General features: G+C 45.9%; 1 protein-coding gene across 2 annotated transcripts; it reads left to right on the top strand.

Annotated features, from left to right (window-relative positions):
* Nucleotides 1-53,351: 53,351 nt before the first annotated feature.
* MIOS (meiosis regulator for oocyte development) lies at nucleotides 53,352-241,679 on the top strand. 2 transcript variants are annotated; one of them, XM_086941922.1, is made up of 11 exons: nucleotides 53,352-53,530; nucleotides 56,886-58,242; nucleotides 80,997-81,095; nucleotides 88,177-88,434; nucleotides 114,708-114,877; nucleotides 125,511-125,576; nucleotides 129,536-129,694; nucleotides 137,172-137,324; nucleotides 176,429-176,633; nucleotides 225,427-225,556; nucleotides 241,178-241,679. In XM_086941922.1, exons 2-11 carry the CDS (start codon nucleotides 56,940-56,942, stop codon nucleotides 241,284-241,286), a joined length of 2,652 nt encoding a protein of 883 aa, XP_086798048.1. In that variant the 5' UTR covers nucleotides 53,352-53,530; nucleotides 56,886-56,939; the 3' UTR covers nucleotides 241,287-241,679. The 2 variants fall into 2 exon arrangements, with proteins under 2 accessions (XP_086798048.1, XP_086798049.1); XM_086941923.1 differs by lacking the exon at nucleotides 53,352-53,530 and adding an exon at nucleotides 53,643-53,784.
* Nucleotides 241,680-288,358: the final 46,679 nt, after the last annotated feature.

The raw sequence follows: 288,358 nt of genomic DNA, 5'->3' as shown, positions 1-288,358 counted from the left end.
TGGCGTCGAGTCCTTCCCTAAGTTGGTCCATGACCGAAATCACCACCTTCTCGGTAGAGTGTCGAGGTTGGAAACCAGCTTGGCATGGGGCCAGGTAATTGCTGTCCTCAACAAAGGTGCTCAGGATTTGAGACACGTGCGTCTCCGCCACCTTGCCCAAGTAGGGAAGCAGGGATATGGGGCGGTAGTTGACCAGAGAGGCAGGGTCAGCCCCAGGCTTCTTTAAAATGGGGATGATGGTGGCCGATTTAAAAGCAGTAGGGACTAGACCTAGGCTGAAGGTATTGTTTAGAACGGTAAGAGCAGGGACGGGACAGGCCAGAAACACCTGGGCCAGCATGCGGGCTGGGCACGTGTCAGAAGGAGACCCAGATTTTACACGCTTAAGTAGCGGGGAGAGGGACTCACTGGTTAGCAACGGAATAGAAGTCAGGCACTGGGTGTTCTGTGGCGGGGAGCAATCTGGAGAAGAGTTAGATGGAGGAGGAATGCGAGCTTTTATTTGCGCAACTTTCTCAATAAAAAACTTGTTCAGTGAATTGCACAGTGACTGGGAAGGTATAATCGAAGGTGAAGGCCTATCTGATAGGGCTAACTCGTGGACTGTAGCAAAGATTTCACGTGGCTGGCATTCTGCTTTCAGAATGCGTTGGGAGAAGTAGTCTTTCTTGGCCACTAGGATCGCTTTTTTGTATTCTGCTAGCAGGGTGGTATAGTGATTTTTGCTAGTAGGGCAATATTTCAGCCTCCAAGCCCGTTCAGCTTGGCGAACAGTCAGCTTGAGTGCTTTAAGGGCAGGGGTGAACCACTTGTTAGCATGATGGTGGTGATTTATAGTAACCTTCTTTAACGGGGCCTTTTTATCCCGAAGGTGGATTATCCAGTTGTCTAAGGTGGCCAGCTGTTGTTGGGGGGGAATGTCAGTAAGATCGGGACAGGTGGCAGTTAGGGCCTCACAGAAAGCAGGGGTATCCACACGATTCCAGCTTCGAACCCACAGAGTTTTAGAGCCACGGGGGACATTTTGCGCGCGGAGGTCCAAAGAAAAGGACAGTAGGTGATGATCGGACCACACGCAGGGAGCGATGGACAAGTTAGTAGTGGGTAAATTGAGAGTCCATATTTGGTCTAAGGTATGGCCCCGAACATGCGTTGGGGCGCGAACATGCTGGACAAAAATCAAGCTTAGTAATAAAGAGGTGAAATCCTTAGATGTGGGGTCTTCTGAGGGGTCGTTGGGCCAGAAATTAAAATCACCGAGTACAAGAACAGAAGTATTATTGACTACAAGAGGGGCTAGTAACTCTTGAAAAGCAGGAATGAACTGGGAGAGGGTATGAGGGGGTCGATATGCTAGTACGCAGGTCACAGGGGACTTAGGTACAGTAGAGCGTGCAATCAGGCAGTCCGTTATAGGTAAGGAGGTGTATGCTAATGTTTGAAACCGGAGGTTGTCGCGAAAAATTAAGGCAACCCCACCACCGGTTTTGCCGTCCGGTCGGTCAGCTCGTACGATGGAATAAGAGTGCCGATCTAGTGTTTAGTAGGGTGACGGAAATGCCTGAGTGCGTAGAACTGCTAGGGAGTGGGGATAGAGGGTTGGGTATCTCAGGTGTAGGGGAGGAACGAGCAATACCTAGGGCCAAGATGTGAGAGGCGGTAGTAGTGTCTATGGGGTAGGTTTTACACAGGGATGATAGGTACCTGGATGAATAGCCAATGGAGGATCGGGCATGGTGGCAGGCCCCGGGTCCCGTGCGGTCACGGACGGGCACAGACGGGCTTTCCTTTGGCGCGCCTTCGGCGCGCCGCTGGCGCGCCCGTCCGCTGCGCTCCCGGAAGCACATTGCCTTATGTGCCCTGTCCCACCCGAGCACTGGACCGCTAACTCCGGCCAGGCTCGTGGAACTCCCCCTCCTAAGATGGCGGCCGCCCTCTACTCTCTCGGCACCGAGGCCGGTGAGTGTCAGCAAGGGAAGACCGTGAGGAGTATGGAAGCGCCGGGGCACCTGGACAACAAAAAAGGGTTAGTGCATCAGACAAGCCTATCAAAAATTGCCTCTTTAAAATGAGTTTCAATTCAGGTTAAGAAGGGGCTTTGGCTAACAAGCATTGGCACAGCCAATAGGTCTCACCTATGTGAGACCTATTGGCTTTGACAATGTCTTTTAGCCATGTTGTACAGTGTGTGGCTGCTGTTCGGCATGGCTAACGGTTAGTGGTGTGGCAAAGAGGAGAGCAGAGTGTTGTAGAGTGGCATAAAGTAGAAGAGAGCGGCATAGAGTAGAGTGGTGTCAACTCTAGTGGCTTAGGGGTTGATCACGATGGAGGGCGGACTTGAGCTGTCTACCATCGTAGCGGTGTTTGGGACCGCCCGCCAGACATGCGGCGGTCCCACCACTGTGATTAGGATGTGCCCGCCATACTGGCGGGCACATCCTGGGCTTTTGACATTGCGGGCGGTGCTGCTGGCTGCAGGACAGCATGTAATGTCAAAAGTGTGTGCACAGCATTTCCCTGCACTATGTGGCAGGCACCATGCAGTGCCTGCCACTTGGTGCATAGAAATGAGGGGGGTACCATGGGCACCCCCTGTGCAGCAACAACCACCCCCCCAAGGGGGGCCCGCAACAGGCCCCCAAACCCAATCCCCGCCAGTCTTTCCATGGCAGTGATGCCTGTTTCGACCAACATCCTAACGTGGTTGATGGTGCCTGCTAGGCACCACCACCATATTAGTGGCCCTGCTCCACCTGCCAGGCAATCAGTGAGATTGCCTTTGGCGGTGAAGCGGTGGACGGACTTTGTGTCCGCCGCGGTACCCACCGCCATTCTAATTTGGAGCTAGATGTGCACCAGCACTATCTGTAATACAGAAGGGGCTGCACAATATCAAATGCCCGGGGGGGGGCTCACAAAGTGGAGCACTTCCGTAAAACGGCCTCTGCTGCTCATGCTTTCAATTACAGTGACGGCCTACTGATTTTTGGAAGCACTCAAAGAGAACAGACAAAGCCCTGACTCAAGTGTGTCGGTTACTTGCTGATGCAGGCCTCATTTTAAATGCAGCAAAATGTGAATTCCACAAAACCAAACTGAAGTTTTTTAGGCACATATTCTCTGATGGAGAAATTATCCATATCCAAGCACTAGTCATGTCACCACGCTGCGATCCTTTCTAGGCATAGCCAGGGTTTGCTCACAATACATTTGAAATTTCACCACAGTGGGAGCTCCACTGAGAGACTGAACAAAGCGGCTTGAAAACATTTTCATCTATTCCTCCATGGAAAACGATTCACTGTCATCACGGACCACCAGGCGTTGCTCACTATTTTCGGAAACTAGAAGGCCCCCTTGCATTTAAAGGTGGGGGTTAAGGCTGCAAGAGTACAACTATGAGATTGTGCACAAACCTGAGAAGGACCTGAAAACAGCAGATTACTTTTCATGAGCACCGCTACATTGCCCAAGTTTGACATCCAGGATGGCGTAAAAAACTCAACTTTCTAGTGAGATCCAGTACACCTGCAGCTCTCTCTGTAGATCAACTCATTGTTGCCACCAACACAACCAGTGATATGACTATCGTCAAAGAACTCACTGAGACACACAAATGGAGATGAAGCACACAGCTTCTGGCTGATGATACTGAATTCCAAAAGTTCAAAAATGTACAGGATGTGTTAGCTGTCACACAACAAGGCATAATACTGGGAGGCTCAAAGCTCGTCATATCTGAGAGCCTGAGGCAGCCGGGCACAGAGTTAGCCCATGCAGGACATTGTAGCATTGTAGTCACCAAAAGAGCACTGAGAGACAAAGTGTGGTTCCCTGGACTAGATGAGTAGAAAAGGAATTGAAAACATGCCACATCTGCAACTGCCTGTCCCCCAAGGTGACTCAGCACCTAGTGACAATGTCTCACCTTCCTTCCCATGCCTAGGAGAGAATCACAGTTGACTTCTTTGGACCAGCATCTAATAGGAAATGGACAGCATCTAATAGTTGCTATAGAAGAATATTAATGTTTCCCTTTGGTAGAAACACTGTCATCCACAACTCATAATTCAGTCATAGAAAATCTTCATGACATCTTTGCAACCTTGGGTGTCGCCCGAAGACCCTCAAGTCCAAAAATGGCCTGCTCTTCAACAAAAGAGTTTCTTGTACAACTCAATGTCAAACACCAAAAAGTACACCCCTCTGTCCCAAGCCAATAGGGTAGTCGAAAGATTTATGGGCACCCTCAAGAAGGTAAATCAACGAGGGTCCATGGATGGAATTGACTTGAACCAAGCTATGTGTCAGGTCCTATGGGCCTATCGATCAACTCCCCATTCCAAAGCAGGTGAGAGTGCTGCTACCTTGCTGTTTGGGAGAGCCATCAGAATAAAACTACCTCAATGGACACAGATCGGTCAGTGAACACTGACAAACTTTGCGATACCGAAACTAGTCGTAGGAGTAAAATTATAGTATATGCTGATATGCGCCCAAAGTAGACTGAGTACTGGTAAAACAGAGACAGAAACGAAAAACGGACAGCCCATTTGCTACTGATGCTTTACAGGTGGTGTTGTGAAAGGGATGTAAGGTGACAACACATCGTCCTGGGAAGTCCATCACTCGGGACACATCACACTTTAAACACAAAACTCGACACTCACCAGCTCCTTAAACTACTTTGGAGGCAACCACACCTTCAGGTCCAGCTTCTGAGCCTAAACATCTGTTGCTTGGTGAGGGTTGATCTCGATCACCGGAGCTGACAGACAAGTGCAAGCTTCTCGCAGACTGATTGAGTAAATGTGATTTAAGTGATGCCTGTCACTTTTTATTCAACAAAGGAGATGTAGCATATTGATGCTCTGCGGACTAGGACCCTGGTGGTTCTGGGCAGACTCTGAACAGGAATTACATGATGTGTGGGACAGGTGATAGGGTGTAGTTTGGGAATTATGATGTATTGGCTAGAGTATGAATGGAGGTTGGAGAATAAAAACATGTTCAACCACAGCTCCCGTGTGTGGCGCAATTTGCTTGATACTCCAGGGCTGGGGAAGACACTACAGAGTACAGTGGCATAATCTACATTACAATGGTGTAGAGTGGTATTGTGTGGAGTGGGATTGAGTGGCGTGGAGTGGCATACAGTGGAGCAGGTAGAGTAGTACATTTGTAGGTAAAAGTACATAAAGCATCAAAATTGACAGCAGAGAGGGTGAAAGCAACATAAATAAGAAAGTGTTTGCCTGTGTTGAAGTAGAAAAGCACATTCCATGTCCAGGAATAAGACCAAAATGCTCATAAAATAAAATAATATGTTGCAAAAAGATGCGAAAGAACACACGTACCTAGTTCGTGCTCCAGGGAGGAGCTAACACAAGGAAGGAAGGGAAGCCTATGGAAGCAAAGCAATCGAAACTGTTGCAACCTTAAGCTAGATGATCGTACGGAATTGTTGATATTGGAAAAAGGCATGTTATTTGTTTGGGAGTTATATTTAGGCCCATTTTGCTGCTCTATTTTTCGGCTAATTTTGGACAGTCATCGGTTTTGAAAGCGCAAAAATGCTTGTAAGCCTCACTTATCACTGACTTATTTTAGTAGAGTATAAACAATTCCAGATACCACAATCTAGAATATTATATATTTGATTCTTCCTTATTAAAAAGTCCTCAATTTGTAAGTATTTAAATCTCATTGTTTCCGGCAAGTCATACAAAATTTGAAGTGTGTGAAAATCTAAAAACCCTTGTGCACCATATAAGTCTCCCATAACATTAATTCCCTGAGCAGACCATCTGAGGGCCATACCATCGTTGAAAATCCCCGGAAGACCCGGATTGCCCCATAGCTGCAATTTCGGATGATAGAAAGTAGTATTACAGTAGGCTAGAATATTAACCCATATCCTACCCATATCCTAACAATATCTTTGGCGATCTTAAATTTCACCCTCTTGTAGTAGTTAGGGTCGTTAACTCGGAGTAAAAACATGTTTGAGTCAGATTTTAGCAAAAAAGAATGAAAAAAAAGGTGTCTTCATTATGTAACAAGGACCGGAGGCGCCTGACAAATGAAGACCAAAAGTACAGCTTAACATCGGGAAAGTTCAGACCACCCTTATCCGTGCTATTTTTATGGAGGTTCAGCGACCTTCTAGCCTTTTTGTACCCCCAAATAAAGCTGCTAAATATTCCATCTAATTGCTTAAAAAAAGAGTTGTTTAGTGCTAGTGGGATGGAGCGAAAAGATATAAGAATTTAGGTAGTACCTTCATTTTGATGAGATTGATTCTGCCAATTAGATTCAAAGGCAATCTGTGCCACTTTTTTAACAATAAGGTAGTAGATTTGTGTTTGTACAAGCTTTATTCGAGATAAATTCTCATAAAAGCACAGCATAAAATTGAACATGGCAAAATAAAAACATATCATTTGACAAATACAAATTTGTGTAAACATTTGTGCAAGCTCATACAATACCTATATAAAAAATTTACATATATGACACAATAAATTTGGATTTTATAAAAAAAATCTAAAAACATGATTAACTGGACCCTCTCAGAAATCGCCGCCTGATTGCCCAGGCCCACCCCAAATATTTGGCTACCCCAATAACTATCGACTCCTGAGTTGAAGTGCACAAAATTCTCAGTGCCACAGCACTATCTCGTGTCCCAAGGTTCTTACATACAGGTGTAAGCCATACCTTCCTAGGTGAAGAATAAGCTTTGCAGGCAAATAGAAAGTGGCCTAGGCTTTCCTCAGCTGTTTCGCATACTGGGCATAACGTATTGGTCGACCTCTGCCAACCTGCAGTTAGTCTTTTTAGGGGAATAGAACCAGATCTAACCTGAAAGACTAGCTTCCTATCCATTGGGACCGTAATAGTATCCCAATAATTTTCTAAAATAGGATAGATTTTAGTCTCCAGGAAGCGACCCGCCATAGAGTCAGACCTAACACCTCTCAACAAATTACTGCCCACCCAGTCCCAATATTGAAATTTGAGGGCTTCCTTACTAGGGAAGACCTCCCCAAGTGGATTGGTCCAAAGGTTGGAGAACCCAAGGTTAAATAACATGGACCTTAAGTTTTTTAGCCACTTTATCTTGTGGAAGTTATCTTCCTTGATTATCGAAAGGAAATCCTCAGCATATTGCCTAATCTCAGGGGTTGTCCATAGACGTCTCCAATAGAGGACAGGGCGCAATCGCGCTCTATCACTAATGGGACGTCTACCCAGCTCCAGAAACAGTGGCAATAGGGGGGTACTCTGTGGGAGGCCTGTAATCCCTCTGAGAAACTTGTTCTCAGATATCTGTAAAGTCGAGAGATTGTCCCAGGCCCATAACTCTGCACCGTATAAGGTCGCGCCTAAGACCTTGGCGTCATAAACCATAAGAACAGGTTTGATCGGTTTCGTCTTAGATTTTTGATGTTCCCCCCGCAATGCTCCTGATAGTTGTTGATGTTTTAGGGCCGTTTTTTCCAAGTGATGTAACCAACCAGGGCCCTCTGCTATCTGTACCCCTAAATATACAAACTCTTTGACAGTCTCTAGCTTGCTATTATTCAGGGTTACCTTAGGATAAGTTTTACGGCGTGGGGAGAAGGCCATTAGTTTCGTCTTCCCCACATTTACTTCTAGGCCGTGCTCTTTGCAGAAAGCATCGAATATATTTAATGCACGTTGTGGCCCCACAGGGGTTTTTGACATGATCAGGGTGTCGTCAGCGAACATCAGGATCGGGACCCTGACGTCCGCTAACGATGGGGCATCTACGCTAGCTTCCAACATTCGCTCAACAATCCCATTAATAAATAATGAGAATAGTAAGGGTGCCATGGCACAGCCTTGTCGGGCCCCCCTTTCCACCGGGAAGTCCGGAGTTGACTCGCCATTCCTACCCCACTGTACTCTTGCAAAGTTAGATTCATGCAGACGCATGATCAAGGTGAGCAGTTCAGCATGGATCCCCGGTTTTTGCAGGACCAGCCATAATTTGAACCTGGGGACCAAGTCAAACGCCGCCCGTAGGTCGACAAATGCGACGTACAGGCAGCCCCTACCAAGTAAGACCGTCTTCCACCGCAGTATAGTAAAGCGGAAGACCTGGTCAATGGTGCTGGGCGCTCGCCTGAATCCTGCCTGGAATGGCGAGAGAGCGTTATTGTCCTCCACCCAGTCCATAAGTTGATTTGTAACCATTCTCCCCATTACTTTTTGCACGGTTGCTATCAAACTTATTGGCCTGTAGTTGGCGGGGAGTGAACGATCTCCCTTTTTATAAATGGGGATAATAATTGCTCCTTTCCATAACTCGGGAACCACCCCCCCTTGGCTAAGGCATTTCCTAACAGAAAAATATATTTCACCCACCTCCTCATATCATGTTTGAAAATATCCGGGGGAATCCCGTCTAACCCTGGTGCTCTCCCGCATTTTACCGAGCTAATAGCATTCTCAACTTCTTTGTGGGTGAACAAATTGTCAGCTGCAAAGACTGGCAGTATGCCCTCCCTTACCCCGGGTTGCATGACTTCAGCATATTGTGGTCTGAAGTACTCTACCCAGGCTTCTTCGGCTACGTTGTTATCGGGTCTTGCGGGGCTACCTCATCTACCCCACTTGATGATTTTCCAAAAGAGCCTAGAATCCTTGCTACTAGAAGCCCCTTTTAACTCAGCCCAATGATCTTCATCCCATTTCCTCTTTGCCCGAGAAATGGCTAATTTATACGCTTTCCTTGCCACTCTAATGGCAACATTGTCCCTATTTCTAATGGCTTGGTCCAATTCCAATCGTGCGGATCTACACTGGCAATTGTACCATCTACCAACATCCGGGTTTTTCCTCCCTTTATTGGTCTTAGTCAAAAAACATGGTTTTAGGAGGGAAAATAGCTTATTATGGATATCAGTGATGTCCCTAACCCCTGGATTTGTGGAATCTACCACCTCCATGGCAGAAATTGCATTATCCACCACAAGGTTAATGTAGGTCATTGTTTCATCATTTGCCAGTACCCTTGGCCATTTTAGCCTACGTCCATCGTTAGTCATAACTGGGATCTGGTCATTCCTTAACTGCAAGTTTTCAGGTCCAACATTCCACCACCTATGGGTCACACAAAGGAGGTTGTGATCACTTTCGATTCTAGGATTAATTGCCATATCAATAACCCCCTGCCACAGCTGGAGACTACATATTACATAATCTAGTCTGCTCCTACTGTTGCCGTTATCAAAAGTACAACTACCCTCTTTGTCCCCTGGGGTTCCCCCATTCAGGGCTCTTAAACCGTGCTCCATACAAATGGCATTTAGTAACAGGATATCCTTTGTCCACCTTGTGATGGGATTTAGAGTTAAAGGTGGTACTCCCCAAAGATTATCCTCCTCTTTCCCTAGGGGGTCATTTGTACAGTCGAGGGGTTCAAAAGTCCTATTAAGATCCCCAGCTACTATTACCCTGCTATCTTGCGACTTGGTTTCTAAGGCAGCAGAAAGCGCCTCTAGAGTGGAAGAATTAGCTGAGTTACTCCCTCTTGCATAAACATTATACAAGTCCATTAAAACCCCCTTTTCTGATGAGATTCTTAGCAGTTGCAGATCGCTAATTCCCAAGTCCAGCATTTTAATAGAGATGCCCAAGTTCTGCTTTATCCAGACAGTAAGACCTCCCATTGGTCGACCTCTTCCACCTTTGGTGGCTGGTATAAAATAGTTTAAATAGCCACAGAGAAAGACTGGGTCACAAGCCCAAGTTTCTTGGAAACAACATACATCGAACCCATTGATAAACTCTACCCAAGATTGGGAGACTAACTTACTACCCAACCCGGCAATATTCCAGGATAAAAACATACCAGAGCTGAGTTCGATCCCACCGGAATTGCTAGTTTTGGAACATGGTTGGAGAGCCATTGGGTTTTCAGCAGTATTGGCGACCTTCACACAACCAATGGCGTTTGCCCCAGCACTAGCATTTATATTTGCTATCTCATCGCCTCCCGCCACAGTAAAACTCCCATTTCCGGTTTTCTCAACAGTTGTGGTTGTAGCCGCAATATCATCATGATCATCACAGCTCCCTTTAGATTCGTTGATACACCCTCCGATACTACTGCACGAATCATGCACAGTTTGTCAACGACCCCAACTCTGATCCTGCCATCCGACAGGAGGGTTATAATTCATACATGTAGTATAGTTTTGGAACAGTGGAGGTGGAGCTGATGTTGGAATAATTGGCAAAGGTAGGGTGGGATGATTTATGGGTTCATTAAGCAGGCTAGTTAATACACTGGATGGGCGGGGGTAAAAAAAGGTGAGATCAACAATTCCAATACCTCCCTTGTTTGTACCCCATCGCTGTCTAGTTATCCATCCAGCCACCCTTGGATCTTGAAAGTTCACCACAATACAATCCCCACCCAGACTTTTAGTTGTGTACCCTATCCAATCTATTCTCCTAACCCCTAAGATTAACCCATCGACGTCTCCAGGGAGAGGACGATTCTCCCTTAACCAGTGCATGATCTTATTTTTAAGCATCTGGAAGGTTTCTCTCTGCCCTACAGATAGAGGTGGAACATTTATGAGAACGGCTACGTAGGGGAAAGAGTCTGGAGTAAGGTTCACTGGGGGTTTCCTATGTGGTGGCTTTATCAGGGGTGGTGGGATCGGTTTGGGAACTGTAAAAACAGGACGGGTACAGGTTTGTTTAATAGCAGCTGGTCGTTAGTAGGTTGGGTAAGTGCTGTATCTTTACCCGCTAAGGAACCTGCATTAACCCCTAGCCCTACTACAGGATTGTTTGTCACCATCTGGTTGTTGGTTGGTTGGGTAGGTGCATTAGCTTTACCCACTGTGGAACATACATTAACCCCTGACCCAACTACAGAAGGAGGAACTGGTATTATTGTTGGTTGGAGCACCACAGACTGGACTGGATTCACAGTATAAGGGGGATTTGGAGCAGTGCCTAGATGTACTAATTCAATAGGATTGGGAGTTCTGCTTACAGATGCACTACCTGACTTGGATGGTAATAGGGGGTTAGTTTGTGGCCTCTTTCCCTTGTCTTGTGTTGTATGGTTGGTATTGCCCTGGTGCTTGACACTTACGTCCATCCTAGTGTTTGTTTTAATCAATGATTTTGTGGAAAAGAAATTGTCTAGCGTTGCCTGCTCAAAGTGATCTAGGCGATCAGAGAGCTTAACAATTCTATCCTCAATCGGGGAAAGAATTGATCTGAGCAGCTTTTCTAGCTCAGGGATCAGGTTTGTGAGCAATGGAAGCTTATCATCAGTTGGGGGGCCTGACTCAGTAGCAATATTCTTAGCAGGGACAGGGCTATCCAGTAAAACAACATTCCCATTCAATACACTTTCTGTGCTACAACTTGCCTCAACGGCAACCTCTCTAGTACAGATAGTCTTATGTAACTTCCTATGCTTTTGTGGGGGTTTCACAACATATTTACATTTTCTCGGTACGGTAGTCCTTTTCCTTTTAGATCCGTGCTTGGGTTGAACCAAAGCAGCCTGGGCACCTGGACCACGAAGCAGCGTAGGGTTAATATCACTCCCACTGGGTAAGATCAGTTCAGTAGCATTGTCTTTATCCACAGCATTTGTAAGTACCTCAAATTGCTCAGTTACAACTGGGAGATTTACCGAGGATAATGGTGTTACCAAGGTGGGATATGTTTGAGTAGAATGCTTGTCCATAATGTTTTTAAGTAGTTCAATCGATAGTCTGCGCTCAGCGCGCTTCTCAGCCAGTGATATCTCTTTGTCAATGGATTGAGATGAACGATTGAAAAAGAATTTATCCAATGGACCAATTGCCAATGGGCCAGTCTCAACCGGTAGTTAGATGTCACTTACTATGAAATGCGCTGATGGACAAATATCAGGGGAATGGCCCAGCCCGGCCTCCTTAGGCCCCTGACGGCCACAGACGGTCCCGCCCTTGTCCTGGGCTTCTCCCGGCGCCCTCCCGCGCAGCGGGGATATCCAGTTAATGAAATACTGTTTTGGGAGGAAGAGGAGGAGCCTGCAGGGAGAGCGTCCCAGGTGACAGCAATTGGGAGTTGTGGGCGCTCCTGGGACTTGAAGTCCTGCGCCCACAACACGCTCGCAGCCCTGCAGGTCACAGCACCCGGAATCAAGCACCCAGCAGCCACGGCAGAGAAGGAAGCCCCAAGCGAAGCGGGACCCGCGCAGCGGGTTCCGCAAGCAGTTTCCCAAAGGTGCAGGTCAGGATTCAGAAGCAGCGCCCGTCCTGGCGTGGAGTCAGCAGCACAGCACAGAGGAATCCGCTGGAAGGAAGGAGAAGGCGGTATTTACCGCAGTCAGAGACCAGGGAAGAGCCTGCAGGGAGAGCGTCCCAGGTGACAGCAATTGGGAGTTGTGGACGCTCCTGGGACTTGAAGTCCTGCGCCCACAACACGCTCGCAGCCTTGCAGGTCACAGCACCCGGAATCAAGCACCCAGCAGCCACGGCAGAGAAGGAAGCCCCAAACGAAGCGGGACCCGCGCAGCGGGTTCCGCAAGCAGTTTCCCAAAGGTGCAGGTCAGGATTCAGAAGCAGCGCCCGTCCTGGCGTGGAGTCAGCAGCACAGCACAGCACAGAGGAATCTCCGTGCAGAATCATACTGTCTCCTGGGGCAGTGACCACTTCGGGTGTGGCTTCTTTATTTGCTCCTCCCGAAGAGCTGCTCTTAAACCCGTGTGTGATGGCGCGAGAGCGGACAGGCACAGTAGGTCTGGGGGGGCAGTCCTAGAGCGGAGATTTAATTAATTCATTATAGTTGATATTATTTATTTCTCGTATTTTAGATGTAATTTTAACACCTAGGTATGTGGCGATTTTGCAGATCTCCGGAACCCTTACCACTGGTGCATGATTAGCTATGATTTGTGTTTTGGTTATATTTAGCTTGTAACCGGATACTTTGCCGAATTTACAAGCCTCAGTGGCGATGCCTTGTAGTGCCTTAATAATATCAGGAGAGTAGATGGCAATATCATCGGCATATGCCGTAATTTTTAATACCTGTTCATTAGACCTGAAAGGTACGGTTCGGGGTTGCGCCTGAAGGGCATGTAAAAATGGTTTGAGTGAAAGGGCAAATAATAAGGGTGATAGGGGGCAGCCTTGACGGGTGCCCCGGGAAATCATAAAATCTGAGGAGGTCTGTCCCCCATAGCTAATACGGGCTGAGGGGTTATCATATAATGCCTGTATCCACTTTAAAAGATGTCCACTAAACCCCATTTTAATCATAACTTGCCAAAGATAGTCCCACCCCACTCGGTCAAAAGCCTTCTCGGCATCCAGCAAGATCATGCCGAGTGGGATGGACTCAGTCTCAGCCACGTCGAACGCCGTTATGGCCATATTGACGTGAGTGGTAGTGTCTCTCCCAGTCACAAATCCGTGTTGCTGTGGATTAACTATTTTGGGCATAAGAGGAGCCAGCCTAGTTGCTAAAATGTTCGCAAATATTTTTGAGTCGGTGTTAATCAGAGAGATGGGTCTATATGACCCCCTCTCTTCCTTTGGTTTGCCTTTTTTAAGAAAGAATATTATTTTAGCTCTATTCCATGAATTGGGGGCCCTTCCATTAACCCCAATAGATTGTATAACCTGTAGTATAACAACTTGCATGTTATATTATACACCGGAAAGGATTTCCAAGTGGTCCCTTAATAATATCCAAGGTGATCGTACCAAATGTCCCAAATGCTTCGCTGACGCAGCAGATTTGGAACACATGTTGTTTTCTTGCCCAACTCTGAAACATTTTTTGGGGGAAGTACATAAAGTTTTGGAAATCAAGAAGATCTTTCTACCCTCTCTCACTGCTTCAATAGTACTACTTGATATACATACTGTCTCCCTTCCCCAGTCTGCTCTGGTAACGATTCTTATATCTTGTGCTAAACTTATACTAGCCAGAGCTTGGATTTGTCCCAAACCCCCTAACATCTGGGAATGGTGGTCACTAATCAACGAAATTCACTCTATGGAGCTTGGGCTAGCAAAACTTAGAGGAGTTCGTTCACTAAAAAAATTTGAGAAAATTTGGGGTAATTTTATATGAAGGCTTTGTGGCTACCTAACGTTGTCTGTTGGATAGATACTTTGATTTTGTATACAACTATATTTTTTTGCTGTTTTGCTTTCTGTCTGAACAAAATGAATTATGCTGCAACGTGCTCCAAGTGGAAACTGAAACAAGTTCTCATGAATGAATGAATTAATTAATTAATGAATGAATAAGGTATTTGTTGAGCGCACGGTGGCCGAGCGGCTTCCTGGCGCTGAGAGCTCTACTGGACAGAACAGAACGGGGCTGAGGAGGTTAGCAGGAGTAGGCCTGGGCAAATAAAAAAGTTTTAAGTGCTTTGCGGAAGTGTGAGAAAATGGGGATAGAACGCATGGATAGAGGAAGAGAGTTCCAGAACCGGGGGGCAAGAACAGAGAATCTAGTACCACCCGTGCGGGATTTGCGATAACGGGGAACAGTAAGGAGGGCAGAAGTAGAAGAGCGGAGGGTACGGGCAGGGGTGTGAGTGGAGATCAGGGTATTGATGAACTCCGGAGCAGAGCGATCAACAGCCCGGAAAACTAGGCACCCTAGTTGAAATAGGGATCTCTGCAAAACAGGTAGCCAGTGAAGTGATTTGAGGACAGGGGTGATATGGTGAGTTTTGGGAAGATGAAAAATAAGACGGGCAGCCTGGTTCTGGATTGCTTGAAGACGGCGGGTTTCGTAGGCAGGGATGCCCACGAACAAGCTGTTTCCATAATCAAGGCGGGAGGTGATGAGGGCCGAAATAATAATTTTAAGGGAATCCAGGGAAAAAAAACGGGAGATTTTTCGAATCAGACGGAGGGAAAGAAAGCAGGAGGACACTATAGAGCTGACCTGGCCATGCATTGACAGGTCCTGGCTGACCTTGATGCCCAGCGTTTTGACAGAGGAAACCGGGGTAGGAGGGGGACCAAAGATGGGGGGCCAGAAAGCAGAGGACCAAGGACTGGATGAGCCACCAGTCAAGACAAGCTCAGTCTTGTCTGGGTTGAGCTTGAGATGATTGGCGCTCATCCATCCGGAAATAAAAACCAGAGTGGAACGAAAAAATGATAAGGGGTGAGAAGAGGAGGAAAGGTCAAAGACGAGCTGGAGGTCATCTGCGTAATTATACACAGAGACCCCCAGATCAAGAAGAGAAACAATAAGGGGACGAATATAGAGGTTAAAAAGAAGGGGAGAGAGGGAAGAACCTTGAGGAACCCCACAGGACACCGGGAGGAGAGAGGCAGAAAAACCAGAAAGGTGAACAGCTTGTGAACGTCCTGTAAGAAAGGACGTGATCCAGGAGAGAGCAGAACCCCGAATGCCCGCTGCGCCGACGCGGTCAAGTAAGATGGTATGATCAACCGTGTCGAACGCAGCGGACAGATCGAGGAGAACCAGAGCTTGAGGGGAGTTGGTATTGGCCTTGGCTTTCAGCTCATCGAGAACCGCAAGCACCACGGACTCCGTAGAGTGGCCCGAGCGGAAGCCCGCTTGATGGGAAGCGAGAAGATGGTTCTGCTCAACGTAGGAGGAAAGGCAAGAGGTGACGTAACTTTCAAGAATTTTTGCCAGATAGGGTAGGAGAGAGATGGGTCTGAAGTTAGAAAGGAGAGAAGAATCCAGACCAGGTTTTTTAAGAATAGGAAAGACGATCGCAGATTTAAATGAAGAGGGGACCAAGCCAATTGAAAGAGCGGCATTAAGAAGAGAGAGGGGGGTGGTAGGGCAAGAGGTAAAGAGAGTTCTCAGCACGCGAGCAGGAGCACAATCGGCTGGAGAGCCGGACTTGGTTTTGATGAGCAAGGCAAGGAAAGATTCCAAGGAAATGGACGGGAAGGAATCGAAGGAAGAATTAGGGGCAGGGGGGCAGGATGATGGGAGGGGAAGGGTGTGGTAGGAATGTTAGATTTTATTTTAACGATCTTCTCATTGGAGAACGAGCTACATTTATTTTGTAAACAATTGTTTTCTTATTATATGTACATTGATATGTCTTCCTCATCAGTTTGTCAATAAAAATTATTTATAAAAAAAAAAGGAAGCAAAGCAATCAAAAGATTACAAATGAGAGTGGCAAATAAAACAAATAATGGTGTGCTGTGGGCAGGGTGGAAGCCCACTGTTGTTTAAACAATGCACAGGTAGGTAGGTGCGACAAAACATTTTGCTTTCTGTAACCTTTGTCAATTATAGATCTTTATTACCTGTTGCTAAGTAAACAGATTATGGCTTGTAATGGGCCATGTATATCTCTGGTAGAAGAATCTTCAGGAAGCTAGAGATAGTGTGCATTATGAGATGACGGTGTTTAATGGGGGAATATTTACTAGATCCTCCTGCTTAAAGTAGAAGCCAACCACCTCCAATCTGCCTCATTCTCTGTGCCAAAAGGGTGCAATAATTGTACAATTCCTTGCATTATTTTTAATTAGGTGTATATGAATTCATTTCTCCAGTTTGAATAACTTTTCGTGGAATTGCTAAGTGTATTTCATGAAACCAACATCCTTAGGCTTAATTAGGACAAAGGGCTATCTCTTTGCCTCTGTTTTAGAAGTCAGTAACCCACTGTGCAAAATATTTTATCTTGGAGTAACTCTGCTACCACAGATAGAAACCTAAAGGTTACTATTGTGCATTCCACCCCATGGACAGAGTCAATTGTAACAAATTGAATTCTGGTAATGTCTACTGTTTGTATGTGTCTAAATGACAGCGTATAGAAACAGATGTAAAATGTAAGTCCTATTTAAAAATGTCTTCTCTGCTACATGACGTAAATGGAGGTACAAAGATCAGTTTAAACACTAACCAAGGAGAAATCAAAATGGGAAAATCTAAAAGAAAAGGCAAAAAAGAGTAGGGACAAGGAAAGAGAGCATTGGCAAAACTAATAATTTTAGGTTTAATGTTGTAACAAATGCAGCATAAGCTTGTAACGCCAGTAGAGTGGGCAAAGAGGGCTATAGTAGTAATGTAGCCCCTCTTGCAGTTAAAAGCAAGCACTTGAGTGGAGGTGGAAAAATACACTCAAAAAACCAATAGCATTAGGGAATAGATGAATCCTCCATAGTGCTGTGGCAAGAAGTGAATGACAAATTCTCAAGCCAATAGTTCGAAAAGGCTGGCCCAAGAAATACAATGGTAGAATAGGGGCAAACCTAAAGCCACTCTATTTATATTGTAAGTGTGAGAGGCTGGCCTGGTATATTAGTGGGCACTCTGCACCATTGCAGACAACCCTTATGGTGATGTAAGAGGTCTCAGACAACCTTAGAAAGCTATCCAAGTGCTAGCTGTGTAGAGAAGCCTTCAGGCTAAGTCTTGAAGGAGTGTAAAGCAGCTTCTTTTACAATAATGCAATCTTATAGTATAGATTAAATGAAAAGAGAAACACACAAGGTATTTATAAAAATATTTATTTATCACAGAATGCTCTCTAGTACGTTCCAGTATCTCCCACGGACAGGACCACGTGCTCCGTACAAGTCTATGGGTACATCACAGTTGGATTTTTAAAGATTAGGGACCCTTCCCAGTGGACTACAAAGAAACCCAGTGGAATACAGAAGGTTGGAGAGCCACCCCATCCATGGATACAGAGGTACCCAAGTTATCTAACCCAGGGAAGCCAGGTGCACAGGTGTGAAGTGGCGTCGGAAACTGCGGTCGAACCCAGTGGAGCACTTTGAAGAAGAGCCACAGCTTTAAGGGAGAATAATGTCCGTTAGAATCCACAAGTGGATTCCTGTTGAACAGTACCTGAAAACAGAGGGGACAGAGTCTGGGTCACTTGAGTGTGACCAAGGGCTCAGTAGACAAATGTCCACCGATGTCGGGTGCTTCAGGATAGTTGATCGGAATCCAAGGAAAAGCACTGGAATGGATCACCTCGTTCCTCACCGGAAGAACCCAGAGAGTCCGCCTCCCACCATTCAAGTCCGAGGCCTCTGAAATCATCTGCGGCGTACCTCAAGGATCCTCACTCAGTCCCACCCTCTTCAACGTATACATGAGCCCCCTCGCGACCATCGCCCGCCAACACAACCTCAACATCATCTCTTACGCGGATGACACTCAACTGATCCTTTCTCTCACCAAGGACCCCAGCACCGCCAAAACTAACCTACACGAAGGAATGAAAGAAGTCGCCGAATGGATGAAACAAAGCCGTCTGAAACTGAACTCAGACAAAACAGAAGTCCTCATCTTAGGTACATCCCCCTCTGCATGGGACGACTCCTGGTGGCCGGAAGCCCTCGGAAAAGGACCCATCCCGACAGACCACGCACGGAACCTAGGCGTCATCCTGGATTCTTCACTCTCAATGAACAGACAAGTCAGCGCCGTATCCTCTTCCTGCTTCAACATTCTTCGCATGCTCAGAAAAACATTTCGCTGGATCCCCTCCGAAACAAGGAAAACAGTCACCCACGCTCTAGTCACGAGCCGACTGGACTACGGAAACACCCTCTACGCAGGTACCACCGCTAAACTCCAGAAGAAACTACAACGAATCCAAAACGCCTCAGCCAGGCTCATATTAGACATCCCACGCAATGAACACATCTCTGGTCACCTTAAAGACCTCCACTGGCTACCCGTCAATAAGAGGATCACTTTCCGACTGCTTACCCACGCACACAAATCACTCTACGACATCGGACCAGATTGCCTCAACTCTCGAATGTCCTTCTACACCCCCTCCCGCCAACTTCGCTCTTCCAGCCAAGCCTTCGCCACTGTACCTCGCATCAACAAGACCACCATGGGAGGCAGATCCTTTTCTTACCTGGCTGCCAAAACATGGAACTCACTCCCCGCTTACCTTCGCCTCACCCAGAATCACCTAGCATTCAGAAAGCAGCTTAAAACGTGGATATTTGACAAATAATCCTCCTCCCCTTCCTAAGCGCCTTGAAACCCTCTGGGTATGTAGTGCGCTATACAAATTTTATGACTTGACTTGACATAGTGACCTTGACTCTGCAGCTGCGGGGACCAGGTAAAGTTGAGGACAACCAAGAGCCGGATGCGAGTTTTCCCATGAAGGAGGTCAAGTGTGGAGGGGTCGGTGTCTGGTGGGAGCAGCAACAAGCCTTGGCAACAGCAACCCACGTAGACGGTCAAGGAAGTGTACGGATTGGATCAGCAAGGTCCAGAAGACTCTCCTGGAACATCCAGGGGAGCCCAGGAAAAGTTTACCCTCAATTGGACCCACAGGCGGGAGGCACAGGAGTCACAAGAGGACCTCAAGCAGCTTCACAAAACGATAGCCCACGGAGCATATGGTGCAAGGTGACTGAGGATCTTTGCAGGAAGTGGTGCCAGAGGTTGGGGCTACTTGGAGCCCAATGCACTTGTCTCAGGATTGCCAACAAGCACATGCACTTGCAAACGTACGCAGTGCACAGGGGTTCGGGCACAGCAACCCCCACCAAGGATTCTGACCTCAAACTTGGCGAAATGGCACCTCGGGCCTTGAGGGGTGTAGAAACCCACCTCCTTTAATGCTGAGCCTTTCGGAGTCCGTAGGAGCTTGTGATCAGCAGACCCGTCAGCAGTGTTTCGGTGCCTACGAATGCTGGGAAGTGACTCCTTCACTCCAAGGGAGATTATCTTTGGATGTCTTTGATGCTCCACAGGTCCTACACTGATCCTATATGGTGCACAGGCACAGACGATGCAGCAGACTGAGAGGGAGACAACGTCAGGCCCAAAAAAAGTCCAAGCAAGTCCAGAGTGCCCAGATGGTCGAAGTGCAGTGGTTTCTTGTTCAGAATCTTGTCCATGACGAATCTAAGGTCCTACAGCCAGGTAAGCCCTTAAGTACCGACAGGAGAGGGTTGGAAAGTTTCAGGGGACCCTCCCTGGGGAGGGTCTGGACAATGTGGGGAGGTTCTTCTAATGCCCTTTGTCCAGTTTCGTGCCAGAGCGGGAGCCAAAGTCTCCTAGGACTGGTTTGAACTGGACTATGCACAGGGACACCAAATGTACCACTCATGCAGACTTTCAGTCACTTGCAAGCGCACCCACCCATCCCTAATGCACTAAATACTGTCGGGGAAGTGGTCACACCTCCCTGTGACAGGATGCCTATTGTTCTGCCTTCCCCTGCTTGAGCTTGGCTCAGCAGCAGGAGGGCAGAAATGTGTCTCTGGTTGGCAGCAACCATTTTGTGCTGTCCGGAGCTAAAAGGCTGGTACTGTGAACATCCGGAACTCCATGAAGCTCGCTTCTGAGGGGTGGAATCATGCCTCCCACACTGGTTACCGATGTGGGGGTATGATTCCAACATGTTTAACACCAAACACAATAGGGTTTGTTTCAGCCGTTTTCAGACGTTTTAGAGTTGGTCATCACGAGGTAGCGTAATGCCCCTCTATATATGGTTGCTTCACCGACAACCGGGAGGATGGACTCCGAAGGCTGCAGGGGAGTCCTGCTCATGCAGGGGCACCCTCTCACTAAGAACCAAGCACCATGCCCTCAGGATTGTGAAGGCCTGCGATAGGGCTGACATAGGTTTTAAGTGCAGTGACCCTTAGATATAGTAAACCTATATCTTAAGTAAGTGGTACATGGACCAACTTACACACGCTGCAATGGCATGCCTGTAGTTCCATTTTGCATGGCCTCTCAAGGGTGGCATAACACATGCTTCTGCCCATGGGAGGCCACTGGAGTACCTATACTCTGGGTACATGTGTACCATATACTAGGGACTGACAAGGGTATCCCAGTATACCTAAGTACATAACATAAAATTTTAAGGAGAAAGCAGATAGAATGGGGTCCTAATTTGCAGGATCCCAGTCAGACTAGTAAAAAAAAACAGCAGTACATCTAGCAAAAAGTGGGGGTAACGATAAGAAGCAGATCCTACTTTCCTACAGTAAGCAATAGTTATTTGTTACCACTTTACTGTTAAAACTGGGAGCAAAAACAATAGAGCTTGAACATATAAAAGAGGTCCCTGCAGAAAGCGGTTGGGTGACACTCCACCATGCTGTGTCAAATCAAACAGACAAGGCAAATGCGGGTAGCCCAGAGAGTACACAGTATCTAGAGACTTGAAGATCTTCAAACATGATTCATTGAGCAGAGAGAGTACATTATCACACTTGAAAGGTAATGAATATTCACCTACCAGGCATATTACCCCATGGTTGCAGGTTTCATTGAACAATGACCCCACATGCTGAGGACACAACTGGGTCTAAACAGTAAGGTTAAAGAAGATGTGCACAAGTATGCAGGGGTTCTCAAAAGTCACAGACGTCCAGAGAGCAATGAAGCCCACAGCAGGTGAGAAGGACACATTAGTGATTTGAGATCTGGAGCAGTGTGAAGAGGCTGCTTAAGGTATTTGCTGTGATATAGGAGAAGGAGTGTCCTCCACTCCTTCTCCTATAGTGGTAGATGCGGGGACGGAGGGCAAGTGACAGGAAGGCGGAGTGTAGTATTCTCAACGGTTGGTGGAAGTTCAGCCGATGGTTAATATAGGCGGGTCCTTGGTTATGTAGAGTGTTCTGTTTTGGTAAGCACCTCGAATTGGAATCTCTTCTGTATGGGAAGCCAGTGGAATTGCGTGATGTGGGTTAGTCGAGAGAGGTCGATGCTGAGTCTGGCTGCAGCGTTCTGTATGGTTTTGAAGTCTCTGTAGGAGTTGTGCAGCAATTACATAGAGTGTTAACATAGTCCACTCGGCTAGTGATGAGGTCCTGTGTCATGTTGCGTCTCGTGTGCAGGGTAGTACCTTGAAGATCTTGCTTAACATACGCAGAGTCAGGAAGCAGGTGGAGCGGATTGCGTTGATCTGTGATTTTATGGTGAGCTTTTCAATGATGATTTCAAGGCTTCTGGTTGTTCTTGCCAAAGTTTAGTACTTCCATTTTCTCCATGTTCAGCTTAAGGCAGTTGTTTCTCATCCAATCGGAGATGCTTATCATGCATCTGTGGAAGATAGTCTTGGTGGTGGTAGGGTGAGTGAGAGGATGAATTGGGTGTCATCTGCGTAGGATATTATGTTGAGACTATAACATCTGACGATGTTGACTAATAGGGTCTTATATGCATTGAAGAGCATTGGGCAGAGCCCTAGGGGGCGCTGTGGACGATATCCTAGGGTTTGGAGGTGCAAGGTAGTGTACAGCGTGTACCATGGAGATCACTGGCATGACTGTCAAGGCTCTGATAGATACAGGAGTCTCAGTAAATGTAATGTGTTATCAGCAGTTCCGCTGTCTTTGTCCAAGACCAGAGCTTATCCCCCCTAAGACTAATATCTACACTTATTGGGGGCAGACCCCTCTGTAACTGAGAGGTTTCATGGAGGTTCGATTCTGCTCAAATGGAACGGAACAGCCAGCGAAATACCTCATCATTGACCAAGACATGGAAACACTTGTTGGGTGTCACATGACAGAGGACCTTGGGCTTGTGTCATTTACCTGGAATGTACAACACTTCAATGTGGATGAGCTACTGCACCAGTTCCAAAGTTATTTCAAGGACTGAGCTGCTGCTGAGCATCTCCGCATATTGATAGATCCATTAAACCGACGGCCCTCAGACATAGTAGAGGACCATTTTACCTTCCACTGCAGGTTGAGGAAGATCTGAAAAAACTAGAGCAGCTGGATGTGATTAAGAAAGTGACCAGGCCCACCGCCTGGGTATCCATGTGGTCACTGCCGAAAAACCAAAGCAACCTGGCAAGATTCGGATTTGCGTGGATATGTGTTAGACTTGGCATCTCTTGGCGTGTTTCCCGTCTTTTTGCTTTGTGACCTCCTGGTTTTTACTCTCTTTTAGCTGGCTTAGTGTCTCTGCACACTTTCTCACTGCTGTTCAGTGTTAGAGTGCAAGTGCTCCTGTTGTAAATCATGTTATGGATTGGTGTTTCCATGATTGGCATATTTGATTTACTGGTGAGGCCCGAGTAAAGTGCACCAAGAGTGCCAGGGCTGGTAAATCAAATGCTACTAGTGGGATTGCAGCACTGGTTGTGCCACCCACAGAAGTAGCCCTGAAAGGATAACTCAGACCTGCCACAGCATAGTCTGTGCACAGTTTGTGACTGCCATGTCAACCTGGCAAGTGCACTCACTTGCCAAGCCCGAACCTTCCCTTTTTCTACGTCAGTCACCCCTAAGTTAGGCCTAAGGTACCCCTGTGGGCAGTTGTGTATGTTAAAGATAAGACATGTACTGGTGTGTGTGACATGTCCTGGTGGTGAATTACAGTGCATTTTGATTTCACCATTGCAAGGCTGCCATTTCCCATTGGATAGAATGGGGAGTTTGTTTATACCATCTTATAAACATAACTACCCCTGGGAACAAGGTAGAAAAATAAAGTTTAGTATGTCTGTTAAAATGCATCTTTTAGTGAAGATGATTTTTACATTCTGGGTTTCAAAATACCACTTTTAGAAAGTAGGTAATTTCTTGCTTAGACATCTTGTGTGCCTCTGCTGGAGTTGTGGATTAACTGTCTGGCTATGGGATGACAGGGGCTGGAGAGGGGTAGTGGCTCCAGAGAGCCTGATGGGTCAGGGCTGGGCTGAATTGTCCTGGGTTGCATTTAGAGTAGTGGGAGGAGTTTTTCTTGCACCTGAATGGGCCTGGTCTTCCTTGTACAATACTGTCTCCACCCCCTGCCAGGAAGCTGCACCAGTGGGGACGGAACTGGTTTGGGCTGGGTACAGACATGCTATCCCTTCAGAGAACAAAGGATTTGGTGGTATAAATATTGGGGCCCAGACCCCAGACTTTAGAACTCTTTTGGACCAGGAAGACTGACAAGAAGAGCTGGAGAAGCTGTGAGGAGGAACTACCACTTTGGTGAGTGCTTTGCTGTGTTGGCTACAGTGGCTGCTTCTGTCTTGGGAAGTGAAAGGACTGGACTTGAACTTTCTACAACTTCTTTATTGAGTTTCTCCAAAGGCTTGAGATAGAGCTTGCCCCCTGTTCATGAAGTCTCATGAACGGCAAAGACGTCAAGCTCTTCTACCATCAGCACTGGGGACTGTGTGTTTTGTGCTGCAACAGAAGATAAAGCAACCCGAAGCCGTCTACGACGCCGTTGCCAACTTCGTCTCCTGAAGGCACAGCAAAGGGCACTGCTGCAATGCTGCACCACAACCCTGGTCTCACCCTCGCCGCCATCTGACGCTGCCATTGAGCCACTGCTTGTACCGCGACCTGTGGGCACCGCAATACGCACCGCCTCGCTTCACGCCATTGCCCTGGAATCCCCGACAACGGTGCTCCACGCCAAACTCGATGCCGCTGTTTTCATCGTGGTTCGAGGTCACTGCTCATAAGTTACACAACACACTGTTCTCATTCCGCACCACAGCCTTGGCATGCCATCGCCATAGACTACAGTTCGTCAGCTGACGACAGCGCTTCAGCAACGACAATGCTGCTGCTTGCCCCGTGACCTGCCAGCCCTGTGACGAGTACAGCATCACTTCGCACTACAGCCCTGGTCTCGACGCCGCTGGACGACCGTCACCGAGCCGCTGCCTGCACCGTGACCTGAGAGCTCCGGACGCCACACCGCTGCACTTCGCACAGCAGCCCCGGCGCCTGCAGACGCCGGCCCTCCCGACTTCAACCGCGAGCGGTTCGATCTGCAACACGTGTGACTTCAAGGTCCCGACTCCTGCACTGACTTCCAGAAGCTACGCCTGTGAATGCCGTGCTTTCGGAGCTCAACGAGAGGTCGCCGACGCCCTGCATTTCTAAAGGTACTGTTTTGTGGGTCTTCCTGAAACCATAGCTGTCCGGCGACATCGAGGTCAGCCAGAACTGTTTGGATTTGTTGTTCACGACGCCTTGATAGCCCCAGATGGTGCTAACTACTTCAAGGAACTGTTTTGAAGTATATTTTAATAACGGAAGATTTCTAAGTATTGTATTGTGGATTTTTATCGTTGTTGGTCTGGAGAACAACAAGGACCTCAACACCGTGACCCTGCTGGACAACCTCGCCAACCTCGGACTCAAGCAACTGGTCAACACCCCCACCCACTACGCCGGCCACAAGCTTGACCCCGTCTTCTCATCCAGCAAGCACATCGCCTTCAGCCACTCCACCGGACTTCACTGGACCGACCACAGCTGCGTCCACTTCAGCTTCAGAAAAACCACCACCCACCACCACCGCAACAGGTTCCTCACAGCAGCTGGAGCAAGATCACCGCCGACCAGCTCACCGCCTCCCTCAGCCAGAACCCACCTGCCAGCACACCGGACCCCAACGAAGCAGCCCGCAACTTCACGCAATGGCTGACCGCCTGCGCCGAAGACCTCACACCACTGAAGAACCCCCCCAGCAAACCCAGAAGCAAGAAGACCCCCTGGTTCACCGACGAACTCAAGGACTCCAAGAAGACCTGCCGCACCCTCGAGAAAGCCTGGCTCCTCGACCGGACCACTGACAACATGACCGCCCTCAAACACGCGACCCGCAAGCACCACCAGCTCATCCGCACCACCAAAAGAAATCACTGAAGGATCGACTGGACACCAACGCCCACGACAGCAAGGAACTCTTCAGCATCGTCAAGGAGTTCTCCAACCCCAGCACCGGCAACAACGACATCACCCCATCACAAGATCTCTGCGACGCCCTCGCCTCTTTCTTCCACCGCAAGATTGCCGACATCCACAACAGCTTCGACACACCATCCTCGCACCCTACCGTCGAACCAACGCACCCCACTGCTACCCTCGGCACCTGGACCGCAGAGACCACCGAAGACACAGCCCGCACGATGAACACCATCCACTCCGGATCTCCGACTGACCCCTGCCCCCACCACATCTTCAACAAGGCCGACTCCACCATCGCACCCTAACTCCGAGACGTCATCAACACCTCCTTCGACACCGCCACCTTCCCGGAGAGCTGGAAGCATGCCGAGCTCAGCGCCCTACTGAAGAAACCAACAGCGGACCCCACCGACCTCAAGAAATTCCGCTCCATCTCGCTCCTCCCTTTTCCTGCCAAAGTCATCGAGAAGATCGCCAACAGACAGCTTGCCGCCTTCCTCGAGACGAATGGATCCCTCGACCCCACGCAGTCCGGTTTCAGAGCCAACCACAGCACCGAGACCACCCTCATCGCAGCCACCGACGACATCCAAGCCCTTCTCGACAACGGGGAAACAGCGGCACTCATCCTCCTGGACCTCTCCGCCGCGTTCGACACTGTTTGCCACCGCACCCTAGTCCAATGCCTCAGCAACACCGGCATCCAAGAGAAGGCACTGAAGTGGATCATCTTGTTCCTAGCTGGAAGAACACAGAGAGTCCGCCTCCCCCCGTTTCGTTCCGAGGCCACCGAAGTCATCTGCGGCGTCCCGCAAGGATCATCACTCAGCCCCACCCTCTTCAACGTCTACATGAGACCTCTCGCAGCCTACACAACCTCAACATCATCTCCTACGCCGACGACACCGAGCTGATCCTCTCCCTCACCAGAGACCCCGACACCGCCAGAACCTGTCTCCACGAAGGGATGAAAGACGTCGCCAAGTGGATGAAGAACAGCCGCTTGAAACTGAACTCAGACAAGACGGAAGTCCTCATCCTTGGACCATCACCCTCCGCCTGGGACGACTCCTGGTGGCCCCCTGCCCTGGGCACCGCCCCCAAGCCGACAGACCATGCACGCAACCTGGGATTCATCCTGGACTCCTCCCTCTCCATGACCAGACAAGTCAACGCCGTCTCCTCTTCATGCTTCCACACCCTCCGCATGCTCCGCAAGATCTTCCGATGGATCCCGATCGAAACCAGGAAGACGGTCACCCAGGCCCTCGTCACCAGCCGGCTGGACTACGGAAACACCCTCTATGCCGGAACCACAGCCAAGCTACAGAAAAGACTACAACGCATCCAGAACGCCTCCGCCCGACTCATCCTAGACATCCCTCGACGCAGCCACATCTCCGGCCACCTGAGGAACCTGCACTGGCTCCCCGTCAACAAGAGGATCACATTCAGGCTCCTCACCCACGCACACAAGTCTTTCCACAACCTGGGCCCCAAGTACCTCAACGACCGCCTGACCTTCCACACGCCCACCCGCCAGCTACGATCCGCTTGCCTTGCCCTCGCCGCCGTACCACGCATCCGAAGAGCCACCGCCGGAGGCAGATCCTTCTCCAACCTGGCGGCCAAGACATGGAACTCCCTCCCCATCCACCTTCGGCTGACTCAGGACCCCCTCGCCTTCAGGAGACAACTCAAGACCTGGCTGTTCGAGCAGTAGCGGCCCCCTTCCCCCAAGCGCCTTGAGACCCTTCCGGGTGAGTAGCGTGCTATACAAGTGATATGATTGATTGATTGATAAAAGTACTGGATATTTTTCTAAGCTAATGTGTTGTCCTTTTGTAGTGCTAACACTGTACTACTGTTGGTTATGTGCAAATGCTTTACACACTGCCTCTGAGATAAGCCTGACTGCTCATGCCAAGCTACCAAGGGGGAGTGAGCAGGGGTTATTTTAGGAGAACTCCTTAATCCTGACTAGAAGGAAGGGTCCCTACTTAGACAAGGTACCTACCTCTGCCAACTAGAGACCCCCATTTCTAACATTGGTTGTCAGTGGTGAAGATAGGACTTGCGTTTGCACTTGACTTGTAGTAATCAGGGTTCCCAAGGCCTACATGCTCCGTAGATAACCCACTTACATTCAAGAACTGTTGGCACGGAAACTGTAAAATTCAAAGAACAAGTTTATTAAGACCCCATGGGGTGGTGGTACACTCCTACAGCACCCTTCGGTAATGCAAGAAGTATCACACCGAACATTGGTGTGACTTGGTCTTTTATACAATTTACAGGTAATAAAAGATAGGCGGCACAAAGTTACAAGGCGTTATGTACATATATGATCATGTTTTGGAACACAGCCAGCTCATTGGAGGGGGTACAACTCCGCTGGTCAGTTTGGCGGCACATTCCTGAGGGGTGACTGGTCAGTGGGGACTGCGCATGTACAGGCTTGACCAGTACTAAAAATAGCCTGTTGCTGGGCAAACTCAAGTGGTCAGTGGTACGGACAACGGACTAAAGGGCACGCTTGCCACGAGGCCGCTTATGATCTAAGATGGCCACCGTAACATTCAAAATGGCGTTTTCGTGTATAGCCAAGTTAAGCAAGAAAACGTGTAGTTTCAGCTAATCGCTAACGAGGCCATGTCAAATTACGACAGACGACCCTTTTAGCGTTTAGCTGAAGCTACCTCATAGTGAACATAATCAGGATGTTCGTCCTCAATATCTATTAGCATTATTTGAGTTACTTCTTTATGAAGCATCATTTTGTCATGGGCAAGAGCTCGTCTTGATGGTACACAAGCTGATAAGTACATAGAACATAAAGCTGGGCCACATTGAATACATAAGCACACGAAGAACAGTATCCCTACAATGATACATAGAATCGTTAGCAGTTTCCAACCTCAAGCAGTAAGTATTGACCAGAACCATCCTGAAAGTGTCCAAGTTCCATTGTCCGGGTGTATTTCAGCTGCTATTTTATGCAGCTTTGAAATGGCATCATAAACAGATGGTGAATTGTCAGGTATGTAAACACAGCAGCTACTTCCGATGATTCTGCATGCCCCCCCACGGTCAGCTAAAACTACATCTAACACCATCCTATTTTGGAGCGTAACAATCCTAGAAATCTGGAGTTCTTCAGTAATATTCCCAAGTGCAATGGCAGTGTCATTTGCTACAGCCTCAACAACACGTGTCAATCGTCTTATTTTCCGACTGTTCAACGCGGCCCCCACAAAAGAAAACAATCCCAAATTGAAGTCCAAATATTGCTGCAAGGCAGTATCAGTCTGGTCGATGTCGTCCAGAACAACAGTCCTTTTAACTCTATTCAGGACAAAATCATGGTACAAGACATAGTCATTATGATACATTGGTGGGGCAATGAATACAGGGGGTAGTACAAACGATACATAGCACGTGCCTAACCATCCCAACGGAAGTTGATGATAACCTTTCGTTCCACAAATGAAATACGTATTGCGAGACGCTACAAACGAGATGCCATTCGGGCTATCAAAAGTAAGTGTGGTGTTGCATTCACTTTTCCCCACCGGAATCGAACCTTTATTTCTTATACACAAATCGGCTTTAGTAGCAATAACATTAATGACATGTGAGCTGGATACATTGATATTTCGTTGATTGCTGTACACACGCGGGGCAGATATGTTATCGGGCCGGTACTCCTCCCATTCAAATCGAGTACCTTCAGCCCGTGGAAACCCATCCTTGTCGTGGTAACATATTTTATTCAAACGAAAAAGCACCGCCCCTTTCGTTGGCCATCTCAGAGTAAAGAGGAGGGTGTACCAGGCATTACAGGATCCATTATGCGAAAACGGGAGTGGAATGAGTGGGGTGCCCCCTTTCTTCTGATGCCCCGGCAACATCCCACACACCCAACAATTGGACGTATTTGTCATATTATGCGTGTGATGGAGAATCTGGATAAAGCTATTGTTCAGGTAAGTTTGTCGATGCTGTTCTTCATGGTAGGGTAAGGTAAAGTGAAAATGTTCAGATGGAGCCGGGGTAGTCGGCAGCAAATGTTCACGTGCAGGTACCACAACTACCCAGGCTATTACAGCTATTACCACAATGGTCAAGACAAAAAGAATGGCACCTAATATTCGTTTGTCTCGTGATGCGGAAGACGCCATAGTTCAGAAAGTTCTCAATGTCTCAAATAGTTCAAATTGTTCACAGAGTCTCAAATACACATGTGTGTATACCTAAAAAAAAGAAAAATACGGTGCTGAGCTCCGAGGTAGCCGTTGTTTTCTTCTCCGGGCCAAGACGGGTGTCGCTACACTTGGCAGAACTGATCCCCCCCCCCTTAGAATTCCCGGTTTCCGTTTCACAAACCCCAGAGCGGTAACCAACCAGTCTCGAAAAACCAAAAAATCTTCTTATCGTGGCCGCAGATTGTAACGCTCTCGTCCAGCAACAGCGTGGTCCGGGAAGGCTCCCTCAACTTCGGCCGACGTCACAGCTGGGCTCTTTTCTTTCTCCAATATCTCTTTGTAGTCGGTCAACACAGCAGGATTCACCAGATCAGGAGAGACACGACGGCAGTGTGTCGAGTGCACCCACCGCTTCCTGTTGGTCACTCGTACAGCTGTCCGGGTTGCCAGGAGGACCTGCTCAGGGCCCTTCCACCTCGGCTCCAAACTGCTTGGCCTCTCAAACGACCGGATCATGACATGGTCGCCAGGGCGAAGATCATGGCCCTCTCCAGTAGAGTTGTCGGGGAGCGCTTCTCGAACCTGTTGATGAATAGAAAGCAAATCATTTGTTAATCGTGCCAAATAATCGTTCGTCATTATACAAGGCACATCATGTATTAACCGCGGCTTGGGCACCCCCCAGATATTCATAGGGCGACCAAACACCACCTCATATGGTGTGAGGCCAGTTTGCGAGTGGGGTACTGATCTGAGAGAGAGTAATGCTAGCGGCAAAGCATCCGGCCACTTCAACGACTTGGATGCCACGATCTTAGCCAGTTTGAGTTTCAACGTAGCATTGTACCGCTCAACCAGACCTGCCGACTGAGGGTGGAACTCAGCGTGAAACTTCTGCTGAATCCCTAACCCCTTTAGTACATACTCCACAATCTTCCCAACAAAATGAGGCCCATTATCGCTCCACAAAAATTTGCAAACTCCAAAGCGAGGAAAGAATTCCTTAAGCAACACCTTAGCCGTTGTTAGAGCTGTATTGTCTTTCGTGGGGAAGGCCTCAACCCATTTACTAAAGGCACATACCACCACTAGGACGTACTTCAGATTGTTGCAACGCTCAAGCTGGATATAATCCATTTGGAGTACCTCAAATGGTGCAGAAGGTAGAACGAACCCTCCTTTCGGAGTATGGGTCCCCTTTCCAGGATTGTGTTGTAAACATACCAGGCAGGTCTGCACTACTCTCTTGACAGTATTAGCAATCTCGGGATGTTCCCAGACTCGTGTTAACAGTCGAGTGATTGCAAGAGCTCCCACATGCGCCAACCCATATGTCATCTGGACCATCGCCTGCAAGTAAGCTGCAGGCAATTTCCATTTTTCCATGTCCTTGCTTCTCCAACAACCTTCATCATCTAGCACCCCATCTGCTGCCCATGCCGCAAGTTCTGATTCAGTAGCTGATTTCTGAATATCTAAGATTTCTGCTCTAGCATCGCTCCATCGCTCAGCCTGTGATTGTGTCACATACATGGGGGAGTCAGTCCGAGACATAGCCGTTTGTCTCGCTATGCTGTCTGCGAAGGCATTTCCCTGACCCACTTTATCGGTAATCTTTTTATGGGCGCTACATTTTATTATCGCTACTTTCTTTGGACAAAGCAACGCGTTTAAGAGATCACGCACCAGTTCTCCATGCATGATGTGTACTCCGTGAGAAGTCAAAAACCCACGCTCTCTCCAGAGTAGCCCGAAGTCATGTGCTACTCCGAAGGCGTACCGGCTGTCTGTGTATATGTTCACACATAGGCCAGCACTCAATTCGCAGGCTCTTGTTAAGGCTATCAGCTCTGCTGCCTGAGCCGATTTCTGTGGTATTCGTGCTGTTTCTACCACCGTCTTAAGTGTCGTGATCGCATAGGCTGCGGAAGTCGTACCATCTGGCAGCCTCAAACTTGATCCATCAACCCACAGTTCCCCATCCACATCTGGAAGTGGCATATCCTGTAAGTCGACACGACCCTTTGTCTGTTCCTCGGTCAGGAAAACACAGTCATGATGTTTTTCTTCCTGACCCTCCTCGACCGGATAGGGCAATAAAGTGGCAGGGTTCAGGGTAGCGCATCTTTTCAGTGTGATATGTGGCGCCAAAAGTGTAAGCTCATATCCTGTTAACCGTGCACTCGTAAGGTATTGGGTCTTTGTTTGATTTAACAGGGCATCTACTGCGTGGGGAACTAGCACCAACAATTTGTGCGACAACACTATTCCCTCACTCTGCCGTATAGCTACTGCTGTTGCTGCTACTGCTCGGAAACACCCAGGTAACCCTCGCGCTACAGGATCAAGAATGGCAGAAAAATACGCGCATGGCCTCTGCTTTTCCCCGTGTGCCTGCACTAACACTGACAACGCGCACCCATCTTTCTCGTGCACGTACAATGTGAAGATCTTTGTGTAGTCTGGTGTACCTAACACGGGTGCAGAGCAAAGGGCCTGTCTCAATAGTTCAAAAGCATTCTGACATTCATCTGTCCATTCAAGAGGCATTGGTGTAGCTTTGGACAGTAACGCTAGCAAAGGTTTTATAATGTGCGAAAACCCCATGATCCACTGCCTACAAAAAGACGTTAACCCTATGAAGGCGCGTACATCTCTCTGTGTGCGGGGGACTGGTATATCTAAAATTGCTTGAATTCGATCAGATGTTAATGCACGCCCCTCCTTAGACAAAAGATGACCGAGGTAGGTCACCTTGGGTCTACAGTATTGGAGCTTTTTCTTGGAAACCTTGTGATTGTTCTGTGCCAGAAAAGAAAGCAACGCAATCGTACTCTCCTCACATTGTGCGTAAGAATCCGCAGCAAGCAGAAGGTCATCCACGTATTGGATAAGGACAACCCCCGACTGTAACTCAAAGGAATCAAGCTGTCTTTTCAAAGCCTGGCTGTAGATACTCGGGCTCTCAGTGTAACCTTGAGGAACACGACAAAATCTATACGATTTATTATTTAACGTGAAGCCAAACAAATATCTGCTATCAGGATGGACAGGGATGGAAAAGAATGCGTTTTTCAAATCAATTACACTAAAGGTCGTGGCCGTTGGTGGCACCAATGTAAGCAAGGCCGTAATGTCGGACACCACCGGGTATTGGGGAATGACAATTTTGTTAATCTCTCTCAAGTCAATAATAAACCGATAGACTTTGTCGTCAGTATCTCTTTTAAGAATCGGGAGAATAGGGCTGTTACAAACATTGTAAGGAACCTCTTCCACCACCCCTGCAGTTATCAAATCCTGAACAATGTGTGTCAGGGCAATTTCACCTTCTCTCGAAATCTTATACTGTGGCACTCGTGGTAGAGAGGCCCCCTCCTTAACAGTAATGTGAATAGGTGGAATACGCATCTCTCCCACATCCGTGTCTGAGGTCGCCCATAACGTGTGCGGTAGAGAGGCCAAAGCTGGAATGTCTAATATAGTGCAAAACCTATCTGAGTCAGGATAATTGTCATTCAGGATAACCCGCACTCCCTCAGGAGCGCACCGTATCGTTGCTCGAAAATATTTTAGCAAATCGATGCCCAGGATATTATCTGGGGTATGGGGCGATAACAAAAATTGACCAAAACTGAAAAATTTGTCAAGACAAAGTGCAAGGGGTTTTGACAATGGGCTAGGGGAGGGTGTGCCATCAAACCCTACACATGTTATCATTTCGCCAGTCAGGGGAGCCCTCGGAACCAAGTTTTTTGACAAAGCGCTACGAGTAGCCCCTGTGTCGACTAGAAATTGATCAGTAGAACCCAGAATACCCGCTGTTACATATGGACCCTTCTGATCTACCGGCACTTCAATTGATTCCGTACCCCATCCTATGCAGTCCTATGCATGCACATAATCCTGGTGCTCCACATTCTCACCCTCCGATATCTGATATTGGTTTCGTCTATCAAAAGTATTTCGTTTGTCCTGGCCACGGCCCCTTTCCTCAACCCTTCCAGGATCACCTCCACCACCTCTCGTCCCCGTATAACTGCCTCTCGACCTACCGCCTCCTCGACCACGCTGGCTACGCTGCTCACGAAGTACCGGACAATCTTCAGCCCAATGCCCAAACTCTTTACAATAGGCACATTGATCCTCCGCTATATCCGTACGACCATACGACGTATTTCCTCCACCACGTCTACCTCTATCATTCCCTCTACCCTGTGTTCCCCGAACCTGCGCCAACATCACCTTCGTTTTCAATTCCTTCGCCTTTTTATCAACACTTTCTTTAGCCTCCAACTCCTGCCGCTCATAATACTGAGCCATAGTTAACAAAGATGCAGGGGTCGCCGTGGCCCAGGAACTTTCACTCGATTTCAATCGTTTTGCAATCTCCGGTAGGAGATTAGCCACATACTTATCTACGAACAAATGCCGACCCGTATCATCTGTTAAAGATTGACCACTGTAATCATGAAACGCCTCTTCAAAGCACGTAAAGAAATCTGAAACCGTTTCATCAGGCTTTTGTTTGCACGAAGCTAACATGGTCCAATCGATCTTTTTAGAAGGTACAAGCGTTTTCAATTTATTTAAAATAGCCGCCGGGAGGTCTAAAATCAACTGGCAAGGCTTACATGCCGGTTCCCTATCTAAATCGGCAGCATTTATTTCTTTCCATGTCCCCCCGAGTATTGTTTCATCATTATTTTTACGAATTTGTCTCCACATATCAGGCGGAAGAATTAACCCAAAAAACAGATCTATATCAACAAGAGTCATCACACAAGACGAAATGGCCCCTTCCACCCCTTCATAAAACGCCGCCGGATTTTTCCGAAGGTCAGGTAAAGAATTTTTCAATGCCATAACATCTGCTCTATTCCAAGGAGTATACACCCAGTTATATACAAAATATCCCTTCGCATCCTTTGACAATTTATCATCATCTGTACCTTCCCCCTTTGGTGGAACATACAAAGGTGCGGCTTCACGCATAGGCATAACATGCAGTGCAGGACTCTTATCTGAACCCCGGAGAGAACACTCCTTAGACTGCCCGTTAGACTCCAGCTCGGACTCCTTTTTCTTTTTCCGCTCCTCCCGCAATCTGGTGGTCTCATCTCGCAGCTGGATCAGTTGCTTGTAAAAGGCATCAACATCTGCAAGATCAAATAAACCTTTATCCAGATTCTCACGATGAACTGACACAGCTTTAGATTCTAACGTATCTGAAAGTTGACGATATGCGGTAACAACTTCATCTGCCAAATTAGCCAGAAAATACAGTAATTCATGATCCGTCCATCTACCCCTTTCCGTAACAACCTCAGACTGAGAAACATAGTTCGTATTCACTTTACGAGCCCAACTACGTAAATGTGCGGACCTCTCCGCAGAAAACCTGAGAGCAGATACACCCTTCTTTTCCGGCTTATCCTGTCCATCATCCTCCGAATCTGCAGCTGGAGCCGTAGGCGAAACGTACGGAGGCGGTGACCGATCTAGCAATGAAAAATCATCAATTTCATTATTAAGGACAGGATAAAGCGGTCGGCGAATAGGGAATTGACCAGTCGTTTGCAATTTACGTTCCCGTTCCTCCCTCTCTTTCTTCTCCTGAGCCTCTTTTTCCTCAAGCTGTAAAGCCTTATCCCGAGCAGCCTTGCACTGCTCTTTGTCCGCCAAGGCAACTTCACGTTTCATTCGCTCACGCACCGCTTTCTCCCACATTCGCACACAATCAAACATGTTTTGTTTAGACCTGCGTTGAAACAAACATTGTTCCACAAACTGTACTTTTCGTAAATCGAACAACCCATGTAGAGGCCATTGCAATTCAGGATCAGACTTTGTATACTTATGCCATAATTTGCTGTACATTATAGGGGGAAGGCCAAATTTTATATACATATCATGGTTTGGTGTTCCTTCTGGGGGAGCCGGCTGTGCTTCTGCTAACCTAATTGTGGTACCATTTCCAAGACAGCACATCCCTCGGAGTGTGCTTAAAACAGGCATGTTCAAAAAGTATCATGAAAGCGTGATACCGTATAAAATGGCACTTACAGTACTTGACACAAATGTGCCGCTCAGAGGAAAAAAACAAAGTTAGAGAAACCTCTCTACATGCCTGCCTATGTGAAGTGCACTACACATATAAATTCAAAAGTCACAAATTCACAAACGTTAGCTAACTCAAGTCAAAATCATAGGTCACAGGACTCCGGCAAGCGTCCGGAGACTACCTTACCGATCACAAATCATAGAACTTCAGTAAGCGTCCGAAGACTACCTTACCGAACACAAATCATAGAACTTCAGTAAGCGTCCGAAGACTACCTTACCGAACACAAATCTTACCCAAAATCTCAAATGTCCAGATTCCAACTGCCAAGGTCTTGTAATCGAATCAGCCAAACGGCACTTTCCCAGCAACGCAGACGATCGAAAACTCAGTCGGAGACCGGCGCCACCTGGAAGGTCAGATCGGAAGGAAAGGAAGAAACACCGCGGGTGCCAAGACTCGGGTCACTCAGTGGCAGCGTACGCGTCCATGGCGAGTTTCCAAACCTTCGTCACGACCTCTCCTTCGGGCATCCGAGTCGCCGATGAGTCCCTTTGTGGTCGCCAATTTGTAGTAATCAGGGTTCCCAAGGCCTACATGCTCCGTAGATAACCCACTTACATTCAAGAACTGTTGGCACGGAAACTGTAAAATTCAAAGAACAAGTTTATTAAGACCCCATGGGGTGGTGGTACACTCCTACAGCACCCTTCGGTAATGCAAGAAGTATCACACCGAACATTGGTGTGACTTGGTCTTTTATACAATTTACAGGTAATAAAAGATAGGCGGCACAAAGTTACAAGGCGTTATGTACATATATGGTCATGTTTTGGAACACAGCCAGCTCATTGGAGGGGGTACAACTCCGCTGGTCAGTTTGGCGGCACATTCCTGAGGGGTGACTGGTCAGTGGGGACTGCGCATGTACAGGCTTGACCAGTACTAAAAATAGCCTGTTGCTGGGCAAACTCAAGTGGTCAGTGGTACGGACAACGGACTAAAGGGCACGCTTGCCACGAGGCCGCTTATGATCTAAGATGGTCGCCGTAACATTCAAAATGGCGTTTTCGTGTATAGCCAAGTTAAGCAAGAAAACGTGTAGTTTCAGCTAATCGCTAACGCGGCCATGTCAAATTACGACAGACTTACAGTGATTGGTGTGCACTACTACCATATCACAGACCATTACATACCACATACTGTTTATTTTGGTCTATTTTTGCCTTTCCATTGGTCTTGAAATTAAACTATCCAGCCAAACATGCCTGAATCAATTGCATTATCTGCTGCATCCTTGGAAGTCGTAAAGGAAAAGACAAGGGAACCCTACTCACAACGGAACCAGGGTAATTAAGTATTTTAAGGAAAAAACAGTGGTTCCTGTGGCGAAGCTACTTAATAGTAGATTGAAGAAAGAAGCGAAAAAATCACATATATATATATTCAGGGATTTGGTGAGATGTCAAATAGAAAACAAGCCAGAAACACTGATTTTGCTTTTCAATGAATGTATTGAAATTTGAATACACAGTGAAAGTGATTATACATGAAATCAGCACTGGGGACTGTGTGTTTTGTGCTGCAACAGAAGATAAAGCAACCCGAAGCCGTCTACGACGCCGCTGCCGACTTCGTCTCCTGAAGGCACAACAGAGGGCACTTCTGCAATGCTGTATCTGATTTGCAAATTACTAGAATATAAGTGCCGTGTTTGAAGAACCGTGTGCAGGAACCTCCGAGAACCGACGGAAGCAGTTCGTCTGCTGGTGCTCTAAACAAATACAGGAAGAAATTCAACTCAGTCAGCGGCAAATGCAATTCATTTTCTCTCGCTGACCATTAGAAGCATTGCAACCTAGAGGACAGCCATTGTGCTTCCCTGAATTGCTGAAACTCACACGCTCTATAGGGAACCCGGCCGGGTTTCCTAGTGAGTATATTTTATATTTCTCCTGCACACGTTTCTTCACACAAAGCACTTATATTCTAGCAATTCGCAAATCAGATGTCCCCAACACTGTAGGTCCTGAAGAAACCCTACATCCAAATTAGGGTCGAAACGCCGTCGACAATTAAGAAAAGCGAACTACTGTTACTGGAATTCTATCACTGTATAGATTTTATGTATTATGAAAAATTAGAGAGGTCGCTTTTTGGAAACAACAAAGTTTAATTGAAACCTTTCACATATTGCTTCACAAATGCTATTTCTATGTTTTTGGTTCATAATTTCACTTGGGACACATTACACAACTGTAAATATTATCTGATATTTTATGTATAATCACTTTCACTGTGTATTCAAATTTCAATACATTCATTGAAAAGCAAAATCAGTGATTCTGGCTTGTTTCCTATTTGACATCGCACCAAATCCCTGAAAAAAAAAAATATATATATATATATATATGTACATATATATATGTGTGATTTTCACTTCTTTCTTCAATCTACTATTAAGTATCTTCGCCACAGCATCCTTGGAAGTGGCCTTTGAGGAGGAGAAGTTAGAAACCTACAATGTGCAGGAATTGAAGGCGATCGGCAAAAACCTCAAAGTCCAAATCAGGGGCCTCACCAGAAAAGAGGGTCTACAAAAGGCGCTGAGGACCTGGGTAGCAGACAGACATGCGAGTGAGCTGTCTGGGGATCTTGCATGGAGGCAGAGGAGCCTATTCCAAGGGTGGATGTGCTTTTAGGAGCGGGGACACCTCTAAACAAGGTAGCAGTGGCTTGCCCCCAGAGGAGCTAGAGGACAGGTGGGAAGCAAGTAGAGTTGCTATGGAACTGGAGAAGCTTAAGTTAGCCATGGAGGAGAAAAGGATGATGCTAGACCATGAGATCAGGATAAAGTAGCTGGATCAGAGGAGTAGAACCAGCTCAGATGGTGGCAGCGATTCATCAGGGAAGTCAGAGAGAATTGTGTACATCCCCAAGAATGTAGGCAAGGAATTCAAGAAGGGGGATGACATACAAAGGTGGTTCCAGGGGTATGAGGCATCTATTCATAAGAATGGGGTCCATGAAAGGAATTAGGGGGGCAGGGTTGTGGCCTCTCTTTCTAGAAGAAGCTAGGGATACTCTGATAGCTTTGGGTAAGGGGCAGAACCTCACCTATGCTGATATGAAGGACGCTCTCCTCACCAGGTATGGTCTCATCCTGAGAAGTATAGGGATCACTTTAGGTTCAGCAACAAAACTGATTGGAAAGTGTAGATTATTTCTGTAGGTCTCTGGATGGCTGGGTGAAGGGCAGTAATGTAACAGATTTTCAGGGGTTCTACAATTTGATTGCATGGGAGCACTTGTCTAGTCTATGTTTTGCAGCGCTGAGCCTGCACTTGGTTGATAGTAAGCCGACTGTCCCCAGGAAGCTTGCTATGGAGGTGGACCACTAGGCGAGTACCAGGGTCCACAAGAAAGCGTTTGGGGGAGACTCAGCCAAAGGTGGGCAGGGTCCCCAGCAGGAAAGTGGAGGGGACAAGGGTACAGCACAGGAGTTCTCTAAAGGGCCCCAAACGAACACCCAGGGCAAAGGTTCACAAACCCCAGGGGAAAAGAAACAAGGAGTCTCATCAGGAAAGTGTCCCAAGACCGGTCTGCAAGCATTTTTCATGTGAGCAGGTGGGTCACTTAAAGGGGGGCCCCAAGTGTCCCGGAAGGGGCTCAGCCACCCAACGGTGGACAGAACAAGGTGTTGTTTAGTATAGCACTTGGCAAGGAGGGGTGCCCACAGGAGGGTGGGGACCCTACAGAAATGACCCTCCTCTCACCAGGGGACAATGAGATGGTCCCAGTAAACCAGGTGCACCCTAAAACATAGAAATACAGCACCTGGGTGGCCATCAATGGGAAAAGGATAGAGGCTTTCAGAGATACTGGAGCCAGTGGGACCTCAGTTCGTGTCACCTGGTCTCTGAGGAGCAAGTAGTGCCCAGGGCATTCCTCCAAGTAGTTGGAACGCCAGTGTATGGTGGTGCAAATTCCATTTGAATGGGGGGGATCAAAGATTCCTTGAGGGAGGTTGTGAGCCCTACGATGCCTGTAGATTGTCTGCAAGGTAACAACCTGCAGCAGTCCTTGTGGAAGGATGTTGAGCTCAGGTCTCACTTGAAGATGCTTGGGTTGCCAGAGTGGGCATGCGAGTCCATTTGTCAATGGCGGTCAGGAAGGGTGATTATAAGGACCTGGAGCCTGAAACAGTGTCCCAGGTCCCTTCCAAGACAAAGGGCAGTGGGCATGAGAATCCGGCCCCTGAGTTTCCCATGGACAGGAAGGAGGATGGCCTTGAGGTGGAAACCCCGGTACCTACAGGGGAGCAGGTAGCTGAACTGGGGGACATCTCTGACCTGACCCATTGGCAGCAAGAAGACGATCCCACCAGGGAAGAATTCTGAAGGGAGCAGAAAGAGTGCCCTTCTCTCGAGGGTGCAAACCAGGCAGCTGGTGATCAGTCTGGATCACACTGAGTCTACTGGAAGAATGGTCTCCTATATAGTGAGCCTAAGATCAGTGAGCCAGGGTCAGCCCGTGTGCTGGTGGTACACCAGCACTTCAGGACCTTCTTACTGGGTCTGCCTCACAACGTGCCATTGGCAGGACATTTGGGGCGGGACAAGACCTTTGAAAGGCTTGTCACCCACTTCTTCTGGCCCCAAATGCGAAGGCAGTCAGATGGACATTGCGGGTCTTGTCAAACTTGCCAGGAAAGTGGTAAGAAGCGGAGGAAGGTCAAAGCTCCTCTCCAAACTTTTCCAGATGTTGGCACCCCTTTTGAATGCTTAGGGATGGACAATGTGGGGCCCCTGGATCCCAAGACAGCCATGGACAACAGGTACATCCTGGTCTTCAGAAACCTAACTGCCCGCTTCAGGAAACTCGCTCAGGCGAACCTGGAAGCAAGCAAGGAAGAACTGAAAAAGTGGTATGACCAGAATGCCACTCTGGTCGAATTTCAACTTGGGCAAAAAGTGTGGGTCATGGCCCCAGTGGAATCTTGTGCCTTGCAGGACAAGTGGACCGGACCTTTTGAGGTGGTTGAGTGCAAAAGCGATGTCACCTACCTGGTGAATTTGCAGGATCCTAGGAACCCTTTGAAGGTCCTCTACGTGAACCGCCTCAATCCCCACTTCGTGAGGTCTGAAGTGAGCATGCGGTTGGCGACAGATGATGGGGTGGAAGAGGAGAGTGAGCCTTTCCCTGACCTCTTTTCCACCAAGGAACACGATGGGTCAGTGGAAGGTGTGACCCTTTCCCCTACACTGACCCCAGAGCAGCAGAGTGACTGTCACCAGTTGTTGGGACAGTTTGCCCCACTGATCTCTCTGACTCCAGGTGTTACTCACTGGTGTACCCATGACGTGGCCACTGGTAACAGCCCTCCTGTAAAGGACAAGATTTACAGGTTGACTGACCAGATCAGGATCACCATCAAGGAGGAAGTCTCTAAGATGTTGGAATTAGGGGTGAGAGAGCCCTCCAACAGTCCTTGGGCCAGCCCAGTGGTCTTGGTCCCAAAAGCTGCTGCACCCGGTGCCACTCCGGAACTGTGGTTTTGTGTGGACTACCGTGGGCTCAATGCCGTCACCAAGACTGATGCACACCCCATCCCCAGAGCTGATGAGCTCATTGATAGGTTGGGAGTTGCCAGGTTTCTCAGCAAGTTTGATTTAACTGCTGTGTACTGGCAGATTACCTTAACCGATGGGGCCAAGGAGAGGTCAGCATTCTCAACCCCAGAGGGACATTACCAGTTCCAGGTGATGCCCTTTGGGTTGAAGACTGCCCCTGCCACCTTTCAGAGGTTGGTCAACCAGGTGTTGGCTGGACTGGAGAATTTCAGTGCTGCATACCTGGATGACATTGCAGTGTTCAGTTCCAGCTGGGAAGAACACTTACAGCACCTCGGGGAAGTGTTGAGGACTCTGCAGAGGGCAGGCCTCATGATCAAGGCCAGTAAGAGCCAAATCGGGCAGGACTCTGTGGTGTACTTGGGATATGAGGTAGAAAGCGGCAAGGTGGCGCCCCTACAACCCAATATTGACACCATTCTGGCTTGGGAGCCCCCCAAGACCCCGACAGAGGTGAGACCTTTTTAAGTTTTACCGGTTCCTACAGGAGATTTGCTAAGTGTTATGGCACCATTGTTGCCCCCTTAACAGAGCTGACTTCTAGAAAGCAGCCCAAGAAGGTGATCTGGACTGAGGCCTGTAAGAAAGCTTTTGATGCCCTGAAGGCAGCCATGTGCACGGCGCCCGTGCTCAAGGCACCCTACTTCTCCAAGGAAATTGTTGTGTAGACTGATGCTTCCGAGCATGGTGTGGGAGTGGTGCTCTCACAACTGAACGAAGAGGGCCTAGACTAGCCTGTAGTCTTCCTTAGCATGAGACTACACCCCAGGGAACAGAGGTGGAGTGCCATAGAAGGGGGAAGCTTTCACTGTGGTCTGGGCACTGTAGAAGCTGAGACATACCTGTTTGGGACTCTCTTCCGAGTTCAGCCAGACTGGCACTGGCCCCTCAGATGGCTGAGGCAAATGAGGAGTGAGAATCCAAAACTGTTGAGGTTGTCGATCTCCCTACAGGGAATAGACTTTAGGGTGGAACACCGCCCTGGCACAGAACACGCCAACGCAGATGGTCTTTCCAGGTTCTTCCGTCTTAGTGAAGAGAACTTCCAGGAGTTTGGGTAGTTCTCCCTACTTTCAGCTGGAGGGGACGTGTTAGACATGGCATCTTTTGGCATGTTTCCCCTGTCTTTTTGCTTTCTAACCTCCTGGTTTTGAACCTGTTTTTGCTGGCTTAGTGTCTCTGCTCACTTTCTCACTGCTATTTAGAGTTGGAGTGCAAGTACTCCTTTTGTAAATTATGTTATGGATTAGTGTTTCCATGATTGGCATATTTGATTTACTGGTGAGGCCAGACTAAAGGGCACTGAGAGGGCCAGGGCTGGTAAATCAAACGCTACTAGTCAGCTTGCAGCACTGGTTATGCCACCCACAGAAGTAGCCCTGGAAATGTAACTCAGACCTGCCACCGCAGAGTCTGTGAGCAGTTTGGAACTGCCATGTCAACCTGGCAAGTGCACCCACTTGCCAGACCCCAACCTTCCCTTTTTAGGTCTCGCCCTGGAATTCGCATCCGAAGGATGCGTCCAGGGTCGGAGACTTATAGCTATCTGACACGGGGGGATGGAGGACAGGAAACTGCCACGAGCTTTTCTTGGCTGGATTACACTGCGTGCACGCGCACACTCACGCATGCGCACATCACAGCCGCGCACATCACAGTCACAGCCACACCTCCTCCCTCTCCCTCTCCCCACCCCCCGTCGCCGCCGCCGCACCTACACACACACACAGAGAGCAGGCTGTTCACAACACATGCACACGCAGGCAGACACGACACACACACGAGCGCACACATACAGACACACACTACACCTCCCCAGCCCCCCCCGCGCCGCCGCCGCCCACACACGAGAGTACACGCACAGACAATCCCCCCCCGCCGCCGCGCATACACACACGCACGCACGCACACATACAAAGACCCCCCTCCCCCCGCCGCAATCGCACACATACACACACACACACACCAGCACCGGACCCCACTCACCGGCTACGCAGGATTTCTCTTCTCTGGGGCGGCCCCGGGTCTCTCCCTAGCTCACGGGAGCCCCAGGCCGCGGGAGGACTCGGCTTCTTTGCTCCTTACCGGCGGGCAGCCAATCATAGCCCAGCAGCAGGCGGGACTTCCTTCTTTCTTCTGGCCCGGCCTACGTCTTCTCTCCCGTTGCCTGTCTACCTGCCTCAGGGGTCCGCCAATGGCAGCGCGGCCCCGAGCAGGGAGGCGGGCACAGCGTTTCATCTGGAATCCCGGGCCCGTCGGCGGTGCGATCTATAATGCAAACCGAGTGCGCATTTTTTTGGCTGTTTGTCGGACTGATTTATCGCGGGCTGGGCCTGATTTTAGAGTTGATTTCCCCGATATTAAACATGCTTTGTGTGCAACAAGCTCAAGCGCATGCAGTTTTCACACCTGCAAAACACTTGTACAATTTTTGGGTCACTCTTTTAGCTTTGAAATTCACTTACAGGGTCACTTTTGTTTATGGCCCGGGCATATTTAATGTCCCAGTCCGAGCCTGAACAGCGACATGGGCATTGACACCGGGGGACGCGAGTACTTACGCTGCAATTTTACGTCAGATACTCCACACAAGCCCAACATTTTAGATGCACAGGGCGTCCCCCACGCACTGTACGTACACTGGAAGCATCGTCAGTACGTCCTGAACATGGAAACTGCAGTCCCTTCTGCGGCAGGGCGGTGGTTCATATAAAAAGCCTCATCCTTCGAGCCTATTGCCCCCTTGCTTTGTAAATGCGCCGTAAAGGCACACAGGGAGCCTCCTTGCCTATGTAAGCAAGAGGAGCGACATGGTAAGCCAGCTGTTCTGAGCAGCTACCCCCAGCCCGACTAATATCGGACACGGCGCTGTAAGTGTATACTCGGTGCGCCCCTGGCACCTGAACCCTTCGGTGCGCCCCTGGCACAGACCACGCCATGGCCCGTCGCTGCTCGCCCCTGGCACAGACCACGCCTGACCCCGTGGCAGCTGTCCCTGGCACCCGAACCCCAGCAGCTTACCTGGGCCGCGCTTGGTGGAGTGGATCATTTCCGCAGGTGAGACAGGCGGGTTCAGGATCCCGAGGGCCTCACGCGGAGAGGGGCAGATAAGGAGCCATGCACAGCCAGTCCCAGGCCAGAGTCGTCATCGTCACTGTGCAGCACTCACTCTGGACCTGCGGACGCTGCCGTCCCTTCTCGAGACACTCACCCGTAAGTGACAGGAGAGCGTTCTGCTCCCACAAGCTCGGCGCAGGATGAAGCCAAGGCTGTAATGAGGGCCTGGGTGTCTGAGTGAGGTCATCGGACGTTCATGAGAGGGCACGATTAAGAGCTCCAGAGTTGATGCCGAAGGCAGTGAAAGTTTTTCACAGTGAGTGTTAGGGGGTCAAGCAGGTGTCCAGACTATATGCTCATCGAATCATTGGCCTCTCTGTAGAGCGCACAGGGTGATGGTTACATACATGCAAATTGTAAACGCCTTTTTGCGTGAAAGTGTGAAAGGAAGTATGCACAGCTGTTGGAGTAGTGATTGCGACGAAGGGAACCAAAATGCTAAGTTTACAAGTGAGAAACATGCTATGGATGTGCAATTATGAGAGAGCGCCTGGCGAAGGGGAAGTGACCCGGGGTCCACACGCAGAAGAATACAGGAGAGGACAATAACGAAGAGGAAGGAGGTGGTGTGTGACATAGGCAGATGGACATATTCAGAAAGACCACTGCCGCTTCCACGTCATAACATTAAAATTAGTGTCTCATATTTGTTGAACTGAAACATTTTCAAATATAATTATTCACAACAAAATTGTTCTTATTTTTATCTGATACTGTTAACAAGCGTTGGCAAAGCCAATATGTTTTGTTTTAGGCGTGTGTTTGTTTAATGCTATGGGTTATGTCCGGATGCAATAACTTAGGGAGGCACATATTCTGGCCAGGTGGGCACGCTGTGTGCCACACCAGATATTACTTCACATGTTTTAGGCGACATAATTAAAAAGGCAACTGATGTCACAAAAGATTCCTAGTTTCACTTTTATTTTGGCTAAACCCCTTTTAGAGACCCCCCTCCCTCACCCTCCCCCACCCTCACACACACACACCTTTTCAATACCACTTAAAGCCCTGGATGGCCGTAAGAACATTAAATCACCAGTAGCTTTACCAACATGTAAACTTTCGAACCACCCCTCCACACCCCTTCTTGCAGGGTGAAATACAAAATAACATTTATTTATTTATTTTGAAAGTTTTATTAGCGCGAACAAGACCCTTGCGGGTATCAGTGCGCTTTATAGGGCAGATGTAGGACACAGATACATTCGTCACTGATTTCCGCATTACCAACGAGAACAGATTCTATGAAAGAATACGGGCATCCATCAGGTCCTGGTAGTTACCCTGGCAGTCTCTAAAGCAGCAGACCACGACTTCATTCCAACATTCTCTTTTCCTCACTCACTCTATCTATCTAGCGTTCTATCTATCTATCTAGTGTTCTATCTATCTATCTAGCGTTCTATCTATCTATCTATCGCCCATACTCCATCTATCTATCGCCCTCACTCTATCTATCACCCTCACTCTCTATCTATCTATCGCACTCACTCTATCTATCTATCGCACTCACTCTGTCTATCTATCGCACTCACTCTGTCTATCTATCGCCATCTATCTATCTATCTATCTATCTATCTATCTATCTATCTATCTATCTATCTATCTATCACCCTCACTCTCTCTATCTGTCTATCTATCACCCTCACTCTATCTATCGCCCTCACTCTATCGATCGCCCTCACTATCTATCTATTAACCTCACTCTATCTATCTATGGCCCACCCTCTATCTATCGCCCTCCCTCTATCCATCGCCCTCACTCTCTCTATCACCCTCACTCTCTATCTATCGCACTCACTCTATCTTTCGCACTCACTCTATCTATCGCACTCACTCTATCTATCGCACTCACTCTGTCTATCTATCGCCATCTATCTATCTATCTATCTATCTATCTATCTATCTATCTAGCTATCTATCTATCTATCACCCTCACTCTCTCTGTCTATCTATCACCCTCACTCTATCTATCCATCGCCCTCACTCTATCTATTCTCTATCTATCGCCCTCACTCTCTATCTATCTATCGCACTCACTCTATCTATCTATCTCACTCGCTCTATCTATCGCATTACCACAGCACCACTCCTCACCACCACAGCATCACACAGGGGCACCACAACATCACTATGCGCTGCCACTGCATCACTCATCGCCACCACAACATCACTCAGCGCCACCACAGCATCAATATGTGCAACCATTCAACAACAACTGGTTCAAATATGTTCTCACAATGTTTCAAGCTTTATTACAAATGTCACAAAAAGATGTTAATATTTCACTTCCGATCTTGGATTTTCGTCAAAATAAAATACACTGAGCATAATCTTCACAAAAGTTATTTACGCAAGTTTAAGCTATTGCTATTATAAATTACAATAACTTTTATTTATTATTAATTATTTAAAAAACATTAAAAGCCATTGTTATTTGTAATAGCAATACATCTAAGTGACATAAATACAGCACATATTGCATTACAAATGCTATAGGTGTCAAATTTGCGAAAGTTATAGCTATTGGCATTGTAAATGACAAAGCTATTAATTTAGCTATTTTCAAAACCAACACAGAAATAAAAAAAAGTGTCATTTACAATACCAATAGCTCAAACTTTCCTAATGCGAGACCTATTGCATTGCAAATGCTTGTTCTACATGTCAGTCACCCCTAAGTTAGGCCCAATGTACCCATGTGGGCAGGGTGCTGTGTATGTTAAAAGGTAGGACATGTACTGATGTGTGTGACATGTCCTGGTGGTGAATTACAGTGTATTTCGTTTTTCACCATTGTAAGGATGCTTGTTCTCATACGACAGAATTGGAAGTTTGTTTATACCATCTTATAAACATAACTACCCTTGAGAACAAGGTAGAAAAATAAAGTTTAGTATGTCTGTTAAAATTCATCTTTCAGTGAAGGTGCTTTTCACATTCTGTGTTTGAAAATACCAGTTTTAGAAAGTAGGAATTTTCTTGCTTAGACATCCTGTGTGCCTCTGCTGGGGTTGTGGATTGACTGTCTGGCTTTGGGATGACAGGGGCTGGAGAGGGGCAGTGGCTTCAGAGAGCCGGATGGGTCAGGGCTGGGTTGAATTGACCTGGGTTGCATTTAGAGTAGTGGGAGGAGATTTCTTTGCACATAAATGGGCCTGGTCTGCCTTGCACAATGCCGTCTCACCCCTGCCAGGAAGCTGCACCAGTGGGGACAGAACTGGTTTGGGCTGGGTACAGACACTCTCTGCCTTCATAGAACAAAGGATATGGTGGTATACATATTGGGACACAGACCCCAGAACTTTAGAACTCTTTTGGGCCAAGAAGACTGCGAAGACGAAGAGCTGGGAAAGCTGTGAGGAGAAACTACCACTTTGCTGAGTGCTTCGCTGGCCTGCAGTGGCTGCTTCTCTCTTGGGAAGTGAAAAGACTGGACTCGAACTTTCTACAACTTCTTTATTGAGCTCCTCCAAGGGCTTGAGGTAGAGCTTGCCCCTGTTCAAGAAGTCTCAGGAACAGCAAAGACTTCAAGCTCTTCTGCCATAAGCACTGGGGGACTGTGTGTTTTGTGCTGCAACAGAATAAAAAGCAACCCAACGCTGTCTATGACACTGCTGCCAACTCTGTCTCCTGAAGGCACCGCAGAGGGCATAGCTGCAATGCCGCACCGCAACCCTGGTCTCACAGATGCCGCCATCTGACGCCGCCACGAGATCTGTGGGCACCGCACTCCCCACCGCCTCCCTTCACGCCGTTGCCCTGGTATCCCCAACGACACCACTCTACGCTGACATGGACGCCACTGCTTGCAACGTGGTTGGAAGCCACCGCTCGTAAGGTACACAACGCCCCGTCCTCATCCTGCACCGCAGCCATGACCTACCGACGTCGGCACCATCGACTTCGGTTCGTCAGCCGACGATAGTGCTTCGGCAACGACGATGCCCCTGCTTGCACCGTGACCTGCCAGCACCGCGACGAGCAACGCATCACTTCGCACCACAGCCCTGGTCTCATTGACGCCACTGGACAACGGTCACCAAGCAGCTGCCTGCACCATGACCTGAGGGCATCGCATGCCACACCGCTGCACTTTGCACTGCAGTCCTGACGCTGGCGCTCCCAACTTCAACCCCGAAGAGTTCGATCTGCATCGCGTGTGACTTCAAGGGCCCGACGACTCCTGCACCGATTTCCAGAACCGACGCCTGCAGAAGCTGTGCTTTCGGAGCTCAACGAGAGGTGTCCGACACCCTGCACTTCTAAATGTACTGTGTTGTTGGTCTTCCCGACACCGTAGTTGGCCCGCGATGCCACGGTAAGCCAGAACTGTTGTTCACAATGCAGTGATAACCCCAGATGGAGCTAATGACTTCAAGGAACTGTTTTTCAAGTTATTTTGATAAATGAAGATCTCTAAGTAATATATTGTGGATTTGTATCATTTTTGGTCTTGTCTTAAGTATATAAACATATTGGATATTTTTCTAAACTTGTGTGGTGTCCCTTTGAAGTGCTTACACTGTATTACTGTTGGTTATGTGCTTTACACACTGCCTCTGAGATAAGCCTGACTGCTCGTGCCAAGCTACCAAGGGAGTGTGAGCAGGGGTTATTTTATGAGTGTAACTCCCTTATCCTGACTAGAAGGAAGGGTCCCTACTTGAACAAGGTACCTACCTCTGCCAATAAGAGATCGCCATTTCTAACAATATGCGCCTCCCAAATAAAGACATCAAGCGTGAAAGGCACATCACTCCAACAATGAACGATATCATAGCTAATCTCAACAGTGCCAGGTGGTTCTCGAAGCTTGACCTAAATGCCGGCTACCACCTACTTCAGCTGGATGAGGGCAGTCGATATATTAAATTTTCGACAACCTGGATTTGCGCAGATACTATGCCTTAGCTTTGGCATATTGCCGGCAGCTGAGGTATTTCAAAACATTATCCATGAGGTCTTGTCTGGCCTACAAGGCATGATGAATGTCCAGGACAACATTCTTATGCGTTCCACTACAGCTGAAGAATATTACCAGCGCCTGAAAGCCACTCTGAAAAGGCTTTTCGACCATAGGCTTACCCTTCATAGGGAGAAGTGTTCGTTTTTTTAGTCTACCATTGACAGCTTTGAGTATGTGTTCAACAAGGATAGCATCCAGTTGCCCCAGAAAGTCATGGGTCATACAGAAGGCTCAGGCACCCTGCACTGTCACCGAGGTTTGCAGTTTCCTGGGGAAGGCGACCTACTGTGGATAATATATTGCGATTCTGGCAAACTTTGTAGAGCCGTTTAGGGCCTTGGCGGAAGCGGATGCTTGATGAGTTTGGGGGCCAGAAGAAGACTCGTTCCAAAAGATCATACTGGCGCTTCTGAGCCAATCCACGATGACCTACGTTGACCCCAAGCAAAAGACCGAGCTACTGGTGGATGCCAACCCGGTAGGATTGGGTGCTGTCCGAAAGCAGGAGGTGGAGCCTGGCAGATGAGCACCCTTAGCCTTTGCAAGCAAGGCACCAACACTAACTAAAGCATGGTGCACCCAGATTGAACGTGAAGCCCTGGCCATCAAATAGGCGTGTGGGAATTACTCCTGTATTTGTGTGGGCGGCTGTTCAGAGTCCTGATAGACCATCACCCACTCAAACACTTATTCAAAGGGTCTGCGCCTCACACTTCTCACAGGACATGAAGAGTGGTGAGTGATCCAACTACAGCAATACCAGCTTGAAGTGGTCTAACGGCAAGGATCATGGAATTCCGCTGATTTCTTCTCCCGGCACCCACTGAGGGGCAATAACAACACAGGACTTGACGGAGGGTCAGCGGATGGTTACCTAAGGCTAGTAACACATGGGGCATGCCCAATGGCTCTGAGTTTCAAGGACATCAGTCAAGCTACCAAAAGAATGGTGTGTTGATAAGAGTCAGGGAGACGCTGCAAATTGGGACATGGAACTTGTTTTTGCAGGATAAGAACAAAAGTGGTGGCATGGACAAAGAGAGGCTGATGCAACGATGGAGGGTTCAACATGAACTCTGCTATATCCCTGAAGGTGTGGTACTGAGAGGGTGCCACACTGGTGCCAGCCAAATTGGTCCCTCAAGTGGCGGAGCTGGCGCATGGAGGCAAGCAAGGGGCTGCCAAAACCAAAAACCGTCTTAGGGAGAAAGTTTGGTTCCCGGGCCTGGCGGTAGCTGTAGAAGAGGTTCTTCACAACTGCGAGGCATGCCAGATAACAAGCAGTCCTGAAGCCCCTGCACAGTAATCCCGGCAGGAAGAAGCGACATTCCCTGGAAGAGGATCAGTCTGGATTTTCGCAGTTTTCCCAAAGGGCGCTTAACTATAGTATTGGTTGATAGCCATTCCAAATATCTGATCGTGGAATTAGTGGACTCAACTGCTTTCAGCAATGTGTGTTCTGCACTCAACAACGTCCTGGCGACATATGTGCTACCAGAGGAAATCAGGGTGGATAATGAGCAACCATTTGAAAGAACTGAATTTGGAGTATTCTTGCAACATCTTGGGATATATCACAGACGCATCACTCCCCAGTGACCACAGGCAAACGGAAATGCAGAAAGCTTTATGAGAACTCTAAACATAGCCATGAGAATTGCAGTGCATGAGGGGTCCAACCCTGGGACTGCCCCTAAAAAATTTCTTGCAAAAATTCAAGGGCACTCTGCACTGGACCACGAAATGCTCCTCATGAATGATGATGACGAAAGGACATCGGAAGGATAACATTCCTGCCCAACCGGAGTGGTCACCGCCTGATTATGCCCAGCCAGGTTGCAGGACTGGAGGAAGAAGAACAATGACAATGCTAGCAGGTGGTGTTGAGCACATGTGGAAGATGTCGTTCCTGGGGATGTGGTACTCCTGAAGGAACGCCATCCAGGTTGGAAATTCTGTACTCGGTATGAAGCTAGGATGTGGAAGTTTGACATCAGTGGAAAGCACAATGGTGACAACTGAACATGGATATGAAACAGTAATGAGGAATGTGTTGTGGTTCAAAAAAGTAACTGATTCCTCTAGTGAGAGTGTGGCAGAAGGGAGTGACTTGGATGAAGGTGGTGGCACTCATGATGCTGACACAAGTGGCCCACCTCCCCAAAGAAGTGATCCTGGGGTGGGTCCCAAAGGACCTAGCGGCCGGCCATCACATGAACATAGTGATGGGTCCCACTGTAACGAGTCACAAAGCCAGTGGCCAAGGATATAAATAAATGGGAATAAGATTGATTGGGGTCTTTCCCACTTGACATACATCCCTGCCCAGTGCCACGCATCTCTCTTTAGAATAACGCATTTCCAGTAATTTTTCCGCTTTACCGGAGATTGTCACGCAAAAGAACTGTGTCCTAAAGTGCGTCAGTTCTGGTTCATAACATTGCTGGGATGGAAGGCATAAAAGCTGAGCTCCGAGTGCCCTTTTTCAAAAGCCACAAGATGGCACTAGTCTACAAAGGGAGGTATAGGATTCTCAATATATTACGAGTGGAATTATCCTGCTATCACAGTAAGCCAAATGAGCTTTAGAGATTTCAAAACCAAACACAAAACCACACACCCGCCTAATTAATGTAAAAAAGTAGTATCAAATAGATGTGGACGTCCAGCCACAAAACGAAGCTTCTAAATGCATCCCAAAAACGTGGTCAGTCTAAATTGCAGTAAAAGAGAGGCCTAATTGGACAGCTGTCCTGAGAGCTCTCTGCTCGGCCCCTCTCATTTCTTGACGTCAGCCACGGGTCCCATGTGGCAGAGAGCCTGCACAGACTCTGCCAATTGATCAGATCTGTACATGTCATTAATTTGTTTGATTGCCAGGAAGGCGCAGGCGGGCTAAGGTAGGGAATCTCTGTTTAATTTACTGTTTCTCTGCAGCCTCTCTCGACAACAGGTGTCCAATCTAGGCGGTGCCATTCTACTACTAATGTTGGGTGACATACTGTTCGCGAGAAAGAGTCACTCATTGTCGTTGAAAGTCGCTCATTACACTGAAATTATGAAAATGTCGCAAATAAACAATCTGAAACCTTGGCAGCTACGGGCATATACTGGTGCGCAGTGTGTTCTGATTTTAGTGGTTGGGGCTGGGGGCCACGCACAGACCAAAAAAAGAAGAGTCCAATATGGCCTGTTGGTGCAACATCCTGTCCTCCATCAGCTGCAAACAGATCATTTTACCTTACAGGGCTCTTAGGGAAGACCATGATGGTGTTTGACTGTGCTCACTTTGACCACACGGGGTCAGTCCTACTTCGCTCTAAAAAGCTGTAGCCCCTTTCTCCTCCCATATTCGCATGCAGAACGGAGGGGACAACAACCCATTCTGTCCGAGAAAATGAAGCCAGTCACAATCAGGTCGGTAACTCATGCACCCCACGTGAGCCGGTGGAAACGTCAAACTACTATTGGAGGACGGCTAGTGCAGGAACGCATTGGGATTCTGCAGCCAATAAAAACTTCGGCATTATTGTGCTGCGCATTAAGACTGGCTAGAGTAATGCCAATCTTAGATCGCACTACACCGTACTAGTCCCGCCTACTACCAAACTAAACACACACGTTCAGCTGTAGGACCTGTTATTCGACCCGGAAGTGCTGAATATATTGACAAATGACATCCGTAAAAAAAGAGCGACAACGGACAGCACTATTAGGCTGAAATCACGTTCGTCCCATGTGAGTAGTGGACAGGTGGTCACCGAGAGTGACTGTAGATTAAAAGACAATAGTGGCTGACTGCACATAAGGGGGCAACTGAACAGATGAAAACCAGAGGTCGGATGACAGATACTTTGAAGGTGAGCACCGTTACAGATAGTGGCAATATACTACATTTGAGCATAGATATAGAGACAGGACTACGAGCACCAAGCCTTGGAGTATGTCAGGCAGGCCAGACAGCAGATGCTTGTGTTAGTGTAGTGTTCTTCTAGAGATATGCTAGTTATCTCTTGAAAATGTTATAGTTACTGTGTTGATTGTACTGCTTCTTGGGGATGTTTTACTACTGTTTGCCCAGTACTGGCGGCAACCTTGTTGAGCATTGATTACTGTAAGTGCTGATGTTGCAACTCTGCGTAACTACAGTGGGCGGCCGCGTACTGGGGTTTAGGACTGGTCGAGGGTCGACCTACCAACTTTGTTTTTCCATTCCTTTATCTCCGCTGTTGTAGATTCTCTTAATTTTCACTCTCCTTTTTTTATCTACACGCATATCCCCTTATTTGTTTTCATTTGCTACCTGTTTGTTCTAATCACATTCCCTTCTAGCTGCTGTTTTACACACATTGTTTACTTCCTCTCTCTTCTAATGTTTATTCTCCGATTCTGCCGTCTCGTACATTCTTTCATTGTATGCTTATCAATATTATTTCATTTGATTCCCGTTTCATCTAGTACTTTTGTTTTCTATTACTTCCCTCTCCAGAGCTCTCAAGTTTCCTACTCCGTGCTTGAGTAGCTTATCCAGTCCGCTTATTTCTTTGCATTCTGAGATAATTAAGTCTTTTTGATCCTATTACAAAGTTAGGATTACAAGTCCCAAAATTAAAACAAAAGGCTTGCACTGGGTTAGCTACGAATGCATAGACCTGTGCAACTCAAGAGCTATGCCTCTCGTACCTTCTTCCCTTCTATTCCTTTTACGGCGTGTCACCTTTCTTTCTCTTACATTCTCTTAACATCATTATGATCATGGAATATTACTATGTATTTTCCTCCTTTTTTATCTTTCATTTTGGCCACATATTTTTTTGCACTTCTCTCACGTTTAGTGCACCATTCTCCTCCGCCATGTGTTTTGTTTCTTTTCCACTCCTTATCTTTCATCTTTTACTGTCTTCTCAGTCTATTTAAATTTGCCTGTACTTTTAATATCTTATTCCCTCTCATTATTACTTTCTCTTATTTATTTCTATCACCATATAATTTCTTTGTATTGTCCCATATATTCTCCACTTTCAGTCAATTATGGAATTGTAAGCGCGCTACTCACCCGTGAGTGTCTCAAGGCGCTAGGCGGGGGGAGGGGGCAGCTCCGCTCAGTCAAAGAGCCAGATCTTGAGTGCCTTCCTGAAGATGTTCAGGGAGGGGTCGCTTCTGATGTCGATCTGGAACTCTTTCCAGGTCTTGGTTGCGATGTAGGAGAAGGCTCTTCCACCTGTTCTGGTTCTGCGGATGCGCTGGGTTTCGGCGAGTTCGGTTGATCAGAAGTTTCTCTTGGGTACAAGGAAGGAAATTCTTTCGTTGAGGTATTGGGGTCCTTTGTTGTGGAGGCATGCCCATAGTGCTTCAATTGAAGCCTATTTGGATGGGTTTAAGATCAAATGGGTTAGTAATAGTGCCCCTAAAAGTTCACTGTGTGTGAATAATATTTCCTGATGCAACTCTCGTCTAGAAGAGGCGCTATATCCAGTCTGTAGAAAATTCATACAAAACTGATTGTAATCTGCCCACTTTTCCTGTTTGATACCGGAGCCTAATAAAAATCGCACAAAAGAGGTGCAAATGCATTTTTGTGTTCCAAGTTTCAGAGTAACTTGTGTATTTCACATTAAACAAACTAACAAAGAACAACATACACCTTTCCTGTTGCAAAAAGGTATAAAATACGCTCTAAATATCCTGCAACTTTTTTTTCATCACCCACCATCATTTCAATGCAACTATTCTTGGTGTTTGATCCATGGCACATATTGCTATATCATTAATTATAAATGAATGTAAACTTAGTGAAAGCTTTGTTATGATACTAATCACTGGTGGAGTGTGTTAACTTTTTTTGTCTGCTGTGTCCATATTAAAGGCTGACAATGCATATTGGATTTCTTTGGGTTGGTTATTGAACGTTACTATTTAACATTTGTTTAGAAACTAGAGGCCCAATCCACAAAGATATTGCCAGCCGTAAATTTATGTTTACAGCTGAAAATACCTCCATCTGGGCCTGCCAGCAATTGACAAAACAATTTCTGGCATACGTAAATTGATTAACTACTGTGTATTTCTCTGGTATGAGTGTAAAGAAATCGCCGGTGGTATATCCCATGCAACGTGTTGTAATTCTGTCCACTCCATTTAACACTTATATTTGTGAATATTCACAAACTCCAATCTGACCACTTCCCACTCTGAAAATAGTATGAAATGTACTCTATACAGTCTGGTATAATTTTCAGATCACTCCAGACGTGTTAGAAATCCATGGGAGGCTTCCTCTGTGGGGAAACATATTTTCCCACGTACAAAAAAGGAAATATATATGTTCATTTACACAGCTGCCTCCATTTCCCATTTGCTATGTAGATTTATGCACTGGGAGAATAGGAGGAGGAGGTATATTACTGGGAATGTCACAAGACATTCCCAGTAATATACCTGAAAACTTGTGCTGAACTTCCTAGCCATTCTAGTGGATTTGTTTATAAATTGAAATAAACCTGCATTATTTCTATTCATGCGAAGATGAAAATCTTCACTCTTATTTGTAAAACAAAATTACTGTGAATTCGGTGCTAGATGTGTCAGTTTACTCGTTGGTAGGAGAAACATGTAATGCTAGTTTTGTAGTTTGTGCAAAAAAAAATTCCCCCAAATAAACTAAAAAGGACAGATTTTTTTTTATCCCTGAAAATGAACTATATTTTCAAACCTAGGAAGGGTCTTAACAAATGGGGTTCTGTTACTAGGATGCAAATGTCCACCTGGGAATTTTCAGCGACGGCTCGTGGAGGGAGTTACGGTGGGGCAGGAGGGTGGGGAGGGGGAGGGGCAGGGTGGAAGTTGCTAAAAACCGGCATATGGATAATTGCAGGTAAGTAAACAATTTAATTAATAAAACGAATTTCGTATCTCGCACTGCATTGCTGCAAGGCGCACTACGAAATTCGTTTTATTAATTAAATTGTTTACTTACCTGCAATTATCCATATGCCGGTTTTTAGCAACTTCCACCCTCCTGCCCCACCGTAACTCCCTCCACGAGCCGTCGCTGGGAATTTTACTGTGTAAACTGTAATACGCTTGAAACCTCTGTGTCGTTATGATGGTGTTCAATGCTGTATACTCAAAGTTAATAAAATGATTAAATGACTTGTGGATTTAAAGTCTTTCAAGTTTTTTCAAATACTTAGTTTCTATTTCATTTCTTTACAGAACACTTCCTAAATCCTGTGGATCACACTCTACCTCTACTCTTCAGCTGCAGAAATGAGTGGCTCCAAGCCTGATATCCTCTGGGCACCGCATCATGTGGACAGATTTGTTGTTTGTGATTCTGAGCTGAGCCTTTATCACATTGAGGCAGCTACAAGTTCCAATTCAGAACTAAAAGCAGGATCCCTTAGACTTTCTGAAGAAACAACAGCAACGCTGCTGGCAATAAATTCAGACACTCCTTACATGAAATGTGTGGCATGGTACCCAAAGTATGACCCAGAGTGCCTCTTGGCAGTTGGACAAGCAAATGGCAGAGTTGTTCTAACCAGCCTTGGCCAAGATCATAACTCTAAATGCAAAGACTTGATTGGGAAAGAGTTTGTTCCAAAGCATGCTCGACAATGTAATACCTTAGCATGGAATCCACTGGACAGCAATTGGCTTGCCGCAGGCCTTGATAAGCATCGAGCAGACTTTTCAGTTTTGATCTGGGATATCAGCAGCAAATATGTGCCTGATGCTGCTGTTCCTTTGGAGAAAGTGAGGCTTGCAGCTGGTGAGGCTGAAGCTGGGTTGGTTGTAACCAAACCCCTCTATGAACTAGGCCAGAATGATGCCTGTCTCTCTCTTTGCTGGCTTCCACGGGACCAAAAGTTACTTTTAGCTGGTATGCATCGAAATCTGGCAATATTTGACTTGAGAAATACAAGCCAAAAGATGTTTGTTAATACGAAAGCGGTTCAAGGCGTGACTGTGGACCCCTACTTCCATGATAGAGTTGCATCTTTCTTTGAAGGGCAGGTTGCAATATGGGACCTTCGAAAATTCGAAAAACCAGTTTTAACTTTGACAGAGCAACCTAAACCCTTAACCAAGGTGGCATGGTGTCCAACCAGAACTGGTCTGTTAGCTACCTTAACCAGGGACAGTAACATTATTCGACTGTATGATATGCAGCACACGCCGACTCCCATTGGAGATGAAACTGAGCCTACTATAATTGAAAGAAGTGTTCAGCCCTGTGAGAACTATATTGCTTCATTTGCATGGCATCCAACCAGCCAGAACAGAATGGTAGTTGTGACTCCTACAAGGTCCATGTCGGACTTCACTGTCTTTGAGAGGATTTCTCTTGCTTGGAGTCCCACTACGTCTTTGATGTGGGCATGTGGGAGGCATTTGTATGAGTGCACAGAAGAAGTGAAGACCGGCTCATTGGAAAAGGATATTGCTACCAAGATGCGCCTGCGTGCGCTTTCCAGGTATGGCCTGGACACTGAACAGGTCTGGAGAAATCACTTACTTGCTGGCTATGAAGATCTTCAGCTGAAGTCACTTTGGTATACACTTCACTATATCCTTTGCAATAGTATCAAGAGAGATACAATAATTTGAGTACAAACCTTGGTACTGGCACATTTGATGTTACTTGATGCTACCACGACAGGTAAGGGGCTTCTTGATAGTTACTTCCAGTGCACCAAAGGAATAATTTAGATATCCATATAAGTCGAGGCCCATGAACGCTGATTCAGCAACTGCGAGACTAATAAATGGCTGGGCCATGTATAGAATGTGGCCTGTGTCGTCAATACGCAGCTTCAGGATCTGAAAAAAATATTTATTTTGACCCTAAAGCTTTTATTTCTGTTACAAAAATAAAAACCACAAATGAGCCTTTTAGTTGACTACATTCGAAATTAAAGGTATATAAAAAACGAATGTATTTAGGTAGGCCACCATGTTTTGGTGGGTCATATAAAAATGATCTAGAATGAGAAGATAAAAATTGACCTAGATCTTAAAAGTGATTACTCTACGCATTAAATCCACATATGTCAACCCCCAAAATCAGATTGGGGTCTACTGATTTTCAAAGCTAGTCTCCCACCTCCTGAGTCCTGCATTCAAAAACCCGATTCCTCAGCCGGCTGCAACCGGAACTGGCCTGCAGGGGTCTTCAACCTTTTCACTCACAAGAGCTACTTATGTTCAGTGGAAGTCATCCCGAGCTGCTAATATTATTCGTGTTGCACGCATCAGATAAGAGTACATTAGTGGTCTCTCGTGCAAGGTTACCAGCCATGATCACCCCACTCCAGGATTGCCAAAGGTAATGTAAAAAAAGGCTTAGTCAATTTAGAATTCCTCCACAACAGTAATACAACACAGTTGGAATGCCTCTTGGCATCAAGGTAATATTATTAGTAATACGTCTCTCAAGGCTGCATGATTTATCATTTAAATATCCACATGAAAAAGATTTTGGAAATGGTGTGTTCTGAAAATGTGTGTATTTTCAGACTAAACACTAACTTTTAAATTTTGGTATACCTATATTAATTCAACAAACAAAAGCTTCTAATTTCGAAGACTGAGCTGCACACAGGAGAGCTACTCGCAGGTAGCTGGAGAGCTACCTGTAGCTCACAAGCTACTTGTTGGAGATGCCTGGTCTAGTGAGTCTCGTAGTATGCACTCCCAGTAACCTGCTCCTGCAGGCCAGAGCACAACAGTTTTGTCATGGATGCTCTGCCTGCGCTTTCTCCGTGTTCTTGACAGGGAAGAGGAAAAAGAACATGTATCTGCGTTTCTGATATCCAACCCTGCGGTGGCACACTAAGTCCCATACATGACAGTTGGCTTGATCCAGGCCTCGATAGAAGTTAATGGGAGAAAAACAATGTCCCCGTTTTTTTTTCTTCTAAAATCTCTATTTTTCCTCTATTTTTCCTCTTCTAAAATGTTGGCATGTATGTATGTAAATCTAACGAAACTGGCATACTCTCCTGTATTCTGAGTACACAGCATTTATTCAAGAGCTGCTTGTCTTACTCTGCATAGTGAATCGGACTAAAGTTACTTAAACTTGCTGTCTCAAACAGAGTAAATCGATAGCTAACTTGGAACCAGTGTCCTGTCACTGGAGAATATTTCTTACTGCATGTTACTTTTTCCATTGAGAGAGGAAGGTTTTACCACTATAACTGAATTGAGGTGGTAGACAAGTGGGTGATCATAATATGGATTGTTGAGGTCTATGGCTTTCACATTAAGCTGATACGGAATGGGTGACATTTTAGCTTTTGCAGTTGAGTATTGTGTAGGATTTTATAGGCAGTTCTTGAAAAGGTGGTTTATGGTTTTGTATTACAGATAGTAGGTACATATATATATATATATATATATATATATATATATATATATATATATATATATATATATATATATATATATATATATATATATATATATATTCTTGCCTTACTTATATTTACAAGATCTTGTGCTTCATTCCAGAAGCATTAAAAATCACATGCAATGTTAATGGTATCATATTGATTCAGTCACTGCATTTACTTATGCTTAATTTTGTGTAAGAGAGATGCAAACTTAAGAAACATAACATTGCTGCCGATTATTTGATCAGCACTTTACATACCTATTTTCTTATTGTATACATAAAACCTCATAGTTTAGTCTGTAGCCATCAATTTTTGTCAACATTTTATTATTCATATGTTTCTTAGCAAATGTTCTCGTAGCACACAAATCTATTTTCCCCTACTGCCAGGGTCTAAATAATTTGTATGTATCTACAATGAAGCTTCCACCCTCAAGCTGTTGGTGGTAGTTGAAGGAATAGTTGAAGCAGGCTGTTTAGTGTTATTGGGCAAAGACTCTATGTGGGCTTCTTACTAGTATATATGTTAATATATTGCTTTATAGGTTTCAGTAACATACCATTTGCTACGTTTCGCTACATTTGTCATCTTTCAGCATGAGATGGTTGTATTTCATAAATAGTTATAAATCTGCTAGTGCTATATGACCTGTTCCATGTTCTGTAGAGTACAGTGATAGCTTCGACTTATTTTGCTGTTGGCCAATTGCAAATGTGTACCTGTTTTGAGCTGATGCTGCTAGGCGAGGCCCATGAGGCTGCAGAAAATGTGTAGTTCTTAATACATCCTAATCAGTGAGGTTTTATACCACATAGAAGCCCTACCCATAATTTAAGAGGACTTTCAGATGTGATCCACTCCCTAAACAGAGCGGAACAATTTTATAATTTGGCTGTTTTAAATATAGTACGGTCTTTGATATGCCAGGGTGTCAATATATGTTGCATGTACTGGAAAAACGTGGGATTTGGTTAATTTTTGTGACTGGATTCAGCTACTATATAGTCAACGGCTAGGTTGAAGTCAGGACGAGTGATGTTAGAGAGCTGATGAAAAGCGGAGACGCCAAGGCGTCCCTCTAACGTCTCTGCTGTTTGTCTTGGTTGTGGAACCATTGGGCTGCTGAGTAAGATTAGCTTTGAGGAAGGGATGAATAGTAATGAAAAAGTTAAGATGTGCTTCCATGCAAACGGAAATTCGCTTGAGGGCTTAGTGTCATTCTGGAAGATGCTAACTCTCTCAATTATGGAAACAACAGCACTTGCAAAAATATTGTCCAAGGGATAAACCCCCCATTTAGTTTTGGTGACCTTGAGAGTGCAGAAATGTAGAAGCAAAGTTGAGAAAGCTGATGCCTGGCTTGCCTGACCTGGAAATATATCGTGTCACAGCTCCAGCATGCGTTTGGATGGTTAGACATTGAGGGTGATTGGGGTACAAAATGGAAGAAGATTGGAAATTAGAAGCCGATTTCCTGCATGTGGATCGAGCTGTTAAACTGTAGAAAGGTATTAGACCCAAACACTGGGGTTGATCCGTCCCAGGGGGTATTCCTGAGTACCCAGGCTGTGCTTACTGGAAGTAGTATCAAAGCTCAATAAGGGGATAAAGAAACATAAATGTAATATGCTTAGTACGATACTTGTCAGGAGAATAATAGTAATTCATTGGTGTATCAGCACATTATCCACAGTATTGGATCAAACTCCTTTGAAAGAGCCACTCATGATGGAAGGAAGCATACCCCATGATTATTCTTATGACCCCTGGAAAGTAGAGAATTTATAGGAGAGAATATTGAGAAACTTGATGAAAAGGCCCCGGTTTTGAAAGGAGATGGAGTTTGCTGCTGTTTATTCAAATGACCCAAGATATCAGTGGTGTGATGGATAGAAGGCAGATGCAGGACATATGCTCTAGTCTATACCATACTGACTCATCACATTTGAAGAAACACAAGAGAACATCAGAGTGTGACCTTGTCAGTTTGTCCTGTATGCACAGTTTTTAGACCTTTGGTAAATATAGACCCCATGAGCAACAGAGACCCGTACATGTATGCATCTACACAGGTTGTATCGCACCCCACCAAAATTGGTAAAAATGTACTTGAGAGGAGGTGGCTACATAACTTTGATGGGAAGGATTTGAGGCAGATTTCCTGCAGATGGATCGGTCTGTAAAATTGTAGTAAGTTATTAGATGGAAACACTGGGGGTGATAGATCCGTCCCAGGTGGTATTCCTGAGCACCCAGGCTGTGCTTACTAGGAGTAGTATCAAAGCTCAGTAAGGGGCTAAAGAAACATAAATTGAATATGCTTGAGACGATACTTGTGAGGAGAAAAATAGTAAATCACTGGTGCCCCATCACATTGTCCACGAATACAGATTTTGATCAGAGACATGCTTGAATGGGCAGATGCCGAGAGGAGCAGATGAACTGTAGTAGAAGAGATGAAAAACAGAAGGCCTTGCATAATGGGTGGCGATGAATGGCAAGCAGACGGAGTCCACAGGTAAAAGGCCGCTGTGAAATGGTGAATAAAGATCAAACTGCAACTAGGGAAAAAATAATATGCAATCATAAACCACGAATTGTAATAAATAAATTGCAATGGTGAAATTTTATAGTGAATTGTGACATAGGCCATATGGAATCTGAGAGTCAGAATAGTAAGTAGAAGGAATATATTATTGTGATGGGAGGCACTGTTGATGCATTTAGTAGAATATCTGAAAAGAGCGAGATTCCCGCCTGAACTGTTTGCTCCGTGCATCTGTCTGACTCGATTAACTTTGCCTTCTGTCTGATATCAATCAGTTTGTCGGATCCTTGCTCACAGGGCCAAGGGGTTGAGACCTTCTACTCAAGGCCCAACCTGCTACGCATCCTGAGCAAATGGACCAAGTATCCTTTCAGCACTTGACTCAGTCGTAGCATGGGTCGAGCCGTTCAAGGTGTCTCGAGGGTGGAGAGGGGAGGGATAGGCACATGGAAGTGTACTCAGGCTTACAACTCAAAATACGGTCAGCAGCACCAATAAATTATTGGCCAATCAAAACCTTGCTTTTATGAAAAAGAAATATTTATATACAAACACAAAGTAAAAGGACATTCACACACAGTATGCATAGTCCCTGAGGTCAGGGCTCTAGTTTTTTTAGGCGGGTCCCTGAGTTCCACCCCCTTCTCTCTAGCAGTAGTGGTTATTCCTCAATCAGTATGGGCGACATTCAGGTAAACCCCATGAGCAGTCCAAGTCTCAGGAGTTGCACTGTAACTCTTTAGTTCAAAAGTGTTAAAGCGCTAAATTGCAGGCAAGTTCCTCTGGGCCCGTAAATCAATGTTGCCCACACTGGCAGGATCTTCGAGTGCACCCCTTCGCTGCTACTGAAGCTGCAGTGGCAATCTCCGACAACTTTCTCACAGACAGCCCGGCAAGGACAGCTATTGGGTGTCCTTGAGTTACTCACACATGGTCCTGTGGAGGCAGCAGCTGAGGGGGTCCTCAATGTTCATACGTTTTTTCATTCTCCCCACTGGTTGGGTTGTGACTCTCCTGCTGCTGGCCCACAGTTGGTGCTTGTGTCGCTGCAATGGCCTCCTCCTCTCGATGATGATCTCGACCAGACCATGTTTCTTGACTGGTCTTAGTGGCCCCCTCTGACATATACGGTCGCTCTCCCTTCTCTGCACACAGGCTATGGCTCGATCCACACATAAGTACTCTTCTTTTGGCCACACCTGGCATATGGGGTCATGTTCACGGCTGCCTTACTCCGGCATGGGGGTGGTGGTCGCTGACGTTTCCCTGCATACGAGAACCTGATTGGTGCAGCAACCACATCCCCACACCTCAGTACTGGGATACAGTCAACATGACCCACTGGACCGTGCTCCCTTCAGCGCCCTTCCCTTCCTCCGTGGGCAGACTGGGCTTGGCAGACAGGAAGGCTCTTGTGCTCAAGACTCCAAAAGCAGGTGGACTTGAAGAGGCCTTGATCCCAAGTCCTGGTTACAGACAGAAGTCGTGCAGAGCTTCACCTCCTTGCACAGCCCAACTGACTTTTTGACAGTTGACAATTTTTAGGGCCTTTGCATATAGTCCATTTCCAGAACCAATTGTGAATTAGAGTCTGAGCCTTTAAAGTTTATGGTGGGTGTGTACGCTTCCTTCTGAAGTGCCCTCTCCACTACCCTGCTCTTCCTCCAGAAAACAGTCTGCCACAGCAGGAACAACTCTAAACCTGATAGCTCCTGAACCTTGGCCATGGGAGTGACTAGGGGTCCACACACTGGATGTTAGCCACAGTGATATGTGTATCACCGGATTTACACCCAAGGCCTCTGCACTACTCTTTATGATTCTCTTATCAGCCCCAACTCTCCTTCCTGAGATGTGCCTAGGCCCCTTCCTTGCAATCTCTCGCTGAATAAAAGGGCCATACTTGAAGAGGCTGGCTCTCCCTTCCTCCCAGTGTGTCCCAGCCTTACTCATAGGAATGCAGCAATTTACAAATCTGTACAGGAGGATTTCTCTACCTTTGCATGTTCCTCCAGTTAGCCCTCGGATTCCCAAAATGGAACTCAGAACCTTCCATGTATTTTGCCGTTGTCAGGCAGGCATACACCCAGCACGTGCATTTACATACACCCACTGGTCAATATTGCAGTATCCCTGCACTATGGCACACATACACCCAACACGTGCACTGACCTGCACTTCAGACAAAACCAATGTAGGCTATGGGTGAACTAAGCATTTCGCTGCAGAATTTAAAATGAGTGAGTTGGTACGACTCACTCCAGTGATAGAGTGGAACTTGTGCTGATCACTACGCAGTATGCTGCCACTACTCTGCTCATGCTGCTCAACTCTTGACAAAGACCGTAGCCTTTCCACCACTATGAAAATAGTACTTTGTGTTCCCCTCCCGGTCAAAAAAGACTTCAATCCATGAGACAGGCCTACGTAATGATGCACATGCATTATCTGTGTTCGCCCATTACAAAAATCACCATCCTGGATACAGACATCATTACAGTTGCGGCACTCGGGGCAGGCGTGCATACCCATCACCATGCGAGAAACTTTTCTGTCCCAACACAGTGAAAACAGAACAATACTACTTGTTTTATTTGTTGTTTGAAAACAAATAAAAGTTAACCCTTTTTTTATTTTTTTAGGTCGAAGGCCTAAAGGCCTGTGGCAGGAGATTTAATGACTCTTAGTAGCGCTGTAGGTGCCGCCTCCCTGCCCTGTCTCTCCTCCATTGGCTGGCTTCCTAAACAGAGGCCAGCCATTGGAGGAGAGAGCCGCCCCGCCAAACAAGCTCCGTCTTTTTCGGATTTGGGGGCGTAAGTTTTGCTGTTCTTTAGCTCGTGACGTCGTCCGTCCCTCAGGACAGCAAAACACGCCCCCGAATTCGAAAAATTCCGGAAGCTCGAGGCCGCCATTTTTTTCCCCGCATCAGCAGAGAAGGAGCGACTGTTTGCACTCCTCCGGACATGCCTGCCGAACAGAAGGTGTCTCCACAGCTGAGGAGAGGCGGGACCGGTCAAGGTTCACTGTCGGTGCCCTTCCGCTGCCTCAGACGCTTTGCCAGAGAAGCCCCGCTGAGGAGGGCTCCCACAAGATAAGAGCGGCACCGGGTCCTCTACTGCACACTGGGGCGCTCTGCTCACAATGACGACACGCTACGGCGCACATCAACAAAACACGGTCATAGATGGCATCTGAAAAGGTGGCAAGGGCCTAGAGGGGCGAAACTGTGCTCTTTGTCAGGAGGCCCTGCAACGCGGGGTCTCATTTCTTAATCTTTACAAGACATCTCTGCTCTGAATGCAAATTCAAACTGCCGATGCCCCGAACAGCAAAATCAAGAGCGGACAAGCCCGTCGCTCTGTCCTCCACGGTACATGGCTGTCCCGCCGAGCACAGCATCTGCTAAGGTAGCTCCGTGGGCTAATGCTTTGCTGAGGTTGGCTAGTGACGTCAAAAGACAGGCAAACGCGGCATTTCACTCTTCCGAGGCTGATAGAATGAGTCTGGGGTCGGTTAGTTCCCTCCCGTGCTTTGTTGCATGTGACCCCAGCGGTGCGGTTTACTCGTCTGTCCGATCACTGACATGGAAATAAAACAAGAAAAATAACTTGGCACCCCGCGAGTTCCGATTTCACCACACTCCACCTACCCATCATGTTTGTCAGCCCCTCCCCTGGCCTGCCAGGAAAGCCCTCCCCCCAGCAGCTGGGGCTCTCTTATCCAACATGGCGGCGCGGTTCCCAACTGGAACCCAATCTGTAGTGAGGCGGGGCTGGAAGAAAGGCGACCATATGGGCCCATTTATATCACTAGTCTGGGTGACAACTGCTGGGCCAGCACCTGGTACCGCCACGCCTGCCTCTGATGGTGCCCACCACTGGCTTCTGCCTTGTGTGAATAAAGAGCATTATTAGCCAGCCTGATGTATGAAGGATGAAAGGCTGAGTCTGTGCCGCAGGGATTTGAAATCTGACAAGCTGGTTAGGGTGAGATCTCTGAACCTGGCGCTCAGCTCAATGAGCTATGTCACAACAATCTCTGAGTGCTCTTATTCTGCGGGTGCCACACACATTTATATCAATTACAGGTGAGATGTATCACAGTTAGAGCGCGACAGGCGGCAGATGAGCAATCAGCTGTGCACCGGATGGACGCCGGCCCGTGGGGCCCACCTCCCCATGTTTGCCTCCGTGTCCCAGAAGAGACTCACTGAACCTTATGCATGGCCCGTGCACCAACCCCAGAGTAGAACTCGGGTTCACGATTAACAGCGGCGGGGGATACGCCAACATCTGCTAAGGTAGCTCCGTGGGCTAATGCTTTGCTGAGGTCGGCTAGTGACGTCAAGAGACAGGCAAACGCGGCATTTCTCTCTTCCGAGGCTGATTATTTTTCGTTGACGTCAAAAGACAGGCAAACGCGGCATTTCACTCTTCCGAGTCTGATAGAATGAGTCTGGAGTCGGTTAGTTCCCTCCCCTGCTTTGTTGCATGTGACCCCAGCGGTGCGGTTTACTCGTCTGTCCGATCACTGACATGGAAATAAAACAAGAAAAATAACCAGGCACCCCGCGAGTTCCGATTTCACCACACTCCACCTACCCATCATGTTTGTCAGCCCCTCCCCCGGCCTGCCAGGAAAGCCCTCCCCCTAGCAGCTGGGGCTCTCTTATCCAACATGGCGGCGCGGTTCCCAACTGGAACCCAATCTGTAGTGAGGCGGGGCTGGAAGAAAGGCGACCATATGGGCCCATTTATATCACTAGTCTGTGTGACAACTGCTGGGTCAGCACCTGGTACCGCCACGCCTGCCTCTGATGGTGCCCACCACTGGCTTCTGCCTTGTGTGAATAAAGAGCATTATTAGCCAGCCTGATGTATGAAGGATGAAAGGCTGAGTCAGTGCCGCAGGGATTTGAAATCTGACAAGCTGGTTAGGGTGAGATCTCTGAACCTGGCGCTCAGCTCAATGAGCTATGTCACAACAATCTCTGAGTGCTCTTATTCTGCGGGTGCCACACACATTTATATCAATTACAGGTGAGATGTATCACAGTTAGAGCGCGACAGGCGGCAGATGAGCAATCAGCTGTGCACCGGATGGAGCCGGCCCGTGGGGCCCACCTCCCCATGTTTGCCTCCGTGTCCCAGAAGAGACTCACTGAACCTTATGCATGGCCCGTGCACCAACCCCAGAGTAGAACTCGAGTTCACGATTAACAGTGGCGGGGCATACGCCAACATCTGCTAAGGTAACTCCGTGTGCTAATGCTTTGCTGAGGTCGGCTAGTGACGTCGAAAGGCAGGCAAACGCGGCATTTCACTCTTCCGAGGCTGATAGAATGAGTCTGGAGTCGATAAGTTCCCTCCCCTGCCTTGTTGCATGTGACCCCAGCGGTGCGGTTTACTCGTCTGTCCGATCACTGACATGGAAATAAAACAAGAAAAATAACCGGGCACCTCGCGAGTTCCGATTTCACCACACTCCACCTACCCATCATGTTTGTCAGCCCCTCCCCCGGCCTGCTGTAGGCACGACCACAGGCCTCGGCAACACCTTCTTTAGTGTAATCTACGTTACCGACCTTGCAAGCATGGGAGGCTGAGCAGCGCGCCCGGCATGGGACCCCTGCTAGAACCAGCGGGTCACAAACTCACCGCGGGAGTGGATGCCCAACTGCTGGCAGCTCAGACACTATAACTCGCGGAGCCCCCCAAACGCACACACGTGCATGTAAACGTATACCGACACGGAAATGCACAAACGCGGATCTGAATTATGTGCACAAGCACTAAACAGTTCTCCCTGGCACGGCCATGTCTGACACAGAGCCTATGCCCAGGGCACGCCGACTCTCGCCTGCTGCCCGGGCTGTTCTCGCGAGACGGCAAACTGCTACCAGTACCCAGAGGCACAACCAGTGGTAAACTCTACTGGGAGCACAGCCGAATCCATTGATGGAAAAGGTGCTGCTAAGCCAAGTTGCCAGGAACGGGTTAATTTGCCTATGCAACTAATTAAACAGGCTTCTGCAAACTAAACTGGAGAGGTCAGTGTTGTGGCGGTTTTCTAGGCACGTGGGCATCCACTTTTGGTGTTAACCATGCTTGTTTCTGGGCAGTGTTTTGTATTAACATGTTGTCCAGAGGCAGTGAAACAGCAGTCAGGCTCGGAGTTGTGGGATACCAACACGACTGCTGATCACTGCCCCTGGCACACAACAGCAACCGCTGCTTCAACCGACATCTTCCAGGAAAGCCCATGCAAATAAGCTGTGCAATATATACAAAAACACCCCGCGTGACATTAGCACAGCGTCCCCCTTTAACCCGAGCGGCTTTCACCAGTCCATAGCATGAACTACCTTGCACGCGATGCGTGTCCCTACAGTTCGCATTCCTGCTAGTTTCGGGCCAGCAGCAGAAGCGTTCAGCCTGAATCAGCATTCAGACCCGCTGTTGCTGTCTAGCGATGAAATCATCACTTTTCAGCATTTGCCATAACATCTCGGAGCCTAGAAGAAAGTAGTGCATGAGAACTGCACCCGGAGAGGTTCTCACGCCTGCAGGTTCAGCGTGCAGGCAAACATGCCGGTACAGGCCTGGGAGACTGACCCGAAGTGTATAAAGCTTATCACATCACCGGGCAGAGTAATGTTTCACCCTCTGAGAGCAGGCAGGCCCCGAATCCCAGTCAGTCCACAACTCTGCGGTGGCAGCGAGCAGTCCGGGTGTAGACTCCAGGCAAACACGTGCTCGGAGGGGGCACTGGCTGGCAGAGTGCCCTGTGACAGATCTGCGGTACTGGTGCCTGCCTGGCAGCACTCTATGCTCGCCCCGGTTCATCTGTACGGCCAGGTACCTACCGTAATCTCCCTAGTTCGACATGCTGGGGTACAACGACTCACCACCCACAGCTCAGCCTGCGCCCAGGAAAATACTCAAAGAGAAATCGGAGGAAAATTTGAACATTCTCCCTGTGGCCCTGCTTCAACCTTCACTCCAGCAGCGCACACCGCGAAGCTTTTCAGAAACACTGGCTAACCATATAAAGCAGCGCTCTTTCGACGTTTTTTTGTGTATGGAATAGCATCGGTGCCGCGTCAAACCATATTTGTAAACTTTAAAAACACACACAAACTTGGGAATTCAGTTTGCGTCAACCGTTCCTCTTCTAAAGTCAATTAGAGAGGAAATGCACACACGCATGCGCGAATCTCGCCGGCAAGATGTCACCACCGCCTGATCATGCATTCCCAGTGAAGAATGAGAACAGTCCATGTTAAAGCAGTGTCTCAGCTGGGTACCGTTCTATGCAGTTCAAGCAGACGCATTGTGAATATTGGGTCGTGTTCTTGGATTGCTCCAGTAATCTTCCTAGGGTTTACATTTCAGAAATGCACATACTGATGTGCAGTTCAGTTCAACACTCAGGTTTGATCTCCTTTTATGTGGTTATATGTCGCTATATCGCGACTCACTGTCTCGGAGGCACTACATTATGTCTGGTTGGGAGACCCCAGATTCCCATTTTTTACAATGTTATTTAGACTGCTCTCATCTTTTTTTAATACCGTGTTTTCGATATACACTTTCACAAACAGTGCCTCCTCTATAGTGACCCATGGCACCGTGAGCAGATCCTATGCAGGTGGGTGAGTGCCATGTGCATTTTGTAATGCAGCTGTACCCGATCCATTCAGGTCTAGGACCCCAGAAGCCTGTCGGCAGCTGATCGATACAACTGGAGTGTTCAGATCACAGGTTGGTTGGTTGCTCAGCCCAGATCAACAACTGTCCCTCAAGTAACCGAGTGCCCTGTTGAGATCCGGCCGTGGCTCAAATGCGAAGGCTCTCTATGGGCAGCCGATAATGATAGCTGGTGTTCCAATAACCAATACCCAGTACCACACATACCAGAGGGAGTAAACGAATATACACATACTGCTAGGCGCTGCTCATCCCTTGGATGGGCCCCTGATCATCAATGCCCGCTGAGGTAGTTGCAGATGACTATTTATTTTAGAGATAACATTGTTGGTTTCATTGCATTACTCTTATCTGACCTCAGCAAGCCAGCATACACATCGAGATGCAATCTGTAATACACATATACAAGCATTCCCTTGCAGGCCGGAAGGAAGGCTCTTGGGACCCCGGGCCCCCTGCTGGAGGCAGCTCTCCCTCCAATGGCCTTTGACAAGCCCCAACTCTTGGGAAGTGTCCACTCCCTGGGTGAGATCTAGGCCCGAGCAGACAGTCCCTACAGGCTAGCGCCTAAGAATATAAGAACAGTAAGTAACACCTTACCATCATGGGGGTTCATAGGAAATTCTCAGACAAAAGGGCCTGACATGCTGTGCTTCGAGGGCCTCCAGCATGGATGTAATTTGCGTCTGTGTGTGGCTCTGTCTGTGTGTGGCTCTGTCTGTGTGTGGCTCTGTCTGTGTGTGGCTCTGTCTGTATGGCTCTGTCTGTGTGGCTCTCTGTGTGTGGATGTGTGTGTGTGTGTGTGTCTCTGTGTGGATAGATTTTTGGTAGGTGGCTCTGTGTGGATGGCTCTGTCTGTGTGAGGGTGGCTGTGTAGGTGGCTCTATGTGAATGACTCTGTGTGGGTGGCTCTTTATGTGTGTGTGGGTGGCTTTGTGCGTGTGGCTCTGTGTGGGTGTAAATGCAATAGGTCATGCATTTGCGAGCGATTAAGCTATTGGCATTGTAAATGACAATGCCATTTATTTAACAATTAAACTATTGGCATTGTAAATGACAATGCCATTTATTTATGATTAAAAAAAATCATGAGCAATGCCAATAGCTCTATCTTTAATAATGCAGTGACCATTGCATTGTAAATGCTTGTTTTTTTTTCCTATGGCTGTTTTCACAGAAGGCCAGTTTGGGCCTTCACCCATACAGACTCTTGGTAGTACACCTCTCCGTTTATGTGATAGGATGTTCTACCTCTGACATAATTAGAACATTTCATGTTATCAGAGTGCCATCTATGGTGGCAGTGATTTGTGGACTAGGCAAAATGTAGGTATTGGGCATAGTACTGGTGGCCATCCAATCTAGGCTCCTGCCCAACTTCCAAAGAAACGGTTTGCAACCTCTGTTTCTACATGGACAATCAACTGTCCATGAAAAGCCAAATAAATCATGCTATCAGCACCTGTTTTGGTGTAATGCGCAGTTTGCTGAAGGTTTTTAAATGGATTCCCATTGAGGCGCGGAAACCATTAATCCAGGGATTAATCATAAACAGGATTAATCATAAACAGAATGTATTACGATAATGCCCTACTGCTCCCAATAAATGAAAACCTTCTAAACAGACTTCAAGTCCTGCATAACACCTCTGCTAGATTAGTCCTAGATCTTCCCTACAGATCATCTGCTCCCTGCTTAAGAGCTCTACACTGGCTTCCAGTGTAAAAACAAATTCTTTTCAAAATCCTTTGCTTGACACATAAGCATATATATGGTAATGGCCCTGAATACTTGTCACAAAAACTACGTTGGTACAAGCCACGTAGAATGCTTAAATCCAGCAATGATGTACTGCTCACTCCTCTCAGAATCCGCACCGCTAGAAAAGGCGGTCGATCCTTCTCCTTCCTTGCTCCGGCACCCTGGAATAAAATGCCCTTATATCTGCGTTCTACCCCCGACCATAGCTGCTTCCGCAAGAAGTTATAGACTTGGCTATTTGATAACAAGCCAGCATCTCTTTCTCAGGGCCGTCTGCAAGCGCCATGAGACTTTTGTAGTGATGTGTGTGTTATACAAATGCCCCTGACTTGACTTGACTTGAAGTAAGCTGTGAAAGCTGGGCATAATGAAATATGGCCATATAGTCATAATTCAGTACATTCTCTTTTGGTTACAATGTGCTAACTAGGCATCGTGGTAATAGTCAGTTATGTTTCATGTTCGAACTAGGATTAATGACTTTGATCATGATATAGTAATAGAGCTCTCTAGTTACTTGGCCTAACTGCATTTGGTGTTTCATGTTAACTGGATCTGATGGTTATTGGTCAGGGCATGGGTACTCATAAACATTTTCCCAGGGGCTGAACAGTTTGGTGTTTGGTGTGACGGAAGACCGCACTAATGCCAGTGCGGTGGGAGCATAAAGTGAGTGTAGGGGAAGCAAAGCATGTACATCTAGTGGTTGAACTCAATTGCACAAGGTGAAACCAGAAAACTTGGGATGAATCCCGGCTTCCCCACTTGACCAAATTGTGTGATCCAGGGCAATTATTTTATTTCAATTTCCCTCCTATTTCTTCATTATCACATATAAGAGGACCTCAAAATATGACTTCAGGATGCGTGGTATACAAAACCTTGGAGGGTGGGAAGCATGAACCCTTCTAAATTCATGTTTGAAAACCATCACTTTAAAAAAAATGATATGGAATGCACTGCTATAATCTGATTTACTAAGCTGAAATGGTTCTACAGGTTAATGAAACAGTCTTTTCAAAATTCAAAAGTGTATCATATTTTCACAAGTTTGCTGTCTTTAAAAATGAAGGCTCTTCTAAAGTTAAGGGTCTAGTTACTTCCTATCTTTGACTGCAATTAACCTTTAAATTTGTGCTTGTAATTTGTTTAACATTTTTTTTATGTTGGTGCTAAGTCGAGGAAACAGCAGCCCAGTGCTGCTGTGACCCAGGTGGCCGCATATAAAGGTCAGGAGGGCCGCATGTGGCCACTGGGCCGTACTTTGAGTTTCACTGGGTCAGGGTGTTACAAGTATGCACAACAGAAAGTGGCTGCGGCATGGCAGCTTGATAGTAAGGACAAGTCGTAGTGTAAATTGGGTATAATGGTTACTGGCCATGATGTGTTTCATTGACATTATAAAAACAGGGCATGATGGGTAATTTGGTATCAAAGGTTGCAGGAGACCGGGACCAAGGTGCAATTTCAAACTGACCAAACTTCTGGCAAACTGAACCAAAATCATCAACAGTTCACTTCTACAAGGTTGTATCCCTGACTCCCTAAAGGTGGGGCAGGTGTCTCCCATCCTTAAGAAACCCACAGCTGACCCCACAGACCTAAACAACTACCGCCCAATCTCCAATATTCCAACCTTGGCCAAACTTCTGGTAAATTTGTTCAACACCAACTGACAAAACATATTGATCACTTCAACCTTCTAAACAAACACCAATCCGGCTTCCGTGCAAACTACAGCACGGAATCAGCCATGACACACATCATTGATGATGCACTACAAATACTTGATCAAAACGAAGCTTGCCTTCTTTTCCTACTAGACCTCTCCTCAGCGTTCGATACGGTCAAACACGAGCACGTGATAGATCTGTTGAAACATAGAATGGGTCTATCAGGATCAGTGCTCAAGTGGTTTACCTCTTTTCTGCAAAACCGGACTCAAAAATTAAAGGTCAACAGCACCCTGTCCAAACCCGTTCCAGTTACGCTAGGAGTCCCACAAGGTTCCTCGCTATCCCCTACACTCTTTAACTTATTCATGGAACTACTCACCGATCTGCTACAAACATCCAACGTGCAATTTCACATGTGTGCTGCCGATACCCAACTGTACCTCAAGATCAACACCCTGGACAACATTAGTTTGCTTAACACTACTCTTAAAACCACCCAAACATGGCTGGCAGAGAATCGCCTCAAATTGAATGCTTTAAAAATCTAAATTCCTCCTTATAGCCCCACCCGCCAAAGTCCCCATAATGCACAACTGGATCAAACACCTTACAGCACTCAACGTTCAACCAACCATTGTGGATTCAGCTAAATCATTGGGTATAACTCTGGACTGCAACCTCAATATGCAGAAACACATTAGTAACGCAACAAAGGGAGCAAACTTTCAGATTAATACACTAAGGAAGCTGAAGCCCTTCCTACCTCCCAATGACTTCAAGATGGTGATTCAGGCTCTAGTTCTACCGCGGCTGGACTATGGTAGTGTCTCGCTATGCGGTTTCCCCAAAGCCACTACAGCTCCCCTAAGAGCCTCTACCAACGCTGCAGTGAGAATCATCACTGGCTCGAAAAGAAGGGCCCACATCTCCCCTGACCTAAAATCTCTAAACTGGCTGCCATTTGAAGCCAGAATCCACCTGGAAATAGCTTGCATGACGCATAAGGCCTTGCATCATAATGCACCCAGCTATCTCACACAAAAACTCACAATATTCGGTGGGACAAGATCAACAAGAAGTGCGGAAAACCTCCTTTTGAAACCACAAAAATTTAACAAGAAAAAAACGTATAATCAATCCTTCTCAGGAATGGCACCCAGGATATGGAATGCCCTTCCACCGGAAATAAGACTAAACTCCTCATCCTTCAAACTAGAAGTAAAAGGCATCCTTATGGCAAAATTCACGTAAACACAGCGCTCATGTGTCTGTCAGAACCTCCATTCCCTTCATCAAACTTATCAACCTCATCAATATATCTGCCATTACCATGATTCGTCTGTTCACCCTTGCTCTGCACCTTACTGCTTTGCTTTTTGTATGCTCAGTGTTCTATTTATTTGACATTCTTATCATTACTGTGCTACCATGACTCATCAGGCTGCTCCTGTTCTGCATCATGTTGATTTGTCTTTTTTGAATGTTATGCTTTCTGATGCTATATATTATGGTCCTGCTTATCTTTAATGTATGATCTAACTAAACACATTGATTGTAAAGCGCTCTGATACCCGCAAGGGTCTTGTCTGCGCTCTATAAAACTTTCAAAATAAAAATCAATAAAAGACTGTGTTGGAGCATGAGTTGGATACACCAACAATGTTCTTCCTGTTCAGAGGCTTTACCTTTGACTTGGTCTTCAGTCTCACTCCACCACAGAAGTATATATCTAAAGTTCCCCCAGGACCTCAGTCGAGGCACTTGGAGACTCACACGGTGTCAGGCAGAGGAAAACAGCAGGGTCCAGTCCAGGTCCAGTTGGCTGTGGTCAGCTGGGTAATTCCTAGAAAGTCCTCTTTCAGCATGTTGTCTAACTGTAGGGTGCAGCCAACTGAAACTTGAAGTCCAATTCTTTGTCATGGGTTCAAGAGGGAGCATGTTAAGTCCTTCAGGATTCTTCTCGGGTCACCGAGAGCAGGTCAAGTCCTTTTCTGATATTCTGCAGGTCAAGAAACTGTTCTAAAGTGGGGTCCTGAAGGTGCCCCATTTATGCCTGGAACCAGCTAGGTTTGTGTGGTGACTCCAGGCATGCCATAACCAATAGGGTAAAAGATCCTGGAGCCCACCATACCCACTTTTTCAGTAGTTCCTATTTGCCTTTCTGCAAACGGGGCAGAATGCTTTGTGTCACAACACTTTTAAAATAGGGAAGTGCTTTGACCACATTAAATGTGGACTTTAAGTACTGAGGTTGTGTGTGAAGTTTACTAAGGTAATCCTAGTGTCCTTCCACATCTAACACAAATGTCCAGTTTTAGGCAGGCACTGTACCCATAACAAACCAGAGACCTGAAGTCTAGTAGGACAAAAACAAGGTCCTCCAGCAATCAAACGGCAAATGCACAAGAATTGTCCTGGCATCCTGTTCTCTCCCTTTCAAGTGTTGCATGTGGCTCAACAGACCTTTCAAGCGGCAACAGTAACTTTTTCCTTGCACTACTTTTAAATTCTATGCTCCTTACCCCATGCGCTACAAGGCTTGTTTAGGGGTGACTTAATATGTAAAATATTTTTTTATTGATCAAAAAATGTCTATTTTGATAGATTGCAGTGTTTGTTTGCACTGCACCAGTCAAGCTACACAAGGTAGGTGTTTACACTGCCACTATAGTGGAACGCCACAGTAGGTGCTGCAGTCCTCCAGTGGCATTTAACTTTTAGACCCTGGGTGCACATTTTACTTCCTATAGTATGGACTTAAAGGCAAGTGAAATGTACTGGTCTGGAATAAGCAATTTGACTATGGTTCACGAGGAGTACAGGCACTTTCTGCTGGTTAGCAGAGATAAAGTGCACAGAGTTCTAAAGACATCAGAAATATTGGATGCAACGAAAGGTAAAAAATTGGGTGATCACGCACAAAAAGTGGATTTGTTTCAGCAATGCTAATAAATGATGGAGCACAGCCAACATGACAAATGCATGAAATATGTCGCACCCCATTCATAAAGACGAGACTTAAATAATTTGTTATTCAGTTCCATACTTTTCATGGAGCACAGCCGACATGACAAATGCCAGAAATATGTCACACCGCATTCATAGAGACAGGACTTAAATAAGTTAAATAAACTGTTACTAATTTCCATACTTTTCTGCACAGAGAAGGGACTACGATATGACATAACTTTCATTCCCTTGAAAGTGAAAACTGAACTGTAATTCGATTTGTTATAAGCGTATGGGAGTTTTATCAGACGTACGCAGTCCTACTCGAAGTTGATCATGCAGCAGTTCAGTCTTAATCACAAGTCCACAAAATAATGAAATAAGTGAATACCCATATATGAACAGCATATGGCTGTACAGTTATAAATTGCTTTTTCTGTGCTTGACATGAAAGACAAAAAAAGGCTTAAAACCTAAACAAATCCTGATTTATTTATTTCCCCCCCCCCCCCCAGATATGCACTGCACAACTAAAAGGAAATACAATCCAAGCAACCAAAAAAAAACACATCCTCACAATCTCCCCTTTCCCATGGTATCTCTTACCAGTGGTACCTGCATGGGGATCGCCACTGAAGTGTTGTTCCACTGGTCTTCTGATAACTTTTTTCAGTTTCAGCTTGTAGAGTTGAGAGGCATGGTTCCAGAGTTGGTGGGTCTCGAGATGGTGAAGTGGATGCTGTAATTGTTGGTCCAGGGGAGCTGTGAGAAGTGAGTGTACTTCTTGATGTGAAAATAGGTTCAAGGTGTACCCTGCTTTGTGTGTGGGGTTAGTGACAAGTTGCTGGCAGTCTATGTTGCTCATTCTTTCCAGGAGGTCAGTAGTATTTGTCGATGGGGTCGTCCAGGTGGAGGTTACGATCCCCTAGGAAGATGTAATGCTCGTCGTCAATGTTAATAGGGAAGTTCAGATGGTCCATAATCGGGGTAGTCTGCAAAAGTCATGCATCGGATGGTGTCCTTATAAATTATGGCAGCTCCACCTCCGTGTTTGTTGGTTTGGTCCTGATGTGTTATCTTGTAGCCGTCCGGGGTGGCGATGGCTATGTCCAGCGTGGAGACTGGGTTTAGCCAGGTCTCTGTGAGGAAGGTGACGTATGGGGTGAGGGATGAGATCATGTCCCAGATCTCCGTGGCGTGTTTGCCAATCGATGGTGCGTTGACTAAAATGCATTCGAGTCAGCGTGGAGGACGTGGCCATGTTTGAGAGTCCCTAGCGTTGTTGGTCACTTCAGTGTTGCAGGAGAAGTGGCAGAGCTGGCAGGAGAACGGTCATCTGGTGGCGCATGGAGATGTGCTGTAGCAGTTCAAGTCGATGCGCCTGTGATTTTGGCTTGGAGGTCTGCGGTGGTATAGTTGCACAGGGTTGGAAGAACCAGGGTTCATGGCACAGTCCTGGTGTGGAAGGACACATATGGTCTTGCCTCTGATAGGTCTTGGTAGGGGGGCCGGGCAGGCAGAAAGTAGGAGGTGAACTGCCAGAGCATAATGGGTGGGAAAATGGTGAGAGTGCAATCAGGCACTCAAAGGAAAACTGGCAAAAACTATGGCAACACAAGAAAACAATCTGTCGGAACGAAGCAACTGCTAAATATTCAATACAGAAGTACTAAGTTTAGCAGGCAGAAAAGCATGGTCAGTCATGGGCTAAATGGCCCGGAGGCTGGGAGCAGCATCAGGGAGAGCAGGAGTGAGGATTTGTGCATATTATATATGGATATTTGGGGAAACCTGTAATACGGTGAGATTGCTGCATAGGCCAGTCGTAAAAGGGTTTGTGTCTTTTGATGGTGAAATTTGTCCAACGATGCTGAACAACATTTCATTTTTCTATCCGTGTACAAGAAGAAGTTGGTCCCAAAGGAATACTTGGACTGTGTAAGGTAACTGAAATTGTTGCATCTAGGCAAGGATGATTCTACCGGTAACCTGTAATAGTACTGGGAAAGGGTTGCTCCTCCCCCCTTTCTTTGGCCATCTTCTGTCCATTCTGAAGGGGATCCTCCAGGAGCACAGACGTGCTTGTTCCTCTGAAGGGGAAAACACACAGTCACATGGCTTGAAATCATCTGCTTATATTCAATCTTCCACTCCTGATTTGATCCAGCAGGTGTTATAGAGTGGTGCTCTTGCCTCCGAACTACATTGAACAAGCAATCACTGGTCATCTTTGGTCTGATTACATTTGCTCTGATTCCATCAGACTGGTAAAAAGCTGTCATTCTTTCGCTGCTAATAAAAGCTTGTGCTTGATCATAAAGAAGAGCAGCAAAGATCCTTTAGGAACATCTAAATAAAGGTTGCTCAGTTTAAATGGAGGAGAATAAACTTGTTAATGAAGCACAGGTCGCTTTAGATTAGGCTATAGCACCGAGCCAGCCCTGGTGGCTGTTTCAGAAAAGATCAGACTGATTATGGATAACGGTGGGAGGGCTGCGGTGGTTCTTTTAGATCTTTATGCATCCTTCGACACAGTAAGCCTCGTTGTACTGCTTGAGAGTCTGACTGAAAACAGGATTGCTGTTTTAGCTCATGTCCTCCTTTCTTCATTTTTGATAGATGGGGAGCAGTCATTGGCCCTTGGGAAGTTTAACTCCAAATTGTTTTCCTTGCCTTGTGGGGCCCTTAAGGGGTTATCACTTAGCCCAACGCTTTCTAACCTTTATGTGGCTCCCCTGGCCAAGCTTCTCCATTTTTTTTGATGTCCTACAGTGGCATATGTTGACGACACTCATATTGGGGTGTCAGTTTCCAGCAATGTAGCTGAGGTTGCCGCTCGATTTAACAGGTGCATGGGTGCTATTGTTGACATGATGTCATGCAATTTTTTAGAGTTAAATTCAGACAAAACGGAAGTTTTCCTATTTGGGAAGTAGACTTCTTTTTGGAACTAATCTTGGTGGCTGCAGGCCCCCGGTTCTCACCCCGAGCCAGTTCCCAAGGCTAGAAATCTTGCAGTAGTATTAGATGTCAAACAACTTTTGCTGAGCAGATCAATACATTGACATCTTCTTGTTTTCTAATGTTGAGATCTCGGAGGATGGTTTTGCTTTTTATTAATTTCCAAGTTAAAAAATCAGTTGTTATTGCTTTGGTTTTTTCCAGGATCAATTATTGTAGTGCCCTCTATTTAGGCCTTAAACAATCGGCATTAAATACATTTTAGACGCTGCAGAACGCAGCTGCTCGCCTCCTTAAAAAAAACTCCTAATTCGAAGTCAGTTTCAAATGCACTGGTGGAACTCCATTGGCTCTCAGTGAATAAAAGAGTTGGTACCGACCCAAAAAGACTGTTGAGATCCGCCGTACTACATTCAGCCTCTGTTCCAAGACTCAAGAAAGCTTCATGGGGCGGTCATATTTTTGTGTATTCTACTTGCCAACTGTGGAGTAGGAATCGCTATTAGGAAATCGAAAATAGGAAATGCTCTTGCATTCCCACCCCATGGGCCAAATAGGAAATCCAAACCCAAAGATGCCTCTGCGCTTAAGGTCCCCCTGGAGGCACCCCCAAAATTTGTAGTGCACATATGCCCTAGCGGAATATGTGCACTTCATTCCAATAAAAAAATGCATTATAATGTGCTTTTTTAATATTGCACATGGTCACCCTCAACTTTGAGTGGATGGTAATAGCATTTCCTAAATGCCCAATTCTCATTTAGCAAATGCTTTGGCATGTGTTTTCGGATTCCCTATTTGCATTTCCTAAATCGCGGTCGCTATTTGCGATTTCTACTGGGTAGAAATCCTAAATTAAGACCATTTTTTGGCCTTTATACATATGAAAAGGCTGTTTTGCATTTCTGAACGCGCCTATATTGCGATTCGTCCCATTAAGAAATGCAAAAGGCTCTCGAACATCTGGCCCAATGTCCCGTTTGTAAGAAGCTACCTATTTTTTTAAATTTGGAAATGCCAAAGTAAAGTGCAAAAGAACATGCGAAAGTATTTCACACACTGGAATACTATTTAATTCTCTTTTTTTTACCCATTTATCTTCTACTAAGTGGAACTTTAAAAACTGTATGTAACTCACGTGTGCATGTATAGGCCATAGCCATCTCCCTCCTCCACCCTTGTAAAGCACATAGTTGCTCCCTTCCCCAGTTGTTTCTTGCCAGACACATGCAGTCTAAATTAATTTGGGGTTAAATAGAAAAGTATTTCTTGTCCGTGTTGTAACATCTAGGAGTCATGTTTTCTTTACATTGAAATACTTATGAAGCAGTACACAGAAGACACCGACCCAAAGCCATCCGGGAATAAAGGTCTCTTGGTGTATGCTGGCATCAAATCAATTGTTAAGTCCTCTCTCGGTAAGAACCTTTATATTTCTAGTCCTGTTCTGGATTATGTGATAGATATTCCACTGCTACAGTACACTAACTAGAACAAACTGTATACATACATGTAGTTATGTACACATTTACAGCTATATGTTAATTTTAAAGGCTATGGATTAAAAGTGCAATAGAAATGAACAATGTATAGATACTCGCAAGCCTGCAAATAAGCAAAGTTAATAGAGTATAGTTAACTATTAAATGTTGTTTTTCTTTCTTTTAAGGTGGTAATGTGTACCTTCAATGTTTTATAAACCTAAAACCTAACAATTATTTTGAACTTTTTAACATGTCTACTTTTTATGCTACTTTGGTTTTTGGAATCTTCATTTATGTATGGAAACAGATGCAGAAATGTATTGGTTCTAATTGTTGCTCCTTACCCTTGAAGTTTGTAGCAAAGCAAAATCAACAAGCCTCATTTGGAGACTTTAATTATTATATTATGGTTGCAATGGTTGTTACTATGGTGATATTGGTAATGGTTATTTTTATTTTTACTTTGGTGTATTTTTCAAGTAAATTTTAAATTGGAGTCAATCTTTTATAAGACTTTGCATGCCAAATCATACATTTGGCAATGTGTTATTTAGTTGCAACTGTTTATTCACCAGCAAGATAATGAAATATGATGTTGAGTGCACTGGGGAAAACACTCAGAGGAAGTTAAAAACCAGTATTGGCAAGGCCAGGAGGTCTCTCCTTTGGGACCTACTGGGTTTGCTTCTGGTTATTAGCCATGCTGTACAGCATCGCTAAGCAAAACAAACGAAAAGGTGTTCTGATGTAACAACTGCAACATTTTGTAGGATTGACTCCATCAAAATGACAATCGCTCTTTTGTTATTTACCGAGTTGGATTGGAATATTCTTTTAAAAAGTTGTGCAATGTGTTATTTTATTTATTTTTATGATGTGTGGGTGGGGGGAAGCAACACAAAAGATGGAGGTGGGAGAAACAACGAGGGCGCGTTTGGGCAAAAAAAAAACGGGGCACACACAAGTGGGGGAAGGAACACAGAGGGGAAAAACGGAAGCAAATCAGACAGGGGTGGGAGCAGGGCGGGCACGATAGAGCAATGTGGAGTAGACAAGTAAGAAGCACTCAGATGAGAAAGCAACACCAGAGGAGAATCGCACAGCAACACATAAGTGCACAAAGGAGGCAGCTGAAAAACACATGCAAATTGATGGAGTGCTTAACCGCATCGCTGCGGCGGTTATTTTTGCGCTGTGCAGCTTTTTTCCAAAAGCCGCGTTAGATGACGAGCTCAGCTCGTCATCCGCACACGACCACTGTGGCTGATGACGAGCTCAGCTCGTCATCAGCAGCGAAGGGGTTAACTGAAAAGAAAAACGTAGTGCCTGAAAATTATGCAATGGAAGGACACAAGTAATGTGTCTACGCTCCAGGGGAGGAACAACCACAAGAAGAGAAAGGAAAGCCCACAGAAACTAACAAATATAAAGGCAAGCAATTGAGATAGGCATGAACCCAAGCAATGGGCCATCTTTAAGACCACTATAAGCGGTCCACATAGGTCTTTTCGCCAACAGAAAGCTTTTGCTGTATTGTAGGCGAGACCTAAAAAGGTGACTATGATGAAGATGGATCAGCCTTCCACACACTGCGATTACCTGTCCCTACAAAATTGAGCTTCTCTATGTCAGTTAGATGTTAGTCAAGTCACCCACTCAAACGAGGTCCCACTTTCACTACCTGCCTAGGGCTTCATTGTACAAACACATTGGTCATCTACATTAGGTGCATAATAAAACAAGCATTTGCAAAGTCAGTACCTGGCGTTGGCCGGCAGCCTTTTGTCAATTCTTGCTTTGTCATGATTTTTGCAAAGCTTTATTGTTCTGGAAGCTGCTGGGCCCTCATCAAATCTATATTAAAAAAATATCATTAAAAAATTGGCTGAAGGCAAAAATGTTTATGGGTCACATTACCACAGTAATCCCTGGCACTGAAGGGAACTACTTTGTGTGTGAATGTATTTGTTTGGAAAGAGCAATTCACCATAACTCATAGTGAAGTGCCTCAGTGGCTGGAAGAAAAATGTGAATGACCCATTCAGACTAATGGATAAAGTCTGGCTGAAATTACCTAAAGGTAGCCATGTTATACATACTTTGAGAAAAATCAAAAGGTCTTGGCTAACAGACCTAAAAAAAAAAGCCGGTCGATCAGGGTATTGGCTGCCCGCCTCTTGCCTTTCAGAAAGAAGGCAAGTAAGAAAGGAAGGAAGCATAGCAGGAAGAGAGCAAGGCAGGCAAAGAAGGAAGGAAAAGGAAAGGTAGAAAAAAGAAAAAGTAGGCAAAAACGGAAAGAGGGCAAAAGAGAAGGAAAGAAAAATGAAAGAAGGCAAAAATTGAAAAAAATGCAAAAACAAAGAAGGTATGAAGGAAGAAAAGACTGAAAGAAAGCAGATACAAATGAAGGAAGGAAATAGACCAATGAAGAAGGAAAGAAGAAAGAAGGGGGAAAAGAATGAGTCAAGTCAAAAACATTTGTATCGCGCACATATCACATCCAAAGAGTCTCTGGGCGCTTGCAGACTGCTCTGACGAGAAAAGGGAGAGGCCTAGTTGGAAAAAAGCCAGATCTTCAACTTCTTACGGAAGCAGCTGTGTTCGGAGATGGCACGGAGATTGATGGGCATTTTATTCCACAGGGCAGGTGCGAGGAAAGAGAAGGAGCGACCACCATTTCTGGAGGTTTGTATTCTGAGAGGAGTGAGCAGAGACTCCGCACTAGATCTGAGTTCTCTTCGAGGCATGTACCATGTTAGTTTTCGAGACCAATATTTTGGACCCTTTCCGTACATGTGTTTGTGGACTAGGCATAGCGTTTTAAAACGTATTCGTTTTTTTACTGGGAGCCAATGAAGGCTCTTCAAACATGGGGCCGATGGAGACCTTTGTGGTAAGGTTAAAACCAACCGGGCTGCGGTGTTCTGAAGGACCTGTAATCTATACAGGTGGTGTTCGTTTATGGCTAGTATGAGCGCATTCCCGTAGTCCATTCTATTTATGATTAGACCCTGGACTAGGGGTTTCCGAACCTCAGCGGGAATCCACTTGAAAACTTTCCTAAGGCTGCGCATAAGTCCGAAGCCAGTGCCAACGATATGATTTATTTGGTTAATCATGGACAATTTATTAGGCAGAAATTTAAAAGGCAGCAAAAAAGGGAAGAAAGGCAAAACAGAGGGCAGGAAAAAGAAGGAAAGAAAGTGCATTTAAAAACAAAAGAGAAAGGGAAGAAGGCAAAAAAGGAAAGAGAATACAAGAAAGAAGAAAAGAAAAAAGGAAAGACTGCAAAAGAAGGTAACAAATAAAGACAATGGAAAGAAAGCGGGAAAGAGGGTTCACAGTATGAAATATTGGATACTAAACTTAAATTACATACCGCCTATGTTTAAAAAAGTGTTACAAGTGTGCTGCAAAGTATACACTTTGAAGTTTGGTGTTCTTCCAGGGAAAAGTTTATTAATGAATCATTGGTGAAACAGAGTCCTGGAACACAATAGCAATGTTGTGAAATAGCAGCAGTCTGGTAAATAACTAAGGCCACTTCCAAAGGAATAGTCAACAGTGTTGGCAGGAGAAAGGAACTGAAAGCTGAGATATGCCCAGTGCTCACATGAAGATCTGGTAGAAAGCATTATACTATCAGAAAAACAACATTAAAGTAATAATAAAGCAAAAACAAAAAATGCTGGCACTGAAGGGAACTACCTTTTGCATGTTGGTGTGCTCATTGTGGAAGACCAAATGCAGTCACTCAAAGTGAAGTTAACTTGTGGTTTAAGTAGGCTGACCCTTTGCCCCATACTGTATGTGGTAGTGGGTACAAGCAACAGGGGAATGATACAGCAACAGACCATTGGATGACTAGGACTGGCTCAAATCCCCTGTAAGTAAGCAGATTATGCATATTATTTTAGTCAAATCAAAAGGTCTTGGCTAATGCCAAACCTAAAAATGCAGTTTACCCAGAGGACGCTTTGCCAAGGATTTAAAGATCTGCTTCACCCGTCAGATCCACTGCCTAGATTTTCGTGCAGGTCAACCTTGCTGCTTAGACCGTCTGGCACATCCTGCCACACATTTCAAAATCGTTACATTTAGCACCCTGACTCCCAAGTGCTTGCAATATGGATGTTTTGACCTACTATCTGAAAATACAAACCTACTTAAAGTAGCCAAGTGGACATCCACAGATAATTACATCCAGGAGATAGAACCTGCAGTTGCTGCAAAGGAAAGTCCATTACATGTTAAAGATAGTATTATCGTAACTCTTCTGGCAAGCATGGTCTGGTCTAATAGCGGGGTGTAGGAGTCCTATTAACCACATGGCTGCTGGGCGTTTTCCCCCCCAGTGCTGGAAAATGCCATTTTAGTGGCACTATGACGAGCTCAGCTCGTCATCAGCACACGAAACCCGTGGGTGATGACGAGCTGAGCTCGTCATCAGCATCGAAAGGGTTAACCAAGCTCAAGACACATAGTTTAGGGTCAAGGACAACCAGTTGTCATGTTTATTTTGACTTTTGGACAAGGAGTCCCAAACCCCTGCAGCGCATTCCCGTTGGCAGCCTCCTCACAGTACCACATTATGGACCAGTAAAGAGCATTGTCTGCAGTTAAGGTACAATTTGTATCAATATGTTTTAACTGTTCGAACTTGTGTTTATGGGTCATTAGAACATTGTAATGTTGGGAGATCCATTGAAGAAAATGGAGTGCTCTGGGTTTCTAATGGCTGGTAAAAGCCAAGAGCTCCAACTTTCCAATGTTTGTCCTTCACAGGTGTTGCTGTGAACAAAGGCTTCATTGAGCCCGAGGAAATCCCCTCGTGCTCACAGGCATTTGCTTTATTTGTTAGAGCGTTCTGCCCTCTAGTGGCGTAATGTTCTAAAAGCCTTATAGCCAGCAGTAGCTGGGCTATGCAGGTTCCGGCTCCCGCCTGCAACTGTCAAGAACTGCACATAGTGTTTTTTTTTTTTTTTTTTACCAGTAAAGATTTTTTTTTCAAAAGGAGTGAATTTCCAGCTTTACCCAGTTTGGGATGAGATGGTGAAAACCCTCAAACAGGCACAGACTCAAAAGGGTATTTCAGCAATGGAACTGACACTTCTCACTACTTCGAGCTTAAGTATGGATATTTACAGGAAGGTGGCAAAATCAGGACTTTGCTAGAATCCAAACTCTGCTATAATAGGAGCATTTATACATTTTTTGATTATGTAATATTGCACCTGGAAACATTACTAATGGTCTATTTGTGAAGAGATCTAAATTTGAGACCGAAGACTCGCTAAACCGTGAATTGGCAAGAAGGCTTTTATAGTAGGTCGTAGTGATGTTTGGCATAATAAAAATGGTTGGTAGTGTATCGATTTGTCCCAGGTCACTTTCAGCTTCAAGAATCTCCCAAATCTGTCTGGAGTCTATAAGAAACTGTCCACCGTTGTTGATGGAGCCCTTACATATACAAGAATATTGTCTGCATGTTGGAAGACAGTGTGTTCCGTGGAGCCTATTCTATACCCTAACCCGATAAGTAAATTAAATGCTAGTGGTTGAATAATTTATTTTGCAGAGTGCATTTCATAATCATTCATTCTGGCCATCTGGTATCAGCCACAATATGGCAGTGGTCCGCAAATAGCATATGAAACTTCACTTTAAAAACGTGATAGTTCCTGGCAGTTTGGTGACAGAAGTAACTCCAGTTATCACTACTTTTTCTATGACCTGCTGCATAAATTCATATTTGATAAATGCAGATACAGCACAAAATATATACTAGAAAGTTTATTTTCTAGCCCCGCCATAAAGCCTGCTTGCAGCATTGCTAGCTGCAAGTTATGTTTACACAGTATTCTAATTTTGAAGAAAAGTGGATTAAGAGCCCGTACTAGGTTTCTTCCTTAATTTCATTCCAGATTTCAGTGTAAATAACGTATTTATTTGCCATCATTCTTCACAAATCATTCGAGATGACCAAAGAAAGCTTTTTGCATCCTCCGTTTAGAAAATCCCCCTGCTAATTTATGGATACATTAAGCGAGATTGGGAAGTGTAAAGGACTGTTTGTCTTCTGTGAGCACATTAGTTTTAGAATGTTAACATCTAAAGGAGCCATGGTTGGATGGATGGGATCTTGAACTCTGACAGGCTACGAGAATGCAAACTATTCTTCTGCCAGAAACTAAAAAATTACTCACTAACAATGGTCAAAGATCGTCTGAAACGTCTCTTGCTTAAATGTGCAGGGCAGCTGCTTAGAGAACAAAACACCTTTACCTAGATTTAGACTTAACGACGGATACAGTGCTGGGCCAGGCACCTTAGTAAATAAAGAGCATTTCTGTTCTTTATTTCCATATGTGTTTTCTTTTTAAGTTGCTTTACTGTGTGGCATAAAGCTACGTTTGCTATGGTACTCGAACTAACAGAGACTCAAATGGACACCCTTTTTAATAACAGGCAAAGTCAACTGCCAGTGATGTGTCCTTTGGGGTTACCAGGATCAGTTTGGGTGGAGTAGATGCTCAGTGTAGCTATGTCCACAGATCACACCTCTGTCCATTCAGTCATTTAAAAATGAAGAGATGTGTTTGGAATGTTTATTTAAAGTCCACTGCGTTTTGAGTTATTAATCTTGAGATCTAACGAGCTAACGTTAAAAATAAAAATGTGCCCGTAGATGGAATGGTCTAGAAAAATAAGAGATCGTCTTGAGAACAGTTCTGGGATCCCGCATATGGGTTGAGGTATTCATTGTGTTGTTGTCGGTGAAAAATCCCAGTTATTAGCGCCTTTTCCTCTAATTGTTGGTTGATTCTGGTATTTCACATGCTTACGGATCCTATATAAATCGCTTTGGGCTTTGGATTCTCTTGTCCAGTGATTAATAAGTATTTCCATATGAGGAATTGTCAGGAGAGTTTAAAAAGTATTTGCACTTGTTTCTAATCGTAATACTTTACAACTTACACACGCAATGTACATCAGATCTTCTTCCATTAAACAGGAACAACTGAAAACTACAGGCACAGCTGGAGTGGGTCTGAAAAGCAGGCCGATGTCATTCGGTATCGCAGTGAAGAGCGAAGCCTGGCGCTCCAGCTCTGCGGCTGGATAAAGAAGGGAGCAGATGTGGATGTTGGACCATTCCTGAATTCTTTGGAGCTGGACGGTGAATGGGAGCGAGCAGCTGCAGTAGCACTGTTCAATTTGGATATCAGGCGAGCTATCCAGATCCTAAATAAAGGTGCTTCGTCAGGGAAAGGTATGTGCCGGCTCACAACTTTACCTTATGATATCGAGTTCTCCTGTAGTGTACTATGATGGAAAAAATGCACTAACTTATTGTTTTAATTTTTGTAATGGTGCTCCCATTCCATTGCACCGTGCCATCATTGCCATGTTTGCTGTTAATGAGTGTCGAGAGAGGTATCCTTCCATTACAGTCCTACATTAATGTATTTATTCCATTTCACCAAAACGAAGCCCTCTCAGGTTGACATTGGATTGGATATCTTACTACTTTTTTAAACTCTTGCAGTTCACCGTTCTACTAAGTGCTCAATTTAAGACATTCCCACCAACAAGGAAATCTATACCCCCTCTGGGATGTATGTCGTTACAACGCATACTTTTACTCCGCGTACCATTACAACGCGGTATTTACAACGCATACCGCTACAACGCATAGCGCTTTGGGGTGCTGGATAGTGGTAAGTATAATTTACTATTCTAACTCCAGTCCCCGTGGACCCTAGGGAAGGTGTTGGATAGTAAATTAAACTTACCTCTTATCCTAGAGCGCCCCCCAGCGCAATGCGTTGTAACGGTATGCGTTGTAATGCCTGCGTTGTAGTGGTAGTGCGGAGTAAAAAATGCGTTGTAACAGGTGAATACCCCCCCTCTGTGCTCCGCATTCCCTCCAACAGCTAGCAGTGGTTTCTGTGAACATGTTGCTTAGTTTCCTTGAACCTGATGTTGATTACATGTGATTGTAGCGTCATCTGATGCAGTATACCATGTGTGCTATTGTCAAAGCCTCTGCCACGGCTTCTTTTCAATAACTGTTAACCACAGTTGTCCATCCATTTTGGGTGGACTGTGCAATTTATACATGATTATATTAAGCCTATATTGATCTGATGACTCGCTGAGTCATCAAAAGAAAACACGAGGGGGAGAGTAGAGGTATCCAAGATAGAATCTACCTCCTGTATCAATATTTATAATCAAAGAGATTCTATCAATTTTATAGGTTTTTTTAAGGTTTTTAATAATAAATTTCTTTATTCGGTATTTCATAATAGAAATCCATAAAAGCAATGTTATCCATATTGTTACAAAAGATAAAAAAAAGATCAATTATACAATAAAACTGGAGAAGAATGGTTAAAAGTGAATCACTTCACATTACATTAAGTTCATTATTCTGTGTTAAGAGCATCTTCCTCACAAACTTTTTCTGTGCTTAAAAATACATTTCAAAAAGTTACCAACATAACAGGTAGATTCAGAGTCTAAAAGCTGAAGACTCAACATGGCAGGACAGCACTGTCTAAGACCCCACAGTTTCAGCAGTGGTAGCAGCCAAAATTTGCGATGAGCATAATAATACTTGCAGAACAGTACAGTGTGTATAGTAGTCTGGACTGATGTGTCATCGCAAGGACAAAGACCTAAAGTTGGCTCCCAAGTGTCTCTCGTGGGAAAGGCTACTAACCGGTGGAAAAGATTTAATCTAAATCTGTTTAGTAAGTATCTGTCAAATATACCAATTTCAAGTGTTAGATAAGGCTGGATTGTAACGGTGGTCTGAACCATGATTGCATGGTAGACAGAGGCTTTCCCTATTTCGCTAACGAGCCTTAGTCCATCTAAATGGCTCAGAGCCATTGCTTTCAGGTCCTTCTTAGATATCTCACTGATCTTTACTGGTGTGGTGTAATATATCTCTAAACCTAAGTCAGTTAGAAAATTTCTGATGTAGGTAAGCCATCTTATTTTTGCCGCGTGATCTAGTGCCATTTAATCTGCCACAATCCCTTTGGTTAGCATGTTTTTATCGGAGGTCCAAATACGCCGCCACAGTAGCAATGGTTGGATTTTTGCCAGGTCCTCTATGTGTGGTATACCTAGTTCAATGTGGCATGCATACATAGAGATTCGTCTTGGTGCTGCAAGGAGGAATCTTGAGAATTAATTTTCTGCCACCTGTAGAGCACTGACATCCACGTGACGCCAGCCCCGTACAGTGCTGTTGTCTGACATTTAACGTTGTAGATTTTCAGTAGTTCCACGGGCGACCGTTTGCCCAATTTTTGTGAAAAGGACATCAGGGCAACTATTGCCCTCTTAAAACCGTGCTTTCTGGCCTCGACTGCCGCTTTCCATTTCAGTTTTTCGTCTATTGTAATGCCTAAATAGGAATACTGGGCCGTGACTTCAAGTTTTTGTTTGTTAAGGACTATATCCCTAGGTCGTTTTCTTCCTTTACCTGCCACCATTACAAAGGTCTTCTTAATGATAATGTGGAGGTCAAGACTGCCCATAAAATCCGCGTACCTGAGCAGCGCCTTCTGTAGTTCACACGGAGTACGGGCCAGAATGACTGCGTCGTCTGCGTAGAGCAGAGCGGGAATCAGGCGTTGTTTTACTTGCGGGAGGTCCCGGGCCCCCCTTAAAAGCTCCGCCTCCAAGCTGTTTGTATAAAAGGAGAATAAGAAGGGGGCCAAGACACATCCTTGCCTAACTCCACGCTCTACTCCAAAGGGTGCAAACAACTCGCCCTTCAAACTAAAATGGACTCTCGCGGAAGCCTTGGAATATAATTCCCTCAAAAAATCTAAAAGTGGGGGATCCACTCCCATTTGTGACAATACTGACCAGAGCTTTGAATGGGACACGCAGTTGAAAGCTGCGGATAGGTCCACATACACCATGTAGAGCTTGTCCTGTTATGCATGAATGTATTTTCCCAGGATCATAAATTTAGGGCCTGCTCCACTGTTCCGAAACATTCCCGGAAGCCGAATTGTAGATCGGACAAAGCACCCCTTTCCTCTACCCACTGCTGGAGTCGCTCAAGGATGACCCTGCCGGCTACCTTGCCCAGCGACTCCAACAGTGAGATGGGACGATAGCAAGTAGGCTCCTGGCGGTCTTCCTTTTTAAAGATTGGGACCATGATGGACTTGGTCCAGGACTCCAACAGCCCCTCTTTTGCAGCTGCCGTGCATACCCTGGTAAGTATGGGGGCCCAGAGGTCCACGTTGTAATTAAAGATGTCCACTGGGACTCCATCTGGCCCCGGAGCTTTTCCATTTTTGCTTAATTTTAGGGCCAGAAGGACCTCAGAGATATCAAATTCAATTGAAATGGGGTATACAACGGCTGGGTGGATTACATCTTCGCTTCCTATGTGTTTTTTCTGGAAGATTTTTGAAAAATGGGATACCCAGGCTCCTTCTTCTATGGCCACTTCGATTTTAGGAAGATTGTCATCCGTTAAGAATGGGGACTTTATTATTCTCCAAAATGCCTCACTATTTTTATCTAGGGCACTTTTATGCAATTCGTCCCACAGAGCCTGTTTTAGTTCAGCCTTTCTTTGGTTTCGCACAGACAGGTATTCTTTTCTAAGTCTGGCAATTTGCTGTGGATCTCTAGCATCCTTGTTCAGGGCCACTTTTAGCTTGGAGTGTGCCAAGGTACAGCTATGATTAAACCAACCTTTCTTTTTTGATGTTTCTGCTTTTGGCTTTGTTGTCAAGAGGCCCTTAATGGTAGTTAGAATTATGGAGAGGTTACTTAGAACTTCCTCCTCTGTCACAGTTAAATCAAGGCATTTTATGATGCATGAGTAGGCTGATTTAATCAGCTCTTCCGTAATTTGCCCAGGATGTATCTTCCCCCATTTTAAAGAGTACCCATTTTGCTGAGCCAGATGTAGTTTATTCTGGCTCAAAGCTTTTGCTATTGTTAAGGTAAGGGATTGTTGGTGGATTAAGTTAAGTTCTATCCTAAGGGCCGAATGATCACTTAATATATTTGGTAGGACTTCGAAGTGCTTGGTCCTATTTGACAAGCCATCGGATAGGAGGATGTAGTAGACTGTTGACTGGTATCCCCTCCCAACATATGTTGGGTCTAACTGCTTAGTATTAGAGTTCGGGTTATTGACTATTAGGAGATCCAAGCCTGATAATGGGTCATTCATAGCTGTGCCCAGTTTGGTATGGCAGAAATGGGTAAGGGGGGGTATCCTGCTCATTCACCATCCCACCACAGTTTTTTCCCGGGTGTGGGCAGGGATGTAGATTAAAATCCCCCTCTCCCCCCATAAAAAGAAAACTGCACCTTTACCTCCTTTCACCTGTCTAAGATTGCAAAGTTTTTCATTAAGATTTGATACCACCCTCAAGAATTCTCCTTCCTCCAAATTATTATAGAAGTTAATAAGCAGGACGGTCTCATTTTTGGGTAAGGAAAGCGAGAGAAGCTGGAAATTTGCGTCCAGTTCAACAGTAGTTATTTTTATTTGCTGGATAGTATTTGCTATATAGATGTTTAATCCCCCCTTGGCCCTACCCATGCTCCCTACCAGTGCTGGGGAAAAATACGTCCTAAATCCCAGGAGGTGAAGTTCTGTCGGTGACCATGTCTCCTGAAGGCAGACAATTTGTTGTCTACCTATGAAGGTCATGGCACTCCCATCTTCAATCTTGGGACGAAGGCCGGCGATGTTCCAAGAATCAATGCTTAAGGTTTGGGGGTCCTTGTTAGGAGCTTCAGCTATTTGTAATTTAGGATTAAGCTCTAGGTCCGTTGGCTTGGGCCTAAAATGGTCTTTAGCCAGTGGTGGTCCATCAACGGACTCAAGACCACTATATCTATTCATCGTTGGGATACCACTCCAGCCCTCCCAGGACGGTGGCTCTCTATAGAGGTCCCTCTGATGTTGTCCTCCCCATTCTTCCTTTTCTCTACCCCGATTTCGAGGGCCCACTGTGTGCCAAGGTCCATCGTAATGGTAACCATTACGGTGTCTCGGGGGATAAAAGAAGGAAAGGCGCTTTGTTCCTATACCGCCAGTTAAACTCTGGTGTTCCCATGAACAGATGTGGTCGACCACTCTAGGATCTTCAAACGTAATAAGGACGCAATCTCCGTGTATTGTTTTCCTGCCATGCCCTACCCAGGGGGCTCTTCTTACCATCAGAATCTTAGTTGAGCAATGAGGCAGAACTGACCGATTCATGCTGAGCCAATGTTGGACCTTGTTCTTTAGTGACCAGATTGGCTCAGAGTTTTGATCCGCCAGTTCTGGTACGCCAGTCATTACAACTATGAAGGGACTAGCTTCTGGTGGAAGATTGACAGAGAATCTTCCATCAGAAGGTCCTCTGTCCCACCCTCTGTTCAATTGTGTTGCTGGTGTTTTTGGGCCAGTGTTGTTATGTTCCAGATTAGTAGTTGTGATAATATTTGGGGTATTACTTAAAGGGTTCTCTATTATCTTGCTTTTGGTCGCTATGCAATAAATTGGTTTAGGTGCTGCCCCTTGGGGGAATAGATTGTTTGTTTTGGGCAGTTGAAGTGGAGGAGGACTGCTTGCCTCCCCCAATCTTTTGTACCCCCTGATTTGGCTTGACTTTTAAGGAAGTTGTCAGTTCGGCTAATGCTTTTTCTATTTGGGACAGTCTAACTTCTAATGGTGTAAATAGTTGCTTGAATAAATCTCCAATTTTTATTAGCAGTTGTGTGTTAGAATTATCATCTGGCTCATTTCTTGGTGGGGGGTCGGTTAGGGTTTCTGCACTAATAGGAGCCGGGGTATCGTGTGATGTTTGATGACTGATCACCGTATGGACATCCTGATCTCCTTTCGAGGGGGTGCGAGGTCGGGTCCCTCCTGCCTTTATTAGAAGCTTTATTAGATTTTTTAGTTTTTTGGTTGATTGAGCCTGTAGGTTTTTTTTTCATTATTGCTCCCTCTCTCCTCCCCCTTGACTGCCTTATCTCCTCTGGGGTAGTTTGGATCGCTAAGTCTGGGGTTTTTTCGAAGTCTAGGGTTAATTGTGATTCGGAGAGCTGTGAGACCGATAGATCAACCGTGTTTGGTATGCTATGCCTTTGACCACAGCCTTCACTCCCTCCAAGATCCCTTGGCTGATCCGGCATTCTTGCTTCTGCCAGGTGACCCATAGAAGATCTTTTTTTTGCAAGAACTAAATCTTGGGACACTCTACGTTCTATGAGCGAAATGCTCTGATCTATGAACGAATTGGCCCTAGTGATGAAGTTATCTAGGGATCCTATAAGTTGCCTATCCTTAGCGGCAGTTTTGCTTCTGCTTCCTCGTGTAGACATAGTGAAAATTTAGGAAATGCCTAAGTTGGGATGAAAACAGTGAATAAATAATAAGTACCCCCAATATTGATTTAGAACAAGTAGAAAGTACTTACAGTTTGGGAGCTAGTCCTGAAAGATGAAGGTTTTTAGAGGGGGGGCCCGGCCCGGTCTTTAACGGTCTCCAACGGGCTACAACGGGCCCGCCCTTGTCCCGGGCTTCTCCCGGGACGCTCCCGCGCAGTGGTATGCTGTGCCTGCTACAAGGGGTGGAAAAGTGGTCGGGGCGGGGCAGGCAGGGAGAGCGGACCAGGTGATGGGGATTGGTCGTGCAGGGGCTCCTGGGAGACGGAGTCCCTGACAACGCTCGCAGCCCTGCTGCAAATTACCCCTCACCTCTCCCTGACCGAAGCACTATAAGCGCTACAGCAAATGCAGAATCTGTTCCTGAGCTGGAAACCGCAATGCGGGACCCGCGAAGCGGGTCCGGCGAGCAGTGGGCAAATCCAACAACGAGCAGTAACGGCGATGGGTCAGGTCGGGTGCTCCTCCTCGCTAGGCAAAGTCAAAAGAAAGAATGGTGAAAAGACAGTGGTATTTCTAAACCTTGTTGATGACAAAGGAAGCACTATGTGTTTTTAAAATACCCCTCAGACACTATGAATCCCATAGTGTCATCCTTCATCATGAGGGTCTTCCCGTCCCTCTACGGGGCGGGGCGTGCCTCTACCTACGAACTACGTGGGAGCCCTAGTTGTTTTTGGAGTCAGGCTATGTGTATTGTGAAAACAAAAGTGAGTGGTAGGGGGTGAAAATATGTGAAAAACGTACGATATTTAAAAATTCCCTGGCTAGTAGGAAAAAACAATGTATTCACTTCTCTAGCTGAGAATGTTAAAATGGGGTTGTGGTAGGGATATTTACTTTGCCCTACTTGGTCGACATGTTTGTTAAACTGGTGATTTTTATCATAATTTGAGGCCAATTCGCTGTTTTTTGCATAGAAAAGCCTCTCACACAGCGATGTTCATCATTTTTTGAGAGCATTTCACCGTATTATTGCCAAAAAACACACACACATCACTCATAGTATATACACTCAATTATCTTGCCATGTCAGATTATGTAGCAAAATCACTTCGTTTTGGTCATGGAAGAGATCCGTATTTAAATTAGCTGCTTTCGGGGAAAACCGTCTACTGGTGGCCCTTCGTACGACTGAGGAGTTTGTGTTGGGCCATTTATTATCAGAATATTTTGCTTGGAAACATGGAGGGTTATTTTCAAAAAGACATTGTCCGTGACTCTGAGATATTTCAATCAAACTGCGCGGGCCACACATCATTGTCTATCTCAGTAAATAACTTAATACCCTTGAATTACCGTCCTGAGATGGAATACATACATTTGTTTTGCGTGATAAAGCCCCATTAGCTTGGCATCAGAGGAAGAGTTTGTCAGACGGCCACTGTGGAGAATAAACCGTTTGTATAATCCGATCCAGACTTAATAACATCAGAAATGAAACCCTTTAACACCCTATTGAAAAGCTCAACTAAACCATTTTCATGAGGTTCATAAACAGACACAGTATGATGAATAATGTTCTGTCGTTTGAGAAAATCCCCCATTTCTAAAGAAGTTAACTGGACCCCCTTATCAGAGACCAGGGTTGAAGGGCAGCCTTCTCAAAAAACCCTTCTTTAAAAAACTCAATCACATTTGATGTAGAGGCTGTAGAAACAAATTTGACCTCAGGCCATTTAGAGTGGTAATCGATGAGAACAAGGGCATAACGTGCGTCAGAAGGTAAACACCTAAAAGGACTAGAAATGTCAAACGCGATTTTTTTCCATGGATCAGTTGGCCAAGGTGTAGTTTTCAACGGAGGAACATTAACTTTTAACATTTTCTCACTCCCCATACAAACTGAACACTCTCTGACCTTCCGATCAACCATGCGATCCAAGCCTGGCCACCAAAAATAGTTCCTTATTAAACGCTTCATTGCAGACATACCTGGATGCATTCTGTGAGCGAAATCTAAAATAACACCTTTCATTGGAAAAGGAGGGACACATTTTCCAGACTTGAAAACAAAATTGTTCTCTAACTCTAACTCATCATACACTTTAAACATGGGCATGAAGTCCTCAGTTACATTTTTCTTGTCAGGCCAACCTTCTAAAATATATTTCCTAATGGTCTGTAAATAAAGATCTTGTTTATCTGCAAGAGACCAAGATTCCTCAGAAATATCTTCAAACGTACCCAACAACACATCCTGTAAAGATGTGACCACATCAGTATCATCAAGAATATCGTTTGAGGACATTTGGCAAGGAAGACGAGACATAAAATCAGCAATGACATTTTTTTTTCCAGGGACATATTCTGGTGTAAAACAGTATTCTTGTAACCTAGAGGTCAATCTGGCAATACTTGCAGTTGAATTCCACCCCCCACCTGGAGAAAGGATATTCACAAGGGGTTTGTGATCTGTTTTTAAAATGAATTTACTACCCCACACATAGTTCCTGAAATGTTCAATTGCCCAAACGCACGCTAATAGTTCTTTTTCTATGACAGCATATCTGCGTTCACTATCATTCAAAGTTCGTGATGCAAAACAAACATTCCATTCTTCTTTTCCAGATCTCTGAAATAAAACAGAACCAATACCGTACATGCTTGCATCAACAGTGATAATACAAGTCTTGTTTAAACAGAAAGGTTTAAGTGTTGGGGCATGTAAAATTTCCAATTTTATATTTTCAAAAGCAGCCTGCTGTTCAGTACCCCATATAAACACATTACTTTGTCTTAGAAGTTTCCTAAGCGGCCCCATTTTTGCTGCGAAATTATTTACAAATTTGCTATAATACTCACACATGCCTGCGAAGGAAAGCAACTGTTCCTTGTTGGATGGAGGAGGAGCGTTGCTAATACTGTCAACATTTGATTTCTTTGGTACAACACCATCACCGGATAATGTGTGACCAAGATATTCAACAGAATCCTGAAACAGTTTACACTTATTAGACTTAAGTGTTAGACCACTTTTCCTCAGTTTCTCACACACACAACGCAAATGCGAAACATGTTCTTCAGTGTTAGTAGAATAAATGAGGATATCGTCCTGGAAACACTTGACAAACTTATCAACATCCCTGAAAATGTTAAACAGAACCCTTTGAAAAACGGAGGCTGCAGATGCCAAACCAAACGGCATCCTAGTGTATTGATACAGACCCTGAGGAGTAATAAATGCGGTAAGACACTTAGAATCTTCAGTCAAAGGGATTTGATGATATGCGGACCTCAAGTCGAGGGTGGAAAAAACTTTTGCTCCTTCCAACTTGGACACTACCTCATTTATGTTGGGAAGGGGGTGACAATCCACAATAATAGCTGTGTTTAGAGCTCTTAGGTCGACACACATCCTCAAACTTTTGTCAGGTTTCCTCACCAAAACAATGGGAGAAACCCATTCTGCAGACTCAATGGGTTCAATGATACCTTCTGAAACTAAGTCATCCAAATTTTTCTTAAGTTCTTCTGACATTTATTGGCACTACCCCTAAACTCTGTTTAACTGGAATAACAGCCACTTTAAGTTTTATCTGATGTGAAAAATGTTGTATCATACCCAACCAGTCAGAAAAGACATCCTCAAATTCTGATTTAACCATATCAGCCTTTCTTTGAGACACTATTAAGGAAACATTGTCACCTTCAAACGTGTGATGCAAAGAAATAGGGTCTCTAGAGCGTGGATTAAGAATTATTCCAAATTTCCACTGGTCTTTCCAACCTACAACATTAACACCTTTTACTGCCACATATAATTTTACCTTGACACACCTAGTTCTAAAAGTAAGATCAACTAGAAAAAAACCTAACATGTCAATCCTAGTACCATTAAAACTCAAAGGAGAGGCATCAGGTGATATAATGTTGTTCAAATCCAGGACTGAACCTAAGCGTTCCTCAAAATAGTCCTTAGTAACTATCGTCCACGGGGAACCTGAATCTGCCATAAGATCAATTTTTAAACCCAAAACAAACATTTCACAAACGGGCTTTTTAATGGGACACTCCTCCAAACATGCATTAACACAACTAATATCTTCAGAAAGATACACAACAAAGCCTTTTTTATCGTCAGAACAAGACGAACCAGACGCACAAGAGCAATTGCAAGTTTTTACACTATCTTCAGAAGCATAAGCTATTTTGTTCCTAGTATTTTGCACAAATGTCCTCACATCTCTACATACAGTAGAAAAATGACCCAGTCTGCCACATTTTCTACATTCTTTGTTGATGGCAGGACACCCAGCATACGAAGCAAAATGTCCCTTACTTCCAAACTTGTAACAAGTAACATTTTTGTCAAATCTTTTAAATTGCCCTGAAGTGTTAGGTTTAGAAAAATTTTGAGGAACATGCAAATTTTCAGAAGTTTGACTATCTGTCTGTTTAACCAAACACACCTCATCAAGAGGCTCAGATTTTTGCTCTGAATGTTTTTTAACAGTTAACATCCATTTTTCTGATTGTTCTAAAGATTTAGCTATAGAAATTGCTTCTGATAATTTTGGATCCCCCAACTCCCACAAACGTTTTTGGGTTTTCTTATTTTTGACATGAACAATAATCTGGTCTCTTAACATTTCATCTCACATATTACCGAAATTGCAATGTATAAATAATGATCTTAGTGCAGTGATGAAATCATCAAAAGATTCCATATCATGTTGTGCACGTGTATAAAACGTATACCTATTTAAGGCAATATTTGACACTGGTTTAAATCTTTTTTCTACTCTGAGTAATGCTTCCTTATATACATTTGAACCATCACCCTCCCCCTCTGCTGGTGCGATGGGTGACAATGCTCTGAATACCATTTGTCCTTCTGAACCTAAGCAATGCAGCAAAATACTTTTTTTTTCTTTTGGACCCCATACGTTCACCATTGATGGCCTTCATATAATTGAAGAATTCTTCCTTCCACCGTGTCCAAGGAATGGGAGGATCACCTTTATTTTGAAGAAATTTCTCTGGTGGATCAAACTGCATGTTTGCTAAGATGATGGATGAATAAACTTAAAAATAAGAAGTTGATTTCTAATGTTGTTACTTAGTAAATAAAATAATGAGTAAATGGCCCAGTAGATGAAACTGTCAATAGAAAATGAATAAAAATCAAGAGGATACCAGACTTGCTGTGGCAAATATTGATGTTCCAAACAGTCTATAGAAAATTACATATCAAAGTCAGAAGTAAATTTCAAAACTGCACAAAACTTACTTCGTGTTTCCGCTGGAATTGTAGATTAAAACTACCTTAAAATGCGCTATAAATATTTATGAAATTACTTGCGAAGATAAATATTCATGATGATTTGAGCAGAAGCGGCGCTTTCAAAAGCCGGCACTCCCGATTATTTGCGTTACCATGGAAACCATTATCAACAAAATGGCCGCCAGATACGCGATGATGCGATGCGCATTCACGTGACGGACTTGATGACGGGATGCGTGTCCTTTCCCCGTATAGTCGCTGTGAATGCTTACATTCTAGATGTTCACAGGAAAGAGTGTTCACGAGTCTTCTGGTGCAGCGGAATGTCCACGAGAAGAGTCCGCGAGTCTTCAGGTACGGCGGGTGCAGCGGCAATTAAAAAATAAACACAGTCTTGAAAATTTGAAATCCTCTTAAAATTGTAAAAAATAGCTTCACTCACTGTTGGTTCAAACGAATTTTCCGGGATTTTCGGTGATTGGTGAAGATTAAGGCAGGCAAAACAAGTCTTTACTCCATATAGATGCCTCCAGTTCAATTAAAATTCACTCACCGAAAATGTATAAAAATTGACAAAATACAGTTCTACACCTGTGCTGCTTGATAGAAGGTTCACCTCGTCGCCAAAATATGTAATACATTCAGCAAGCAGGAAGGTTGAAGTTGTAGATTTATTAATAAGCAGCACAGCAACAGGTGATGACAGCCAACCAGCTCAGAGCAGTAAAACAATAACTGACTCTGATGGCTTGCAGAACACAGGCGTTCTAATGGAACTGTAATCAACTAAAACATAACAAGGAGTATTTAAAGATACAGTAATGAAATACAATATAATGAAAATGTAACAACACTACTTCACATTGAACATTATCTGGTGTCTATAGATACCCCAGTTTTGGATGCCGAGACCAGTGAGGCTCTCAATGCTAAACTTACTCTAGCGGAGGTTCAAGCCGCCATAGCTAAACTTAAATCTAATGAACCCCGGGACATAAAGGGATCCCTACAGAATTCTTCAAACCATACTCTGGGGTAATGGGTCCTCATCTATTGAACTTAGTTATAGAAGCAGATAATCGGGGTATCCTTCCACCCAACCTTGGGCGGACGGAAAATAGTGGTTATTTCCAAAGATGGTAAGCCTAAAGAGCATTGTGACTCATATCGTCCGATATCTTTACTGAATATAGAAGTCAAAATACTGGCTACTATACTGGCCTTCAGACTCCCAACAGATTATTATACTTTGGATCTATAGGGATCATTCGGGCTTCATGCCTGGGAGATCGACCCAGTATAATCTTTGTAGAACACCCAACTGGCTGAACAAAATAAAGTATAATTCAGATCCACATATCTTTCTTGCACTTGACGTTTAAAAGGTGTTTGATGCAGTGCACAAATTATTGTATCAAGCCGCAACAGCAATAGGCCAAGTTAACGGGGTGTTGTCAGCAGAGTTCTCTATCGGTAGAGGCACCAGGCAGGAATACCTTCTGTCCCCTCTTCTTTCCGCTCTCACTATAGTGTCCATTGACAGTACTGTGCATAACCACCCTTGAGCCAGAGGCTTTAAGATTGAGGCAGAACCCGGGTTTGGAGAAAAGATCTTGATTTACGTGGATGATATCCTGCTTTATCTGACTTACCATTCATTTTCCCTTCCAACTCTTTGAGCAATACGGGAACTATTCGGGCTATAGCATCAATTGGGATAAGTCCATGCTTTTCCTCCCACAGAGTGGGCTAGAGATACCTCCACACCTGCCCTGCTTAACTCTCACTGCACTCTGGTTCAATACCTGGGCATATTTAAGACAAAAAAAGGGAAACTTGCTACATGCATAACCTTGGGAGGGTGGTGCGTGCTTGTTCATAGGACATCAAAAGATGGAGAAGGTTGCCCTCTCACACTGATGAGGAAGGGCAACCATGTTTAAAATGATCTCCCTGCCCAACTTTCTTTGTCCTGCAGAATACTTACTATAAGATTCCAGCTGAGACCTTCCAGCTGATTGACAGTGATATGCGAACCCTACTGTGGGACAGTAAGGACCCTAGAATTGCTAAGATAACTTAGCACCATAACCAATATAATGGTGGACTTTCGCTGCCAGATATACAGGCCTACTACTGGGCCACACACCTTATCAATATTTATGACTGGCTTTTTGCACCCCTGGGTCACGCCACTTTTCAGCTTGAACATGATCGTTTGGGAGACAGATCTTGTATCCACTATTTATATGAGGTATGGGAGGGTTAAACGTCTTCTCCGGGCAACACAAGCTACAGTAACTACACGGAACAAGGCCAGGGAACTATTGGGTGGCACGGGAAATTCACTAGAGAAACACCGCAATGGATGGGCAAGTGGCTCCCTGTGATACAACATGCCTGATAACCTGCATAATCTATGGGAAAAGTGTGAAGAAGACGTGGGAGTGCTTGAAGACATTGATTGGAAGGCAGCCCTGATGCACCTACGGGAAGTTGCAATAAAGGCCTGACTCCAATTAGTTCAATTTAAAATATTATATAGAGTGTACTATGATAGATGCTGCTTGCAAGCAATGGGTAGGGCGCCGACCCTGTATTGTTTCAGATGTAGGAAAGCAGAGGGTAACTTCTTCCATATGATTTGGGGTTGCCTCCTAATTCAGGACTATTGGGGGGATATTATTAGAGAATTCAGCAGAGTGCTCTCGGCCAAGCTTTCATTGGACCCTAAATTCCTTATCCTGGGAATCCCTAATGATGTTGATTAACCATGTGCTCAGCTGTCGCTTTGTGGTTTTGGCCTTCTAGTAGCCAAAAGGAATATTGCCCAACATTATGGAGGAAGAGAATGCTAATGGCAAGTTATTAAGTGTGGTCAAACAAACCAGACGTTTTAAGTGCTGTAAAAGACCAGTAAAAGGTTTGTAGTGCCTATTGGTATACGACAAAAGGTTTTTCTATTAATTGTCACTAAACTGAATATTTATTGTTTTATAATGTATATTAAAATGGTGAATCCACATGTATAAATTAGCTTTAGGATAAAATTGCATCTTAGAGAGTAGCTATTTATGCAGTAACTCCAGTAGGATTTGATTCCTGTGTATCTAGACTGAACGTTCTTGGCATAAGATTCATTTGTCAGGATGAGATGAATCAAATACATAAACTGATGGATTATTTTGAGAAAATGTCCGACTTAAAACCACAGGAAGTACTACATTTTATTTCAAAATTAAGCCTCAGACTGGCTCCTATGAGTAGTGTACTTCCAAATATGAAAGAGTAACTAAAAACATCCCCAGAATCAAATTTACCACAACCTGCAATTTATTACCCCCTTCATATCGGCTATGATGATTGTCATCCAAAATGCCTTGGCTTCCATGGTGAAACCTATAGTTAAAAAAGCTTACAACCCAGGATGATTCACTTCAAATGCTTACTTCTATTCTCAGAATTCTTACTAGGAAAAGAGACCATTTAAGCCAAATGCATTGATATTTATACATGTCTTGGTTTGCACAAATTGAGTATAAGCTCTTGAATCGTACAAAATGAAATAAAGCCATTTTAGTTTCTCATGTATGCACTCCATATTGCAATTGACATACATTACTTAATGACACCTATACCAGTATAACAAAGGTGTCTTCATTTTTATCCCCAAAAATGTTTTATAACAAAAAAAAAGATAGAATAAACCTTTTGCACCAGTTGAGAATAGAAAAATTGATCAAGGGCCCATAAGGTCACTCAGGGATGTAGGACATACCAATATTTGCCAGGTTCCAAATTTGGCTTACTTGGATGAGATTGGATCTGATGACATTGGCCTATTTACAGGTCATATAACACAGAATATAATTGAAAATGTATTTCCTGATAAAGATGGCTCCCATCCCATGAATAGAGAATTGTCTTGGAAGTTTGTCATGCAGTTCGCACTTTAAGAGTAATTCAGCTAGCCCGTATATGACCCCCCCATAGATGGAACTTAATACAGTGCTCGAATTACATTTACCCATACAGCGACATATACTATGATCTGGTCATTTGATTGACTGTGCTTGAATAGTTTCAACATTAAATATTCAATTTCTGGTGTACGTGGAGGTTACATTTGTTACACTGCACCTTCCATACTTCTGGAAGCCACTATAGCTGACACCGGTCAGCTGGACCTATAGAAGCTTAACTTAGGATTCCAAATCTTTGATTATTTTGAATATTTATACCTCTAAGATTTTTGTGGAATATAACATCTGGATTATTATTGAACATCATCTACCTCCCTGTAGAAGTTGTGATTTCAACTTGGCGGGATGTTGTTTGCTATTTTTAACGTAATGAATATCTAGCCGGATCTCCCAGTACTTTCAGTCGGTAAATTTAATGCGTGTCTAGCATCAGTTTTATATGCTGAATCCTCTTTAACAAAATTAGATGACATATGGGGGGCTTGCTCTTCCATCTATATATAACACTATCACGTGAAAAGGGTGTTGTTTTCTAAAACTGGAAATTGAAGTTAAATGATGCAGTCATGAACAGGTGTGTATAGAGATATTTACTGTGTATTCCAACTTACTGTAGTGGTCTCCTGAGTTTAGCATTGACTGTGTTTTTGTATTTTATGATAACATCAGCATAGCGACACATGTTCAGTTATATCTAAGAGCCTAAGTGACCACAATCAAATTGATCTAATCCTTCAATTATGTATTACCCCAGTCGTTTATACGGGCCGTTCACAAAGGTAACTTACACTTGTGAGTAATTTACATGTGTGATTTACTATTACCATTTTGAGTAAATTTACTGCTTTAGGCTATTCCCAAAACAGAGTTTAAATTTGCCAACCTTTAATACTGCAACACCCTCCCATAGAAAATAATGGAGGTAGAGACCTAAAAAAGAAGTCAATTGAAAATAATGTTAAATTAAATAATTTAAAATAGTTACAAATAAAAGGTCATGTTGAAATGCATCTAAAAAAACCTTTATTACTTAATTATAAAATATTTTAACCTTTTTTGAATGTGCACATTAATTTAACAGTAATATTTTATAAAATATCATGAAAAGACTTTTAATTATATACAGCACTTAATTATTAGTGCTTAGTTAAAAAGTTTGAATTTAGGTGGTTATTCATTATTTAATTTCAATCCCCAAAAAAATAATTTGTTATATTAAAATTAAAGATTTAAATTTAAGTTCATAGTGGTGTAGCAGTTTTATATTTTGTTCTACATTTAAAATAAATATATAAAAAGAATTTACATTAATATTTAACATAAACATATGTTTACAAATGTATTAAGTTTAATCAACTCTTTAAATGTACCCTATAGTTTACCATAAGGGGATCTCTACCCCAGACTCTGGAGTCTCCCTATGGTAAAGTATAGAGAAAGTAAAAGTTCACTTAACTAAAAATGTGTTGGCTGTGGCTGTAACTTTAGAAGTGCTGTTTTTGAATAGCAGTGGCCTTACTCTTTTGTGGGTGCATGTTGCTTCCTAAACCCCTACTCTTCAGTAGTAAGTATGCCCCTTTTCCCAGCGACTCCTTCTGATCCCTAGGAGAGATTCGGGTGGAAATTTACCCTTGTATGTTTGTGAATAGCAATTTGGTATTACTATTGTAGTACTACTTAACATACCACAAAATGCAGTTTGTGAATAGACCCTTATGTCTTTTTATGAGATTTATTAACTGTATTTTTTTATGATTGTACTTTGTATCGATAAACTTCAGTTATTTACCACTTCAAAGAAGAATCTTAATACAAATCAAAGAACAATCAAGACTATTGTCCAACAGGAAGATAGTGTCCAATGCTAATTCCTTTTCAATTATTTGCTCCATACCAGTTTAATATCCAAGTTACACTTTGAGTGTAAAAAGCCATACTTTTTGAATTTGCCGGCTCTCATGTTTATAGTCTTTTTCTTTCAATTCAATCTATATCTCTCTAGAAACTCTTCTGAATTACTTTTGCCTGTTGTTGAATTTGGAGGTGGCTTTGTAGCTGGCCCGGATGCTGCATCCAATATCTCAGTGTCTATGACTTTTTTTAAAATTCTCTCTCTCTCTCTCTCCTCTCTCTTCTCTCCTCTCTCATGTTGGGATGGTGCAGGTCTGAAAGGGGAGGTTTGATGTACCAGTGTTCCATCCTGGGTTATGTGCCCATGTGTTTTCCTGAGTCCCTGCCCGCACCATTTTTCTGCATTCTTCTACTTCAAATCCACTATCAGATCTCCATTCCAAGAAGGGTATTTCTAACATTTAACTTATTTTTCGGTCCTAGTTGTTTCTTTTTTTTAAATATTTTTTTTATATGAAAATACATTGAGCTTACATGAGCTTCTATCCACTCTAGTTGGAAGCACCAGATTCCCACTCTGATGATCTTCTTTTCCATGCCGGACTCTTCTTTAGTCCAGGACATGCTTTTCATCAACATAGCTCTCAACTTTTGCAGTCTCTTTCTTAGTCAGCCGATGCAGATTTCAGTAGTCTGCTGAGAACTGGGATGCCAGAATATTGAGCATTGCCACCACTTGCCATTTTGCCTCTGTCACAGTATGAGGAGCATCACTAGTACAAATATGCTGGTGCATAGTTCCTTCTGGTCCGCCACATTTTCAGGTACTCTCCCTAATTGTTGGTACCATAACTTAACTCTTATTGCGGCCATAACTCCTGACACTGGTTACAGATTGATTCTTTCAAGGGGTTTCCCATTCTCCTCTGGAGTAACCACTGTAATTCCAGAGTCGACCAGTTCATGTCCTTCTGGAAGTGGGAGAGTGGATGTAAAGATAATACTGAAAGCTGCAGGCATTGTCTTTTGCTGTTTATTTGTTTATGGTTTTGGGGGTGAGGGAGAATCAAAAATTTGCTAGCATTCGCGCCAAGAATTTTCAATTCTATTAAGGACACGGAGGCGAGGATTATGCTTCTCTATTCTTTACTGCAAAATCACAGCACCCAATAAAAACATACAATTAGTTTAAATGAACTACATTGCTCATGAGTCTTGCTCATAAGCCACGCCTCCACAGCCCATAAGAACAGTCTGTACAGTCCCATAATCCTCTTTCTTTGCAGGGAACAAAAGTCCAAGAAATAATATGAACAAGTCCATAACCAGGTAGCCTTCAGGCATAAACTCTTGCGAGCAACCGTCTTTTAGTCAGACTTCTTATCTGATCCTGAAACCAAGGGAAATGAAAAACAAATAACCACTGTATAACAAGACATGTCATAACATCATTCATGGGCGGGTAAGCTTTAAGACCATTAGTAAAGCCGGGTGCGATAATCCTCTCCTCGTGTCCTTAATAGAATTGAAAATTCTTGGCACGATGCTAGCAAATATTTGATTCTATTACAGGCCCTGAGGCTTCAGATAATGCTAGTTTAACGCTTTCCAAATACCACAGATACAATATCTCCCACCGGCTATTAATAAAACATTTTGAAGGTTGACTCCGATGACCAATCAGCACATCGCATGATATCCTGAATGTTTGAACCCAACATGTATGACTTGGAGGCCATAGCGCCCCTGATAGAACGTGCCCCAAATCTTTGGAGTTCAATACCAGCTTCCTGCATGATATATCTAAGCCATCTGGCAATGGTGGCAGCCGCCACTGGCTTATACGTTTTCTGTAAAGCAATTAAAAACTGAGAACAACCCTGAGGTCTCGATGAACTTGTACATTCCTCATACATCTTTAAACAATGAACTACACATAATTTCTCATTTTCAGGAAAAGCATTGCATTGTTTGAGAAAGTGTCTTGGTATGTCCAGTAATATGAAAAGAAACTCCCTCTGGAGTAAATACTCTACCTGTAACGTCCAGAGCTCTTACGTCCGAGGAACGTCTGCACGCTGACAGGCATAGCAACATAGCTAACTTGGCAAATAACTGCTTTCTAGAAAGAAGATTGCTAGAAGGCCAACGATTGAATAAGGAAATGACCAAGGAAACATCCCACAGACCCGTATACTTGGGATAAGGTGGGTTAGCTACCCGAATGCCTTTAAGAAGCGTGCATACGACCGGATGCATGCCAACTGGTTTCCCGTCCACCAGCTCGTGACCCGCTGAAATGGCCGATCTAAAGTTATTGACCGAGCGATAAGCAAGGCCCTCCGAAGCTTTATCTGAGAGAAAATGTAACACTTAGGGTAACTCGGCACCCACGGGATCCATATGCCGTTCCAAGCACCAATCCGCCCAGTTTTTCTAGGTCAAGGAATATTGTTTCCGTGTGGAAGGGGCCCAGGCCTGTTTGATGAATTCAGAGGTTTTGTCTGAAACTCCTGGCATGTGCCACTGTTGCCGGAAAGCCTCCATGCCATCAGCATGAGGCGCCCGTCCAGAATCATTGGATGATATTCCTGAAGAGGGCCCAGGAGCAACGATGTCGACTCGGGGAGCAACCTGGGAAGGTCGCAACTCCATTGTAGCAACTTCGGAAACCAAGGTTGAGACGTCCACCACGGCGTCACCAGGACTATCTCTGCTTGTTGCTTGATCACTTGTGTCATCACCCTGGGAATCAGTAAGAAAGGGGGAAAGGCGTACTGAAGGGCGCCAGACCAATCCTGAAGGAATGTATCGGTCGCCAGTGCCATCGGGTCCGGCCTCCAGCTGAAGAACTGAGGAATTTGACATGTGAGCCTGGAGGCGGAGAGGTCTATCTGAAAGGGACCCCAAATGTTGGTTATTCACTGAAAGACCCTGGGAAGCAACTTCCAGTCGCTGTAATCCCTGAGATGTCTGGAGTTCCAGTCCGTCACCTGATTGGACTGGCCCGGGATGTACTCCGCAATCACCGAAATCTGGTGGTTAAGGCAATAATGCCAAAATTCCTTGGCTATCTCGACCAACAGAGACTACCTCGTGCCTCCCAATTTGTTGATATACCTCACCGCCGATACATTGTCCATGCGGAGGAGGATACATCATGAGGTCTGCTTTGGGGATAATGTTCGAATTGCGAACAAACCCGCAAGGAGTTCTAGGCAATTGATGTGCAAGGACAACTCCTGCTGGGACCATCTTCTGCCTGTGGAGACTTCTCCGCAGCGCGCTCCCCAGCCCCAATGGCTGGCGCCTGATTCGATAACTATCTCTGGTTGTGAACCGAATATCTCCCTGCCGTTCCACGCGTCCACGTGGCCCAGCCACCACTGAAGCTCGGTCCTCACTTCCTGAGTCAAGGGTATTGCATCCGCGTAGGACAAGCCTTTCTGGATATGTTGGATCTTTAGACGCTGTAGGGCCCTGTAATGAAGAGGACCTGGGAAAATGGCCTGAATCGAGGATGCCAGAATTCCCACCAACCTGGCTATGGCTCTTAGCGAGACCGTTTGTTTGCTCAATAACGCCAATATCTCCTTCTTGAGATACTTCAACTTCGTCTTGGGCAGGCACAACTGAGCTGTCTGGGAGTTTATCATGAAGCCGAGGAAGTCTATTATCTGAGTCAGGGAAAGAACTGACTTGGGAAGGTTGATTACAAACCCCAAATTCTGCAGAAGCGCAGTTGTAAGCTGCAAATGTTGTAGAAGGATGTCCGGACTCTGAGCCATCAGCAAAATGTCGTCCAGATAAATGATTAATCCCACACCCCGTTCCCGCAGGTGTGCTACAACTGGCTTCATCACCTTGGTGAAACACCATGGCATCGATGAAAGCCCGAAAGGAAGGGCCAAATATTCGTACCACTGGTTGTTCCACGGGAATTGAAGGAAACGTCGTGGAGAGGACAAATAGGAATGGAGAGATAGGCGTCCTTGAGATCTAATCTGACTAGTGAAGTAGTGTGGCTCACTGGTTAGAGGCGGCAGACCCGAGAGCAGAGGACGGCCCGGGACCAGGGTTCGATTCCCGGCGCGGCAGGTTTCTGGACCAGGGTCAGCGGACTCGATAATTCTCTCGCCTCGGTGCCCACTCTGATCAGCGATCACACTCGGCAACTCTGGGCATTAGCTTGCCTCATCTTCACTAACGGCCCCACCAGACCGCCGGGGATGCCTGGTCTCACCCTGGAGATACCCATTAAGGGACCATCTCTCAGGGAAGCCAGGAAGGGTTTCGCAGCGGTCGAAGCGCCTTGGGACCCTACGGGTAAGTAGTGCGCTATATAAATGCCAATACATTTACACATTTACACTAGCCAATCTCTTTCCTGCAACAAACCTGCTAGAAGATGGATCCCTTCCATCGTGAAATGGTTGTAGGTGAAAAACTGATTGAAATTCCTCAGGTTCAGAACGAGTCTGTTTCCAACTCCCTTCTTCTGAACTACAAATACGTTGCTGCAAAAACCGTGAGGTCCCTCGTTGCTTGGATCTATCACGTGTTTTTGCAGCAAGTCCGCGACTTCTCTGACTATAAAACTGTGTTCTTGTAGGGAAAAATGGAGGTGTGCGGTGAGTTCTGGCTGAAACGGAGGAGAATAGAACTCGAAGCGAAAGCCCATAATTGTCTGCAACACCCACGCATCTTGAGTCGGTGTTGCCAATTCTGAAGAAAATGTGAGTGCGACCCCCCCAAAGGTAGAGGAGAACTGTCCACTACACTCACCTGCGGACTGTTGGGCTTTAAATCCGGCTCTATTGCCACCGCCTTGGAACCGTCCTCTACTGAATCTGCGGCGTGAGGGATAAAAGGTACCTCCACGGGTGGAGACCCACTCCCCTCTGCCGCGTCCATAATCGCCTCTTTGGGGGCCTTGATTGAAATTACGGCCTGACGAGCAGCCCCTGCCTCGTCCGGCCCAGTTGAAAACACCCTGCTGGAACACCCGTTTGATCCCTGTCTGAGCTTTGCCCAGGGACGTGAAAGTTCCGACATATTTGGACACGTCCTTGACGAACCGCTCTCCGAAGAGATGTCCGCCGGCCAATGGCCCGGGTTCAGCATCCGCCAATTCGGTGACATTGCTGTCCATCCGAATCAAAAGTGACTTACACCTTTCCGCCGAAATCGTGCAGTTGGCGTTGCCCATTAAGCAAATTGCCCGTTGGGTCCAGCCCGTGAGGAAGTGGGGGTCCACCAGAGCGGAATTACTCTTGGCCACAAGGGCCATCTCCAAAATCTTTGCCAAAGGGCCGACGACGTCCAGTAACTTATCTTGGCATCTGCACCAGGCGCGGTCAATGCCTCCTTTTTGGGTCCTTCGAAAACTTCTTTAAGAAAGTGAGGAAGCTTGCGTCAATCTCTGGCGTCTCCGGCACTTTATCAGGGATGTCCGGTCTAGGGCATTTCGACCGAAGTCGGTTGCGCACTTCTCTAGAAAGACTCTTCTGGAGGTTTTTCGTGTATGTAATCTGAGACTTCAGTTGACGGAGTTCAGTCTGAGGACCGGGGGTGCATTATATCAGTAGGATCGAATGTGAATGGAGTATTGGGAGGCTCCGAAACCGATGGCGTGGAAGTTTTGGCCCTTTTTGGAGGAGCAGGCTCCTTAGAAGTATCTGTATCGGTGTCCGTGCCTGTAGAGGTGGTATCTGTGTCAATGTGCACCTTTGTCTTGCTTTTAGCCTTTGTGCCGGCATAAGAGTGATCATCCTGTGCATTGCTAGGCAGCGCTGATGGGGCTGGTGCATGCTGCCACTGCCGCTCCGCGTCTGCGCCTCCAGAAGAGGTGGCAGCGTCTGACTTTCTTTTCCCAGATTCCTTACCATAACCATGGCGTTTAGCGAAATTTTCAAGCAGCCTTTTTATAGGGCATGGTGCAGCTGCCAAAGCCTGATGGACGGTCTGGGGGAAAGTATTCTCAATGGATTTTATTCACAGATGACTGGACCGAAGCGTCCAGGGTCTCCATCAGGTGGTCATCCACGACAGCACCAGACTGTCCTTCGTTATCATCCTCCTCATCTGCGTTGGGATACTTCACTCAATGTTCCATGGCTTCTAAAGAGCTAGCCAGGTAAGTACTGTAGATACAGTGAACAAGTAGAGGTAATAATAAATACCAAGAGGAGTACGGGGGGTCAGCCCACTTGCACACTCAAACACAATACACTGGATGGGAAAAGAAACCCCCTCAGCAATGCTGTAATCAAAAGGTCAGTGGCCTATGCCAATGCACAGTATAAGGAGCGTGTACACACTCCAATGGCAGGGATTATACAGCCAGACAAGGCGATCTTTGCTCAATTGATACGTGTTCCGATCAGAAATGCATGGAGGCACTGTTCGGGGATTCGCGCTGATGTGCGGCGCCCAAGTCGTGCCCAAAAATCGCCCAAACGCAGCCCAATTGCGCGTGCTTGCGAGCGCAAGTCGGCCGTGAGCTACTCGGCGTGAACGGCGTATGCGGGCTATGAGGGAGGCCCAGACACCCGTGCTGTAGCACTTGAGAGAAAAGCTGAGTAAACAAAAGGCTGGTGAAGTCTGCTGAAAAGGTCAGTGACCGCTGCTCTTTAAATGCGACTACCCGCGAATCACTTGCGTTAACACATCGGGGTCCGCCGGCGATTAACAAAGCCGGGGCCCCGAATGAAGCACTTTGCGGGAATGCTCCCGTTTATTATGCAGGCAACAAGAATGTACAGTGCCGAAGGTGCAAAACTTTATAAATAGACAGAAAAGTCCATAATGCGCAAGTAGATATCCAAACAAGCAATAGCAATATAGATAACACCACTAATAACTTGTAAACAGAGCATTCAAAAGAGAGATAAGGGAAGGTGCACTTAACTCTTGCTGTGAGCAGCAAAGAAAGAGGATTATGGGACTGTGCAGACGACTCTTATGGGCTGTGGAGGCGTGGCTTATGAGCAAGCATCATGGTGAATGTAGTTCATTTAAACTCATGTTATGTTTTTATTGGCTGCTGTGATTTTGCAGTAAAGAATAGAGAAGCATATTCTGAAGCCTCCGGTCCTGTAATAGAATCATCACAACTCTTTTCTTTGTTGTCTGCTACTTTAGTCTTTTTCATTGACTCCGAGTCGGCTCAATTTGTGTTTAGATATGCCCTTCTATGTATGTGTATTGCCTCCAACCAGCAGAAGGATCTCTGTACTGAATTAGCTTTGCCCCTGTGAGTACCATTCTTTTCCTTTGATTTATTTCGCCCTTTCTGCATGCTTTCTAGGCGGTCAGGGCTTGTGCCCAGCGTGTGGGTGATCTCTGCTTTTGCCTCTTTCATTCTTCAACATTGGTCTCTGTTCTGCAGATGAGGGAACATCACTTTGTAAGTTCCATGGACTCCGATTGTTGCCATGCTTTGTGTAGTGTACACCGTCTCGTAGCAATCTTGTCATGCCCACACATGGCTTTCTCTTTTTCATCTACTTAATGACTACCTGGGTGGAGTGTTTTTGTCTGGGCAAACTAGTTGGGTGAGGAGTACATGCATTTCAGTCCTGGTCAAGACTTATGGGCAGCTGATGGCTTATGAAAGGAGAGGTCACTAAACTGTGAAGCGATTAAAGCTTACCGTTCCTCCTTTCCCACTACTGGTACATCCTCTTCCTGTTCCACCAAGCCAAGCTCACGAAGAGATTAATCTCACTCTCAAAGAAAACTGTTAATGAGCAAAGAAGTGACACGGTAACCTAGACCTCACAATCTACCAATATACTGGTTGATAAAGATATTCTCCATCTAAAGCAAACTCCAGTCTTTGCACGGTAAAGTACAAATAAAAAGATATACAGTTCTCACAATCTACCAATATACTGGTTGATAAAGATATTCTCCATCTAAAGCAAACTCCAGTCTTTGCACTGTAAAGTACAAATAAAAAGATGTACAGTTCTTCCCACTGCTAGCAAGAATATATGGACCACAACAGCAGAGCTCATGTTTGAAGATGATCAGAGATTGGAGGAACAGGAGTGATGTTAATTGATTACTCATATTGCCTTACATTTAGAGGGTGAAGTATTCATGTAAATCTTGGGTAATTTATGGCATTATTTATTGTTGATAAAGGGTCAACATTTCACCAAGGTATTTTAGCCTGCTTAACCTGAGTGAGGCATAATTTGATGTGCTTGGTAATGGTAAAGCCATCTTAAAATTGAGTATATTACCATTTCTTTTCTGTGTTGGAGGGAATACGTTGGGAAATGGTGGGCAGGGCTTTCCTCTTCTACGTCCTTTGCTTTTTTTTATTTTTATTTAGGGGAATGTTGCGTCTGTGAACTATGCAAGAGAAATGATGCATACAATGTACATCTGGCTTCTCTATTTTAATATGCTTCTATTCAAGTGTGTATAATCTTGGGCTGCATTGCGCACTCTGTGTACATCTATGTTGCCAACTGATGCCTACAACAACACTCAAAGTAATAAACAGATTTGAGTAAAAAAAAATTGAGAAATTGCACAAAAGAGTGAGTTATTGGAACTGGATTAAGGTCTGTTAATTTTATTATACGTCTCCGTAACAGAACTGAAAATAAATATTTGCTTTTTGATTGTATTTTTTATTTACATCTAACTGATAAAATGGTATTGACTAATGGTTGACAAAATGACTAGTTTAAAGGTTAGTTTGCTAGCAACTTTAATAATGCGTAATATGCCAATTACAGATAAATATCCGCTAGCCTGTTCTGTTTTCTACGGATGGTCAATAGTTAATGGCTAGAGGTTGACTAAAGTGATAGTTAGGCATTCAGATCAATGGTAAAACTGAATGAATACCGAGAAACAACCCAGTTTAATGAACCATGTATTCCTTCAGGTTTCTTACAAACTAGATCCAGCAGTTCACTCTTCTTTCTCAACATAGTCAAGTCAAGTGTGCACTCAAAACATAGCATGTAATTGACTCACATCAGTAACTAACTAATAAGCTAGTTTTTTTATTTTTATATACAGGAGATCTGAACCTGAATGTAGTGGCAATGGCGTTATCTGGTTATACAGATGAGAAGAATTCCCTTTGGAGAGAAATGTGCAGCACTCTCAGATTACAGTTGAACAACCCTTATCTGTGCGTCATGTTTGCCTTTCTAACCAGTGAATCTGGTTTGTATGATGGTGTACTGGTAAGACAATCTTAATTAGCATTTTATCAACATTGTTTCAGTACCGTGTTTATTTACGATTATATTCTTCACCCATTTTTATGTTTCTACTTTCCCCCTTCCCATATTTCTTTCTTACTGATAGGCATTCATTCTCCTCTCATTTCCACTACTGATGTGGCCCATGGCTCTTTGATATTGGCTGCTTATTTATAGTATATTGTATTATATTAAATATTATAAGTCTCCTGTAACCAGGGGTATAGCTTGGTCAGTTAGACGGGGGGGGGGAGGGCTCAGACTATGCAACAATAACGCTGGCATATCACGCCAATTTTTATATGAGAAGCAGTGCATAAAGGGGGGCTTATGGGTATGTGGAAAGTGAAAGGAGTGCAGATTGTGAGGTGTACTTAAAATACAGTATTTTGTAAAAATAACCATGTTTTAAGATCTTCAAAATAAAGATGAGAATGTATGTGTGTATATATTTTTTTCTGAGTGAGTATCCAAAAATTCCAGGTGAAATCCAAATACACCTTATCATACCATACTGAAAGTGATTAGAAGGGGTGTGACCTTCCCCCCCCGTCCCCCTACCCGCATAGCTACGCCCCTGCCTCTACTCCTCTATTCTCTCACTCCTGGAACTATAGGCTGTGGTTTTAAAACTGCTGCATATGGTCAATGTCAAACTGACACTCTATTAGTTTTCTTAGCCAGTAATCTGCAAGGTAGCCAGCCTGCACAGACCTGCACCAAATGTAGTATTCATGATTCAGTCAACTTTATTTCCTGGAAACAAGAGGGAGCTGGAGAACTGTGGGCCGATAAAAATTGCCAACAAAAATGATGTAGACAAAAGCAAGGCACAAAAAAGTCTGTTTAACCAATGCCAAAAATGGAGCAGGAGTGTGAAAGGAATTCAAGGACATCTAACAAACACCCACAACTGCTTTCATGTGATGCACACAATTTGTTACTTTTTTAAAACTAAATAAATGAGTTGTTTCAAATCAAGTATTCTCAAAATAGTGGTAATTTATTTATTTGAAAAGTTGTATAATGTGATATCTTAGCACTCATCAGTACTCTAAGTGGGCCAAGATGCGTACCAATGCATTATCTTGGCAAAGAAAACAAATATTCTTTTAATAGTTGCGTGTAGTGTTGTTCCCTTCACATGGTGGTAATGTGATTTCTTGGCATCCATCAGGGCTCAAAGTGGGCCAAGAGACATGCCAATGCAGACTCTTGGCAACGGAAAGAAATGTCCTTTGCTGGTTGAAAATGTGAAAATGCAGTTCCACAGAGAAATGTCTCTTCTTGGGGTCTTTCCAATGTATTATTTTTATTTTCTCACTTTCTTTCCCCATCCGGCATATTTTTGTAAAGGCAGGATTTAATGTCAAGTATACTACGCTGCATCTGTTGGTGGAGTTAAACTGTCCACCTTTTTGGATTTCCAGTCAAGATGTCTTTCTTTTTTTTTTTTTTACGATCGGCTGCCTGATTTTGAATTTATGTTTTAACCATGGCTGCTATGCGTTTTCCCCCCCTGTGCTGAAGAACCAAAATACCCATTGTTCATGACGAGCTGGGCTCGTCATGAGTGTACGAGGAGGCTACACCATGACGAGCCCAGCTCGTCATGAGCGTGGAAGGGGTTAAGCACTCACAATATTTGTAGATACAGAACCAGATTCAGTCCAGAATGAGACCTTTCTTTCTGGATTCCAGGGCAATAGGTCGTTACAGGACACTAATCGCAGTGGATAGTGTCATTTACCATTTGAATGTTCCAGATCTAAAATGCTATTTCATTCCATTTGAATAATCATGTTGTCCTACTTGTACACTTGATTTTGTGTTAGTTGTATGATAGCCAGCAGTCAATTGGCTGCTTACTTTTATATGTAAGTTTTCATATGTGTTATTTCTTCGGCCCAGGATCATGGTGCCATATTAAAGATGTTGTTTCCTGTTGGTTTTTGGTTATACTTTGTCTCTAAAGACTATATTTTTGAATTTGTTAAGTAAAGGATTCTATTTATCATATATATAGCCACGCCCTTAATTACGTACGCCACATCTCTTGTGTAATGTTTACAATTACGATTCTAATGTGACACCACTTTTAGAGCTCGCACTCCACCGAACAAAACCAATGTATCATCTCATTTACAACACTGTCAATCATTTGGCTTTCTGCATGCCCCTTATTAGCAATTCTGGATTTAGGAAGGACAGAAGGCACTACATTACCTTCATCGAGATACGTTATTGCTAAAGCTTCCACTGTAACCCTAAAATCAGCTGGAAGGAAGCTTGGTTATGTTTCTTAAGCATGTTTTTGTTTATAGATTGAGCGGATAGGACTAAAGTTACAACTGTACCAATTAATAGATATATGCATTATAATATTTGTGTATTATAATGGGGCAAAGATTCCCTGTCCCACAATTCCCCACCACTTCCCCCCCCCCCCCCCCCCCCCAAAAAAACTAATTCAAGATACATTTAACTGCCTGCAGGCCTCAAAAAGCGAGGTATGCAGTCCACTAAATTTACTATAGAATTTCTCTTCCAGGATGAAAGTTAAGGAAAATATGAGGTCTCCTAACTACTGATGTTGATGATCAGGCGACAGATATCATATGCTCATGACATTATTAGGACTGCAAGGTTAAGATCTTTGACAGGTTATAACGGTTTGCTGGAGGTTGTAAATTTGCATTTGTCACTGTTAAATCAGCCACCTGTAGTGGTTATTTCTCGAGCCAGGTATGCCCATTTACTTCAGATATGTTGCTGCTTTGCTGGTGAAGCCGCAGGTTTTGAAGCAAATATTTGCTTGTAAGGGCACTCAATGCAGGACCTTTATGGTGGGAGTGACATTGTATGGCCGGGATGCCCGCCACCCCCTCCCAACACCAATTCCCCAAGGGGAGGAGACAGACACAGGTTTGAGCTTTTGGAAGGCGGGGGGGAGTCCCCCCCCCCCCCCCCCCCTGGCCGTATTTATTAAAATATGAAACAAAATTTAAAACATTAAATTAAAACGTTTCATGAATTATGTACAATTTTACTTTCATTACATTTTTGATGAAGACATGTTCTTTGGCTAACCTTAACAGATCTCTAATACAAAGGTTTCCTAGCCGAGTCTAGCATCCTGAAAATGCATACATTCTAAATTAATATTGTACATCCTAGCATTAAGGGCCAACGGCAAGGTCTTAACCGGTGTCAGATCCCTACTACCAAACTCCCGCCCTCACGGTGTGAGTGGCGCATGCGCAGAGGACTTTACCCTCGTTGCCAACTGTAACTTCCCTTGTCGTGGGGGCCCCCTTTCACTCGACGCCATCTTAAAGGTCGTCCGAGTTCCCGTGTGAGGTATCTGTAAGAAGGACAGCGTGGACTCCCCCCTCCTCCCCCCCCCCCCCCCTTCCCCACACTCTCTTACGCCGGAGCGGATATCCGGCCCCCGGGAAATTCGTAGGAGGGGCATCTAGCCATCTCCCCCCTGGGAGGGGCCTATGGCCGTCTCCCCCTAGGTGACCCATCCGTAGTGGGTGCCGCCTCCCTGTGGGAGGGGCCAATGGCCGCCTCCCCCGGGCGCTCCCATCCATTCTGAGAGGCGCCCCTCCTAGGGACCTTGAAATGACTGCTCACCGATCATGACCTTACCGCCACAGGCCGGATAGTTGACCGACTATCCGGCCCCCCACACCTCCTAAAGGTCATGCCTCCTCAAACCCCTTAGCCATGCTATGAAGTCTCCTATGAGTAAATCATTCCCCGCCCTGGACAGGTGAACCCCATCATTCAAATTAAAGTGATCACCCCGAATACACCCATGGGGAATGCTATGCAACTGCGCGGAGCGAAACAATTTCCCAATTTTATTGTTGACCCTCTTTACCGAGTGGTTCAACGCTGACACAGAGAAACCCCCCCGCCAAACTTTCCTGGGGATCATGTGGGACCAGGCGATTGTGCACCCCGGGAGCCTCCTAGCCAACCAGCTGACTGCCGACAAAATGTGTTCCAGTAACACTCGTCTTCCCAGTCTTACTAAGTCATTGCCCCCCAAGTGTTCTATGATTATAGATGGCGGTGACCTTTGCCGCCCTAAGAGACCCTCCATAAATGGTTGAAATTGGTCAACACAGAGGCCTCCTTTCCCATGGAAGGTCACTCTGAACCCGTATTCCCCAGATGCGTGAATCGCGTTACCTGCCATGAATACGTCCCCGGCGCGCCTCACGTATGAGTGGCCCACGACCCATACCACTTGCTCTCCAGTCGGTGATCCTTGACCGCTGGCCTCCTGGTGATGGGTTGACTCCAAATTCCGCCCCGCGTCACAGGCTTGCGAAACTGTAATTCAAACAAAAGACAACAAGCGTGAGTGCATTTCACCAGTCTTTTACAACATGTGCAATCGCACATACCTTTTGAAGCAGTTCGAGGACCAACGGCCTAGCTGTTTCACTTCTTCAGCACCCAGACCCCGGGCCGTAGCCTCTGTAGCGGCCCCTATTCTAAATGAGTGGGTCCCAAAATCGCACGGGTCCATGCCCGCCACAGCGATTGTAAGTGCTAGCACCCTCTGAAACTGAAATCTCGTCAGAGGGGTGCCATCCTTGTGCCTAAGCAGGCTCCCTCCCCATGTCACCAGCCTCTGTGCCAAATATTCCTCTAGACACTTTATCGGACAAGTGGGGCACCCTCGAGCGCGCTGCACAACAACACTATCTCCCATAGCTCCCTGGTCTGTCTTGGACCTGGCTATCGAGATCAGCATCGAATCACCCCGTATTTGTACGTGATCCCTGCATAAGCCTCCCTCCATATCTTTCTTGTTCCTCGCCACGAGTTCGCTTACCCGCATGGCCCCATGAAATGCCAAGGCGAAAGCCGCCCGGAACAGAACTGCTTCGGAAGGGGAGGAGCATGTCTCATCCAGTTTTGCTAAAAGCCGAGACAATCTCTCTAAACCAATCGGGCGCCTCGTATCCTGTCTGCGACCCTCCAGGCGTTGCCAGCCGCGGAGCGCTTTCCTCACTACAAAGGAACCCGTTGGGTCCCTTATGCCGTTGAGCTGTGCCATGAATGAAATGGCCGCCCTATATCTGTTGGCGGTTGCAGCTGATCGGCCTTCTCTATGCAGCGCTACTAAGAAACCCAGGAAGGATTCCTCCTGCCCCCAGCTATGTCTCCCTGCCGGGCCTAAAAAGGTGCAGTAGGAACGAAACGCTCCCTCATAATCCTTCCTCGTCCTGGGCGCTAAGCTGGCTGCCGCGAGGTCTTGTAATCCGGGGCACCGATCAGCCATAGTGCACCGGGGAACGGTGCCGCCACTAGGTCCGCTGTGGGTAGATAGCCCCTGAAAGCCTGCATGTGTGAACGAGAGAGTGCATCAGCTGCATTATTCAGTACACCCGGCACATGTTTTGCCCTGAACTGTACATTCAATCTCATGCAACGTAAAACAATTTCTTTCAACAATCTCAAGATCCACTTGCAGCGGGCTGCCTGCTGATTAATGCACTCAACCACAGTCATATTGTCCGACCAAAACACTACTGAGCGGTCCCTAAAATCGTCTGGCCATGCCAACAGAGCAACCCAAATGGGAAATAGTTTCAAGAACCCAATGTTACCTGTCAGACCGCTGGAGTGCCACCACGTCGGCCATACTTGCGCCGACCATCGGTTACCAAAGATGGCGCCAAATCCCAAGCTCTCGGCTGAATCGGTCCACAAACCCAGTTCGTCCGACGATGCTGGGGGTTTGTTCCACACTACTCGACCGTTGAAGTCCGCCAGAAATGCCAACCAAATGCGCATATCCTGGCGAACCTCTGCCGACAGTCTCGTGCGGTGGTGTCCCTCCTTGAGGCCGCCTATAGCTTGTGCAATGGAGCGTGAGAAGGGGCGAGCCATCGGTATTACTCTCAAGGCAAAGTTAAGCTGACCCACTGTTTGTTGTAACTGGTGCAGGGTCACTTTTCTTTGCCCAGGCACTGTGTTAAGGAAGCCCTGAACTTGGCCACCTTCTCCATTGGCAAACGGAAGCATCCTTCCACTGAATCGAGCTCAATTCCCAGAAACTCCAGTGAAGTAGATGGCCCCACCGTCTTACCTGGTGCCAATGGGACTCCAAACTCCTGCATGAGGATGCAGAAGTCCTGCAGCGCCTGTGCACATTTCGCATTGCCGGCCGGCCCTAAGAACAGGAAGTCATCTAAATAGTGCATCACTGGTCTATGCCCAGTGGCCTCGGTGAATGCCCACTCTAAAAAACTGCTGAACATTTCAAAATAAGCACAAGAAATTGAGCAACCCATGGGCATGCATTTATCCATGTAATAGTTCCCTTGGAACGTAAAACCTAGCAAGCGCTGGTCCCGCGGGTGTACCGGGAGCAATCTGAATGCCGATTCGATGTCCGATTTCGCCATCAGAGCACCGGGGCCCAGGTAATTCAGTAGCTCGACCGCATCGTCGAACGATGCATACCGAACCGAACAGACATCCGGATCAATGGCTTCATTCACTGAGGCGCCCCTCGGGGCCGACAGATTGTGAATGAGTCTATACTCCCCCGGGTCTTTCTTCGGAACTACTCCTAGAGGTGAACACACAGTCCGCCACCGGCGGGCATGGAAAAGGTCCTGCTACCCGCCCCAAGCTGACTTCTTTGGAGATTTTCCTGGCTACCACTGCTGGGTTGTGTTGGACGGATTGCTGATTTTTACAAAAGGAGCTCCCCCGAAAATTCCCCGCCGGGATGTTGAAGCCATACAGGAAACCACTCCTCAAAATTCCGGCGGATACATGATCAGGGTATTTATTCAACCAGGGAGTCAAAGCCATTATGTCAATGGGCGAAGACGATTGCTTCCCAAGCATCACCTCACTCTTGCTTGGACCCCCCCTTTCCTCCCGAACCACCACTCTTGGATCTACAGCTCTCCGGGAGTGAGGAGTTCCCACAGCCCGCACAAGCATGCCGGAACCTACATGTTCCCTGGGGCCTGTTACAGTTACCTCTGTTGAAACCCCAGCAGACCCCGCACTTGCCCCCATTTCCGCCGGTCTTGGGCTGTGACTCCCCACCGGCGCTTGCTCGAAAGGGCTGCGCAGGCCTTTGCTGAACTGTCCCAGGCCCGCTCCCGCCCGGCAAGGACGTACCTGCCGATCCAGGCAAGAGCTGCTTATGCCACGATACTGTGTCGAGGCAATCCCATGTCAACGTTACATCAAACTCTTTAGCCTTTCGGAATTGCATGTCATATCCTTTCCACTCATTCCCCCCGTACATGTTATAAAAATCCATGATCCTATTCTGGTAACAGGATAGCTCGGGCAACACTTCAGGCTTACGTTCCCCCATTACTGCCGTAAATATAGAGAAGGCCTTCACCCAGTTCGCTACGCTCTCATCGACCCTAAATTCCGCCATCTTGGCCCGCCATACACTGGAGTGCCATAGATCTTTCTGGGTCTTTGCGTATTCCATCTCACGATGGTCGGTCAATAATGAAAACATATTAACATACTTGTCCCCCCCATATCATTTCCTTCGTGGCCGCAGGGATGTGCTGGGCCACTCTCTCGCGCCTTGAAGGCACTGAACTTTCCCCCACCATTGGCAATGGGTTCTTACCGGGTTCAACCGCCGTGTCTGCTGTCTTTTCCCGGCCAACCGTAGTTATTCCTGGCACCACCTGTGGGGAAATAGAAGGAACATTCGCCGTCCCGGCTTCTCTCGACTGCCGTAACTGCTCGATTATTAATCTAGCCTCCTCGGCTGGATCCCCCGCAGCCACTGCCCCCCCTGCTTTCTTTTTAAGCCAGGGCAACACTGCCGCTAACTGGAGGGCCAGTTCTGGGGCCATCTGATCATCCTTAACCGGGGTAATAACAACAGGGATTGGTAAACCTATGTCTGGACTCGGAACCGGGCTGTCTGCCGGTGTGATGGGGGCAGCTGGGGGCACCTCCGGAACCGGGTCCTCCCCGGAGACCGCCCTCTTCTTACTACGCTTCCCCCTACCCTCAGGGCCGACTTTCGGCAAGGCCGGGCCTATCACCTTCTTAGGACGGCCCGAGGGGTTGTTCTGGGCCGCTAACTGCTTTTTAACTTCGGCCAAACCTCGACCGATCAAATCTACTTTACCCAGTTTTCGGTCCATGATCGCCATTCGATTCGACAAGGTGCGCAGTACCTTCTCCAGCTCGGAGCTCTTTCCCGCTTTTTTGCTGGCCATAGCTTCGTTTACTCCGCTCAAGTCGATCGACGAGGTCCCAGATCCTTCGCACTCCTGGGACTGAAAGAGAAACAACAAGATTACAAGTTCTCAAAATTGCCGCTTGTTCCGTCGAGGGCTCACGAGCAACGAGTGGTGCAGCCTTCAGAGCACTGGAACAAGAGGACGCTTCTTCGGATTCCCGCTCCGTTTATCCGTCTGCGGGAGGGCGGGGACCATCCTCAGGTACGCCCACTGGGCGCGGTCTTCCGGGCGGGTGTCTAGGACAACCCCTTCTGGGCGGGAAGGGCGTGCTCCGGCTACACCGCTTTGGGCATACCAGCCGAACCACGCCCCCCGCCCAAAATGGTTTCCCGGGGGGATCAGGGCACCCATCCATACATTCGGGGGGACCGAGTGGTCTTCCCTTTCCATTCTCTTATCTCAGTCCTTGAAGTTGGGTAGAAGCCGTGTTGTTGCTTAGAAGCTACCATGGATGCAGGGATTGGTGATGCCTTTTCGCCATCCATGTAGGAGATAGCCAGAAATTCAGTCTGCTTTGAGCTGGTGGGTCTTTACTTTCTGTAGCAGCAAAATATTGCACAATGTTCCTCTAAGCTTTCTTAGCAACATGTGTCTTGAAGGAGATTTCTGTCTCTAGGGTTAATCTAGGTTGTTTGAGGGGTGAATCCATTCCGCTTCATGGTGTGTAGCCAGTATTATTTCTAGTCTTGTTGATTGCTGTTTGAAAATAGAGGAGTATGGCTTTACTTTGTATCAGATTTAGGTAATATGGGTATGGGCAGTTTCAGATTTAGGTGCCCAGTTCGATATAATGGTGAAGTAGAACCGAAGTCTTTCCAGGTCATTGGTTGAATACTATGTTAACTTATCTTGGGTTGTGGTCATACTTGCTTCTCCTTCATGGACTGCCTTAGGTTTTTGTGGCCATTTTTCCCCAGTGGCTGTCAACAACTTTACTTTTTCACCTGTTTGTAGGAAACTGGGCGTATGCAGGAACATTGTTCAGCTATGCATTGAACACACTGCACAGCAGCAAAGGTTTCTTCCATCTGCATGATAATGCTGAGCTGAGAGGAACAACTGTTGCAGATAGATACTTTACCAATGTAAAGCTAGTCTGTTTGGGCTAGTTTATTTGCCTGCTAGGAACATTTCGGCGAAGAAATGCTGATATTTAGAATGTTGGTGTGGTTCGCTTCCAGGAGCCTTGCATAGTATTTCCAACAGGGAGGTTTTGTTAACCGTCCACCCTTGGATGTCTAAATATTACATCTTGGAACTATAACACTTAAAAGGCAGGGGAAACCCCACTAACTTGCTAAACATTTACAAATTAAGTATGTTTGTAATGCTGGTGAGCTGCCTCTGTCAATTGTCCTCATTCCATCAAGGTGTAGCATTGTAAAGTAGAGTAACGACGACTGTATCATGAATTGGGAAATCAGGTTAAATGCGTTTTCATTCAAAATATATACCGGATTATATTCCCAGTACTAATATATTTGTGAAAAATCCTGTGAATTATTACCATTGTACAGTTCATTCTTATTGAATATTTCAGTCGGGCTCTAGAATACGGTTTTGTTTTTGTTTTCCCCCAAAATAAATGCAAGTGGTGGTTATAAGGGGCCTGAGTTACACACCATTAATCTGGTGCCAGTTAGCAGATGTCAGAAAAAGGGACATTGTCAGTTTTGCATTTGCCATGACAGCCTGCGGTTCCCTTACTCCATTTTGAGGTGGAGAAATAACAGAGTTTCCGATGATGGAGGCTCAGCTGCGTCTGCCACCGGAAACCCCTTGAACTTAAGGGCTATCTACCACAAGGCCACCATGTCAAGGTGATGGTGCCAACACCCTATTCGCGTGCTGGCCACCTTAACTGGATTTCCCTGCCGTGAATCGCCATGTACGGCTTGGAAGCTACAGGCAGGGATCTCAATTAATGACCCTGAATCACAGGGTGAGAAACTCCTTGCTCGCAAAGAAGAAACTCCTGCTTTGGCATTTTGTTTTAGACTAATGAAAAGTTTGCAGAATGGGCACCATGTTTTCTTAACCTTACCTTGCAAACTGCTGTGCCTACTTTACATGCACTGTACCAGCAGATGGATTGCAGGCAGAGAGATCACGGCCAAGCAAGTGGAGATCTTCAATTATGGCAGATGGCTCTCCACCAGGGTAGCAAAGTCCGGGTCAGAAACTAACAGAAGGCACGGATTTCTTGAAAAACAAAAATTAGGGAAACGTGCATAACTAACTCGACTGTATGCTCTATTTTATACCGTGTTGACAATTAAATACTTTTTGCATTTTCTAACTCCCCTCGAATCATTTTATTTATAAATATTTGTATTCCTTTTCAGTTTGAGCATAACGTGGCAGTACGGGATAGAGTAGCCTTTGCTTGCATGTTCCTCAATGACTCTCAGGTAAGGGGTTTTTACTTTCCAAGTAGTTGATTATTTTTGCAAAGCTTTACCTCTTTTGCTTTAAAAGCTAAAATTGACACATTGTATTGCCTTGATTTAACTTGCATCTGTGTGAGCCATTGGGACAGCTGGGTCTGTTGCACATTGACATGGAACCTACTACAAACCAGGACATGTAAATCTACTACACCCATTGCAAATGCAACATTTTAAAATTGGGTTGTTGTAATGCGGAGACCTCTTGGAGTCCGCCTTTCCCTTTTTGTTTTTTGTAAATAGTCCAGAAACCTACATTCAAATGTGCTTGTCATTTGAAGGAATTAACTAACCGCAGTCACCGCCAACAAGGCCAGTAATCCCTGAATGACCCCAGTTAAAAGGATGAGAGTTGAAAATGTAAAGTCAATGCTCGCTCATGGTTCTGGTTCATTTTGAGAGGGGCATCCTGCCTTATTTGGACAGGAGATACTGATAACGGGCATGGAGTGCTCCAACTCGAGGGTTTACTAGAGTTTATTGCTGTAAAATCTGTCGGAGATGCACTCCTTTCAAACTGCCTCAGGATTTATCAGTGAGGAAAGGTTTTGTTATTGTAGTGTAAAGTTGTAGAGGAAGAATTTTAGAAGAACCCTTAGAACGTTTGTCTGCAAACTGCGTTTTGAACATATAGAAGTGACTGGTGGCTCTGAATATATTTGTGTGATGCAAATTGTACGTTTAAATGTAGAAAGCTATCCAGACTAACAGCTAGGACAAATGCAATTTCTCTTGCAAATGACAATTTAAAGAGTGATGTAGATCTAAAATGTTAGGAATAGAAACTAACATTTAATTGTGAAGAAGATTCATGCTAAATAAGAGGGAGATATTGAATATTTACTTCTAGCAGTGTAAAGAGGTGTAACCTTCATTTAATCTGTATAGAGGGTGCTATACAGTACACTCAAAGAGCAAGGCTGCCATTTTCAGAACACTTGATGGGCAGCGTATCCACAATTCTACATATCAAAGACATTTTTGTGACGAGCTGCCTGATCCTACCGTTGGGAGCGTACATTTGTGCACGCCTGGTATTCCATGTGTTAACAAGTACTGGCAAAGAAAAAAAAGGGCTGACTTTAATATGTTGATAGTTAACAGTTGTAAACTATAGGTAGAAAATGAGTTTTTACATCACTAGTCTACCTTTCACTTGCTTCATCCTTTTTCTATCCAAAGGTAGAGTACAAAATTGAATTTCTGGGCAGTATCGTCAAAGTTCGGCCTCCATCCACTCTCTTTTGCTATTTGCGGTACTCTGTCTGGTGGGAGTTCTAGGCTAATAGTGGATGAAGATTTTTGGAAATAATAAAAAGAGGTGGAGACCTTCTCATCAGGTTAAATACTGCCTGGTCACTCCACTTGTTTGTTTCACGGGCTACTGGAACTGTGGTTCCCTGGGGCAGTCCCAGGGTGGTCTGACCACCCAAGTCTTAATCGGACGGTCAGACTGCCAGTGCTGCAGTGGCTGGACCCCGACCCCGCACCACCACAAGTCTAGCGGTCCTCGGACCGCCAGACTCCTAACGGGGCCCTTCTAGTGGTCCCTCAAATAAGTATCCTTAATAGATGTAACTACTGAAATCTTTCACCCTGCCATCACCCGCATAAACCTCGGAGGCAAATGGGCCCTGTAATACAGTGATGCCTGCATTACAGTGATGAAAAGTGCCACAAACTAGTCAAAGATCTGAAAAGCGTCAGACTGATACATCTATATTGTGTCAAACTTCAGTCCATGAGCACTGGATCAGTATCGGACTTTTCAGGTTTTCCCGCATATACTTGCATATTATAAATGGGAATGAAAATCTTCTACATTCATTTTATCCACAAATAGTGGTGTGAATTCGGCCCTTTTGGACCTTTGTTGGACACCCATCATCTGTACTGACCGTGCAAAAGAGGGACTTTGGAAACAGATAAAAATCACATGTATGATTTTACAGTGCTGGAACATAACTCTTAAAAATATAGTTTTGAGAGTTTTTAAAAAAACTTTTCAACGTCAATAAAACTTCCAAAACATAGAATACCAAAGTCTGAATAGCTGGGTCAATCTCAAACAGCCAACAATGATGGCATTGTGCTCCTGAAGAACACAGCATCTCTCTGTGAACGCATTCCATAGGATAGGGATGCAGATTCCCTTGTTGAGTACTTGTAGACCATATGTGAATGTGTTCCGCTCACCTCTGCATTACTGCACTAGATGTGAAAATCACTGCTTTGTCCATCATTCTGCAATGCCATCATTTAAAAAAATTCTGCATAACGCAACTCACTCTTCTGTCCGCTGCTGTCGTAAAGAACTCCTGTTGAAAGGACTTGCTTTTCAGGCACATATGTTAGACACATACCATAATGACAAAGTTAGAGTGTCAGAGTATTCCAAGGAGGGCTGTGTTTGTGATAAAATTATAAAGCAATTAGCTGTGATCTAAATTGTGAATCTTTCATTGACTTGTGCCTATTGTAAAACATACTTCACACCCACTTTATACAATTATTGAACAATACTAAAGGAGATGCTGGGCTGGGGCTTTTTGCATTGACAGATTCTTAATATAGCATTAACATAGCTTAGAAATAGGTGCAAATGTAACATCCCCGCACCTCACACTTGCTTTCATCCTTGGCTCTAGACATCATTTTGCCAGAGGGTGAGTGCTGTTGTTGAAGTATGAGGTGTTTGGGTGATGGTAACTCCTGCATTCTAGGAATTGTAGACTGGCATTGCTTCCAAATGGACTGGATATCAGCCTGTATTGGAGGTCCTGGAAGAGTGTGAAGGGGATCTAACAGTGTATTGTATACCAGGATGGAGCCACACAGTTGTGGTGAGTGAGTGCATATTGACACTGGTACCTTGCCACTGAGCAGGGTGCAGAGCACAAACAAAGTGAGACAAATGAGGGATGCACCTTTGTCTAACTCGATGGTGTACAGCAGAGCAGAGCTGCTCACAGTGTCATGCTACAAGTGCACCACACACAGTTTTTCTACAACCGAACAGCATGTATAGTTTTGGTTTCAAGGCACTCCAGTCCGAGATGGGGCGGGGTCAGGAAGGTGGCTGGTGCAGAGTTGGCTCTCTATATGGTACCTGTTATTCTTTTACTTGGTTTTTTGAAAAACGCATAAGAGCCTGTTGTCTTGGAGAGCTTCTCTTCAGTTTAAAATCGATTTGTAAGACGCCCCAACTGGGGTTGACAAAGCTACACATAGCTTGGAATGCATCAACTAGCTAGATAAAACATGCTCCTTCTTCCTTCATTTTAAGAAAATGCATTTTCTAAAAAATCCTGACTACCTCAAATTAGTATATCACAGACCTACATAAAAAATAACTAGCCTCTGCTGCAATAGCCAAGAGTCTGCCCGCTCTCCCTGGTGCTGGAGCAGCATGTGACGTAGCACGCCATGGGATAGCAGAGGCAATGAAACTGCTTTTCATGCACACTAACTCAACTTCTGCCCAAATTAGATGCTGTATTCTAGGTAATCAGTTTGAGTGGAGCCAAAGCCCCTCTCTTAAATTTGCTTCTTAAGGCTATTTTTCTGTTGTTCACTAAAGGTCTGGTGACTGCTTTGCTGTGAAGTCAGACCTAAAAATGTCAGCACCTTTGAACGTATTGAGTGGAACACCAGGAAACTAGAGAAGCAGCATCAGAAAATACTAGGTGTAGAATAAATAGCAGCACTGTACCTTGTGGTCTGATACACCTACCTTCTTTTATTGATCTCATCTGTGAAAGTACTAATCTTTCTTTATATATAAAGTTACATGGAGGTTTTGGACATCGGATTAGACCTTTAATAAAAAACTATTCTGCGTTAATAAAAGTTTTTACATTTCCTATTTCATGATCTGTTCCACCCTAACTTGGCAAATGACTGAATTTGGTTTTTCTTTGTAGTTAAACCGGTACATTGAAAAAATGACCAATGAAATGAAGGAAGCTGGAAATCTGGAAGGAATCCTATTGACTGGCTTAACCAAAGATGGTGTTGACTTGATGGAAAGTTATGTTGATAGAACAGGGGATGTCCAAACAGCCAGTTATTGTATGTTACAGGTTAGTGTTTGATTTGTGTTTTATATGGTATTAATATTTCTTTTCTAGTTTGCTAACATTTTGGCTAATGCCATTTCCAGTACTTGTAGGTGGTCTCAAGTCGTGTCTCTTTAGTAAGCGTGTTACTGTTATCTGTGACTTAGCTATTTCAAACTAAAATGTTATGCCATTCCATTTGCTCATTATCACTAAATGATTTGTGAGCTCTCTCTCCAGACTAGCTCCGGACACCTCTTCTAAATCAATTGTTTTGAGGAAGGCCTCATTTAATAATTGTTGGTGGGTAAAAATGAATGTCGATTCCATTGAAAATAGTTGCATAATACTATAAGAAAGAAAAAAAATCTAATGCCGGACATAATCTGTTGAGCCAAATAATCATGCGGTGATTTAATTAAATGCAAAAGAAACAATTGATGGACGGAATGCTGGGCAATGCCAGCATTCGCCCCCAGTCACAAGAATCTGGGTTAAATCCATCATTTTTATGCTCAGCTTCCACCTCAGTTTTGACCCAGCCATATGCAAATCAGTCTTGACCCTGTTCCTTGTGGGTACAGTCCAGCCGAACTGCCAAGCCAGGTCCTCCCTAGACCGGAAACAAGAATCCTGGGACCGGTTTCAGCCATCATCAGCCAGGCTAGCTTGAATCCAGTGGTGTAGTGAGCACGAGACCCACGTCTGGGCATACCCTTCCCACTCCGAGATATGGCTCAGTCCAAACTGAAATGGCACGGTGAGCAAAAAACGATGGATTTAGGCCCAGATCTCTGTACTGGAGTGAATGTTTGACTTTGTTCTGCATTCTGTCCATCAATTGTTCTTTTTTCATTTGTCATTTAATTCAAAGCAGAATTTTATTGGATTTTTTTGCTGTTTTCACAGATTTATGCGCTTTGCAGGGGTTCTGCCTACTGTTTCGTTGTTGCTTAGTTTTGCACCTTATGAAACATTTGTTTTGTGTTGACAATGTGTAAAATTAATGATAAAGTACTCTGAAATGAAATATTTTCAGTGTATAGTCACAAATCTAGGTTCAATCATTTTGTCATGACATGATTCAGTCAGGCTGCAGAACACTTAAACAGATCGAATTTGATTGTACGCTGGGTCTCTCTTGAAACTCCACATGTAATATTCTAGCTGCCCAAGATTTACAGGGTGCCACTGTCTTGTATGGAGGATGTTGCATAAAAAAGTACTTTTTTTATGTTAATCCGAGTGGCTGCGGAGAGACTACTAATGTCCAACCAAACCATCTTATGTTTCGGAAACAACTCAAGACCTTCCTTTTCCGATGAGTGGTGGGGATTTGCCCTGGGTCAAAGCGCTGGGATGCCTTAGGGTAGCCATGCGCTGTACCAAGTGTATTATTCATTCATTCATTCATTCATTCATTCACCGTGCTTCCTGAATGTCCTACTGTCAGTGTTTCCCCACTGATGGTGTATTTTGCATTTACATGTTAGCATTGACCACAACCCCAAGGTTAGCAAAAACTGCTACCAGGTCAAATGTGTCTTTTGAATAGATTTGTTTTTTGTTTACATTCCAGAAATGAGTTCTCACTGAATACTACCTATATGATGAGCTGTGCCCCCAATAATCTCAGCAACCTACCACATTTTTGTTAAGAAAAAGAACTGGTGAAATCCGGTGCTGATCCCAGTTTCCTAACCCAAAATGACCTTGGATACACATACTGCTGTATTTTTATAAAACTGACTATGCAGTTTTACCACACGCTGCTCAGAAATGAACCACCTGGACAAAGGACTAACCGCTAATTTACATCAGAATTTGATTAGCATGCTGACAGATCGATGGCAGCAATTCCAACTGTGATTTCTGCACACTGTTGAATCTTTGTCTAGGGTCTTGTTATGCCATCTGCATCACAAGAACTAGAGGTACGTTCACCAAACGAGGATCCATGCTTTTGCTTATGGGAAGGTACCAGTATAACCTGTGCTCACTGAAGTCTCTTCCATATTGAGGATTGCACTATGCATTGGAAACTTAACTGTTGTGTCTGCCTTTTACACTTCTGCTTGAAGACATGAGACCAGTGCTGCTCTTTTGGTGTTGTATTTATTTCAGGTTTGTTTTCAAGTTGAAATCGCTGAGGTGGTACAATGCTAAAATTAAGCAAATTGCTCCTTAACACCAATAGGTATTGTCGCTTTTCAACACAATCACCCTAATCTATGACAATGACATTTTCTGCCCAGTTAGCCTAGCATACTGATCATTCTTAAACCTCTTTCCCACTAGTGAGTTCAAAGAGTAGAGTTTTGTCCAGAGGTCTTCTCACATATCCATGATTAGTGGACATATGCTTCTCTGTTTCTCCATCTTTCTTCAGCACCTAAAGACTTATATTCTAACCACAGCCCCTAGAACATAGTCTCCTTAAGCACCAAGAGGCTGTACCTAGTGTTGTCTTTGCTTTATTTCTTATTTTTAGATGTGCAAGTTGCAAGCGAGGAGACTCGGAGTCCGCTAAATATGCTGCTTCCAGCATGTGAAGTAGTAGCAAGGTAGTCATGGATTTTAGAGCATTAGCCACACAAGAAGATCAAATCATAATTTCACTTTCAGCACTTTAGGTCGCTGTCTTGTAAATCAGACGGGGATTTCTGAGTAGAACTTAATAAGATGCAAACATCTTAGACCCATCCACTTTCTTATTTACTTTTCTTACAGAAGGTCATAAATGGAGTACCAATTTTATTCAGCAAGATTTGCGGAAACCCTGTTATCTTGGGCGTATAGGGGGAAAAAAACCAAAATAATTAAAATAGGAGGGCAAAAGCACCATTTTCTTTAAAGCTTGAATACCCGTAAAACAAATTTGAGGCGAATTAATACTCAGAATACAGAAACATATAACTGATAAATTGGTGGAACCTGTTTAAGCACACTAGTAGCACAGGGTGCATTCATAGTTTCAGCATGCTCTAAAATACCTCCTCAAATAAACACAATTATTTTTGAGGAGGAAAACAAGGACCCTTCTTGTGATATTTATAGGGTATCGCTTTAGTGCTAGGGAAGGAATGTTCTCTATTATTAGCAGATATTATAATTATTAAACACCATTGGCACAAAGAGCTTTGTTTCACCTCCCATTTAAAGATATTTTGTACAGTCAACAGTCCATCCTCAGACACTGCGTCCCGTTTCAAAAACTGTATGAGTCACATAGGGAAATGGATGCAGACAAACTGCCTCAAATTTAACACTTCAAAAACTGAAGTCATGCTTGTTGGTACCACTCCTATGGTCTGGCAGCTGGTGGCCTAGTCATATGGGCTCTCCCCCAACACCGGCTGACAAAGTTAAGGACCTTGGAGTACAGTTCGACTCTAAGCTCTCCTTTGAATCCCAGATCAACAAAATCACATCACACTGTTTCACTATCATTAAAATCCTTTAGAAAGTACTACGGTTCACCCCCCTTGAGCTGAGGAAAACAGTGGTCACAGCCTTGATTGGTTCAAGACTGGACTACTGCAACGCTCTTCTGACCAGTGCACGTAAACACAGTCTTCATAAACTGCAATCCACCCACATTGCTGCCAGAAGAGCCCTGCTTGGGCTCACTCATTTCGACTCGGCTTTCAAGGCCCTCGCAGAGCTTCACTGGCTGCCTGTCATCAAGCGCATCCAATTTAAGGCCCTATGCATTGTATTTAAGGCCATTCATGGTAAGGGCCCATGGCAATTGTCTCAACTTTTAAAGCCCTACATCCCAGGCAGAACGCTTAGATCGTCTTACAGTGGCAACCTAGCCATCCCCAAGTTCTATAGAGTAAAATGGGGAGGCAAATGTTTCACCTTTCCAACTGTCAAACTCTGGAACTCTTTTCACATGGCTCTCAAAAATGAACATAACCTACTTCAGTTCCGAAAACATCTTAAAGCATGGCTTTATTAATGCTCTTCCTCCAACGAATACAGTCAAGTGTATTTAGCGCCTAGATACCTTCGGGTCCTGTCGCGCTTTATAAATATACTAGCGGCCCGTCCCGACGTTGTCCGGGTAAAAAAAAAGGCTAGGCAGCAATGGTTTTAGTATCATTGTACATTCGTCCCACATGATAAGAGACACATTTTGAAGCAGTGTCCCCAAAGGTCCGTTTTTCCGAATAGAACATATTGAATCCCTTTCAAGGGAAACTGTTAGAGGCAGTTCAAAGGTAGAACGTGCTGTTTTCCCAGCTGTTAGCAAAGTGGCAGCTATTCCAGATGAAGCAACAGCTAGAGCCAAATTCCCAGAAGATCGAACTTTGGCAAGTATGAGGTTGATTAGGTAAGTCTTTCCTGTGCCACCGGGGGCGTCTATGAACAATAGTTTGCCTTGCTTCTTTTCAACACTATCAACTATGGTGTTGTAGACGAGTTGTTGATCGGGAACTAAGTTAGGCAAGTGTTGAGCAAGGTAGTTATTTAGCTCTGGTATATTGTGTGCGGTAGCGATATTGTGGTATCCAGTTAGGTTAGTTTGGACCGCTGGCGGCAGGCTGAAATCTTGTAAGGACTTCTCGCTTAATAAATACAGTGAGTCTTCAATTTCTATAAGTCCTTGGTTTATGATTTCATTGTTGATAGCAGCCCGTGCCGACGTTGTCCGGGTATGAATTGCTGCCGGCCAGTAGTATATTGTTTTGTAGGATTTCGTTTTGATAGCATTTCTTATCTGTGACAGGCCTGTGAAACGCTCCGATTCACAGTGCACTGCTGATGCACTAAGAGTGCGCGTTCAGTAGTGTGTGAACTCGTGTTTCCCTACTTTATATTTCTTTGCAATATTATATAGCGCAAACTCAACAACATGGCATGAGCACAATTTACATTACAGAAGAACATATTCATTTGTGGTAGGCACGAGGAGACAAAGCGATTTGCCTGGAATCACAGGATATTGAGCTGATGCCGTGATTCGAACGTAGCTCCCCAGCTCTAAAGTTCGCAATTCTAGAACTTGTGGCGGGAGGTGTGTCTAAAAGTGTATGTTGGTGCTGGCCATCAATGAGAGAGACCTGTGCATTTATCAAATGGGTGGTGAAAAAATATGAGTATGTTGCTGGAGATGTGGGCCGCCGTGCCACCAATGTACTTACAGGGGGAGGGTAAACACCGATTATTCCGCAACTTTCTTTCCGCATACCATCACTCCACATACTTTCATTACGAAAGTACCATGACTCTGCAATGCCATTATAACGCATGCCATTACATTTTATATGCTTTTACTATGCATACATTTACAAAGAAATTCGTTGTAAATGCATGAATGGTAAAAGCATGTGTTTTTAATGTTTGGATAAGGTAAGTATGGGTATAGGGGTATATGTTTTGGGGTACTGAGGTATATATTTTGGGTTTTTTGGGTATTTTAAAGGGTTCAGATATAGTTTTGGGTTATGGGGTACAGGGGTAGTTTTAGGGTTAGGGATAGGTATGGGTTTTGGGGTACAGGGGTATTTTTAAGGTTCAGGGCTAGGTTTGGGTTTTAGGGTATAGGGGTATTTTAAGGGTTCAGGGTTCAGGGCTAGGTTTGGGTTTTGGGGTACAGGGGTATTTTTAGGGTTCAGGGCTAGGTTTGGGTTTTGGGGTACAGAGGTATTTTAGGGTTTAGGGGTAGGTTTGGGTTTTGGGGTACAGGGGTATTTTAAGGGTTCAGGGCTAGGTTTGGGTTTTGGGGTACATGGGTATTTTTAGGGTTCAGGGGTAGGTTTGGGTTTTGGGGTACAGGGGTATTTTAAGGGTTCAGGGCTAAGTTTGTGTTTCGGGTACAGGGGTATTTTAGGGTTCAGGGGTATGTTTGGGTTTTGGGGTACAGTGGTATTTTTAGGGTTCAGGGCAAGGTTTGGGTTTTGGGGTACAGGGGTATTTTAAGGGTTCAGATATAGTTTTGAGTTTTGGGGTATAGGGGTATTTTTAGGGTTCAGGGCTAGGTTTGGGTTTTGGGGAACAGGGGTATTTTTAGGGTTCAGGGCTAGGTTTGGGTTTTGGGGTACAGAGGTATTTTAGGGTTCAGGGGTAGGTTTGGGTTTTCGGGTACAGGGGCATTTTGGGGTTCAGGCCTAGGTTTGGGTTTTGGGGTAAATGGGTATTTTTAGGGTTCAGGGGTAGGTTTGGGTTTTGGGGTACAGGGGTATTTTAAGGGTTCAGGGCTAGGTTTGGGTTTTGGGGTACAGGGGTATTTTAGGGTTCAGGGGTAGGTTTGGGTTTTGGGGTACAGTGGTATTTTTAGGGTTCAGGGCTAGGTTTGGGTTTTGGGGTACAGGGGTATTTTTAGGGTTCAGGGGGAGGTTTGGGTTTTGGGGTACAGGGGTATTTATAGTTTTCAGGGCTAGGTTTGGGTTTTGGGGTATAGGGGTATTTTTAGGGTTTAGGGATAGGTTTGGGTATTGGGGTACAGGGTATATTTATAGGGTTAAGATGGGTTAGTGTTTAAGGGTGTTGGGGTATTTTAAGGAGTAAGGGTGGGTTATGATCATGGGGTGCAGGGGTATTTAAAGGGAGCAAGGTGGGATTAGCACACAATATGAGACATGGCATGAAGGGTGGAACGTACCACACGCCCCCAGTGTTTGTCACGCCCCCAGCACACGCCCCTAGCACACGCCCACAGCAAAACGCAGACACGCCCACAAGGGACTACTTTTCTGGCACGGTTCTTTTACCTTTTAAAAGTATATGGTGGGCGTCTGTATAGCCTATGTCCTTCTGCTACAACTGCCCTTTCCAACGCTGTATTGGGTGTTGTGATTGGTGCTGTGGTTCCTGAGATTACCCGCCTCAAAGGTTTAGGCTCTCTCTTTATATTATTAGTATGGATATTTTCATTTCAACTTCCCATTTAAGTGCATTATAGATTAGGATAGGCATGCTTCAATTTATGCCAAATAAAATATCTGTTCCAATTCTCAAATGGCACATAACAAGAGTCATTCTCCAAGTTCCATACGCAATGCATTTGCTTTGTACTGGTTTCTATCGGCATTGATAAGAATACTGTAAAAGCTTATCACCGATTTTAGTATAGTAACATGATGAAAACTAGGGCTAATGGCCTTTGTTTGAATTGTATTTGGTTTCTCTGTATTTGTAATTAATTACACTTTTTTAACATAACCCTCACAAATGTTTACATCAATCCGACTGCAGTATTATTTCTGAAGCGTGCAAATAAATTATGTTATAGGTAGGTTACTTCTACAGCCACTTTCCCCTTACTGCCAAAATACCAAATCATTTATAGTGGTTCTTGCAGGAAGCATTCAACAAGTTGAGTTTTTCAGTGGAAACTACATTGGGGTAATTGCTATAATTCGTGATGCAGTAGAATGCTCTTAAATATGCTGAGGGTAACAGTATGGTAGACATAAATTTACTAATTTACATTGCCCTTTGGTTTAGACTTTTTACTTTGTGGTGTTTCTGATTCTATAAGCTGTTTTCTTAGGGTTCTCCAACAGACGTTCTGCGGGATGAGCGAGTCCAATATTGGATTGAGAATTATAGAAATTTACTAGATGCATGGAGATTCTGGCACAAACGAGCAGAGTTTGACATCCACAGAAGTAAACTAGATCCAAGTTCTAAGCCATTAGCACAGGTATGTAAAATCTTTTTTCATATCAACGTTCTGTTAAAAAGCGATCTATCGTGCAGCACCAGAGTTGTTGCTTGTTCGTTTGTACATTATGATAGATAACTCTTGCAAGTGTTCACTAGTAAGTATTCAGGTTTTAATGTTTTTTCTCGAAGAAGAATTCCTTTGCTTGTGAATGACTAACAGCATAAAGCCAATCACCAAGATTAGCAAACGGTTTTCTAAGCTTAGAGTAGGGGCGGCAGGGGGGTGGGGGGGAGGGGCTTAGATGGTTCATCATGTATATCATGGTACAAGAGAGCCTTTAATGAGTTGAGTCAAACCAAGGATGATGGGAACAGCATGGGCTCTAGCAATGAAAGTTAGCATTGCTCATTTAAATGACCAGAACTCCCTTTATCTAGTTTTTGCATGGACAAGAGATTAGTTCAAATCCGATATGTTTTTAGCTTACTTACTGCTGAACCTTGGCAGTAGTTCTTCATGTAAGCACACAACCATTAGCTCAAGAGTTAAGACCACAAAACTTTATAAACATCAGCCTTCATGCAGATTTAAATTGTTATGGCTCCGGTACTCTAACAGACATGGTTATGGATTAAAACTCATGACTTGAATGAAAGGTGGACTGCTTTTAAACAACTCTTGAAGATTCTGATGTGTAGTACCACTAATGGCAAATGACAGAAGTCATTTTCGTGAATTTACATTAATGGGAAACTTAAAAAATCTAATTGAAGCTGCCGTTGTGCTTATACTCTAAACCAGTGCTTCACAAACCTTTTAGAAACCTATCCCAAATTTAGAACGACAAATTTCTGCGACCCATGTATAATGAACATGGGCGGGCACATTTTTAATGTAACTAAAGCATCTAGTAAAAGCACCCTATTATTGACCCATAGCTCATTTTTCATTGAAATGGCCACTACATTTTCATAGGCATACAGTTTACTGTGATACATCGACCTCTCAGACTGGACCTTGGCCTTAAGCCCATAACAGAAGTGGCAAGATTGCTACCCTTAATGTGTTGGTTTCTGATCTGGTCAATAGAGGTGCTAAAGCTGGATAGGGAAGCCCTAAGTGAGATCATAGCCCTTGTTGGACCTTGCCCTTCTGGCAGGTTCACCCCTAAACTTTTTGCTTTGAATTGTGACTTGGTGTTAGTGATTTTTGGCTTCTGTCCACTTTACCGCTGTGTCCCAGGGTAAAGTGCGTGCGTGTAGAGAGGTTGGCCTGCCCTCCCATAGGAATGCATGGGGAATGTATGTGTCCCTGGTAGTTCCTGATGCGTGGGGAGTGCAGGGTCGAGTTTGGTATGTGCGGACTCGTGTGATTAAATGCTGCACGATGATGTGAGCGGCATAAATGTGTCTAGTGCGGAAGTGCCTGTTCTACAAGTTGGCATGTCTGTGTAATTCATGTGAATTGGCTGTCTGGCTTGTGATTGGCTGGAGCTGGCTGGTGAGCTTGGCTCCAGGAGTCAGGATGGGACTGCCCAGGTGATGAGTGGAGAGATCTGCATGATTGATGTGAGGGAGGAGTGGGCCTGGGACCTGAATAGGGCTGGGCTTTCCCCACACAATGCTGACTCCGCCCCCTGTGGTGCGACTGATGACCCTAGCCTGGCCAGTGAATGGTGAGAGGGGCTGAGCATAACAGAGTGCTCAGACGTGAGTCCCTTGCTCACTTTGCCACTGGTTTCAGGCAAGTCGGGCTGAAGACGGCTGGAATGCCAGAAACCGGTCCTCGGAAGCTTGTTTCCGATCCAGGGAAGACATGGCTTGGCAGTTCGGGCTGGACTGTTCCCATGAGGCAAAGGGGCAGACTGATTTGCATATAGCCATGTCTGAACTGGGGTGGCAGAGTGGGCTAAAGAACGGTGATGGATTAAACTCAGATCTTTTGACTGGGTGTGAGTGTTTGACTGATTCAGATGCTCCGTCCATCACCGCCCCCTTTTGTACCGCTTTTGGCCGCCATAAGTGTGGCAGGGTATGCTCAGAAGTGAATCCCTTGCTCACTTTGCCACTGGTTTCAGGCAAGCTGGGCTGAAGACGGTTGGCCAGTAAATGGTGAGAGGGGCTGAGCACAACAGAGTGCTCCAAAACCAGTTGCGACTGGTTTTTCCCCCACCCTGCAGACACAAACAAAGGAATTCTGTGTATAAAAAGGGGTTGTGACCCCTTACAAAATGTTCTCTTGCTGATCTTAACTTGGAGGGGGCCTGCTGCTGCTGGGCGCCAGGAGGAACCGCCACTGGGGACTGCCTCCCTGCCTGGAGGGAGCTGTGAGCTGGCCCCTGCGTCCAGCCTTTGCCCCGCCTCCATTTTCTTTCTAGACCTTGTCCCTGGGCTTTTGGGACTCCTTTGACCTGCAGCGCCTGTAGAGTGCTGGTCTTCCCTTCCTGAAATAGCGCGTTGTGCCGCTGGTGTGGCGATCCCTGCCTCAAGGGATTCCCCGGCGTGGGGATCCCCCCCCCTTTTTTGAGCTTATTTGAAAGGCAGGTGCCCACCCTGCATTTTGCCGAGCCAGTCGGCCGAGTTTTGCGGCGCGGGTGCCCACCCCACTTATTTGCCGACTTTCTACCGCCATCGCGGGTGTCCACCCTGCCAGGAACGTTGTTGCATCGGCGGATGTCTACCCCGCATTGTCCCTGTAAAGAGAAGAAAGTCCGCAGCCCGACTGGTTGTAGGCGGGGCCTGGCGGACGGAAGAGGAAGGGCCCGGGGGCAGGAAGAAGCTGGCGCTTCCCACGGGGCTCCGAGAGCGAGGGATAGCCCCGTGGTGTCCAGCGGAGGGAGCAGGAAGCAGTGGGAGCCTACCCCGTGCTCCTCCGTATGCCCAGGAAACAGCCAGCAGTCTTGCTGGGCTCATCAGAGTGGTACCGCAGTGTTAGTACCCGCGCTCTCAAACCCCCTTCCCCCACCCCCCACAACCCCTAGTTGCCCAGAAACCGCTGCAAAGGGGCCTTTGTGTTCAGAGTCCCCAGTGGTGGACTCCAACGATTTTGGGGGCATTTCCTTAGAGCCCACGTGGATCCAACTTGACTCGGGGCACACTTTGTCTTGAGCCCACGAGGCTCCAATGACGGGGGCATTCTGTATTCAGAGCCCAAGAGGCTCCTACACCCACATTTTCGGGGGCATTTCGGGTGGTAGATCGGCTCCGGCTGGCAGCGGGCCGCTCCCCCCAGTGGTGGCAGCATTTCTGTTTCGAGCCAACGAGGCTCCTAAGGGCACGATTGTTTAGCCAGAGCCCACAAGGCTCCCACGTTGTTTGCATTTGCTTATTTGGAGCCCAGAAGAGAGCCAGGAGGCACGCTGGTGCCAGGCTCAGGTCCTACAGCTGCCCAGCACTTAGGGGCCGATTATGATTGCGGTTTTTCCGCATCCTCGGGGCCGGCGGAAGCCACCGCCGGCCCAGAGGATGCGGAAAAACCGCAGCGGACTGACCAAGGACCCACCGCCACATTAGGATGGCTGGTGGGTCCTGGTTTCCGTCCGCAGCTTTTCCGCCGTGGTCGGCTTACAACCGCGGCGGAAAAGCTCTGATATGGTGACGGTGTCTCTCAGACACCGTCCGCCATATCAGGATGGGCTTTAAAAAGTGCTTTTCCGCGGCGGGTTTTCCGCCGTGGAAAAGCATACGGATCTTCACTGCGGGGGCCCGTTGCGGGCCCCCTAGGTGAAGGGGGGTGGGGGGTGCACATGGGGGGTACCTATGGTACCCCCCTGCATTTGCATGCAGAAAGCGGCAGGCACCGCTCGGTGCCTGCCTCTTTCTGCATGCAAATGCAATGCATGCATTTTTAACATTGCCACGGGTGCAGCTTGAAGCATGGAATCATGAACTCACTAGCATTACCTATACTAGGAAAAACGACCTAAGCATAGACATACATTCAGAGGTATAGGCATAAAGCATTACACATGATGCAGAAATGAGGCAGGTAATCGCTCGGTGCCTGCCTCTTTCTGCATGCAAATGCAATGCATGCATTTTTAACATTGCCACGGGTGCAGCTTGAAGCTGCACCCGCTGCAATGTTAAAAAAAGAGGATGTGACCGCCAGGGTGGCGGTCACATCCTAATTGCACAGGAGGGAACTCCGCATGCCATGCAGAGGTTCCCTCCTGCTCTGGGGTCGCGGACGGACGCAAGTCCGTCCGCGATCCTAATCGACCCCTTAGTGTGCAGCTGCTTCGTTTAGGCCCTTGCATCCTTCTTTGGCTGCCCGTGCAGCCTGCCCTGACTTTGCTGGTCACATGGCGTTTCAGCCCCTGAAAGGCCAGTTGGCCTGGAGGACAGTTCCATATGTTATGCCCTTACTTGGGGTACAGGTTTTTGCCCCATGTGATCTTTGCGCAATTGTGATTACCTGCCTCATTTCTGCATCATGTGTAATGCTTTATGCCTATACCTCTGAATGTATGTCTATGCTTAGGTCGTTTTTCCTAGTATAGGTAATGCTAGTGAGTTCATGATTCCATGCGTGATATTTGCCTAAGGTGTTTAGGATTGCGTAGGTGATACTTACCTTTTACCAGTGATTAGTGGTTGTGTGCTACATTTGCTATTTGGTACTACAGTTTTATTATATGTGCTATGTGCTAAGTGTTATTCCTACAAAGTGCTAACTCTACCAAGTGCTAGTTCTAAAAGTGCTTATTCCTGACAGTGGTCCATGTGGCCCTGTCCTGTGTATATAATCCCCTGTAAATTCTGCCCGTGCCTATGGCACATTGTAAAGTGTGTGTTTATTATCTAATGCGATTGGTATAATACAAAGGCTATTTTTATATATAACCTTGTGTGGAGTTTCCTTTGTGGTGGGCCTTTGGTGTTGTTGCTGGGTGCGCGCTAACACTTTACACTTCCAAGAGGGTGAGCAGGGGTTATCTTGGCGGGTGACTTCCTTGCCCTGACGTAGAATGATGGTTTCTGCCTGGCTTTGGCGCAAGCCTTAGCCAACCAGAAATCACCAATTCTAACAGCCCTGAATGACTTGTGTGAAATCTACTGGTTGGCATATATTAAACCCGCTCTCAACACCTTGAGGCTGGGAAGTCTCTGGAGCGACTCCTTAACCATCAATAGCAACATCAAGGGCATTGTCAAACGGGCATATTGAATAACCATGGGCGTAGGATTACGCTACGCTCGCGTAGCGTTCGTAGTTTGCGCTACTAAGCGATATGCGAATTGCATAGTGCAAAAACGTGTAGGGTAGCGTAGCGGGCATTTTTTTGCTTTCTCGCGGTCTTCAACGTCAAGTTGGCGTCCGCGAGCGAGCAAAATCAACATCCCGGTGAGACTTTTTTCCTTGTTGGCGATCAGCAACATCAAGTTGCCGATTGCGAGCGTGGAAAATATACCTCCCGGTGACATTCTCAACACGGGCAGGTCAGGTTTCTCATTGCGAGTGGTCGCGTATGCTCACTACCGCTCGCGATGAGAAACTACCAGTCCGCGTTGAGAAAGCTGCCACCTGAGTACAAATCTACTCGAGTCGCAGAAAACAACCGCTTGCACTGTGCAAGATGCCATTTGCAATGATTGCACAGTGCGAACAAGCATCCAGCACTGTGCAAGCAGTGCGAACAGCATTTTCCCTACAGCACTACGCAGTTCCGTAGCTACGCGTAGCTTGTCTAGTGCGAAGTGCACTTTGCGTAGCTACGCTTTGCGCTACTACGCGAACTACGCCCAGGGTTAATATTGAACAAACTTTATTACATCTAATGAATCCTCCAATTCTCTAGGTAGTAGGACTGAAGCCTTTCAATGCCTAAAAATATATTTACATTTAAGAAAGCCCTGGATTGTATTCCTCCGACCCGTGCTCGCTCTCTTATATTGCAGTCTCACTTTGACTTTCTTCCATTGGCTACCTACGTTTTGTCTTGGACTCGTCAACTAACAAATCAAAACTTTGCCCAGCTTGTCACTTTACAGATATGTCCGAGGAGCTCTTTTTATTTTTATGCAGGACATATTCAATATTGAGATCTAGGTGGATTGCAGCAATGTGTCATGCTTTGGGATTACGTGATTACATTAACTCCCTAAGAATATGCAAAAGGGACACTAGGGCAACAGTAGTGTTCGCTGTGGCTTAATGTATTGTGTCCGCATGGTCACTACGGCAGAAGATCATAGCCTTCTGTATAGACGTCAGCACTGTTGCAGTGTAGGCAGTATTCACTTAATGAATATTGCTGTTGATATATTGGACTTCCTAAGCAGTAATGGATGCTTGATCATTATAAAATTTTATGATTATAGTTTTATTGATATTATATTGTCAATGAATGTTATTAGACTGCCTTTTTAACCATTTGAATAGTACGTATCGATGAATTGTTAAATTCGAACTGACAATAAATTTGAATTCGATAATCTATATTCCACACAAATAACGAATTGACATCAAGTTTCAGTGAATATTTATTATTTGTAAAGTGTCTTGATTTTGATCCTTGATTTTGATGTGTCAGAGGACATAGGCTGACATGTGTCTCTGAAAAGAAGCAAATGTGAGAAGATCAATACAGAATTTAAAAGCTGCTTTATGCATTGCTTGGATATTTACAACCCACCAAACATCGGCTTGCGACCTTGAGTTTGGAAAACACTGTTCCAAACCAAAAGAAGGTTGCTCTGGAAAAGTTGTATGTGTACTAGAAGATACAAAACTTTACTTTGAAGAAGAGATGGCATCAGACAGGTATAACATTAATTTTAAAACCATGCTACATGAATTAGGAATCTATTAATTTTAAACAAAGTAAATGGGATTAGACCTGAGAAACTTTGCTGATCATAAAAACGCCAGACCAAAAAAAATAACTACAACAATAGTCAATCTTAATTCTATCATTAAGGTGCTCAAATACTCTTTAAACATTGGGTCAAATTACCCCTAGAATAATTCTGTGGATGTTTTTTACCATTGTAGTTTTACAATGTCTTAAATCAGCACCATGAAGTACGTTATTCCTCTAAAAATGGGAGAATCTCTGCGAAGCAACAAAAGGAGTACTACACAAAATAAGCAGTCTCCCAGATTTCTCCTCATTGACGTACCACATAACAGCAAGAGTAAGGTGGAAAATAAGCCAATGGAGAAAGAATCCCTTACTAATCCACATTGGTATGCTATTATATCTTTGTCTCAGCAGAGACGAATGGTGCAGTTCTTTATAAGTTGACCCTTGCTATACTGTCCGCTAAGTGAACTACAACTATGTGTCCTACAAAATGTATTAGAAAGTGCCAGGCATTCACTTGAACTACTTTATTGGAAGTTATCTAGCACTATATTAAAGACCAATATACAGATACAGTTAATTATACTATGTTGAAAGGTTTTGTGGATACTTTAGTAATGGAACTAAGATTGACTGTTCTGTTGTTGAGTACATGACAGTGGCTGTGCCTTTTGTCCTTCATACTCTTTTTGTTTTGACTGCTAGAATATAAAACATGCGTGTTTAACTGTGGGTTTAGAAACATACAACACAAATGATTTTTCCAAAGTTGCCATAATTGAAAGACATAATTCTGTTAAGAACACAGACTCGAGGAATATGCTTTTTTAGGTTTCGCCTACACTGCGCTTGCGCTGTGCTTCCGAGATTTCTTGTAACAATAAAGTCTTAAAAGGCACTTAGAGCCTGCCCTTTGCTTACCTATATTTACTACTGGTTGGCTCCCACGTCACTCTAGTTTCCTTTCTTCCTGTTGCTCAGTGCGTCTTCCTGACTTCAGCTTCCTGCTCGGCTTCACATTTTCATCCTTGTGGAGCATGGTCCAAGTACTGCTTCGGGCAGCCAGTGTCCTTCCACTGGCTATGCCCTTGTAGAATACTTCATTTATTCTTTTTTTTAACTTTCCAGTGACCACATTCTGTTTGTTGCTGTCCCTCCCACCACCTCCTTTTCGTCACTGCTTGCCCCTTCCCCACCCTGTCTCTAGTCATAACTTGTTTTTATACAGTGCGAAGTCGACTGGAAGGACTTGGGGTGCTTTACATGAGCGCTAGTTGATTACACTAGGACACATTCAGTTTTACATGTAGATTAACATCCAGATTCATCAAAGAGCCGTTTTGCGAGTCCTTAATAGCGATTATTAAGGAATCGCTATTAAGGACTTGTAAAACGGGATTCATGTAGGAATCGCTAAATAAATTGCGATTCCTACACATTCCTTATTTGCGATTTAGCAAATTGCTAATCGCAAATAAGGAATACTCCCCATTCCTTCCTATGGGCCTAAAGGCCCATAGGAAGGAATGGGGAGTATTCCTTATTTGCGATTAGCAATTTACTAATCGCAAATAAGATAGCGATTTCAAGGGTGCCAGGGGTGTCCAAAGGACACCCTGTAGCACCCCTGAAATGCAAATTTACACAGGTGTTGCGCACACTCATGTCCAAAGGACATGTGTGGGTGTAACATGCAACCGAGAAAAATGGGCTAAAGTGCATTTTTCTATTTTTTTGTGGTAAATAGCGGCCAAATATTGCGAATTTGCAATTTAAAATTGGTTAATGAATTGCATTTAAGGAATCTCTAATAGAGATTCCTTAAATGCAATTCCTCGCAAATATACGATTTCGCAAATAGCGATTTTTGCATTTGGGATGATGAATCCCAAATGCAAAAATTGCGCTCGCAAAGGGCCAGATTCTCAGAATCTGGCCCTTTGATCTGGCCCTTTGCCAGCGCAATTTCCATTCATGAATCTGGCTGTAAGTGATTTGCCCGAACCACAGGTTGTTGAGCCGGTGCCAATACTCAAACCTGGTGCCCCAGCTCCAAAGTTAGTACCTCTGGTCTTCACACCACAGCCCCTTCATGCTCAGTGTTCCAGCTAGCTACACTTTGACACGTTGGTAACTGTAATGGGCATTTGTTCAAGAACATAAAATCATATTAAGACTAGGGAAAATAATAATTTTAACTTGTATGTGCAGTGCTTTTCCCCCCATTTTTTTTACTTTCCAGCATCCGCATTGTTTGTTGTTTGCCCATCCTGATCACCACCTCAATTCTGTTGCTGCATGCCCCTTCACTGTTTGTTGCTGGCCTCTCTCTCCCACCACCTCACTCCCATCACTGCATGCTCTTTCCCTACCCTGCATAGCTTGTTTTATAAAGCGCAAAGTCGACTTGGTGCACTTTACATGAACGCCAGTTACATTGCACAAGGAAACTTTACGTGCACAGGGAGATTAAATGATTTACCCAGATTTAGAAGCTGTTGAGCCAGTGCCAAGACTTTAACCTGGTTCTCCAGCTCCAAATTTAGAATCTGTGGCCAAAACACCAGTCTCTCCTTGCTCAGTGTTCCAGCTAGCTACTCCAAGACACACTGGTAATTGCAATCGGCATTTGTTCAAGAATATAAACTGCATATCAAGTACAGGGAAAATGTTGTGGTCTGGCCACCTCGTATCACTTTTGTTTTTGTACTTTAAGCTACGTAGCACTGCAGCTCACACCCCTGTGCAACATTTTAAAAAAAAAACTTTACAAAACCAATAGATCTCGCGTAGGCTAAACCTGTTGGCTTTGCCAATTCTTGTCTTTTATTTACTTCAGCACAGAAACAATATGAAATAATCACATTTTTGAAGGAAAAGTGTAATAACTATAGAAATGTGGCCACTGCACAATCAGAGTACCACAGCATCTCATGACATGGGTCAGAAAATGTGTTTTCTTCTTTTTTTACTTTGTCAATCACTGCCCCTGAATTTTCACAGTAGCACACCTACTCAAGGACAGCTTCTCAACTTTCTCCTGCACCCTGTTTTGATTGAGTACCTCAGAGGTAGAAAACATTTCCCAACTAACAGAAAGGCTGTTTAGAGAGCAAATACTGTCAGCAATGACATTAGTGAAAAGTCTTGCAGCCTGCCTTTTATCAGCATTTGCCTCTTGCAGCCTTTGCCTCTGTACATTTTAATAAAATGTTAATTCTATTTTACAAGCAAAGAAAAACTGTTTTGCATCAGGACACTGATCAAGGATTGTACTTGTTTAGGTTAAAGTGTTTCCTATTCAAAGTAAACACATGTAGTGTGCCAACTGTTTTAATAGTAAGTGTGGTCTTACAAGACTTACCGTAGGGGGTGATTTATTTACAAGAACACATACATTACATACATACATTACATTAAATTATATATATTATATATATATATATATATATATATATATATATAACAACTGAGTCTCCCAAAGAACACAATATCCCCCGGGAAACAGAATGAAGCCGCCACTCCAGCCACTCGAAAATTGTGTGAGACAGCTTAATTTATTCTTGAATCCATTGCAGCATATTCACAGCACAAAAAAACAAAAAAGGTTTTTTGTGCTGTGAATATGCTGCAATGGATTTAAGAATAAATTAAGCTGTCTCATACAATTTTCGAGTGGCTGGAGTGGCGGCTTCATTCTGTTTTCCGGGGGATATTGTGTTCTTTGGGAGACTCAGTTGTTATATTAAGCGGTTTGGTTCCACCGCACGAATCCACGCACCTGCAAGAAGCGCCAAACACGGAGGGAGCCCTGAACCAACAATTGTTGAACATTTTGAATTCCTTCCGTGGTGCTCATCGCGATCAAAACAGAAACCGAGGGAAGCAGATTCGAGAAGTGCGAGTGGAGGACGGGACACCCATGCTGCCCGGAGACTACATCCGAGGTAAGAAGATATCCCCCTCTCTCTCGTCACTGACACAAAAGGGCGTCAGAACTGCACAGTTTCCCGTGGAGACAAACGAAAGGAAACAGAAAGGCGAGCGGTTAAGCAGCGGCATTACAAACGACGAGTAAAGTTTAACGCGTACATCTGAATCGGCTAGGTACACACAGTTGGAACCTAGCATCTCACCAGAAGCTTTAAATCTTAACGCGTGTTGACACTTTCTCGCTAAATGTAAGCCGGCAGCCACCTTTGAGACACAAAGAAAACAAACAATACAATTTATCCTAATAGCGCTACACAGCAGCAGTAAGATGGAGAAAAGAGAAGCCAAAAGAAAAGAACATGTAACAAGTATGTTTGAAAAGGGAAACATGGAGAAAGTTCAAAACAAACAAAGTGAAACACCAAAAGAGGACATAAAAAGCAAAATAAGACATTGGGAAAAGTTGAACAGAAAAGAAATCCAATCTTGGGAATTAATTGCTTTACAAAAATACCTGGAAGCTGAAAGAGTCCCTAGGGGACTCAGAATTATGCTGATGCCAAGCCAACAGGATGTTACTAACGAATTACTACAGGAATGGGGGGCATTCATTTTGAATTCTTCACTTGGCTTGATAAAGATACTAGTCAAGCACATTGAAATTGCCCTGGAAAAAATAAAGGAATAACTCAAAGAGGTGGAAAAAGAGCTAGATGCCTTAAAACTAAATCAGGAAATGACTAAATTTAAAGAGGATTTGGAGAAACAAATAGATCAACATGAGGAAACTGTGAGATTGAGGAAACATAATAAATTTGTAAGAGATGCAAATGATTATTCGGAGGGAAGAATTTTTACATTTGCCCGAAAATATGACCCCTTCAAAAATACAAGAACCGCTTCATCTTCCAGTTTATCTTCAGTCACATCTAATGAACCAATTGAAGAAGATCTAACATTAGACGAGGTACAGAGGCGTTTTTTAGGGGATATGCGGCTCGTGCTCCAACAACGACAGTGGGAGCAGGATCAGGGGGCGCCAAGACAAAGGCGAGGAAGAGGAAGAGGGCGAGCAAGATCATGGCAACCCAGACAAAGAAACCAACAAAAAAAACAGAAGAGGCTGGAGGAGAAAGCGCATCAAATCAACAGACTGGGTTAGAAACGAGGGGCATGAAACAGTAGAAGGGCAAATGAATGAAGAACTACAAGTAGTCAATTTATCAAAACGGGAGATATGCCCAGCGGAAACAGCTTTATTTAAGAGAGACATCAATTTTTGTCCCACAAAAAAGATGGGCCTGGCACAGACAAGGATAGATTTTTATTTATACATTCGGAAAATCAAGCTGGCAAAACACTTCCTTGAGAGAAAATACAAACCTCAAATTGACAGAACCCCACAGAACCCATCCTCCAATTTAAGTGTAAAAGATGCTGATGGCTTTTTAGCACTCCTAAATTTAGATGTGGAAGAAGAAAATGAAATAACTCTGGAAACAGCAATACCACAACTGGGAGCAGGAATCAGCAAAATGAAGGCCAAGTCAAAATTCTACACACAGCTCACCCCGGGGAACAAAATTGACATCTTCCAGGAGGTAGTAATACACGAACTCTACAATATCTCTAAAACTCATTACAAAGACAATTTAACCCAACAACAACGAAAAGCACTGGCGACTCTGATCAATGACCAAGATTTGGAAATAAAAATGGCAGATAAAGGGGGCAACGTGGTCATCTGGGACAAGGAGCTATACACGGCAGAAGCGATGAGCCAATTAACAAACTTCGTGTATTATGAACAGCTACCAAGAAATCCGATGGATGACATAAAAAGAGACATTGACCAAAAACTTACAATCTGGGAAAGAAAGAATCTCATTGATCATGAAGAAAAGAAATATCTGACAGTAGATTTCCCACGCACAGCCGCAATGTACTTCTTGCCAAAGATACACAAAGATCCCACTAGACCACCTGGTAGACCGATTGTATCGGCAAATGGCTCGTTGATGGAACCCATGGCAAATTTCATTGATTATTTCTTGAGACCCTTTGTGGAGGATCTAAAATCATACCTCAAGGATACAACAGACTTTTTATGCACATTGTCGAACCTGAAATGGCAAGAAAATTATCTTCTGATATCGATGGACGTCATCGCCTTGTACACGAATATTGACAATGACCTGGGCTTGCAGGCGTGCAAATATTACTTGAAACAAAGAAACATACACTACAAGGAACATAACAAAATGTTATGTGAAATGATCTCTCTGATGCTAACAAATAACATTTTTCTCTTTGGCGAACAACTTTATCGTCAGCGTAACGGAGCTGCGATGGGTTTCTCATTCAGCCCAAGCTATGCTTGCATAGCGATGGGATGGTGGGAGGAGGAGATAGCCTGGAACTCACAAAACTCTAGATTCACCCGACACATTATACAATGGAAAAGATTCATTGATGACTTGTTTATAGTGTGGGACGGAAGTGAAACCGAATTTGATCAATACTTTGAACTTCTGAATAATAGTATACCGGGATTGAAATTTACATGCACAAAAAGCAAGGAACGAATATCCTTCCTGGACACGGAAGTATATATAAAAAACAACCAAGTGGAAACAACATTGCACAGAAAGGTGACGGCCACAAATGCCACCCTTGAAGCCACGAGCTTCCATCAACCTTCTCTGATCTCAAGTTTCCCCTACGGAGAATTTCTTCGAATTAAACGCATCTGTAGTGAAAATACAGAATGGGAGAAACACAATGCAAGAACAATGAAAAGATTCCAAAAAAGAAAGTATGGAAAAAACCTGACCAAAAAATTTTGGGAGAGAGCAAATGAAAAATCGAGGTCAGACTGTCTGAAACCACAAACAAAAGAGAAAACAACGGAGGAACCAATCAGGCTAATATTAGATTACAACAAAGAATCGAGACAAGTAATCCAAATCCTCAAAAAGAATTGGCGAATTCTAAAACTTGATCCAACTATAAGTCAAAAGATGGGAGATCATCCGGTAGTGGCATACAGAAGAGCGAAAAACTTAAAGGATCAATTGATGCACAGCCATTTCGTCAGCAAAAAGAAAAAAACAACATGGTTAAAAGCCATTGGATTTACCAAATGCTATAACTGCAAAGTTTGCGAGATAGCCAGGCCTACCAAACAAATAACTATGGCAAACCAAAAGATCTGGAAAATTAGAGAATTGATCACCTGCAAAAGTCAGTACACCATCTATATGATTGAATGTCCTTGTCAGTTACGTTACATAGGAAGTACAATCTGTGAGCTGAAAAAGCGAATTCTGGAACATGTAAGGGCCACTGTGAACAAGGATAGAGGAAATGCAATGGCCAAACACATGGAGACACACCATAATGGGAATTGGCGGCTGCTAAAATTCCTGGGATTGGAAACGATGTCGCTGTCGGACAAAGGTGGACACCGTGAAAAACTACTACGCCAAAAGGAGTCGCGACATATTTTGAACTTTAGAACGATGACCCCTTTCGGACTGAATCAGTCGGAAGAACTTTATGTACATATATGAAAAAACAAAAACAACTTCTCGACACATTCTCCACAATTTTTTCCTTGTCCCACAATCCCACATAACAGGTCAATTGAAAGATGAACTTGAAAAGGAATCTGGGACCCATGAAATGCAACAACCAGAAATACCCAAAAGCAATCCAAAAACTACATAATCCCTCAGTAATGTTAGCCCACTGGAGGGCTTTAAATGCTTAAAGTAATAAGACTTATGAAAATGAACCTGCATTCTAAAACTATTCAGTTTTCCTAAAAATGTTTAAAACTTTATGTTGGTATAAAAATAGACAACAAATGAGACTTTAAAAAAATTTAAGGATATAATTGTGGAATAATCAAAAGCAGCAGGGCGAGAGGGAGCCAAAATGTAAAGAAATGATTTGAATTTTGTTATAATTTGCATTTTATTTAAGACTTGAACTACATATCCCAGAATCCCACTGTGAAACAAAACACATTGATGCTATCATGTGACCGAGGTGGGTGGGAACTCCCATTTTAAAATACAACCAGCAAACAGTGTTTGAAACAACCGTGATCAAGTTAGTGGGGAGCTAACGAAACGCGTTAAGGTTTTTTGTGCTGTGAATATGCTGCAATGGATTTAAGAATAAATTAAGCGGTCTCATACAATTTTCGAGTGGCTGGAGTGGCGGCTTCATTCTGTTTCCCGGGGGATATTGTGTTCTTTGGGAGACTCAGTTGTTATATTAAGCGGTTTGGTTCCACCGCACGAAGCCACGCACCTGCAAAGAAAATAAACAAGAAAAACCACATAGCATTTCATGTCACATCATGATTTTCTAATTTGCTATATCTGTTTATGATGTCCACAGTTTTTGTGCCTTATATTTACAACAGTACGTTTCCCAGTGGGCAGTTTTTTCCTTTTCTTTTTCAAATACAACTTTATTGTTACATTTTCCGGTATTCTATATCATTGATTTTCTCAGAAAACATATTATGTTCAATGATTACATACATTAGCATTTCAATAGGTCTCGCATTAGGAAAGTTTGAGCTATTGGTATTGTAAATTACACATTTTTAGGTCTCGCCTGGAATAAGCATCCGAAGGATGCGTTCAGGCGGAGACTTATAGCTGCCTGTCTCGGGGGAATGAAGGACAAGAGGGTGCCACGCGCTTCTCTTGTGCTGGATTTGACTGCGTGCACGCGCACCCACACTCACGCATGAGCACATACACAGCCACACGCATACACAGCACTCACTCATGCGCGCATACACAGCCACACGCATACACAACCACACGCATACACAGGCACACACACACACCCCCCGTCCCCGCCGCACCTACACACACACTAGCGCACCAACACGCACACACACAGACCCCCCCAAACGCACCAGCGCACCTACACGCACGCACACACACACACGCACATACACACATGCGCCCCCCCCCCCGCTCCCGAATACAGTCCCACTTACCGCTAATCCGGTGTTCTGTAGCCTCCGCGGGGCTCTCCCTCGGGCATGGGAGCCCCACGTCTCCACTGCTACTCGGGCAAGGAACTCCGTAGGCGCTGATTCGCGCACAAGACAGAAGTCCCGCCCCCACGCCAAGTTTCGTTTTCAAGAGTGCGCGCGCACATCTTGTCTTTTCCTTGCAGCTGTATTCCTCTAGTCTCCCTCCTGGTACGCATCTGTATTCTCCGGGTCTCTTGCCCTGGCGCACCTCCCACCCTGCGCACCCCGTGCATCGACTCCTTCCACGTGCCCCTCGTACAGCGCGCTGTGTTCTGCGTGTCACCATCTTCTCTCACTGTCCGGGGGCGTGAGGCGTAATGATGGCCGCTCCCTGCAGAATGTAAACAGGGGCACTCGAGTCTCCCACATCTCAAATAAATTAATTAATCTTGGCCTGAATTGAGGGGGAGGGGGTCGGAAGGGGTGTACCCCTTCCGCCACTGCGCAGCAGGGGGTGTTGGGGCTTGTGTTACGCCCCTGTCGATATCTCTTCTACCCTTGGGTGGCTCTCAAAGTGTTATTTATATGGAAGATGCGTGTTCTCTAATGTAATCGCCTATTATGTTATTAGGCAGGGCCATTGGAGGTGTTAAATTTTGCGGCCGTAGCATTTGTTGCAGGATTATGGATTTACCGCATTTGACACATAGTCCATCATCTGACGCATTAACTGCAGGTTTCAGCAAAAAAAAATGATTTAAAGATGCTGCAAAGTGTGTCCCGACGTTGCACTGCACCGCCAAAAGTATCGCAAGGTGAAGCGTCTTGACTTTGCCAATGCATGTTCATTAAAGCAGTTATGCATTTTTTGACATAAATGATAAAGAGCAATGTAACTCATACGCTGTCCTCAGAATGTATGTAAGGTAACTGAAAAATGCAGTGAATATGCGTTTTTCGCGTGAGCTTACATTTCTATCTAGCCCGTTCTACTAAGTTGGAATTAGGTGGTGTTGCATTATTGTAAAAAAAACGCGGCAAGACCTACTCATGCGCAGAAATGTCTTGGGTTTAAAATCTGCGGATGCCTGCAAACCATGGAAACTCCGTGTAACTCACACGTGTGGAAATGCTGCTGACCCTGAAGGCAGTCGGGTCATTACCGCATAGTGGCATTGCCCTCATTGAGTTCGCCTGGTACTCGAACAGGAGGTCAGTCAACGGCCTGCCTTGCTTTTGCCCTATAGACCCCCCTTCTGCCTTGGGAATCAGGCGTATGGGATGTAGTGTGTTGTGGCGCAGCTGTGAACAGAACGCGCCCTTCCCTGTACACAGCCTATATCCACATAGCAACTCTATACACAACAGCCTGGCCCTGCGGGTGAATAACTTCCTCCATTCTGCTCTTCACGAGTGACGTGATCTTGGCTCTGATGACACAGCGTAGTGTCGGCGTGCAGGGTGTGCGGAGTTGTAGGCGTTCTACGAGGTAGGGGGCATTGCAAGTAGGAGGGCCCTGCGGGCCAAGCCCCTCCGGGGGCAGCGTGCGCGCTATTTGTGACTTGCGGAGCCTCCTGTGTCGGATCGGGATACACTGGCACAGACGAAGGCCTTCCCCCGGGCACCCTGGCACAGCCCCTCGCCGCTCTTTGGGCGGCGTGCACACAGTGTGCAGAGAGCGGGGGACTGCAGGCATCTGTCCAGTGAGAGCTGCGACTAGACGCTGCTCAGGGAACCAGCTAGTTAAAGCTTGTTTGTATATGTGTCTGCCTTTACTACTCTTTCTAGGGCTAGACACCGTGTGGTCGTGAACGAAGTCAGCTAGGTCTAGGCCTTTCAGCAGCACGAGAGCGAGCGGAGTGTCACAGACACCTTTCACCAGTGGACGGAGGAGGTACAGCGACACGCCTTTCATCGACTATGGGCTGCGCCTCATTGCCCGATGCTCCCTCCTCTCAGCACTCGGGCAGAGTCTAAAATGCATCCCACGGTTTGTTGCTCTGTTTGTTGTTAGTGACAGGGTAGGTGGGGGCATTTGCTTGGCATCGAGGGTGGCTCTGTAGTCTGGTCGAGCAGTGCGTTTTAGGATGCTGTGAAGGCCTCACATGGTTACTGTGGCAGGAAGCAGTGTCCAGTGTCTGTCCCTCACCATGCACTCGACCAAAAGGCCTCCGCCCTGCTGTCCTCCGGGCGCTCTATTCCTAGCCCAGGCTACTGCTGAGCCAGCATGCCTCATTTTCTCAAAAATGTTGTCTTTGAACACAGATTCTTTTCCCACAGGCCCCGGCACCAGTTTGATTATTTCTGAGCCACACTGAGAGAGAACATCGTCCTCGAGGCCGCCCGTGGTGACAGCCCTGATTATGCAGGATGCCAGGAATGACATCTCTCTTAAAGCACACGCCAGCCCTACTTATGCGACGTTAAAGGGTTACTGTGTCATGCAGTGAACTGCAGGCTTGGGCCCACAAGCATTGAGGTAGGCTCTCCTGCAGTGTAACTAGGGGTGCTCCAGGATGAAATATGTACACTACTGAGGCATGCACCACAAACAAACTGTGCACACTTACACCACACACATTGCGCACAGCAACCAATTATAGGCACGCTGTTCATAAAACACATCCACCCCACTAACCTGCACAAATAGCTACAGACAACAGATACACACACAAACCTCCTCACACTCACACACCCCCACACACTCACACACACACACACACACTTACTCTCCTATCACACATATAACACACCCCTTTCACTTATACATACAGCACACACACACTCCTATCACTTACACACACATACACTCTCCTATCATTTAGACATACAGCACACACACATTCACACAAAATAATCCACAGATTATGTTTTGGGAAACTGAAGGCAGTGCATTAAGCTGCAAGTGCGGCTTGGAAAAAAAGATAGCTGCTTGTCGTTTGGAGGTATAAGGCATTGTGGGCGAGAACCTTTAGTAACACCAATACAGACTTTGCTAAAAATTTAATGCAACCCATTGTCATATACAATGCCAATAACTCAAACTTTAATGCTGCGAGACCTATTGCATTGCAAATGCTTGTTTATTTATGTGTTGGTTTTGAAAATAGCGAAATTAATAGCTTTGTCGTTTACAATGCCAATAGTTATAACTTTTGCAAATGTGACACCTATAGCATTTGTAATGCAATATGTGTTGTATATTTACGTGACTTAGATGTATTGATATTACAAATAACAACGGCTTTTAATTTGTGTTTAATAATTAATACTTAAATCAAATTTATTGTAAATTATAATGGCAATAGCTTAAACTTTTGTAAATAACTTATGTGAAGATTATGTTCAGTGTATTTTATTGTGACCAATCCAAGAACAGAAGTGAAATATTAAAAAAAAAATTGTGACGTTTGTAATAAAGTTTGAAACATTGAGAGAACATATTTGAACCAGTTGTTGTTGAATGGCTGCACAGATTGATGTTGTGGTGGCGCTGAGTGATGTTGTGGTGGCGACGAGTGATGCTGTGGCGTTCAGTGATGCTGTGGTGGCGCTGAGTGATGTTGTGGTGCCCCTGAGTGATGCTGTGGTGATGTGATAGAGTGAGTGCGCTTGATAGAGTGAGTGCGCTTGATAGAGTGAGTGCGCTTGATAGAGTGAGTGCGCTTGATAGAGTGAGTGCGCTTGATAGAGTGAGTGCGCTTGATAGAGTGAGTGCGCTTGAGAGAGTGAGTGCGCTTGATAGAGTGAGTGCGCTTGATAGAGTGAGTGCGCTTGATAGAGTGAGTGCGCTAGATAGTGAGTGCGCTAGATAGAGTGAGTGCGCTAGATAGAGTGAGTGCGCTAGATAGAGTTAGTGCGCTAGATAGAGTGAGTGCGCTAGATAGAGTGAGTGCGCTAGATAGAGTGAGTGCGCTAGATAGAGTGAGTGCGCTAGATAGAGTGAGTGCGCTAGATAGAGTGAGTGCGCTAGTTAGAGTGCGGGAGGGCGATAGATAGATTGAGGGAGGGCGATAGATAGATTGAGGGAGGGCGATAGATAGATTGAGGGAGGGCGATAGATAGATTGAGGGAGGGCGATAGATAGATTGAGGGAGGGCGATATATAGATTGAGGGAGGGCGATAGATAGAGTGAGGGAGGGCGATAGATAGAGTAAGGGAGGGCGAGAGATAGATTGAGGGAGGGCGAGAGATAGATTGAGGGAGGGCGAGAGATAGATTGAGGGAGGGCGATAGATTGAGGGAGGGCGAGAGATAGATTGAGGGAGGGCGATAGAGTAATTATGTGTCACTAAGTGGTATTTGGAGTGTATGTTTCATTGAGTGCAGTGTAATTATGTGGCGTATAATTATGTGGCACTGAGTGGTATTTGGAGTGTATGTTGCATTGAGTGCAGCAGTGTAATTATGTGGCGTGTAATTATGTGGCACTGAGTGGTATTTGGAGTGTATGTTGCGTTGAGCGCAGTGTAAATATGTAGCAAATAATTATGTGGCACTGAGTGGTATTTGGAGTGTATGTTGCATTGAGTGCAGTGTAATTACATAGCGTGTAACTATGTGGCACTGAGTGGTATTTGTAGTGTATGTTGCATGGAGTGCAGTGTAATTATGTGGCACTGAGTGGTATTTGGAGTGTATGTTGCATTAAGTGCAGTGTAATTATTTGGCTGGTAATTATGTGGCACTGAGTGGTATCTGGAGTGCATGTTGCATTGAGTGCAGTGTAATTATGTGGCGTTTAATTATGTGGCACTGCGTAGTATTTGGAGTGTATGTTGCATTGAGTGCAGCAGTGTAATTATTTGGCTGGTAATTATGTGGCACTGAGTGGTATCTGGAGTGCATGTTGCATTGAGTGCAGTGTAATTATGTGGCGTATAATTATGTGGCACTGCGTAGTATTTGGAGTGTATGTTGCATTGAGTGCAGTGTAATTATGTAGTTCGAGGCATGTGGGCTGCTGAATTCATATTTGCACATAGATCGCCGCCTAGTGTTGGGTCCGGATGATTGCACATTGTTGTCCTGGAAGAGTCTTCGAAGTATCACAAGATAGGTGGCTCCTCCCCTGGACTACAGTGCGCATGGGCATCGACTCCTTCCCCAGATTGTTTTTTTCCGCCATTGGGTTCGGATGTGTTTCGGTTCCCTCTGTCGGAATCGATAATTGTTTAACTTTCTTTACTTGAGACCAAAAGGTCTTTAGGACTCGCGTCGGTATTGTCTATCGTTCGGGCTTGTGTGTTTATCGGCTCCGAACCATTGCTACCCTTCCGCGTGCTTTCGGCGCGGACGGGCCTACACGACGCTCCAGACTACATCATCATGGAACGAAGTCCATTTAAGAGGTGCCCGGTGTGTGCCTCAAAGTACCCGCATATCGATGTGCACCCAGTGTGCAATAAATGCTTGTCACCGGACCACGACGAGGCCAAGTGTATGGCCTGCTCCAAGTTCCGGTCGAAGAAGATTCTCAAGCTCCGCCGGGCCGCAAGACTGCAGGCCCAGAGTTCGGCACCACCTCCAGCGAACATCTTCGAGGAGGATGTAGACGACGACTCCATCCAGAATATCTCGGACTCTAACCCAGCGTCGGAGGTCGAGGAGGACTACGACGCGGAAGACGAGGAGTTCGAGGAAGTCGTCGAGGAGGTAGGGGACGACGACGGGGCCATTGCCACCGTAGAGGATAGCTCGGAGGAGGAGCTTCCTCACACTGACTCAAGGGCCAGTTCACATTCTAAGGCCCAGGCCGAGGGATCGCCTTCGGGCCTTACCCAAAGCCTTGATTCCCGTCCCACGGCTCCGCCTTCCGGCCCGGCCACGGACATTGGTGCGGCACCACTCCCGGTGCAGAAACCGAAAGTGAAACCATCGGTGTCGACGCCACTTGTATCGAAACCGAAAGCGCAAGTCGCACTGGTCGGGTCGAAGACTTCGGAGGCCTCGGCGCCGAAGAAATCCAAAATGGCCGTCGAGCTCAAGAGCCACGCCAAAATGGCCGATCCAAAGACTACGGTGTCGAAGCCGAAGGTGAAGACGCCCGACGCGGCTGCGTCGGCGCCGAAGTTGGTCGACGCTCTGAAGAGTCGTATCGACACCAAAAAGGTTGACGACCATAAGAAGGCACCGAAGAAGCGACAGGACGACCCCAAGTCTCTAACTGTACCGCTTCCACTTGACAAAGCAAAAGGGGGAGCCGCGTCGGCTCCGAAGACTGCGTCCTTGGTTGCCGACCCAAATACGGCTCCAGAAGACTCTCTCGAGCCGGTCCGTCCCTCCGCCTCGTTCACCAAGAAGGTCACTGAGTCCCTTCAACGAATTCGGGAAGGGACCGCGGAGGTCGAACCAAAGGACACTGTGCCGCCCAAGCCTCTCCAAAAACCGGCGAAGGCGCAGACGCCGATTCTCTTCACGTTGCCGCCTAAGACGGCGCCGAAGGCTTTCACTGCGAAACCTGCGACCGGAGTGCCCTTAAAGTTACCTTCAATGCCGAAGGCATCGTTGGTGGTTCCAAGCCCGCGCCTCCAACCACTGGCGGAGGAGGAGCGTCGAGAAGTGATCATCGACGCCAACACAGGCAAGCTCTCTCTCCTTAAACGGAAAATCACACCGGAGCCGGCTTTGGAACATTTCCACATCCCACTTAAAAAGAAGCTGGACTCTGCGGGTGCATCTGCCCCTAGGGAGCCTGCATCTCCACAAGGTCAGGAACTCTCACCCACTCATTCGAATGTTGAGGAGGGTGATGGAAACGATGAGGATGAGTATGCTTATCCAGTTTACTCAGACCCAGAGGATGTGACGGAGCCATGGTCTGCCGGGGGCGACCCTGGGGACCCTCATTCGGGACAGGAGCCGCAGCTTTTTGCAGCAAAGACTTCCCCTACCGAAGACTCTGCGGCCTTCAACGCTCTAATTGAAAGAGCTGCAGCCAATCATGACGTCGACCTCCATGCAGACCCAGTTGACGTCGATTTTCTTTTTGACACCTTTTCAGTGGCAGAAAAAACTGTTAAGACATTGCCAATGCTCAAAGGGGTGTTAAAACATGCGCCAGAGGTTTTCAAGGAGCCCACCCGGGCAAGAGTCATTAATCCTCGTATTGACAAGAAGTACAAGGCAGCGCCCACGGATCCAACATATATCAAAGGACAGCTGCCACTGGACTCTTTGGTTGTCTCCAATGCACGCAAAAGAGCCAACTCACAGACCACGGGTGATGCTCCTCCCCCAGACAAGGAATCAAAAGTATTTGAGGCTTCAGGGAAACGTATTGCTGCGCAGGCAGCCAATATGTGGCGCATATCAAACACGCAGGCACTACTTGCACGCTACGACAGGGCGCACTACGACACTCTAGAGACTCTTCTACAACACCTGCCAGATCAGTATAAGGAGGGGGCTGAAATGTTAATTCAGGAGGGGAAGCTTATCACCAATGCTTCAATTAAGTGCGCTCTGGACGTGGCTGATACCGCCTCGAGAGCAATAAACACTAGCGTTCTACTGCGTAGACATGCATGGCTTAGAATATCAGGCTTTAAACCGGACATTCAAACTACCATCCTAAACCAAACTGTCAACCCTGACCACCTGTTTGGCCCAGAAGTGGATGCTACCCTCGAAAAAAAAGTGAAAAAAGACACTGACACTGCTAAATCTATGGGTGCTCTGCAGTCCCAGCAGTTTCGGGGTGGTTCCTTTCGCCGCTCCAGTAACAGAGGCACCTCAAGGGGTCAAGCGTCACAATCCACGCAATTCTATAAAAGTAACACCCAATCCTCATATACCAACAAGGGTCGGGGTGGATACCGTGGCAACAACGTCAAAGGCAGAGGACGTGGAAATAACAGCTCCAGGCCCTCCACTGCCAGCAAACAGTGACACCTTGTCACTGCCCCCCGACCACGCAACGCCAGTCGGGGGGAGACTCCAGCAGTTCCTGCCCGTGTGGAAGTCCATCACCACGGACAGGTGGGTCAGATCTCTTATCCAATACGGTTATTGTCTGGAGCTCACATCCACTCCACCCAACGTACCCCCAAAGAGCCGTCCTATGTCCGGCGAGCACTTGCACTTGTTGCAGCAGGAGGTCAACGTCATGCTGCAAAAGGGAGCACTAGAGCTCGTTCCCATGCAGGAAAGGGGTACAGGTGTTTACTCCCTGTACTTTCTAATTCCAAAGAAGGACGGATCCCTCAGGCCCATCCTAGACCTCAGGCCTCTCAACTTTTACATTCTGTCAGAACATTTCCATATGCTCACGCTGCAGCAGGTTCTCCCACTGCTTCGGCAAGGGGACTTCCTGGCGACTCTGGATCTCAAGGATGCATACTTTCACATTCCCCTGCATCCTTCACACAGAAAATATCTAAGGTTCACCACTCAAAACCAGCACTACCAGTTCAAGGTTCTGCCTTTCGGGGTCACCACAGCGCCCAGGGTCTTCACCAAGTGCCTAGCAACGGTGGCGGCGCATCTAAGACGTCAAAACGTCCACGTCTAACCCTATCTGGACGACTGGCTCATTCAAGCAAAGTCTGAACAGCAGTGCGCCGACCACGTGTCCCACACCATTCACCTCCTGCACGATCTGGGGTTCTCACTGAATTACCCAAAATCCCATCTCCAGCCCGCACACATACGGCAGTATCTGGGGGCGACCATAAACACTCTGGCGGCCACTGCTCAGCCAAATTCAGTGAGAGTCGCCAGCATTCAGTCACTAATCCAAAGATTCAGACCTCAGCACTCGCTTCCAGCAAGAGTGTTCATGCAGTTAATAGGCATGATGGCCTCCTGCATCTCCATTGTCCCGCACGCGAGACTACATATGCGTCCGCTTCAGAAGTGCTTAGCACGTCAGTGGACTCAGGCTCACGGGCAATTGAAAGACCTAGTGTTGGTGAGCGGTCGGGCATACAACTCTCTGCATTGGTGGAATCCACAAAACCTTTGCAAGGGCCGACCGTTCCACGAGCCTGTGCCACAGATTGTCCTGACGACGGACGCTTCTCTCCAGGGATGGGGAGCTCATGTACTCCAGTACACAGTGCAGGGACTATGGACACTACAGCAAAGGAAGATGCACATCAATGCACTGGAACTGATGGCAATCTTCATGGCCTTAAAGGCATTCAAAGTACATCTGTGCAACAAGGTCGTGTTGATCCGGACGGACAACATGACGGCCATGTACTACATTCAGAAACAGGGGGGCACACTCTCCGCAGCTGTCTCATCTGGCTCAGAGCATGTGGAAGTGGGCCATTCAGAGGAACATTTTCCTCATGGCAGAACATCTCCCGGGCAAGGACAATCAGATGGCGGACCTGCTCAGCAGGCACAGCCACCAAATGCACGAGTGGGAGATACATCCATCAGTACTCCAACCGTACTTCCAGAGGTGGGGTCATCCAGAGATAGACCTGTTCGCCACAAGGGAGAACGCAAAATGCCAAAGCTTCGCCGCCAGGTTCCCACACCCGCAATCGCAGGGCAATGCGATATGGATGAACTGGTCAGGCAGATTTGCGTACGCTTTTCCCCCAGCACCTCTGATACCGCTGGTGGCGCGCAAGCTCAGGCAGCACTCGATGACTCTCATCCTAGTTGCTCCAACGTGGGCTCGCCAACCATGGTACACCACGTTTCTGGAACTTTCCGTGGTACCGCATCAAAGGCTTCATCTTACACCCAGCCTTCTGACGCAGAGCCATGGCGACATTCAGCACCCAGATCCGCAACAGCTCAACCTGGCGATCTGGGTCCTGAGGTCCTAGAGTTTGGCTACCTCAATCTTCCTCCCAATTGCATGGACATCATTCAGGAGGCAAGAAAGCCCACTACTAGAGCATGTTATGCGGCTAAATGGAAGCGGTTTGTCATTTATTGCGCAAACCACAACATTAACCCACTGGATGCTTCCATTCAGAACATCATCTGTTACCTGTTTCATCTGTACCAGTGTAATTTGGCATATACTTCCATCCGCATTCACCTGTCTGCGATGGCCGCATACTTCCAGAATAGACAGCACCTTTCACTTTTCAAAGTGCCTGCTATCAAAGCTTTTCTGGAAGGACTCAAAAGGGTCATTCCACCACGGACACCACCAGCTCCGGAATGGAACCTCAATGTGGTTCTTACAAGACTGATGGGTCCTCCTTTTGAGCCACTACACTCTTGTAAACTTCAGTTCTTGACTTGGAAAGTGGCTTTCTTAGTAGCAATTACATCGCTACGGAGGGTTAGTGAGCTGCAGGCCCTCTCAATCCAAGAGCCTTTCTTCCAAGTTCATGCTAACAGGGTAGTGCTCCGCACTAACCCTAAATTTCTACCCAAGGTTGTGTCTCAGTTTCACATAAACCAAACAATTGAGTTGCCGGTGTTTTTTCAAAATCCTGAGTCGCTTGCGGAGCGGATGCTCCATACCCTTGACGTTAAAAGGGCCCTAATGTATTACATTGACAGGACCAAGGATTTTAGAAAGACTAAGCAGCTTTTCGTTGCCTTTGCATCACACCACAAAGGTAACGCTATTTCCAAGGCTGGTATTGCTAGGTGGATCGTGAAATGTATTCAGATCTGTTATGCAAAAGCTAAACGCACTCTTACAATTCCACCGAGAGCCCACTCCACCAGAAAGTTGGGGGCCTCTATGGCCTTCCTTGGAAACATTCCCTTAGAGGACATATGTAGAGCAGCCACATGGTCTACCACACATACATTTACTAAACATTACTGTGTAGACGTGCACTCTAAGCAGCAGGCAGCTGTAGGTCAGGCTGTTCTCAAGACACTTTTCCAAACTGCTGCAGCTGGCACGGGCGGCCGCCGCTAATGGAGGGACTGCTATGTATTCTATGCACAGATATGAATTCAGCAGCCCACATGCCTCGAACTGCAAATGCTACTTACCAGTATGCATCTGTTCTTGGCATGTAGGGCTGCTGACATTCATATCGCCCGCCCTCCTCCCCGGCGCCTGTAGCAGCTGCAGTATTTACATATCATGTCATGGCATGGTCATCATTCACATAGTTCACTCCATCTCGGCCACAATGGCTAAAAACAATCTGGGGATGGAGTCGATGCCCATGCGCACTGTAGTCCAGGGGAGGAACCACCTATCTCGTGATACTTCGAAGACTCTTCCAGGACAACAATGTGCAATCATCCGGACCCAACACTAGGCGGCGATCTATGCACAGATATGAATGTCAGCAGCCCTACATGCCAAGAACAGATGCATACTGGTAAGTAGCATTTGCAGTATATATTTATGTGGCACTGAATGGTATTGTGTGGAGTGTGTGTTGCATTCAGTAGAGTATAATTATGTGGTGTGTAATTATGTGGCACTGAGTAGTATTTGGAGTGTATGTAGCGTTGAGCGCAGTGTAATTATGTAATTATGTATTAAGCACATCTGCCTGTCTTCATTTCATTATTTAGTGATCGTCTTTTTTGCAAGATGCACTCCTCCACTTACTCTTTCAGTTTTAACTTAATATTTCTTTCTTCATTTTGAAGTTTTAAATTTTACTCAATTATGTAAACATTACTTAACAAGATTAAGTTTCACAACAAGTTAATTTTAAAAAAATAGTGCATCTCATTATCACTGTTTAGCTGTTTAGGCCTAGGGCCACAGCTCTGCACATGCTAATCCATCTGGCTTCCTGCTGGCGTAGGTGCAGTTCCCAGTCACCACCTCTACCTTTCTGTTCTATTTTCTGTAAACCATGAAACTTAAATTTTGTTTTATATTCATGGTAGTCTTTTATGTGCTGGAATAGAGGAGATTTAACATCTTTGTTTATAGTTGATCTCCTATGTTCCTGAATTCTCAATTTTAAAGCACACTTGTACTTCCTGTGTAAATATTCTGCCATTCACATAGAATTATATAAATTACTCCACAACTGTTACAATTCATATATTCATTGATGCAATATTTTACACATGTATTGTAACTACATTCTTGAATACGATTCCCCCCTAAATCACAATTATTACATGCCTGCATGTGAAAAACCCTTTCGATGGGGCTGGGAGCCAATTGTCTCTTTGTGAAGTTAGTGGTTCCAAATAGTTCCGTGTAATTAATCCCCCCTAGAGTGGGACATTTCCTGGGAGTCATTTTTGACTTATCAGAAACTACATTTAACAATCCAGGTACTCCTTTCAACAAATCCCAGTTTTTTTCTAAAGTCTTATAAATCCGTTTTTGATTTATACTATATGTTGAACCGAAGGCTACTCTTTACTTTCCTTCTCTTTTGACCAAACTAATTCCAGTTTTAGCTTGATTTAAATAAATCCTTGAATATCCTCTGCCTGATAGTCTGCTCTGTAATTCATTCAATTCTACTTCAAAGTCCCTATCTAAACTGTAGTTCCGCAAATGCGTATCATTCCTCCGTAGGGAATCCCTTTTATGACCGCTGGAGGGTGGGCACTATCTACTCGTATGATAGAATGTGTGGCTGTCTTTTTTCGAAATAACTTACTTTGTACTATATTCTCTACAGTGAACAACTCCACATCTAAAATTCTATTTTGTCTTTTTGGTGGCACATGGTGAAAGTGACTTTAAAATCATTATTCAAGAATTCAAAGTAATCTGTCAAATCCGACACGGATCCTCTCCATATAACCAGACTATCATCAATAAAGCACCCCCAAAATAGAATTAAATCCATCCATGTTGTTGCCCTCCTGCTCCAGGCATGCTCCCTCTCAAACCAATGCATAAAGAGGTTGGCATAAGAGGGAGCAAACCTGGAACCAGTCGCTGTGCCTCGTATCTGGTGATACCATTCTCCTCAAATAGAAAAAAGTTGTTATTCAAAATCAACAAGCTCATATCTGTAACATATTAAAATGATCTCGTTAACTCGCACTTCTTTTACCTAGCAAGTGATAGAACGCCTCTGCGCCTTTATCATTCCCTATGCAGGTATGTAACCCTACAACATCTAGAGTAACAAAACTCATTTCTTCCTCCCAGACCATGTCCTGTAGTTGATTTAATACATCCATGGTATCTCTAATGTGAGAAGGTAGATTGGTGACTAAAGGTTTTAAAAACAATTCCACAAACTCAGAAAGGTGTTGGGTTTGACTCCCTATGCTAGAGACTATAGCTCTTCCTGGTGGCTTTTGCAAGGATTTATGTATTTTTGGCAATATATAAATACATGGAAAAGTGGGATTAACCACATTCAAATTTTTATATTCCTGCCCATCTAATAAACCTTGTTCTTTCCAGATGAATAGTCTTTCAGTTATCCTTCTTCTTGCCTCTTTCATTGGATTAGTATTCAATTTCTTATAGCAACTTGTGTAGCCCAACTGCCTCCTCTCGTCATTGCTATAATCCTCACTACTCATCGCCACAATGTTGCCACCTTTATCGGCTTTACGTATTACAATGATTGCATCATTTTTCAGGGTGATATTTGCTTGCAGTTCCTCTTTAGATAAGTTGTCATGATACCCATAATTTTTCATACCACATCTAATTTGATTCTCCAGTTTATACTAGTCTTCCATGGTCTTTTTCACAAATAAGTCTATTGCTGCATACTGGGGACCTTGGGGAATAAATTTAGATGCTGGTCTCAGACCACTAGGGCAGTCATAGTCTGTTGAAATGTCTAACATAGATGCCTTATCTTCCATCCCATACGTCTCACCCTCGGTCAAATAAATAAGTGTGTGTTGTCGAAAAAAAAATTTAATTTCAATTTTCTTGCAAACTTATATAAATCAATCTCAACATCAGTGAAATTACAATAATTAATTGGACAAAATGATAAGAGTCTTTGTAAGACGGCTAACTAATGCACGTTCAACACTCCGTCAGATAAATTAATCACTTTAAAATCACAATCTTTAGCATCTATTTCAATATCACAAGTGCCTGACCTTATTTTCTGAATTTGTCCTGGCTGCGAGTACCCACACAACAAGACCAAAAAGCGCTGAGTTGAAAACGATATTGGACACACATTGGAGGAGTATCCATGTGAGGACTAATGGTTAGGCAAAAAAACACGATACAAAACATGTTCTAAAAACAAGAATTGACTAGGTATGTCTCGGTTATTTTGGGGACTATAATTAGGTTTTTTTTGGAATAGACCACTATGTAGAGAATTTATGACAATATTTTTATATTCAGAAATGTATGCCTATGATTAAGGATCAACATAAGAAGATTCTCATTACAGCGAGGATTTATTGAATTCAAATTTTAGGTATGTCCCTTTTAGTTTGTTTTTCCTGAATAATATTTTTTAACATGGACTTTAGTGTCTATTTAGGATTAACAGACTTTTGTCAAATCTCAAGGTTTAGGGAATTGTAAGATAAATATGATTTGGATTATTTAGAATAACTTAATGTATGGTTCCAAATATTGGCTGATTTTAAGTTCCTGGGGTATCGAGTACAGAATGAAAAGATGCTGTTTCTGATATTTTTGGAATACAACTGGAACAATCCATTGGAACAAAAGTTTGGCCTGCTGACTGTTCATTGGACAAATGTCAATAATTGACTGATACAATCATTGGTACTGAGAAGACGCTCCTTTTCCATAAGTAAGAGTTTCATTGGGAGCAGTCGGCCACGGAGAGTTGAGCGTCAATACTAAACTTTGTTTGAAATAATTTGAACTAAGACTTGTGCACACTAGTCTCTGCCCTCATCGCTTAGTTTTTGCTGTGTTGTTGTTTCCCATAAAATGGGTAAACCTTGAAAGAGGATACTATTTTGCCTTTATATGAACTCTATTAATTTCTGAAACTCGCACTAGTCTCTGCCCTCATCGCTTAGTTTTTACTGTGTTGTTGTTTCCCATAAAATGTGTAAACCTTGAAAGAGGATACTATTTTGCCTTTATATGAACTCTATTAATTTCTGAAACTCGCACCCCATCTTAGTTACTTTTCTAAATACTGTAAAAAGTTCAGAGTACGTTGCTTGACACGGACCTAACTCGCGGGGAATGTGCAACTGACACCATTTTATTAAGTTGAAGGCGCCCTCTGCACTCTGGCATTAGTTTTAACGACCACGTTCATTGGGAGTCAATTTCCAACTGACATTTTTTTGCGCGGTCTGTGGTGAGTATTATTTGTTTGGCTCAAATAAAACCTAGATAGGAATAGTTGATTCTATCCCTCACGTTTGTTAGAATGCACTAAATACCAGTTTATCTAAAATAATAATGTAGGACAAGTGCAGAATCTTTTGGCTGCATTTCATTTTAACATGTTTTATATAGTGCTTCGTGCTACTATGAAGCGCTGCATGAACACGTCTTTCCTTTCTATGTGCTGAAAGTAACTGTTGTTACTTTTACCATTTTAAATGGTGATCAGTTATAAATTCGAAAGGAAGAGAGTCTTATTGGACCCTGACAGCTTTTGAGCTAGTGACCGGAACATCACAGCAGCTGTCAGCTGCGGATGTGTTAACTTACTCCGACACAGACACCACCTGGACTTAAAGTGCATCTTATTCGTATGTAAGATAAGAAAAAGGAAAAAAAAGGAAATTGTGTTCGACTCAATCAAGTTAGTTGCATCATTTTATAACATGTCAAATCCAATCTAGGGGCAGAAATTCGCATTATTTAGAAGCAGGTTGAAATTTGCATTATTCAGAAGCAGGCAGAAATTCGGATTATTCAGAAGCTGCTCCCTTTGAGTACCTGAAGAGTGTTGCGGGAGGGGCAGGGGTGAGGATATAAGCCATTAATGCCAGAGTCTCTGCATGAAATTAAACTAGGAAAGGATGGGCCCCACGCCCGCCCCCGAAAAAGTAATTGGCTTAATTTGTCTCCTGTCCGAAGACATTCTAAAATGGCATTGATTTAAAATGTATGATTGTTCGACAAATATTCTAAAGTATGTATACGTTGCGCCATATTGTGCAAGTGACAAGTGAAATAGTGCAAATAAACAATTGGTTTAAAGCGAAATAATAGCAACATCCATAAGCATGTTTTTTAACCTTTTATTACCTAGGTAATTTACAATGACCTCTCTGGATGGGATTTATGAAAAAACTTTAAAGCAATTATCTAAAGTATACAACTTTTGAGCAGTCTGATTTTGAAGAGACTGAGTCGTGCATCACTGGATCGAAGACCAGTGTAAAAGTATGATCTGCTATAGGTGGCGAGGCGCCAGTTTGGTTGCCAGTGAAGCTGCATGTCAAGGAGGGCAGGATAATCCTACATCTTCTTAAATATTATTGCTGCTAAGGAATTTCCAATGTCCAACAAGAAGGCAGGTAGTGGCATGGGACTCGTTGAAGTAGCCCAGCTATGGAATTTGTGGCTTTTGAATGTCATTCCTTCAAAAAGTGTCATCAGATTGAGGCTAGAGTGTACCTTTGCTATTCCTGGGACTGAAAATCCATATAGACTACAGCTGGTCCTTTTTGTTTTTAAGATATAGCTTACCAAACAGTTTTTAGTTATCTGTTTGCAAATAACCTCTTGTGCACATACCAAAAACTTACAGTGGGCTTGGAGGGTGGCCATTGCTTATCTTTGGTTGGCTTTTTTATTTCGATGTTATCAAAATTTTTGGTAAATTTACAACACAGCAACTATATAGATAACAGGTACGTTTGCGCAGCACATGTATATCATGTGGAACAGCACTTCATCACATCAAGCATTTCTTTACAGGTGGTGGCTCATGGAGCATATTAACTTTTGCCATGTAAATGCCTGCTAATAGTGCACCAGGTGGAGGATCTATTCACAAGGTATCTAGAATCTCGTTTGGTTCAGTCTCCGTCTGGGATGCAAGATACCAAGGCTAGCAGATACCAAATATCATTGGAGCGTGAACATGCTGTCCATAGCTCCCAGTATGCATACAACTGTTCCTGGCATTATGCTGATTTTTGCAGCCACGGTGCTAAGCTCCTACCCAAGTGTATTGAATCTCTTCTTTTGGCCAGGAGTAGTAACATGGCAGTCTGATGCCTCACCCGAGCCTGAATGTCCTTTACGTCGCCCAGGAAGGCCACCAAGGGGGTGCACTGAGGCCTGTAATCTGTGATTGACTAAATAGCATGGTAAACCTCGAACCAAAACTGGGATCGGGTGGGAGAATCTCCAGGTTGGATGCAAGAAAACAGCGTTAGATGTCGCACATCTTTGACATCTTCCAACAGCCCCATGTAAATTCAACTGCTCATTGTGAGTAACGTTTTCCAGTCTGACTGTTCGGATTTTGTCTTTAGCAGCACTGGGACATAATCAGACAAAGTTCCCAGGATATAATCTGTACTGGTGGCCCAGAGAGCTACTGTCTTGAATATCAACCAGCATTCAATTCTTGACCACGTACTGTGCGTTGAAGTTATGTAGGTACCTAGTTATTGCAACAGGATGTAATTAAAGTTGTGCGCTGTTAACTTTGTGTTTTTCACGGTCACAGTGTATATATGAGAAACGGTGCGTGTGCGTCTCACGTGCAGTGAATCTATTCTGTGCCATGCCAACCCATAATGAACTCCCCAAGTCACTCCCCCACCCATGTCAACCTACCCACCTTGTTGAAAACTCTTAAAAATACCCCCTCACTGTCCCCTATACCCAGAGGTCTTCAAACTTTTTTAGGTTGAGCCCCCCCTGCTGAATTTTTTTAGATGTTGCTCCCCCCCCCCCCCCCCCCCCCCCCCCCCCCCACTGACAGAAATTTCTGGAATCAGGTACACTACATGATCGACTGCCACGCGCATATTACGGGCCATATCCCGCAAATAATCTTCAACACCATAAGAGTGTTTAGTAAACTGCAGGTTTGTGTGTGGTGAAACGACAGAGGCTTATTACACAGCTCAAAACATCATTTTCCAAGATAAAATGTGCGCAAATTCTTTTTACTAGGATGCTTTGTTTTTCACAGGACATAGATTAATAATAACACCACCAACATGAATGTGACGGGTGTGCCGGTGTTTAGCCACATTTAGACTATCAATCTGTGGGTGGATTTTTGCTACTGCCATCCTCAGGTTGTTCTCCACATCCAGTCTTGAACAGTACTTAGTCTTTAATACCACAAGGGCTGAGAACCCAATATCACAAACTCCTTAATAAATAAATAAATAAATTGTAAGATGTAAAGCGCCATGCATAAGTGAACTAAAGGGAGGATTGCTGTGATGAACCCACTACAGGGCTCAAATTCCACTCGAGCGCTCGCATAGTCGAGCTAATTTTAACAAGGTCGAGCTGTTTTTACTTCCTACTCGCCCTTTCTGGCGAGTAGGAAAACAAACCAACTTTTGTCCTCTGTCTGTGAAAACGGAGCAAATGTGACCAGATAACAAGATTTAAAGGCATTTTTATTGCTCACAAAGTTTATGAGCAATAAAGATGCCTTTAAATCTTGTTAGCTTGTCACATTTGCTCCGCTTTCAGAGACGGAGGTCAAGTAGGTTGCTGTTAGGTCGAGGACATTTTTTAAGGTACTAGTACTGCAGGACTATTACAATTTTTTGGATTTTTCGAGCCCTGCACTACACATTATGGGTGTTTCATTAAGTGAACTTAAAATATGGAACCTGACTTTGCTTATGGGGGCTTTGCATTCAAGTAGCAGTTGGATATCACGCAAAATGTCATATGCATGATGCATAGATCCCACACATGAGCACACATAGAATACAGAATAGTAACACATAGGCAAGGGAGTAGCCAAACAATTTAAATACCTTCCAATCTGAACTACAGCTCTTATGGCACCAAGAAAGCAAGGTAAGTCATCACAACCCTCCCCATTTATCATGTACATTTTGTCATCTGTTCATTCTGTCACCATTCATTCTGTCCTTCCATCTGTGTCCCATTCATATCCAAATCTTTTCAACCGTTTGCAAACCTATCCATCATCTATCCTTCATTTCACTCAACCATCCCTCCATCCACCCTTTCACTCATCCATCCATAATTTCACCCAATCCATCCTTTCACTAATCCATCCACTCTTCCACCCACCCATCCATCCATTCACTCATCCATCCAACCATTTACCCTTTCACCCATCCAGCCATCCTTTAACTTACTCATCCATCCACCCAGTCACTCATCCGTCCACCCATTCAACCTTTCACTCATCCATCCTTTCTTCCTGCTCTCCACCCTCCCTTTAACTCATGTATGCATTCTTTGACTCATCCATCTTTATGTTCTTCTTTTCACTCATCCCTGCACACATTTGCCCATCCATTCTGCCAATCATTCATCCATGTTTTCACTCATCCATCTATCCATCCTCCCTTTCTCTCTCCATTCCCCTTTCACTTAGCCACCCACTCATCCATTTACTCATCCACGCATCCACCCTTTCACTCTTCTATCCATCCTTTTGTCCACCTAACCTCCTCACTCACTCCTCGATCCTTACATCCACCCTTTCACTCATCCATCCATCTATCTATTCATTCACCCTTTCACTTATCAATACATCAATCCATCCATTATTTCTCTCATCCATCCACCCATTGACTCGTCCATCATCCACCCTTTCATTGATCCATCCACCATTTCACTGATCCATGTACCCTTTTACCCATCCATGTACCCTTTTACCCATCCATGTACCCTTCCACCCATACATACATCTATTTACTCTCATCCATCTTTCCACTCATGCATCCATCCATCCTTTCACTCATTATTCATCCATCCTTTCACTCATCTATCCATCCTTTCACTCATCTATCCATCCTTTCACTCAATCATCCACCCGTTTACCCAAACATCCACCATTTCACCCATACATCCACCATTCCACCCGTACCTCAACCTATTCCATCCATACATCTATTTATTTACCCTTTCTCTCATCCATCCCTCCCTCATTCACTCATCTATCCATCCTTTCCCTCATCCTTCCATTCACCCCTTCACTCATCCATTCATACTTTCACTAATCTATCCAGCTATTCACCCATTCCTTCACTTATTAACTCACCCCCTCTCACATTAATTATGAACTAAGCCTTTGTCTGAAGAGTTGCAGACAGAAGAGGCCCATCAAGAACTTAGCCCCTGCTATATTTCCTAAAGCAAGGGGTAGGGGGAGGGTTCACTATGCCCCTGAACATAGGCAATCTGAAAACTTGGAAGGCATGAGTCATGCATGATGCACAGTTCCAGGACCTCAGGTGACTGTGACATGGGGTTGTTTCCAAGACTTTAAGTGGGATGAAAAATCTGGGGGTCTCTCCAAGGGGCCTGTCTGATGTAATTAAGGGCGTGTCTTAAAACACTGAAGCTAAAAATCTGTACTGAGCATAATGTGCAGCAACTGGTATTTTACTGTTTCTATCATTACATCCAGTAACATTAGACCTACAACAATCCATGAAAATAGGATTTGTCAATGGATGTTAGTTGCATAAAATGAAAAAGCAGCAACTATGACTTCGTTGTATAACACATTTTGTCTGCAAAATGTCTGTAATACACATTAAATATGAATGATAAAAAAAACGCTATTTACATTACTCAAGGTCATGAAGGCAAGACTGTAGAACAGAGCTGGCTCTTTCAACTCTTTGACCCCTCCCCCCTTTGAAAGGCTGGGGCCCTGGGCTAGAGCCCACTTTGCCCATGCCTTAAAACGTCTCTGGAAACTTTGTCTCCTTTCTGGGAAGAGCTAACTCTCCCAGGAGGGGGTTAATTCACGGAGTTGACAGCTTCAGCTGCAGTGGGAGGCAAGGGGTCTCCTCTGCTAAAACCGAAAGCGTGTCTGTTTGTTTGCTTTCGTTTTTTAGCAGAGGAGACTCCTTGCCTTGCACTGCAGCTGAAGCTGTCAACTCCGAGAATTAACCCCCTCCTGGGAGAATTACCCAGACAAAAGAACGGGCACATAGTGCCCCATCGATTTCCCCTCACACCCCCCTCCAGTCATACCAGAGTTCTCCAAACAAAGGTAAGATTGGAGTGGATTGCCCGCCCCCCCTGGGATGGTGTCGCACCCCCCAGGGGGGCGCGCCCACAGATTGAAGAACTCTGCCTATACCTATGCTCAACAAACATAGAGGGAGACTTCCCTTGAGGCCGCCAGTGGCCAAGCTTATAGCCCAGCTTTGGAAAACTGGGCGGCCTAGGGGGAATGAAGCATCCCAGCGGGCATGAAGCATCCCAGCGGGCTGTAGGTTAGGCAGTGACCAATAGCATTCACAATAGCAAAAGCATTGTAGTGGTTTGGCATGCCCAATGGAACTGTACATGCTGAGAGGCTGTGGAGTTTACTGAATAGGTGAATTCAATGTCTCAATGAAAATTGAAATGAGAAAGGCATGTCAGTAGTCCTTTGGGCACAGTGGCAAGCAGTGTTTGAGCTTGTTTGTGGCTGAGGCTGTGATTTGATGCCTAATCATGATCACTAAGGTGTCTGCTAGAGTCCGATGGAGGTGATGGTGGCACACCTGTCGGAGGGATCCTTCAGCATGCACAAGAACTTCATTGCCAACTTTTGGGTCTGTAATGCAATGGTTCTTCTTGTTGTGGCTGACAGCCAGGTTTGCCGTGTCAATTAAGGAATAGGTGGGACAGTTCTGTAGGATGCGTTTCACCGGCAGAAACTCCCTGAAGGCCGGAAAAAAGGAAGGGTGAAATCTGGGTAAACGAAAATAGTGTTGCCCTGGTATTGAAGAGATTGCCATTCTCTGGTCAATCTCAGGATGTGGTCTCTTTAGTTTAATAAATGGGTCACAGTAGGCTGCACTGACACCCCGGTGGAGCTTGCTGTTCCAGTGACCTGTGGGCATGATCCTTTATAAAGACGGGGGTAAGGGCATCTCCAAACTGGGAACGGAGAATGGTCACCACATATGTTTCCATTTGTCCACGGCAATGGACTCTGGCACACTGAGAATACAAAGATTGTTGCATCAGGACTGTGCTTACATGTCTTCAGTCTTATTTTTAATGATCTCCAAAACTTTTTCCATCTGTGGTAGGAGCTCATTTGCGGACAACAGGGTGTCGTCAATGTCTGAAGCATAGGTGTCCAGGTTCTCAATGCGGCATCTTGTTTTTCCTCCCTTTCCTTTAACCTCTATAAGTTTGATTTTGAAGTCCTGATTTGGCCCTTCATCAATGGATATAGAAGCCCCCCCTTGTACGGCTCTCATGATTGGGCTCCTCTGTTTTACTTTGGCTCATAGAGTTAAAGGATAACTTGGGCTGCTTATTATCTTGTTTGTCCATGTTGAGCCAGCTGTGAACACCATGCCCTGTCAAGGTGTATCGCAATGCCAGAAGCGTTCCAGTTAGAAATGCCGGCAGGGCCCATCACTTTCCTGCACCCCCGGAGCAGCACTGATAGGCACAAGTGTATGCAATGCCAGTTCCTACGGCTCGGTGATGTCTGTGTAGGGTTATGGACTTCTCCCCGATACGTCCCCAGCAATTTACAGCGTCTCACCAGGTATACTTTCCTAGAGGCAACTCTTGGCTCACGAACTTCCATTTTAAAAAGGGGGCGAAGGGGTCACCTCCAAAAACCACAAGGCAAAGCAGCTTCCAGAGCAGGGAGACGGCACTGAAATAGGGTCAGGCGGCTCTTTCGGCTCCCAGGTCAAGGACTACCAGGTCCTGCCACTCCCCGCACTATGTTGTCAGCACAGAGGAGCATGAACAGACCCAGTGCTTTGTGGTGTATTCTACGCAGGCAAGGAATTATGGGCGCTTCACTGTTACCTCTGCACCAGATCACAGTGGCCCAAGAACAGTGTCTCCTTAAAATCATATATATCTCTGCTGCATTCTGCAAATGTCAGCAACTGACCAAACATAATGGGGGACAGGTGCTTTCTCCACCAAAACCCGCTTGTCTGGCAATTAGCAGTTTTTTTCTCCATGATCTATATTGGCAGGTGTGACCTGCTGGTAGGTCCCTGTAGAAGATTCCTGGGGGTGCAAACGTTATCGCATGCGCTTATTACCAAGTGTGGGACCACTTTTAATTTCACTCACTGGGCAAAAAGGGGTTTACTAAAGCATCTGAATTGTTCAGCCCCTGATTTATTGAGCTTGAATGTCTTTCTTGACATAGCCCTGTATGCAAGGTATTTTAGACTTAGCATGTTACATGTACAGTAGAGGTCCCGTTCCTGGTTCAATGATTTCAATTGAAGAGTTAAGCCACAATTGCAAAATAAGTAGTCCTGTGCTAGCTATTCCTTTATTTCAAATTAATGCTGGAATCCTTACCCCGGTTTCCTGGGTAATCTATTTGAAACTTAGCTTGCCAGTTAATTGTTACTGCCTTAAGTCATCTGAATGCAGTTCTCTTTGGTTACTTAATTACTTGTTCTTACATTTCTCTAAGGTGTTTGTGAGCTGCAATTTCTGTGGAAAGTCCATCTCGTACAGTTGTTCAGCAGTGCCTCACCAGGGTCGAGGTTTTAGCCAATATGGAGTCAGTGGTTCACCAACCAAGTCAAAGGTCACTAGTTGTCCTGGATGTCGCAAACCCCTACCTCGCTGTGCACTGTGCCTCATAAATATGGGAACCCCTGTTTCAAGCTGCCCAGGTATTATCTTACTTTGTAAAATTAATCTTTATGTATAAATGCAGTGCCTCATATTGTGTCTATGTCACTGTCAAAGTAAACTGGCTGCTAACAACTAAAGAATCGGTTGTAGATTTCACACACAGTCTGAGCTTCATAAAGATTATTTGGTTCACCACTCACCAGGGTAACATGTTGACTATCTTGAAGTGGTGGAAGGCAGTACTGCCATACAATCCATACTGTAGTATACAATCAATGTCTTCTAAAAATAAAAAATGTAAACCTCTGGTTAGTACTTTGTCAGGAGTGTTCTGGCTGCTTCTGCCTCCAAAAAGGCTCACAGGTGAGAAACCTTTAAAGGTTTCAGAACTGTCCTAGGCTTCCTCTGTGAACCAGATGATTTCTCTTTTTGGGGAAAAACCTTCATCAGTGATGGTATGAAAAAACACTTTTGGTATTTTAAAGTGGAACCCCATGAATGACCTTCTTGTCATGGAGGTCACTGAGAGGAGTCATACTAAAATATCCATCGCGTTGACCACGTTTCTCACCCACATAATTGTTTAATGTTTGCCAGTCCCCACACACGAATCACAAGTTGCACCCCACAAGTCAGTTGTCAAATTCAGATTACATGACTTCAAACTACATGTCATCACAGCCACCCTTGGTCTGCCCAGTGTTTCCCAAATTAAGAATTGTTAAAAGCCAACTAAATGCCAGAGAAAGATTGCAATCACAAGCAGAATGACACAAGTTCACATGACCTGTCTCTCCTTGCGGCTTCAGCCCATCCTGGCCTGCTAAGCTTTTCTAGTTATATGTTGCCAAATCTTAGGAAAAAAATAATGTGCTAGAAAAGTAGTGAAGCCAAAAAATATATCTATATATGATATATATTCTCACCTCCACGAGAATTCTGGTTAAGTTGGATTTAGAATTGAAAACTCCACATGTACATCTCTCTTAAAGATTTCATCATGGTATCTGGGGTTAATTATTGTACATTTATACTTAACTATATATTTTACTGTTGGGAAATGTTTGCTGCAACAGGTTTTGAAGCATAATATTTAAAACTTGAGTATTTCAGTACCTAGCAGTTTTTATTTTTAAGGCCAGCCATTTACTGCACCACACGTTGCAACCATCTTATAAATAAGTGCACCACACTGAGGTCACACAAACTGCTGCTACATGCCATTCCAGTTCACCTGCACATTCCCAGTGTAGGAAGCTGGCTCTTTGCACAATATAGCTCTTTTTTGGTACATAATATTGAGAGTCCAGGTATCGCCTATGAGTGGGCAGGGCTTGCTTTAACAATTCCAAGGTGCTCTTTTTGGGGGTAGTGTGGTCGAGCAACCTTAGGCTTATCAAGGAGGCGTGTTAGACATTTGCTACACACACAGAGTAAATGAATGATACGCTCTTAAAGGAGATCCATACCAATTTAGAAAAATTACACTGATCGTAATTGGGTAAGTACTTTGTTTTGAAATATCACTGTTTCAAAAGTGTATAGAAATACACTGATATTTGAGTTATCACAACTTTACAGCAGTACACTGGCACTTGTACCTTTTTAATGCGGCAATGTTAATGTTATCCTATTGGAAATAATCATATACTGCATTCCTGCAAATAGAAGGGATTCACAGGATTGTTCTTAAGGACTTAAGGTACATATTGGCAAGGTCCAAGGCAACATCAGCAGGTCACATCGGGTGGCTCTGGGCGTCAGGGTGCAGGCGTGCAATACAGCGTTGGGTGCCCTGGTGAAGTCAATGGGGAACAGCCGTCACAAAGAGACTAAGTAGGGACTGTGGGGCCAATCACTGCGCACCCACTGGGGCTCAAGTCTTGAGGGTCTTGGCTCCATCGGAACACCGTTGGTCCACTCAAACTCAGCTGGAGGACTTGTGTGCACTGGGGCTTTGTCCGGTGGTGTCGTGCAGTTGAAGACTCTTGCAGTTCTCGGTCCCTACAGAAAGAGGCTGCAACTGGGGAACCAGTCCGGCTAAACCAAAGGGTGGGCTCAGTTCCTGAGGGTCTCACGGCCACTTTGGCACCATCGCTCCCCTTTGACTCTGGCTGTGGAGCATGGGTGCAGGGCTGCTTTGCAGCGTCTAGTCAAGTGGTCAGAGGCTCACTCTCTGTCGTACAGACCTCATGAAGAGGGAAAACAGGGCAGCAGCGCCGCTCTCAATGCTGGCCTGGTGGATCCTGATGTCCCTCGACAGTAGGTCTTGCTTGTGCTGTTGGACTCTGGACTTGACCACCAACAAGCCTTGGTAGCTGCCACTGCCTCGGTACCCAGGGTATTGCTACTGATTGGCTTCTGGAGGTCCTGTAAGGAGTTGGATCTGACATCCTGGAGCATGAAGACCTTTCTCCTGACGTTTTGCTTCTTCGGTGAGTCCAAAAGTTAGGAACACGGTGGACCGGCAGATGCTTTGCGGTGCCTGCAAATAGAGGGGAGCAGCTCCTCTACTCCAAGGGAGATCTTTCTTGGTTGTTGAAATGCTGGGCAGTCCTTCAAGTGTTTAGGGGAGGGTGTCCAGTGTTTGGCAAAGTCGGTCCCAGCGGTGGTCGAAGTGCGAGCAGCCTGGCAGGGTTTTTTGCCAATTTTTGGTGCACGACTTCAGTTCTCACTCTCTTAGGTCCTTCTTCTTTCTTCCTTGGTTCCCAATAGTTGATTCCTGGTGTCAGGGAGCCACCGAAATACTAAATTTAGGTGCGTTAATGGAGGTTAGGGTAGTAGCCAATGGGTTACTTACCCCGGGATCACTACACCCCTAGATGACCACTTCCTGTGAGGAGTGGGTATCATCTTCTCACAGAGATCCTACTTCCACCACACACAAGATAGTGGAAACCTAATTTTCATGTTCATCTCAGGCTGCCCACCTTAGAGGTGTGTCTAGCCTGGCAGTGCAACACGCCTCCTTCATAGCGATTTTCCCACCTGTCCTGGTGCCAAATGAGCGTAAGGGCAGAGGGTGGCATTCTCCATGTCTAGGGAAGCCAGTCTCTCATATCAAGGGTGGTGTGCTCCTTGAAACTTCCTGCCTTGACATGCTAATGTACTAGCTATCCTGTGCGGAGGATGTGTAAACCCCTCCTGCTAGAGCAGACATTGTTTCTAACCTCAGAGCAGGGCTCTCACCTCCTAGGGTTCTGAAATTCGTCTGTGATGCTGGCTTGACAGGATCAGCCAGCCTGCACACTAGAGGACAAATAGGAGTCAGGGGGTACCTCTATAGTACCCTCTGGGTGCATGTATTAATAAATGCATCTGTGGAATCAGTGTTAGTTTATTAATACAAGATTTTTGATAGACCATAGGTTTCAGTTAAGCCAATAGGTAGCTGGGAAACTCCTTTACACCAGTGCCTAGTATATAACTTAAGATGGATTCCCTACTCACTTGTAATATCAAGTAATGAAAGTAGATATTACAGTGGCAGTTCTGCTCTTGCAGATATGTCCTCACATGTGCTATAATACTCCCTACCTTAGGGCTCCCAGGCCTGCTGTAGGGGTGACTTGCATATAGCCCATGCAGTGTCTTTGGCGTGGCACACCGTAGTATGCCATGTCATATTTTCAGATGTGTTTTCAGCCTGCAATGGCATCCTGTGTGTACTTTGTTTGTGGGTCCCTTAGGGTGGCCTAAGACATACTTCAACCCTTAGGGACCCTCTTTAGTACCCCTGCCCTAGGAAAGTACCTGTGGTACCATTTACTAGAGACATACAGGGGTGCTAAAGTCCTTGGCCAATTATGAAACAATCAATCATCACTTTGTTTAAGGAAGAAGCACTGGCACTGAGGTCGGGTTAGCAGGCCTCCCAGCACTGTTAGTCGAAAATCATCATCCAGTAGCCAAAAAGGGGGCAAAAAGTGAGGGGACAGCTGCTACAAAAACCCAGTTTCCTACACCCAGCACTTCCTAACACAAGAACAATTTCAATACTTCAGTCTGATTTTCTGGCCATCCCATCACTCAGGCATCCGTAGCTAAGAGCAGTCACAAAAAATTGCATGTCCTGTTTGGCACTGTTCAAGCCAAGAATGGCTGAGTGATATAAGCCTGGTCTCTTAAATAAGCCATCCAGGTTACCTGCATCACACATCACCACAGCAGATATTGCACATACCACATTTGCACAATCAACACTTCAGAACTGATTCATGTCTCCCTTGCTTGCATGCAAATAATATTTAGATCAAGCATGCAAACTTGCGCTCAATGCCCCCACCTCTGTTGTCCATGCTCGCCAACATTGCAGATATCATCACAGAGTGCAACCTGTATGTACTGTTCTTCACAGAGACACTCCTAGATCCATACATATTTTTATAAAACCTTACCCAGTAGGCCACAAAATCCAATGCGTGGACCAAAACACATTAGACAGAGGAGAACTCTGGTCCTCTTTTGCACCATAAGTGAACCGACATTACTGCAGTCATTTTAGCACCTCACCAGCACTTCACTCTCTCCATCCAAGTCAGCTACCTTCAACTCGATCTAGAGACCTCAGAGACCCACTAAAGGAGATGATAAAATCTCAGAACTGATCCCCACTGCCTCTGCTCCACACACCTACCCCAAATTTACTTCAACATTCCTGGAGACTCAAGAACCAAGAGATCAAAAGACTTCCTCAATACACTCCTCAGGGCGCTGGACATCAAGCAATATATAAGGGCATCCATAATAAGGGCTACACTCTCAACATAATCATTGCAGCCTCATCATCAATCCAGTACAAGCCTGTGACACCTGTGGATTGGACTAAACATCTTCCAGTATCCTTCTGGCTCTTGTACGTCTTCTGACATTTTTTCCAGAACACGGTCAGAGAGAGAATTCTCTACACTCTATGGCTCAGGTGACTTCGTCAGTGTACCTATAGGAGACCGAGAACTCGATGGACTGCAATACCCACACAACCCACAGAGGATTACTTGAATAAGGTGCATATTAAGTAATGATTAGTCCTTGGAGACTCACATGAAGAGATAGTGCAACCCAAACTCTTTCATCATGAAACTCAATAACACTAAAACTAGGAATATATTTTCAAGATGTATTAAAATTAAGATCCTATCCTACTGCACTCAATTGGAATAGTAGTTATTATAAAAGCAAACAAGATCGTGGCAGTGATATCTGTCAGTAGGCAGAACAGAAAATATTGTTAACACTAGGATAGTGATGTCTCTACTTCAATAACCTCTCCCATCCCTCAGCTCACTAAGCTTATCTCAGCTTAAAAAAGTGGCCTACTTGATTTTCTTATATGGCCTACACCCACATACCTTTCAGTACAACAGAAGCAGTGTTCAGTAAGGAGACGGCTATTCTAATCTCTGCAACTATGGTGTGCTTGAGCAAGCAGATAGGCCTGTCGGGAGGACTCAGTGTCCCTTTTCCGTAGTGTTCATCAAGGAAAGGTGCTTACCGCTACTTCATGACCCTCCTCCTAGACTTCAGTTAAAGTTCATCTCTATATAATATTGCTTCTGGGGTACACTATTGCTGTTCTTGTATGCAATTCAATTTATTGGTTTGTTTGGATAAAAACCCATAAAACGTCCAAATTACAACAGTCTCCCAACATGTGAGAACACTAGTTGAGGCAATATGTCATTTAATTTAAATTTAATTGTGGGTTTATATAGCGCTAGAATCGACTCCCGGAGGAGTATCTCCGCGCTTCGTTTATTTAGAGATTAAATATTATCACATTATTATACAGTATGCATACTTGTATTTGTTCTTATTTTAATGTTGTAATGCTTTGAGTTACAAAGTCTAAATTTTCCTTTTGATTTTCCTGGAAGTTTAAAAGTTTAGAGGATAAAGATGATTTGGTGTAAGAGTGCATCTTATAGGCATTTACTGCCCTTCTTACATTAAGAGCTTTAAAGAAGGGGGAGAAACATTTCCTCCTAGTGTTCTTATAGAAACGATGTAATAGTACATAAAAACATGGCAGCTAGTTTCAGTCTAATTGGTTTGAACAAAAGAGATTCCGTACTGGGGAAGAGTCTTGTTACATTTCATCAATTGGTAATTATCCCAGCCTTAGTATGTCATAAAGTGAAAAATAGTCACGTAGTCACAGCCCCTTGCCATTTCTATGGATGTGGTATGTGTTTTGTGCAGGATATTCAGCTTTAAAGAGACTGTCCACTGTATGTACCTTGTTTGGAAACATACCCATATGTAGCACATAGTCTATCATTGGTGAACCAGGACTCAGGGAGATCTACGTTATAAGACACATTTTATTTAATGTGCTTAAACCTTGAGTGAATCATTACCCTCCCTTGAAAGGAAATCTATTGAGGGAAGGAAGATGGTGTGTTGTGACTGCCGCTGCCATCCATCGTGCCACAAACCACAACCAGCGAGCACAAGCTTCCTCTGTTGTGCTGCGCTCTGATTTCTCTGCCGCACACTGACAACCATCTCCTCCAGCTCGGATGCTGCAGTTGTGAGGCTAGCGGATCCACAGCCATATCAGACCCATCGGCTATCCGCAGCCGGCAATAATTTTAGTTTCTCAACTTTGAGGATACCAGCCTGGAACAATAATGGCCCCATCGAAGGGTAATGCATCTTGTTGAGCCAGACTATAGCAAAACACGCACTAATGAGCCAGCGGCAATCCCGCGCATCGTCCCACGCAGGGGGCATGAGTATAGGCATTGAGCAATGACATTAAGCAACCTCAGGCTGCCATCGAGCAGAACAGTGGGGCAGAGCCACAGGACCAGGAAGCAAGTTAGGTTCAAGCACAGTTCAAAGGGTCCATCGAGCCAGCCAAACAGCTACAAGAGTGGCAGCCGCCTGTGCACGTATCCCATCATGTCCAGCTGAGGTAGGCCGTAGTATCTGTGTGGGTGCCTCAAACAATAAAATAACAAAAGACAATAACCACACCCCCACCCCCCCACACCACCCCCCCCCACCCCTCAGTGGTGGTGACAACAACATTCATCAAGCATTCAATGCGTTTGCACTATTAGACCTGAAACAAATGGACCGCGTGAATGGAGGATGGGCAAACTGCGGATGGTAAACCTTTGGAAAGAAAGCGGACCAAGGGACCCCAGCGGAATTGGAAGTTTTTGAAATTACCCAGGAAGATGTCCACCACTCGTTCCATGCTAAGAAGTTTCCACAGTTTTGCGTGCCAGAGGGAAATCGCCGGAGCCTCCGTTTTTTTTCCAGGCTGAGGCCAAAGTCAGTTTGGCGGCTCCAAGACATAGCCATAGGATTTGTTTATCCGCACGTGTTTGATGTTCGAGAATGGGGTCTCGGAGGCCCAATAGCACATATGCTATAGAGTCCTCCACCGTGTAGCCGAGTATTTCCTTGATATGGGAGAGAATCTCCCCCCAGTATGGTCTAATGACCGGGCAATTTCACCAAATATGGCCGAAGTCCCCAAGCAAACCAGAGCCCCTCCAGCATCTATCAGAAGTCGTCGGGAATATTCGATGGAGCTTGGCCGGGTGTAGGTACCAGTCCACGAGCGTCTTAAGGTGGGCCTCTCTCAAGACCAAGGAGTGGTTATGTGCAGCAATATCACGCCATAGGGCCGTCCACTTTTTGTCCGAGATGTCCCATCCCAGGAGCTCCTCCCATTGCCCCATATAGCGGGGGCGAGGCGATACTGCAGAAGTAAGCAGTAGCTGATAAAGAAAGGAGACCGCTCCCTTCATAGCCGAGGTCCGGAGAATGAACGCCTCAAAGGGCGAGGGAGGTCTCGTGGCTGCATCAAGAACCCTAGGCGACGTGGCCCAATGAAGCATCTGAACATGGTGGTATCGTTCCGACGAAGGAACTCCATAATCCCTCATGCAATTATCGAAGGTGAGTGGAGTATCGCCATGGAAGAGATGGGTTAAAGCTCTACAACCCCCTCTCTCCATACTTTAAAGGGGTCCTCCTGCAGCGCTGGTGGAAATTCCGGGTTAAAATGTATAGGCGTGAATGGTGACAGGAAGGTTGTCCAGCGGTCATCATTGGCTAGCGTGACCCAAACCTTCAAGGTGGTACTGGTGGGGGTACTAATGTAGGCGTTCTGGGGCCTGTCAGTTTTGGGCTTTCAGGCCAGATCCCAGATCGATCTGCCAGCGACACTCCTATCCATGTGTAGCCTGTGTTTTTCCGAGGTCTGTTAAGACCATTCCACCAGTACCCGTAGTTGTGCCGCCTTGTAGTACAAATGCATGTCAGGGAGACCCACTCCTCCCTCCCCCCGTGGCCGCTGCAGAATTGCGAAGGAGAACCGTGCTCGACCCCCCCTGCCAGATGAACCGAAGCACCTGGGTTTTAAGGCGTCGGAAAAATTCTAGGTCAAGAGGAATGGGGAGCGCCTGGAAGAGGTAAAAGTATTTGGGGAGGAGAACCATCTTGACGGCGTGAATTCTGCCCAGCCACGAGATGTACTTAGACTTCCATCTATCTAAGTCCGCCCGAGCTTTTGCCAGCAGTGGTGGAAAGTTCGCAGCGTACAATTTCCCTATCGTGGGGGTCAAGTGGACTCCCAGATACACTATGGAGCTGGAGGCCCAGGCCAACGGGGTGAGAGACCGCACTTGTTCCACCTCCGCCGGAGGAAGCGTGCGGTTTAGGACATATGACTTGTCATAGTTTACCTTCAAGCCCGCCACCTCCTCAAAGCACGAAAGCACCTCCTGGACATATGGGAGGGAATGTGCCGGATCCTGGATAGAGAGTAGCACATCATCAGCAAATAAGGAGATTTTGTGCTGTTCCCCAGTAAAGGGAAGGCCCCGTATCTCATCATGTTCCCGCACTGCTAACGCTAACGGTTCAATGCTCAGGGCGAAGAGCAGGGAGGAAAGAGGACAGCCCTGCCTCGTGCCACGTGAATGCGAGAAAAAAGCAGAGAGATGGCCGTTGACCGACACTCTAGAGCGGAGGTTGCTGTAATTCGCTTGCACCATTGAGAGGAACTTATCTGAAAAACCAAAAGCAGCTAAAGTATGGAATAAAAAGCCCCAGTTCACCCGGTCGAAAACTTTCTCAGCATCGAGGCCTTCTAGAACTGCCGGGATCCAGAATCTATTGGCTTTTTCTATTAAGTGGACAACTCGCCTAGTGTTGTCATGAGTTTGACAGCCTTTTATGAATCCAGATTGATCCGGATGTATAAGAGCCGGCATCAGGTCTTGGAGCCTATTAGCAATAACTGAGGAGTATAGCTTGGCGTCGATGTTGAGAAGAGCTATTGGGCGGTACAAAGAACACTGAGTGGGGTCTTTCCCGGGTTTGGGTATAATTGAAATGACGGCCTCAGCCAGCGAGCCAGAGGTGGAGCCGGCTTCAGCCATGTCATTGAAAAGGGAGACCAGAAAATCGCACACTTCAGAGGCAAACGTCTTATAGAAGAGGGCAGTGTAGCCATCCGGCCCCGGGGCTTTGTGCAATTTCAGAAGTTTAATGGCATCTAGCACTTCGTCGCAGGTGAACGGGGCAGCCAAGAGTTTGTTCCATTCTCTAGAAACCTGCAGTATGGGCAAACCCCGCAGATATTCCCGCTGAGTGTCAGAGTCAAGCGCATCTCTCGTATAGAGGTCTGCATAGAAGCGGCCAAATAGGTCTGCCTTAATCTCATCTCGATGTTGCTGTTCTCCCGTCGAGTCCTGGATCCCTCCTATGTAATCCTGTTCCCTCTTTTCTCTAAGTTGTCGAGCCAGGTGTCTCCCCACTTTATTCCCTTGGGAATATGAAAGGTGTCTCAATCTCAGTAGGGTGAACTCCGCTCTGTTGTTGTAATGGGCCCTCAATTTCCCCCTAACCGCCGTCAAGGGGCGGAGGGTCAACCTAGATGGATTGTTTTTATGTGCCTGCTCGAGAGCTGCCAATTCCGATTCCAACTCCTCGCGTTCCTTTCAGCGCATTTTATTGAGATTAGAATTGAGGGCCAAGCAGGTGCCTCTAATGGACGCTTTGAAGGCGTCCCACGTGGTGGGATATGAATGTGTCGGACACAGGGTTGAGTTCGAAAAACTCCCTGATAGCCTTGCGTAGGTCTTTGCATGATGTATCATCCCTAACTACGGCTGCCGGGAAGTACCACTTACGAAGTCCGTCCCCCATTGGGGACCAGCGAAGTCCAAGCACAAGCGAACTATGGTCAGACACGGATAGTGGAAATATACTAGAGTCGCGAACATCTCCCCTGAGGGCCTGGCTCAAAAAATGTAGTCCAGGCGTGAATAGGAATGGTGGACGTGGGAGAAGAAGGTGTAATCTCGGGACAGGGGGTGCGTGGAGCGCCAACCGCCAATTAAGCCCAGGTCACCAATAAGCTGCTGCGTCTCAGCAGAGAACAACCCTGCATCAGCCCTGTGGGTGCCAGAGCTATCCATCTCTCTACTCCAAACCAAATTAAAGTCCCCCAGCAGAAACAAGTGCCCCTCCACAAAGTCATCTATCTTGCGCAGCAGGCCCTGGAAAAAGCTGTTTTGTCCCGCATTGGGAGCATACACCACCACAAAAGTGCTCAGTCTGCTATGGACCAGACCCTTCACCATCAGCCAACGGCCCTTCTTGTCGCTGCTCACGTCTATAGGCTGAAAATGAAGGGCCACCCGGAAGAGGAGAGCCACCCCCCTGTGCTTCGTGGAGGCAGAAGATCTGTAAATAAGAGGAAAAAGCTTGTGCCGGAGGCGCAACTCGTCTTTAAGCGCCAGATGTGTCTCCTGAAGACCCACTATATCGAGTTGGTGGTCATTCACATACTTCCACACCTTCGGACGTTTTTGCGGGGAATTCAGGCCCTTGACATTCCATGTCCCAATACTAATAGGCATCATTAGGTAACAATCCCGCCACCGCTATTTCCGCGTCACCCCATCCCATCTCACTACATCCATCCCCGGTGGCAGTAGGTAATACAGTAAGAACGCAACCAGCAGTAATGTCCAAAAGCAAGATAATACTGGTCAAAGCATGTCTCAACATTCCCCCATCATACCAGGTACCTCCCCGCCAGCAATCCCACATAGCAACCCCTCTCCCCGTTTTCCTGCAAGGATAGAGTCCTCCCAAATAACCACCCCAAACATCCACAGTTAGAGAATAAACTCCTAGAATCCCAGAAGTCGGAGGTAGATCGTCCAGTGCCAACACACGCACACACCATAGAGCAAAAAAAGCAGTCACCCACACATACATGTCACCACCACTACCCCCCCCAGGGCCCTCCTTCCCCTATGCCCCCAACAACCCCCTTCTACACCAACACCAGTATCCCAGAATGCATAGCAGGTCCCTCTACTTTCAGTTCTTTTTTCCGGCTCCTGCTTACAGGACCCTGGCATTTAGCTCTCCCTTGTTTCAAGGGTTTATTGGATATTTTGGCACTTTTGTGTTTTAAAAGTGTTTCAGTTTACTTTCTTGGTGTTCTCTTTCTCTTTTGTGTGCTGTTTCAGGCGTTTTAGGGCTCTAAAATGCCTGGCCTTTTTGATAAGTGTCCAGCATGTGGGAGGAAGAAGGCCAAGAGCGATCCCCATGATGTCTGCATCGTCTGCCTCCCTGAAGATCATGTCCCTGAGGACTGTGTCATCTGCCAGCAGTTTACTGCTCGGACTCTGAGGGACAGGATGAAGATCAGGCTTTCTGGCCTTGAGGAGAGGCGTCTGCAGGCTGCAGGTGGGTCTGGGCAGGCTGGGAAGGTTCCCTCTGCCTCTGCTAAGGCCTCTGGGGGGCTCCCCAGAGGCAGGAAGTCCAGCAAACGGTCCCGGTCTCCGTCGACATCGATTGCATCGACGACGACGTCGAGAGGGATGACGGCGGTGTGCTCCCCTTCTCCCCGGGGCTCCGGGTCGAGACGCCGTGACGGCTCGACGTCGAAGGGCCTGGGGAGGTCGCCGTCGAAGCCACCGTCGACGTCAAGGTCTTCCTATCGACGTCGGAGACGAAGTGACAAGCATCGGCGCTCGCCGTCGAGGCGATACCGCCGGTCGCCGTCGAAGCACCGGTCGACGTCGAGGGGCTCCTCGACGTTGAGAGCGTCAAGACGGAGGAATCGACGCTCTTTGTCGAGGAAGGAACGTTCGACGTCGCGGAGGCGGCGTACGACGTCACGGAGGAAGAGGTCGACGTCGAGGGGTCGGCGTTCGACGTCGAGGAAGAGGAGGTCGATGTCGCGGAGGCGGCGTCGACGTTCGACGCCGGAGTCGCGGAGGCGACGTTCGACGCCGGAGTCGCGGAGACGACGTTCGACGCCAGAAAAACGACGCTCAGCGTCGAGGAGAAAGAGGTCGGCGTCTAGGAGTCGTTCTGCCTCTCCAAAACGGCGCAAGAGGGATTCTGGTCCCAGAAGTCAGACTGCTTCTAGTGGAGGGCGCAAGAGGAAGCGATCACCTGCTGAAGGGGCTGGATCTCCGCCCCCTTCGCCTAAGGGGTCACCGGGCTCGGTGTACTCAGAGGTGTACACGCCATCTCGACCTCGGGCGCCACCTCCACCTGTTCCTAAAGAGGATCCTCCACCCAACCCTCCACTTCCATCAGGCGACCCACCGCCACCAGTGTCTCCGCATGGGCCCGCCCCGCAGCCGAAGGTTCCTCCGCCGAGGTCCACTTCGCTGCCGTCTTTGCCTGTGCCTCCTAAGGGGACCCCAAAACCTAAACCCCGAGAGGAGCCAAGGAAGACCCCACCACGGAAACCGGTGGAGCGGCCACGGGCTGGCAGGTCTCGCTCTCGCTCTGGGAGAAGGGAGAGATTGCGACACTGGTCGTCCACGAGGTCGAGACGCCGCCATAGGAGGCGCGAATCTCGATCCCACACAAGGTCCTCTGGTACCAGGGATTATTCTCCTACCTTGTCGGAGTCACCGGACACGAGGGTGTCCCCGATTGATGACCTGGTGGTGTTCCATGATGTCCTTTTAAGGGGCGCTGCGAAGTTGGGCATATTCTTGACGGTGCCTAGTCCTAAAACTTCAGTCATTTTTGAGACATTGCATCAAAAACACCTGTCTCGTCCTCTCCTGCCTCTGGTGCCGGGCCTGGAGGAACCGGCTATGGCCCTTTTTCTCACCCCTGCGGTGACGAAGGCGGCTCCATCGAGGTTGCTGAAAAAGTACCGGGCTCCCGATTCGGATCCGGCCTTTCTGAGAGCGGAACCCCCTCCGGACTCTGTAATTGTGACGGCGGCCCGCAAACAACATGCCACCACCCCGTCATCCACGGTTCCCCCGGATAAGGAGTCCAGATGGATGGATTCGACAGGGAGGAAAGTCTGTGGAACATCCGCTACCTCCATGAAAGCTGCGAGTGCCACGGCGCTGTTGGGCCGATACGACCGCTCCCTCTGGGACTCCCTCGAGCGATATGCGGAGCACTTACCTCGCGAGAAGCGTGAGGACTTCCAGGAAGTGCTGAATGAAGGGATGCTGGTGGCGAACCAGATTATCAGTGCTGCAGCGGACTCTTCTCTGTTGGCTGCTCATGGGTTTTGCCATGGAGTCAACCAACGACGTCACGCCTGGCTCCGTCTTACATCCCTGAAACCGGACGCACAGCAGAGGGTAGCCAACCTGCCATTCTCCGGCGAGACCCTCTTCGGGAAGCATGCGGACGATGAGATGGCCCGCATGAAGGCGGAGGCCGAGACGCTCACGGCTGTGGGCCTGGAGAAGCCTAAAGAGACGAAGAAGACGTACCGCCCTTTCCAACGGCGGTTCGGTGGGCAAGGCCGAGGACGTGGCCAGGCTTCGGGACAGTTGCAACATCAACAACAGTTCCGTAAGCCGTTCCAGAAGCGCCAGAAGGGCAGAGGAGGCCAGCAGTCGGCTCCGGCGCCCAAGGGCCAGGCTGGGTCTAGGCCCTAGGAACCTACTTCCCCCGGATCTGTTCCCCACTCCGGTAGGGGGAAGCATTCAATTTTTTCTGGCAGAGTGGAGAAAAATTACTCGGGACAAGTGGGTGCTGAATATTGTTTGCAATGGATAGTCTTCGGTTCACCAGCCCTCCTCCAGCAATTCCACCGGTCAGCTCGCAGTTTCAGCTGCGTGAGCTTCAGGCGGAAGCAGATATCCTGTTAAGGAAAAGGGCGATAGAAGACGTACCTCTGTCTCAGAGAGGAAGAGGTCTGTACTCCCGGTTCTTTCTGGTTCGCAAGAAGGACAAGAACGAGTTCAGGCCCATTCTGGGCTTGCGACAGGCAAACAAATGGATTCGCAGGGAAAAGTTTTGCATGCTGTTGTTGCATCAGATTTATCCTCAGTTGCAACAGAGAGACTGGCTTTGTGCTATAGACCTACAGGATGCTTACTTCCATGTGCCCATTGCACACAAACACAGGAAGTTCCTGCGGTTCCAAGTCGGCACCAATCATTATCAATACACAGTACTCCCATTCGGACTGAAGTCTGCGCCGAGAACATTCTCGAAGTGCATGGCGGTGGTAGCAGCACACCCGAGGAAGAGCAAGGTGTTCGTCTACCCGAACCTGGACGATTGGTTGATCAAGGCATCCTCCTGCTCAGAAGCGCGAGCACACTTCCAGAAGACGTGCGTTCTCTTGAACAAGCTGAGGCTGCACATCAACATGGCCAAGTCTGTCCCGACTCCGGTCCAATGCATACAGTACTTGGGAGCCTCAATCAATACGCTGTCAGCAAGCGTGTCTCCTTCGGAAGAGTGACGATTATCTCTCCTTCGGAAGGCTCAGGCTCTTATGACAACTCCATCTACAACAGTGAGGACGGTGTCTTCTCTACTGGGATCGATGGCCTCTTGTATCTTCCTGACGCCACACGCACGGCTGCACATGAGACCGCTGCAGGAGTGCTTGGAGGACCAGTGGGATCAGAGGAAAGGATCTTGGGACGACATGATTCGGCTGTCGCTGCATGCTCTTCAGTCTCTGAAGTGGTGGTGTTCAGCGGAGAATCTCCTCAGAGGGGTTCCCTTTCACAAGGACATTCCCACGCAGACTGTCGTGACGGATGCTTCTCTCCTGGGATGGGGAGCGCACTCCGGGACTCTACAGATTCAAGGAACGTGGTCACCGTTGGAGGCCACGTATCACATCAATTTCCTGGAACTCAGAGCTGTTCACTTGGCACTGAAGGCCTTTCTTCCGTCCTTCTAGACCAACTCTCTGCTTGTACAGACGGACAATACCACCACAATGTATTACCTCAACAAGCAGGGGGGCTCGAGATCGCGCACTCTGTCACAGGAGGCGCAGGCGATCTGGCACTGGCTCCTAGCCAGAGGACTGACGATAACAGCTACCCATCTGCCAGGTGTGCAGAATGTTCAGGCAGACGCACTGAGCAGGCTGGTTCAGGAAAACCACGAGTGGGTCATAAACGACAAAGTACTAGGAGAAGTCTTCGCAGGGTGGGGAACTCCAGACGTAGATTTGTTCGCCACCGCCGAAAACAGCAAGTGCAGAGACTTCGCCTCCAGGTACTACCAGCAAGGGACGCTGGGGAATGCGTTATGGATCGACTGGACGAACAGCTTTCTGTACGCTTTTCCTCCCATTCCTCTGATTCCGGCAGTGCTCATCAAGCTGGCCTGGTCCAGGGCTCGGATGATTCTCATTGCCCCGGAGTGGCCCAGGCAGTGGTGGTTCACGGACCTACTTCACCGGTCTCTCCTACCTCACATTCGGTTGCCGTGCAGGCCGGACCTTCTCACGAAGTTCGGGGGGACGGATGTTACACCCCAACCTCTCGTCTTTGAGTTTGGCGGCATGGCTCCTGAGATAGTGCAATATGGCCATCTGAATCTGCCTGAGGATTGCATGGACATACTGAAGGAGTCTAAGAGGCCTTCCACTCGAACTTCATATGCTTACAAGTGGAAGAGGTTTTGTATCTGGTGCCAGTCTAAGAACTATGACCCTACGACCTGTAAGGAAGATGTCATCCTTCCTTACCTTTTACATTTGGCGCAGTCTGGCCTTAATGTTCATTCCATTAAGGTTCATCTTGCTGCATTGACTGCCTACAGGAAATGCCCTTCACAGACTTCCTTTTTCCAGATCCCTGTGATCAAAGATTTTCTGGAAGGATTGAAGAAAGTATTCCCTCCTGTCAGGCTTCCTTCGCCTTCATCGGAATTGAATGTGGTGCTGTCCAGATTGATGAAGGAGCCTTTTGAACCTATTCATAAGGCTTAGTTGCAGCACCTGTCCTGGAAGGCGGCGTTCCTCGTGGCCATTACATCGGCCCGCAGGGTGAGTGAAATTCAGGCGTTGTGTTGTACTGAACCTTATACTGTGTTTCATGCTGCTAAGGTTGTTATGCGCACTCACCCTAAATTTCTTCCCAAGGTTATTTCTGATTTTCATGTCAACCAGACCATAACTTTGCCTACGTTTTTTCAGAACCCTTCGTCTCCAGCGGAACGGTCTCTCCATTCCCTGGATGTTAGGAGGGTGTTGAAATTTTATCTGGATAAAACCAAGGATATTCGTAGGTCTGACCAGTTGTTCATTAATTATGGATCAGTCAGGACGGGTCTTGCTACCTCTAAACAGTCCATCTCTAGGTGGATCGTGTCCTGCATACAATTATGTTACCAAAAGGCTAATAAGACCTTAGGAGGTAAGCCTAAGGCTCATTCCACCAGGGGCAAAGCTGCCACGACGGCTCTGCTCCGTAACGTGCCGATTGCTGAAATCTGCAAAGCAGCCACTTGGAAGTCGGTTCATACCTTTGCTAAGCATTACTGCCTGGACACTGACGCCAGGGCAGACGCTCAGGTTGGGCAGGCTTCGCTGCGGAATTTGTTCGCACAGTAGTGGCGTTCTTTTCTTCTCCACCGCCGCTTTGGTGTGGGGATAGGCTTGCCATTCTATTCACTAGATTATGACTATACACAGAGATCCCCTACTACAGAAGGAGTAGTTTCTGTCCTGTAACTCCAGTTCTGTAGTAGGGGTATCTCTGTTATAGTCATAAGCGCCCGCCCTCCTCCCCGGTGGAGATATTTAGTCATGTACGGAATGAGACCGGTCTGGCGTGCTTCGCCTTCAAAAAGAACTGAAAGTAGAGGGACCTGCTATGCATTCTGGGATACTGGGAGAAGTTCTGGAAAGTTCTCTTAAAGGCACAGTATCCTATTTAAGCCACATAATGGCAGCCTATGGGGCTTGTCTGTCCATGCCTTCCTCTCCATCATTCCAGTGTCTTTTACTGGGGGAGGCAGGTTTCTCTATGGTAGAAACTGGGCAGGCTTATTATGTGTGGTGTTATTTGGTGGAATTTCTAGTTGAAGTACTGGACAGTGTAGCCTGTGGATATAGGCTGCATTATTTGTCTTTAAATTCTCTCTTAAGTGTCTTTGCAGTTTCTGCATGTTTTGACAACTTAAGAGATTATTTTTGATTGCCGGGGTCCACGCACATGGGCGGGACTATTCACTAGATTATGACTATAACAGAGATACCCCTACTACAGAACTGGAGTTACAGGACAGAAACTACTCCTTCTCACTCCACTATTACTTTATACATTTGGATTTGTTCTGTGCATGGTCCATGGTCCTAACATTGATGACACAGAAGTACTAGATATGCTGCCAATGGAACTCTTTGATTGGGCAGGGGAACGGATTGTAATGGGCGATTTTAACTGCATACGTGACAACAGTTCGAATACCACTAACTGTACTGCCACCCCGCGTAAACCAAGAACTAGGGCATCACTTAAGGATCTGATCCAGTTGCATGGGCTAAATGACTTGTGGTACAACGTTTACCCAATTGACCCTGGCTATCCTAGTAAGAAAGTGCTGATGTACTTTGACTGAGTGTGACTAGGTGTGCCCTGGGTGCCTGCCAAACAGGTACCCAGGGCCAATAGAAACTCCTCTCACCAAGGAGAGAATAGTTCTTGGCAACTATCGAACATGACAACCCTGATCCCTCAGGACTTTGGAAACCGTGTACTATTTTTGCTCAGTTACTCGTGCTCGCTTAGTCTCAGAGAGATACACAGAATAAAGAGTAGGGATGTTTTCAGTGAGTATTTATAGAACAGTCAATATTCTAGTGTAAAATATGTGTGCTGAAACAATCATTAGACAGTAACGGATCTAGATGATCAGAAGTACTAGGAAAGTAAAAGGATGGTAGACTTCTACCACTTCGCTATAACCATGAATACAGGTAAGTACATAAAATACATGATAATATATTGCGTACTCCTACAATGCAACCCTAACTAAATGTAACTGAGTGTACCTAGCATGTATGTAGGTGTTAAGTTAAGAATCCCTCTAGGGCTTCAGCGTCTCACGTCAGTGTGTCGGCATGGAAGTCCTGATCTCCTCTCCCTGTCTCAGCAAGATGTGATGTTACCCAAAGGTATCCTCATGGGTTCCTGCTTGCTGTGCCACTGTCAGACTAAGGATGACGTCTGGAATGACCCTTGTACATAGTTATTATGCAGGAGATGATTGCCCTGCTGAGATTCCAAGAATCCAAGGATCCTCATGAATAATGTATGAGGCTATTTGGTCTGGGAAAACCCCACGTTCTGTAAGCAGTACCGTAACTAGGTAAAGGGTCAGTCCTAGCAGCCCGTTCTGTATGTAGTGTAGGAATGAATATAGGTGAAAGGTTGGGATGTTACCCGAGCCTATATTGGGGTACCTATATTGAATATAGCACTTAGAGATACCCCCTAAAAAACGACCCAACACTGGTGTCCAGACTGAGTGACTGCTTACTAGCTGCCACTACCAGACAAGTTTCTGGACCCCTGGGTCGAAAGCCTGCTGCTCTCAGGGGTCTGAAACAATGCACATCCTGGGACGAGGTGCCAAGCCTCCTCCCCTTGGATGGGCAGGGTCCACGAAGGGGAAGCTTCAAAGTCTTGTCGCCTTTGGGAGCCACCCTAACCCTTTGCTGCTTCCAGTTGTTCTGACCCCCACTTTGGGTGAGAGAATCAGATGGAAAACCAAGTGAGGAAGGAAGGTGTGCCCACCTTTGCCAACCCCACCCCTCAAGTGGGGGAGGCAAGGTGAAGCCCAACTCTGTCCCCACCATCTTGCAGATGGGGGGACCCAGCCAACCAGAGAGGCATATGCCCCCCTCCCACTGGATGGGGGCATAATAAGGGTGTACCCACCCCAAGGAAGGGACCCATTGGTCTCAACCTTTTACTTACCTATAACGCCCCTAAATCTAGTATTTAGGGACAACCCTGAACCTTGCCTCCTCGGACAAGAATAGACAAGAAGAGAAGAAGAGGCACAAATAAGCTGTTTTGGAACTAAGAGGAGGACGCCAACTGACTTGGCCCCAGCCCTACCGGCCTGTCCCCACCTCGAACCTGCTCCAGCTAAATCCTGGTTTGTCCTGCAGCCAGCAACCTTGGGAACCCCAAGGACCAGCCCTGCCTTCCAAGTCAAAGACTTTGTTTCCCGTGAGCACCGGATTTGCTCACCCACAGACTCTGGCCCTAGCCAAAACAGTGAGCCTGCACCACTCTGCACCCTACGCCTACTCCCCGAGTTTGAGTGGCCCAACACCACGAGGAGGTAAACCCGGCGAACCTGACCTGAGATCTGGTGATCTATGACCTGCCTCGAATCTCCAAGCGAAGCCTGCAGGCTCTTTCTGGCAGATCCCCCCCCCTGACCTAGCCCGGTTCTGGTAAGAAAACCTGATGCCTAAAGACATCCCTAAACGCGATGTCCAAAGACCTTAGGTGGCCCAACCGACAGTGTCCCAGCATCCCCAGGCATCCCAACTTACCTCTCCAGCCCGTGATCACCTCCAGAAGATAATCGTCCGGAGCCTGCAGTCTTTCTTGCAAGCGGAGAATCCCTACTGAAAACAACTGGGCACCTGACGCCAAAACAGCACCCTGCACCCAGCTGCCTCTGCACCACTGCTGGTGTAATTTGGGTACGAACTCTGATCCCCCTTTGCCCTGAGCCTAACATCAGGAGCTTTGCTCCCACAACCTTGTGGCCTGCTCCTGAGCAGTGACCAACTGGAGGCCCCCTATTCGCCATTGGATTACATTGAGCCTCTGGACTCTGCACCCGGCCGCCCTAGTGCCGCTGAGGGTGTTTCAGGAGTGCATCCTTCACCCTGGGGGAACCATGGTTCTGACCCCAGAATACCAACTCCCATAACCAAGTACTTACCTGTTAACCGATAACCACATTTTCTGCATAGTAATACAGTGAGTGTTTTTCACTGAAAAGTGTGGAGTTGGTTTTGTATGAGAACTTGAAAAACTGCAAATAACAAAAAACTGCTTTACTTACCTTTTCACTAGGAAATGTCCCAGTGTGATATCTGGGTATATCACACTGAGTAGAAAAAGTGACCTGTAAAGTAATCAAAAGTAATCTAACAGTATTTTCCACTGTGTTGAAAAGATTTAAAAACCTGTAACAAAGACCTTTTTATTCAGCTTGCTTGTATTGTTCAACCTCTGTTGAAAAGTACCATTTACGCTTTCCTGTACCAGGGTTGCTAGGTTCTAGAAAATAACCATACCTACATAATATTTTGTATACAAAAAATTGATCGGAGTTTAGTCTTTGAGTGTGTGACATCATTTGCTGCCTGAGTGTGTACAACAAATGCTTAACACTACCCTCAGATAAAGCTTTACTGCTCACCCACTCCACCACAAAAAGAGAGTAAGGTGGTATCTGCCTTTACCTCTGTCTACCTTTGGGGTCCCATTGGACTCTATGCACACTATACCTCATCTTGGTATAGTATATACAGAGCCAGTTTCCTACACTACCTTCTACTCATGTCCTCACACGCACTATAGGATTGACATGGTCTTTACTAGATGGTCCATGCTGGATAGCATCGAAATGAAGGTATGCCCCAAGATTGGCTCCGATCATAGCACGATTTTATTTTCATTTGGCTCACCTGGAGATAGGACCAACCATCAGAAGTTCTCATTTCCTCTGCATTTGCTGGCTAATGACGACTATATAACTTAAGTGTCAGAGCTGCTTAGGGAATTCCTTCAGGTCATTAAGGATACGATTGCACCCCAAATAATCTGGGACACAATGAAAGCATGCATCCAGGGCATCACCCTGCAGTATGCGGTCAAGCAAAACAGAGATGCCTCAGAGGAGGCTCACTCTCTTCGCCAAGTTATTATGCAGCTTTAGATACTGCATGCTTCTAAAATTTCCTGACAGATGAACAGGTGGTCTTTCTCTAACTTGTGGAAACAAGGGCTCTCCTAGGACATAGGCTGAAAGATCAAGTAGCCGCTGGATATGCTAAAAATAGAAAGCTACAATATGAATACGGGGAAAGGGTGGGCTGACTTCTAGCACACCAGATATCAGACTGACACTCAAAGTGTGCAATACGGGCGAAAATGGATTGCAAGCTGCACACTACTTCTATGTCTGTTTAGAACACTTTGCATGGTTTTATAAGGAGCTGTACAGTCAGTCACAGGCTATAGATCAGGCTGAATGCTGACCTAGCTGTCTTAGAAAGCTGGATTTGTTAAAGTGCAGGCCTCCAGTGCTCATAGGAGCGCTGGGAGAGTCTGCTCTTTCCAATCCTGTTACTGCTTTCATGCATTGAAAGCAGATCCAGAATTGGGTAGTGCAGTTTCCTGCATCGGGAGCTTCCTGGAAGACACCCGAGGGAGAAGGACATCGTACTGCGGAGGTTAGTGAATTATTTTCATTTTTTTTTATATAACCTCCCACCCCCTCTCCAGCCCTGCCCATCCCTACCACCCTCGGTACAAGCCAGCCGCCACTGGATGTAATTTAAGCTCTGTACACTATGGGCTGGGAGCGAACAGACAAAAAGGTGTAGCACAATTGAATGGACAATTTTGCTTTTGTGAGGGGCAGACCAGATGGGGCGGGAAATGTGGATCTGGCCCCCTACAACACCATGACGAAGGGGAGCTCCACTGAAGATGAACCTACTCAAAACGATCTAATGATCTCCGTTAAAGACACCAAGGCAATTTTGGAGTCTAAGTTTGACACTGTTACTATTGAGGTGGGGCTGCTTAACATGGATCTTAGAATGAACAGTGATCGAGTGAAACAGGTGAAAACAATGCCTACAAATTTAAAGAAGTGCACAGCAGTCCACGGGGAATATTGTAAGAAAGAAAAATGTCAGGGTGCCGGCCAGACTTGCTGATGCATAGAGAAGATCACACCAGAATAACATCCAACTGGTGGGATCATGTTTGGATCAGAGAGCCAGAGTGTGGAGGCTTCTCAGGCCAGGACACACAGCAAGGACAATAATTGTGCATTTATTTAATTATTTAGACCAAGATGGCATTTTGCAAATGGGGCGGAGGATGGGAGATGAGACTGGGATAGTTCTGTGTTGTTTACAATAATAATTGGTATGAGGCCCTGGAACGTATGATTATGTAACATGGTTGGTCACAGCAGGAGCTGACAAATAATGTCAGAATCTAATGGTTGCTTCCAGAATAGTAGAAGCATAAACATTCTCTCGTGGAATGTGATTGGACTGGGTAGTAAGGTCAAGATACCTATATAATGGGAGACAATTGTTGAATGTTAACCAGAGAATGATATTGGCTTATCATACATGCTGGCTAATCCTCGGATTCCTGAAGAGTGTCCATATTCATAAAGACATTGTTTCCATTGTCGATGACCTGGGTCTTAAGAGACCAGCAGGACCATTATGTGATGATGGTCAGATGTTGTGAAGGAGCACGTTTTATACTTTGCTATGTCGATCTCCTGCCCCGTTGAAAAAATTGCAGTTTAAGGAATCCGAGGGCAGAGCTTTGCAGTTGCTAAATGGAATGCTGATCATGGCAGGAAATTTCAAACTCACAATAGATGAGAGGGTGAATAGGCAGCATCGGGGGGGTGGAGCAAAGAATCACAACTTCACAAGTCAGATGTTTAGCTTAGGGTATCTCTGATCATTCACCGATTTTGTGCCAGAGGTAGGAAGCCAGAAGAAGGGGATTTCAGGGATGGAAACTAAATTCATGACTGTTGCGACAGACTGAGGTAATAGATGAGCTGAGATAAACCATCAAAGCTTATTGCCGTGAAAACTCAGGCACAGTGGATTCAGGGGTTGTCTTATGGTAATCCTACAAGACCGCGCTAAGGGGCTAAGTGATCTCTCTAACGTCAGCCTGTTGAATGCAGAGATGGGAAAACATTCAAAGGCTGGAGACAAAATTACTAGATCTAGAACAACGACTTACAAAACAGCCATATGAAGAGCTGTCTCACCAACTAAAATTAACGAGGCGGGCATATCTGTTATTAACAACCAATGTAGCCCGTAATCATTACTTAGTGGCTTGGAGTTGATTACATCATGTAGGCAATAAGGCGCATAAACTGCTTGCTTGGCTGGGAAAAGAGGTGTGGTACGGACAGGCAAGATAGTAACCGGAATGAGAAAATTGCGAGCCATTTGCTGAGCCTTGTCCAGCCTATACACTTCCTACTATGGGTGCTCAAAAGTGGAAATACAAGACATTTTTGTGATGGGACGCTGCCACGCATGGCGGATGCAGATAGAGCTGCTTGTATATAAGAAACAGAAATTGAAGAGACATAACAATTATTGCAATCCAGGAAGACCCCAGAACCTAATGGCCTGCCTGTTGAGATCTATATAAGCCATGGCAGTACACAGAGTCTTCTGCAGGATATGTATACCGCAGCACAAGATAAAGGGTGGCATAAGGTGAAGAGTGGTTATCAGTAGTTCTGAGGTAAGCCACAATTGTTGTTGTTTACAGAACTGGAAAACCCTCCGATTTCTGTTCTTCTGACAGACTTATTTCATTATCAAACATTGAAACCAAGATACTGACCAAGGTCCTCACGGTTAGGCTTGCACAGGTATTACATGCCTGGTTCACCAGGACTGTTCAGGGTTCATCCCAGGTAAAAACACATGGTTGAATCTTATGAGATAATATGGTGATCTGGCTCACATGGAGGCACTGGCAGAATGGGCAGTGGTGGTGGTGTTGTTGTTGAACACCTTCAATGCCTTTGACTCATTAGAATAGGCCTATCTGTTTCAGGTTCTGGAAAGGATGCATTTGGGCACAAGTATTTGGCATGGATAAAGCCACTAGATCACTAGCTCCCTTGCCTGTATCCGGGTCAAAGTTACTTATTCAAAACTATTTGTTCGAGGCATATGAGCTGCAGATTGCACACTATGCATAGATTGCCACCTAGTGTTAGGCCCGGATGTTTGCAGTTTGTTTTGTAGAAAAGTCTTTGGAAGTCACAGGATAGGTGACTCCTCCTTTGGATGATACTGCGCATGGTCATCGGCTCCATCCCCAGATTGTTTTTTTTCCACCACCGGGCTCGGATGTGTTTCCAGCTCTCCGTGTTGAAACCGAATTCCTTCGGCGTGCAATCCTCACCATTTTTCAGAAAATAAGTTTCAAACGCTTCTCCACTCAACGCTATTCTTCAACGTAGAATACTTCGATTCTGGCCCTCGTCGACGGCCTTCGGGCCTAACTAGGCCTCAACTCCAGCTCATGGAAAGGACACCATTCAAAAAGTGTCCTCAATGTGGGTCGAAGTTTCCCCACACTGACCTTCACGAGGTGTGTAACCTCTGCCTTTCTCCGGAGCATGAGGCAAGGGACTGTTCAGCTTGTGCCTCTTTCCGCTCCAAAAAGACTATCCGGGACCAAAGAGCGAGAAGAACAATGGCTCGATCTTCATCCTCCATTCTGGAGGATGGACGACCTCTTTGAGGAAGGCGTCAACGTCCCAGAGCAACAGACGTCGACAGCGGTTCCGAACATGAAGAAGATTCGGATGTCGAGGACGTCACTCCAGCGCAACGGGTCGTAAGTAAGACCCTCGACCCTTCCTCGACACATCCAAAGACACTCCGCTTCTACTGCCCCACCGTCGGGCCCGGCAAAGAAGCCAATTAAGCCTTCGGGTGACTCGGGCTCGAGTCAGCCTTCCCATGGCGCCAACTTACCGGCACCGAAAAAGACATCGACACCGGATACGCCGACACCCAAACCATCGGTGCCGAAACCCACAACTTGTTCGGCACCGAAATCCAGGTCGGAACCAAGCAAAGCTTCGGATTCCCAAAAAAACGGCGGAACCGAAAAAAGCATTGGATCCAAAGAAACAACCGGATCCGAAAACACCCGACCCGAAAAAACTTTCGGAACCGAAAAAACTTTCGGAGCCGAAAAAGACTCCCGCTTCCCCGACAAAGGACATTCTCACAAAACCAAAGCAAGCCGCTTCGGTGCCGAAACCTTCCACAGCACCAAAAGATCGGCCTCCGGCAGAAGACTTATATTTTCCGGACCCTGCCTAAAAGACTCCGGCTAAGGACCCAATAACTGGACGGTTGATTTTGGCCTCAAAGAAGCGACCACTGGACAAGCCAGCTCCAGCTCGGCTTGCAAAGAAGAAGGACATGGCTACCTCGCCTTTAAGACCGCATTCCCCTTCTCCTCCACCTATGCCATCACCACACTCTCCCATACCACAGCATTCCCCTACACCTTTTCATACAGATGATAGTTCTGATGATATGGGGGTAACATGCCTGATCCAGACACACCTACAAGATCACCTGACCCATGGGTTGATTACACTACTCCAGATGTACCAAATGTCTCTCAGGATGACTTGTACCCCTCACGGCCTTCCCCGCCTGAAGACACTATAGGGTTTAACGAATTAATACACAGAGCTGCACAATATCACTGGGTAGACATGCATACAGACCCTGTAGACAAAGACTTCCTGATGGATACCTTTGATAACGCACAAAGGTCGGATTCCATCTTACCAATGCTCAAAGGAGTAATTTAACCCGCTGCTTAAAGACCCAGTCAGAACTAGAATCATTAATCCTCGTATAGAGAAGAAGTATAAAGCCGCCCCTTCAGACCCAGAATACATTAAGGGGCCAGTACCACTAGACTCACTGGTAGTTTCCAACGCACGCAAGAGAGCTAACTCGCAAACATCAGGTAATGCTGCCCCACCAGATAAGCAGTCTTAAGTTACTAGACGCATCAGTGAAGAGAACCGCGTCTCAAGCAGCAAACATCTGGCGTATCGCCAGCACACAAGCATTGCTAGCCAGATATGATAGAGCACATTATGACGAATTAGAGTCAATAATGAGACACCTCTCTGATAAGTACAGGGATAGTATGTATGTATGTATTTAATGCTTGTTAAGCGCGGCTGTCACCCAGAAGGGTATCCTGGCGCTGAGACCGTATCCAATCATCAAATAAACTAGACTACATTGTTCTAGGAAACAGGTGAGTTTTAAGATCTCTCTTGAACGTAAGCAGATCATGGCTACTTCTCAAAGCCAGAGGTAGAGTATTCCATAATGTGGCGGCTGTAAAACTAAAAGCGCGGCCGCCCATCCTCACTCTGTTTATCTTGGGAATCCTCACCAGGAACGCGGAGGAGGATCTCAAAGGTCTGGCTGTTTGATACCAGGAAAAAAGGTTTTGAAGTGGTATCGGTCCTAGTCCGTGCAGAGCCCTAAACACAAGACCGAGAGCTTTAAAAGCGATCCTCTGCTGGACCGGTAGCCAATGAAGGTCAGCTAGAGATGTAGATGAGGAAGCGGACCGTGGTCGAGACAGAGCCAGTTTAGCAGCCATATTCTGAATCCTTTGCAACTTTAGGATCAGGGTCTTAGGAGCTCCCAGAAGTAGTGCGTTGCAGTAGTCTAACCTACTGAGGATAGAACTACACACTACCTCAGCTCTAGCTCCTCGGGGAAAGATTGGCAGAATTTTACGTAGGGCGCGAAGCAGGTCCATACATGTCGCTTTCGTCCTATTTACAGAAGCATCAAGCTGCAAATTGGGTTCAAACAGAACTCCTAAATTGCGCACTGATTCTGCAGCTTCCACTGAGCCCGGGATGGAAGTCGGCCAAAAATCGTCCGGTAATGCACGTGGAATACAGTCTGAAGAACAATGGAGCACCTCCGTTTTTGATCCGTTAAATTGGAGTGAGTTGGCTCGCAACCATGCTGCTGTGGCTGACATACAGCGGTGAAAAGTGTCCCTTGAGATTATCTCTGATCCTTCAAATGAAAAGATCAACTGAGTGTCATCGGCATAATTGATGACAGATATGCCGAATGACTTTATCAGTTCAACCAAAGGTCGGAGATATAAGTTAAAAAGGATCGGGCTAATCGCCGACAATTAAAGGAATCCTTGATTCACCAGTCGTATGGATGATTGAAAAGGTGGAAGTGCCACAGCTTGTTGTCTGTTGTCAAGATAGGATGTGAGCCAGTCTAGAGCCAGGCCGCTCACTCCCACGTTCCGAAGACGGCCAAGTAAAACTTCGTGGTCTACCGTGTCGAACGCGGCCGACATGTCAAGCAGCACCAGAAATGCTGACTTACCCCTGTTGACACGCGTCCGTAGATCGTCCAGCACTGTGACCAAAGCGGTCTCGGTACCATGGGCCGGTCTGAAGCAAACTGGGCCGCATCCAGTCAGAGATTCATTTCTAGGAAGTTAGACAGTGATCTCGTGACCCACCTCTCAAGAATTTTAATCGCGAATGGTAAAAGCGATATAGGGCGATAATTGGCCGCACAGAGAGGGTCCAGAGAAGCCTTTTTTAACAAACCAGTTACAATAGCCAACTTCCAGCTGTCTGGGACTGATGCTGTGGTCAATGATTGGCAGCAGATGGAATGAAGAGGTGGAAACAACTCATCTTGGAATGACTTCCAGACCTTATGGGGCATAGGATCAAGTGGTGACCCTGAGGATACGCCATTGGCCATGACGCGAAACTCCTCTAACGAGGGAGTAGAAAAACAGGACAGCCGAGGGGAGGCTTCCTTGAGATTATCCAAGTGGTCGGAAGGATCTAAAGGGGAAGACATAAGCTGCACAGGCTGTCCAGATGCTATAAGACCCGTCAAGATGATTCTGATTTTCTCCTCAAATGCGAGGGCCAAAGAGTCACATAATACCTGTGAAGCCGGAATAGTTGGCACTGTGCAAGACGGGTTGGATAGATTATTAACCTTTGTTAGAGGCCTTCGCTAAGGTGTCTTCAAAGAACTTAGCTTTTGCACTTCTTAGCTGGACCTTATATTCCTGCAGGGTCACTTTATACGCTACCCTATCCTGCTCCTTATACCCTCTCCTCCAGGTACGCTCCGCCTGTTTACAGCGGAGCTTCTACTGTCCAAGCTCTTCGGTGAACCAAGCGTTGGCTCCTCTGGGCCTGTCCCTCACCCTTCGCAGGGGGGCCAGCTCATCCAAAGCTGTTAAGATGTGCTGGCAAAGGGTTGCATAACTCTTATCCACAGTATCCTCTATTGAGAAGGATAGGGCACATGAACTCATCCAAGAGGGTAAAAACATTACAAATACCTCCATCAGATGTGCCCTTGACGCAGTGGATACTGCGTCTAGAGCAGTTAACACCAGCGTATTGCTACGCAGACATGCCTGGCTACTTATATCAGGATTCAAACCTGAGGTACAAAATGCCATTCTAAATCAACCTTTCGATGAACAACACCTATTTGGACCCAACGTGGATGTATCCCTTGAAAAAATATACAGACACAGCCAAATCTATGGGAGCCCTGCAGTCGCGGGCTCCCAGATGTTCATTTCGTCGCTCATCCTATAGAGGTGCCACCAGAGGATATTCCTCAGACACAGCCTCTGCCTCATACAAAGCCCCCACACAATCCACTTACGGCAAGGGCTACCAAAGGGGCGGGTATAGGGGTAACAATAACCAGGGCAGAGGCAAAAATAACAATTCCCAATTCCCGCTCTGCCTCCACCCCTGCCCAATGGCTCCCTTCCCCTTCCCCGCCCCACACCACTCCGGTCGGGGGAAGACTCCAACAGTACCTGCCAGCCTGGGAAAACATCACATCAGACAGGTGGGTGTAAAACATTATTCAATCGGGTTACTGTCTAGAACTACAATCTACCCCACCCCCCCCGCCCCCAAACATACCACCTAGGCAGCGCCCAATGTCACAGGAACATTTACCATTGCTCAGACAAGAGGTAATATCCCTCTTGCAGAAAAATGCAATAGAGATCGTTCCAAAGCACCAGGAAAACAACGGAGTATACTCACTGTATTTCCTAATACCAAAAAAGGATGGATCTCTAAGACCCATCTTAGACCTCAGACCTCTAAACATTTACATTCAGTCGGACCATTTCCATATGGTCACACTTCAACAGGTCCTTCCACTACTGGGACTAAACAACTTCCTTGCCACTCTAGATCTCAAGGACGCCTACTTCCATATTCCCATCCACGCAGCGCACAGAAAATATCTCAGATTTGTGCTAGACGGACAGCACTACCAGTTCAAAGTGCTCCCATTCGGAGTCACAACAGTGCCAAGGGTGTTTACCAAATGCCTAGCAGTGGTAGCAGCACACTTAAGAAGACAACACATTCATGGCATCCCATATCTGGACGACTGGCTCATAAAAGCCAGCTCATACAGTCATTGTGTACAACACATTCACGCTACCATTCAACTGCTTCACGACTTGGGATTCACAGTAAATCACGCCAAGTCGCATCTACAACCCTCACATATACAACAGTATCTCTGCGCTACAACAAACACCCAGTTAGCACTAGTGTATCCCTCTCCAACAAGGATAACAAGTGTACAAACTTTTCTAACAAAATTCAAGCCGCAACACTCACTACCAGCTTGAGTGTTCATGCAGCTCATAGGCATGATGGCATCTTGCATATTCATAGTTCCTAACGCAAGATTGCAAATGCGTCCACTTCAAGAGTGCCTAGCACGCCAATGGAACCAGGCTCAAGGTCAACTAACAGACCTAGTGCTGGTGGACGGTCGGACTCCTCGTTCTCTGCAATAGTGGAACACCAAAAATCTTTCCAAAGGGTGACCGTTTTTAGAGCCAGTTCCTCAAGTAGTCTTAACAGCGGACGCATCGCTCTCCGGCTGGGGAGCTCACCTCCTGATTCACACCACGCAAGGCAGGTGGACACCGCAACAAAAGCTACTCCACATTAACCACCTAGAGTTACTAGCTGTGTTTCTAGCCCTAAAAGCTTTTCAAACTCAAGTGTCAGGCAAAGCTGTCCTAGTCCGCACAGACAATATGACAGCTATGTACTACATAAACAAACAGGGAGGAACCCACTCTCTGCAGCTCTCTCAGCACAGCAGATATGGAGATGGGCTATACCACTAAAGATCTTCCCATTAGCCCAACATGTCCCAGGAGTACAAAACACCATGGCAGATCTGCTAAGTCAACAAAGTCAGCAAATCCACGAATGAGAACTTCATCCACAAGTTCTTCATCCGTTCTTTCAGAAGTGGGGACAACCTCAAATAGACCTCTTTGCCACCAATGAAAACGCAAAGTGCCCAAACTTTGCCGCCAGATACCCACACCCATTGTCCAAATGCAATGCGGTATGGATGAACTGGTCAAAACTATTTGCGTACTCTTTTCCTCCTCTCCCACTAGTTCCATTAGTGGTGCGCAAACTACAGCAACATTCCCTAACGCTCATCCTGATCGCTCCAATTTGGGCCAGACAACCGTGGTACACCACGGTGTTGCAAATGTCTGTGATACCACACCAAAAACGAAACCTATCTCCACACCTATTAACGCAGAACCGTGGAGAGATCAGGGACTCGGACCCAACTCAGCTCAGCCTAGCGATCTGGCTCCTGAGGTCATAGAGTTTGGTTACCTCAACTTTCCTCCAGACTGTATGAACGTTCTCAAAGAAGCTAGACGCCCCACCACTAGAGCATGTTACGCTGCTAAGTGGAAAGGTTTGTCATATACTGCCAAAACAACCAAATTGATCCTTTATATGTGTCTATTCAACACATCATTGGATATTTACTGCACCTTCAAAAGTGTAACTTAGCCTACACGTCTATCAGGTTACACCTTGCAGCTATTGCAGCATACTTGCAAAATAGACAACATCTATCTCTTTTTAGACTGCCAGCTATTAAAGCTTTCATGGAAGGGCTCAAAAGAATAATTCCTCCCTGAACACCACCCGCACCAGTGTGGAATCTAAATGTAGTTCTCACAAGGTTAATGGGACCTCCCTTCGAATCATTACATAAATGCAAATTGCAATTTCTAACCTGGAAAGTAGCTTTACTAGTAGCCATCACGTCTCTCAGAAGGGTTAGTGAACTACAAGCATTTACCATTCAGGGACCCTTTTTGCAAATGCATCATAACAAAGTGGTTCTTTGTACTAATCCAAAATTCCTTCCTAAATCAATCTGTTGAGCTGCCCGTGTTTTTCTCGCAGCCTCAAACAATCGCAGAAAGAGCTCTGCACACTTTAGATGTCAAGAGAGCATTACTGTAGTACATTGAAAGAACACAAACCTTTCGTAAGACAAAACAACTTTTTGTGCCTTTCTCACCGCCACATAAAAGCAATCCCATTTCAAAGTCCGTGATAGCTAGATGGATTGTTAAATGTATACAAATATGTTATCAAAAAGCTAAACGCACATTAACAATCCCACCAAAAGCCCATTCTACCAGGAAAGTAGGGGCTTCAATGGCATTCTTAGGGAACATTCCCCTAGATGACATATGCAAAGCAGCCACATGGGCTACACCGCACACATTCACAAAGAATTACTGTGTAGATGTGCAAACTAAACAACAAGCCACTGTGGGCCAGGCTGTACTAAAAACTCTGTTTCAAACCACTGCAACAGAAACGGGTGGTCGCCGCTAGGTGTGGGAACTGCTATGTAAACTATGCATAGTGTGCAATCTGCAGCTCATATGACTCGAACGGAAAATGCTACTTACCAGTATGCATCTGTTCTTGGCATGTTGAGCTGCAGAGTTACACATGCCCACCAGCCTCCCCGGCTACCTTTATCTGTTCCAGTATTATCTTAATTAGATACATATCACATGGACATCACAATCTCTTGTACAGCTCCATAACTTCCCTAATGGCGAAAAACAATCTGGGGATGGAGCCGATGACCGTGCGCAGTATCATCCAAAGGAGGAGTCACCTATCCCGTGACTTCCAAAGACTTTTCTACAAAACAAACTGCAAACATCCGGGCCCAACACTAGGTGGCAATCTATGCATAGTGCAACTCTGCAGCTCTACATGCCAAGAACAGATGCATACTGGTAAGTAGCATTTTCCTTTATGTGCACAGGCCGCCCTCTCTCCACCTCTTTCTCCCCCTATGCCCCCGCCATGATTTTTGCCTTAGCAATGGAACCAGAATGTGCATTTGCGAACATGTCTATGAATTGCAGACCAGGTTCTAGATCAAATATATCCTCTGTTACAGCCTGCTTCTACTTATCCAGCTCATTCATACTCTCCGGACGCCAGTAAAAGAGCAGTGTTGGAAAGCTAAATAATAATTTAAATTGGTTAATGTAGTTAAACCATACTCCCAGTTACTAGTTCTCCTTCAGTGGGCATCGCTACTTGCTGCCATTAATCTACTTTCCACCTCCACCAAGCTCCATTCGAGGCACCAACTGCGTGGACTGATAATCTTCCTACATGGGTGGAGGATGATGGAGAACCATGGACAGTAATGCCCATCACCGCAGCTTCAAGAACTTTGTCAAGCTCAGCATTCTGCAGTATAGTGCTGTGGGACTGCAAACCATGCTGTGTGTTGTTTCTGCCCCCTGCAGCAATGGGTGCTCTGTCCATGGGCTTTCCACCTTCCAATCCCAGAGACCAGTTCTACATACTTGATTCCCCAGGAAAAAGAGTATCTGGCATCAAAGGAGAGCGACTAGGACACAAGGGGTAAGTGTTACTTGCTGTACACGCTGAAGGGGGGACGAGAATGCTCAGCCGATTCCGTAGTGCCTATAAGACCAGCTAAATCGTTACAGATTTGTGTCCATAGATTCTGCTTTGAAGTCAGACTCGCAGGTTACCTTTTCACTTTTTCGCCTTATATAATAAAATTGGGGTCAAGGACTTGTAATTCAGAACATCTACGAATTTGAAGCATTCAATGTCAAGAAAACCTCATACCTCCTGGAGGGAACTGTTTGCGAATGGCTGCATCTAAACCAATGTTACCTTTAATTCAAGTGTCATAGAGCTTAGAATCGAGGTAATACTTCCACAATCAACATTTCAATGCGTAGGCAGAAGTATTATCACATGTGCCAGTAGAATTTTCTTCTGCAAAGCTAACATTTTTTTCTCGAAGTCCCTCTCACCTTCTGCCTTTTCTCCTCCAGGGCCCTGGCAGAAGCTATTTCAGTTTTCCTCTCCTCCATGGCAGCTTCTTCTTCTCGTTGTCCAGAGTGGCCATTTGCAGCCTCCACCCACTCAGTTGGTGTGTCCTCAAACTCTTCAGGAGTTAGGTTGTGGGAGGGCACACTGCTCGCGGCCCTGGACACGAAAGGGGATTTCACTTCTAAGGCCTCTCCGCTCTCTCCTGTGGGGGCATTGTCAGGATATTCTCTACCTCCTCTTCCGTTTCATCTTCCTCTCGTGCACCTTAATCGTCCCGCCCCTGTGGTGTAGACTGCAACATGTGGGCCTCTTCCCAGACTCTGAGGGCTAGCTGATATTCTGATTTCTGGAGCCTTTTGTCGGCTTTAGCCGCCTCTCCGCATACAACTTTTTCAGCTCTGCTAAAGTGAGGCTTTTCAATGTTGCAGAGGTCCACCTCCAATCAATCAAAATATGAGGATAAGAGTAAAATTCTTAAATAAGACACAGATGCCCATTTTATTTTTAAAAAAAGGAGAATAAAATAAATAATAAGTCGATTTTGGTGTCCGGTTATACAAAAGGATTTTTGGTGTTTGTGAGGAAATGGGGTGAATTAAATGGTTTGGTTGTGTGTCCTCACTGTGTAATACACTTCCAAACACCTGTAGGTGCAGTAGGTTTCGTCTGTAAAACTCAACTGAACCCTCTGTAGCTATGGCGCTGAGCAGCAAGGCTTACACAGAAGAACAAGTTCAAAGCATTTGGACGGCACCAAAACAGTTAAAGAAGTAAATGCCACAACACTCACGAAATCCGACGCCAATTTATAAAAATAGACTTGACCTTCATAAGAATTTAGACACTAGAATGAAAATGATCCACCGGAGGGTTCCAGAGAGATTAATTTTACAAGCAACAATAAATCAAAGCAATTTCACTCAACCGTGAACAAGCCTTGGCAAAGTCAACTAATTGGACACTGAAACCTTTTCAAAGAAAACTTTGGTAAGTGTTGATGCGGTCGGTTAGAAGTGCTTGTGGCAACCAACTATGGCAGAGAGCTAATTAGGGGGACCAGCACAGTCCTCAAGAACAGTTACCTTCAAAGGAGAAGTATTCCTTCAGCAGTTACAGGCACTTTATCCGTGTTGCAATGGATTCCTATGGAGTGGTTCTGATGCAAGGGAAGAAGGATACCGAAGAGGCTCCAAGGATGCTGTGGATGCAACACTGTCAATGGGAGTCTTCCTGCAGGGATTACTCTGTCCACAAAGATGGTGAGGGGGTCCTAGTTGCAGGGTCAACGTCCCATGAAGTCTTCTCTGGTCCAATCAAAGTCCAGTCGCCTATTGTCGCCGCCACAGGCTAATCCTTCCTGGGTCGATCACTTCCCTTCTGCGGGTCTCAGTGACTATCTGACTGCACTCCCGGACTCGGCGAACTCTGGTGCAACTCTGTGTTTCGGGTCTTGGTCCTCAGTGCTGCATGGTGATGGTGGTAGCTGCTTGAAGTCACAAGCTAAGCCAGCATGAAACCCAGCTATTCCCTTCTGGGGCCTTTCACAAATATTGTCACCCAGACACATTTACAGCCTGTTTAGACTGCAACAGTTCCCTAACGTGGATCATGCAAAAAGGTGTCTACTGAGCATGTGGTTCGCACGCATGATGGAGGGTCGTCTGTTGTCATGGAGGGCCAATAATGTATAGCTACAATCATTTAGTTCTGTTGAACACACTTTAATGAAAATATCTAGTGTTAGTATTCCATGATAGAAGTTGATTTGATATGCTTTTTAGTGTTACTATAAAAACATCATAGGTGTGCACTGTAATAATAATAATCCACATTTGTAGAGCGCGAACAATCACCCGTGAGGGTCTCTAGGCGCTGGGGGCCGTCAGAAAGATTAAGCAAGCTATTGCCCAGAGTCACATGGTGCTGGGCTAACCAGCTGCCGGAGCCGGGGATCGAACCGTGATCCCCAGATTCCAGCGTCAGTCGCCCTGGCCGCGGCGCCACACCTCTCCCATCAGCACTATTACCTTCTTTCTACATGTGGCTTTCTCATTTTGCTTTGGTGAGATCTAGAACACACCTAAATGGTATGTTTCTGGATTTTAATGATTCTCCTGGTTCTCATGGAAAACTTCAAGCAACGCTGTTTGAGAAACTCTTGTTCCGCCTAGCAACTTGATATGATTGAGTATAGTAAATAAGGTTAGATGGTGAGGGGTTGTTATTTTCATGGTAGTTTAACCTTCAAGGTAATTTTGCCCTTGAGTTCTTTTGAACTCCTAAGTATTTCCTGGACCCTTGCAGTTAACTAAGAGATCAAATGTGTTCACTTATTTGTCAGGTTGTTCGACAGAACTACTCTCTCAATATTTAGCTAGCCTCCATGCTATGTGGTTTTTCTGTTAATTTCCCTTTGATTAATCCACTTTGCGTATACTTGCATTTTTAACTGATCCTAACCTAGCTTACTTTTTTTTTGACATCTGCTCTCATGACTCTTGGCACCCATGAAAAAGATTGGAAATTGTTCTTACCTAAGCTTAAAATCTTCAAATGACAGTCCGGGAAGCTAGATGGAAAATCGAGTAGGGCCTGTTCTATTGTATATGTCATCGCTGGCAAGACTCATCTTAAAACGTGCCATCGGGCTATTGGGTGCCAAGAACTGCAGTCTGGCAATATATTTTGCCAAATATTCAGCTAACTATTCTCTTTCTGCCATATCTCTTTAAATCCTCCAGATTCCTCCGGCCAAACGGTGCCTTTCTCTTCCAACTGTTCTGCCAATTGATATTGTGGATAGCATTGTTTTTATCATCATTAAAGGAAAGATTTGATTCTTGCTGTTAAGAGACTAATCTGCGATATTTCACAATTTTTGCATTAACCACCTTACCACTATTGTATCTTAACTGGTTTCTCCTCCACTATCGAGTCAGAACTGTGATCAAGGTACAGTAGGGTCCCTTTAGTCTTCTCCCTTACCTATTATATTTGAAGGACCCTCTGATAACCCAGATTTTTATATATATTTGCAACTCCCTCATAATTAATGAATTCGATCATCTTCATTGTCAGTTTGTCACTCTTATGCCGAAGACACCTATCGACATATTGGTTTTGAAGGGTGTCGAGCAACTTTTGAATATCTTGCCAGCTGCTTCAGAAAGATCACTTCATGGATGAGCGCGGAGTGTCAGGATCACCATGTCCGGATTACAGCTCCAGCTGTCCTGTCAACTGTCTGCCGTATGCAATGCAAATTTGTATGACATGCGGCAGAGACGGGCACAAAGACTTTCTGGGCAATACAGCCTGCTGTGGCATAAGAAAGCAGCTTTGAACAATGCCTGTGGCTACACCTCATCCACGAGTGCCACTCCTGGCTCCCTTTGTTTCATGGCACAGTGTATGGTGGGGGTGGGAACCGGTCAGTGGGCTACTGTGCCATGGGCACATACCGCTTGCCTGCAGCAAGACCTTGGATCTTGAAGGGAGATCAAGGAACACCAGGATGTCATTGCAAAAACTCAAATTGCTATGCTCTTGCCCCCCGTCATCGCATGACATAATCACCATCATCGGGTTCTCGCATGACATGAGGAGGAGCCTCAAGATAGAGGTTATGGTATCTTTTGTGATACACCCCCTCTATAAACCCCACAAGGAAAGGAGAAGTAGTAGGGACTGGCTGTAGATTTATGCAGTCCTGCTGGAAATCAGGATGTTTACAAGCAAAGACTTACTCAGATGACCCTCCCAGTAAGAAGGGTCTCATGTAGTCACTTGGAAAGAAGATCCGGGACTGGCTGGTGGGGCAATGTCTTCCTGTTCTTCTATTCAGGCAAGAATGGGTTATAGAAAGAGGAGAGGCCCGACCCAGGGGAGGGGCTAGAAGAATAGAGGGGAAGAGGAACGAAGGTTGTGATAAATCCCTGTTCTTGTCTATATGCCAGTTGGAGTCCTTGACGGGAACAAGAATAAATATCAAGAGAATTGAGTCCTTACTGGGACACCTCCTTTATTCCATGCTTGGGAATAATATGGAAAAAAGACTCTTGTAATGTGGACTCCGTGTAAAAAATAAACTGACTGAATGAAAACCCTGGCATGGTGTAATGTGTAGAATACTAATCCCTATTGATTTATACAATACTAGTTATCAATAAGAGCATCAATTAAGTGGTTGAGACGTGTGCTGGTAAATATCACATCACGTAGACTTTCTCAGAGTCTCCTGAATGTCATTGTTTGTTTGGCTCAATGCTGAAGGAAAAGGGATCATGTTACTGCCACAAGGTCCAGAGGAGGCCAGAATTAACTTTGTTCTTCGCCACTTGTAGAAGTTCTTTAATGGTTCTGCTTTTAGGTCCTAAACAAATACTTTAATCTATACTTTAATTCCACTCGCTTTTTGCAGAATGCACTCCAGAATCTTCTCTCTGTACTTCTTTCTAACGTCTCAACTGTTGGAGGCTCCCAGTTGGGAGTTCAGGGCTCCCACCTCTGGAAATCCCTTCCCAATGCCCTTCATCACAAGCCTAACCTTTCATCATAAGTTAAAGTCCTTCAATTTGGAATGTTTAGTCAATGCTCACCATGCAAACCTAGAGGCATTAGTGTGCTGTGTAAAGATGCTTAATCTGATGTAGTCTTTTTGAAGAGAATGATGCCTACTAAGTCGAGGTGGAAAACTTAGCATACTCTTCAGACCTTAAATCACCCTTAGTTGCTGAATGAATCCTCCCAACCGAGTTGGTTTCAGGTCATTTCTGCAAGATTATTACACCACAGTCCTGATGCATTTAGCAATGGTTTAAATGGATGTTAAGCCTTGCTTACTCCAGGGCCATAACTCTGCTGCATACAGACTGATTTTACCCTAGATTATATAGACTAAGACACCTCTCTCAAAGGCCTTTCCTGTCTCTTCTTGCTGACAAAACGTAAGGTGAAAGGGAGGGAAGGAAGTGGTTTGGTAGCATTATATTTTCCTTAGTCTTTACTGGCTGAGGTACAGCGAATTACCCATCCCACCTTCTGTTACCTCATTATAGTCATAAATAAACGCAAGAGACGAGGAAGATAAAGCATTGTATCCTTTGTTCAGCTATTTTCTGGTGCCATTTCCTGCACAAATTTTCTCTGTCTTGGCAACGTGGGCTACCCATTATTACATTTATGTAGCAACAGTTATGCAAAATTCCCCTTTCAATTCGGATTCAAATTGAACAGCTGCTACTTTTGTGGAATTACTTATTCCTCAGTTGACTTTGGCGAATGATTCCATGGGGGCGGTATACTAAACTAAATTCTGGAGTCCATAATTGAAACTCAGTGAGACACATTTTAACCGTTTGACATACTTTTTTTAATTATTATTTATTTTATTGATACATAACAATCAAAGAAATACGTGAACATAACATGTACCAGTGCCTTTTAGACTGGACATTATCAGCTCCACGGTGCATTTTCAGTAGTACATATGCAGACATAAATATGCTACATAGTGATGTACCCAGTACCCAAGGCGCATCTTCCCCTATGTCTCATCCGAAGTAACCAACAGGTGTGTCATAACTGAGCCTCGAGGCTAACAGCAATTCCTCCATGTACAGTACCAGTTGGAACCTGCAGTGGGTCAGATTTGACAGCCATTTCCTTTTGGTGGGTACAGCTAGTTTACCCCAATGCAGGGCTACCCTTCTCTTTGCTAACAGTAGGGCCAGTGACAAAACTTACAGTTCACTGGTTGCAAGTATTTTACCAACCCCAGAAGACAAAATTCCCATCGGGATAGGCATCTCCCATAGTTATTAAGCCTGCTGGTTGAGCTATCGCAGCGTGGTACTCTCCTTGGAGACCGAGATTGCGGGGTGGTATTGTTAGATCTTTTATTGCCTTCTCTATCCATGAAGTCTCATAAACTCTATCCACTGCGGAATATGTTCGTCCACTGGCATTTCTCCTAAAAACCTGTGGAGGATGACTCTCTAGCTCTGTGTGTTTATGCTGACACTGCTTGGTGGTTGTTCATGCTGCCCTAAAAACTAAGCTTTATCACACCCTGAGTTGGAATTTTTTTTTTTTAGATCTTATCTAACCTATCTTCCTGTTTCCCAGCTATCACCATCATATGTCAGGCACACGCATCATACTGTACTTGTTGGAACCGGCCTCGTGGCGTGGTCCCGCTTCCCCCGTCTGGCGGGCCCTGGCCAACATCACCCCTGTCCTCCGTGCTGAAGAGACCCTCTCCAACCCTACATGAGGGCCGCCACCATGGGCGACCCCCGCTCTCCCCCCATCAGGACATGGCGACTCCGACTCGCCCACACTACGGGCCCGATACCTATCCTGGGCCACCCTCACAGGCCTCAACTCCATCTTGGGCCTCCCTCATCCAGGCCTCGTGGCCTCGGCCCGACCTCGGCCGCGGCCCCAACGCAGCCCCGACATCAAGGCACCAAGATCCGCCCAGGTGGTAAATCGGCCACTTGGTGCCTCACGGAGGACGAGAGTTTCGATGGGCCTTCAGCCGCCCCCGGATGCCGGATTTCGATCGCCCTCCTGCCTCCCTGGGCGCTGGCTCCACCCCCCTGCTGAGTGTCTGGTCGCTCTGGTCCCGGCCCCTCTGGCCCCCAGGTGCGAGGGTTCGGACATCAAAGGACTTCAGACCTATATCTGGGGCAGCCCTGGAATGGGTAGGGAGTTGTATCCTGGGGTCGAGAGACACCGAGACGAACTCATCCGCGTGGAACCCGTAACCACCTTTGGAGCCCTGCTGGCGCTGCCGCGGCCCATCTTCGTTGAAACCATCTCTGGAGCCCTGCTGGCGCTGCCGCGGCCCATCTTCGTCGAATCCATCTCTGGAGCCCTGCTGGCGTTGCCGCGGCCCATCTTTGTTGAAACCATCTCTGGAGCCCTGCTGGCGCTGCCGCGGCCCATCTTCGTGAAACCATCTCTGGAGCCCTGCTGGCGCTGCCGCGGCCCATCTTCGTTGAAACCATCTCTGGAGCCCTGCTGGCGCGGCCCATCTTCGTGAAACCATCTCTGGAGCCCTGCTGGCGCTGCTGCGGCCCATCTTCGTCGAATCCATCCTTGGAGCCCTGCTGGCGCTGCCGCGGCCCAACCCTGAGGAACCCCCCAGCTCGAGGATTGAGAGCTGAGGGTAGGGTATCCCTGTACCAGGCTGGTACCAAGACTGTCCCACTACCCCCTTCCCTCCGAGACTAAACCTGAAAGGATCCCTGGATCCAGTTACACCTGTATCGCTACGATAAACTGCCCTAAAGTATTGATAAAAACGTTAAGAACCTATCTTTGTGTGGTGTCCATCTGTAGGGGGGCGATTGCTCATCTGTACGATCCTAGGGGAGGAACCTCGCCAGGAGGCCTCTCGACTTCGCTCGGCCAACTCTAAGATACCCTTTCCAACATTGGTGGCAGGCGGTGCGATCCGAGCCGACACAGATTGTACAGAGAGTAACTCGCCCCACTACGAACAGAAACACACGACGACCATGACTACCAAGGAAACCGGACCGACCTCAGAGTTCCAAATGGAACGATTAGAACACTATAGCCACAAAGAATTGAAGCAATTCTGCAAAGACTTGGGTATCGCTACCACAGGACTAAGCACCAAAGACGATCTCAAGCAGGCTCTGCAGACCTGGGTAGAGACAGGAGCAACGCCACCCCAGAACGAAGGCATCACAATCCACGATCTGCACCCAGAGAACATCGCAACTCCAGCGGAGGAGAGAAGCACGGGCCTCTCCCACGAGGATGCCCAAGAACGAGAAAGGAGCCGGCTCCACGAGTTGGAACTGGCTAGACTCCGCTTAGATGGAGAACTACAACTGGCCGAAAAAAAGATAGCCCTTGAGCAACTACGGCTACAGGGAGACCTGGAAGAGAAAAGAAGGCAGAGGGATTTAGAGGAGAAGAAGCTCGCGTACGAGCACGAGTGCGGTTTAAAAGAACTGGAGATTAAGGCGAAAAACGGGGACACCGGCGTCACCGGGAGCCGGAGCCCCCCTCCTTCTACAGACACCAAAGTCCACATCCCCAAAGATGTCGTCCGAGAGTACTATAAAAACGACAACATCCAGCAATGGTTTAACGCCTACGAGGTAGCCATGACCTCACACCGAGTACCACAAAAAGACTGGGGTGCCGGGTTATGGGGGAGGTTCGTCAATGAGGGGAGAGACGCCCTGCTACAGCTCCCCGACGCCTAGATGACCTCGTACGAACACATGAAAGCCGCCCTCCTCACTCGCTATGGGCTCACCCCCGAGATGTACCGGCAGCGATTCCGAGACTGCAAAAGGATCCCCGTTACCACCTGGGTGGAATATGTGAACTTCTATAGTAGAGCCTTAGAGGGGTGGATCAAAGGCAGCCAAGTCACCACCTACGAGCAGCTGTTCGACCTCATTGTATGGGAACACCTCTCCAACAACTGTTTTGTCGAACTCAGGCAGCATCTCCTCGACAGCAAGCTGACCGAGCCACGTAAACTCGCCATCGAAGCCGATCGATGGGAAAGCACCCGGGTCCCCCGGAACTGGATTAGAGACCAAGGCCGAGCTCACCAACGATCCCACCATCAGCGAGGAGGAGGAGGAGGCCAGGGCCGGGGCAGGGACACCGCCACGGTGCCCCCATCCACACTTCCCCTCCCCTGGCCGGAAGGGGAGCCACCCCCAGCACGACCGGGGCCCCGCTCGAACCTTATCTGCCACAAATGCCAGCGACCCGGTCATTACGCCAATGACCCCAACTGTCCCAGAAACCAGCTATCCAACCCCACAGGTCCGCAAAACCGCCAGATCGCCGCCGCCTCCCTGGTGGAGGAGCAGGGCGAAGAAGAAGACTATGACCTAGACCAGACCGAGTGGGAGCCCGCAGCCATGTCCCTGGTATGTCTGGGTGAAAGAGACATGGTCCCCCGGGCCCCAATCCCGGCCAACACTCAGAAGTACAGCCAGTGGGTCACCATTAATGGACACCGGGCCGAAGCCCTCCGCGACACTGAAGCCAGCGTGACGACCGTCCGTTGCCACCTGGTGACCCCGGATCAAATCTTGCCCAATGTACTGTGCCCAGTACGGTCCGCGGATAATTCCGAGAGCCTGTGCCAGATGGCCCGCGTCCCCTTTGAGTGGGGGGATTGTCCGGCATGCTGAAAGTGACTGTCCGAGACGATGCCCCCGTAGACTGCCTCCTCGGTAACGACCTCGAGAGCTCCCCCTGGGCTGACGTCGAGCGGAGAGAGCATCTGGGGATGCTAGGCCTCCCTGAGTGGGTCTGTGCGACAACCCGATCCATGGCCGCCCGAGCCATCCTCTCCACCGAAGAACCAGAATGGCCCGAGCCTCCACCGCCCGTCGTCTCCGAAGACACCGACCCTGAACCCGGTCCACCGGGGCCCAAATGTGAAGAAATTGCCCCGCTCAGCGACCTCCCGGAACTGGCCCAGTGGCGCCAAGAAGGTGGCCCCACTCGAGAACAGTTCCGTCAAGAGCAAAAAACGTGTCCCTCCCTCGAGGGGATCCGACAGCAAGCCGCAGCCCAGAGCACAGAGGATGCCTCGGGGGCCCACTGGGTCTATTGGGACAATGAGCTCCTCTACAGCGAGCAGAAGATTGCAGAGCCAGGTGCCAGCTGGGTATTGGTGGTCCCCCTCCGATTCAGAGACTTCCTCCTGAACCTGGCACACGATGTGCCCCTCGCCGGGCACCTGGGGCAGGACAAGACATACAGCCGCCTGGTGACCCACTTCTACTGGCCCAAGATGAGGAATGATGTGATCAATCACTGCCGGACTTGCCCCACCTGCCAAGCCAGCGGGAAGAGCGGCGGGAAACTAAAAGTCCCCCTGCAACCTTTCCCAGTCGTCAACTCTCCCTTCGAGCGGGTGGGGATCGACATCGTGGGGCCCCTGGAGCCCCGGACATCCCAAGGTCACCGGTTCATCCTCGTCCTGGTGGACCATGCCACCCGCTATCCCGAAGCTATATCTCTCCGGACCGTGACGGCTCCCGTGGTGGTTCAGGCCCTGATGGGGATCTTCTCCCGGGTGGGCTTCCCCCGAGAAGTCCTCATTGATCGGGGTACGAACTTCATTTCCTGCTACATGAAGTCCCTGTGGCAGCAATGCGGGGTCACGTACAAATTTACGACCCCCTATCACCCCCAAGGGAACGGACTGGTGGAACGCTTCAATCGCACCCTCAAGGGGATGATCATGGGCCTGGAAGAGTCCTTACGACGCCAATGGGACGTGTTGCTGCCCTGCCTCCTCTTCGCCTATCGGGAGGTCCCCCAGACGTCCCTGGGATTCAGCCCCTTCGAACTATTGTACGGGCACCCAGTCCGGGGTCCCCTAAGCCTGGTCAAAGAAGGTTGAGAGGTGACCGCCCAAGATGCTCCCCCCGACGTATACCGGTACCTCCTGACCCTCCGGAACCAGACTCGGCGGTTCCGGAAACTTGCCATGGCCAACCTCGAAGCCAGTCAAGAAGACATGAAACGTTGGTATGATCAAAACGCCTCTTCCATTGAGTTCGAGCCGGGACAACAGGTCTGGGTCATGTCCCCGGTCGAACCATGTGCCCTCCAGGACAAGTGGACCGGGCCCTTCAAGGTGGTGGAACGCAAGAGCCCCGTCACCTACCTAGTGGACATGGAGTCCCCTAGGAACCCCCTCCGGGTCCTCCACGCCAACAGACTCAAACCCCACTTTGTCCGATCAGAACTTAGCCTCCTGATGGCTACGGATAGTGGGACCGAAGACGACTCCGAGCCTCTCCCGGACCTCCTAAGCACCTCCGAGAAAGACGGCTCCGTGGAGGGAGTACACCTCTCCTCCACCCTAACCCCTGAGCAACGCCGAGACTGCCAAGAGCTGTTTGGACAATTTGCGGACCTGTTCTCTCTCACCCCCGGAGTCACCCCGTGGTGCATCCACGACGTCGACACCGGGGATAGCCCGCCTGTGCGGCACCGGGCCTACCGAGTCTCTGAACGAGTTCGGACTTGCATACAGGCCGAAGTAACCAAGATGCTGGCTCTGGGGGTGATCGAACCCTCTGACAGCCCGTGGGCCAGCCCTGTCGTCCTGGTCCCAAGGCCGCCGCCCCGGGCGCGGCTCCCGAACTCAGGTTTTGTGTGGACTACCGGGGGTTGAACGCCGTTACCCGGATGGACGCTCACCCCATTCCCCGGGCTGATGAACTGATCGACCGCCTGGGGGCGGCCCGCTACCTGAGCACCTTCGACTTAACCTCCGGCTACTGGCAAATCGGACTCACCCCAGGCGCCCAAGAACGCTCCGCTTTCTCGACCCCCGATGGCCACTACCACTTCAGGGTGATGCCCTTCGGAATGAAGAACGCTCCCGCAACGTTCCAGAGACTGGTGAATACGGTGTTGGCGGGGCTAGAAGCGTTCAGCGTCGCCTATCTGGACGATATAGCAGTCTACAGCCTCCACTGGGCTGAACACCTTCAACACCTCCAGGAGGTCCTGGCAGCCCTCCGCCGGGCCGGATTGACCGTAAAAGCAAGCAAATGTCAGCTCGGCCAAGGGTCCGTGACCTACCTAGGACACCAAGTGGGGAGCGGCCAGGTGGCCCCCCTCCAACCCAAGATCGACGCCATCCTGGCCTGGGAGCCCCCGGTCACCCAGACAGCGGTCCGAGCCTTCCTGGGGCTCACTGGGTATTACCGGCGCTTCATAAAGGACTATGGAACTATTGTGGGCCCCCTCACTGAACTCACTTCAAAGAAGCACCCACAGAAGGTACACTGGACACCCGAGTGTCAGGCCGCCTTCGAGACCCTAAAGATAGCGATGTGTACCGCTCCCGTGCTCCAAGCCCCCGACTACAGCCGGGAATTTGTGGTCCAAACGGATGCTTCCGAGCATGGTGTCGGGGCAGTCCTGACCCAGGTCAACACCGAAGGAATCGATCGACCGGTGGCCTTCATCAGCCGGCGTCTGTTGGCCCGAGAGCAGCGTTGGTTACCATCGAGCGAGAAGCCTTCGCCGTGGTGTGGGTCCTTAAGAAGCTCCGACCGTAACTCTTTGGCACCCATTTTCGGGTGCAAACTGCCCACCGGCCCCTACGGTGGCTGATGCAGATGCGAGGGGAAAACCCGAAGCTACTACGTTGGTCCATCTCTCTGCAAGGGATGGACTTCACTGTGGAACATCGCCCCGGCAGCGACCACGCAAACGCCGACGGCCTGTCCCGCTTCTTCCTCCTCGGCGAGGAGAACCCCCAAGAAGATGGGTGACTCTTCCTGCCTGCGGCTGGGGGGGACATGTGTTGGAACCGGCCTCGTGGCGTGGTCCCGCTTCCCCCGCCTGGTGGGCCCTGGCCAACATCGCCCCTATCCTCCGTGCTGAAGAGACCCTCTCCAACCCTACATGAGGGCCGCCACCATGGGCGACCCCCGCTCTCCCCCCATCAGGACATGGCGACTCCGACTCGCCCACACTACGGGCCCGATACCTATCCTGGGCCACCCTCACAGGCCTCAACTCCATCTTGGGCCTCCCTCATCCAGGCCTCGTGGCCTCGGCCGCGGCCCCAACGCAGCTCCGACATCGAGGCACCAAGATCCGCCCAGGTGGTAAATCGGCCACTTGGCGCCTCACGGAGGACGAGAGTTTCGATGGGCCTTCAGCCGCCCCCGGACGCCGGGTTTCGATCGCCCTCCTGCCTCCCTGGGCGCTGGCTCCACCCCCCTGCTGAGTGTCTGGTCGCTCTGGTCCCGGCCCCTCTGGCCCCCAGGTGCGAGGGTCCGGACATCCAAGGACTTCAGACCTATATCTGGGGCAGCCCTGGAATGGGTCGGGAGTTGTATCCTGGGGTCGAGAGACACCGAGACGAACTCATCCGCGTGGAACCCGTAACCACCTTTGGAGCCCTGCTGGCGCTGCCGCGGCTCATCTTCGCCGAAACTATCTTTGGAGCCCTGCTGGCGCTGCCGCGGCCCATCTTCGTTGAAACCATCTCTGGAGCCCTGCTGGTGCTGCCGCGGCCCATCTTCGTTGAAACCATCTCTGGAGCCCTGCTGGCGCTGCCGCGGCCCATCTTTGTGAATCCATCTCTGGAGCCCTGCTGGCGCTGCCGCGGCCCATCTTCGTCGAATCCATCCTTGGAGCCCTGTGGTGCTGCCGCGGCCCAACCCTGAGGAACCCCCCAGCTCGAGGATTGAGAGCTGAGCGTAGGGTATCCCTGTACCAGGCTGGTACCAAGACTGTCCCGCTACCCCCTTCCCTCCGAGACTAAACCTGAAAGGATCCCTGGATCCAGTTACACCTGTATCGCTACGATAACCTGCCCTAAAGTATTGATAAAAACGTTAAGAACCTATCTTTGTGTGGTGTCCATCTGTAGGGGGGTGATTGCTCATCTGTACGATCCTAGGGGAGGAACCTCGCCAGGAGGCCTCTCGACTTCGCTCGGCCAACTCTAAGATACCCTTTCCAACAGTACTGTATTATGTTGTAATTGCATTTATGTAGTGCTTACTACCCCTGCTGAGTCATTAAAGCACTTTATGGCAGAACGCACGCTGCTCCGGAACCCAAGTTTAGTGGGTAATCCAGTGGTTATTGATTATTAGGATTAACCTTGTCCTCTCAAGGGATTCATTCAGTGCATGTACTTTAGTTTCTTTGTTGTGGAGACAAGGTATTCGGTTGCACAGTACTGCTTTCAAAGAAGAAGTTGTAAATTTTGAAATAAATGAAATTAGATTAATTTGCAAAAATACAGTAATATACAGTACAGCAAACATGGATGTTACTGAGCTGTGCTCAGAGAGAGGGGGCATGCAGGGGATGGTAAGTAAGGAGAAGTTATTGGAAAAGAGAGGGGACAATTAGAAGTTGTAAGTTCAGGCGAGGTCTTCATGAAAGTTTTCGGAATATAAAAGAGGCTTTTTTGAAACCGCATGTAATCTGAGGATGCATAACTCAAGAAATAATCCTTGTTTGCAGATGAGTTAGTGCTCTATTGGTGCCTTGATAGGGTCTAGAGTCTGATGAAGTGCCGGTCACCTGCTAGGCAACCACTAGACCACCCCTTCAGCAAGGACAGCTGATGCGTACAGGGGGTCGAATCATAAAGTAATAGGTGGATACATATATAGGGAAATACAGACAGCTTTAGGCTGCACTCGAACGAAGCAGCAACATCATGGTCATAACAACATGAGAGGATATACAGGGTAAATAATTAAAACCTCTGTAAATGCTGAAGCGGATATCTTATGATGGTCACCCTTAAAGTTTGACTTTCAGTATTATTCAAAAAAGCAAAGTAGGATCCATTTGGATACCCCTGGTTTGTCATGGCACATAATGAGTGAGAGGACCGCTCCCTCAAGCAGTGGAAGCGTAGTGCCTGTATTCCTGTGGCTGGAGGGTTCAAAACCAGAAATTGAAGTGAGGAGCTTGGAAGAAGGGTCCCCTTTAGAGATTCTATGAATATTTTGTTATCAAGGGGTTGATTAATGCTTCCTGAGTACTGTTAATTGGTGGATGGTAGAGGTGGGGGTGGGACTGTAGTTTCTGTTGTGGAAGGAGATGTGTAAGTAATGCCAACATTCTGCCAGGTTTGGCCTCCATAATGCTAAGGATGCTCATAATATTCTTGGGGTGGATGGGCCTTGGATGACCACAACATTTCAATATTGCGTCCATAATACCTAGGTTGGGTTCTGTCATACCAGAGATGGCTCTGTATGTTCTGGGGATGAATTGTGTATCATGGTGGCTTGGATAGGTTGGCGTGAGGTCTGGTGGCTCCAATGAATGGGTATCACTTATACCAGGTACACTGACTTTATCACTACTGCACATATGCAGACAACCGGACATATGCATACACATCCTTGACTCTAGCTAATTTTTTTATAACTGTCTCCTGTGTCCTTTAGGACCACGCTCTGCACAAAGCCATACTTTCAGTGAAGGGAAACCTAGTCTTGTACGTCTCTTCCTAAACACCAACATGAGTTAGCTGCCACTGTAAACGGGTGTAAATACAGAGTCTGTTTAATATAAAAGACAAAAAATGCCAGAAGAAATTGATTACAAGTTCTGTGTATTACGGAATGCTTTGAGAGATTAAAACTATGCGAAAGGTATGGTTAATGTATAAATTGACTTGGTCAAATTGCTTACTCCATTTTTTGTAATTTTCTTACAAGTTTGTTTATTTTTGACAAGGGTATAAAAATATTCTTCAATATTATTTTTTTAATAGATAGAAGCATAATAATTAAACCTTAACAAATGGAATACCAGTAGCAGACTATGTTATGAATCATAAACACCTAGATACTTTACTTAAATGTTGTGTTAATATAGTTCTTACTAGGGACATGGCTATTACCTGTATAATTTTAAATAATATTGGGCGTTGATTGCCTTTTGTTTTCTTAGGAACCTCAAAATCGGATGAGAAGGTGGATCTCAGCAAAGACAAGAAGCTAGCCCAGTTTAACAACTGGTTTACTTGGTGTCATAACTGTAGACACGGTGGTCATGCTGGACACATGCTGAGTTGGTTTAGGTAAAAGCGGTCAAAATTCAACTCTGTTATATTTAGATGTTCTCTTTTTATATGTTTAATGGGAAATCTTGAAATTTTTTTATTTTATTCTAAGATGATGCTTTAAAGGTTTGCCACAGCTATGCACCTTTATTTTCCGGCGTATAAGACGACTTTTTAACCCCTTAAAATTTTCTGGAAAGTCGGGGGTCGTCTTATACGCCGGATACAAAATTAGACCGTTTGTTTTCATGGTTTTTTTTCAACAGCGCGGACTACTCCTGAAGGTTCCTGCGCTTCCGGCCCAGCCGGAGGTGGGGGAGGGTGGCTCTAATCCAGCCGGAGGTGGGGGAGGGTGGCTCTAATCCGCCCGCCAGCCACAGAGGTGAAGAGTCGAAAGAGCATTGCATCCTGGGGGCTCCCGCGCACAATTGGCTTTCAAGCCGCAACTTCGCTCCAACTTCGCCCCTACTGCCTGGTGGGTACCCCCGAGGCCTCCCGCAGAAATTGGCAGCCATAATGCCGGAGGATTCCCGCCGGAGCATTGCATCGGTGGACAACGCTGAGGATCCGCGATAGCATCCACGGAGTCGGAGGACGCTGCCGGGCACTGGAGCTGCTTCACTGCGGTAAACTGAGCGTACTCGGAGGACTAGCGGGTGGAGAGATTACGGTAGGCTTGCAATATTCCCAGCATACAAGCAAGGTGGAAGAAACATTTCCCGCCTAAGTTACATGGTTCAAAAGTGACAATAGCGAGCAACCAAAATACATGAGGTAGCAATCGGTACATTACAAGAGAAAAAAGTGATAAGTGTGCAGGTTACCGGTATAACAAAATACATGAGGTAGCAATCGGTACATTACAAGAGAAAAAAGTGATAAGTGTGCAGGTTACCGGTATAACAAAATACATGAGGTAGCAATCGGTACATTACAAGAGAAAAAAGTGATAAGTGTGCAGGTTATAAAAGCGTACAAGGTACAAGTAGAGCGTTGGACTGTGCTGGAAGTGGGGGTAGTCTTGGGGTAGTCTTATACGGCGAGTATAGCACAAAACCTAAATTTGATCAAGCAAAGTGGGGGGTCGTCTTATACGCCGGGTCGTCTTATACGCCGGAAAATACGGTAACCAATGTTCTACAGAAAATGAATAATCATGTTTCAAAGTTGAAACTCAGGAGTAGCCTAAGTCACACTTCTGGACTATATTATGCAGTTTTTGGGGCAGTTTACAGTCATAAGACTCTGGTATGCCCTTGTACCATAGCTGTAAGAAATGTAGGTTCGAGGCATATGGGCTGCAGACCACACACTATTGCATTAGATCACCACCTGGCGGTGGGCCCGTATGATTACACTTTGTTGTTGTCTTGGAAGAGTCTTTGTCTGTTGGATGACTCCTCCCTTAGATCGGAGTGCGCATGGGCATCGACTCCATCTTCAGATAGTTTTTTTCCCCCTTCTGGCTCGGATGTGTTAGTCGTTCGGTCCCGTTAACGATCTCTTTTTGAATCCATAAATAAAATCAAAATACCATTGGCATAGTCATCGACATTGATTCCGCTTACCAGCGTCGAATAGAAACTTCACTTCTCGATTCCAGTGTTCGTCGGGGCCGTTGGGCCCAACTGCGCCATTGGGCCCTTTGGCTCATGGAAAGAACACCCTTCAAGAAGTTCCCTCACATCGATCTTCATGAGGTTTGCAATCTCTGCTTATCTCCAGAGCACGAGAGTCGAAACTGTGAGGCCTGCGCTTCATTCCAGTCCAAGAAAATCATCAGGAACCGTCGAGCTCGAAGTGTAATGGCGCAGTCATCTTTGTCGACAGCAGGCCTCATCATAGATGAGGCTCCAATTGAAGTAGACGCGGAAGAACAGCATGAAGTAATCACTTCCGAAGCAGAGGATTCAGCTTCTGGAGTCGAGGATCAATCCGAAAAGGAAGATCTTCCAGCTGGTCAACAGGTCGTGAGTACAGACGTCGACCCTGTTCACCCCACCATACCGGGACAGGCTTCGATTCCACCTCCACCTTCAGGTACAGGTGCACACCGAACAAACCTTCCGACGCCCCACCTTCTGGCTCGGCAGCGAAGAATACAAAAATGCCTCCAGTCGACTCGGGCAAGCATTTAAAGGTACTAAAACAGTTAAAAGTTTGAAAAACGCAGCACAATAAAAATCACACTATGATATACAAGAATAGAGAATATTTTAATGCACAAAATGACACCAGAATGTGAAAAATCCAGTATGGGGAAACAGCGATAAGACTTTTTAAGTAAAAGTAGCTCCTACAACCCTTTGGCACCAACAGCGGTCATCTGGGTGTGCTTGACCAGTACCTAGGTGCAATTTAAGGCCTACTTCGATGGTGCATGGGTTGGATACAGAGGCCAAGTTTGTCCCAATCAGGAGTTTTACCTTCTGGCATAGTCTCTGAAATGGTAGTCCAAAGTCCTTAGCAGGGCAAGGCAGCAGGCTGTGGCTGATAAGGGCTCAATGAGACCAGACTGCCGTTGGGTGAGAACTCTATGAAACCGTTAACTTTTGGCTGGAAAGCTCAGAGCAGAAGAAATTCAAAATTTGTGCCTATGAAAGGTCCCTTGCGGGCGGGATACTTTTGGCACCTTCGCCCAGTTAAGATTTCTACCTTTGCATGTTTTTTGGAACTCTGATTCCTCTAGCGGGGCAAAGCTGTAGTCTAACCTCAATCCACAGCCTATCTGTGACGTCCCAGTGAAGCGAACTTGCTGCTGTGGAAAAGTTCTAAGTGGTAGCTACCTGAATCTTTGGACCAGATTGACTTGGAAGGTTTGTACCAGTCTTCTCGTTGTTCTCCAGGTTAAAATATTTGCAAAAGCTTTTAAGGTCCAGGTTTTAGAGCTAGGCAGGTGGAATACACACTGACCACTTTTTAAAGGCCTCAGAATCTTAGAGGCCCCATTTAAAGGGTCAGGAGTCATTCCAGTAGAAGCCACCAGCAGGGCGGTGCTCAGCGGGGCTCTTCAGGAAAAGGGGTCTCTTAAAGCTTTTGTGGCCCTGAACAAAGAGGAGGTAAGCCTACTGACCTTTTGTCTACTTCTCAATCCTGGGTGCAATTAGAAGTAGGTCCAACCCTTAGGGTTCTCCTCACAGGTCACAGCAGGTGGAGTTTTTCTATTATACACAGATCCAGGAGTGTTCTGAAGAGGGTACCCAGGGGTGCCACATTTATGCCTGGCACTAGCCTGTTGGTGGAAGTGGCTCCTGGCCCCTCCCTGACCAATGGGAAAATAGTTCCCAAGAGTAACCCTACCCTCTTTTTCAACAGTTCCTATGTGCCCTACTGCAAACAATCCCACAGCGCCCCTCTCTGCTCAACTTGGCTTCTGCAAACCCAGGTTTAAAATAATGAAACCTTTACTGGACCTAACAAGAATACTGCCATTGTTACTTGTGGTGGACTTCAATCCACCCCAACTACTAATCCACTTTCTTACATTGGCTAGCAAAAGAGGAGACAGTCAGACGGGCCTACAATGCTGCAACTTTGGCTGTGCTGCTGCTGTTTGTCATTCCATGCAATCAGCTCAATACAAAGACGGGCTTTCATCACCATAGAACAACATTGCTTCTCAGCCTCAAACCCTGAACGCAGTCTCTCAAGCCAACAAATTTTCTTGGCGGGCATCAGGGGCAATCTCTGGTAGGAGCGCCTCTACCAGCAGTAACATTAGATGCAAGCGGGCCAGCACAGGTGTTCTTTGCAATCTGTCTGCCATGCTCTCCACCTCTGGAAGGTAAACAGTGAACAAGTAGTTTGGGAGTGGAACGTGTTCAACAGATTTCCACTGACAAAACTAATAGGTATTGTTGTTGGGACCTTTTAGCTTGGCCACATGTTTCTGGCAGTGCTATACAGCTTTGGGACATCGTGCAGCACTGTCTAAATAACAGGTTTATAAAAAAAAGGCACTATGACAGTCATGTCATTCCCTTGAGGCACTTGTGCGTCAGAACACCTGTGTGCCAGTGGAATAACAGGGGTGTCACTTGCTTAATTTTTTTATTTACTGATGCAAGATGGTCATCGTCACTTGGATTGGTAAATATTTTTTTGGGGTGCAAAAGCCTTTCGTTTAACCAAAAAAAAAAAGGCACTTCGGGTGGTGGTTAAGGGATGAGTGCATGGGTAAGTAGAGGATAAGCAGCTCATGGAGGGTGGGGTAAAGCTCAACTGATAGAGGACACGATGGGCGAGAGAGAGCGCAACATGAACCCTGCGGTGGGGAAACAAAAACAAGGACCAGAGAGAGCTGCATAGGTTGCGAGTGTAAGAGAAACACATGGATAAGCGAGCAACACGGTAGGGTAGAGAAGTAGACAGGGGAGATATGTAGAAAACACATGCACTCATGGAGTGCTTAAACAAAAAGAAATGAAAGAGCAGCATAAAGAGCGGCTACAAAAGCACACAGATGAAAAAGCAGCACAGGGAGAGAAGCACATGAAGGAGATAACACGCACTTGTGGAGTGCTTAAACAAAAATAAACAAGCATGTGCAATTCAGTAGGTCTTGCATTTACGAGTGTTTGAGCTATTGGCATTGTAAATGACAATGCCTTTTATTTATCTGTTTTGATAATTAACTCCTTGTATGCTCATGACGGCTCCTAGCCGTCATGCGTCACGGTAGGCATGTGCGCACGACGGCCGGGAGCCGGCCGAATCCCGCCGGCTGTTTATTTCTCCCATACAGCGCTGGAAATAAACCTGCATCCAAGGGGTTAACACATCGATAAAAGGCATTGTCATTTACAATGCCAATAGCTCAAACTCTTGTAAATGCGAGACCTATTTCATTTCAAAGAAGCAGTCACCATTGTCACGGGCTGCTTGGAATGTGAAAGCATGCATGGTGCGCTGAATATTACAGGAAAGCATGTTGTGCCTGCAGTAGGAGAAACTCATTAAAGAAAATAGTGCTTTCATGCTAAATAAGACATACCGTATAGCAACAGAAGTAAAAGGGCCAGTCTTCATGGGAGATTACAAATGAAGACAAGGAGGGGCTAACAAGCCTATTAACGAATCAGAAGTCAGCATTTCCAACGGACAATGACACAAGCCAAAAAAAAATATGGGCGAAGAGTGGGCAGAGCTTCAAGTCCATACTCGAATACAGCATGCCTCGCAGAGCAGCGCATTCGCTGCCCAGGCTCGACCTAAAAAGTGGTTTCCCAAAAGTAAGCAGGGGAGGAATAGCACAAGATAGACAAGGCAAGCAATGGGCGGCTTTAAGTTTCTATGGCCACTATAAGATCTGTTAAGCGGATAATAGGCCTGTTCCAACCAGACAGGCTGCACTGCCAGGTAGGTTCCACCTAATAAAGGACATATATGTGAATCTTGATTAGAAATCCTTCTCTGCATTTGGCTTTATCTGCAGTACGCCTCATCCTGGAATGGAGTGTCTGTCTGTCTGTGAATTCGAACACCCAAGCCAGGTATCATGGCTGTCTAGTGGCCTCATAGGATGTGTCACCTTCAGTAAGCCCTTGGTTTTTCATTAATAGAGCTTTGAATGGTGTGAGTTTTGAGTCCATATCTACATAGCTAAAATTGAAACTGTAAGCTCTTGAATATAAAGAACAGTACTTTGGCTTACATGCTGTAAGGTTGAAAATCCCTGATGCGTGAGGTTGTTGGAGGACAAAAAATCAACAGTGATGGCTGGTTTCAATCCAGTTTCACGCCACTGCCCTCGTCTCTATTGTGAAAAAACGAGGCCCTAATGGCTAGGGTGGTCGACCTCGAATCTGGGGAACTGGGTTCGAGTCTCGGTAATGACGCTAAGCATCCTATGATTCTGGGCAAATCACTTAATCTCCCCGTGCCTAATAAAAATGAATGTGTCCTGATGTAATGCAACTGGTGCTATGTAAAGCGCTCTGATACCCGATTCGGGTCAAGCTTGCGCTAAAACACTCTTTAAAAAAAAAAAAAAAAAAAAAACTGTCCAAGGACAATGACACTTCAACAATGTCCAAAATATACCCTGCAGTTACCTGATGCACAAGGAGAAAGACCCAGGGTCCATGAGCTGCTGCAGTTGCTACCCCCAGATTGGCAGGAAGTGCCTCTTGTTGCCTTCTGTTAACAGCAGAAATAAGCTCCACTCGCTGACGGCTAAGGAGGAAAAGCTCCTAGACAATGACAACAGAATGGTGCAAGACCACAGGAATAGTCATGACTTTGTGCTCTCTAATCAAAGTGAAAATACCCTCAATTTACCATAAAATATATCTTCTTTTTTAAATAATAGCGACACGTGGACTCCATTCATCATGCCATAACTATTCCTTTGCAAAATAACATTTGGTTCTTGTAATCGTGCAACGTTATCAACTTAAAGCACTTGAAAAAGAACCTTAAAAATTGCACATGTACTTTAACATCGGAAAAGACTTACATCAACAGTGATCATCTTAACATTACAAATATCACGAAGATGGTAGCAAGGTTTTCAAATCATCTCAAAAAGGAAACCACAAATTTAAGGAGCTCTTTTTGGAGATCTTGAGTTACTGAAAAGAAAGCCAGGCATGTCGAGGGATTCCTTGGACATGTGAACTGTGCTATGGATCAATTGCTGTGAAGTGTACGACATCCATAACGTTTTGCGTAAAGTAACCGCCCTTGCACACAAATTGTGATATGGGTTAGTTGGTACTAAGGGGTGCTCGCTGGCTTCTGGAAGTACCATGGACGCTGCCAGTGACGCGAGGGAAGACTAAGGAAGACGCCAAAGAACAGTGAAATAAGTGATCATTTATGGTTAGGGTATTTCCGCTTTGATCAGTTTGTCTACCCCAGCCCTTATTTTGTGAACGGAGTCAGTCCCAGTCTATTGTTTTCTCTCTCTCATCCTTCCCAGGTCTTTTGTCATCTCAAACGTAGCGGGCACTTCTCTATGCAAGTACTATGTCCAGCCCTTAAAGAAGGTGTCTTTCCCCTTGTTTCCAACTTCATTTGAAGTAGAGCACTGCTTCACTGAATCTGTTGTCAAGCAGTAAGAAGCAATAATATGGTTAGTAGGTTTGCTCGGTCATTGCTCAGCTCGCCTCCCATCTGGCGTTCATCCATGGAATGTATATGCAGGTTTATTCGGTTATCTTACCCCTCACCTCCTGTGCTGATACTCCAGGATATCCTGATGGTTCTGGAGGTTCAACAGTACAGTACGATCAGTTCACAATACTACGCGACTGCATGGTCCCAGCTTTCATTCTACCTCTTTCCTTTGAAACGTCAAACATTGAGACCCCAATGGCCCACTACCCCTAGCACTGCATGGACCCAGGGGTTCAGAGAGACGACTCCTCCCTCTGGCATCGGGTTGTATGTTATGTTAAAGTTGACTTATAAAGCATATGTTCACTGAGCGGTTTTTTGTCGCTGGAGGCAGGACGGTTGCAATTACAGACAGTGAGTGAGTTTCAGTTGTGTGCGTGGGAGAAAAGCCAGGTTTTGAGTAGTTTCCTAAATTGGGTATAGGAATCAGCCATGCGCAAGTTGAGGGGGAGCGCGTTCCAGAATTGAGGGATCAAGGTTGTGTATCTGAGGCCATCATGTTTCTTCCGTTCGAAGGTGTGGGGGGCCAGCAAGTGCTTATTGGAGGAGCGTAGGTCGCTGGAGGAAATGTACTGCTGTATATTTAGGGCAATGAAGACAGGACCACGTCCTGACAGGGCTTTGTGGATGGTACAGCCCTCCTAGTATACTCGATCCAACAGCACCTAAACAGATCACCATACCTGAGCTCCTGTTGCCACAGGGCAGGGGGCACAGCGCTTTGTTGGCACCCGCTAACAGGTACACAAAATTCAGTCCGCTGCTTGGAGCATGCGAATGGTGTGGGGGATCATCAAGGCAGAGATCTTTCAGGGACGCAAACAGGCACAAAAAGGAGCAACAACAGTATATCTGCAGAGCCTAAAATTAACAAGCATTTGCAATGCAATAGGTCTCGCATTAGGAAAATTTGAGCTATTGGTATTGTAAATTACACATTTTTTTAGTTATGTGTTGGTTTTGAAAATAGCTAAATTAATATCTTTGTCATTAACAATGCCAATACTGTTAACTTTTGCAAATGTGACACCTATAGCATTTCTAATGCAACATGTTTTGTATTTACGTGCCTTTGATGTATTGATATTCCAAATAACAATGGCTTTGATTTTTTTAAAATAATTAATACTTAGTATTGTCATTTATAATGGTAATAGCTTAAACTTTTGTAAATAACTTTTGTAAAGATTATGTTCAGTGTATTTTATTGTGACGAAAAACCAAGAACAGAAGTGAAATATTAACATCTTTTTGTGACATGTGTAATAAAGCTTGAAACATTGAGAGAACATATTTGAACCAGTTGTTGTTGAATGGTTGCACAGATTGATGCCGTGGTGGCGCTGAGTGATGTTATGGTGGCGCAGACTGATGTTATGGTGGCGACGAGTGATGTTAAGGTGGCGACGAGTGATGTTAAGGTGGCGACGAGTGATGTTGTGGCAGCTCATAGTGATGTTGTGGTGCCCCTGAGTGATGCTGTGGTGGTGCGATAGATAGATAAAGGGAGGGTGATAGATAGATAGATAGATTGAGGGCGATAGATAAAGTGATGGCGATAGATAGAGTGATAGCGATAGAGTGACTGCAATAGATAGACAGGTAGAGTGTGGGCGATAAATAGATAGATGTGCATGGTTGTGTGTGTCTGGGGTTGTGTGTGTGTAGTTTTGTGTGTGTGGTGTGTGTGGTTGTATGTGTGGCTGGGTGGGTGGTTGGGTGTGGTTGGTTGTGTGTATGGTTGTGTGTGTGTGGTTGTATGTGTGGCTGTGTGTGGTTGGGTGTGTGGTTGTGTGTGTGGTTGTGGGTGTGTGGTGTGTTTGTTGCTTTGTGTGGTTGTGTTTGTGGTTGTGTGTGTGGTTGTGTGTTTGTGGTTGTATGGGTTGTGTGTGGTTGTGTGTGTGTGGTTGTGTGTGTATGTGGTTGTGTGTGTGGTGATGTGTGTGGTGATCTGTGTGGTTGTATGTGTGATTGTGTGTGTGGTTGAGTTTGGTTGTGTGTGAGATTGTGTGTGGTTGGGTGTGTGTGGTTGTATGTGTGTGTGTGTTCGTGGTTGTATGTATGTGTGTGCGGTTAGAGAAGGATGTATGTGTAAGAGAGCAGTAGCACAGGAGAAGAGAACAGGGAGCTAGAGAAGGAGGTGGGGTGGAAGAGAGTAGCAGATCAGCACAGGTGAAGAGAAGAAAACAGGGAGTTAGAGAAGGAGGCAGGGTGGAAGAGAGCAGCAGAACAGCATGGGAGAAGAGAACAGGGAGGTAGAGAAGGAGGTGGGGTGGAAGAGAGCAGCAAATCAGCATGAGAGAAGAGAACAGGGAGTTAAAGAAGGAGGTGGGTAGATGAGAGCAGCAGATCCGCACAGGAGAAGAGAACAGGGAGTTAAAGAAGGAGGTGGTGGAAGAGAACAGCAGATTGGCACAGGAGAAGGCAACAAGGAGTTAGAGAATGAGGCGGGGTGGAAGAGAGCACCAGATCAGCACGGGAGAACAGAACAGGGAGGTGGGGTAAAAGAGAGCAGCAGATTAGCACAGGAGAAGGCAATAAGGAGTTGGAGAATGAAGCAGGGTGGAAGAGAAGAGCAGATCAGCACAGGAGAAGAGACCAGGGAGTTAGACAAGGGGGCGGGTGGAAGAGAGCAGCAGATCAGAACGGGGGAACAGAACAGGGAGTTAAAGAAGGTGGTGGGTGGAAGAGAGGAGCAGATCAGCACAGGAGAAGAGAGCAGGGAGTTAAAGAAGGAGGTGGGGTGGAAGAGAGCAGCAGATCAACACAGGTGAAGAGAACGGAGTTAAAAATTAGGCGGGCGGAAGAGAACAGCAGATCGGCACAAGAGAAGAGAACAGAGTTCGAGAAAGAGGCGGGTGGAAGAGAGGCAGGGCGATAGATAGAGGGAGGTCGATAGAGTGAGGGCGATAGATAGAGTAAGGGCGATAGATAGAGTGAGGGCGATAAATAGAGTGAGGGCGATAAATAGAGTGAGGGCGATAGATAGAGTGAGGGCGATAGATAGAGTGAGGGCGATAGATAGAGTGAGGGCGATAGATAGAGGGAGAGCGATAGAGGGGGGATAGATAGATAGAGGGAGGGTGATAGATAGAGGGAGGTTGATAGTGAGTGAGGGCGATAGAGTGAGGGAGGGCGATAGATAGATTGAGTGAGTGAGGGCGGTAGAGTGAGTAAGGGGGGTAGAGTGAGTGAGGGCAGAAGAGTGAGCGAGGGCGGTAGAATGAGCGAGGGCGGTAGAGTGAGCGAGGGCGGAAGAGTGAGCGAGGGCGGAAGAGTGAGCGAGGGCGGTAGAGTGAGCGAGGGCGGTAGAGTAGTAGAGCGAGAGTGGTTGAGTGAGGGTGGTATAGTGAGGGTGGTAGAGTGAGGGCGGTAGAGTGGTAGAGTGAGGGCGGTAGAGTAGTAGAGTGAGGGCGGTAGAGTGAGGGCGGGAGAGTGAGTGCGGGAGAGTGAGTGAGTGCGGGAGAGTGAGTGAGTGCGGGAGAGTGAGTGAGGGAGGTAGAGTGAGCGAGGGAGGTAGAGTGAGCGAGGGCGGTAGAGTGAGCGAGGGCGGTAGAGTGAGCGAGGGCGGTAGAGTGAGCGAGGGCGCGTGAGAGGGTGAGGGTGCGTGAGAGGGTGAGGGTGCGTGAGAGGGTGAGGGTGTGTGAGAGGGTGAGGGTGTGTGAGAGGGTGAGGGTGTGAGAGGGTGAGGGTGAGGGTGTGTGAGGGTGTGTGAGAGTGGGGGTGGGTGAGAGGGTGTGTGAGGGTGAGGGTGGGTGAGAGGGTGTGTGAGGGTGAGGGTGGGTGAGAGGGTGTGTGAGGGTGAGGGTGGGTGAGAGGGTGTAAGGGTGAGGGTGGGTGATGGTGGGTGAGTGGGTGTGTGAGAGAGAAGGGGTGTGAGGGTGAGGGGGTGTGAGGGTGAAGGTGTGTGAGGGTGAAGGTGTGGGGGAGGATGGGTGAGGGTAGGAGAGAGGGTGACTGAGGGTGAGGATGTATGTGAGGGTGAGGGGGTGTGTGAGGGTGAGGGTGAGGGTGGGGGGGTGTGAGGGTGAGGGGGTGTGTGAGGGTGAGGGGGTGTGTGAGGGTGAGGGGGTGTGTGAGGGTGAGAGGGTGTGTGAGCGGGTGGGTGACGGGGTGTGAGGGTGTGGGAGAGGGTGAGTGAGAGTGAGGGGTGTGGGTGAGGGGGTGTGAGGGTGAGGGTGTGTGGGATGGTGAGGGGATGTGAGGGTGAGGGGGTGTTTGGGGTGGGAGGGGGTGAGAGGGTGAGGATGTGTGAGGGTGAAAGGGTGGGTGAGAGGGTGAGTGACGGTGAGGGTGAAGGGGTGTGAGGGTGAAGGGTTGTGAGGGTGAGGTGGTGTGAATATGAGGGTGTGAGGGGATGTGAGGGTGAGGGTGGGTGAGGGGGTGTGAGGGTTGAGGGGGTTAGGGGTGTGAGGGTGAGTGAGGGTGAGGGTGTGAGAGGGGGTGAGGGAGGGTGAGAAGGTTAATGAATGTTGGCGCCACTAGTTCCCACAACTAACATCTCGTCACAAACTGTACACATTCTTTGGCTTGTATTTTGGTGTAAGACGCCGGGATATGAACTATATGTTGTGATCATTTTTGGGGGCCAACAAAGGGCAGTGTTGTTTAATTAAATTTAAACGCCAAATGTCGAAACAGGTTCGGATTAGCCAGATTGAGAACAGTGGTACAGATTTTTAGGTTTTGGGGCCACCAGTTTTGAGGGGCTAGCCCTGTACTTGCCGTTTAAGATCATATTGTAGGCGTCATGTGCATTCCACTCAGCATTTGACCTTATAATCTTTATGGCATTGCAGCCCGGGGTCCCGAGAAAAGGTAAACAGTCACACCTACCCCACAGCCGCGCTTTCCTCAGTGGTGTCAGTGACAAAGGCACAGCTGGGGGAGACATATATGCAGAGGAGAGGCAGGGGGGTGCCAGTCCCGCGAGCCCCCACCTCTATCCCCTCTCAGAGAAAGCTTTGTAAACACAAAGTACTGTGTGATATGCAGAACCCCCAGGGCGCAAACAAAGAGGCAGAAGGGGGGCATTTGAAGCGATAAAGGGATAAATATTCGAGGAGAGGCAGGATGATGCTGAGGGAAAAGTTTGAACTGTTAAGAGGATTAAAAGCGGCCTCCTCTCTCTCATCCGAGCCCCACCTTCCTCCAGAGAAAATAAACCTTCAAAAGAGCTCTGAGCCTGCTCGGCGGACCTCTTAAAATGGGCAGGAGACCTGGCCAGATCAAGGGAAGCACACACAGATGAGATATTAGGAGAGACAAGAGATAGAGCTGGGAGAAGACGCGCATGGGACCGGGGATAAACCCGAATTACCATCTCAACAAAGGCCAGTTTCACAGAAAGAAGATGTCAACGTGTCAGCCCGGAATGCGATTTTCTGCAGACGGTGGAAGAAGGGAAGTCGCTGATTGCCTGATCGCCTAGTCATTGACATCTGCGGGTGGCCCCTGCTTGGGCAGTTCTTTAAAAGCCATTAGTAAACTTATACTGATGTGTCTGGGCCGCACGTGCAGCTAGAGAATTATAACACTATTGGCATGCCTAAGGAAGGACACACAATTAACGGCCCATTATGTCACACTTTTCTTCTCACGAGACGCACTAAAATTTCAGACAAAGAGAACCTCAAAAAGGGTCACATTTGCCATTCAAATCCTTATATAAATAACAATATATACACATTACTGTTGAAAGCTAATACATACTCACTTAGAAAAGATGTGTATCAGCTCACGCACAGCTCGCCTGCAAGGCCGAGACTCCCTGAAAGGCTTACTGTGAGAATGCGGGTCTGTCTCCAGAAATTAAAACCATAAGACGAACAAGTAAGTGTGCCCCAGAGTACGGCACGGCTTTGGTTGCGGAATGTGGACTACAACGAGGGACCTTGAAAAGACTGCATTTGTCTCCCAAAAGTAAGGTTTATGTTCCAATGCTAGTGCAGCACTTAGAAAGGTGCACCCTAGGCATTACCTGACGAAACAGTAGCAGTGTAAGACCTGAATGAAATTACCGTAAGAAATGGAAACACTCCAAGAGCAAGTTGCACGAAGGGCAGTACACTTTGACTAGCGTCCCAAAAATGTGCAAACCTGCGTGAATGTCTAAAGAGGATGAACGCAAACATACTCCGACCTCTAACGGCTGGAAAGGAATACTGTTCATGGGTTGTAGCTCCCTGGAATCCTGATTTATGTAAACACACGTCTTTGTGTACACTAACAATAACAAGAGAAAGAACGAAAGAGGAGACCGGGTGAAAGAGGGAAATCACGCCCCGTGAGATCTAAAATAAGAGAACACATCAACTGTGACAAGCTCTTGGCTTTGCTGTGGGGAGGGGGAAGGAGAAATGCGAGTCAGGGCCGCCAGGCCGTGAAGTGTGAAACAGTGGGCGGGGAAGCAGGTCCCTCTTGAAGCTGCTGGGCAGAAATGCTAGTCACGGCCTGGCGTCCGTGAAGTGTGAAGCAGTGGGCGGGGAGGCAGGAGCAAGCAAATGGTAAGGGGAGCCTTTGAAGAGCAAGGCAGGGGGATAGAAGCACGTTCATGAGCATGTGCACTTCTAGAAATCCGCATCGTGAACTCAGCTTTGTGGTTTGACGGCAATAGGTCTGTCTGCGAGACCTAAAAAAACCCTTTCAGGATATAGCTGCAGATCTGACTACAGCGCACAGACAGGCGGCAACTTTGACTCCTGAAGTGTCACCATGAGTGCTGCATTTACTGCACAGACGTCAACATTTCCACACTCATTATCCAACCCTACCCACCTCTTTTGGGTTTGCAGCAAGGTGGTGGTGGTGGGGGAGTGATCGCGCCAGCTGATCTGCACATTTGAGAAGCGAGAGGTAGGCATCACCACCTGCAAATCCTGGCATCGTTTTCAGACGAGCCCCCACCAATCCACCCAAGCCTGCCCCTCAAGTATGGAAGGAAATAAACTAAAATAAATATCCCATGCTTTACAATGCAGCCACTCCATACGCAGACTCATACCAAATGCTGTTAAATTACTAATGACACTACCTCCCTCTTGCGCCCCCTTTCAGTATTCTCTATTATTTTTTCCTATCGCACGAGCTGTGGCACACAGCCCGTTAAAGATGTATCTGGCCAAACCTAAAAAATCGTGGCTTCATTTGGCATTCAAATGACCTTGCTTAGTCTGTGGAGTTTTCATCCACATTTGCTCAATGTAGTTATTGTCTTTAGGTCTGCCTGGGCATCACAGCTTTCGCTATGCCTTATGTGATCAACCAAAAAAGAGGTTTCAGAAGCTCTGCTGAGAAGGGGCCTTGACTGTGCCCCAAGTCCAATCCCATGAGTACAGATTTTCATTGGGCAGAAGTTGTGCACTTATGCCCAAAAAAAAAAAAACGTTTTGATGGACTTTCTGTATGATGGGAAAGCTCATGCTCAGTACAGCAGGACTGATTTGGTGATGGTGATAAGCTAATGATCATGGTCGAAGCTATAGACCTAATCTGTTTTGTATTTAAAGTTATGACAACGGTAATAGGTCTGGTATATTTATTATGGACACCCTGTTCATCCAATGGGCGTTTAAAAGTGAATTGTTAAGGCTGTAGTCCGGTACTTTGTTACATGGAAGCTCACTAACTTCCATAATAAGCAAGTGATTTGGTATTGGTGACATCCTCTGACAAAGCCAGCGTGCCGGAGATTTGCATTGTTATTGTTTTAACTACTGTAATGTTGTACATATTTATAATGGTGGGACTGTATACCTGATGGGTTCCTTGTGAGAATGCTTATGCTCAATACAGCAGGCCTGAGATGGTTATGGATACAAGTCAATTTTAAGGCTAAAGGCCTGCTTGGTTTATTGACAGCGTTATGTCTGCTGCCACAGGTCTAATCTTTTTATAATGAAAACGTAAAGCTAAGGTAGTAGGTCTGATATATTTGTTATGAAAAACATTTGTAAAAGGCAATAGGGCTTCAAGGATGGATTGTTGTTGTACCATGTTTTGTTGCATGACTCGCACACTGCTTTAGTAAGCAAATGGTTTGGTTGTTTTGATTCACCCCCTCGACAAACCCGGGGGGGGGGGGGGGGGCAGAGATTTGCACTGTGATAATCCTTGCAATGCTCTTAGGACCGTCAGCAAAGTTCAGTTTTCAGAAGGCTCTTGTATTAAAATTAAGAACTGAATATTCCAACGTGAATTGTTTTTTATGCGTTAAGCCCTCAATTTAGTTTGAATAATAAACAGTTCATGGATCGAGTTAACTATTGAATGTTAACAGATTTTTGACAGTTTAAATAAAAGTGAATTAAAATATTGCAAACCTGTACGTTGACTTTTTTTTTGTTTTAAATAATCCATTAAGTTATTTCGGGCCTTTGACTAGCCTTGTGGAAAAGAACTGTTATTTTCGGTGGATGCTCTGATAAACCGAGGAAATTCGGATAATAACCTATCAATTTTGGTTTAGGCTACTACAATGCTACTCTCTCTAATGTGTATGCCCAACATTATGTTTTTCAGGGATCACAGTGAGTGTCCGGTGTCTGCGTGTACATGCAAATGTATGCAGCTCGATACGACAGGAAATCTTGTTCCAGCAGAGACAGTGCAGCTAGGCAGCAGCATTTGAAAAGGAGAGCTCTACAATGAAGGGCTTTTTCCAGGACATCTTCGACCTTTACTCATACTTCTGAGCAAAGCACCCCTAACGTTCCAAGACAGGAGACTATATCGCACCATAACTCAGTAATTCGGTGTGCTGTTGGTTTTCACCCACACGGAAGAAAATTGTGCCTTGCGGTGCCCTCTGGCTCCCTGGCTTGAAGTGGGTATTTTTAGCAGACCCGTTGAAATATGTCCAAAGCAATCTACAAAGGCCAACTGCAACGATGGGTAGTCTGTGAGCCCACATTATGATGTTAAGCAATATGATTTACTATTCCTGCTACACATTAAGTGAAGAAAAATTCAAAGTCTTTCATATGGCGAAAAAAAATAAATGGGGAATATTTATTAGGCAAAATGTTTTTCATAAGTATTTTTCCTAACTAATTTGTAAAAAAAATGGAACATTTTAGGTCGATATTTGAATACGTAAGTAAGATTACATAAAGTAGTACATATTTGAATATTGTTCTCTTTGAATCATAAAATATTGCCAATATGTATCTGTATTTGAGAATAATGCATAAAGGCTTTAGTCAGCCCACTCCGTGTATAAAGCAGATCTATTCTGCTTTTCCTTAGTTGCAGGTACATTGCGAAAACGAAGGAATAATTTTTTGTAAAATATGTCAGTAAATACATTTAATGATAAGTGGACTGGGTAGATTTTATTTTTTAATTCCTTGCTGGTGCATGGGGCAGATAGTCCTATAACGTTTCATTTCGAACTTATGTGTATTCGTTATTACATCCACTGAAGTTTATCATCACCTCCGTAGAATCATTTGTAAACGAAAGTATTTTTTTTTTAAATGTGCAGGTAAAACATGTGCGCTCAACCAGTTGACCTTTGAACTGTACGAAAATCAATAATTATTATTCAGATGAATGTTTCATATAGGCTGCTTGGGTGTCTGGGTATTAAGTGGAAACAAAACAAAAGAGTGGAAGCAGCCCTTGCAATGAGTGAAGCTAGGCAAGGACTTTCTACTGTGTTTCCATCCCCTACTTCTATTTTCCATGCAGCTGCCCACTTCCAACTTCTCATCCTGACCTAGGGAAATATTTGAACCAATCTGCCATAAATTATATTTTTTTAAATCAGAGACACGAGAATAATCTCACTAATTCTCTCTCCCTTGTAGCTTGTCCAGCACTTTCTTATTAATGTCATTTAGTCGCACGGCAGAGCTAGTTATCCTTACAGTCTTTCATGACCCTGCATAATCATTCAATCAATCAGAGCACTTGTAAAGCGCGCTACTTACCCGCGAGGGTCTCAAGGCACTGAGGGGGAGGAGGGTGCTGCTACTGGTCAAAGAGCCAGGTCTTGAGGAGCCTTCTGAAGGTGAGTAGGTCTTGGGTCTGTCGCAGATGGGTGGGAAGGGTGTTCCAGGCCTTGGCAGCGAGGTAGGAGAAGGATCTGCCGCCGGAGGTTGTTCGTTGGATGCGTGGGACGGCGGCAAGGGCGAGGCAGGCGGAGCGGAGCTGGCGGGCGGGGGTGTAGAGGTTGAGTCTGTCGTTCAGGTAGGCCGGCCCGGTGTTGTGGAGTGCTTTGTGTGCGTGGGTGATGAGTTTGAAGGTGATCCTCTTGTTGACGGGGAGCCAGTGTAGGTCTCTCATGTGGGGGTGATGTGGCTGCGTCGGGGGACGTTGACGTTCCGTCGGGCGGAGGCGCTTTGGATGCGTTGTAGTCGTCGCAGGTGTTTGGCCATAATTCCGGCGTAGAGTGCATTGCCGTAGTCCAGCCTGCTGCTGACGAGGGCTTGGGTCACTGCTCTTCTTGTTTCAGTCGGGATCCACTTATAGATCCTGCGGAGGGTGTTGTAGCAGGAGGAGGAGATGGCGTTGACCTGCTTTGACATGAAGAGGGAGGAGTCTAGGATGAATCCTAGGTTGCGTGCGTGGTCTGTGGGTGTTGGAGGTGTTCCCAGTGTGCACGGCCACCAGGAGTCGTCCCACGCAGAGGGGGTGGGATCTAGGATGAGGACCTCCGTCTTGTCCGAGTTCAGTTTCAGGCGGCTGCTCCTCATCCTCTCGGCGACGGCCTTCATTCCCTTGTGGAGGTTGGTTTTGGCAGGGTGCGGGTCCTTGGTGAGGGAGAGGATGAGCTGGGTGTTGTCGGCGTAGGAGATGATGTTCAGGTCGTGCTGGCGGGCCCCTCGTGTGAGGGGGGCCATGTAGACGTTGAACAGGGTCAGGCTGAGGGATGAGCCCTGGGGTACGCCGCAGATGATGTCGGTGGCTTCGGATCAGAAGGGTGGGAGGCGGACTCTCTGGGTTCTGCCGGAGAGGAAGGACATGGTCCAGTCCAGGGCTTTCTTCTGGATTCCGGCTTCTTGGAGGCGTGTTCTTATTGTGTTGAGGCAGACCGTGTCGAAGGCCGCTGACCGGTCCATGAGAATGAGGGCTGAGGTTTCTCTATTGTCGAGCTGGCGCCTGATGTCGTCTGTGGCAGCGAGGAGGGCAGTCTCGGTGCTGTGATTTTGTCTGAATCCGGACTGGGATGGGTCTAGGATGTTGTTGTCCTCGAGGTGGTGAGTCAGCTGTATATTGGCGATTTTCTCGATGACCTTCGCCGGGAAGGGGAGCAGTTCTTGAGTTCTTTGGGGTCCGCCTTGGGCTTCTTGAGGAGGGCGTTGATTTCGGCGTGATTCCAGCTTTCCGGGAATGTCGCTGTGTCGAATGAGATGTTGATGATCTTTTGCAGTTGGGGTGCGATGGCTGCGTCATCTTTGTTGAAGACGTGGTGTGGGCAGGGGTGTGACGGAGATCCTAAGTGGATAGATTTCATGATCTTCCGTGTCTCTTCGTCGTTGACGTGGGACCAGGAGGTCAGCTGGTTGGTGCTGGTATCGTTCGTGGTGGTGTCTATTGTGTTCTGGCGGATGTGGAGTTGAAGCTGTCATGGATGTCGGCGATCTTGCAGTAGAAGAAGGTGGCCAGCGCGTTGCACAGATCTTGCGAGGGCGATGTTGAAAAGTTCTTTGCTGTTGTGTGCGTTGTTGTCCAGTCGGATTTTATAGGACGATCTCTTGGCTGTTCTGATGAGGTGGTGATGATTGCGGATGTCGTCCTTGTGGGCTGCGTGGCTGTCTGGTGCGCGGTCATGGAGCCATTTCTTTGCCAGTTTCCCGCAAGTTCGTTTGGAAATCTTGAGTTCTTCAGTGAACCAGTTGGCTTTCTTGCTGGGGTGGTTGGTGGAGGGTTTCTTGATCGGGCGAGGATGTTGGCGCAGTCCTCGATCCACTGTCTGAAGTTTTGGGCGGCGGCGTCTGTGTCGGTGGGTGGGCTCTGGGTGAGGGTGGAGGTCAGCTGGTCTTGGGTGACTTTGCTCCAACAGCGGCGAGGCAGCTGTTGGGTGCGGTGGTGCGTGGTTGGTTTCTTGAAGGTGAAGTGGATGCATCAGTGGTCAGTCCAGTGGAGTTCGGTTGTGTGGTTGAAGGCGACATGGGTGCTTGTGGAAAAGACAGGGTCGAGCGTGTGGCCGGCGGCGTGGGTGGGTTCGGTGACGAGCTGTCAGAGGCCGAGGTTGGCAGTCAGGGTGGTGGAGTTGGCGTTGTTGTTGTTCTCGAGGTGGAAGTTCAGGTCCCCGAGGAGAATGTAGTCAGTGGAGGTGAGTGTGTGGGTGCTAGCGAGGTGGGCGATGGAGTCGCTGAAGAGGGTCCGGGGTCCAGGAGGTCTGTAGATGAGTGTTCCTCTGAGGGTGGTGTTGGGGTTCGGTGTGGATCTGGAAGTGAAGGTGTTCTGCGGAGTTGAGGGAGTCGTCTGCGAAGGTGTGGACCTGGAGGGTGGACTTGTGGACGATGGCTAATCCTCCTCCTGTCCCGTTGGTGCGGTCTCTGCGGGAGATCTTGTAGCCGTCCGGGATTGCTATGGCGATGTCCGGTGCCGAGGCATCGTTCCACCAGGTCTCGGTCAGGAAGGCAACGTCCGGGGTGAAGGTGTTGAGTAGGTCCCAGAGCTCGATGGCGTGTTTGCGTGCGGAGCGGGTGTTGAGGAGTATGCAGCGAAGGTGGTTGAGTCCGGTCCTTGGAGGTTTGGAGGTTCTGTCGCATGTGAAGTTGCAGGTGTGACAGGAGAAGAGTCTGTGGGTGCGTTTTGGGGTGGCCTGGAAGCAGCGGTGGTCTCGGCCGGTGTTAAGAGCATGGAGGGTGTTAGCATCGTATCGGAGTCTGGCGTCGAGGAGGGTGCGGGGGCCAGGGGTTCTGGCGCTGGGTGCGGTCCAGGCGCGGACGGGCGTGGACGGGCGCAGACGGTCTTGCCTCTGGCCCGCCTCTGGCGCTCCAGCGGCACGGCTGCGCAGCGACTGCCATTTAAGGCGGGGAGGGATGAAGGAGCAGCTGGGAGGCGGGAGAGGGCGGCAAGGGGGCGTGGCCGCAGGGGAGCAGCGGCGGGAGCGGGATACAGAAAGTAAAACAGGGGGAGGGGGGTGGAGAAGGGCAGGACCTAGGGGCGGCAAAATACAAAAAAGGCAGCACAGGTGAAATATAATCAGGACAAAATAAAGAACGCAAAATACACAATGAACAAAGCAGAGAAACAGCGCGGCTCAAACCAGAGGGGCACAGCATCAGGATCGAACTCACAGGGGCAGCGAGGGGAGAGGCAGGGACGCACTGGCGGAGCTGTGCGACAGCAGGAGAGCGACATGTCCTGCAAGCATAGTCTATGGTTTTTCATTAAGAACTTCCACAGCTTCCTTCCTTCTGTGAAACTGTGGGAGGAGGTAAGGACATTTGGAGCAGCATTCATATATAAGCACCCACTCTGGATTGAAGAAGTATGCAAGGGAGGAAGGAGTCTAACCAGTTGAGTGCATCATCCCTTGCTGGTCATGTCTCTTGCATTAATTTCAACATGAGCACTTGAAGTATCTCCTCTGTATGGAACTGCAGAGGCCACAGAGGAGGATTGACATGTAACTATACTGCAGGGTAAAAAGAAAAAAATGACGATCCGTAGGAGGTGGTGGTTGAGGGGAAGGTATTGGGCATTCTTTTTCAGTCCCTAAATAAGCAGTAATTAAAGTCAATGTAGTGTTGTCCTCACACTATTATTTGAAAGATTGAACATTCATTCTTCAGACCACACATTATTATTAGTAGTGAAATTTCAAAACATTGACCACTGTATTAAAAAAAAAACCGCAAGGTTCTGTCAGTAGTAAGCAATAAATTAATAATTCTTACACACTGGTCCTCATCAATGTTCCAGCTTCATAACTTTTAGTACTTTGTGGTTGAAGTAAACTTGACTTAATATATATATATATTTAAATGTTGAAGTAATGGGACACTTTACATGGAATGAAGCATTGTATTTGATAGTGAGGAATGCTCCTTTTCTCACCTGCCATTTGTTAAACTTACTTGACATAACTCAGATGAGCCTCTGTTCAGATTAATGTCTCCACTGCTATAACAATCTCACAAGTAGTACTCAATGTAAATGAATCTGAAAATAAGGCTTCTTCATCATAAGGGTGCTTTTCCTTCACATCTCTGTGGGTGCTAAAATGTATTCCATTAATTTAGTTATTGCTGTAAAGATTCTCTCCTTTTTCGTTTTTATCCATAACCATGAAATGTGTGTTTGTATCACTGGTGATGTGCATCCAAATGTGTAATCACACTTTGTATTTTGTATTCAGAGTCAGCATATAAAGAATGAACTAATTGTAAAAGCAGTTACCTGTCACCTAACTGCAGTGGGACTTGAACTCGTGACTCCAGGAATGTGTAAAACGCAGTATAAATGTAAGCCAATATTCTGGGTTAAATTCACCCATCTACAGTGATTACCCTACAGTAACTTTGGTGTAAGCCATATGGCAGGGAAGTGTGTGATCCCTACCCTCATAGTCCATATTCACCAAAGGGTGGTGCCTGTGTTGTCACCTATGATCTGTCCCAAGCCATCCAATCTTTTTACACATTCAATCCTACCATGCATCCTCTACTTTGTGATCACACAAATAGGGTAGAGGCAGTTTTAGGGATACACAGTACCCGAAGAAGGCCACAGACACCATTCGAACTTTTGAGGGTGGCTGGAATATGTTAACCAGAATGTGAAGGGGTTGATAGGAGTCCCAGACATTAAACTCTAAATGTATTTAGCAACAGCAAGCAAACCTAACAAAATTGTATTAGTTGACCACAAGGTAATTTTACTTCAATAACAGTTTGGATCCTACCTTCTTCTTTAAGTTATCAGTCTTGCATTGAAAATGATCTCCATAAGAGCTAGTTTCATTAGGAGCGTATTCAGAGAGGTATGAAATTTGTTCTGAATAAGGAGGGGACCCAATGATGCGGCATGCCACCATTGATGGATGAGGGTTCTGCATCCTAGAAAGAGACCGTTCTTTGTGGATAAGCAGATCACAGTATTCATCTCTTCGTTCCAGACTCGCCTTACCTTTAGTTTTCTGTGATTCTGCCTGTAGCCTAGCACTGCTTGATAAAATCATGGTCTACTCTTACGATGCAATAAACAGTGTATTAAGAAGTTCGAACTCCCTCATACTCATTCCCCTGAAAACCCGGAAACAAAAAACTGCAGCCCGCTCTTTTGCAGGCAACGCTCCTAAAATCTGGAACTCCATCCCTGTGGACATCAGAACTACCCCTTCCTTTCCAGAATTCAAGAGCCGACAAAAAATCCTCTACCTCAACCGTGCATTCCCGAACTCAATTACGTAACCAACACGCCTCTGCCTGGCAGCGACCTGTCATCACGTACCCACGCCCTCACACGTCCCCTCTCTCTAACCCGCAACCCGTGCGCTTCATCGCTAAGAAAGAAGTCCAATAATAACTTTGACTATACATCAAGAATACTACGAATCGAAAACTCCTCCGGACCGCTCTACCTCAACAGCACACCCTGAACCTCTGACTACCTCAAAGTCGCCCCTCAGGCGCCAGACACTTTTTAAATCTGTGAACATGTATACATCTATTTTTTGCTTTATTGTTCTATACCTGTCTTCTACACATCCACTATAAAGCGCTCAGATACCCTCGGGTCTGGCCAGCGCTATAGAAAACTTCTTAAATAAAAAATAAAATAAAATAAAAACCGAATTATTCTATTTCTAGTTAGTACCCAATGGTGGCTGCACCTTGAGGGAAACTTTCAACAGAACAGCTTCAGCACTCTTTCTTTTCTGCAGGCAGAATTTTTTTGATGAACAACGTGGAGTGTTTTTTCTCTTAACTACATAATTACCTATTGTAATCTTCCTTTAACTGCAGTCAACCAAATGGTAAAGTTAATTATTTCTCTTACTTTTTCCATTAAACATCTCCATCTTTGGAAAAACATTTTCAAGCCAACTTACCCAAATTAAACATGTAATTTGGCTGTAGTGTTTTGACTCTCAATTTGTTGTAAATTCCAGAATGGGTCAAACATTGTAAAAGAAACAGTGGTTATCTACGTTTACTCATTTTTCTATCTTGAAATGTCACAGTGCTGGTGTTTTCTGGTGCTTATAAAGAATTTTGTTTTTATTTCCTTCTCCTGTTCATTCCTAGTGTGGATTCTACCATACCATACTTTTATCTTATTCCGAACTACATTTTTTTGTACCCTTTCCTTGAATTTGCTTTTTCAAGTAGCATTTAATTATTTATCTCAATTTCCATGCCTACATCGCTACCCCTTGATCCAGCGCTCCTACTAAAATTCTGCTAAATGACTCTACCTACTACCACCAAACTTACCATACAATACCAGGCCCATATCAACAACAGAGCGACTGAATCATGAGGTGATTAGATATATATATATTGTTTAAACTACCCACAATAAACAAGACCAGCTTGTCATTTAGTAAGTTTATTCAAACATATTCATGAAAATTTAGGTTTTGGAACTTTATTAAACAAGTATTAGAAAATGTCATAAAGAAAGGTTTATTCAGCATTAATAAAGAGAGCTTGATTTAAGAAATATTATTCATTAACAGAAATAAGTGAAAATGAGCATTTCTAAACCCGAACTACCCCTCATCGCCTGAAAACAGTCTTTTTTAAAAATCTCCTTTCCTTATGTGCGTTCGTTGATCAGCAGAACACGTCCCTCTGGAATCAAGAAGCGTAGAAAAATGTCTGCTCCTTGAGCCAATTCTTATACCCTAAAACTAAGGCTAAACTAACTATTTTCACATTCCAACAGCTGAATTCTGGCTCCCCATTGGCTGAACCACCTCATGCCACACTAAATTGTGACATCTTCCACCTCAGGTCCGGGCTTTTTCACTAACCCATTGTTCATGCACAGAGTCCTGGCGACACTTCCTTAGGCTGCTACATTTTGTAGCAAAGATGTTCATGTAATGCACAAAAATGCCGCGGCTCTTCCTCCCAACCTTGAGCCTGTCCGTTCTGAGCTTCCCGTGGCACAATAGCAAACCTCTCCACAGGGTCGCCTTTGGCAGTTCTTTTCAAAACTTTTCACAATAAAAGTTTATAGGCTTATCTTTTTCAAAATAAGTTTTCTCTTGTGGCTTTACATCAGCAGGCCTCTTTTCAGAAAGCGTCAATTTTCTGCGCCACTTTTTCTTGCGTCACTTTTTAAAATGCATTATTTTTCTGAAGCCAACTCTAAGCTTCATTTGGAAAACTATTATTTAAACAAACATAAAACATCAATTAATTAAAGAATTGACATTTGTTCTGTTACCCACCCCCTTTGCTAAATGTTAACCCATTAATTATGTTACCTAGCAAAAGCACATTTAAGCAGCATATATTACCTTTGATATCCCAATCCGATCTGGAACTGTATTTGTCACAGAAAAGACAACACAAAAGCACATTTAAAAGCACATGCTAATATTTTTGACAGCAGCAGTTAGTATATGACAAAGACAATAGACAATAATGATTGTATTATTTCTTTTGCATTTTGCACAAATAAGCATAATGTTAGTCCCATGTGTTCATGATGCATAGTTTACTCTAGGTTGGTTATTTTACATGCAGCAAACATATTAGTTTTATTAAACATTATGGAAGTCTGACTTCACAAGCCTGAACAAAATATTGTTCATTAACCTGCTCCATCAACTCCCTCATCTGGTGATTTTAAGAATCACCAAACACCACCCAAAAATTTCACAAATTTTATCTATTGAACATGTTTCAGGCTTACTCAGGATTAGTATTTAAACTCTAATTTCATCTATATTTCTGCAACTCTCATATTGAGTCCTACAAAATTCTTCTAATTCTATTTCCTTTGCCTTTCTTTATTCAGCTAAGTTGGATCCTTTCCACCTTTGAATCTGCAACCCCCAATAAATTTATAAGTATCCACATTTTGACTTGCACCAACAAAACAAATATCAATCTGAGTATTATAAAACAAAACAAAACATTTTAATTTTGAAAAATTAGTATATACCCCCTCTTTTTTTAATTTTTTTATTTTTAAAGTTTTCAGATTCTAAAACATGTTTTCTTCGACCTAGGTCATACAAAAGTTTCTTTTTCCAACTAAGCATAGTTTCTTCGACCTAGTCAACTAACAAGATTTCTTCGACCTAGTCAACTAAGCTTTTAATTACTCATGTCACTTTACTATTTTTATTTATTTCAATTACAGTTTTCTGATTTGTTTTGACCCCTCTCATTGGTTTTCTTCTATTTAACACTTCAATTTTTCCTTCTGTTTGGAACCTTTCATTTAGCTCTATGCTTTGACTTGAAATTTCATTCACTTGTTCTTCATTTTTATTCACCAACTTGTATTCTAAACTTTTAACTCCTATTGTTTGACTATCTTCTTTATTTACCAGTTTGTGTATCATATTCTCAACTCTTTTACTAATTGTTTTTCTCTTGTGTTCTGTCAAATTACATTCAATTTTTCAAGTTCTCTTTTTCGACTTATTTTCATAATCATCATTGTCACTAGTTTCAGATTCTGTGTCTTCAGCTGATTTTCTTTTTCTACCGAATAATTTCATTATTTCAGTCTTCTTCTTTGATTCAGGATCTTTTCTAATCAGCAGTTTTACTTCTCTGTTAGGAACATCATCCTTATAGCTGGTACTTGGTAATTCGTTTTCTGGAATTACTTCTAACTTCCCAGTTTCAGAATTCTTGTTCCTGCTTTCAGAGCTTTCAATCTGCTTTTCAATACTCTCCTGATCTTGATTTTCTTCCGTCTCGGACTCTTTTTCTGCTTCTTTTTCTAGCAGATCTTCATCATTTTCTGAATCTAGAATCACAATCTCTAGATCTTCTTCATTCAATGCTTTATTCGCAGTTGAACTTTCCAGATGTCGACTTTCCTGTCGATCTTCAGGATCTGGATTTCTCTCAGGCTCTTCTTCAGAATCTGAATCAGTGGTAGTATCACCTTCTTCGTCAGGATTTTCAGGTGGAGGTACACAAATGGTATGGCTTGCGTGAATCCACCTCTTCAAACCCTTACACTTCACTGCATTTGTTGTGACAAGTATCACTCGTCTTGCTTTCTACCACCTGGGTACCAGACAATTTCTTCTTCGGTGTACTTTTGTTATGACCCAATCACCTGGGATCAGATCATGTCCTTGTTCTCTCTCCTTTGTAATCACTTCAGTTCCCACTTAATTGAATACAGTAGTTACCACATCAGATACGTTTTTACAAAAGTCTAAGATAACACTGTCATTTATACTTAATAACTTGTTTGCTGGAACAAAAGCTTGTCTCATGATCCCTCCCATCAATTTTTCTTGAGGGCTCAAACCTGACTTGTCAGGTATGTTTCTTAGAGTTCTCAACACAAGTGGCAAGGCTTCTGTCCACTTCATACCTGTTGTTTCTCACATTTTTGTGAGTCTATTCTTGATAGTTATTTACTTGTTCAACAACTCCTGATGCTTCCGGTCTGTATGCACAATATAGCTTTTGTTTAATACCAAATGCTTCACAAACCATCTGCATTAATTCATTTTCAATTTGTGTTCCATTGTTTGTTTCTACAGTCACTGGAAAGCCATAATGTGGAATTAATTCGCGCAAAAGCAACTTTGCCATAGTAATTGTGTCATTCTTTCTTGTTGGAAAAGCTTCTACCCATTTTGAAAATAAACAAATGATGACGAGGACATATCTCAGTTTGTTATGTTGGGGCATTTCAATGAAATCTATTTGTATCCTTGTAAATGATCCACCCTCCCGACCTATGTTTCCCAAACTTACAATTGCCTTTAGATCTGGATTGTATTTCTGGCATGTCAGACATCTTTGACAAAGTGACTCCGTAACTAATCTGAACTTTGGATTGTAGCATGTCTTTCTGAACATTTTCATTATGTCATCTCGATTTACATGACCCTCCCCATGATACATTCGAGCCATATCTGAAATAATGCTGTTTGGCATGACCAATCTGTCATCTTTGTAAACCCAAATCTTATCACATTCTCTTTGTTTACAGCCCTGTCTCAGCCATCCAATTTTCTCTTCATCATCTGCCTTATCTTGTAATTGTTTTAATTCTTGCCATGTCTGAATTACAAAGATTAATATGAGAATGCTTGTAATATGTTCATTAAATTTTTCCCGATTGATTGCAACCCTCTCCTGAGCACAGAACTTAGCAATGAAACCTGCATACACATTGCCTTTTGAGACCTAATCATTTTTCTCTTCATTTACAGCACATTTCACCACTGCTATTTGGTCAAGAAGCTCAATTCCATCTATCAACCTCTTAATCAAAATAGCATTTCTTATTGGTGATTCTGTAGAGTTTAACCAATCTCTTTGTGACCATAGTTGATCATAGTCATGCATTATGTTATATCCATAATCACTATCAGTTATTATGGTAATTTTCAGTCCTTCACCCATCTCACATGCACGAATCAAAGCAATTAATTCCACTACTTGAGCTGAACGAACTCCTTTGAGACAAGATGCTTCAGTCGCTTCTGCAATCATACATATTGAATAAGCTGCAATCAATATACCATCATCTGTTTTCAAACATGAACCATTCACAAATAGCACATAGTCTGATTCTGGTAAAGGAACATTCCTAATGTCTTGTCTGGGCTTTATGCAAGAATCTAATACATCCTGACACTCATGGTCAATGTCAGCTTCATTTTTGACTTCAGTAACAGTTCCATCAGGCAATAATGTGGAAGGATTTAGGTTCACACACCTTGCTATCGAGACATTATCTGATCCCAGAATTGTCTTTTCATATTTGGTCAACCTGTTACTTGTCAAGTGTTGTGTTTTGTTTCTGGTAAGAAGGATTTCAATTGAATGAGGTACATGTACTTTTACAGGAAACCCTATTATGATTCCTTCACTCTGCTCAAGGCTTACACTTGTTGCAGCCACTGCTTTTAAGCAACCTGGCAAAGCTTTTGCAACAGGATCAAGAACAGCTGAGAAGTAAGCAATTGGCTTTCTCAGTTTTCCATGTCTCTGAATCAGAACTGATAATGCACAACCCTCCCTTTCACTGCAGTAAAGCTCAAATTCTTTGTTGAAGTCTGGCATGCCCAGAACAGGAGCTTCACACAAACTCTTTTTTAATTGCTCAAAGGCTTCAAGCTCAATTTCTGTCAGGACAATTGGGTCTTTTACATCTGCTTTTTTCAATCTATGCAATGACTTTGCAATTACTGAGAAACCACTAATCCATTGACAACAATAACCAACCATGCCCAGGAACATTCTTACCTGTTTTTGTGTCTTTGGGGGTTCCATTGCCTGAATCATTTTAATTCTCTCAACAGTTACCTGTCTGGTTTCTTTTGCAATTCTATGTCCAAGGTATTTAACCTCTTTTTTACAAAACTGCAATTTTGCAGGTGACACTTTGTGACCCTCTTCTGCCAAATGATTCAAAAGGGTTATGGTATCTGTTACACAATTGTCTCTTGTTTTTGCTGCTATAAGCAAATTATCTATACACTGGACCAGTGTTGATTTACCAAGTAATTCTAAGTCTTCTAAGGTCTTTTTCAGCAATTCATTAAAAATAGAAGGACTCTCATTGAACTCTTGAGGAAGGCAACACAATGCTAAAATAGTCTCTTGGAACCTGAAAGCAAAAATTGGTTGACTCTCTGGGTGCATTGGGACAGTAAAGAATGCATTGCATAGATTTATTACCGAATACCACTCGGCATCATGTGGTATCTGACAAAGGATCACTGCTGGGTTGGGCACAATAGGACAACAAGGTATGACTATCTCGTTAACCTTTCTCAGGTCCTGTACTATTCTGTACGTTTCATCTGGCTTTCTAATACCCCTAATTGGTGAATTACAAGGACTGTTCTCAATCTCTTTTAGGACACCCTGTTTAATGAATTTTTCAATAACAGGAATAACTCTTTCAATTGTTTCTGGTTTCATTTTGTACCTTGAAACATTAGGAAACTCAATTCCCTGCTTGATTGCAATTTTAACTGGATCTGATCTGTTTTCCTGGTCTCCACTGAATCCTGTATCTGTATTGTATTTCTGCTCATTAACATAATTTGGAAATGGCGGTGGAGGTATCTCATTCTGCTGAATCACCACCTGTCGCTGTATTTGTAGCTGGTGATTCAGCTCATTTATCTCATTTTGCATCTGCGGACACCATGATTCATTCTCAATGATATTTCTGGGCAAATTTTTACACTTCCTTACAAAAGCTAAATTCGCTTTTTCCTTCTCATTTTTCTTTATCCATTTTGTTTTCCATTTATTCAGATTACCCCATTTTCTCAAAGTCCAAATTAAATCTTTTATATGGGCAATTCTACCTGAATTGTTCAACCTTCAATGTCCCTTTCAGTGAAATTCATTCTGTATTTTTTCTGAAACAGTTTTTGTTTACTCAAATCAATTTCTAAATCAAAAGCCATTTCTTCCACAGCATCATATTTATTTTTTGTTTTCCAAGTAATGCTTTTGCAAAGAAACAACATTTCATCATCCTGATATGTTTTTAATCTGTCTTTACTGATTGTACCATTTATTAATTTTTCTAAAACAACCTTTAATTTTGCAACATCCAGTAATTTGTACTCATCAGGCTGTGTCAGGTCAATCTGGTCAACATCAGAGTCCTCACTAAGTGACACTAGAGTCATCACTCTCTTTTGCTGAGTTGGAATCATTACTAGCTCATTTTCAGGTACATTAGAATAAAGTTTTCCAGCAAACTTTTGAATTTTTGAATTCAATGGGACCGTTAAAGCTGTGGGACTAGTTTCATCTTTTTTAAGCACTGAGAGAACAGGTCCAATTGTCACAGGAACTGTCAATGCTTCCATGTTTCTGGTTAACTGTTTTAAATCACTTGTAGAATTTACATGACCAGGAATATTAATTCCAGAAGTACTAGTTATCTCATCATACCTTTCTGTTGTGACACCTTGAGAAGGTGTCTGGGCTGGGACTCTATTAATCTGAACTGGGACTCTTGGCGTTACATTAATCTGTTCTGGGGGTCTGCTTGAATTTCTGTACTGATCTGTATTTACAACATCATTTCTACACTGATCAATAAATTCTACTCTGACAGTTTTATTATTTAGATTTGCTGATTTGGGAATCGAATTTTCATTAAAAACTATTTCTTTTGGGGGAGGTGGTATTCTTTCAAAATATATGTCCTTTAAAACTGCATCTTTATTATCAAAATCTTCATTATGCTTACTAGTTACTTCATTATTTGCCTGTTTATTCATTAATTTGCTCTCACATGTAGCATCAACCTTTTCATCATGTTTAAATACATTTTTCTTTTTCTGATACCAGAAAAACATTTTCTCTTTCTTTAGATAATAATTATCCATGTTTTAAAACATTTACCTTATTAAAATTGACCACAACAAAAGCAGAAAAATGAACTAACTGAAAGCACCAATGGAAACAATCCAACTAATAAATTAAATCAAAAACAGGGACAGAACCATCTGAAAACAGTACAAGGACTGAGTATACCTTAATTAAATTATACTTCTGCGCGCGACCACCTTGAACACAGCGCGACCTCTCTAATGCACTTTGTCTATCTCAGTACTGGATTGCTGCTACACTGCTGTCAATAAATCCTATGCAGCTTTGTGGGACACTATAATCACACCAGTGATTAATACGGCAATTTTTATACACATTCACGCAATATCAGCTGTGGGGAAGACTCGGTAATGTTTATTTAATTACGCTGCACGATCCTCCATTTTCCCCCTCTGTCAACCAGCTTTAAACCAGTCTTTCTTGAACTTAATTTGACTTAGAAATCACAAATCACTAATTTCGTTTGTGACACAATGCTCGCTGGCTGCTACAACACGCATCAGCTCAATGCTGTGGTCCCTACTGTACTTGCAACCATTGTTACAACTACTGATGCTTCTGTGGAGGTGGCTGAGGTCACAGCTGTGGCTGTTGCTATGGTTCCTGTTCTAGTAGAACCTACTGTACCCACTATTGTTCCTTCTTAACTCTAGTGGATAGTGCTTTTGATTCAAGCAATGGTGACTAGTATGGTTTCTGTTGTCACGTCTGCTGTGTACAGCTTTTGTTGATGCTATGACTGCTGTTGCTGCTGTGGCTGTATTTGCAGCTCTGGTGGCAGCTGCTAATGCTGCGCTGCTACCTAATATTGTGACAGCTGATATTGCTGCTGTCCCTGCTTTGGTTACTTCTGTTGCTGTTGTCCTTTGCTATCCACTACTTTACAGATTGGCTTTAATATAAACGGATATTTCGTTACCCAGCAAGTTATCAACCAGTCCCCAGTGCTCCCTTTTTTGGTGAGTGTCTTATAAACTATTTGCTGGCTTGAAATCCGGTTTTAGGCCAGTTCTGGGCACTAGCACTAAAGAAAACCAAAGCACTCGTAGATGAAAACCAAAACACTCAACTCGGCAGTGGTAACGCGCATAAGCCAATAGCAGCGCGACCACTAGAATGTCAGCCAACCACGGCGCGGTTGCTGAAATGCCTCGGCCAATCACAGCGCGGTTGCTGTGATGCTTCGGCCAATCACAGCGCGGCTATGACGCTTCGGCCAATCACATCGCGGCGGCTATGACGCATATAGCCGCTGCGGTTTCCAGCTCTCTCCTCACGCTCTCACTCCTCAAAACAGCCCCTCCTTCACAAAAAACGATCGTAATGCTTATAATACGATCTAAATAGCATAAAACACCTTTTATACAATTTAAATAGCTCGGACTTTACCTGAAGGCTTCAGAACGCTTCACAATTGTTTTTCAATATTAGTAACTACAATTAACAAACCATTTGCCTGCTTCCCTATACAGGACAGTATTTTCAGACATTCAGATTTGCATTCATTTGAAATAGACAACGCTATTTCTATCGCATTTACACATACATATATGCTCAAGAAATCCCTACTCATGCATACTTATTTTCTTCCCTAGGACTCTAACCTTAGAAGAAAACCTCTTTTGCCAGTAAGAAAACAACGCTTATTTTCTTCCTTAGGACTCTAACCTTAGAAGAGAAAACAACGCTTACCCTTCACACAAGCTTGGATAAATCCTATTACTCATTGCACAGAGAGTTTTAAAACAGGCTCCAAGTCCCTATACTACGATTTCATAGACAATCCTCACTATCATACATACAATTTACTCAACACACCTAGAACCCTAAACTTGTGTTGTACGTCCACATCACTAATGATATGCGACGATATCACCTTTTGAAGCAGAACAAATGAACTGTGTAACCTGAAACCAGCGTCCTGATAACAGCGTCACACTACTCTTCCATGGCAAACCAGGAATTTTTCACACTGCTGGAAAAACCCTTACAACTACATATAACAATCTGACAAAATCAAAAACTCAACATATGTTAACATTGATCCTATGAATATACCAACATATATGTATCATGTATGTAGCATGTATGTCAAAAACAACATATAACCATCCTCTTCTACCAAGGAATTTGATCCAGCACTCCTACTAAAATTCTGCATAAATGACTCTACCTACTACCACCAAACTTACCAAAAAATACCAGGCCCATATCAACAACAGAGCGACTGAATCATGAGGTGATTAGATCTATATATGTTGTTTAAACTACCCACAATAAACAAGACCAGCTTGTCATTTAGTAAGTTTATTCAAAGATATTCATGAAAATTTAGGTTTAGGAACTTTAATAAACAAGTATTAGAAAATGTCATAAAGAAAGGTTTATTCAGCATTAATAAAGAGAGCTTGATTTAAGAAATATTATTCATTAACAGAAATAAGTGAAAATGAGCATTTCCAAACCCTAACTATTTCCCTGTCTCTACCCCTCTTCACCTGAAAACAGTCTTTTTTTAAAATCTCCTTTCCTTACGTGCGTTCGTTGATCAGCAGAACACGTCCCTCTGGAATCAAGAAGCGTAGAAAAATGTCTGCTCCTTGAGCCAATTCTAATACCCTAAAACTAAGGCTAAACTATTTTCACATTCCAACAGCTGAATTCTGGCTCCCCATTGGCTGAACCACCTCATGTCACAGAAAATTGTGACATCTTCCACCTCAGGTCCGGGCTTTTTCACTAACCCATTGTTCATGCACAGAGTCCTGGCGACACTTCCTTAGGCTGCTACATTTTGTAGCAAAGATGTTCATGTAATGCACAAAAATGCAGCGGCTCTTCCTCCCAACCTTGAGCCTGTCCGTTCTGAGCTTCCCGTGGCACAATAGCAAACCTCTCCACAGGGTCGCCTTTGGCAGTTCTTTTCAAAACTTTTCACAAAAGTTTATAGGCTTCTCATCTTTTTCAAAGTAAGTTTTCTCTTGTGGCGTTACATCAGCAGGCCTCTTTTCAGAAAGCGTCAATTTTCTGCGCCACTTTTTCTTGTGTCACTTTTTAAAATGCATTATTTTTCTGCAGCCAACTCTAAGCTTCATTTGGAAAACTATTATTTAAACAAACATAAAACATCAATTAATTAAAGAATTGACATTTGTTCTGTTACCCACCCCCTTTGCTAAATGTTAACCCATTAATTATGTTACCTAGCAAAAGCACATTTAAGCAGCATATATTACCTTTGATATACCAATCCGATCTGGAACTGTATTTGTCACAGAAAAGACAAGACAAAAGCACATTTAAAAGCACATGCTAATATTTTTGACAGCAGCAGTTAGTATATGACAAAGACAATAGACAATAATGATTGTATTATTTCTTTTGCATTTTGCACAAATAAGCATAATGTTAGTCCCATGTGTTCATGATGCATAGTTTACTCTAGGTTGGTTATTTTACATGCAGCAAACATATTAGTTTTATTAAACATTATGGAAGTCTGACTTCACAAGCCTGAACAAAATATTGTTCATTAACCTGCTCCATCACCCTCATTCATGCTCCCTTTTCCAGCAGCTCAGCCTCACCCTCTGTAAAGGAAGTGCATTGATGTACATGTGATTGTCCCTCTTTAAGATTTGATTGCAGCAGATTCATTGTGGGTATTTAACACATATTTCTGCTACTCTGTTCTTCACACATGGCAAAGAATGGCTGAATTAAGATTTTCTACTTAGGACTTGGGATACATATTGTGGGTTTCTCAGTTATTGTAGGTCAGTGTCACACTATCTGTATTGTCTCAAAATGGCAAGAAGGATCTTGGCTATATCTAATTATCACTGTTAAATCAGTCCCTATACCTGCTTTACCTTGTCATAGGCGAGAAGCCTGCTAAGGATCAATATTCAGTTCAGTTTGCAATCTTTGTTCGGTTTTAACAAAACCATAAAATAGTGGCCATAAAACACATTTCATTCTTAGCAAACACTTTCCTAAAAGATTAAGTCATCTTACTTAAAATCAAACCATGCACCATCTTAGTCGCACATTTAAAACAAAAGAGAATGGAATAAAGAGACGGAACAGTACAGATTAATAAAAATGTCTAAAAATCATTTACAGACAATTCGTACATAAAGTGACTTAGTGCGTAGAAATACTAAAAACAATCACAAATAGTATCCAAAAGATATAAAAACACTTTCATTGCAGATATTTTTTATTTCCCTTTAAACCAACCTGATTGACTGTCTTGTTCATTATTTGTTAGGCACAGTGCTATGTACGCTTCACATTTAATTTTGCTACTAATCTACGCTGCTTAACAGCAGCAGTGATAATTCTATAGATTGCGTGGCAAACCACATCAGTTTGTATTAACTGGAGATACTCCAGCGCTGCCTTTCATTCTCTGTTGTTAAGGCTCCTGAGCAAAGGTCTTAAGATATGTGTTCTCGGATCTTTATATAGATTATAAAAGAAAAACAAGTGCGACTGGGAAGTTAATGAGTTACATGGACACAGGAGCAAATCTCTGTTAACACAGGCGTCTGAAGGATAAGAGACCAGGAAATGGGCAAAAGGAGGTCTAAATCTGGTCAAATAAAACCTTTGATGCCACAGCACTTTAGTTAAAATATGGTTCCATGTTGATGGTTGTAATTAATGGGAAATAAGCTTCAACTGTCTTTTTCCTCCTTTCTACTTCAGCTCTTTTCCCAGCTATAAGGCTCAATACTTTGCTCTGCGCCTGGGTTTTAGTTGACCGATTAATGCTCTGCAGGGTTTGGGGCATGGCCAAGCCGTCGAAAGTAATGGTTGCGTAGGCTTGTAGCTCCGCCACTGACTTTGTAAGGAATGTCCGCCCTGGTGGCTCCGGTGGTACCGCCGGGTTGGAACATGCCGTAGGAGACGGTGGAGAGGCTGTCGGTATGAAATTTAGCCTTTGGTACGATAGCGGTGCGGATCGGCACCGGAGTTTGGAGATCGGGCGAGAAGCAGCCTGCAGCCTCATGTGAAGCCAGGGACGCGTGTGAGCTGGTCTGGGGTGCGTCGAGGCGGGATCGGAGGTGGCTGCTGTGTGCCCAGAAGGAGTGAAGCAGTCTGGGTAAACGGTTGTGGTGGGGGCGCTCAGATCAGCCAGATCTTCACCAAAAGTGTCCTGCAGACACTCCCCGGAGGCCGCCTGGTAACAGGGGCCGCGGGCTAGGCTGGGGATCGGAAGCTGCGGGACCTGTATGGGTGGCTCCCCGCTTCCTCACCCCTGTTAAACTAAAACAGTAGAGCGGCCTCCCCTCCCCCCAAGAGGCACAACACCAGCAGTGCGGCCCATTGAGACTGCTGTTGGCCCAGAGCAGGAGACCCTGGTGGGGTGAGCGTTGGTGGTAGGGGTGCCCAAAGCAACTATGCACACCCTAATAAGACCAGTGGACGATCCCCTGTGGCTCCGTGGAGACGGGGGCCACGGATGAGCCTGGGACTGGCAGTCGGGCCAGTAGCTGTGGGACCAACACTGGTGGCCCTCCCCCGGCTTTAAGCCCCCTACTGCGCCGGCAACGCGCCCCCCCCCCGCCCCCCCCAAGAAGGATAGCACCAGCGGTGGCAGCCCACGGCAGGATGCATAAGCCCTAATGGTGGTGCAATAACAAAATCAAAGTAAAGCCACTAAAGAGAGATACAAACAATGTTGGCGGACGACAGTTCAGTGCAGGATAACGCTGGGGACCAGACCTACCTCGGCCAGGTGCCTAGTCTTCTCACGCCGCGCAGTGTGTCTAGTAGGGGGCTGAAATTAGGAGACTGACCACTGTAATCCACCAGATTGGGGCATGGGTCGTTAAGACCCTAGGCAAAGTACCTTGTCATTTAAAACGCCTGGAACCAGCACAGCGACGCAGCAGGCCAACATGGCGGAGACACACATGACACTATATTATTGTAGCTCAGGAAGGACTTTAGGGCGCTTGACACCCACTTTGATGCCCTGGACAAGAGGCTGAAAACCATGGGTGCTCGACTTGATCAACACGAAGGGTGCTTGACCACGGCAGAGGACAGAATTTCTGACCTAGAAGATGGTGCCGTCCAGACCACCAAAAAGTATGAAAGAATGGAGAAGCTGCTTAAAGCAGACACCATTAAGAATGAGGATTTGAAGGCATGAGGGCGCAAAATAACACATGGATCATGGGGGTGCCCGAATCCACCAATACTGAGCGGCTGGATAAATTTGTGGAAACACTCTTCTCGGATCTCTTTGGTAGTGCGTCCTTCACTACCACATGTGTGGTGGAACGCAAACATCGCATTATGGGGCCACGACCGAATCCGGGCTGCCGGCCAAGACCGAATATAGCCCATCTGTTGAATTTTAGAGACTGGGATACTGCCCTACGGATGGCGCGTGAGAAGGGATAACTAGAATGGCAGGGGTCGTCCATATCCATGTATCCAGACTTCACTGCAATGGTGCAGGAAGCATGCCGAAAATATACCGGGGTGAAGGTGAACCTCCAAAAATTGGAACTTCGGTACTGGATGCCGTACCCTGCACAGCTAAAGGTGGACATGGATGGACGGTCGCAAATCTTTGATTTTCCCCCACGACGCCCATGAGTTCTGCAGAAATACTCTAAGTCAGGGATACAGCAGGGACACCATCCCTGCAGTAGTCACAGAATATACCGGAATCTGGCACAAGCGCTGACCTCTTCTCTGCCAGTTAAGTGGAACTAATGCCAATTTTCAAACTATAGTGGGCGAGTGACTGTGTGAATGATATAATATCCAGATTGTGTCTCCTCATGCTTACTCTTGAGTTGCTTTGGTTGCCGCCAGAGACGAACCATATATATATATATACTCAGGCACATATGTGCCAAGATAATGGTGAAGCGGCTTTGTGTTGCCACCCCCGAGTGGGGATGCACCTGTTGGAGTTTATGCAATATTATAGAACGATGCTCTTTCATTTGTATTTATATTCAAATATTGTTGCAAAGGTTTGAGTCTTCCCCCTGAAGTTTGGTATGAGGGATGGGAGGCGGGAGGGGTGATATTGGTATTGTAAACAAAAGTTAGTAACATGGTTCAGTCACAATCAACAATTGCAGTGCAGTAACAATTTTCTGGGTGCTGGCAAGTTTTATATGCAAGAAGTAGATTATGGTTGACAAGGTACAGGCAGAATGTTGTAGTGATGTCCTGGAAGTCGGGCCTTAATAATACTCGTAAATGTAAACAAGTGACCAGTTATATTCAACGCCATCGGGTGGACATTGCTTTCCTAAAGAGACTCATTTGGCATTATCTGTTAAGACGCCCCTGGCCTCAAATTGAGGGGCACATAGATATTTCGCAGGTTACAGCTCCTTTGCCAGAGGAATTGCAATATTGCTAAATAAGACGGGTGCCGTTTAGGGAGGTGGAGGAGTGCCGGGATACAGGGGGGCGATATTTGTTGGTTAAGGGATGTGTGCTTGAGCATTCCTGACTGTTTAATATATATGCACCAAATGTTGATGACCCCGATTTCTTTGGTACTATTCATACACACATAGAGCGCATGGGGTGGACCACAAATACATGCGTGGGGATTTCAATTTACTCCTTGACCTGGGGCGTGATAGTACAGCACATACGATGGACACAAAGCCCAGGGCAAGCCGATCACTGCTAGACACCATCGATAAGTGTGGGCTGTTGGGCGCTTGGAGGTATCACTGCACAGATCAGGAATGATACACACACTATTTTGCACCCCATAACACGTGGACACGATTGGATTACTGGTGCCTTTCCGCTGGGGTGGCACTATGGATAGACACAGTTAGCCACTGTCTGACCATTCCCCCGTCATGGTAAAGTCGAGAGTCCCTAGAGTAGTGGAGTGGTGTGGCTCACTGGTTAGAGGCGGCAGACCCGAGAGCAGAGGACGGCCGGAACCAGGGTTCAATTCCCGACGCGGCAGGGTTATGGACCAGGGTCAGCCGGCTCGATAATTCTCACCTCGGTGCCTACTCTGACCAGGGATCACACTCGGCAACTCTGGGCATTAGCTTGCCTCATCTCCACAACGGCCCCCCACATATGCCGGGATGCCTGGTTTCACCTTGGAGATACCCAGTAGGGACCATCTCACAGGGAAAGCCAGGACCGGTTCCCCAGCGGTCTACTGCGCAGAGATACTCCTTCGGGAGTCGATTCTAGCGCATTACAAACCCACAATTAATTAATTAATTAATTAATTAATTAATAGGTGGGGTAGAGCGGTAATGGAGATTTCCTGACATGGCCCGAGAGACCCCGTTTTTGCAACTGAATTGGGGGAGGCGATCACTGAGTATTTTTTGTTGAACGTTTCTATCAGTGGAATCCTAGGCCACACTGTGGGAAGCCTTCAAGGCATACATCGGAGGAGTGTGTATTTCAGAAAGCGCCGGGGTACTTAGCGACCTATGACGTACATTAGCACAAATAGAAGCGCAGCTGACGGATCTAGATCATTTAGAGGCAAATTCCACTGGTCCTCCCGATTTTGCAATGCCGTGCAAACGTGCTGGCTGAATTTCCGGAGGCAGCAGAGCATGCGGCGCACTACCTCAGCAAGTATGCAGTTGTCAGGCGGAATGGGGAGGGCGAGAGGCCGGGCAGAACTCTAGCTAGACTAATGCAACAGACCCGTAGGCCGACCTATATAGCTTAATTAACAGGTCATGGGGAATCGTGAATAACTGGCAATGTGGGAATCCTCGAGGAGGTGCTTACGTACTATACAGCATTGTACACCTCCAGGGCGACTGGGCACCCTATGGACTCCTGCACCCGCCTCCCAGCTGTCCCGCCCTCCCCCCAACCCCAAAGGCCAGCCCGTCTACGACCGCGACCGGGGCCAGAAACCCTGTTGCTCCTGCCCATCGACGCTACAGCTCCTCGGCTCTTCACTTACTCAGCTTTGGCAAGAACAACAACTGCAAGCTCTCTTCACCTCTTGACACCCACGGACCCTTCACCTGCTGTAACTGTCGCCACTTTTTCACTGGGACCCGGGACCCCCCTCCACCCTCCAGCAACAACTCCACAGCACCCCAAACACTGCGATGCATCCTCCTCAACGTCGCTCCCTCCCAGATACCCCATAGAAATCTGGAAACTCCTCGACAGCACCTCCCCTGACGTCGCCTTCCTCACCAAAACCTGGACGAACGCTGCCTCCGGACCAGACATCGTGATTGCTATCCCGAATGATGCAAACTCACCCTGAAGAACCGCCCCGGGGGAGGCATCGCCATCTCCCGCAAAGCTCCGTCTGAGCACCTACACCGACGGACCACAGACCTGATGGAACACCTCCACTTCAAGATACAGGACAACCCGTCCACCACCCTCCAGGGCACCCTCATCTACAGACCACCCGAACCCTGTGCACCTTTTCGGAATCCATCACCGACTGCAACACGCCATCGCTTCCACCGATTACACCTTGCTGGGAGACCTTAACTTCCACCTCAACAACCGCCAAGACCCCAACTTTACCTTCATCCTGGACAACCTCCACATCATCAGACTCAAACAGATAGTCCCAGAACCAGCACACTCAGCTGGACACTCCATCGATCCCATCTTCACGCAGGGAACACAATCACCTTCAGCCATACCTCCGAACTCCCATGGACATACAACTGTTGCATTCACTTCACCTTCAGAACCAACATCTCCTGCAGACGTCCGCTCCAACTCAAGCGCAAGACTTGGAACAAGATGTCCAAGCTGCTCCCTGCCACCCTCAGTAGCTCCACTCCCACCACTACAGACGAGAACCCTACCACCGCCGCTCTCACTCTACACAACTGGATCACGGACTGCGTCAACACCATTGCGCCCCTCAAGAAAGCCTCCAACCCTCACACCAAAAAAGCCAGTCGGTTCTCCACCAAACTCCTTGATACTAGACTCTCCTGCAGATGCCTCGAAAAGCTATGGAGGAACACCAAAAACCAGCAGACCTCGACAACTTCAAAACAGCCACTACCGCCCGCCACAAACTCATCAGATACTCAAGGAAGAAAGCACTCCATGACAGAATTTCCACCCATGCACACAATAGCAAGGAACTCTTCGGCATCAACAATCTTTTCTTGTCAGATTTTATGCCTGCAATGAACGAGTTAGCAGACTCACCAAAGCTGGCTGAGAAACAAATAACGAATTTACTATACGCTGATGACGTCGTCCTGCTAAGCCAAACAAGAATAGGACTGCAGCGATTAATAAACAAAACATCGATTTATTCAATTGAGAATAAGATGACTATAAATGAGACTAAAACAAAAGTAATGGAAGTCGCACCAAGAAACGGAAATACAGTACATATAAATGGTACCACCAAAAGCGGGAGCTAGAAAAAGTTCAATGTTATAAATATCTTCGGATACTGTTTGATGTGAAAAGATCTTTTTCATTCCATAAAATAGAGATGAAGAAAAGGGCCAAAAGCCTACAAGGGGCTTTTCGCTTACTTTACAGCTTCTTGGGAGGCCCAACTGATACCCCAATACTCAAAGTAATAAAAGCGAAATTGCTACCGAGCCTCACATATGGAAACTAATCAAATCTAATATTAATAACCCAATGTGCACGCTTTTGTGGCAAGAAATGCAACAGAATGAAAAATTGTCTTTCTATAAATATCTGCAAAAAGCTCTTGAAGAATTGTCAATTGCTGAGATTTGTGAAATGTCCTTAACAGTATAAAGTTTAAAAAAAATAATTAATAAATCAGTTAAACATTTATCCCTTTTGAAAGACAAAGAACTTTTCATTAAGAGATTCCACGCATGGATGTTGGTCCAGGAATATACAAGTCTTAAGGTTCAACCGTATTTATAAATACCATGGTCTGTACAAACCAAAAACATATTTATGAAAGCAAGATTCGGCAATTTACCTGGATTAAAACATACAGTGCCCTGGTTGAGACCATCTAAGCCGATTATGTGCCGACTATGCAACCTATGGGATGAAAGTATTATGCATTTTGTTTGTATATTTGTAGTAATGATGGCGGAAAGAAAACGATATTTGAAAAACTGCTTCATTGACAGAGGTGTTCGTACTTGCAGACATGCTATAGTAGTTTGTTTTAGACCAATGGATATTAAAATAAATGCCAATTTGACTACATTTTTAATACTTGTAAAAAAGAAGTTGGATACTTGTGAGTTGACCACAGGAAATATGGAAATCTAAAACAATTGGGGATAACATTTTCGACTATTTTTATGAATTTGCACACAATTACAGAAATATTGAGTGATACTATTTATATTAAGCCCTGGAAAGATGACGGACTGATGTAATGTTTATAAATTATTTTCATGTATCATTTGAGAAAATTATTTTGAGACTTTTAGAAATGTTAAAATTATTCGTCTGCAATTTTAATTGGTGTGTTTTTGAAGATTGTAGTAATTGTAAGATTTTTGTTAATCATGCAAATAAAATTGACCTTACCTAGTCAAAGACTAGAACAGCAACTCATTGTGGGGGCACTGTACCCTGATTGCAGTTCCTCCTGGTATATGAAAGATTGTAACTTACCCTGTATAGTGTGGTGGCCCCAATTACACCTGCATGTAAAACAATTCATTGACAAGTGTAATGTGTGTTCTCAGGCTAAAACGGACACCGAGCCTTCAGCAGGATTATTTTAACCACTACAAACCAAGACCCTGGGATCAAACTACGATGAATTGTCTATAGGAACTACCATCTTCACAGGGATTCAATGTCTTTGTTGGGGGTGGTTTAATTCAATTAATTAGGACATTTGTCCCTTTGACAAGATTACCATCAGAATTAGCAGTTTTCTTTAAAGAAATTGTAAAATTACATGGTTTACCAGACATGGTTATGAAGGATTAAAGAGCACAGTTTTTTCTCTCGCTCAGTTTTGGAATATTTTGTGAAGACAATTGGGAACAGTTACGAATCAACGAGTCATGATCCTCTGATGGCTAGACAAAAAGTGTCTCAGTCAAACCACTGAACAGTATTTACAGTGCTTTTTTCATAAATAGTTCACAGGGTGGGCCATCTGTATTTCAGTTGTGGGTGTGTGTATAAAAATTCTTTGCACACTTCACTAAGGTACTCCTTCCATTCATAGCTCTAAGTTGTCCTCTTTAAATGTATTTACCAGAATTTAAAAATAGGTGCACAGAAGTGCAGCACAGCTATTGGTTCATGCTAAAATCAAGACGTCAGTTAAAGGACAAGGCACTCGGGTAGTCATGAAATTTCTGTCAATGTCTGGGGTGCTCATGGTAAGCTGGATCCTAGGTTCGGGAGTCCTTTTCCTGTGCAGGACATAGTAGGAATAGGGGCTGTGAAACTGAAGTTTCATATTACTTTGAAGATTCATCGAGTGATTGATATTTCCAGGGTTAAAACGACAATAGCTCCAAGAGGGACTCGCCTCCTCCAGTGTTGAATGATGGATCTAGAGGATGAAGCAGGAGCCATTCATGATTCTAGAATTAACAAGCATTTGCAATGCAATAGGTCTCGCATTAGGAAAGTTTCAGCTATTGGTATTGTAAATGACACATTTTTTATTTATGTTTTGTTTTTGAAAATAGCTAAATTCATTGCTTTGTCATTTACAATGCCAATAGTTATAACTTTCGCAAATGTTACACCTATAGCATTTGTAATGCAATATGTGTTGTATTTACGTGACTTACATATATTGATATTACAAATAACATTGGCTTTTAATTTTTTTTCAATAATTAATACTTAAATTAAAGTTATTGTAATTTATAATGGCAATAGCTTAAAGTTTTGTAAATAACTTTTGTGAAGATTATGTATAGTGTATTTTATTGTGCCGAAAATCCAATAACATAATTGAAACATTTACATCTTTTTGTTACATTTGTAATAAAGCTTGAAACATTGAGAGAACATATTTGAACCAGGTGTTGTTGAATGGTTGCACAGATTGATGCTGTGGTGGCGCTGAGTGATGATGTGATGGCAAACGAGTGATGCTGTGGCGTTTAATGATGCTGTGGTAGCACATGGTGATGTTGTGGTGCCCCTGAGTGATTTTGGGGTGGTGCGGAGTGATGCTGTATGCTATGCTATGTTTTGTTTTGATATCCGAAGTTTTGTTTTGATATGCTATGATATGTTTTGCTATCCTATCCTATGATTTGATTTGTTATGTTAGCCTATGCTGTGTTTTGTTATGCTATGCTATTTTTTGTTATGCTATGCTATGTTTTGTTATGCTATGCTATGTTTTGTTATGCTATTTTGTTATGCTATGCTATGTTGTGTTTTATTATGCTATGCTTTGTTTTGCTATGTTTTGCTATGCTATGCTATGTTTTGTTGTGTTTGGTATGCTATGTTTTTCTGTGCTATTATATGTTTTGTTTTGCTATATGTTTTGTTAACCCCTTCGATGCTGTTGACGGAACGGTTCCGTCATGCACGTCGGTTGAGCTGTGCGGATGACGGAACCGTTCCGTCATGACTCCGCCCGCGCAAGGTGGAGTCAGCATGGGCGGGGAATTCGCGCCGCAGCGATGTGGTTAAGCTATGCTATGTTTTGTTGTGTTTTGCTGTTTTGTTATGCTATGTGTTATGTTTTGTTATGCTATGTTTTGTTATGCTATGCTATGTTTTGTTTTGCTATCCTATGCTTTGTTTTGTTATGCTATGCTATATTTAGTTTTGCTATCCTATGCTTTGTTTTGTTATGCTATGTTTTTTTGTGTTTTGTTATGCTGTGCTATGTTGTGTTTTGCTATGCTATGCTTTGTTATGCTACGCTATGTTTTGTTATGCTATGCTATGTTTTGTTGTGTTTTATTATGCTATGCTTTGTTTTGCTATGCTATGTTTTGTTATGCTATGTTTTGTTATGCTATGCTTTGTTATGCTGTTTTGTTATGCTATGCTAAGCTTTGTTCTGCTATGCTATGCTGTGCTGTGTTTTGTTATGCTATGTTGTGCTGTGTTTTGTTATGCTATGTTTTGTTGTGTTTTTTTATGCTATGCTATGTTTTGCTATGCTTTGCAGTGCTGTTTTGTTATGTTTGCTATGTTCTGTTGTTTTGTTATGCATGTTTTGTTGTGTTTTGCTATGTTTTGTTATGCTATGCTTTGTTTTATGTTATGCTATGTTTTGTTATGTTATGCTATGTTTTGTTCTGCTATGTTTTGTTGTTTTGTTATGCTATGCTATGTTTTGTTCTACTATGCTATGTTTTGTTTTGCTATGCTTTGTTATGTTATGCTATGCTTTGTGTTGGTATGCTTTGTTGTGTTATGTTATGCTATGCTATGTTTTGTTGTGTTTTGTCATGCTATGCTATGTTATGCTATGTTTTTCTATCCTATGCTTTGTTTTGTTATGGTACGCTATGTTTTGTTATGCTATGCTGGTGAGGATGTGTGAGGGTGTGAGAGTGAGTGAGGGTGAGGGGTGTGAGGCTGAGGGGGTGTGAGGGTGTGGGGTGGTGAGGGTGTGGGGTTGTGAGGGTGAGGGTGGCGGGGGTGAGGGTGTGTGAGGGTGAGGTTGGGTGTGGGGGTGTGTGAGGGTGAGGGGGTGTGTGATGGGGTGTGTGAGGGTAAGGGGGGTGAGGGCGAGCGGGTGTGGGAGGGTGAGAGGGTGTGTGAGTGTGGGTGAGGCTGAGATGGTGGGTGAGGGGGTGTGAGGGTGAGGTTGAGTGAGGGTGGTTGAGAGGGTGAGCGGGTGTGTGAGGGTGAAAGAGCGGGTGAGGGTGGGTGAGGGGGTGTGAGGGTGAAGGGGTGTGAGGGTGAGGGGGTGCGAGGCTGAGGGGGTGTGTGAGGCTGAAGGGGTGTGTGAGGGTGGGTGAGAGGGTTTGTGAGGGTGGTTGAGGGTGAGTGAGGGGGTATGAGGGTGAGGGGGTTCTGAGGGAGGGTGAGGGGATGTGAGGGTGTGTGAGGATGAGGGTGTGTGAGGGTGAGGATGAGGGGGTGTGAGGGTGATGGGGTGTGAGTGAGGGGGTTTGAGGGTGAGGGGTGTGGTGTGAGAGTCAGGGGGTGTGAGGGTTAGCGGGTGTGAAGGTGGTTGAGAGGGTGAGCAGGTGTGTGAGGGTGAGGGGGTGTGAGGGTGAGGGATGTGAGGGTGAGGGGGGTGTGAGGTTGTGAGGGAGGGTGAGGGGGTGTGTGAGGCTGGGGGGGTGTGTGAGGGTGAGGGGGTGTGAGGGTGCATGAGAGGGTGTGTGAGGGTGGATGAGGGTGAGAGGGTGAGTGAAGGTGGGGGAGAGGGTGAATGAGGGGGTATGAGGGTGAGGGGGTGTGAGGGAGGGTGAGGATGTGTGAGTGTGGGGATGAGGGTGATGGGGTGTGAGTGGGGGGTGTGAGGGTGAGGGGGTGTGAGGGTGAGGGGGTGTGAGGGTGGGTGAGAGGGTGTGTGAGGGAGGTGGTGTGAGGGTGATGGGTTGTGAGGGTGAGGGGGTGTGTGAGGGTGAGGTGTGAGGGGGAGGGGGTGTGAGGGGGAGGGGGTGTGAGGGTGAGGGGTGTGAGGGTGAGGGGTGTGAGGGTGGGTGAGGGAGGTGATGTAAGGGTGAGGGGTTGTGAGGGTGAAGGGTTGTGAGGGTGAGGGGGTGTGTGAGGGTGAGGGGGTGTGCGAGGGTGAGGGTGTGTGTGAGGGTGAGGGGGTGTGTGACGGGGAGGGTGAGAGGGTGAGGGGGTGTGAGGGTGAGGGGATGTCAGGGTGAGAGGGTGTGTGAGGGTGAGGGTGTGTGAGGATGAGGGGGTGTGAGTGAGGGGGTGTGAGGGTGAGGGGGTGTGAGGGTGTGAGGGTGAGGAGTGAGGGTGTGTGAGGGTGAAAGGGTGTGTGAGGGTGAGAGTGAGAGGGTGGGTGAGGGGTGAGAGGGTGATGGGGTGTGTGAGGGTGAGGGTGAGGGGATGTGAAGGTGAGGGTGGGTGAGAGGGTGTGTTAGGGTGAGAGGGTGTGTGAGGGTGAAAGTGTGTGAGAGGGTGGGTGAGGGTGAGAGGGTGTGTGAGGGTGTGGAGAAGTGTGGGTGTGTGGGTGTGGAGAAGTGTGGGTGTGTGAGGGTGGAGAAGTGTGGCTCAATGGTTAGAGCAGCAGACCCTGATGCAGAGGTCTAGCCTGGGACCAGGGTTCAATTCCCCGCCTCGGCGGGTCTTGGGCTCAAATATTCCACGGACCTGATAATTCTCGCCTCGGTGCCTATTCCAATCATGGAGTCCCACTCTGCAACTCTTGTGTGTGAGGGGGTTGAGGGTGAGGGGGGGGTGTGAGGGCGTGTGAGGGTGGGTGAGAGTGTGTGAGGGAGGTGGTGTGAGGGTGAGGGGGTGGGTGAGGGTGAGGGGTTGTGTGAGGGTGAGGGGGTGTTAGGGTGGGTGAGAGGGTGAAAGGGTGGGTGAGGGTGAGAGGGAGGGTGAGGGGTGTGAGGGTCAGGGAGGGTGAGGGGTTGTGAGGGTGGGAGGAGGTGAGGGTGAGGAGGTGTGTGGGGGTGAGGGTGAGTGGGTGAGGGGGGTTAGAGAGTGAGGGGGTGAGGGGGTGTGAGGGTGAGGGGTGTGTGAGGGTGAGGGGTGTGTGAGGGTGTGTGAGGGTGAGGAGGAGTGAGGGTGGGTGAGAGGGTGTGTGAGGGTGAAAGGGTGTGTGAGGGTGAGAAGGTGGGTGAGTGGGTGTGAGGGTGAGGGGGTGTGAGGTTGAGGGGGTGTGTGAGGGTGTGTGAAGGTCAGGGTGGGTGAGAGGGTGTTTTAGGGTGAGAGGGTGTGTGAGGGTGAAAGTGTGTGAGAGGGAGGGTGAGTGAAGGTGAAGGGGTGTGAGGGTGTTTGAGAGGGGGTGTGAGGGAGGTGGTGTGAGGGTGAGGGTGAGGGGTTGTGAGGGGGTGTGAGGGTGAGGGGGTGTGAGGGTGAGGGTGGGTGAGAGGGTGTGTGAGGGTGAAAGGGTGTGTGAGGGTGAGGGTGAGAGGGTAGGTGAATGGGTGAGGGGGTGTGAGGGTGAGGGGGTGTGTGAGGGAGGGTGAGGGGATGTGAGGGGGAGTGAGGGTGAGGATGAGGGGGTGTGAGGGTGATGGGGTGTGAGAGAGGGGGGTGAGTGGGGGTGTGAGGGGGTGAGGGTGAGTGAGCGTATGTGAGGGTGTGGAGGTTTGAGGGTGAGGGTCTGTAGTAAATGGTGGCAGTGCAGACATGATAAGACAGAGAGAAGAGACTGCGTCTTGACTGCGTTGGTCAGTTTCAGAATCAGGAGGGGCAGAGTCAGCACAGTCTGTGAGGGATCACTGTGTCTAGAGGCAAAGCATAGCGGATGTAGCATTGCAGCTAGCAAGTAGAGTGTTTTCAAGCGGAGTTTCCCTAGAGAGATGGCAACACAGCAACAGCATTTAAGGAGCAAGGCTACTGTAAACGAGCACGGTAGGTTTTCACCTTCATCCAGAAAAAAAAACGAGAACGTTGCAGAGAACGCCGAACAGAACACGGCTTCCCTGTGAAATGGATGCAAAAAAAACCAAGCTCTCGGCATTGCTGTGGCGGGGGGGGGCGGGAGCGCATTTCTTTGAAGTCTGATTCCAAGGCTCAGACAAATGGTGGAGTGTGATGTGCACGCGGTGGGGAGCGGCAGCCTTCGAAGTAGTCTGATGCTGAGGTACAGACAAATGGTGGTGTGTGAAGTGGCTGGCTCTGTGCACGCACATAACTCACATGAACTGTACGCGATCCGCAGGCTAGGTAGACTTTTCTTTTCCCCTTACTATAATCTCGCCTATTTATCCCTGCAGGGTTATAATAGGCGAGACCTAAAAAAGGGATACTTCTAGTATTTGGTTGGAGGGAAGGGCTTTGGTGTTTCAGAAAAATCTTTGGAATATTCAGATCTTATGTATCCCTCCAAATTGAGTAAAGCTCGTCATTTTTTTTTAGCACTGGGACAATGTGGCAGATAAGGGGGGGATATTCTTACAGCTGCCATACCTACTTCTTCCAAAGTCAGAGGGGTGGATTATGTTTCATCATCCTCGTGCTGGCAGTGATGGGAAATTAGAAATTGGAGATTTGCGGCTGGAGGTCATATGGATCACACAACATCAGGAGGTGTTGGTGCATAAGAGGGACTTTTGGGATAAAATACGTCGTTAGTACTAGAGTGTGAAGATGTCTAGCGATGCTAGTTATTGTGGAATTTCTGTTTGCACTGGTTCGCAGAAACCTGCGTCCTTACTTTGTTTTCAACTTTGGGCCCATGTCAGGGTCTAGTTTCTTGCTCTGCATTTATTACTCCTAAATATCTTTTGTATTGAGTGTCATTCTCTACTGGCTGTTTCTGGGTTGCCTTGTGGTTCGAGTCTGCACTATTCATGCAAGAGCTGGAGTTATATGCATCAACCATGTTTCTGAATTCCTAAGGCCTGCCTCGCGATTCCCTGTGTGACAGCCATCTTCTCAGTCTCTGCTTCATAGCCTTTCACCCACTATTCCCCTACGGACACTATTTGTGCAGTCTGTACAAGCTCAGGGGATTCCTTGTGGGAGTCTGGGATTTGTATCAAAGTCCACCAGTGTATCCTTCCATGTACTTGATGTTTTCATCCATTCTTATTGCTATTATTAGCTTATGCCTGTATTGCCAGAATAATTGGGATTGTTATGTGCCAGTATAGGTACAGATGGAGAAATCCTATCAATGCTGTCCTCCTGTCCCTCCCTACTCTCCTTTTCTTGGGGGGTGGGGGCTGCTGGTCCAATAACATGGCTCTCCTGCCCCTCTACACCCAGCTGTTCATAATGCACTCCTTCCCGACCCACCCCTTTCTTTCTTCCATCCCACTTTTGGGTCATGCCCACCCGTAGCGGGTCCCATCATAGCTGAGCCCCCTCGATCTTCGCCTGCCAAGTTGCTATTCTCTCATGCTATGGGAGGATCCAGCAGGTCATGGGAAGTATCCATGTGCGTGGTAAGGGGAGTGTGGGGTCTAAGTGCAGGGCAGGGTCGGATTGGTAACACGGGCACTCGAGCATTGCCCGAGGGGCCAGTATACGAATTGCAGCTGTGGGCTGCTTTCTTGGGTGGCCGATTTGGGCGGTTTCTGCATTGTTCGGATGCCAACACAGACCCAGTGGGTGCCTGAGTGGCCTTTCTGGAGGCAGATGTGCGTCCATCACCTCCCTTTTACCAACGGGACGGAGGTGTTCCTCCCTTTCTCTCGCTAGGCCGGCCTGTTTATGCATGCATATTTAGTGGGGGCAGGGGGCTTTAGCAAAAGAGGCCTCACTTGTTTTCAGGCGTGTTTCACCAGTGTAAACTAACCTGTGCATTTTTTTTAGTCCCCTCCCCCCCTCCCATCTTTTTGTATAAAACTTCACCGAAGCAGTGTTTTGTGCAATGGCAATATGCAAATGTGGGCCTATTTTTAATCACAATCCAATCCTGGTGCAGGGTGAGCGGTGGGCCTGCGTTAGTGCGACTGTGAGCAACTTGATTGCATGAGTGGAGGGCATGGGGTGTGATGTGCAGGTACAGGGAGGGTCCATATGATTGTAGAGTGCCTATGAGAATGTGGGATGAACCGTGTGTCTGTGAAACTCGTGGGGAGAGGAGGGCTGTTGTACCTGGATAGGTGCAGCACAGTAAAGTCAGACCTATTGGCGTTACCTTGGCAATGGTTATTGCGTTGTGTTTTGTTACCAGAACTTGTTTTTTTACCTGTGTTTTATGATATACATATTACACCTGGTAATAACTGCCTTCTTGTTATGGTTAGAACAAAGAGCGCTGAAACTTTTCAAACACTCACCCCCAGTCACAGATCTGGGTTGAATCCATCATCGTTCTTTAGCTCACCCCGCCACCCGAGTTCAGACACAGCTAAATGCAAATTAGTCTTGACTCTGTGCCTCATGGGAACAGTCCAGCCCGAACTGCCAAGCCATGTCTTCCCTGGACCGTAAACAAGCATCCTGGGACCTATCAGCCATGCTAGCTTGAATCCAGAGGCAAAGTGAGCAAGGGACCCATGTTGGGGCATACCCTGCCAACTTAGGGCGAACAAACCAAACACAAGGAGATGACGGACGGAGCACTGAAACTTTTCAAACACTCACCCCCAATGTGTTCTTTTTGCAATTGTCACCCCGAGTGGGGCGAGTATGCCCAGACGTGGGTCCCATGCTCTCCATGCCAATGGAGTCAAGCTATCCTGGCTGATGAGTGGTGAAACCCCGAAACCCTAGGATGCTTATTTCCAGTCCGGGGAGGACCTGGCCAGGCAGCTTGGGCTGATCTGTTCCCATTGGGTACAGGGTCGAGACTGATTTGCATATGGCTTAGTTCAAACTGGAATGGCATCGTGAGCCAAAAAACAATGTATGACATTGTTCTGCATTCTGTCCATCAATTGTTCTTTTTGCATTTGTAATCCCGAGTGGGACAGTGTGAGGAACTGAGTGCACAGTCCGGAGAGTCCGGAGTGCCTAACGTGGACCATTTTCCCCATTACCTTTCCCCGTCTTCTCTCATGTTCTTTCAGAGGGTGACCCAGGACCCCTGGCCCTTTAAGGCATCTAGCTTCTCGGAGGAACCGCAGAAATCACGTGGTCCGGAGTTCTTCAAATGGAGTGGCCCCGAGGAAAGCAGGCGTTCCCTGGGACCAACGGACGAAGAACGCCAGGAGAGGACATTCATGGAGACGTTCTCGGTGCTGCCATGGAATAGAGCCGGAACACTGCACGAGGAGGAAACTGACTCCTCGTCGGAGAAGTGCTGGAGCAGAGCCGAACTCGAGAACGGAACAGAGGGGCAGCCAGACCCTAGCTGGCAACGCGACAACTCGAGCCACGGCCCTGGAGGGACGTGGCTCCACAAGGTACGGGGGCGCATTTCCTCAGTCTGGGGCCATGCACTAGAGGGAGCCAAGGGCGGGGATAAAGTGGGTGAACTAGACGCAGGACCGTCCTCAGCGTAATAAAGCAGTGCACCATAAAGCAGTGCAGCGTGAATCACTGGTGGCGGTAAAGGTGTTAGTTCCCCACACATATGCTCAAAAAAACAACCCGACCCTTCACCCAGCTTGGGAACAGGCAGCACAGCCCTCTTCTTCCTACCCTTCATTTCTAGTACAGAACGAATTGTTATATAGGGTGGGGAAACAGGGAGACGATCCTCAGTTGTTAGTGCCTCAAGCGTTCAGGGAGCAGGTCCTTTTTTTCGCACATTCTCACCTTTTGGCTGGACATAGGGGGGCGCAAAAGACAACACAAATGGTGTTACGTCATTTCTACTGGCCCAGGATATTTGCGCATGTTACTAAGTTCTGTCAGGAGTGTGAGGTATGTCAGAAAAAGAACCCGTATACACCACCGGCGGTTCCCTTACAACCTCTCCCGGTTATAGGTAACCCATTTGAAAGAGTTGGTATGGATCTTATGGGACCCCTTCCACGCACAAAAAAAGGACATTTGTATGCTCTGGTAGTGGTGGATTACGCTACAAGATATCCGGAAGCTTTTCCATTGAGAACCCCCACCACCCAGAATATTTCAGAAAAACTGATGGAACTATTTTCTCGAGTTGGTTTCCCTACGGAAATTCTCACTGATCAAGGAACTCCTTTTGTGTCAAAGTTAATGAGACAAATATGTAAAACACCAGACATCTCACACATCAAGACCTCCGTTTATCATCCCCAAACGGATGGGTTGTGTGAACGTTATAACGCCACTCTTAAATTGACGCTGAAGAAACTCTTGTCTGTGGAAGGAAGGGAGTGGGACATGCTGCTTCCTTTGGCTCTGTATGTTGTACGAAGTCAGACTCAGGCAAGCCTAGGGTGTTCTCCCTTCTAACTACTGTACGGAAGAGAACCCAGGAGTCTCCTAAAAATTACTAGAGCAGTATGGGAACAGGAAAAGGAAGAAGAAACTAAATCTTTTGAGGTCTGCGTTCCAAGCTACATAAGCTAAGGGAATTCGCTGATTCCAATCTGGAAAAGGCACAAACAAAACAACAACTACTGTACACTAGAGGGAAGAAGTGGAGACAGTTATCTGTGGGCGACTGGGTGTTGGTTCTGTTACCTAGTGCCATGGTAAGACTAAGGCAGGCTAGCAAGGTCCATATAAAGTAACAGAAAAGATCGGGCTAACATCGTACAAGATACAAGTCACCCACAGAAAGTGTCAACTGTACCACATAAATCTTCTTAAGAAGTGGTTAGGACCCCCTCCTCAAAACATACAACATGTCGAGGAGCTCTCCTCTTCTGTGTCCACGCTAAAACACTTGGTCATTAATTCCGAACTAACCAAAGAACAAGAGAACTCTTTACAGAACATCCTGACCCCTTTTGCACCTATATTCTCTGACTTACCAGGGAGAACCGCCCTAGCAGAGCACACTATCAACACTCAACCAGGGCAAATAGTCAAGCAGAAACCATACAGAATCCCTGCTGCAAGAAGAATGGCAATAGAAAAAGAAGTAGAGAACATGCTGGATTTAGGTGTTATCAAACCCTCAAAAAGCAACTGGTCTTCACCTATAGTATTAGTGCCGAAACCGGACGGTTCTGTCCGCTTTTGCATTGATTTTTGTGCTGTGAATTCCATATCGAAATGTGACTCCTACCCCATACCTAGGGTAGACGAGCTGATAGAGAAATTAGGGGAGGCCCAGTACATTACTACCCTTGACCTTACCAAAGGTTATTGGCAGGTACCACTCAAACAGGAAGATCAAGAAAAGACCGCTTTTGCTACTCCTAGCGGCCTTTACGAGTTCACAGTCCTACCCTTTGGGTTACATGGGGCCCCTGCTACTTTCCAACGGCTAATGAACCAGGTGTTGCAAAACCACCAGGAATATTCCTCAGCCTACCTGGATGACATAGTCATATTCAGTCCGGACTGGGACACCCATCTTCAACACTGTACCCAGGTATTTGCCAATCTCCAAGCTGCCGGTCTGCATATCAATGCGAAAAAGTCAAAAGCAGGGTTCAGGAAGGTGAAATACCTGGGTTATCTCCTAGGTAATGGAGTCATAGAGCCCCAATCAGAGAAGGTGAAGGCTATTGTGGAGGCCCCTTTTCCGTCCACAAAAAAAGAGGTTAGGGCATTCTTGGGGCTCCTTGGATATTACAGGCGCTTCCTACCCCAATATTCTGAATTGGCGACACCCTTAACTGACTTACTCCAAAAGAATGTCAAAGCCAAAGACTTTCAACAACCTACGCCTGTTGCTAGAAAGGCTTTTCAGGATTTAAAGACAGCTATAACTTCTGCTCCTGTTCTCCGCTCTCCCGACTTTTCAAAACCTTTCCTGCTACACACGGATGCATCCGAACATGGGTTGGGGGCCGTGTTGTCCCAGACTGCACCTGACGGCATTGAACACCCTATTCTTTTCATCAGTCAGAAACTGTTTCCTAGAGAGCAAAAGTACCCCGTCATTGAGAAAGAATGCCTTGCCATCAAGTGGGCTATTGAGAAACTCCGATATTATCTGGAGGGTGCCCACTTTCTACTCTTTACGGACCATGCCCCTTTACAATGGATGAGTCGCAATAAGGGGAATAATCCGCGTATTCTCAGGTGGTTCCTCTCGTTGCAACCTTACTCTTTTGAAGTTGTCCACCGGAAGGGTTCTGAGAATGCGAATGCTGACTTCCTTTCCCGCTTTCCATTGTTCCCCGATCGTGAACAATCTAGGGTAGGGGTGTGTGAGGAACTGAGTGCACAGTCCGGAGAGTCCGGAGTGCCTAGCGTGGACCATTTTCCCCATTACCTTTCCCCGTCTTCTCTCATGTTCTTTCAGAGTGTGACCCAGGACCACTGGCCCTTTAAGGCGTCTAGCTTCTCGGAGGAACCGCAGAAATCACGTGGTCCGGAGTTCTTCAAATGGAGTGGCCCTGAGGAAAGCAGGCGTTCCCTGGGACCAACGAACGAAGAACGCCAGGAGAGGACATTCACGGAGACCTTCTTGGTGCTGCCATGGAATAGAGCCGGAACACTGCACGAGGAGGAAACTGACTCCTCGTGGGAGAAGCGCTGGATCAGAGCCGAACTCGAGAACGGAACAGACGGGCAGCCAGACCCTAGCTGGCAACGCGACAACTCGAGCCACGGCCCTGGAGGGACGTGGCTCCACAAGGTACGGGGGCGCATTTCCTCAGTCTGGGGCCGCGCACTAGAGGGAGCCAAGGGCGGGGATAAAGTGGGTGAACTAAACGCAGGACAAAAGCAGTGCAGCTTGAATCACTGGTGGCGTTAAAGGTGTTAGTTCCCCACACTTCCCCGATATCCTGACAACAAAACCTGTGTCGTGAACCACCCCCTTACAGGGTTCTTTTTTTTTCTTATTTCCTTTCCGGGAGCGCTGATGAACTCCTTGACGAGCAAGACCTAGCCAAACTAGAGGAGAAGCGCTGCAGAGGACTACCTGTACCAGAAGCCCTTGCACCGGAGGAGTGATTTCTTTTGATAACAAGACTGTTCTTGTTTACAAGATTATAGACTTGTCCGAAATACCTTAAGTGACAATAAACTCACTAGAAAAGCCCCTCGTGTATCCTGGTCTGCTTCTCTACCACCCCACAGACGAGTATGCCCAGACGTGGGTCCCGTGCTCTCCATGCCACTGGAGTCAAGATATCCTGGCTGATGAGGGGTGAAACACCGAAACCGGTCCTAGGATGCTTGTTTCCGGTCCAGGGAGGACTTGGCCTGGCAGTTCAGGCTGGACTGTTCCCATTTGGCGCAGGATCTGAGGTTCCGTGACGATTTGAACCCGTGTTTTCAATATTGTCGGAAATACATAATATTGGTATCAGCGAACCGCAAATGATCCATTTAGCATATCCTGGTGTTTTCGCTATGCTACGAGCAAGAGCACTCCTGTTATGAACACATTTCTGATCTACCCACGGCATCCATCTTAGATCATGGCAGCCATTTTGTGTTTCTTGCCCTCACATACGCAATAACCTCTGATCACTTCATTTCGATTAAGGACACGTAGCCTTAGCCGGAGATTCACCTTTTTCATGACACGTGCACCTTAAACCAGATCACGCTGTAGCTGCATGACTCGACAAAGGCTGCCTCCTCTGCCCGAGGCCAGTCCTGCTAAACTGGTCTTCGTGTCCATTGTCCTGATCACGATTAGGCGGCCGAAGCTGGTAGCCTTGCCCATTTACAACCCACAAACATCTCTTATCCCGCTTTCCTATCTTCCACACCTGGCTCCGTTCCTTTCTTTCTGAATCTTTATTAGGGGGAGGTAACGAAATTTACGATGAGGCGGTCCGGCTCTTGAATGCAATATTGACAAGGGATTGTGATGAACTAGTGGGAACCCCTCTTCGTAGATGTTTGGCATCAGATTTTATCGACGGTTCCTGTGTAACACCAAATATTTATTGTTTTAGACACAAAGGTTTTGAGAATGTATTACATGTAAAGAATTCGCCCCCAGCTTAAAATTTAGTATATAAGGAGCAACCCTCTTTGTACAAATTGAACAGGCTCCTAGACACTGCCCATGTGTGGTTTCTGTGACTTCTGTGTCCCTGCAGTAATAAACCTTTGGTCTTTGACGCCACCATCGAGAAGCCCGTGTTTCTGTTCATTTGCGCACCAAGGCAGGTGGAACTCCGGGGTCTTTGGGTGTTGTTCCCTGACACCTCTGGACGGAACCAAAAAGTCCAGAACTCCAATTGGCGCCCAACGTGGGGCGACGTCATTCGGTACCGGTCCAAAAGCCTGAAGAGTTCGAGAAGCTTCGTGTGAAGATTCCTGAGGGAGGCGCCCCACTTCATCGATCCCGGCATATCGCAAAAGTGGCCCGAAGTTCTCTTCCACGAGGGTTCCCGTTCAGGACAGCTGCAGTGGGCCGTTGCCTTGACCGTCGCCCTGTCTTGGACCCGAGGTGCAGTCTTTAGTACAGCGAAACGTGACGGGTTTCTCCTTGGTGACGTCTTCAGTGCCTCAGTTAAGTATTTAGTGGTTGCTAGCTGGTTACTTCGTGAGGGTTGTTAAAATCCTTTTTGGTTCTTGGTTTGGTTTGGTTTCGTAAGATTATCATTGGTTGTTCTGGTTACGATAATCTATTTGGTTTAATTTGGGTATCGATACATCAGTTCGTTTTGGTAGGCCTAAGTTCTTGGTTCAGGTGCACATATTTGTTTCTTGTTTTGTTTGTTTTGTGTTCCGGATTGCAAAATGGTAAGTCGGAGAAACTGTATGTTGTCTTGTTTTGGTTGCAACAGTGACTCACGATTGGAGGATTCATGTCTGGTTCCTCCGATTGGGACTCCCCTATATGACTTGTACTGTAAACATGGTGTGGGTCCTATATCTTATAATGAGGTGTGGGTCCGATTCACTGAGAAAGATGGTGTCCTTAGTTGGCCACTGCATGGTAGTTTTGAACCCGAAATCCTTGACAATTTAGAAGCGAAATTGTTTAAGAAGAAAGCCCGGCCGGCAATGTTTGATTCTTTCCGTTACTGGCGAAAAGAATCCAAACAGAGAGAAATGAAAAGGTTAAAGAAAGAACAGAAAGAGCAAGAAGAGTTGACTCTGGAGCAAGCGGCTAAGCAGCTGCAAGTTAACGAGTCAGAGAAGGCCATAGAGGTGGCCATTAGAGAGCATAATTTAGCGATCGACAAGTGCTACCCTGCCTTGCCATCGAAAACAGCTAAGATACTAGAGGATTCTGAAAACGATCCTCTGTTGTCTTATCTGTTACGGTCACCTCCACCGTATGCACAAGGTGCTACGGCTCCACCTTTTCCGAATGTTCAATTGCCGGTTGCTGGACAACCTGGTATTCCTGCTCCTGCCCCTCAGAATCAAGCTCCTATACCTCCTGTGGTCAATGTGAATGTTCCTACGGCTCCTCCTCCTCCTGGATTGCCGACTTCTATACCTGTATCTGTCTCGCTTACACCTACTACTCCACAGACTATTTTCCTCGATACTCCTACTGTTCCGCTATCTGTTCCTACCTCTACTGTGTTCTCTACGTCTGCGAGTGTGCTGACTCCACTTTCTGTTCGTCGAAGAATCACTGATTCTGTTTCTAACATTCTGTCTCCTTTCTATAAAACCTTAATCAAGACTCCTACTTCTGACTCTGTTCAGAGACGTAGTCAGCTTCCGAGTACTGAGGAACGGGGAATTTTAGATTCCACGGCTCTCAGATGGATTTCGAAGAGTAGGAGATATAGTACGAGAGATGTGCTAGACACATTTATGCAGTGGAATGAACCAACGCAACGGTATGTCTTTGACGAGATGTGCTCGCTGTTACGTGAGGAGATAGAAGAAGATGATGTTGAATCGAATTTAGAAGACCTAATTAAAGTTCAGAAAGAGTTTGCTGCAGGAATGATAGTAGGCCAACATATAGAAGACGCGATGGAACTGATTTTAAGTTATAGAAATGATCCATCACTTCGTTCACCGAGAGATTTAGAGAAAAGTAAGACGAAGCTAAGTCGCCAATATCCAATGAGGGAGGTTCCTCCAATTTGGCGCGATGCTGTACAAGCTGATAATGTTCGTGGTATTGTAGCTGCTCCGGCGCAATTCCAAAAAGTGTGGATACACATTCCGTGGAAGCGAGCCGAAGTGCTAGCAGTGAAGCAGGCCTTGCCAGACCCGCGTAAGAATACTGCTGGATACTATAAGGAATTAACACAGACAGTTGAGGCTTGTATAATGAACTTAGCAGACATCGATATGTTATTTGGTAATGTAGTTCCGCAACCAATTTGGGCTAAAATTCGTAGAGAGAATCATCCAGCCCTAGGTGGTGATTGGGCAGCTATTGTTGCAGCGGATGGTCAGCAAACAGGTGGTGCAAAACCTGAACCCCTAATTGCTAATCTTCCAGGTAGAATAATAGACTTAATGAAGACTCTGATGCCCGCATTGCGTGTTAATTGGGACAAGTCCGCATGCAGACAGAAGAAAGACGAAAGTGTCTCCGACTTCTTCACGAGGTTCGAAGAGACTTTTGTAGATCATAGTGGTCAGGATATGAGCACAGAGGGAGGACAGAGACTGTTTGTCGATAAATTTGTGCATAATTTGTTACCTGAGTTATGCAATAAATTAAAGGATTCAGAGAGTGCGTGGGCTGTTTCTACAACTGCGCAAATACTTGCAACTGCACAGTATTATGAAAATAGAGATAAAGAGGAAAAAGAGAAATCAGACAAGAAAACGAAAGATTTAAAAACTAAAGTTCTTTTGCAACAGGCGTATCCGCCTCGCATGAATCAGAATAATACGCAACAGAACTCGTATCAAAGAACAGATTATAGTTCACCGAGACCTCAATATCAGTGGAACCAGTGTGCGTACTGTAAGAAAGAGGGTCACTACAAGAATGAGTGTCCGATCTTAGCGCAAAATAATGCAGCAGCAGCTCAGAGAGGTTGTGGTGGTTTTGTGCAAAATTCTAGAGGTCGAGGGCGAGGTGTTATGCCTCCACATACGAATGATCGTCCTTCCAATCACTTTGATCAACGAAATGGACAGTCTACTCAGCAAAATATATCTCAACAGTATCTTGTTGAAGACTATTGTGAAGTGGATGAGGGATTTCAGCAAAATGGGTACTAGGACAGCCATGGACAGAGAGAGGGAGTAGTATCAGTTCCAGTGGATCAGAGTGGGCCTTATGTCGCAGTAGCAACATCAGGTGTAGTCGAACCGTTTCTGTTGGATACTGATGCAGCAAAAAGTTCTATCATTCATGCGAAACTCCCTGGCGCACCTTTGTCCGGCTCAACAAATGTTTCTGTAGGTTTTTCAGGCGCCCCTGTTTACAACCCCATATCTGGTCCTTTGTCTATTTCTGTTGGACCGTGTCAATTGAAAGCACCCCTGATTTTGACGACAGGTTGTAATGAAAATCTGCTTGGTTTAGACTTGTTAAAACGACTATATGCGACATTGTACTGTTCTCCGGAAGGAGTACAGCTTACATTGGGTAAAAGAATCACCTCTCCGATGTACTTGTCTATGGATGCACTCCCGCCAGAGCTGCGTTCACTCCCTGATTCTCTTTGGGCGACTGGTCCTAACGATGTAGGCCTTTTAGAAATACCACCATATGTAGTCACTTTGAAAGCGAATGTAAAATTTCCAAGAATTCCTCAATACAAAATATCTAGTGAAGGTGAGCGTGCACTTTTATTGATTGTACAAGATTTGATTAAGAAAGATGTGGTTGAAGAAACTAGAGGAAATGTTTGTAACAGTCCTGTATTACCGATTTTGAAACGAACTGATCCTACAAAGCCTCCAGTGTATAGGTTTGTCATCGACCTCAGAGAAGTTAATAAAATTGTGGTTCCGCAGTTTCCTGTGGTTCCAGACATTACTGCCTTGTTAACATTGATTCCTGCTACAGCTACTTGGTTTTCAGTCATTGACTTGAAGAATGCCTTTTTCAGCATTCCGATAGCCGAGGAAAGCAGAGATATTTTTGGTTTCTGTCTAGGAGGTCGAAGTTTCAGATTTAAACGCGCTCCACAAGGCTATTGTGAGAGCCCATCCATTTACAGTCAGACATTAAAAAGTCAGTTAGATACCTTTGTCCTTCCTCCAGGTTCTGCTCTAGTACAGTATGTAGATGATCTTCTAGTGGCTGCCGATGACAAGGAAACTTGCAAAGCAGCTACGATCTCGTTATTGCATCATTTGTCCAATTTGAATCATAAGGTGTCACCTTCGAAAATGCAATACTGCTGCCAAGAAGTGACCTACCTAGGTCATCTCTTGTCAAAGGAGGGAAGGAAGTTGACCCCAGAGAGAATAAAAGCAATTACGCAGATGAGTGTTCCTCGCACACAGAGAGAAGTACGTGCCTTTCTAGGTATTACCTCTTACTGTAGGCAGTGGATCCCAAATTTTTCTCTTTTAGCAAAACCGTTGGTAGCTTTGACTGGGAAAAATGTTCCGAGTCCGGTGCCATGGTCTGATGAATGTCAGGAGAGTTTTACTGAATTACGAAAAGCATTGTGTTCAGCTCCTGTATTGGGTACACCTGATTACAGTAAGCCATTCACGCTCTACGTTCACGAAAGAGAAGGTTGCGCGTTGAGTGTTCTGACACAGACATTTGGTGATAAACAACGCCCTTGTGCGTATTTTTCATCAACATTAGATCCGGTAGCTAGAGCGTTACCTAGTTGTTTGAGAGCTACAGCGGCAGCTGCGGCTTCCATTCGACAATCTGCTGGTTTGGTGATGAACAACATGCTAGTGGTCATGGTTCCTCATGCAGTGGATACACTCATGAACCGAACCAAGACACAACACCTTACCAGTGCGAGACTATCTGGTTATGAGCTGACGTTACTAGCGAGTCATATTCAGATCAAAAGATGTAATGTATTGAATCCAGCAACGCTGTTGCCGGCTAATCAAGAGTCGAGTGATTCCGAGCCACATGATTGTTGTTTTAGAACGGAGGAAGAGACAAAAGGACGTATTGACTTGAGAGACACTCCATTATCAGATCCAGATGGCACGCTGTATGTGGATGGGTCATGCTTTAAATTGGAGAATGGTGATGTGACTGCTGCTTACGCAGTAACGACTTTGAAGACGATTGTGGAGACTGCAAGAGTGAGTCAGAATTCTGCCCAAGCTGCAGAATTAATAGCTCTAACAAGAGCGTGTGTTTTAGCTAAGGGAAAGAGAGTGAATGTGTTCACAGATAGTCAGTACGCATTTGGCGTGGCCCATAGTTTTGGCCGTTTGTGGAAAGAAAGAGGTTTCATTACGTCCCATGGGACTAAGATTCAACATGGTCAGCTAGTTAACGACTTGTTGGAATCTCTAACCTTGCCGACTGAAGTTGCGATTGTAAAGTGCAGTGCTCATAAAGCAATCACGGATGATGTTGGTCGTGGGAATGCTTTTGCTGATGAAACCGCTAAACAGACAGCTAGAGACATGATGAGCAGAATGTATGTTGCTACGTCTGCAAGATGGATTGCTGAGTCTGGAATGTGTGAGGATACAATGGAAAGTGTGAAAGAGATTCAGAAAGAGGCAACTGAGGAAGAAAAACGTGTATGGAGAGAAAGTACGGGCAAGTTGGATTCGAATGGGTGTTGGATTGATTTGACAGAACAGCAGCGTTGGATGTTGCCTGATGCGTATGTGCTTGCAGTGGTGACAATGGCGCATGGAGTAGCGCATATAAGTTCTAAAGGAATCTGTAAGATGTTGGCTCCAGTCTGGAAGAATGATGGGATCAGTAAGTGTGCAGAGAGAGTGGTGAAAAATTGTATGGTATGCCTGATGCATAATCCTGGCAAGGGAACTCCAACTCCTGCTGGTCACTTTGCTCCTCCTTCCTGCCCCTTTGAAGTGATTCAGTTAGACTTCATTCACATGGATCGCTGTAATAATCTGAAATACGTCCTGGTGGTAGTCTGTGCTTTTTCCAGGTGGATCGAAGCATACCCACTAAAGGACAATACTGCCCTATCAACTGCCAAAATTCTTCTCAAAGAATATTTCCCTAGGTTCGGAATGCCACGGATTGTATGGTCAGATAACGGAAGTGAGTTTATAGGGAAAGTAATGCAGAGTGTGTGTGCCGGCCTAGGCATAAAACAGAAGTTCCACAGTGCGAATCATCCCCAGTCTGCTGGTTTAGTGGAGGGTTACAATGGCACCCTCAAGCTGAAACTAGCTAAAATACAAGCATCCACAGGTTTACCCTGGCCAGACGCACTTCCTTTGGCTTTGCTATCAACGAGAGCAACTGTGCATTCTAGAGTGGGGCTTAGCCCCTATGAGATAGTTTTTGGCCGCCCGGCAAATATTTGGGGAGTGCCGAGGCCTAAGGAATTTTGTTCTCTAGAATACCCTATGTTGATAGACTACCTTTACGACTTGACTGCTAAATTGAGTCTTATTCACCAACAGGTTTTCGATGCATTGCCAAAGCCTCCGGAGAGTCCAGGGCATCAGCTGAAACCCGGCGATCAAGTCGTGATCAGAAACTTCGCGAGGACGAAGAACCTTCAGCCCAGATACGTCGGCCCCTTCCAGGTCCTGCTTGCAACGAGGACAGCAGTTCGTGTAGCTGGTCGCAAGCATTGGGTGCACGCATCTCATGTCAAGCGTGTACCTTTGCCACTTCCTTACGACGACTGGGTGAAGAAGGGAA

Source organism: Lissotriton vulgaris, chromosome 10, assembly GCF_964263255.1.
Source record: "Lissotriton vulgaris chromosome 10, aLisVul1.2, whole genome shotgun sequence".
NCBI classification, from domain to species: Eukaryota; Metazoa; Chordata; class Amphibia; order Caudata; family Salamandridae; genus Lissotriton; species Lissotriton vulgaris.
The sequence above is the reverse complement of the archived record's forward strand: the minus strand, read 5'-3'. Positions and strand labels throughout refer to the sequence as shown.

Coding starts and splice junctions, on each gene's coding strand:
- MIOS (XM_086941922.1), top strand. CDS start 56,940: ATGAGTGGCTCCAAGCCTGATATCCTCTGGGCACCGCATCATGTGGAC. Junction 81,096..88,176: donor AATTGTTAAGTCCTCTCTCG/GTAAGAACCTTT, acceptor TCCATTAAACAG/GAACAACTGAAAACTACAGG. Junction 88,435..114,707: donor AGGTGCTTCGTCAGGGAAAG/GTATGTGCCGGC, acceptor TTTTATATACAG/GAGATCTGAACCTGAATGTA.